The sequence below is a fragment of the Moschus berezovskii genome, chromosome Y (genome assembly GCF_049115385.1).
Source record: "Moschus berezovskii isolate FMDL1 chromosome Y, NW_MosBer_1.0, whole genome shotgun sequence".
Lineage (NCBI taxonomy): Eukaryota > Metazoa > Chordata > Mammalia > Artiodactyla > Moschidae > Moschus > Moschus berezovskii.
In genome coordinates this window covers 10,216,835-10,505,192 of record NC_142489.1, presented here as the reverse complement: position 1 = coordinate 10,505,192, position 288,358 = coordinate 10,216,835, and the positions used below count along the sequence as shown (strand labels likewise).

The 288,358-nt window shown below is 46.4% G+C and overlaps 1 protein-coding gene across 1 annotated transcript; it reads left to right on the top strand.

Annotated features, from left to right (window-relative positions):
- The first annotated feature begins 48,743 nt into the window (after window positions 1-48,743).
- LOC129564342 (anosmin-1) lies at window positions 48,744-274,687 on the top strand. The gene is made up of 14 exons (XM_055438256.2): window positions 48,744-48,950; window positions 94,167-94,214; window positions 177,760-177,822; window positions 199,766-199,988; window positions 216,961-217,145; window positions 223,702-223,831; window positions 233,960-234,165; window positions 239,469-239,613; window positions 249,832-249,978; window positions 264,389-264,483; window positions 265,940-266,114; window positions 267,345-267,571; window positions 268,714-268,840; window positions 273,181-274,687. The coding sequence occupies exons 1-14, from the start codon at window positions 48,744-48,746 to the stop codon at window positions 273,237-273,239; spliced, it is 2,037 nt and encodes a 678-aa protein (XP_055294231.2). The 3' UTR covers window positions 273,240-274,687.
- The last annotated feature ends 13,671 nt before the right edge of the window (window positions 274,688-288,358 follow it).

The window sequence follows — 288,358 nt, the reverse complement described above, 5'->3', positions numbered from 1 at the left end:
GTGACCGAGGACCTGATGCTGTGTAGATGTCTCGAGGGGGATCGTGAGCCGACCACTGGTCATACTCCTCTTCCAACGCCTCCGTCTCCCAGCTACCTGCTCTTCTGGCTCGTGGGCTATAGTTATCTTTCCTAACTGAGTCTCATTTTTGTCCTGATCCTGTTGCTATTGCAAAGTATAAGTTCTGGCTTTATTAAATTATCCTTCAAGTCAAAAATGAATGCTTCTAGATGTTTATAATTAGCGGTTCCTCATGGAATCAGCTCAGTAATGGAGGACTGTGTGTGTTTCATTGATGCTCTGTTTTATTTATGTCAGGATGATTTTATACGCACAGAAATACATAGGATGCTCCAGAGGGTGATTTTAGGGAATTTTGGCCAAAAGTTCGCCCAGGGGTTTGCATACAGTTTTAATAATATTCAACCAAAAGCATAATCACATGTTTCTCATATATTTCCAAAAGCCCCATATGGCAAGAAGCGCCTGCCAGATTTTTCTGTTTCGATAAACAGAATGACTTTTCTTTAAACAGTTCTGAAAAAATATATATCTTCTTTCTCTGCTCTGTACTCATCAGAGTTAATTTGGCATTGCCTGGACCTCCCTCCTGATGACTCTTGTTTTTCCCTCATGTGTCATTCCAGAGAGACCCCCAAGGTCACTAGGCCTCAAAGATTTAAGGGTTTTCAACGAAGGACAGAGGATGGCAAATGTCTGACCTCAGTGAACTGCTTGGCATTGAGACTTTAAAACAAAAACAGAGAAGATTTGTTGTCTGTGGCCCATGAAAACTTGATCTTTTCTCTAAAAGAGGTTGTTCGTTTCACCCCATGGCATTCAATGTATTTATCATCAATTCCAGCAATAGAGATTCAAGCCGAATGGGCTGAAGTGAAGCAGATAGGAAAAGGAGTAAATTCTTCGGACGCTGTTCTGTTGACGTATTTTCTCCTCTGGCTCGATGGGTCACTGCAGCCCATTACTTAGATAGCGAGGAAATATAATTGAACTGAAAGTCCCCGTGTCCTTGAAAGAAAGTGGGGCTGTTCTGTGTGGCTTTTTGCCCTGTCAGTCTTCCCTGGTCTCCGAGGTCTGCTTTGACAGCCCTGAAGTCTGCGTTATACACAATAATATACACAAAGGAAGGGAATCATTAGATCCTATGGTACGTTTCCCTCCTGAGAAACCAACTGCTTTAACGTCTTCCCATTGTCTTTGCCTGTCCTTTGCCGCCCACTGATAGTTAAACACGGCCGCGTGGGAGGGGAAAGGATGCAAACTTGAGTTCATAGGCACAGCTCAGCTTCTCCTGCAGTCCCGAGAAGGGACTCCATGTGCGCTGGACCAAGTACAGTTCTGCGGAAGTTCTGTCCCCAGTGCCATCAGCGAACTAGAAAGAGAGGCTTGGATTCCAAACAGAGCCCTGAATGATTACGAGACTTGCCTGCTGTTGTTGATGGTTGAAGGAAGTCCCCACGTCACTTACTGTCTGAGAACTGTGGGCAAGACCTGGGATCAGCATACCCAGGATTTGCAGAAAGTGGATTCACCCTGCAGAAGCCAAGGGCACTCAGAGATTGCACTCTGGTTGGCATCCCACGGAATGTATTTCAATGTTGGGTTACTGTACTGGGAGTTTCCGAGGTGTTCAGAGGGTATTCTGCATTCTTTTCGGCTTCCTTTGGTGGGACTGGGTTCTCACAGCTTTGTTGCACGATTCGACTTCTTTAGTTTCTTTATTTTCATCGGTACCATTTCTGTGTCTTTGGATGATCACGTTGAAGCAGTGCTGCTAAGTCCTTATGAGAAGCTTTATAATAATGGTGACGCTGAAGCTCCAGTACTTTGGCCAACTGATGCAAAGAGCTGACTCTTTGGAAAAGACCCTGATGATGGGAAGGGTTGAGGGCAAAAGGAGAAGGGGGCGGCAGAGGATGAGATGGTCGGATAGCATCACTGACTCAGTGGACATGAATTTGAGCCAACTCCAGGAGTTAATGGAAGACAGAGGAGCCTGGTGTGCTGCAGTCCATGGGGTCTCAAAGAGTTGGACAGACTTATAGGCTGAACAACAGTGATAATACTTTATCTTACACCAATATTTATTCTGGGAAAGATTGAAGGTGGGAGGAGAAGGGGACAACAGAGGATGAGATGGTTGGATGGCATCACCGACTCAATGGACATGGGTTTGAGTAAACTCTGGGAGTTGGTGATGGACAGGGAGGCCTAGCGTGCTGCAGTCCGTGAGTTTGCAGAGTCGGACATGACTGAGCAACTCAACTGAACTGACTGATGCAGACTTACATTGATCCATTCTTTGCCACCTTTTTATAACTCCCAGAGATTATGGTGGAGCTTTATTCTTCATTACTCGAATATCTTTTTAAAAACATCACTGTGTGTTTTGATGAGGAGTCTGCATTCGATAGTTTTTGGTAAATACTAAAATTAACGCTTGTCCCACTGAGATGATTTCCACATTCATACAGTGAAGCAAGTTGGAAAATAGAGTGATAGATATTTTCATATAAATTCAGGCAAGTCCATCTGCTACTGGAGATTGAAAATTTCTATTTTAAAACTGCGGAATAAAGTGCTATTTTTGTTTGAGATGAGGGAGAGAGAAGACATGCTGATATTGCTTGCATTAGAGGAACTTTGGAGGCTAGACATTTTAAATGGAAAGCCTTGGTCTCTGACCCAACAGTGTTGCTGCTGAAGAATCAGAAAGAGACTTCTATCTGGAAGTAGGTTGGGTAAGTGTACTGCTTTTTTGATCCCTGGGTTGGCAAGATCCCCTGGAGAAGGGAATGGCTACCCACTCCAGCATTCTGGCCTGGAGAATTCCAAGGACTGTACAGTCCATGGAGTTACCAAGAGTTGGACAGGACTGAGCAAACTTCACTGCTTTTTCTGGAATGAATTGATAGGAGAGGCTTTGGGGTGATGTCTGTTAGTCAACCTTGTACCTCTCTGAGAGGTATATCACAGGGATTGCTTATTGCTTGCAATCCCACCATTTCTTTCGGCTTCCCAACTGCCGGAATGCTGTCGTGCTGTTGGGAAGAAATGAATAAGTCACCCTAAATTTTAAAAAAATGTTGACTGTCCACATTTTGGAGAATTAGAAATGTAGTGTGGAGTAATTTCACAAGAAGACCAAATCTGTAGAAAAGGGAGCCTTTATTATAAAAACGCAACTCTCAGAAGCCAGTGAAAAAAATAACAATGTGAAATAAGAAGTTAAAGGAAAAGGCAGGAAACAATTCAGGTAATCTCCGTGTAGGAACACCTATTTTTAAGTAATAGAACATCTGACCACTTTACTGAATTCAAAATATCTGAATAAGTTGCACAGTAACGTGTTTTGCAAGTCATGTGAAGAAGAGTAGCCAGACAGAACTTTCTGCTCACAGTCACGTCCGACATACTTTGAAATAAATTTTTGTTTTGTACCGTGAATAGCAAACCTGTTATTCATGTTGTCAAAGGCAGTCAACTTGTTAAAAGTCTTCCCAATACTGATGGGACACTGATGCGGTTTTACTACTGTCTACCAAACACTGGTTCTACTTTGTGTCTAAAGCACTGCCCACAGAGCTCCCACAGATACAAACGTGAAAGATGTACAATGAGGTAACACACCTTGTATATTCCAATACATTTCTGTGACAAAAGTGTTTACGAGCAGAGTTGCGTTTGAAAACAAGCCAAGCAAAATGAGAGAGAAATAAAAAATCATGCATTGTCGTTACCTCTTCAGAGAGTCTTGCATGGAATGACCATCAATCCATGGCATGTGGACCGTGTTGATCCTGAAAAAAAACTTTGACTTGGGTGCATCCCAAGTTGCAGGAAGGGGCACCCCATCTAGGCCCCAAAAGGGGACTTCCCAACACAGGGGGTGGGAAATGAGTTTCCGAGGAGACATACATGCTGACGAAGCAAGAGATTTCATTGTGGGTGTGTGTGTGGGGTGCCCAGGTGGAGGAAGCAAGGTACCTCGAACCCTGGAGGACTACTCTTCCACGTGACTTGCGGTCCTGCATTTTATGGTGATGGGGTCAGTTTCTGGGTTATCTTTGGCCAATCATTCTGACCCAGGGTCCTTCCTGGTGGCTCACGCATTTCTCTGCCAAGATGGAGGCCAGCGAGAAGGCTTCTGGGAGTGGTAGGACACGTGACAACTCCTTTTGTCCTTTCCTGAATTCTTCTTGTTGGTGGTAGTAGCTTGTTAGTTCCGTATTCCTCACCAGGACCTCCTGTCGTAAAACAACTCACACAAATGGTGTAACTAGGTTGCCTTGCAGAGCAGGCAGTTTCAATCTGTGTTTCCTTGACATCAGCACGTCAGCTGTAAGGCATGGAGAAGGAAGACCCAGGTCACTCTGGGTTCCTATGGCCAACTTTCAAAGGGAAGGATGAGCAGGGAACTTCTGTTGCTGCTAAGTCACTTCAGTCGTGTCCGACTCTGTGTGACCCCATAGACGGAAGCCCACCAGGCTCCCCCGTCCCTGGGATTCTCCAGGCAAGAACACCGGAGTGGATTGCCACCTCCTTCTCCAATGTGTGAAAGTGAAAACTGAAAGTGAAGTCGCTCAGTCGTGTCCGACCCTTAGCGACCCCACGGACTGCAGCCTACCAGGCTCCTCCATCCATGGGATTTTCTAGGCAATAATACTGGAGTGGCTTGCCATTGCCTTCTCCGGAGCAGGGAACTAGCTGAGGTTTATTGAAGAAGAAATGGCAGAGGCTCTTCCACGTGGTATCTTGTAGTTGTCATTGCTTGGAAATAACAATTGATCATGCACTTGTAGGTAGGAAAATAAATCCGATGTGTGCTTGGTAAGAGAGCCAGGCAATTGACAAGTGGCAGTGCTAGTCCCTAGAATATGTATAGTCTTTGTACTGGGCAACTTTTTGACAGAAGCCCAGGACGTAACCCACATCAGACAGAGGCAGGCAGTTGACCAGTTATCTCTCCTCTAGGCAAACCCATCACTTCTCAGTGGAGCTTCTTAAAACACCTCCTCACTGCCTGCTGGGTTATCAGAGTCTTTGCATCCTTTTAGTACATTGCCCTCCTGTTACTAGTGATGGATGTTGCTCATAGTAAGGTCTGAAGATGACTTTGACTTTCTTAATTAAAAATAGTAGGCATGTTATGTAAATTAATTGCCTCTTTTGCATGTGAACTTCTCCCGTAATAGTCCTTGAAGAGGAAGAACTTGAGAAGAATGATAATTTAGTCTCTTTGCAGCCAAAGGGATTTTCATCATATTCCTTGACAGTTTGTTGGCTTGTAAGTGGACTGCGTCCCAGGATGCAATGCATACAAAGACATTTATTTCTCATAGCGTCTCTGACAAGTGAAATTCCCCCATTAGACTATAAATAAAAACAGCTGTGCAGCCTCCGACACATTACATAAACTGAAGATGTGTCAAATTTTAAAAATAAAACAACTATTGTGGAATTAAACTCCTCTAGCTTTTAAATATCATTACCGACAACTTAATAATGCATTTCAGACTAACCATGGCTTTTCAAAAATAAAACCAGAGGCTTTCAACTTTAATCTAGGAGAACCGATTTTGTTGGAGATCCTTCCCTATTATAGTCATAAAACAAAAAAGCAAAACCAAAAATATACATTAAAAATTGTCTATGATAAGATTATTAAATTACATATTTCATTAAAGCTATTTTTAAAGTAAGATCACAAGTCAAGTGAGATTGAGAATATTTTACATCTATTGAGAAAGCCAAGTTGAAAATGTTAAATAGCCTATCATCATTTAAACAGAAGACATTTATTATTCACAGCGTTCTACGAGATGCTGTAAATATTTTATAAATGATGCCTGCCAGCCTAATCTCCTGAGAGTTTTAGCAATGCTCTCTTAAAAATCTGGGTGAGTGGAGTGTCATTCAAATACAAAATAGAAATAGAGGTAAGTCATGAGAACAGTTTAAACTATAGTATGTGGCGGAGGAAAGTGAAATCCTTTAACCTGGTAAAGGAATCCTGCAAATTAATATACAGTTTCCTAATAAAGACCAGAAGGCTATAGTCCATGACCTCATCATTTCACGGAACTTTCAAGGTAAAATTAGTCAGTCCAGGCCCCTGCACGTCACAGAAGCTTTTGAACTTTATTATCTTATCCAAAGTCGCACAGCTAGTTAGAAGCAGGCTCAAAACTAGTTGGTCTGCATTTAATCGATTTCACTGTAATATCAGAGCACTTACAGGTTTTTGGTTTTTTTTAATTTTTACCTTATACTGGAGTCGAGTTGATTAACAGTGTCTAGGCATAGAGCAAAATGATTCAGTTATACCTGTATCTGTCCTTTTTCAAATTATTTTCCCATGTAAGTTATTATAGCGTATTGAGCAGCAATCCTTGTGTTAAGTAGTAGGTCCTTGCTGGTTATGCATTTTAAATAGAGGAATGTGTACGTGTAAATTCAAAATTGTCAATCTACCCGTACCCTCCAGCCTTCCCCCGCTGGTAACCGTAGCTTTGTTCTCTACGTCTGTAAATCTGTTTCTGTTTTCTAAGCAAGTTCATTTATATCGTTGTTTTTTTTTTCGATCCTACATGTAAGTGATGTCCTGAGACTTGTCTTTGTCTGTCTGACTTACTTCGCTTAAGATGGTCATCTCCAGGTCCATCCATGGTGCTGCAAGTGTGGCAGGAAACGGGGGACCCCTTTCAGCCAGCGAGTGGGCTCTTTGTAACACTCGGAGATGACTTGTCCAAGGAGACACACGTGCTTACAAAGCAAGAGGCTTTACTGGGAAAGGGGCGCCCGGAAGGGGAAAGCAGGAGGGAACCCAGGAGAACTTCTCTGCCACATGGCTTGCAGTCTCAGTTGAGATTAGTTTCTGGGTTGTTTCTGGCCTGTCATTCTGATTCAGGGTCCTTCCTGGGGGCGCACCACTCATTCTGGGAGGTTAGTAGTGTGTCTGGACTGGCCTCTCTCCTTTTGACGATTCTTCTAGTTGGTGGTGGCTTGTCAGTGCTGCGTTCCACACCAGGACCTCTTGTTGTAAGCAAGCTCATGCCAATGGTTACTCTTGCACCTGGCCAGGGTAGGTGGTTTCAGCCAGTGGTTTCCCTAACACAAATGGCATCATTTCATTCTTCTTAATGGCCGAGTAATATTCCACTGTGGGCTTCCCTGATAGCTCTGTTGGTAAAGAATCTGCCTGCAATGCAGGAGACCTGGGTTCAATCCCTGGGTGGGAAAGATCCCCTGCAGAAGGGATAGGCTACCCACTCCAGTCTGCTTGGGCTTCCCTGGTGGCTCAGCTTGTAAAGAATCTGCCTGTAATGCGGGAGACCTGGGTTCTATTCCTGGGTGGGGAAGATCCCCTGAAGAAGGGAAAGGCTACCCACTCCAATATTCTGGCCTGGAGAATTCCATGGACTGTATAGTCCAGGGGTCACAAAGAGACGGATACGCCTGAGTGGCTTTCACGTTCACTATTCCATTGCATATACGCACTGCATCTTTCCACATATAAGCGATATCATATGCTATTTACCTTTCTCTGCCTGATTTGCTTCACTAAGTGTGATAATCTCACATTAATCTGAAAAGGAGCAAGGAAAAAAAACCTGTTAATTTTTTTTCAGCAGGCGATTCTGTCTTTGAGAAATTTTTTATAGAGGAAACATTGCTTCGTAGCATTATGTAAGGTTCACGTGTACAGTGTTATATTTCTTCCTTCTTTGTACCTTACAGTGTGCTTACCGCACACGTTTAGTTTCTGTCCGTCACCATACAGTTCAACGCCTTTACCCATTTTGCACTTGGCCCATTCCTCCCCATTTGATAACCACTAAAGCGCCGAAGAATGGATGCTTTTGAACTGTGGTGCTGGAGAAGACTCTTGAGAGTCCCTTGGACTGCAAGGAGATCCAACCAGTCCATCCTAAAGGAGATCAGTCCTGGGTGTTCATTGGAAGGACTGATGCTCAAGCTGAAACTCCAATCCTTTGGCCACCTCATGCAACGAGTTGACTCACTGGAAAAGACTCTGATGCTGGGAGGGATTGGGGGCGGGAGGAGACGGGGATGACAGAGAATGAGATGGCTGGATGGCATCACCGACTCGATGGACATGAGTTTGTGTGAACTCCGGGAGTCGGTGATGGACAGGGAGGCCTGGCGTGCTGTGATTCATGGGGTAGCAAAGAGTTGGACACGACTGAGCGACTGAACTGAACTGAACCGAACTGAACTGATGGTGTGTTTTTGCTTTTTTTTTGGTGGGGGTGGGGTATGTCACATCTTATTAGCCCACTCGTCCAGTGATGGGCCCTTTGCTTCCATATCTCAACAGTTGAAAATACTGTCATATGAACATGGGGATGGATTTGTCTTTTTAGTGTTTTCATATTCTTTAAATGAATACCCAGAAGTGGGATAGCTGGGTCATATGATAGTTCTCTTCTTAATTATTTGTCACTCAGCAGTTTTTAAAGTAATAGGCCCACTGAAAACTAATTTCGAATGTTTACTAATATCTAGATGCAGTGGCATTAAAGTAGCCAAAACCTCTTGGGCTGAAGGGGGAGACCTCCAGAATGTTTGCATGATGAGCTTAGCAAACCGTCTCCCCCAAAAGCCTTGACAAAACTGAAAAAGATCATTAAAAAGAGCACGTCAGTTCTGGAAACTCCGACCAAAGGCTATACAAGAACCAGCAAAGCATTTTGGATTCTCCTGCCATTTCTGGATTCTCCCGCCAGAAATTCAAGATCTCGCATCGCCTTTCCCGTTCTGACCATTTTGCCGAGCCCAACCCTAGACTGAGACAACCATCTGCTCTTTCGGATCCAGCATCAGACAACCGTGCCCTGCCGTGAAAATAAAAACAAGGAGGCAAGCAGAGCACCCCAGCGGGTGCCGATGGGCGCTGCTGTGAATTGCAGTTTCACCGGGGCTCTGGGTGCCACTCAGAGATGCTCCTACTTTTTTCTTCACAGCTTCCTCTGACGGTACCCAAGGTGGTTTCAAGCACCATTTTTACCGCTCACTTCGGCATGCTTTTCAATTCTTGCTTCCCTGAATCCTCAGATAACTAGTTTCCTTTTTATTCTAGACGGAGAAATGATCGAGTCAGAACCGCGTGACTGTGCCTGCTGATTTAGCCTTTTCTGTTTCTTGCGTGTCAAGGTGATCTCCCTGCCTGAGCCCAGAGCCCTGTTCTCAGCACCCACTCTGACTTCTTGCAGCTTTAGTGTCTCTACTGCTTCAAGCTATGAAAACCTATGACAGTGAAAGTGCTTAGTTGCTCGGTCACGTCCGTCTCTTTGCAACCCCACAAACCGTATGGAGCCCTCCAGGCTCCTCTGTCCATGGGATTCTCTGGGCAAGAATCCTGGAGTGGGTTGCCATTCCTTCCTCCAGGGGATCTTCCTGACCCAGGGATAGAACCTGGGTCTCCTGCATTGCAGACAAATTCTTTACCATCTGAGCCACCAGGGAAGCCCTATAAAATGAAAACCTATACAAATGGACAATTATCTCCTTCCTCGGGGGTGGGGGGGGGAATGTGTTCCCATCACCTCACACCTATCTCTCCTTTCATAATCGTATTTTTAGTGTGTGGTTAAACACATACAACATAAAATAACCATTTTAACCATTCGAAAATGGCATTCGACCTTTTTTTTTTTCAAGTGGAAGACTCTCTTTTTACTTATTCTTTTAGGCATGATTTATTACTGCTTTTTAAAAGTCATTTAAATGTTATCTTTTTCAGGTTATTTTAGACATTTCAGTATTAAAATCTAAAGCTCTTTTAAAGAAATTTTTTTCTTGGAGTATAATTGATGTTCTGTTGGTTTCTGCCATACAGTAAAGTGATTCAGTTTGACACACACACACATATCCAGTCTTTTTAAGATTCTTTTCCCATATCCGTCATTACAGAGTATTGAGCAGAGTTCCCAGTACTGGACAGCAGGTCCTTGCTGGTTCTCCATGTTACATACAGCAGTGTGTCCATGTCCATCCCAGACTCCCTGACCATCCCTTCCCCCATCCTTCCCCCTGGTGACCATAACGTTATTACAGAGTATTGAGCAGAGTTCCCTGTGCTGTCCAGCAGATCCTTATTCCTTACTTAACTTATATACAGCAGTGTGTGCCTGTCCAAATCTTCAACCATTTTGAAGTGCTCGGTTCTATGGCATTTATTTAGTCCAGGCACAGTGTTTAGCAGCCAGAATAGCCTGTCAAGTTCCAGAATATTTTCATCCCTCCAGAAGGAAGCCCTGTAACCATGAGTGGTCACTGAGTCCCCTGGCCACCCCCTGGCAAGCCCCAGTTTGCTTTCTCCCTCTGTTTCCTGATTCTGGGTGTGATGTGTAAATCCTTAGTCAGAGGTCTCACAAAGATGAGAAAAGCTGCTTGCGTCCACGAGTTCACGTCTCCGGTTCTTCTCACGCTGCTGTAACCTAACCTAGCTGCCATCCTGTGCCTTCCTCTCCAGACCTGTTCAGTCTCAGACCCGAGGTGACAGGCTCACCAGCCCTCGAGTGTACCGTCGGGTCTCTTTCCCTTTTCACGCCCCTGAAACACTGGAAACGGATCAGCAGCTTATTCGGGGCTTTCGTTGAAATCCATGTTTCTTCATTTCTCAAGCAGTAAAAGATATCCACAGCAAGGCGGGAGCTCCTCACGACGTCTTGTCCCGTGGTGGAAAATTAAAACCATCGCAGGGCTGATGAGTTATCCCCCTCGGATGTTAGAAAACACCATCTAGGCTTCGTTTGCATTTTAGACTTTTCATATACATTTTGGTTTCATGGGTTACACCAAAGTGGCCTTTTCACATTTTCCTATTGGCTCCGAAGCTTGTGGTTTCTGCATATGTGAAAGGCCTTTGAAGGTTTAGTGCATACACACCTGTTGACTTGACTTTGGTGGTGTTCAGTTGCTCAGTTGTGTCTGACCCTTTGTGACCCCGTGGACTGCAGCATGCCAGGCTTCCCTGTCCATCACCTTCTCCCAGAGTTTGCTCAGACTCACGTCCACTGAGTCCATGATGCCTAGACTTTCAGTATTTAGTAAGAATCGTGAGGTCTTGTGAAGCCTGAATAGAAAGACTAACTCTAAGAATCCAGATCCTGTTTTATCATATTTCTTTAAAAAAATAATACAATTTCAAATGTATCTGTCCTCATATGGAAAGCATTTTGGGGCCACTACATACAGAGAAGGGGAAAATGTTTAAAGCTAATTTTAAAAGAAAAAATGCAATATAATAGTAATATGGGAAATGGAGATGGGGGTGGGAAATGGATTTATTTTTGTACTTGAAAAAATTTTTGTTTCCTAAAATAAGAGGGATCGTCACTGCTTGTTTGAAGGCTAATGCCAGAAGTCATTAGGAGGCTTCTGGGCACTTTGCTCTTGCAAGAAGCTGACATTTACAAATTTGGTGAAGGTCATCTTTTCCCCTAGGCCTGAAGACAGCAGAACATTAATTTTCCTGTATCATAAAGTCAACCAAAGGGACTCGTGATCCAGGACGGTTGCCTAAAAATGGTTCCCCAGTTTGGAAGAGTAATGGAGCAAACAAGGGAACGCTGCTTTGTAATGTCAGTGAATAATAAGCCTGGGGTTCTCTCCTCACAAGTCATTATCTAACAACACACCAGGCTGTGATTTTTCTAGCATCGGAGTAATCAGCTTATGCCAAAGTCAATAGACCAGGTTAAAAACACTCCTTCATTTTAACATGCTGGCTGTTATCTTTATGATCAGGGTTTTTTTTTTTTAAATACTCCTTATATGTGGAATGAAATTCACATTTTTTTAAAACAAAGTCTCTGCTATATGACAAAAGTATTTTGATTGTTCAAGGGTTTTGGACCATACTGTAGCTTTCAAAGTTCTTTCCCATTATTAAGGAGACTAAGTGTCTTTTCCCCCCTCACCTATCTAAAACACATTTAAAAATTTTTATTAATTCATAATTAAGTGAATTATTAATTTATTAATTCATATTTATTCAAAATTTATTAATTTATTAATTCATATTTATTCAAATCAATTTATTAATTCATAATTAATTAAGTCTATCACTTCTAAACTTATAACTGCCTCTGTCCTTTATAAATGAAAGGGGTTGGGTTTTTGCTTGCTTCTTTCGTGTGTTTGCTTGTGTGAGCGAGAACTATTTATTTGAGACAGCATTTGTGCAATGTCATCCACCAGGGAAGTTCATTAAAGAATCATGGGCTGGTCACATAGGTACCCTCTGCCTTGTGGTCAGTTGTTCAGATGTGTCCGACTCTTTTTCGACCCCATGGACTGTAGCCTGCCAGTCTCCTGTGTCCATGAGATTCTCCAGGCAAGAATACTGGAGTGGGTTGTCATGCCCTACTCCAGGGGACCTTCCGGACCCAGGGATCTAACCTGGGTCTCCTGAGTCTCCTGCATTAGCAGGTGGGTTCTTTACCATTGCACCACCTGGGAAGCCCACACCCTCTGCGTATGCAGCTCCTACAAAAACTTCAGACTCTCAGGGGAACAGATATTCATCATAAACCACGTGTAGCTCCATGAGCCCTTCTTATCAGGGTTCACAACAAACTTTCTGAGCTCCGTGTTCCCAGCTGCCAGCCAAGGACTGACCTTGCAGGTGAGGTTTTCTCGCAGAGCTGTCTGAGGTCTCCTATGCAATATTCTTTTATTTACTTTCTTCAGTTCAGTTCAGTCACTCAGTCATGTTCAACTCTTTGCGACCCCATGGACTGCAGCACATCAGGCCTCCCTGTTCATCACCAACTCCTGGAATTTACTCAAACTCATGGCCATTGAGTCTGTGATGCCATCCAACCATCTCATCCTCTGTCATCCCCTTCTCCTCCCACCTTCAATCTTTCCCAGCATCAGGGTCTTTTCCAATGAGTCAGCTCTTTGGTTCAGGTGGCCAAAGGACTGGAGCTTCAGCTTCAACATCAGTCCTTCCAATGAACACTCAGGACTGATCTCCTTTAGGATGGACTGGTTAGATCTCCTTGCAGTCCAAGGGACTCTCATGAGTCTTCTCCAACATCACAGTTCAAAACCATCAATTCTTTGGCTCTTAGCTTTTTTTATAGTCCAACTCTCATATCCATACATGACCACTGGAAAAATCATAGCCTAGATGGACCTTTGTTGGCAAAGGAATGTAATATGCTATCTTACATATTCATTTATTTGGTTGTACTGGGTCTTAGTTGAAGCAGGTGGGATCTAGCTCCCTGACCAGGGATTGAACCCAGGCACCCTGCATTGGGAGCACATAGTCTTAGCCACTGGACCCCAGGGAAGCCCCTGGGACTCTCTTTTGCATGAACATCTTGTCCCCTGTTTATCCAGACCTCCAGGTCCACCCCCCACCTTGCCTCTCAGAGACTCTTAAACTCCATCTGCAGGAACTCTTCCCTTCTTCACAGACCTTCTGTGTTCCCTGCCTCTTCCTCTTCCTTTGTCTGTGATGTGGCAGTGATGGTGTCCACTTTGGTAAGCCAACCTGAAATACCATGCGATCACTCAAGGCACACGGACATGGGCCGATGTAAATAAACACCAATGTATTTGAACATTGGGTTTTTGAACATGAATGCTTTGCAGTGCATTTTGAAAGAAAAATGAAGTCGCTCAGTTGTGTCCAGCTCTTTGTGACCCCATGGACTGTAGCCCACCAGTCTCCTCCATCCATGGAATTTTCTAGGCAAGAGTACCAGAGCGGGTTGCCATTTCCTTCTCCAGGAGATCTTCCTGACCCAGGGATCGAACCTGGGTCTCCCACATTGCAAGTAGATGCTTTATCATCTGGGCCACCAGGAAATCTCCAGTATTTTGAAACATATATTTTCATACACATTTTACTATTTGTTTTATAGATGATGCCATTAAGATTTCATTCTGAAACTTGTCCTAAAATTTGCTTCATTTTCTTCTGATCATTCTCTTAAAAGGATGAATTGAAATGTAGTAATATACTAACCCATCATTGCTAACAAATATTAATCTTATATTTTTCTTCTGATTAATCAAGAACGTTTGCACATACTGAATTGCCACATTCTTTCAATTTTCCCCCTTAGAATGGGAAAATCAAATGTTAGGTTATTTTTGTCACAGTGACTCCTCTCTTTATGGAATGTTCATCTTGTCTCCTCAGTGCTAGATTTAAGTGTATGACAGAGTAACAGTGTTGGTGATGATGTGGAAATTTTAATTGTCCTCACACGCTGCTGGTCAGGATGTGAAATGGACCAGTTGCTTTGGAAAACACTGGCATTTTTCAGAAAGTTAGACATGAGTTTCCGTGTGACTCAGACATTTTACTCCTAGATTGATACCCAAGAGAACTGAAAGCGTATGTCCTCCAATAAGCTTCAATGTGAATGTTTATAGCAGTATATCCATAGCAGACAAATAGTAAAAACAACCCAAACGCCCATCAACCAATGAGTAGAAAAACGGTGTGGTCTGCTTCTACAATGGATTAGTATTCAGCCATAGAAAGGAATGGAATACTGACTCATGGTAATGAGAGAGTCAATTCTTAGGTAGCTGGATAAGGAGTCTGGGGCCCTCAAGGAGTAAGGGGTCCAGGATTCTTAAGGAGAAAAGGACAATTTTTTTTTCCCTACATTGCTTTATCTTAGTCACATAAGGCATTAAACCCAGAGCTAATGATAACACAACAAAATTCATCTTGCTCAGTTCAGTTCAGTTCAGTTGCTCAGTCATGTCTGACTCTTTGTGACCCCATGGACTGCAGCACATCAGGCTTCCCTATCCATCACCAACTCCCGGAGTTTAGTCAGCCTCATGTCCATCGAGTCGGTGATGCCATCCAACCATCTAATCCTCTGTCGTCCCCTTCTCCTCCTGCCCTCAATCGTTCCCAGCATCAGGGTCTTTTCAAATGAGTCAGTTCTTCATTTCAGGTGGTCAAAGTATTGGAGTTTCAGCATCAGTCCTTCTAATGAACACCTAGGAATGATTTCCTTTAGGATAGACTGGTTGGATTTCCTTGCAGTCCAAGGGACTCTCAAGCGTCTTCTTGTTCAAGGGTATGTTTTTCCTTAAACTGTGTACCAGTGATTAAATAACAACAATGTATTCTGCTTGAGGACATGTTCACTTTCCTAAGAACCTTCTGACTAACTGTAATATAAAATGTGGGAGTGGGTCTGGGAAGACCTTTACAACCTTGAGAGATTCTTTTGATTTAACTGTAATGACCGAGCAACTTTCACTTTTCACTTTCATGCATTGGAGAAGGAAATGGCAACCCACTCCAGTATTCTTGCCTGGAGAATCCCAGCAATTGCGGAGCCTGGTGGGCTGCCATCTATGGGGTCGCACAGAGTCAGACACGATTGAAGCGACTTAGCAGCAGCAGCAGCAACACATTGAGAAAATATCTAGCTTCCTTGCTAAGCCTAGGGAAGAGGGCACCCTGTGTCCCCCTTCCGATGTCTATGTCAGAAGCTTTCTCTGTCCCTTTGGACACTTTAATAAAACTCTGCTACACAAAAGCTCTTGAGGGATCCAGCCTGGTCCCTGGTCCTGAAGCTAAATCTTCTTCTTCAGAGATTACAAATCTGACATCATTCACCCATCATTGTAAGCTATCGCTGTGACATGAATGACCCTCAAAAACCTGCTGCTCAGTGAAAGAAGCAGGCACGAAACGCCACCTGTTGGATCACTCGATTAGCATTGCATTTCCAGAATTGGCAAATCCTTAGAGACAGAAAGTAGACTTGTGGTGGCTGGGGGTTGGGCAGAGAGGAAAGTAGAGTGACTGCTAACTGGTATGGGCTTCTTTTTTGAGTCATGCTGATGTTCCAGAGTTCAGTGAAAGTGCTGGCTGCACTGCCTTGTGAATAGAGTAATATCCCTGACCCGTACACTTCAGCCTCCAATTAAAACAAATACAAAATTAAAAAAAAAAATCCTTGACCTGTTACACTTTAGAATGGTGGATTTTGTGTATGTGAGTTATATCTCAAAGAAATGAAAAAAAAATCTTATTAATTTCCATTTGAAGATAAGGGAAAAAATATTTTAATTTTCTCTGTGAAGCACTTAAAAGAATTTTACGGCAGAGCACGTAATGGAAACTTTTAAGAGAAATGAGAACAGAGAACCAAAAGTGATCCTATTTAATTTCATAGCTATGTGACTTTTTTTTGGCTTCACTGGGTCTTGGATGCTAACTTAGCAATTATCAGCGTTTTATTAAAGTATAAAAAGGAACAGAGAAAGCTTCTGACATAGACATCAGAAGGGGGATGGAAAGTGGCCCCCTTGCTATGAAACCGTTTACCACAGTTTGGGGCTTGAACCCGTGTGGCTCGGACTCAAACCCAGCCAAAACCCATGGGACCTGGGTTCAGGACCTAATGAAGCTCAGGTTCTTGATGTCTCATCGCAGAATGAATTCAGTGAGAGACAAAGTGATAGGTAAGAAGTGGATTTATTCAGATTCAGAGAGAAACACACTCCGCACACAGAGTTTGGGCCATCGCAGGGGGCCAGTGCGGCCGCAGAATGTGGTGTGGTTAGTTTTTATAGGCTGGCTAGTTTCATATGCTAATGAGTGGGAGGGTTATTCCAACTATTTTTGTGAAGGGAAGGACATTTCCAGGATCTGGGCTACTGCTCACTCCTTGATCTTTTAACAGTGTCTTGGAAAGGTCTATCTAGTGAAAGCTTTGGTTTTGCCAGTAGTCATGTATGGATGTGAGAGTTGTACTATAAAGAAAGTGGAGTACCGAAGAATTGATGCTTTTGAACTGTGGTGTTGGAGAAGACTCTTGAGAGTCCCTTGGACAGCAAGGAGATCCAACCAGTCCATCCTAAAAGACAGTCCTGGGTGTTCATTGGAAGGACTGGTGTTGAAACTGAAACTCCAATCCTTTGGCCACCTGATGCGAAGAGCTGACTCATCTGAAAAGATCCTGATGCTGGGAAAGATTGAGGGCAGGAAGAGAAGTGGACGACAGAGGATGAGATGGTTGGATGGCATCACTGACTTCGGACACGATTTTGGGTTAACTCCTGGAGCTGGTGATGGACAGGGAGACCTGGCGTGCTGCAGTCCACGGGGTTGCAAAGAGTTGGACAGAAATGAGCGACTGAACTGAACTGGAACTGTCAGGGCACCTCTGCGTGTGTCATTTCCACTTGCTGAGTGAGGATCAATGTCTCGTCTCGGCTGCCCTCTTGGTCCCGTTGGATTTGAATTGCCTCATGTTGTGTCCTTGGGATATGTCATTCTTTCAGAAGTTGAACCCTGCCCCTTTCCCTTCTGTTACAGCTAGTCTTAGCAGGGAAGCTATATGCTTTTTCAGGGACTTCCCTGTTGGCTCACACAGTAAAGCATCTGCCTACAACGTGGGAGACCCGGGTTCGATCTCTGGGTCAAGATGATCCGCTGGAGAAGGGAATGGCAACCCACTCCAGTCTTCTTGCCTGGAAAATCCCATGGACAGAGGAACCTGGTAGGCTAGAGTTGGACACGACTGAGCAACTTCACTTCACGTATATACTTTTTCAACTGCGTTTTCTCTAGTTACAGTGTGGGGACTTCTCTCTAGCTGTAGTGTGCTGGCTTCTCTTATTACGGAGCACAAGTTTGACAACCCCACGGCATGCGGGAACTTAGTTCCCTGAGTGGGGATTGAACCCGAGTCCCCTGCATTGCAAGGCAGACTCTTGATCACTGGACCACCAGGGAAGTCCCAGTTGTGTGATTTTTTTTGGAAGAATCATCTAATCCAGCAGTTTTCGTTTCATTTGTCAGAGTCCCCAGTCAAACCTAATAATGCATAATGATGTACAGTTAGGGATCCCAGTTAAGTAAATAGCTTTCTTCATGTAAGTCTTCACTCTGGTTCCAATGTTTTGAGATATTGCAGATTTTTTTCATACATGCATGAATAGCATGAGACAAAGACATATTGAGGGCATTTGGAAAACCTCAATTTCTCCTATCACTCTGTCACCAGTATAAGTTAAAAAAAAAATGCGTTTGATGATATACGCACAAAGCTCATGTCTTTCCTTTCAACTCCCCTTGAAATGCTGCTACATTTTTCACTCTGGCTGCCCTTGGTAGCTTGTGTTTGGGCTAAAAACCCTTGGACAAGAAGAGGAATTCCTTTAAGCAATGCCACAGTTAATATTTCATTTCTGGCTTTTCAAGTCTAATGATGTTGTAAGACCATGAGATAGTTTCTCAGTGCGTTTGCCTACTTGAAGAAATATAATCATACTTTCATATTTTTTTTTCAGTGATTATGCTTTTTCTTTTTTTAAACTGGGAACTCATGCTTATGATAATTGTGTCTTTGTGTTTCGGTAAGTACTTCACTGATAACAGGGAGCAGCTGGAATACCTTCACTCTGTCAACAGAGGACTGTTGTTCAGTCCTGACTGACTCCCTGCGACCCCATGGACCGCAGCACCCCAGGCTTCCCTGTCCTTCACCATCTCCCAGAGCTTGCTCAGACTCATGCCCATCCAGTCCGTGATGCCGTCCAACCATCTCTTCCTCTGTCGTCCCCTTCTCCTCCTGCCCTCAAGCCTGCCAGAGGACTGGCGGAATACATTAAAGGTTCAAATACAATGAGAGTTGCCAAAAGATCCTTTTACTTTTGGTTTCTGCTTCTATTAAGATGTTACACGATTAAGGATTGCTCCTTGCAGGAAATTCAGAATAAATATTCACTTTCGTAAGGAATATTACTGCGTAGGTCAGAATCAGGGACTAGGAGGATTACTAAGCGTACAGAGCACTTCTTCCATCTACCAGTGAACCAGGAAGGGCATCCGGTGGGCAATGGGTACATCCCACTTCCCCAGAGCAGATGATCACAGGCTTGCCCTCACTTTTGTTTTATTTATGTGGTTGCTTCAGGTCAGAGTTTTGGTGTGTGGATTCTTCATTGTGTCATGCAAATCTTTTTTTTAACAGGGTACAGACTATCTGGTTGTGGCATGTAGGTTTGGTCACTCTATGGCATGTGAGAGTTTGGGCTTCCCTGGTGACTCAGCTGGTAAAGAATCAGCCTGCAATGCAAGACACCCAGGTTCGATTCCTGGGTCTGGAAGATCCCCTGGAGGAGGAAGTGGCAGCCCACTCCAGTATCCTTGCCTGGAGAGTCCCATGAACAGAGGAGCCTGGGGGGCTACAGTGCATGGGGCCTCAGAGAGATGGACATGACTGATTGACTAAACGCATGTGGGATCTCTGTTCCTCGACCAGGGATCAAACCCCAGTCCAGTGCACTACGAGGCAGATTCCTAACCCCTGTTATGGCCAGAGTCGTCCCTTTTTCATTTTCTTTCCACATCTCAAAGGGGCCAACAACATCCCTTGAACCAAGAAAGAACCCAGAGGGAAGCCGCACACGAGTGTCAGGAGTCTAAGTGTTAGTCACTCAGTCGTGCCCAACTCTGCGACCCCATGGATTGCAGCCCACCGAGCTCCTCTGTCCGTGGGATTCTCCAGGCAAGAATGCTGGAGTGAGTCGCCATTTCCTTCTCCAGGGGATCTTCCCAACCCAGGGATGGAACCCGGGTCTCCTGTACTGCAGGCAGATTCTTTACTGACAGAGCTTCAAGGGAAGCCCCTTGTGGGAGGGAGTAGAATCTGCAAAAAACTAATGATTGTATATGGTTCACCTTCGCTACTTTTAATCCCATAACATTATCATCGCAGCACTGTTTATAATAGCCAGGACATGAAAGCAACATAGATGTCCATCTGCAGACGAATGGATAAGAAAGCTCTGGTACATATACACAATGGAGTATTACTCAGCCATTAAAAAGACTTTATTTAATTCAGTTCTAATTAGGTGGTTGAAACTGGACTCTATTATACAGAGTGAAATCAGCCAGAAAGAAAAACACCAATACAGTATACTAACGCATATATATGGAATTTAGAAAGATGTAATGATAACCCTGTATCTGTTCTGTTCTGTTCAATCACTCAGTCACGTCTGACTCTTTGCAACCCTGTGGACTGTAGCCTACCAGGCTTCTCCATCCATGGGATTCTCCAGGCAAGAATACTGGAGTGGGTTACCATTTCCTTCTCCAGGGGATCTTCCCGACCCAGGGATCGAACCCGGGTCTCCCGCATTGGAGGCAGATGCGTTAACCTCTGAGCCACCAGGGAAGCCCTATACAAGACAGCAAAATAGACACAGATGTATAGAACAGTCTTTGGGACTCTGTGGGAGAGGGCGAGGGTGGGATGATTTGGGAGAATGGCATTGAAACACGTATATTATCATACGTGGAACGAGTCGCCAGTCCAGGTTCGATGCATGAGGCAGGGTGCTCAGGGCTGGTGCATGGGGATGACCCAGAGGGATGGGATGGGCAGGGAGGAGGGAGGGGGGTTCAGGATGGGGAAGCCATGTACACCCATGGCTGATTCATGTCAATGTATGGCAAAACCAATAGAATAATGTAAAGTAATTAGCCCCCAATTAAAATAAATAAATTAATGACAAGATTATAAATCAGTGACCAAGCTACTGGAAAATATGAAGTATTTGGGAATTGGAACTAGTTCAAGAGAAATGTGAGTCCAAGCATGCAAGAGGACAGCAGCAAAAATGTCGGTCCCTAAAGAGGGATGGGATTTGAACACAGTTTAGCCTCACCTGAAATCTTTTGCCCATAAAAGATGACGTAGAAAAATCAGTGCTAAAATGACAAGAATTTCTGGGACAGAAAAATTGGAGATATGAGGGACAGTAAAATCCAGGGAGCCCCTGAAGATAGCTTTGAATTGCTTCGCCTACAGGGAGGCGTGGCGTGCTGTGACTCATGGGGTCGCAAAGAGTCGGACACGACCGAGCGACTGAACGGAACTGAACTGAAAGAACAAGAACAGAACTTTAATTTCCTGCTCTGTGTTGTCTGCAAAGTTGCCTGTGTCCTTCTGGGGGAGAAGAGAGGAGAACCTTTAGGAAGCGGTGGTAACCTAACTAGTTGGAATGCACCATAAGATCAGCCTTTCGTGGCCAAGGGCTACGCTGTCCAAGGCTTATTATCTCAACTGACCCTTCAATAACCTGTAAATTAGGAACTCTTAGTATCTCTGTTTTATGGGTATAAAGACAGACAGTAGAACGCTACGTATTTTGACCCGGAATAAATGGTGAGTAGGCAAGCCACTCCAGTACTCTTGCCTAGAAAATCCCATGGATGGAGGAGCCTGGTGGGCTGCAGTCCGTGGGGTCGCTAGGGGTCGGACACGACTGAGCGACTTCACTTTCACTTTTCACTTTCACACATTGGAGAAGGAAATGGCAACCCACTCCAGTGTTCTTGCCTGGAGAATCCCAGGGACGGGGCAGCCTGGTGGGTTTCCGTCTACGGGGTCGCACAGAGTCGGACACGACTGAAGTGACTTAGCAGCAGCAGCAGCAGCAGCAGCAGCAGTTGGTAAAGATGGATGTAACGGATGCTTAACCATCATAACTGGCTATTCAGGCATCACAATCTCTGTCTATAGAGACTTTTTCTTTCACTTCCTGTTTCATTTGAAATCACTTTATTTTTCACCTTTCTAGCACCATTGTCTGTTGGTTCTCAAACAAAATGGTATTTGTTCTTCTGTCTGTAGTGGGTCCGTAGTTCTCAGACCACGTATTACGGCTGCTATTTACTTAACAGGAGAAACTTTCATTGGATTCATAGTTTTATTCTCGGAACCCAGGCGCAGAAAGGAGCTCAATAAACATTTGCTAAATGAATGATTGATCATCCAAGGACTAAATTGGATAATGTTGAACAAATATCGATTCTCCGTTCTCTCTGTGTTCAGCTTATGCTAGAATTAACTGCCCCCGCTAGTGAAAACGTTGTCTTGAAATGTGTTCAAACTTCCCGTTTTCTGTGAATTAACCAGAAATGCTCTGTTTCGAGATTTTCACTAGTTAACAAGTTACGCCTCTTTTGACTTGCATCGTTTTAAAATATCAAGGGGGACACAAGTTCACGTCTCCTCAAGGAGCAGGGGTCACCCAGCCGTCTGCCTCCCTGTCTGAGTGTTCAGACAACACCTGCCTTGATGAGTGTTAATGCACGTTAAATCACATCTCCTTACCTGAACTCCGAGGGTGCCTTGTTCAACAGGTTACTCGGTTATTATTATCTTCCACCCAGCATCAAGATAAAACATGTGCCAGAGAGAGATGTCTTATAGGGTGTCTCGAAATGGGCTATTTATATACACAAACAAATAAATTACCAGGCCCAGTGATCCTACCTTTTCAGAGGACGAGATTTGTTCCAGGGGTTGAGAGTGGAAGAAAATCGATCCTTGTTGAACTGACAAATGTCCCGTCTGGATACTTCACGTTGCCTTTAAAGCATAAAGTTGCCATTTTCCTTTATCTGTCAGCTACTTATTTCCTGCAAGAGCTATTCAGGCTTTCTAAATCATACCTGTTGGTCTCTTGCCAAATGCTTGCCGCTGGGTGCATATGGAATAAATTATCCAGTGAAAAACATCTCAATCTTTTAGCTGCTTGATCAAACGCCTCTGTTAGTGTTGAAAATGCTGTTCATGTCTAAGGAGCACTTTGGCCACAAGGTACAAAAATCTCACAGAGGACAGCCAACCAAGGTCCGTGTAGTCAAGGCAATGGTTTTTCCCGTGGTCATGTATGGATGTGAGAGTTGGACTGTGAAGAAGGCTGATCGCCGAAGAGTCGATGCTTTTGAACTGTGGTGTTGGAGAAGACTCTTGAGAGTCCCTTATACTGCAAGGAGATCCAACCAGTCCATTCTAAAGGAGATCAATCCTGGGTGTTCATTGGAGGGAATGATGCTAAAGCTGAAACTGCAATACTTTGGCCACCTCATGCGACGGGTTGACTCACTGGAGAAGACTCTGATGCTGGGAAAGGTTGGGGGTGGGAGGAGAAGGGGACGACCGAGAATGAGATGGCTGGATGGCATCACCGACTCGATGGACATGAGTTTGAGTGAACTCCGGGAGTTGGTGATGGACAGGGAGGCCTGGCATGCTGTGATTCATGGGGTCGCGGAGAGTCGGACACGACTGAGCGACTGAACTGAACTGAACTGAACTGAACTTGACTTAGGAAATTTTAATAGTTAGAAGAAAAAGAAAAACCCACATCAAGTCACTACTTTGCACACACTGTGCTTGCTCTTGGTATTCAGGAAAGTTATGGTGAAATGGATGGTGGTATTTCCTTTTCAAGGTAGGAGGGGGACTTCCCCAATAATGGACATGGATAAACACCCAGGAGAAATGGAACACACTCTCAATGCACCGCTTTCCCCAACCGGGGATTAGGGTCTCAGCTCTGAGCTTTGCTACCCTGTGTTCCTTGTTCTCCTGTAGAACCTGTCAAGGCCACCTGCCTGGTGAGAGCTGGGGCCTCGTGCCCAGCGTTCCAGAAGGGTATTCATTCTCATTGCATAAATGTAGATCATTGCTTCAGCTTCAGTATCAGTCCTTCAATAAATACTCAGGGTTGATTTCCTTCAAGACCGACTCTTAAAGGTTTGATGTCCTTGAAGTCCAAGGGACTCTCAAGAGTCTTCTCCAGCACCACAGTCTGGAAGCATCAATTCTTGAGTGTTCAGTCTTCTTTATGGTCCAAGTCTCAAATCCATACCTGACGACTGGAAAAACCAGAGCACTTTTTGCAAAGTGATGCCTCTGCTTTTTAATACACTGTCCAGGTAGGTCAGAGCTTTCCTTCCAAGGAGCAAGGGTGTTAATTTAATGGCTTCAGTCGCTGTCTGCAGTGATTTCAGAGCCCAGGGAAATACAATCTGTTCCTGCTTCCGTTTTTTCGCCATATATTTGCCGTGAAGTGATGGGATCAGATGCTATGATCTTGGTTTTTTGAATGTTGAGTTTTAAGCCAGCTTTTTCAGTCTCCTCTTTCACCCTTATCAAGAGCCCTCTTAGTGGCTGTTCACTCTCTGCCATTAGAGTGGTATCATTCGCATATCTGAGGTTGTTGATACGTCTCCTGGCAATCTTGATTCCAGCTTATGAGTCATTTATCCCAGCATTTCAAATGATGTACTCTACATATAAGTAAGCAGGGCGACAATATACAACCCTAATGCACTCCTTTCCTAGTTTTGAATCAGTCCATTGTTCCATGTCCAGTTCTGACTGTTGCTTCCTGACCTGCATACAGGTTTCTCACGAGGCAGGTCAGGTGGTCTGGTATTCCCATCTCTTTAAGAATTTTCCACAGTTTGCTGTGATCCACATAGTCAAAGACTTTAGCTTAGTCAAGGAAGCAGAAGTAGATGTTTTTCTTGAATCCTCTTGCTTTTTCTGTGATCCAACAGATGTTGGCAATTTGGTCTCTGTTTCCTCTGCCTTTTCTAAATCCAGCTTGAACATCTGGAAGTTCTCAGTTCACATACTGTTGAAGCCTAGCTTGAAGGGATTGAGCTTTAACTTGCTAACATGTAAAATGAGTGCGATTGTGTGGTGGTTTGAACATTCTTTGGCATTGCCTTTCTTTGGAATTGAAATAAACACTGACATTTTCCAGTCCTGTGTCCACTGCTGAGTTTTCCAAATTTGCTTGCATATTGTGTGGAGCACTTTAACAGCATCATCTTTTAAGATTGAAATAGCTCATCACCTCCACTAGCTTTGTTTGTAGTGATGCTTCCTAAGGCACGCTTGACTCGGCACTCCAAGATGTCTGGCTCTAGGTGAGTGATCACACCATTGTGGTTATCCAGGTTATTAGTCAAGTCACAAGTGTTAGTCACTCAGTCGTGCCCAAGTCTTTGAGACCCCATGAACTGCAGCCCACCAGGCTCCTCTGTCCATGGGATTTTCCAGGTAAGGATACTGGAGTGGGTTGCCATTTCCTCCTCCAGGGGAATTTCCCTACCCAGGGATCAAACCCACATCTCCTGCATTGCAAGCAGATTCTTTACTGGCTGAGCCATCAGGGAAGCCATCCAGGTCATTAAGACATTTTCAATATAGTTCTTCTGTGTATTCTTGCCACCTCTTCTTAATACCTTCTGCTTCTGTTAGGTCCATACCATTTCTGTCCTTTATTGAGCCCATCTTTGCATGAAATGTTCCCTTTGTATCTCTAATTTTCTTGAAGAGATCTCTAGTACCTCTCATTCTATTGTTTTCCTCTATTTCTTTGCACTGATCAGTTAGGAATGCTTTCTTATCTCTCCTTGCTGTTCTTTGAAACTCTGCATTCAGATGGGTAGATCTTTCCTTTTCTCCTTTGCTTTTTGCTTCTCTTCATTTCACAGCTATTTTTAAGGCCTCCTCAGACAGGAATTTTGGTTTTTTGCATTTCTTTCTCTTGGGGATGATTTTGATAATCACTTCCTGTACAATGTCACAAACCTCCATCCATAGTTCATCAGGCACTTGGTCTATCAGATCTAGTCCCTTGAATCTATGTGTCGCGTACACTGTATAATCATAAGGGATTTGAGTTAGGTTATACTGGAGTGGTCTAGCAGTTTTCTCTACTGCCTTCAATTTCAGTCTGAATTTGGCAATAAGGAGTTCATGATCTGAGCCACAGTCAGCTCCTGGTCTTGTTTTTGCTGACTGTATAGAGCTTCTCCATCTTTGGCTGCAAAGAATATAATCAATCTGATTTCAGTGCTGACCATCTGGTTATGTCCATCTGTACAGTCGTCTCTTGTGTTGTTGGAAGAGGCTGTTTGCTATGACCGATGCATTCTCTTGGCAAAACTCTGTTAGCCTTTGCCCTGCTTCATTTTGTACTCCAAGGCCAAACTTGCCTGTTACTCCAGGTATCTCTTGACTTCCTACTTTTGCACTCCAGTTTCCTATAATGAAAGCGAAAGTGAATGTTTCTCGGTTGTGTCTGACTCTTTGCGACCCGATGAACTATTCAGCCCATGGAATTCTCCAGACAAGAATACTGGAGTGGGTAGTCGTTCCCTTCTCCAGGGGGTCTTCCCAACCCAGGGATCGAACCCAGGTCTCCCGCATTGCAGGCAGATTCTTCACCAACTGAGCTGTGATGAAAAGGACGTCTTTTTTTGTTTGTTTTGGTGTTCGTTCTAGAAGGTCTTGTGGGTCTTCATAGAACCGTTCAACTTCTCTGGGGGAGAATGGATGTGTGTGTGTGTGTGGCTGAGTGTCGTGGCTGTGCTCCTGAAACTGTCACAATATTGTTGTACTCCAATGGAAAACAAAAAGTTTAAGGAGTTGGTTAACAGAGGGCGCAGAGGAGATGAAACCGTGCCTCGTGCTTCTCCATTGCTAGGCATTGGCCTGCAGTGTCTGTTGAAGGCAGTGACCAGCGGTGTGGTTATTGGAGATCTTCCCAGGCATCTGTAAGTCGTTCAGTCATGTCCGACTCTTTGCGACCTCATGGACTGTAGCCCGCCAGGCTCTTCTGTCCGTGCAGTTCTCCAGACAAGAATACTGGAGTGGGTTGTCATTTCCTTCTCCAGGGGATCTTCCCTACTCGGGGACTGAACCCACGTCTCCTGCCTTGCAGGCAGATTCTTTACTGTCTGAGCCACCAGGGAAGCCCCTTTGCCAGCAAGGTGCCCCCAAGATCCTTCCTCTCACGATTCCCAGGCGTCAGCACAAGCATTCACCCTCAGCAGTTTCCTGCTTCAAACTCTAGAAAGATTTTTCCTCATTCACACACTCGTGGCTTATTAGAATTCTTGTGCCGTCTTGTACTGTAATGTGAAAAGTGCAGCGTGCGTAATTTGGAATATTTTCAGTTCATCCATTTCACCATTAAATGAGCATTTATCAGATATCTGTTAACATTTCAGGCATTGAAGTGGATGATGGGGACGCAGAGATGAATCCAGTGCGTCTCTTCATATAATTAAAATCACATGATGAATGACTTTGCCGTATACGACTGCGATTCTACGGTACATGGGGTTATAGCTCTTGTCTACAGCAGTGATTTATAGAGCATCTCTCGTGATAATGGAGGAAAACTATTAAACCAGAGCTTATCTGCTAAACCCAATGAGCGGCTAAGTCGCTTGGTTTTGGTCTGCAGTGAGTCATGAGCGTGTCGGCAACCACTGCCTTGTTTCCCTTTCTCTGACCTGACTTCTGGGAAGGTGTTAAAAGCCAGAAGAAATGTGAGTGTGTATTTTAAGAGTCTTCCAGGAGAACAAAAACTACTCTGACTATTTAAAACATAAGAAACACAATTCAGGAACGTGATGGGCAACGTGGCATGGAAAGACAAAGCAGAGAACAGTCTCCAGGAAGACTTGTTGAAGCTTGCCTTTTAGGGAGACCAATGGCAATCCACTCCAGTACTCTTGCCTAGAAAATCCCATGGATGCAGGAGCCTGATGGGCTGCAGTCCGTGGGGTCGCTAAGGGTCGGACACGACTGAGCGACTTCACTTTCACTTTTCACTTTCACACATTGGAGAAGGAGATGGCAACCCACTCCAGTGTTCTTGCCTGGAGAATCCCAGGGACGGGGGAGCCTGGTGGGCTGCCGTCTATGGGGTCACACAGAGTCGGACACGACTGAAGTGACTTAGCAGTAGCAGCAGCTAAACCATCAGCATCTTGTATTACTCGTAACTATATTGTACAGAATTATTATAGTCTACATAATGATAACTGTTTTGTTGTTCTTTAGTTGCTGAGTCATGTCCGACTCTTTGCGACCCCATGGACTGCAGCACACCAGGCTTCCCTGTCCTTCACCAATTCCCTGAGTTTGCTCAAACCCATGTCCACTGAGTCGGTGATACTATCTAACCATCTCATCCTCTGCCACCCTCTTCTCCTTTTGCCTTCAGTCTTCCCCAGCAGCAGGGTCTTTTCCAATGAGTCTTCTTTTCCCACCAGGTGGCCAAAGTATTGGAGCTTCAGCGTCAGCATCAGTCCTTCCAATGAACACCCAGGACTGATCTCCTTTAGGATGGACTAGTTGAATCTCCTTGCAGTCCAAGGGACTCTCAAGAGTCTTCTCCAGCACCACAGTTTGAAAGCATCAGTTCTTCGGCGCTCAGCCTTCTTTATGGTCCGGCTGTCACATGACTAACTGGAAAAACCATAGCTTTGACTATATGGACCTCCTTTGTAGGCAAAGAGATATCTCTGCTAAATATTTCTTTTTATTTATTTATTTGGCTGTGCTGGGTCTTCGTGGAGGCACAGGGGATTGTCATTCTTTGTCATGGCATGAGGGATTTTCAGTTGCAAGTCCCATGAGCTCTCACTTGTGGCCCTTGAGAGCCCTGAGTGGGGCTCAGGGAAGGAAGGTAGGAAGGAAATAGTGATTTCCAGACCCAGATGCCGTATCACCTGCTGGGAACCAGAGCCACGGAGATGCTGGGATCTCATGAAAGACACAGCCTCCTGGGGGTCACCTGCTGTGGGCTCCTTGGAGAGCCTGGGGGTACTCCCTGGTGTCAGGAAGGGAGGACAGCATGACACAGGGACTGTTTGTGCCCCCTCCCCCAGCCAGAGTCATCTGCTGAAATGCTTTCCCCCCAGTGTGATGCTCTTAGGACATGGAGCCCTTGGGGGTGATTCGGTCATGAGGGTGCAGCCTTCATGAGTGGATTAGTGCCCTAATCTGAATCTGCCCACACTTGGCCTTGACTTCCAGTCTCCCAGCTGCGTATTATAAAGTACTATTTTATCCGACATCACGGACAGGTCACCTAATATTTTATTTAAAAAAAAATATATTTATTTTTGAGTATACTGGGTCATCATTGCTATAAGTTGCTGGCCCTTCTCTCGTTGCGGCAACTAGTAGTGGAGGCTACTGTTTAGTTGTGGTACAGGGTTTCCTGTCTCAATGGCTTCTCTTGCTGTGGAGCAAAATCTCTGGAGTGCACAGGCTTTAGCAGCTGTGGCATGTGGCCTCAGTAGTTGTGGGGCAGAAGCTTAGAAGACCCCGAGGCATGTGGGGTCTTCCCAGACCAGGGATCGAAACAGTGTCCCCTGCATTGGTGGATGGATTTGTAGCCACTGGACCACCAGGGAAGTCCCACCCAATATTTTATAAATATTGAGTTCTTATTATGTGTCAAGGATGGTAAGTTTGATACACATCTAACCCCGCTTCCATGAAAGTTACATTCTGGTTAGAGACAAAGATCAAGCAAGAAAATTAAATAAAAATAGTTGTACTATTAAAAAGAAAAACGGGCTTCCCTAGTGTCTCAGATGGTAAAGATCCACCTGCAATGCAGGAGAGCCTGGTTCCATCCCTGGATCAGGAAGATCCCCTGGAGAAGGGAATGACAACCCGCTCTAGTATTCTTGCCTGGGAAATCCCATGGACAGAGGAGCCCGGCGGGCTGCAGTCCATGGGGGTCACAAAGACTTGGACATGACTGAGAGATTAACACTTTCACTTTCACAAATAAATAGAATTTCAGGCAGAGATAAATGTCAGGAAGAAAAGTAAAACAGGGTCTAGTGAGTGATGGGATTAAGAGTATATACATGACTAGAGATGGACAAATGAGTACTCAACAAAAGCATATTTTTCTTGGATTATTACAAACCAGTTTACAACTTTTTTTTTTTTTTTGTATAGTGATGATAGAGAAACAAAAATCAACTGAAATGCCATGCTCTTTTTTCCTTTTCCTTTTTGTATGCCACGGTTTATGTATCGAGAATTTTGAGGATATTTGCCATTTCTTGTTCGATGACATTCAAAATGCAATACTCGTAAAGACTAGAGTTATTTCTGCTGGAATTTTTTCAGAACTATCTTCCTTGCAGCCAAAAAAGTGATGGTGAGACATGAGTGGGTACTGGAGGATGAAGGGCTGGCTGACTGGGTGTAAAAATGTCTTTGGCTCTGGAAGTATTTGCTTGTCTTTGGAGGAAGGGACAAGCTGGAAGTCCAGCAGGATAAGTGCTGGGGCTGGAATGGACAGATCCAGAGAGGATACTAGACCAGAGGGAGGTTGAGCAAATCAGGACCAACTGGAGAGCAGGGAAGAGAGACTGAATATAATCTACAAGTCATGGGGGTCTATGGGGTTCGAAGGAGAAGAGATCCATCATCTGCTTTGCGCCAGGAGGGCTCAGAAGGGGGCTCAGTGGTAAAGAATCTGCCCGCCAATGCAGGAGATATTTAATCCCTGGGTCAGGAAGATCCCCTGGAGGAGGAAATGACCACCCACTCCAGCATTCTTGCCTGGGAGAATCCCACGGACAGAGGAGCCTGGCGGGCTATTGTCCATGAGGTCGCCAAGAGTCAGACACGACTCAGTGACTCAGAAGCTGCCGACGTTGCTGTGAAGGGCAGGGGTGAAGAAGAAGACCCACCCCCACCCCTCTTAACAGCTCTGGAAGTAGCGAACAGAAAAGAGCAGCCTGAGGGGAGGTCAGATGTGACTGAGGTGTATCCGGAGCTGTGCAACACGATATTATTGCAAAAGCCTCGGAAAAGAGCACACAGGTGGGAGGGAAGCCAGGAGCTGCCATTACATTGAGAACGCATTTGCCCTGCACACTCGGCCCCTGCTTTGTACTCAGGGTGGGCAGACTTGTTCCATAAAGGCTTAGCTAGTCCATCTTCGAAGCTGGGCAGACCAAACGTTTTCTATTACAGCTACTCACATCGGTCCCTGTAATGTGAAAGCAGCGGTAGGCATTATGCTAGTGAGTGGAAGTGTCTGTGTTCCAATAAAACTTTATTTGCACCAACAGAGGGCAGGCAGGATTCAGTTAGCTGCTTTAGAGTGTTGGGGAGAAGGAAATGGCAACCCACTCCAGTATTCTTGCCTGGAGAATCTTGTGGACTGAGCCTCGTGGGCTACAGTCAGTCCATGGGGTTGCAAGAGTCAGACACGACTGAGCAAATAACTTGCCTCCCTCCCTTAGAGTGTTGAACCACCAGTAACATTTCCTGATGTCTGGTTCACGCAAGAAACTGTGGCCAAGTAATGTGCTCACGTTTCCAAGGATCCATTCTACAGGACATTGACCTGGGCAGTACCCACCCACATCCAGACTCCTGACTTGTGCGTGTGTGTTTACTAAGTCACCCAGTCGTGTCCAACTCTTTGTGACCCCCCTGGACTGTAACCCACCAGGCTCCTCTGTCCATGGGATTCTCCAGGCAAGAATACTGAAGCGGGCTGTCATTTTCCTCCTCCAGGAGATGTTCCAGACCCGGGAACTGAACCCATGTCTCTTATATCTCCTGCAATGGCAGGCGGGTTCTTTACCACTAGCACAACCTGGCCTTGTAGGTTCACTTAATCTCCTGACTAAGATGATCCTTTTCATAGTTCACTGGAATAACATCCTTGTTCTTAGTGTTTACTTTCTGCTTACTAATCTTTTACTTCTGCTTAAGATTTTAATGCTAGCCTTTAACTTCAGGTTATTACAGGTGAAGCCGTGGGCATATTTATTCTGCCTCCAATGACTTTATTCTTTCCATTGAAATCTTTTATTTCGGGTCCCTGGGAAGATGGTCTGATGCAGAGCACATGGACTTTGGAGTAGCTGGAGCTGGGTTTGGATAAGAGTTCCATACTTAAACCATTGTGCAAATTGGCAATTGATTGATTCTTTCCATTGAAATCTTTTATTTCGGGTCCCTGGGAAGATGGTCTGATGCAGAACACATGGACTTTGGAGTAGCTGGAGCTGGGTTTGGTTAAGAGTTCCATACTTAAACCATTGTGCAAATTGGCAATTGATTGATTCTTTCCATTGAAATCTTTTCTTTCGGGTCCCTGGGAAGATGGTCTGATGCAGAACACATGGACTTTGGAGTAGCTGGACCTGGGTTTGGGTAAGAGTTCCATACTTAAACCATTGTGCAAATTGGCAATTGATTGATTTCTGTGCACATTCATTTCCTTATCTGTAAGGCAGATAATGATATTTCCTTCACATCCTAGTTAACATTAAATGATAATCCTAAAGTACCAAAGTACCAGGCATTGCAGCAATTTAGGATTTCTTCCTTAAGATATAATAAGTCAGACCAGAAAACTGAACAAATCACTGAACTCAGTAGAAAAATGTTAAGATTTATGAAACCTCCAATTATTAGTTTACTGTTTTGTAATATTTCCATCAAGTTCCAGTGACCCCTTAATTTGACTGTTCTATTTGCAAATGAAGTATATAAACTATAAATATGTATTAATAAGAGAAATTCAACTAGTGGGTTCTTCTCAGGGAATACAAGATGTAGTGCAGGGAAACCACATCGTCTAAAGATTTAAGGGAAATGTTAGTTGCTCAGGCATGTCCAATTCTTTGGGATCCCATGGACTGCAGCCTACCAGGCTCTTCCATCCATGAGATTTTTCCAGGCAAGTATACCGGGGTGGGTTGCTAGGCTTGGAAACCCAGCTAATAACCACCCACCAACATCTTTGTGTCCCGAGTTTCATTACATTATTTTGAACCGACTGTTTCTTTTTCACTTACATTTCACAGTTGCTAGACTAGTCATCTAGCATGAAAAATTAAAACCAATATAGTCAGTGAGTGTCATTGTAAAGACTGGGGTGGCGGTTCTAGAATGGCTTTTAAACTATCTTCTAGAAAACTTGTGAGGTTGGAAACAAATAATGGCCACATTACAATAATAATCATAGCCTCAGTTTAAGGGGTTTTCTTCCCCTCTAATATTTATTTTATTTATTTGGCTACATTGGATCTCACTTGTGATATGTGGGATGTTCGATCTTCATTGCAGCATGCAAGATGCATATATATACATATATATATATATCTTATTATTTTTTTTCAGTTGTAGCATGCCAGATCTAGCTTCCTGACTAGGTATCGAACCTGGGTCCCCTGCATTGGGAGCCTGGAGTCTCAGTCACTGGACCACCAGGGAAATCCCCAGAAATAACATTTTTTTCACCCATCTGAGCTTCCTTCAGCCCAGTCAAGTCGACATATGGAATTAGCCATCACAGTTCCTGTATAATATTAATAAACGGTCTCCCAGTAGGATGAGAAAGGTCATGTTTGAAGAGAGTCTTTTCCTAAAACTCACTCAAGTAATCAGAAAGAAAGATGAGTCTAACAAACAAGGAGAAAACAGCTTAGTAATATCACAATATCAGAAAACCCTCACAAATCTGATAGGATTTAGATTAGGTTAGTTTATATCTGGGGCTTCCCTGGTGGCTCACACAGTAAAGAATCTGCCTGCAATGGGGGAGACCTGAGTTCGATCCCTGGGTCGGGAAGAGTCCCTGGAGGAGGACATTGGCAGCCCACTCCAGTATATTGCCTGGAGCATCCCCCTGGACAGAGGAGCCTGGCGGTCTATAGTCCATGGGGTCACCAAGAGTCTGACACATCTGACCGCCTAAGCATGGGTTCTTTCTTATTGAGATATAATCAGGCACATATATTTTCCTAATGTTAGGTAACTGGAGACTTGCTCTGGATTTCTGGTCTGGGGTTTCCAGACATCACCAATCAAGGAGTCTTGGGAAGGCTTTGTTATTGTGGGAACTGTTTCTGGATGGCGGTGGTCTTTAATACTTGTGCTTACGTGCAGGTACTCAGTTGCTCACGTGTGTCTGACTCTTTGTGACCCCGATAGACTGTAGCCCGCCAGGCTCCTCCGTCCGTGGGATTTCCCAGGCAGGAATACTGGAGTGGGTTGCCGTTTCCTCCTCCAGGGGATCTTCCCAATCCGGAGATTGAACCGTATCTCTTGCGTCTCCTGCATTGGCAGGCAGATTCTTGATCTCTGAGCCACCCGGGAAGTGCATAATTAATTCCTGCAGCTCTTCCTTTCACATATGTCCTTCCTTGCTCCCTGTGTGACCTCATTCAGCCCATGGCTTTAACTATCCTTTGTTTCATGAGTAGCCTTAACATTTCCTCTATTACGAGAACGAAGAGCTTAGAAGCAGGGTGTCCCCTGTCGGTAGGCAGGCAGGAGGTGCCGAGGAGACCATGTCATGGGCGTTGGCTAGTGCTTGCTGCTTATTGAAACCTCAGTAGTCGTTGAGTCTTTTCCAGTCAGCCAGTTCACAGTCTTGTACTATTTACCTTTAGGTTTTTCTCACACTGAGATATCGCCTTCCTCGGGACTGCACACAGTTCTCCAAAGTCTGGAGGGAGCCATTGCATTCTCAGGGTCAGCCTTCTTGAGTCATTTGAATGCTACCTTTTTGTTCCTTACTTTTCCCAAGAATAACATTTTGACGACGAAGCCTTATTCTCCTCTGGCTTGGCACTCGGAAGAAAAGAACTGCTTCTTTGACTCTTTCTTTCAACAAAGAATATATTTAATATTGCTCTAGAAGGCCTGGGGCTCTGAATTGCTGCTTAAATAAACATCTAGGATCTGGTGCTGATAATTTTACGTCATTGTATTTTTAAAATTAAACTTCAGGGACGTGGAGTTGGATGAATTGTACTTTCTGGCCTGTGACGTTTTCACCATTTTCCAGAGATAGCCCCTTTTTTGTCTTCAGTTAGCTATTTAATTAGTTATCCTGAAGACTCGATGGACATGAGTTTGAGTGAACTCCGGGAGTTGGTGATGGACAGCGAGGTCTGGCGTGCTGTGATTCATGGGGTCGCAAAGAGTTGGACACGATTCAGAGACTGAACTGAACTGAAGAGTGTATTAGACACAAGAAAAGCCAATTACCAACAACAAAAGCTAGGTCTTTCTCAAATAACCAGCCCTCTTGTTTTCTTCACCATAACTCTGCAATCAATGTCAACTAGTCCTTTTTTTTCTTTCTAATATAGTTTTATGGCATATGCATGCTTACTAATTAACTAATGAGCATTTTATCAAAACGATAGCCTGCCATACTAATCTCCTGGTGGACTATCTCCAGGTGCTACATGTTTAAGGTTAATCTTTAGCGTATACATCTCAGTAATTTATTTACTGTGACAGCTATATGCTACTTCTTCACGTGAATACGTGAGTGTTTGTTCCACGGAGGGACATTCTATTGGGTTTCAAGGTCTTGCTCCTTTCAAGCTGCGCTGTGAAAAACTGGCTCATCTGTAGTTTTTACAATACACGTGCACTGGCTTCCGTTGGGCTGCCCAGGGCTGTGACTGATTGTTGCAGAGAAGAAGCCGATTCTGACTCCACGTTGGAACTGTTTCTTTGACTTGCTTTGCCGTTGCTTTTGTTATCCTACTTAATGGCTTGCTTGAAAGACCCTGCCCCTCTGCCTGACTGTTAAACTAAAGTGCCTTTGTTCAGAACCCCGTCCACCTGTAGATAGCAGGAAGGAAGAAATTAACACATCCCCTGCCTGAGGCTTGCCATTCTAAGAGATGTTTGCAAGATGAATGGCCTTTTCACTTTGCTTCGTCACCTCCCCACCCCCATCTCTGATCTATAAAAGAACCTGGCATCCAGACTACAGAAGGAGGCGCTAGCCTGCCATCTTCTTGGGGTCAGCCAGCTCCCCGATTAAAATCACTTTCTTGCCTCAACACCACTCTCTCGGATTCATTGGCCTCCCGTGTGGCAAGCAGAGCGAGCTTGGACTCGGTAACAATACCATCAGCTATGTGAGTGGTTGGTTGTCTAAGGGGATGCCTGACACTTCTCCCTGGTCACTGCCATCAGTTTATAGCCCCACCAGCCGTGGATAAAATCTTCTCTGGAGGCACCTACTCTTTAAGAGGTAGTCTGGGCAGGCTTTCAGTTGTAGGCGAGAGAAAAGGTCACATCCCCTCTAAGCTTTTTTTTTTTTAATAATTATTTTTATTTATTTATTCGACAGTCCCAGGTCTTTTCTTAGTTGTGGCAATTTTGTGGGATCGAGTTCCCTACCTAGGAATCAAACTCAGTTCTCCTGCATTGGCAGGGGGGTGGAGTCTTAGCCACTGGACCACCAAGGAAGTCCCTTCACTTTCCTCTTATTTTCGATATATTTTTCTTTTTCCTGGCCATCAGTGATGCTGGACATTGCTTCATTTAACTTTTAAAAATAACGTGTTTCTTCATCCGTGTGTGCTCGTTCATAACTTTTGCTTAGTTTCCTTTTGGTCTGTTTATGCTCTTTTCATTGATTTGTAGGAAGCCATTCCCTAGTTTTCATTCTAGTATTTTGTCATTTGTATTGGGAAAGTATTTCCTTCTACTTTGTATTGAATCTCTTTCTTTAGGACGTTTTTGATGAACACTGTGTCGTAATTTTTAATGCAACTGCATATATCTTTCATTTAGGGGAATGTGTTAGGGGAAGCACACTGATTGAAACCGTCCACCCTGGCCAGGCACCATAGTAATCTTTTGCATAAGCTGTTTTATGACAGGAGGTCCCGGTAAGGAACTAATAAGCCTCCACCAACCGGAAGAGTTCAAGAAAGGTCAAAAGGAGACACCACATGTCCGACCACCTCCCAGAATCCTTCTCTCTGGCATCCATTTGGCTGAATAAGGCATGCACCACCAGGAAGAACTCTGAGTCAAAATGACTGGCTAAAGACAACCCAGAAACTCATCCCATCACCATAAAACTGCAGACTGCGAGCCGTGTGGCAGAGCTGTTCTTCTGGGTTCCCTTACCCTCCTGCTCTCCGCCCGGGCACCCTTTCCCAATAAAGTCTCTTGCTTTGTCAGCACATGTGTCTCCTCGGACAATTCATTTCTGAGTGTTAGACAAGAGCCCAGTTTCGGGCCCTGGAAGGGGTTCCCTTTCCTATAACAAATGCATTGTGTGTTTTATTGAAGGAGTATTTTATCTGATGTCTAGTTCAGGATTTATCTCTGATCTCAGCCCGGGTTTGTTCTCTCCTGTCAGATACTGATTTGAGTGCTTCCTCACTTCCCTGAGCCTAATTCAGGTTTTGCTGGAGGGTGAATCCGGGTTGCCTTCTGAAGCTTGGAGCTTGAGGCAGTTTCCCCAGGGAAAGAGCTTCCCTCCGGGGGTTCCAGCCCTCTGACTCTGGGTGCAAAGGTTGGTGTTGCCTCCCAGCCCTTTGCTGCCCCCTGCAGGCAGCTGTGACCAGGGGCTGCTGCTTCTACATCAGCCCAGTTGCATGCTGGGAAGCAGAAAGAACCACGTGGTCTAGTGCATTTCCATTAGTTTGGGGGTCTCAAGAATTTCACCTAATTCCTATGCTGTTAGTAAACAGAGCCCTGCCCCAACCCCCATCATATTTTCAAACACTTTGCATAGGGGCTTCACTAGTGGCTCCGTGGTGTAGAATCTGCCTGCCAATGCAGGAGACATGGGTTCGATTCCTGGTCTGGGAAGATCCCACGTGCTGCAAGGCAGCTAAACCCCGGCCCTCCCCCAACAACTACTGAGCCTGTGCTCTAGAGCACCCCCCACCCCGGACCCACAACAGCTGAGCCCACCCACTCTAGAGCCCCTGCTCTGCAACATGAGAAGCCACCCCAATGAGTAACCCACACCCCAACACTCTGTAGCTACAGAAAAACCTGCACAGCAAAGAAGGCCCAGCACCACTCTAAAGAAAGAAATAAAAATTTAAAAAATAAACCTTGCATGAATAAAGAAAGAAACTGTTCCTGCTCTGGATATGTTGAATTCAGAAGCACTGTGCTCAGTTGAAAAAAATTTAAAAAAGAGCCAGACACAACACTGCCTACCATCATTTATATGACGTTCTGGCAAATGGAAGGACAGAAATCAGATCCCTGGTTGCCAGAGGCAGGGAGTGAGGGCAGGAAATTGATACAGGAGAGAGAGAAGAGAAATGTGTATGGTGCTGGAAACATTCTAGATGACTGTCGAATTGGTAGTCACACGGTTGCATACTTTAAGGCAAATTATGTCTTCACAGTCAAATTGCTCATTTGAAATTTACAAATTGTTATTTTCTGTAAGCTAATTCCATTTTAGTAAATATACCTCAATAAAACTGAGAAGTAAAGAGTTAAATAAAGGGGGGGGAATGTATGATCTAATTCCACAACGATGAAATTTTATACTGCAAGCCCTTAAAGAGGTGGTGTTTAAAGTCAAGTAGAGTGTTTGACCAGGTGTCGAAAAGTGACTCTGGTGTTCACGTCTGCTATGCAAGTTCTTTTTGGATAATATCTGGGGCTGAACTGCTTATCTTGAATACTCTGGACAGGCACCTGTGAACTGTACCTAGGTATTTGCTTTTCTTTTTAGTCTGTCATCATTTAGGAAGCCTGGCATGGTGCAGTCTGTGGGATCGCAAACAGTCAGACATGACTTAGTAACTGAACCACAACACATTGTCAAATGAGCCATTCGGTTTTTTTAATTTAAAAAATTTTTTTGATTGCAAGATATTTACTTGACAATATTGTGCAGATTTCTGCCGTACATCAACATGAATCTCAAATGAGTCGTTCTGAGAAATCATTTTGGAAAGTGAACTTTATTTTTATGTTCAGAAGCTAATTTTCATTTCAGTGCTCATTTAAAAATCATCTTTACCTTTCCATTACTGGGAATTGACTCTTCCAAACTAAAGAGGCATTGCTGTAACTCAGCGGTTCTCAGCTGGAAGTCATTTTGCCGCCTGGGGGACACGTGGTACTATCTGGAGACAGTTTCGTTAGCTGTCCCTGTTGGGGGATGGGGGTGGATGCTACTGACATCTAGCGGATAGAAGCCAGATTAGTTCCCTGTGGGAAATTATCCCTGAGTGTCAATAGTGCTGAGGTTGGAAAACTGAGGATAATCAATCCTGGATATTCATCGGAAGGACTGACGCTGAAGCTGAAACCCCAATACTTTGGCCACCTGATGCAAAGAATGGACTTATTGGAAAAGACCCTGATGCTGGGAGGGATTGGGGGCAGGAGGAGAAGGGGACGACAGAAGATGAGATGGTTGGATGGCATCACCAGTGCGATGGATGTGTGTTTGAGTAAACTCTGGGAGTTGGTGATGGACAGGGGGGCCTGGCGTGCTGCAGTCCATGGGGTCGCCAAGAGTCAGACACGGCTGAGCCATTGAAGTGAACTGACGCTCAGTTGTGTCTGACTCTTTGTGACCCCATGGCCTGCAGTATGGGGGAAACCTAGGTATGAAATTTATACAAAAATAACACAGAAGAAGTGAAGGTCGATTGGCCGTGTATGACTCTGCTGCTTCACGGACTGTAGCCTGCCAGGCTCCTCTCTCCTTGGGATTCTCTAGGCACTGAATAGTTAAAATCAAAACATATGTTATAAATCCATTGGTTAATACTGTGAATGCTATATTTACCTTGCCTGGTTTGGGCATGTATTATTAATTGAAGGTCTGTACCTAATCTTTTTGAAGTATTTAAGTAGAAGTGTGAAGGTGTTAGTCGACTCTTGGCGACCCCACGGACTGCAGCCCACCAGGCTCCTGTGTCCATGGGGATTCTGCAGGCAGGAATACTGGAGTGGGTTGCCACTTCCTTCTCCAGGGGGATCTTCCCAACCCAGGGGTCAAACCCTGGTCTCCTTCACTGCAGGCGGATTCTTGACCATTACCTGAGAATAACCCTGAGAGGTAGTTTCCTTTACGATCTCTGCTTTACAAGGCGAAGACACAGAAATGAAGGGAGGTGAAGGAATTTGTGCGGGCAGCACATCCCCCATTGCTCCTGCTGAGACTTCAACCCCAGGTAGATTTCGAACTGATCCTTTTCACTCCTTTCAGTCCTCACACCACGTCATTTCTCATAATCCCTTGGTATCGGAAAAGGCGATTATGAAGTCACGACTTTAAAATTTTTGTAGATACAGGTATGATTTTAGTTAATTACTTTCGCAGAGAGGGAAAAACCTCTATGTAGATTTGGCATTAAACGGACATTGAACATATACACCTAATTCTCTAAAAAACAGAAAACGGCTTAGATCACTTTCATTTCTTTTATTGTCCGTGGTAATGCCAGGAAACTGTAATTCGCTTAGTAAGATCCCACTAATAGGACAGAGTCAGCCGGCTCTTAACATCCCAGTCTCAACTGGCTAATTCCGTATCTGTGAAGGAACACGTCCACCCGCAACATTGCTCCGAACCGAACATTTTCTAGCCTCACCTATAAAGAGCAGGACGAATACCAAGATGCTGACAATAAATGTCTCTAGGATGACTGGTGTCTGTAGAATCATCCGGAATGGTAGCTACTCAATATTTGCAGGAGAAGAGAAAGGGATGGATCGAGTTTCCCGTCTGTGCCCTCCCTTAAGTTCCTCTTGAGCTGAGAAGTTGCTGCCGTGTCAACAAGGACTCGCTCTACGTGATTCAATAGTCAGAAGGACCGCAGGGAACCCAGCCCCACTAGGAATGCCACTTACACATGAGGGGAACCCCGTTTACCAGCTTTGAGAGCCCACTCTTGACAGCCTGTGTCCTGGAGAAGCTCAGATTGCTGAGAAAACAGCACAGCCGTCCAAACAGGGCTTAGCATTCCTCGTCTGGAATTCAAAGTCAGCCTTTTGTGTGAGAAGGCCGTGCTCGTGGTCCAGAGGCTGCGGGATGGACAGAAGAGAGAGGGAATGACCTTTGGATTCTGAGTCCTGGAAGCACCCAGAGAGGATCAGAGTATTCTCCAGCTGGTTCCAGTTAGCCACGATAGAAAATTCTGGATGTACACCAAAACATTTTAGTTTCGTTTTAGTCCCAGGTCCCTTTTTTTTTTTTTCCCCAAAGCCCCTGTGGATTTCCTGGTAGCTCAGATGATAAAGAATATGCCTGCAATGCAGCTGACTCAGGTTCCATGCCTGGGTTGACACGATCCCCTGGAGGAGGAAATAACAATCCCCCTCCTTTGGTATTCTTGCCTGGAGAATCCCATGGACACAGGGGCCTGGTGGGCTACAGGCCATCAGTTCAATTCAGTTCAGTCGCTCAGTCATGTTCGACTCTTTGCGACCCCATGGACTTGCAGCACGCCAGGCTTCCCTGTCCATCACCAACTCCCGGAGTTCACTCAGATCCATGTCCATTGAGTCAGTGATGCCATCCAACCATCTCATCCTCTGTTGTCCCCTTCTCCTCCTGCCCTCAAATTTTCCCCGGCATCAGGGTCTTTTCAAATGAGTCAGCTCTTCCCATCAGGCGGCCAAAGTATTGGAGTCTCAGCTTCACCATCAGTGCTTCCAATGAACACCGAGGACTGATCTCCTTTTGGATGGACTGGTTGGATCTCCTTGCAGTCCACGGGGTTGCAAAAAGTCAGATACAACTGAGTGACTAGCACTTGTGGATTCAGAAGAGAAAAATATTAATTCGGGCCTTAGTCACGTTTATCTGTCTTTTCCCTTGGCTCCAGGGTATCATGGTGTTTCCCTGAGTTCCTCAAATTTCTGACCTCCTGACTGTTGGGACTCTTGCTTACAGTAGCCAGGGAGTGATGAAAGGCAGTGTGTGGGTCTTCTTTCTGCTTGCTAACACCGACGATAAAGCCTGTCCACTCTCTTTAGTTTTCCCTGGCTTTGAATTTCATCCACAATCTGAACAAGCACGTGATGTCTGAGCTGCAGAGGTATTCCGAACCAGGAGCTACTTCGGATATAATTCACACAGAGTCTGCCTTTGTCGTTTAGTTTTGCAGTGAACAGAGGAGTGCTTAAAATCACTCTGAAGACAGCTTTGCACATTTCCCCGGTTTAGTTCAGTGTGACCGTTGTTACGCGGGAAAACTTTCCCTTGCTAAAGTCCGCAGTGGTGTTAGCTGAGAAGGGTACACAATTACGCCAGTTGGATTTATGCTTTATAGTTGACAGTGCAGTCTTCAAACTAGGTTATCAGACTGGATTGTTGACTGCTGTTGCCTGGCGTGCAGTCCATGGGGGTCTGCAAAAGAGTCAGACACGACTGAGGGACTGAACTAAACTGCCGCGTTTTATTCAAATGGCCGCCATGTGGCGCTGTTTCCTGCTAAAAGTTGCCTTGTCCGTTGGCTTCTTTTTGAGATTGTCTATCCAAATCTCTGGTATTTACATGGCTCAATGTAAATTTCCATGGGCTTAACAGCATCAAAGAACAGCCCCACTTCAGTCTCTCAACAGAAAACAGCTTCAGTTATTTCTAAAGAGCACCTGTGTTGATTTCTTTCATGTCTCGGGATGAAAATCAGAATAAAAAGTATGATTATTTGAGCTTCGTTTCAAAAAGCTAAAGGAGTCTCATTTTACCAAGTGTTAAATAGGAATTTTACTGAGAAATGCATTATTCCTTTCCCATGAAAAGTAGGCCCTTCAGAAGTGAGAAATGGAAAAGTTATATCATTAAAAAAAAAAAAGTCACTCAGTTGTGTCTGACTCTTTGTGACCCCATGGACTACACAGTCCATAGAATTCTCCAGGCCAGAATACTGGAGTGGGTGGCCTTTCCCTTCTCCAGGGGATCTTCCCGACCCAGAGAGTGAACCCAGGTCTCCTGGATTGCAGGAGGATTCTTTACCAGCTGAGCCACAAGGAAAACCCAAATTATGTAATTTTGGTTAAAACTGCATAATTCCCAGTTCTACTAATTTGCTAGTATGTTTGGGAGCAAACCAGTAATCTTTTGGTCAAGAACCTGAAGTACAAAAGTTACCTTTGATATTTTAGTCTCCTGCATTTGGCTGTTACATAGTATTTGCTTTATGGCTACGTCCATGTTTTTCAGTATCTACGGTTCAGATGTAAAATCAGATATGAGGACCCTGGCTCATTCTGGTTGAACACTGTAGTTTTGCCAGCATTAAAATTTGGGGGAAAAAATCAGTTAATTTGCCTAGTCACTGAGACAAGTGTTCTACTTGACTGACATTGAACATTCTTTGAAACCACTGGGTTTTAAAAAACTCTGTGTTCCTTGTAAGGTCCAGAAGCTGTTCTGCTCAATGAGACACTTAAAATAAACAAACGTCCTCAAATAAACTAAAGTTAAAATCTCCCTGGGCAGAGGGGCTAGGAGGGAAAAAGTATTCACAGTTGAACATCTTCATCACCATACAACTGATCCTTGAAATGTAAAAATTCACACTCCAACACAGTTTATTTTTTAGTAGTTAAATTTTAGTAACTATGGCAAGGAGAGAATAAAAGTGTAGCAGTCATTTAATCTAGAACAGGCTCCTAGCGCGACTACAAAACAGGTATCAAATTTAACACCAATCGATGGATTGATGGTGACTTTGGGGGAAGGGAGGGAAGCAAGCAGACAAATTCTTGATATTTGACAATTCTTTGTATAGTTTGCAAAAATCTTCCTTAAAGTATGCCTTTGCCCACAAAAGTAATACCAAACACATTTCTGATGCTTTTCAGTAACATCTCAGTAAACATCGAGGTGATTAAACATAATACCTTCAGACCTGTGTCTGGTGCAGCTGTATTTTTATAATCCCGCAGAAGAGGAAAAAGGAAGCTAAAATTATTTCCAAGTAGGCTGTTTCCCCTGCAAGATGATAAAAGAAAGCAGGTCATTGCAGATGGACACGGTTGTCCTGCTCCAAAAAGCAGAGTGTATATTCAGTGACCTGGGGCAGAAAGTTATAATTTTCATTTGTCAGTGGTTAAATCTGTCATAAGGGAGCGATTGGCACAGCACCGGGCGGTGTGGGGGGGGGTCACCCCATCCTTGCCTGAAATCATGTTACAAAGGATGCAGATCTGATTCGCTATCCACTCAGTTCTTAACCGCATCTCAGCTCCCCACTTCACTCTTGTTTTGAAAGCTGGGCACAAAAGAGTGAAATCTGGATGGGAGGAGGAAGGCATACCTGAGGAAGAGTGATCTTCAGAAGGGATCTGGCCGCCGAATCCTGACGACTCTGCACGCAGACGTCGAGGTTCAGTGTGGGCCTAGCTCACTTCCTGGTTCTTCCCGTGATGCTACTTTCTCATCTTTAAAACACAAGCTTAATTTCTCTGGATGTGGACTGCCGTTTCTGAGAGAAGAGGCCTGTTATTGCATCATCCAATGAAAGGCACTGGAAGGAAAAAGGAAAGTGGTCTCAGTCTCTGAGACCCCCGTGGACGGTAGCCCCGCCAGGCTCCTCTGTCCATGGGATTCTCCAGACAAGAAGACTGGAGTGGGTGGCCATTTCCTCCTCCAGGGAATCATCCTGACCCAGGGATTGAACCCAGGTCTCCTGCACCGCAGGCAGATTCTTTACCATCTGTGCCACCAGGAAAGTCCCCATTAAGAAGGAAACTCGGCACCGTGGGTGAGTTTCTTGCCTGCACTTGACTGTCCCCTATAGCCCATAACCAGTGACCGTGGACCACACTCACATTACAGGTCATGAACGCCAGCAAATCAAAGCATTGATCTTCTCCAGTTTTAGAGCGCATCCTCAGTTTGCCTTTCCAACAGGGGAGCATCAGAAAAAGAGAGTGACTGTTTCCTACCCGGTTTATCCTTCTCGAATGCCACTGAAAACCCTTTAAAGAGACAAGCTGCTGCCTCCCAGAAATGAGTCTAAGAGAGTCTTAGCTAAACGTTTCTGGGGGAAAATATATCAGTGTGATTACTAAGAAGTCGAGAGGCATGTCAGCACACATCCCTCAAGAAGGTCCTTAAAATGAAGAAACAAATGCGTGCTCTTGCAATCAAAGCTTCTGCTCCATTTTCAGTAGGGTGTGTGTTTTCTGACCCAGTTTCCTCCCAAACTGGCCCTTGGCTCACTGGCTGTAGCTTCAGGAGGTGGTGTTTCACAGTTGAGAGTCCACGGCGGCTTTATCTCACACAGGCTGACCCAGAATCTCTGGATGGGAGTCCTGGAGTACACCTTTAGCAAGCCTCTCTGATTAAGGATTTTAAAAAAAACAAGGTAAAAATGAGGGGAAGAGCCTGATAACCTGAATCAGTTGCAAGGAAAAGCATTGCTAACTTTTTGGAAACTGGGAATGGGGGCCTTGTTTTCTGTTTCATTGGTAACCTGAGACAGGCCATGTATTCTGCTCTTTTTTCAAGGAGTTAATCCAGGGTATTTTTCTAGATTCTCTTTAATAGATTGCGTGTTTTGTCCAAGTCCCACTAAGTGATTACAAGGTTCATTTCTTCTCCAGACAAATTCGGACAATCAGGTCCATCTTGACTTTGAGGAAAGACATACTAAGCGCTTTCTTACTAATGCATCTGGACCATTCCCACTCAGCCATTTATCCGTCAGCATTCCTTCCGGACATACTTCAGGGTCCCCTCTCAGGTACTTGGTCTTGACTGACATAGGGTGTGGCTTAACCAGTCACGTCAACAGTTAGAGAATTTCTGGCTTCATAGGTGATGCTGGTGGTAAAGAACCTCCCTGCTAATGCAGGAGACGTAAGAGACACGGGTTCGACCCCTGGGTTGGAAAGATCCCCTGGAGGAGGGCAATGGCAACCCACTCCAGTATTCTTGCCTGGAGAATCCCATGGACAGGGGGGCCTGGTGGACTATAGTCCTTGGAGTTGCAAAGAGTTTGACAGTGATTGAAATGACTTGGCATGCACGCAGATGCCAACTCAAAAGGTTAGCTGCAAAATAAATTGAACATATGTGAAGAGAGTAAAACACTAGATTTTGAGCATTACTCTGACTTTACCAAAATGCATTCTTTTCAAAGTGACTTTCAACTGCAATTAAAATAAAGAACATGAAAAAGACGAGCACACTCATAGAGGATGTCTGTGATACTTCTAAAAGAGGAAAGCTATGTAACCACAAGTCCTATTGTAACATATGCCTAAGAAAGCAGACCCTATACGTTTAAACCTAAGCTTCCTGTGCAGCTCACTAGATGTTCTTTTGTAGTTTATCACAAAATGCATTTACACATGGAAATGAATATGCTATGTCACACATATAACCGGCAAACATACTGCTTTGTTAAAAAAAAAATACAGTGATCCCTTTGAACACTTAAAAGCTCAGCATGCCTGTCCTTGTGAGTTCACTTTCTAGAATATAAATTTAATGATGTAACATGCAGAGTTATAAATCAAACATACTGTAAGAAAACACAGGCATGCATGATATCGTTGCCTTCACAGAGACAAGTTTTTGCTTAACTTTAAAATGCAAACTCCAGAATCCGCTACAGCTTTTGGAAATGTTTGTAGTAATTCCCAGATGAAAGTGATAACATTCAGAAGACACTTCCTGGGTTCGGATGTTTGTCCTCCGTTCATTGATTTATGGCTCAACACACCTTCCTGCTTGGGGTCTCCAAGAAGATGCTCTTCTTTGCTCTTAGTCAATATTTAAGTGTGTCGGTTGTTCTTTTGTCGCTGAGTCACATCCCAGCCTTTGCGACCCCGTGGACCGCAGCACGCCAGGCTTCCCTGTCCTTCACCATCTCCAGGAGTTTACTCAAACTCACGTCCATCAAGTCGGTGATGCCATCCAACCATCTCAACCTCTGTCATCCCCTTCTCCTCCTGCCCTCCATCTTTCCCAGCATCGGGCTCTTTTCCAAGTCAGCTCTTCGCATCAGGTGGCCAAAGTATTGGAGCTTCAGCTTCAGGATCAGTCCTTTCAATGAATATTCAGGGTTGATGACCTTTAGGAAGTGTGCTTAACATACTTTAAAAAGATCTCCATCCACAGTTCTTAACATCTTTTCAACAAACTTATGAGTTCACGTGAGCTCAGGTATAAACTTTTTATGGTTCTGGCTCATGTTTAGAACTGTCATGCTAAAAGCTACCGATGAGGTTGGCTGTGTCATTTGCAGGGCCTCGGGCAAAATGAAAATTCAGAGAACCATGCTGAAAATTAAAATCAAGATTGTGACAGATGAACATTAAACGAAGTGTGGATCCTTCTAAGGTCACACAAGCCATGAGACCAGCTCTGCCTACAGAGCCTTTGGCACAAAGCAACTCTGATTTTTAAAAGCCACTGGGAGAAACACGCCAAACAGTTAATTTTCTTGGCCTTGCTGATTTGAACGATATGAAAAAATATATACACAAGATGATGTGAAAAAAAAAATGGGTATGAAAGGATCACAGCAGATGGTTGTTATTGTCATCATTTCACAGGAAGATCTCAGAGTGTCAGGGTGGAAACTGTGGGGAATTTTAGGAGGAGAGAACTGGAGATTGGAGCATGCCATGGGCTCTGTGGGAAGGGGACTCTGGCTTCTCGCTGTGTGTTTTTGGCAGGTTGCGTGCGTCTAGACCGAACTGCTGCTTCGTGTGGTGGTGCGCTAACCAAGGCCCCTCCTTTAGAACGTGTGTGTGCAGTCCTGCATGAGGGCCAGCTCATGTCTGTGCTCAGGAGTGTCAGTCCCGTTGCCCCGCGAGTGCCCTTGAGTCTTCCAACTCCTGTGACACCTAAGTGTCCTCAGACCCCGGCTGTCTGTGGGGTCTCCTACCTGCAGAGGGCTGGAGCAATGTCTCTTCCCCGTGGAGCTCTGGGAAATACAGAGCTTTGTCAGGGAGGGGGTGTAGTCCAGACAATGCAGCACGTCCACCTCTGGACAGAGAGCGTGGCTGGTAAGTGGGAAAAGATGACAAGAGGTGTGGTGTGCTGTGCCTGGTTGCTCAGTCGTGTGCGACTCTTTGTGACCCCACGGACTGTAGCCCGCCAGGCTCCTCCGTCCCTGGGGATTCTCCAGGCCAGATTACAGGATGTGACGGGGTGGCTGTCTTGCTACTCAAAGGGCCAAATCAAAAGACTTGGGGGCAAAGAGGAGCAGGGTGCAGAAAAGACTGCTGTCTTGAATAGGTCCCCCGTGCTGGCCAGGCAAGGCCTTGCTGGAACAGACACCTGCGGAGATGAGGTGTGAGTCGTGTCCGAATCTTTGCGGGCAGCCCCACGGAGGGCAGCCCACCCGGCCTCCCTGTCCATCACCAGCTCCCGGAGCTGGCTGAAACTCACCTTCGTTGAGTCGGTGATGCCATCCAACCATCTCCTCTGTCGTCCCCTTCTCCTCCATAAATGTTCCTAGTGACCTGCCTGGATGGATTTTCAGGTGATGGATTCTCGTTAAGAGGGAAGGAAAGGACTAGTGAAAGGTCTCAATGGACGCAGTTGAAGAAGAGGGGGAAGGAGACAGGAAAGGAAGCAAGCAGCAAAGGATGCGGAAAGAAGGAACGGGGGAGGCGGGGGAGGATGGGGAGATCTGGGGGAAGGAGGGGGTCAAACGTCCCTGCCTGTCTCCTCTTATTGCGCCCAGCGCAGTTCTGTCTATCCCCGCCTTTCCGCTCCTCGAAAAAGGGAACATCCCAATACTCCAAAGCATATGAGTAGGACCTGGGACCACTGGAGTCGGAAGCAGGGATGGAAGCCCACAAGTTCGGGGGGCAGGGGCGGGGCGCTTTCGTCTATCCTTAAGCTGTTGTCACGTCCAGGTGGGGTCCCAGGCCCTGATGCCCAGCCCAGCACTTGACACCCAGGCCCGGGGCCTGCTGTTGACGCCCGATTGGCGAGGGGGTGCTGGGTGGGGAGCAGCAGGGAGCGCAGGCGGCGTGCGGGGGAGCGGAGCCCCAGGAGAGGGGCGCACGGCGGGCGCTCCGCAGGCGGGCGCGCGGCTGGCTCGCTTGGACCTGCCCACGGGCCTCGGCGCGCCCCGCCCACCGCCGTCACTCACTTTGCTCGCAGCCAATGGCGCGGCCGCCTGTCACCCTCGCTCCGCCCCCCGGAGGCGGGGCCGGGGGAGGGCGCGCGGCGGGAGTGGCCGGGTTGAACTTTGCCAGCCGAGTCGCGGCGGCCGCGCGGTCTCCGGCGGCGGCGCGGAGCGGGGAGCCTCGGCCAGCGCCCGGCGCCCACGCGCCCTCCGACCCGCAGCCATGGCGGCCGCGGCGCCCGGCGCGGCCCTGACCCTCTGCCTCTGGCTGGCGGCCTCCGGGGGCTGCCTGGCGGCCGGCTCCGGCGCGGCCGCTGCCCGGCGCTTGGATGAGTCGCTGGCGGCCGGGAGCGTCCAGCGCGCCCGCTGCGCCTCCAGGTGCCTCAGCCTGCAGATCACGCGCATCTCCGCCTTCTTCCAGCACTTCCAGGTACGCACCGCCGCGCGCCCGGGTGCGCCCCTGCAGCTGCGGGGCGCGCGCCTTCCAGCCTCGCCGCTCAAACTTCTCGCTCAGCGGCAGCCAGCCGGGGTCCGTCCAGCTTTACGCGCGGGGTGGGTTGTATCTTCGGGGAGTAGGGGGCGGTGGGCGATCCCCACTTTGCAGCCCCTCGACGGCTCCCGACCTAACTCCCTTTTCCCCCGGGGAAACCCAAAAGGCGCTTTCCTTAGGGAACGGAGAGCGGTTTTGTGGCTTCCGAGGATGGAGTCGGGTAGGCTGTGGGCTTGTGAGTTGCCCCGGGACCTCCGCCGCGGGACTGCGGGCCGGTGGCAGGTCTCCCCTTAAAGTCCCCGGGCGCTCCGGGCCCTCCGCGCCGCTTGCAGAGCGAGCGAGGCTCGCGCTCCGCTGCGCCCGGGGACCCCGCGCGACCAGCCCCGGCGCCGCAGGTGCCCGCCGGCCGAGACTTTTTTTTGTCTCTGTTGAGCTTTGCTTTCGCACTCGGCGGGCCGAGAGCTCGCGGTGCACCCTTGGAGCCTCAGGCAGGGGTCGTGCCTTCCAGCGAGTTTGCGTGGGGGGCGGGTGGTGGTGCTGGTTACTGCCGGTGACTCTGCCGCCCCAATTCGGAGCCCCAGAGCTTCCAGGTGTCGCCAGAGAATGGCGTGGAGACTAAGGGAAGAGATGGCAACGGATAAGGGACTCGGAGGCGCCGAGTTCGCATGTTCCGAGAGGACTCCGGGGGCCAGTATCTCTTCCAACCCTCGTAGGTTCTGCCGACTTGGGGGTAGAGGGGCGCGTGTGGGTGCGTAGAAGGGTCAGGGGACAGGACGCTTGATGCCAGTAGATGGCTGGGATACTGGGGGGAGCCACAGCGGGGAGTGACTCAGGGCCCCTGGGTGGCGATGGGCTCCCGGGAACCGCTCCCGAGCCGGCCCCAGGCGCGTCTCGCAGCCGCGGTCTCCAGCTGATCCGAGCGCGCGCACTCTGCAATTCACGCGTATAACCCAATTCCTCTTGTGTGCTCGCTTCTCGCCCTAGCCGTCTCCTCTTGTAGTCGTTCACCTGTTACAAGATCCCAACTTCTGGCCGCAGGGAAAACCGCTGCTCCCAGAAAGGGGCCGCGCGGCTCCTTGATGGGTTTCTAAGCCGAGCCCCTCTGAAATAAACGAGGCGCCCCTCGCGCTTGCGCGGGGTCAAAGGGGGCCTTCCAAGGGTCCCAGGGCCCTAAGCTGCGATGAGGGCCATCGTAGTGACCGTGGAGTTTGGGACGAATCTCCGAAGCCTTTAAGCCCCGTTCATTCTGGCGTGAGAGAGCTAATGAAACCTTGCCCGGAATGGCCCACGGAGAGCTAAAAGTTGGGATGTGCAGACAGTGAACCCACTGGCCAAGTCTCCACGCGCTCGAGTGCGCGCGGTTCTGCGTGTTCACAGAGAAGCGGCGTCCGTAGGTTTCAGAGAACTCCGCGATCCCCCTTGGTCTTCAGGGAAGGGACCGAGGGGGTGTGGTCTCCTGCGCTGAAATTCCGCGGACACCCTGGAGAGGGTCCCTCCCAGCCACCTGGTTTCTTGCCTCCCTGCCCTGCCCTGCGGTCGCTCTTCTGAGTTAGTGCCACCCTGTTGTTCAAACAACGACGTAAAACAGCATCCTGTTCCCAAGGAGAAAGACTATCTTTTCTTTTTCTTCTTCCCTTCCTTCCTTCTTTAAATTGAACTGTCAGTCGCTGTAATTTATTTGTTTTACAGTTTCAGCCGCCTAAAGAAACAGTGCAGATCAAGCCAATTCCCGTGAAAGGCTTTTCTTGTGGTCTCTTGGCATGATTTCTCTTCGGAAGAAAAAAACTGCTGACAGAATACACATTGCCAGACAATCCTGATTACATTTTAATTAGCTGGGGTGGGGGGTGAACTAAGCTGCAAATTACTCAGTTAGGACTTAATAACTGCTGTTTCTGCAATCAACTGCAAAGCCATTCTTGGAGGGTTAACCCTAACCTGATAATGCCTATCTGATTTATCTAAATTGCAGGGATTAAGCTTTCTTAAGATTAGAAAAGACAGAGGCGCACGCTCCTTATAAAACCTCAAGCTTCCCCGTCCCTCCCCTCTTTAAATGATTGGAAGGATGCTGAGGTATCAGGCAGGGGCAAGGGCAGGTGGGAATTGTGAACTGGTGGGAAAGGCTGGGCTGGAGAAAGGTTTTGGAACAGTGCCTTCTATCAGGGATACCCTAGCCACCCACGCACTTGTGCAAATAAACCGGAGAGGAAGGCTGTGTCTGCTGCAGTTAGTGTTTCACAGTTTCTCCCGTGTGGGTCCATCCTGGCCTGCTTCTGAGGGTAGAGGAAGGTTCGCCTGCAGCCTTGAGGCCAGACAAGCCTGTGGACTCTCAGTTCAGTTCGGTTCAGTTGCTCAGTCACGTCCGACTCTTTGCGACCTCATGGACTGCAGCACGCCAGGCTTCCCTGTCCATCACCAACTCCCGGAGCTTGCTCAGACTCATGTCCATTGAGTCGGAGATGCCCTCCAACCATCTCATCCTCTGTCGTCCCCTTCTCCTCCTGCCCTCAATCTTTCCCAGCATCAGGGTCTTTTCCAATGAGTCAGTTCTTCGCATCAGGTGGCCAAAGGATTGAAGCTTCAGCTTTAGCATCCGTCCTTCCAATGAATATTCAGGACTGATTTCCTTTAGGATGGACTGGTTGGATCTCCTTGCAGCCCAAGGGACTCTCAAGAGTCTTTTCCGACACCAGCGTTCTAAAGCATCAATTCTTCGATGCTCAGCTTTCTTTATAGACCAACTCTCACATCCATACATGGCTACTGGAAAAACCATAGCTTTCGCTAGACAGACCTTTGTCGGCAAAGCAATGTCTGCTTTTTAATATGCTGTCTAGTTTGGTCATAGCTTTTCTTCCAAGGTTAGTGGGTTGATTACTTCAGAACCGGCTGCCTTTTTTTTCTGGCCCCGGGGCCACATAGAAACGTGCTGTCTGTTACTAAAGAGTAGGAAGTGTTGTGGAAGGAACTAAACTATCAAACTTGTTCTTTCTCCTGTGACCCTTCTCTCTTGGCTTCTCCGTGGTGTTTCAAATTTGCTCTCCAGCGCTGTTCTCGGTAAGGAATAATTTAAAGATGAAGTCATTCGCGTGGATTTCACTGTTCATCTTTCTCTTGGGCAATGCCTGTGTTACACCCAAACATCAGAGTTTTCACTTGGAATTACCAGCAGTACAGAGCTTGGATTTCCTGGCTCGTCCCTCGAGGGCCAAGCTGGGGCCACACTCAGAAAGGTGGGAAGGAGGCAGAGGTAGTGTTAGTCACTCAACAGTATCTGACTCTTTGTGACCCCATGGACTGTAGCCCTGCCAGGCTCCTCTGTCCATGGGATTCTCCAGGCACGAATACTGGAGTGGGTTGCCATTGCCCTCCTCCAGGGGATCTTCCCGACCCAGGGATCAAATCCGGGTCTCCCACGTTGCCGGCAGATTCTTTACTGTCTGAGTCACCAGGGTAGCCCACCTACCAAAGTGCCCTGTGTGGGGGTGTGCCCAATGGGCGCCCCACAAGGGAATCTCGCAGGATGTTTGTAGACCATCATGGATACCCAGGATCTGACGAGCACGCACACTTGCTCAGGCATGGCGCTCGCCTGGTGTCCTTTCTTACCAGCTGCTGGGCCAACACGTTGGACCTTATTTTAGCTAGATCATAGCTCAGTTGGTAAAGAATCCACCTGCAAAGCAGGAGACCTGGATTCGATCCCTGGGTTGGGAAGAGCCCCTGGAGAAGGAAAAGGGTACCTGCTCCACTATTCAGGCCTGGAGAATTTCATGGACTGTATATTCTGTGGGGTTGCAAAGAGCTGGACACAACTGAGCCACTTCCCCTTTCACTTTCTGGAAGTTAGGCTTTCCTGGTGGCTAAACCAGTGGGTAAACCGTCTGCCTGCCTGCCATATGGGAGACCCAGGTTCGATCCTCAGACTGGGAAGTTCCTCTGGAGAAGGAAATGGCAACCCACTCCAGTACTCTTGCCTGGAAAACTCCATGGGCGGAGGAGCCTACTACAGTAACCAAAGAGTCGTACGTGACTGCGCGACTTCAGGAAGTCGAGCCAGGGATCTCCCCACTTCTTCCTGCTCCACCCACAGCGGATGGGCAGCCCCCTCCAAGGGTGCTCAGACCCCCTTACCAGAGGCAGTTAGGTGCCTGCCCCAGGAATGGGCGACAGGCTCATTCCTGTGGCGTTGTGGCCTCTGGCTGGTCATCCACAAACACAGCGTGCAGCTCCCAGAGTGGGATGGGCACAGCTGCCACTAAACTGTGGGCACTTCAAAGCGTGCTTGCGTCCGCTCTCAGGTTGTTGCAGGGGGCAGAGTGTGACAGTACTTTGGCGGGGGGCAGGCAGGGAGAGGTTGGGGAGGACCGGGGCTCCAGGGGGCCCCACAGCATTAGGCAGCTCAGAACCTTCGCTGGAGAGGAGAGGGATGTGAGAGGCATCACGCCTGCGGAGATCTCCAGAACGCGCTTCAGCATCCCAGCAGATTCCACATTGCAAAATGCAGACTCAGAGACGAGCTCACTGAGAATTCCAGTAGGGTGGTCTTGGCGCGGTCACCCCCCAAGCTGCAGGGCTGTTTCTGAGCTTGACCCACGTGCCCGGATCTGTGTCCCTGGGGCTGGCCCTGGTTTGGGTTGTTCAAGCCCTGGAAGTGGCTTGAACAACTTGAAGTTACGCCCACTTGTCCTGGGGATTACTCATAGGCTGTCCTTAGTGTTCAGAGATGTGATAAGTGACATGTTCACTTGGGAGTACCCTGGCCCTGCACTCATTTTCTCTGTTCTGTTCAGCCGCTCAGTCGTGTCCGATTCTTTGAGACCCCGTGGACTGCAGCACGCCAGGCCTCCGTATCCATCACCAACTCCTGGAGTTTACCCAAACTCATGTCCATCGAGTCAGTGATGCCATCCAGCCATCTCATCCTCTGTCGTCCCCTTCTCCTCCTGCCTTCAATCTTTCCCAGCATCAGGGTCTTTTCCAGTGAGTCGGCTCTTCCCAGTAGGTAGCCTAAGTATTGGAGCTTCCTTCACTGGAAGATTAAAGAAGAGGGACCCTTAGCCTGAGAGAAGCTCTGTGTCTTTTTAGGGAATCTCATGTACCCTGCGGAGTGACTTCCTCCCTTGTGCTGGGACATTCCTGGTGGCCACCCCGCCTGTCTCTGCAGGTTCTGTGCGTTACGGCCGTGATAGAGCTGAACCTCAGAGGCTCCCTGAATATTAGCAGACCTGCAACCTGCTGTTCCTATGCCTGGGTATTCTCAAAGGAGGCACAGTAGACTAGGGCTTGAGGAAAAATAGCCCGATTGGAAGAAAAAGAGTCTGAGCGAGTCTGTTTCTTTTGGGATTGGCTTTCGGGACCTGATGGGGGGAAGTGGGTGGAGTCTTGGAAGATAAATAGCAGGATGCTGGCGACCTTGGTCCTAGGGCTCTAGGATTTTATTAGCGCAAAGAGATTCTTGCTTAATGGGACATTATTCACTGTTCCAAGTACCACTGAGAGCCTGGTTTAGGTAACTGATTAGAGATCAGAGGCTTTCTTCTAGCAGTAATTGGAAGCTGTTTGTTTTGGCAGAAGAGAGAATGGAGCTGGTGATTAGCTCATTCCGTGTAGAGGACTAGCCTCTGCTCTCAGAAAAAGTAAGCAAACAATTAGCGCATCGGAAGCCTTCGGCAGCCACCAATCAGCCCCAGGCTGACGGAGTTTTGAAGCAACAATCTTGCGGTGAATATGCTCAATTCTTAGTGTGTCTGCTGGGCCTTCGCTGAGATCGAAGTGACATGCTAGAAAGTCTCTGGGAAGAAAGGCCATCCTCACGTTTCACCTTCATATTTCCTGGTCTGGGTCGCTGGAGCTGTGTCTCCAAGAATTTCTAACTTTGACCCAAACTAAACATTAGGTTGTCAGCCTGCATGCTCGGCCTCTCAGTTTTGCAACTCCATGGACTGTAGCTCCCTGGACTTGTCTGTCCATGGGATTTTCCAGGCAAGAATACTGGAGTGGGTTGCAGTTTCCTCCCCCACCGCAGACCCAGGGATCGAACCTTGCGTCTCTTGGGTCTCCTGCATTAGCAGGCAGATTGTTTACCACTGGGGAAGCCCAAACATTAGGTTATGTGTGGCAAATTTTCTTGCTTCTAATAAAGTGTTTCTCATTGAACGTGATTTATTTATTTTTAATTTATTTTAATTGGAGGCTTATTACTTTACAGTATTGTAGTGGGTTTTGCCATATATTGACATGACTCAGCATTGGGTGTACATGTGTCCCCCATCCTGAACCCCCCTTGGTGTGTTTCAGTGAATGGGCATACAACTTTCAGGCTAGGTAAAGAAACTTATAACACTGTCAGTGGGCACCGCTTGTATTAACTCAGAAGTGGAGAAGTCCCTACATGTGACTTGGCCATTGCTTTCCAGAAATCTGACTCTTAAACAGTTTTGAGGGTTGGGCTTGGGAAGATGATCAGTGAAGCCTATCTGCATTATTGACAGATGTTTGGTATCTGAACGGTAGTACTGGGGGAAATAACGTATGCTGGTCCATCTAGTCAAGGCTATGGTTTTTCCCGTGGTCATGTATGGATGTGAGAGTTGGACTATAAAGAAAGCTGAGTGCCGAAGAATCGATGCTTTGAACTGTGGTGTTGGACTCTTGAGCGTCCCTTGAACTGCAAGGAGATCCAACCAGTCCATCCTAAAGGAGATCAGTCCTGGGTGTTCATTGGAAAAGACTGATGGTGATGCTGAAACTCCAATCCTTTGGCCACCTGGTGCAAAGAGCTGACTCATTGGGAAAGACCCTGATGCTGGGAAAGATTGAGGGAGGGAGGAGACGGGGACAACAGAGGATGAGACGGGTGGATGGCATCACCGACTTGGTGGACATGAGTTTGAGTGAACTCCGGGAGTTGCTGATGGACAGGGAGGCCTGGCGTGCTGCAGTTCATGGGCTGGCAAAGAGTTGGACACGACTGAGCGACAGAACTGAACTGAGCTGTTGGGATGCTTTGTCAAATAATTCCATAACTCTGAGCACTGTTGGTGCCATGTCTGAGCGCCAAGCCCCGACTGAGAGTTCTGAAGTAAGCCTCCTTTCCACATTTCTTTTGCACGCACCCTGGACTCCATATTCTGAAAGTCTGGTTGTCTGTCAACATATGGCATTTATTAAGTGTGACCTAGTTTTTGCTCTTCCCATTAATCAAAGATATCCATAAGTCCTTCCAAGTTCAGATCAGCGTGAGGTCACCGACTTTACCGAAGCAGACCGATAAAACGGATATTGTCGACCTTGCAGTTATTTTTTGCAACATCCGTCTAAGGAGAATGTGCAGTTTCCTTTGGCTTCCCTGAAGCCATGGACGTGGGGCGTAGCTGCCTATCCCATCTCAGGAGATGCTGTTGGTGACCTTCTGGCCCCCAGTTCGCCGCCCTGGATCAGCTGCTAATAGCTTACAGCTGCTCCCCCTTGGAGACTGACCTTTAGCCCCCGGGCACCGTCTTGCCAGCAGGGTAGCGCATCGTCCTTCCTTGATGAAGCCAAATCATGGTCATTGGCTCACCATTGGGGGAGGGGGGATCCGGGAGGCCTGCCCTCTTGCTGGGATGAGCTCTGGTTCAGTTTATGCTCTGCAGCCTTGCATGGGGCCAGGCTTCTTTGGGCTCTCCCCGAGATGGCATGTCTGCTTCACCTCTGTCCTTCCCTCCCCTTCCACTGAGAGCTTCCCCCATCCATCACGTTCACTCAGAGCCCCCCTTTCAGCCTCCGCCTCCAGGAAACCCAGCCTCAGACACCTCCCTTCAGGTACCTCTTCTAATTCAGCCCCTTCCTCCTGCAGGTTACACAGCTTGATTCTTATCGGAATGATTCATTCAATCACGTACAGATAATAGACCGTAGAAGGAAAAATATGAACCAGCTTTTACAACTCTCAGTTCAGACTTTTCCCCACTATCCCCTTTATTTATTTAATGTTTATTTTAGATTGAAGTATACCTGACTCAGCTCAGTGTACTTGAAGTCTGCTTGGCTCAGCTCGTAAAGAATCCGCCTGCAATGCAGGAGACCTGGGTTCGATCCCTGGGTCAGGAAGATCCCCTGGAGAAGGGAACAGCTACCCACTCCAGGATTCTGGCCTGGAGAATTCCATGGACTGTATAGTCCATGGGGTCGCAAAGGGTTGGACACAACTGAGCAACTTTTGCATACTTGACTTACAATGGTGTGTTACCTTTCCGATTCTTTACCCATGTAGGTCATTACGGAGTATTGAGAAGAATCCCTTGTGCTGTACAGTACCTCCTTGTTAGTTACCTATTTTATATATAGTGTGAACATGTTAGTTCCAAACTCCTATTTATCTCCCCCCACCCTTTTCCTCTTTGGTAACTGTAAGTTTGGTTTCTAAGTCTGTGAGTCTATTTCTGTTTTGTAACCCACTCTCCCCTTTCAAAAAAAAATAATAATAATAGCAGTTGCTGCTGCTGCTGCTAAGTCACTTCAGTCGTGTCCGACTCTGTGTGACCCCATAGACGGAAGCCCACCAGGCTCCCCCGTTCCTGGGATTCTCCAGGCAAGAACACTGGAGTGGGTTGCCATTTCCTTCTCCAATGTGTGAAAGTGAAAAGTGAAAGTGAAGTCGCTCAGTCGTGTCCGACTCTTAGCAACCCCACGGACTGCAGCCTACCAGGCTCCTCCATCCTTGGGATTTTCCAGGCAAGAGTACTGGAATGGCTTGCCATTGCCTTCTCCGTAATAACAGTTAATGCAAGTTAAAAATAATAATCTTTCTAGATCAGGAAGCACTCTGGACATTTTCTGGTCTTTGTTCTTGTTTTTCTTTCCTGATGATTTCAGTGGAAACATTAAAATCTTGATCCTAATACATAAGCATATCATGCTTCTTCACTGCCTGTGTGAAATACACACACACACACACACACACACACACACACACATAAATGTAGAGTCGGCACTGTGTGTGCTGGTTCTGCCATCTGCAGACAGAGAGCCAGCTGTACTCTGCCACTGTGTATGAGACTTGAGTGTCCGCAGATTTGGATACCCACGGGGGTCCCGGAAACCCACAGTCCTCAAGGGACGACTGTACTATGAAGCCAGCTTGAAGCAGTGTATGAGAGGTGGACAGTAGTTAGCATCAGGGGACATCATTAACCTCGGTGCCCCTGGCAGCTCTGGGAAGATGGCAAGGAAGACCAGTTAGTTCAGATATTAGGCAGCTCTGGATTTACTCCGCGAGCGACCAAGGGGGCCACGTCCCCCCACGACCTCATTGTTGTTGTTTAGTCACTCCGTCACGTCCCACTGTTTGCGACTCCATGGACTGTAGTCTGCCAGGCTGCTCTGCCCATGGGATTCTCCAGGCAAGAATACTGCAGTGGGCTGCCATGCCCCTCTCCAAGATCTTCCCGACCCAGGGATCAAACGTGCATGTCTTGCATTGGCAGGCCGATTCTTTACCGCTGAGCCACCAGAGACCCAGAGTCCCCTCCATATCTTTAAAAGACTTTACATGCACATGGTTTCAAAGTGGTAAGCTGAGGCATCTCCCCAACGCTGGGACAGATGGTTGGATAAAAGTGGTCATCCCTGAGAGCCAACAAGTGAAGAGTTATTGATGTGTCTATGGCTCATTTTCATGTAAATTTCAGACCATAGGTGCTGGATCGCTTTCTCCCTTTTACAAAAAAAGAAAATAAAAAAGCACGTCACTTTAATCACTTCCATTTATTTCAGCTGTTATCAATGGATTGTTGCAATTTCAGAGATGAGGCTGTAAAATCCTCAGGGATTTAGAATCTGGTATGAGAACTAAGCGGAGAAGGCAATGGCAAGCCACTCCAGCACTCTTGCCTGGAAAATCGCATGGACAGAGGAGCCTGGTGGGCTGCAGTCCGTGGGGTCGCTAAGGGTCGGACACGACTGAGCGACTTCACTTTCACTTTTCACTTTCACACATTGGAGAAGGAAATGGCAACCCACTCCAGTGTTCCTGCCTGGAGAATCCCAGGGATGGCGGAGCCTGGTCGGCTGCCGTCTATGGGGTCGCACAGAGTCGGACACGACTGAAGTGACTTAGCAGCAGCAGCATAAGAACTAAACCTGTAAACAGACCACGGCAGTCCACCAGGGAGGTGCTAGGGAGAGTTATTCGTGTGAGATCTCAGAGGAGAGGTCCTGTTGCTTGAGTGGACGTTCCCCAAGGGAGATGATACACGCCGAGCACAGCCGCTGCGGACTCTTCCAATGTAGAAGAGCCAACGTGAGTCAATGCAGAATCCTGCGGGAGTGCAGTCTGCCTGCTGGGGGCCTCTTGGCGGCTTGTCATCGACAGGATACAGCGTCAGCCTGCCCAGCCAGCAGACAGGCGTTGGGGACTTTTGATGAGAGCTGTTACAAAGCGCAAGTCCTTTGTTCTGCAGGACAGGTTGAGAGCAAGTCATCACACTTGGCAATGTCTTCCTGGTTCTTGCTGATCTGGTTGAACCTCGGGCTCCACCACCAATTGCCCTTAGGCTATTGAGCTGGTCTCTCTGGAGATCCTTGCCAGCACCCCCTGAGAAAAAGCCCCAGCTGAGCATCAAAAAGAAAGGACTGCCTTTCCCCTCTCCCTGGGGTCACGCTTTGGCTTACAGTAGAATTCCAGTTCTGAACTGGTGGGGCTGGACCCAAAGCAGAATCTCTGCTGAACGACCGAGCCACAGGTTAGAAAGTTATTTGGCGTTCATTGTTTTCTGTGCAGTCTTGGTGTTGACAGAGTTCAGTTCAGTCGCTCAGTCGTGTCCGACTCTCCGCGACCCCATGAATCACAGCACGCCAGGCCTCCCTGTCCATCATCAACTCCCGGAGTTCACTCAAACTCATGTCCATCGAGTCGGTGATGCCATCCAGCCATCGCATTCTCTGTCGTCCCCGTCTCCTCCTACCCCCAATCCCTCCCAGCATCAGAGTCTTTTCCAGTGAGTCAACTCGTCGCATGAAGTGGCCAAAATATTGGAGTTTCAGCTTTAGCATCAGTCCTTCCAATGAACACCCAGGATGGATCTCCTTTAGAATGGACTGGCTGGATCTCCTTGCAGTCCAAGGGACTCTCAAGAGTCTTCTAAAACACCACAGTTCAAAAGCATCAATTCTTCGGCACTCAGCCTTCTTCACAGTCCAACTCTCACATCCATACATGACCACGGGAAAAACCATAGCCTTGACTAGATGGACCTTGGTTGGCAAAGTAATGTCTCTGCTTTTTATTATATTATCAAGGTTGGTCATAACTTTCCTTCCAAGGAGTAAGCGTCTTTTAACTTCATGGCTGCAATCAGCATCTGCAGTGATTTTGGAGCCCCCCAAAAAAAAAAGTCTGACACTGTTTCCCCATCTATTTCCCATGAAGTGATGGGACCAGATGCCATGATCTTTGTTTTCTGAATGTTGAGCTTCAAGCCAACTTTTTCACTCTCCTCTTTCACTTTCATCAAGAGGCTTTTGAATTCCTCTTCACTTTCTGCCATAAGGGTGGTGTCATCTGCATATCTGAGGTTATTGATATTTCTGCCAGCAATCTTGATTCCAGCTTGTGCTTCTTCCAGCCCAGCGTTCCTCATGATGTACTCTGCATAGAAGTTAAATAAGCAGGGTGACAATATACAGCCTTGACGTACTCCTTTTCCTATTTGGAACCATTCTGTTGTTTCATGTCCAGTTCTAACTGTTGCTTCCTGACCTGCATACAGGTTTCTCAAGAGGCAGGTCAGGTGGTCTGGGATTCCCATCTCTTTCAGAATGTTCCACAGTTTATTGTGATCCACACTGTCAAAGGCTTTGGCATAGTCAATGAAGCAGAAATAGATGTTTTTCTGGAACTCTTTTGCTTTTTTGATGATCCAGCGGATGTTGGCAATTTGATCTCTGGTGCCTCTGCCTTTTCTAAAACCTGCTTAAACATCTGAAAGTTCAGTGTTCACATATTGCTGAAGCCTGGCTTGGAGAATTTTGAGCATGACTTTACTAGCGTGTGAGATGAGTGCAATTGTGCGGTAGTTTGAGCATTCTTTGGCATTGCCTTTCTTTGGGATTGGAATGAAGACTGACCTTTTCCAGTCCCGTGGCCACTGCTGAGTTTTCCAAATTTGCTGGCCTATTGAGTGCAGCACTTTTTTTCAGGATTTGAAATAGCTCAACTGGAATTCCATCACCTCCATTAGCTTTGTTCGTAGTGATGCTCTCTAAGTCCCACTCGACTTCACATTTCAAGATAGTTTCACATAAAATCTCTCTTTGACCTTCACAGCAACTCTTTTGAGGTTGGGAGCATTCTTTTGATAGATGAGACAACCGAAGCCATCGGAAGGTGAGATAACCAAGGCTTCATGGCAGAAACTCACGCCCTAATTGTCACATTGCCAGACGTTCATACTAAACGACCCACTCCTCAACATGTTAACAGTGAGAGAAGACAAAGTTATCATGTCAGCTGTAATATCATCAGGGGTCACTGAGTTTGGGGGACATGGGATCATTGCCTCCTGGAACCACGATCGCATCATGAAGTATTGAAGTGAAAGATTGTTGGTGTGAGAGAAGAAAAAGATACGTTTAAAATATCACTCCAGCAACAAGATCCCCTGTGCCCTAGTCTACCCCAGTTCTTCCAGCCAACACAAATCTGTCACACACAGTTATCATTCAAGTAGCTTAGATTCTGGTGACCCAGCCTAAGTGTCTCTTGATTCCCGCCCACAGAAGAATTCTTTTCTACTAGGGAGAAAGCCTGATAGACATTTATGCGGACAGTTGTGGAAAGTGAAGAAAGTATTATAATCATTAATCATCTTTTAAATCTTTATACAGCCATTTGGCAGACAGTCGTAATTTCTTAGATGAAGACTTTTCCCTTATAAATTGAGTTTGTGTGCATGTATGTTAAGTCGCTTCAGTCATATCTGACTCTTTGTAACCCCATGGACTGTAGCTTTCCAGGTTCCTCTGTCTGTGGGATTCTCCAGGCAAGGATACTGGAGTGGGTTGCCATTTTCTTCTCCAGGGGATCTTCCCAACCCAGGGATCGAACCCGTGGCTCTTATGTCTCCTGCATTGGCAGGTGGGTTCTTTACCACTGACACCACCCGGGAAGTCCTGAGTTTGTGTAGATCCACCCAGAATTTCCCTTGTCTAGCCAAATAGTAGAGAAGTAGTATGATCCTCGCAGAAATGTTTCATGAACAGCTGGACCTCTTGATGTCATAGAGGATGAGTTTGTTGCCAGGGAATCCCAGAGGTCTCAGGACTTCAGCCTTGACCTTCATTCTTGGCTGCTGTTGCTGTTCTGTAACAGGACATATTCGGAGTATTTGCCAGTGATGATGGTAGCTTGTAGGTATGTGAACAGCTACTTCCAAGACCTGGCATATGCCCCCTTGCTTGCTTTTCATTTTTGTTTTGAATGGTGCATGTGTGTGGTTACACTTGATCATTCTTTTCAGCTTCCCTGTAATACATAAATGTTAGACAATAAGGAATTCTGAGAAACAATGTAGAAAATTCTCAAGGCTGCTCGTGAAAAGAAAATGGTGATGACATGGGATTCTGTAACCACCCCCAAAGTCCAACAATCTATCCTCAGGGGAACCTGAGGAACAATGGCTCATCAAGAGCGGGGAAAAACACTAATATAAAACTCTTCATTCACATGCTATTTATCCTTTCATTTTAAATTGTAGCTTCCATCATTTAGTAAGCATTTTGGTCTCCAAGTGATTAATACCCTGCCAACTGGAGAAAATGACACTCTATTAGAGTGACCTCAAAATATGTAATTTCGTATTCCCTGGTACCTTCTTTCTTTGAAAGATAAAGGAGATAGGCTTTCTCCGCAGGAAAGAGTCATATCATGGCTGGTGATCAGCATCTTCACTTTCGGGAAGTGGAAGGTCCTATTGGCACATGCAGGATCTGAAAGAACCTTCAGAGAACAAAAATGCACCTTCCCCCCCTCTCAGTCCATATTCTAACCATCACTGATGACCTTTAAAATTTCATAGCTCATTTCTGATGATAGCCAAAGAAGTGACAGTTTTATAAGTCCATAAGTGCAAATGTAAAACAGAGTCCTTTTAATGAAGCTAGAAACATTAATTTTGCAAAGCAATCCATCACCTTCCAAAAATGTCATTAATCATGCCACTGCTGGGGACCACAGAAGTGTTGGGAATTCATGTATGTAAGCAATTTACAGCTCTTTTTTCCATCTTGTGTTCCGAGCCTGCACATTTTTTTCATCCCACTGAACTGTTCCAATGCGTTAATAATTCATATCTCTGAAACACAGCACAGGATTTTGTTCTTCCCCTCTCCCTCCAATGCAAGTGACGTTCTTCTTATCCAACAACAAGACAGAGGGGGCACATTCTTGGGAGGTGACCGAGAGCTTCTCTCAAAGAAAGACCAAAACAGTCAAGAAATTGTAAATGTAGACGAAAAGTAAAGGTTCCAGGTTAAATGTGATTTTTGCCAATTACTTACGGTGTCCTTCTTGGCTTCAGAGAAACGGTCCCTCCGATGTCAGTTTATCAAGTCTTGTTTCATTGTCTGGGAAGACATAATCGAGAGAGAGATGGCAGTTGGTAGTCTTATAGATGTGTGAGCCCTTGTTTTTAAATGCTGGCACTAGAGGAATGAATGAATAGTGTTTCTTGTACTTTGTGGACTGGAAGCAAAATTGACAAACCTAGAACAGTGAGAGAGAGAGATTTTGAAGAGGACTCACATCGTACAAATGATTTGCCACCGTAGCCCCTGGATAAGGTTTTTCAGTGCTCTTATAAAAAAGCAAGCATGCCAAGGAAACTGGCCTCCCTGGATCATTAGCTTGCTTTCCACCAGTTGATGCCAAGGAATCTGGCATCCCTGGATGATTAGCTTGCTTTCCACCAGTTAATGGAAGGAAACTGGCATCTCTGGATCATTAGGTTGGTTTCCAACAGTTGAACAGAGCCCTGCAGGATGCGAATACCAGGACCATTTCCAATTGTGAGGGAATCAGCACCACCTTCATCATAATCATTTGCATCATCATCATAACCACAACTGCCACCATCATGGCCATCACACTACCAGCACCATCATTATCATCCCCCCCACCAGCACTATCATCATCATCATCATAGCAATCATCACCGTCATCACTGCCACCACCATCATTATCAAGAATCACCACCATCATTATCACCACAGCCCATCATCATCATCATCATCATCAGAACCACTGCCATCATTATCACCACAGTCCATCATCATCATCATCATCATCAGAACCACCGCCACCATTATCACCACAGTCCATCATCATCATCATCATCATCAGAACCACCACCATCATTATCACCACAGTCCATCATCATCATCATCAGAACCACCACCATCATTATCACCACAGCCCATCATCATCATCATCATCATCATCATCAGAACCACTGCCATCATTATCACCACACCCCATCATCATTCCCACAATCATCATCAAGAACCACCACCATCATTATCACCACAGCCCATCATCATCATCATCATCATCAGAACCACCACCACCATTATCACCACAGCCCATCATCATCATCATCAGAACCACCACCGTCATTATCAATACAACCCCATCATCATCATCATCATCATCAGAACCACCACCATCATTATCACCACATTCCATCATCATCATCATCATCAGAACCACCACCATCATTATCAATACAACCCCATCATCATCATCATCATCATCAGAACCACCACCATCATTATCACCACATTCCATCATCATCATCATCATCAGAACCACCACCATCATTATCAATACAACCCCATCATCATCATCATCATCATCAGAACCACCACCATCATTATCAATACAACCCCATCATCATCATCATCATCATCAGAACCCCCACCATCATTATCACCACAGCCCATCATCATCATCATCATCAGAACCCCCACCATCATTATCACCACAGCCCATCATCATCTCCATGATCATGATCATCAGAACCACCACCATCATTATCACCACAGCCCATCATCATGATCATCATCAGAACCCCAACCATCATTAACACCACACCCCATCATCATCCCCATCATCATCCTCATCATCAGAACCCCAACCATCATTAACACCACACCCCATCATCATCCCCATCATCATCCTCATCATCAGAACCCCAACCATCATTAACACCACACCCCATCATCATCCCCATCATCATCATCATCATCAGAACCCCCACCATCATTATCACCACAGCCCATCATCATCATGATCATCAGGAACCCCACCATCATTAACACCACACCCCATAATCATCCCCATCATCATCATCATCATCATCATCAGAACCACTGCCATCATTATCACCACAGCCCATCATCATCATCATCATCATCATCATCATCATCATCATCAGAACCACTGCCATCATTATCACCACACCCCATCATCATTCCCACAATCATTATCAAGAACCACCACCATCATTATCACCACAGCCCATCATCATCTCCATGATCATGATCATCAGAACCCCCACCATCATTATCACCACAGCCCATCATCATCATGATCATCAGGAACCCCACCATCATTAACACCACACCCCATAATCATCCCCATCATCATCATCATCATCATCATCAGAACCACCACCATCATTATCACCACAGCCCATCATCATCCCCATCATCATCATCAGAACCACCACCATCATTATCACCACATTCCATCATCATCATCATCATCAGAACCACCACCATCATTATCACCACAGCCCATCATCATCATCATCAGAACCACCACCATCATTATCACCACACCCCATCATCATCATCCCCATCATCTGAACCCCCACCATCATTATCACCACAGCCCATCATCATCATCATCAGAACCACCACCATCATTATCACCACACCCCATCATCATCATCAGAACCCCCACCATCATTATCACCACACCCCATCATCATCATGATCATCATCTGAACCACCACCATCATTATCACCACCCCATCATCATCATGATCATCATCTGAACGACCACCATCATTATCACCACACCCCATCATCATCATCATCATCATCTGAACCACCACCATCATTATCACCACACCCCATCATCATCATCATCATCATCAGAACCACCACCATCATTATCACCACACCCCCATCATCATCATCAGAACCACCACCATCATTATGACCACAGCCCATCATCATCATCATCATCATCATCAGAACCACCACCATCATTATCCCCACCACCACAACCTTGCTTATTTAACTTCTATGCAGAGTACATCATGAGGAACGCTGGGCTGGAAGAAGCACAAGCTGGAATCAAGATTGCCGGGTGGAATATCAGTAACCTCAGACATGCAGATGACACTACCCTTATGGCAGAAAGTGAAGAGGAACTCAAAAGCCTCTTGATGAAAGTGAAAGAGGAGAGTGAAAAGGTTGGCTTGAAGCTCAACATTCAGAAAACAAAGATCATGGCATCTGGTCCCATCACTTCATGGGAAATAGATGGGGAAACAGTGGAAACAGTGTCAGACTTTATTTTTTTGGGCTCCAAAATAACTGCAGATGCTGATTGCTGTCATGAAATTAAAAGACGCTTACTCCTTTAAGGAAAGTTATGACCAACCTTGACAGTATATTAAAAAGCAGAGACATTACTTTGCCAACCAAGGTCCGTCTAGTCAAGGCTATGGTTTTTCCCGTGGTCATGTATGGATGTGAGAGTTGGACTGTGAAGAAAGCTGATCGCCGAAGAATGGATGCTTTTGAACTGTGGTGCTGGAGAAGACTCTTGCGAGTCCCTTGGACTGCAAGGAGATCCAACCAGTCCATCCTAAAGGAGATCAATCCTGGGTGTTCACTGGAAGGACTGATGCTAAAGCTGAAACCCCAATACTTTGGCCACCTCATGCGAAGAGTGGACTCACTGGAAAAGACTCTGATGCTGGGAAAGGTTGGGGGCGGGAGGAGAAGGGGACGAATGAGAGTGAGATGGCTGGATGGCATCACCGACTCTGTGGACATGAGTTTGGGTAAACTCCGGGAGTTGGTGATGGACAGGAAGGCCTGGTGTGCTGTGATTCATGGGGTCGCGGAGAGTCGGACACGACTGAGCCACTGAACTGAGCTGAGCTGACAACCCCTATCATCAGTACCATCATCATCACCACCGACATGACCGTCATCACTACCATCATTGTCATCATAACCACCATCAGCTCCATCACCAGCATTGCCATCATGACCGTAATACCACCACCAGCATCGCTCTCATCATGATCATAACCACCATCTCCAGCATCATTACCAGCATCATCTCATCATCCCCATCTTCCCATCTTCATCAGCCACATCCCCACATTTGGAATTGTGACCCTATTCCCTGAGAAATCTCTGTACAAACAATTCTATTGAGACACTCAGATTTCCACACTTTACACATCATGATGGGACTCCTTACTTTGCCCCTGCTTACTGAAGTCGGTCCTTCCCTTGAGGGCCATTCCCCCAATGAAGAGGGTTTTGCTCACCACAGAGGACAAAGCTGGTGTGAAACCAGGATCAGAAACCCCCCTTTCCCCACACCCAGGCGTCTGTGGTCATCTGTTCTTGCTCAGCAGCCTTCCCATATGGATGAGTCAAATAGGGGTAAAGTTACAGGCTATCAGTTCAGTTCAGTCGCTCAGTCATGTCCGACTCTTTGCGACCCCATGAATCACAGCACACCAGGCCTCCCTGTCCATCACCAACTCCCAGAGTTCACTCAAACTCATCTCCATCGAGTCGGTGATGCCATGCACGCATCTCATTCTCTGTCGTCCCCTTCTCCTCCCACCCCCAATCCCTCCCAGCATCAGAGTCTTTTCCAGTGAGTCAACTCGTCGCATGTATTGGCCAAAGTATTGGAGTTTCAGCTTTAGCATCAGTCCTTCCAATGGACACCCAGGACTGATCTCCTCTAGAATATCCCAGCTTGGAGCTCACTTTCTGGAGTGGAAGTTTATTAATGATAACAGTGCCGAGTATGTGTAGAAGTTACTGATGGCTTTCAGAAACGGTGAGCTGCCGGTTGCCATTGAGATGTATCAGTAACTGCAATTCTTTAAATTTCTTCTGTTGGAAGAAACTGCAGAGCATCACTCAAGGTGCTCGCCACAATTAAAGATAGTCTTTGGTTGAAGGTGGGCACTTACTTGGCTTCTAATGATTTTCTCCCATGTTTTGGGCTATCATAGCCATTTAGAACTGAAACTTTGCCTTTAAAACCTAAAATAGGTACCCCAGTTCCTTTCTTCCTCTTTTAGACATAGATAGGCCTGCGGTAGGGGTTTGGCGAATATCCCCGAGGCATCGTTGACTAGAAATGCATCTTCTCTCCCTCCCTGTCACCCCGCTTCTCTCTTCGTCTCCTTCCTTTATTTTGACACTTGGCTGTCCCGTTTTGAAAGCCGCACAGCCAAACCCATTCGCTGATCATTCCAGAAATGGCCAACATCTGGGAAGTGATTTTTCCCATTGGGCCAGAATCTGAAAGAAAGTAGGGAACATTTTCTGTTGTTGTTTCCACGTTTTCGTATCCGGAGCTATGAGATAATGTCTTCACAGCTGCAAAGAAATTAAAAAAAAAAAAAAATTAACTTCTGTGCAGGATATATTTATTTGTTAACTATCACCAGAAAAAAAAAAAACAAAACATGTAGAGGTGAGGTTCCATGAGAACAGATCTCCATTTGTATTTTGATCTTTCTGTTTTTCAGAGGCCATGGACTTGTATAATATTTTAAACCTGTTTTTCTTGGGCAAGACTTGTGTACTCTGATCTCATTTGTTACTCCACAATTTTGCAAAAAAATGAGGAGGTTTTTTTTCTTCCTTTTTGAACAACTGTATGAAATTAGGGCCCCAATTTTTTTTTTCATATCTATGTCTGTATGTGTATTACCCAACAGTGTCTAGTTCATGATTTCTCAGCCTTGACACTGTTGATCTTTGGGGCCAGATTATTCTGTGTTATGAGGTCTGTCCTGTGCATTCTTGGCTGTTCAGCATCACCCAGCATGCGTGCTTAGTCGTGTCTGACTGTTTGGGACCCCATGGACTGTAGCCCACGAGGCTCCTCTGTCCATGGGATTTCCCAGGCAAACATTCCAGGGTGGGTTGTCATTTCCTCCTTCGGGGGATCTTTCCGACCCAGGAATCAAACTTGTGTCTAGTGCATCTCCTGTATTGGCAGATGGATTCTTTAGCACTGAGCAACCCGCTGGTCTTTACCCAATAGATCCCAGTAGCTTTCCTCCCACCCCCAATCATAACACTCACATATACACACACATGAATATCTCCGGACATTACAGTCTGTGCCCGAGGGTAAAGTCACCCCTGTTGGAAACCACTGGTATAGTTCAATCAACGTGTGTCTAGTTCAGTATCTGTATTCAGACATGTACATCCATATCGAAATGTATACATATGAGTCTCTGATGACATATACAGTCATCTTCTTTGAAAGGGTAAACTTAGATACATGAGCCAGTAGATCAATTGCCGTAACAACGTTCTTTTTCATTTAGGCTTCCCTGATAGCTCAGTTAGTAAAGAATCCAACCGCAATGCAAGAGACCCCGGTTCTATTCCTGGATCAGGAAGATCCACTGGAGAAGGGAGAGGCTACCCACTCCAGTATTCTTGGACTTCCCTAGTGACTCAGCTGGTAAAGAATCCTCCTGCAATGCGTGAGACCTGGGTTCAATCCCTGGGTTGGGAAGATTCCCCTGGAGAAAGATACTACCCACTCCAGTATCCTGGCCTGGAGAATTCCACAGATGGTATAGTCCATGAGGTCACAAAGAGGCGGACACGACTGAGTGACTTTTTCACTTTTCCCTTATAACTTGGGAGTTTGGAAAGGTGCTCATTTCTGTCTCCATTTGAGATTCTAGGAAAGCATGAGGTACTTGTTTCTACAAAGCACAATTAGAAAAAATGCTTGGCTCCCATTCTATAGCAGTTCATTCTCCTGAATGCAAACAGCTGTAGGTCTCTCCTCAGCGGTGATGATTCTGGAGATGGGTCATGGCATATGTGGATGTGATAGCCTGTAAGAAAATTGAGCTTTTTTCCAGCCTTGAGCAGGCTAATGTGAAGTTGATCACAGAGAATCTTTTCCTTTCAATATCCACTATGTTTTTAAAATTTGGTGAGTGGGTCCTAAAGTCTGATTCCCTTATGACTTCTTTGCAAGTAAACTCTTTGCCTTTTTCAAAAAACCTTTTGTCTCTGAGCCTTCTTACATGCTTTTTTTAAAAAATTTAATTTTGGCTGTTCTGGTTCTTAATTGTTGCTGCTGCTGCTTAATTGTTACATGGCCTTTTCTCTAATTGAGGTGATCAGGGGCTCCTCTCTAGTTGCCGTGTGCAGCCATTTCTGTGGCTTCTCTTGTTGCAGAACACGGGCTCTAGGATGTGTGGACTCAATGGTTGTGGCTCCCAGGCTCTAGAGCACAGACGCAGTAGTTTTGGTGCTTGGGCTTAGTTGCTCTACAGCATGTGGGATCTTCCTGGAGCATGGATCAAACCTGTGTCTCCTGCACTGGTGGGCGGATTGTCATCCACTGAGCCACCAGGGAAGCCCTCCATGTACTCTTTATTTCAAGTATGTCACCTGTAAAGTGGTGGCCGTGGTAACGCTGCCTCTTTGGAGCCTGCTATGATGCCACACGATTCACTTGGGTCAGAACCTCACACGTAGCAATCCTCAGATCTGCAGAAGTCTTGGCTGCTGTTGTTAAGATGAGCAAGGCCCTGGTGCTGAAGGGCTTGGGATGCAAAAATGAATACTGGGAAGCCCTCAAGTCCTTCACAGGCTGGTCTGTGAAGTGAGGGCAGTGCAAGGGAATTTAAACAACTCGATCTAACCAAGGAATCACAGACAGTAACAGACACTTTACCAAAGAAAACAGACAGATGGCAAAGAAGCATATGAAAAAGATGCCCCACGTCGCATGTCATCAGGAAAATGACAGATTCCAACAGCGAGATACCGGCACACGTCCGTTAGAGTGGCCGTAATCTGGGAGACTGATGACATCAGATGATGCTGAAGAGATGGAGCACCAGGAACGCTCCCTTTTTGCTGCCGGGAACGCAAAATGGGGCAGGCAGTTTCTTATAAAACAAAACATACCCTTACTCCTCGGCATTTGTTCGAATAGGATGAAAACGTCTGTACACAATGAAACAGACATCCATGCCCATGAATGTGTAGATCCAGCTTTCTTGATTATTGTCCAAATTTGGAAACAACCAAGGTGTCTTCCAGTAGCTGAAAGGATGCTTCCCTTGTAGCTCAGCTGGTAAAGAATCCTCCTGCAATAAATGGAATAAATAAACTGAGATCCATCCAGATTATGGACTATTCCTGAGCACTACGCAGAAATGAGCTGTCAAGCCACAAAGAGACACGGAGGAAACTAAAATGCATATTATTGGAAGAAAGAGGCCCATCTGAAAAGGGTGCACATTGCAGGATTCCAACTCTATGTCCTTCTGGAAAAAGCACGACTATGCAGAAAGTGAAAAAGATCAGTGGTTGCAGGGGCTGGGGTGGGTAGCAATGAATAAGTGGAGCACAGAGGATTTATTTTTTTTCAGGCAGTGAAACTACTCTGTATACTGTCATTATGGATTTGTATAGTCATACATTTGTACAAACCCTTAGAATGCGCAATGAGTAGTGATCCGTGGAGTAAACTGTAGACTCTGGGAGACAATGATGTTTCACTGTAGGTTCGTCACTTGTAACAAATGAGCCACTGGTGGCGGTGCTGATGATGGAGAAGGCTGTGCATGTCAGGGAGCAGGGGGCTATATGAGTGCCTCTCTCTGTGCCTTTCTTTTAATTTTTCTATGAACCTAAAATTGCTCTAAAAATGAAAAATAATTTTTAATTTATTATCTGATTTGAAAACCTTAGCCTTTGACGTTTCTTGGAAAGCGCCTAGTTCTCCATGGAGAATGAAATTCAGATCTCTTATCTGCTCTCGCCACTTAAAGATTTTCTTTTCCTATGTGATGCATGGGACTAGCTTAAGGAGATTTTTAAATGGTAGCTTGAAGTCCTGCCTAGCTATTGTATAAGGAGAAAAGACCACTGAATTCTAGGTCATCTATTCTGTTAGGAAAACATAACCTGCCTTCCCAGGTGCTGGGTGCTTATAAATCTGCAGATACGACATTTTTTTTCTTGCAATTAATTTTTTTTTTCTGCAGATTGCGGTGTTGTCTTGGGGTTATTGCTCCTTCTCTTTCAGCCGATTTAATTCATCATGTTTTCTCAAGTGATCTCTCATTAAAACAGGCTATCTTTTGAACTTTGTATTAAAATAACTCAGAATCATGATGAATGGGCTAGAATACCATATGAGCCAGGGTCCTGGACTATGAGATGCTCTGTTTTAATTTGATTAATTATCCTGTACTCTCTAATGAATAACACATAAATTAGCACAGTGAAGAAGCATCTATCACAAGAAAACCACACGACAGAAATCTGACTTAGTAAAGTCAAGTAGAATGGGAAAACCCTGTACTATAGCTAGTCATTGTTTTTTCCTGCTTAGATTTTCCCCGCTACAAATGAAATTCAGCTAAACCAGTCCTGAATCTTCCATCCCATGTATATATCAAGGTGGTAGATTTTGCTTTAGTAGTAAAATAAGTCCTTCTAGGATTTATTGTATCCCCAAAGGGATACTAAACTATTTTGAAGGAATGCAAATAGTTTTCATTTACGGGGTACTGTATATTTTTTTCAAAAGCAAAATGGCTGTCTGAGGAGGCCTTACGAATAACTGTGAAAAGAGGAGAAGCGAAAAGCGGAGAAAAGGAAAGATATAAGCATCTGAATGCAGAGTTCCAAAGAATAGCAAGGAGAGATAAGAAAGCCTTCCTCAGTGATCAATGCAAAGAAATAGAGGAAAGCAACAGAAAAGGAAAAACAAGAGATCTCTTCAAGAAAATTAGAGATTCCAAGGGAACATTTCATGCAAAGATGGGCTCGATAAAGGACAGAAATGGTATGGACCTAACAGAAGCAGAAGATATTAAGAAGAGGTGGCAAGAATACACAGAAGAACTGTACAGAAAAGATCTTCACGACCAAGATAGTCACGATAACATGATCACTGACCTAGAACCAGAAATCTTGGAATGTGAAGTCAAGTGAGCCTTAGAAAGCATCACTACGAACAAAGCTAATGAAGGTGATGGAATTCCAGTTGAGCTATTTCAAATCTTGAAAGATGATGCTGTGAAAGTGCTGCACTCAATAGGCCAGCAAATTTGGAAAACTCAGCGCTGGCCACAGGACTGGAAAAGGTCAGTCTTCATTCCAATCCCAAAGAAAGGCAATGCCAAAGAATGCTCAAACTACCGCACAATTGCACTCATCTCACACGCTAGTAAAGTCATGCTCAAAACTCTCCAAGCTAGGCTTCAGCAATATGTGAATCATGAACTCCCAGATGTTCAAGCAGGGTTTAGAAAAGGCAGAGGCACCAGAGATCAAATTGCCAACATCCGCTGGATCATGGAGAAAGCAAGAGAGTTCCAGAAAAACATCTATTTCTGCTTCATTGACTATGGCAAAGCCTTTGACTGTGTGGATCACAATAAACTGTGGAAAATTCTGAAAGAGATGGGAATCCCAGACCACCTGACCTGCCTCTTGAGAAACCTGTATGCAGGTCAGGAAGCAACAGTCAGAACTGGACATGGAACAACAGACTGGTTCCAAATAGAAAAAGGAGTGCGTCAAGGCTGTATATTGTCACCTTGCTTATTTAACTTATATGCAGAGTACATCATGAGGAACGCTGGGCTGGAAGAAGCACAAGCTGGAATCAAGATTGCTGGGAGAAATATCTATAATCTCAGATATGCTGATGACACCACCCTTATGGCAGAAAGTGAAGAGGAACTAAAAAGCCTCTTGATGAAAGTGAAAGAGGAGAGTGAAAAGGTTGGCTTGAAGCTCAACATTCAGAAAACAAAGATCATGGCATCTGGTCCCATCACTTCATGGGAAATAGATGGAAAAACAGTGGAAACAGTGTCAGACTTTATTTTTTGGGGCTCCAAAATCACTACAGATGCTGATTGCAGTCATGAAATTAAAAGACGCTTACTCCTTGGAAGGAAAGTTATGACCAACCTTGATAATATAATAAAAAGCAGAGACATTATTTGCCAACCAAGGTCCGTCTAGTCAAGGCTATGGTTTTTCCTGTGGTCATGTATGGATGTGAGAGTTGGACTGTGAAGAAAGCTGATCGCCGAAGAATTGATGCTTTTGAACTGTGGTGTTGGAGAAGACTATTGAGAGTCCCTTGGACTGCAGGGAGATCCAACCAGTCCATTCTAAGGGAGATCAATCCTGGGTATTCATTGGAAGGACTGATGCTAAAGCTGATACTGCAATACTTTGGCCACCTCATGCGACGAGTTGACTCACTGGAAAAGACTCTGATACTGGGAAAGGTTGGGGGCGGGAGGAGAAGGGGACGACCGAGAATGAGATGGCTGGATGGCATCACCGACTCTGTGGACATGAGTTTGAGTGAACTCCGGGAGTTGGTGATGGACAGGGAGGCCTGGCGTGCTGGGATTCATGGGGTCGCGGCGAGTCGGACACGACTGAGCGACTGAACTGAACTGAACATTTTTTAAATGGTTGTGGTGATAATGGATAGCATCATCAACTCAATGGACATGAGTCTGAGCAAACTCCAGGAGGAGCCTGAAGTGCTGTATAGTCCATGGGGTCAAAAAGAATCAGACACGACTGAGCAACTGAATCCTGACACCCGAGTTATAACAGCAATAGAAGAGAATCCAGTTCATATTGCCTGATGATGTGTTGTCTCTGGTTGCTGTTTATGCTCATGAGCAACCAGCTTGACAATTTTAAATTAATCCTTATCCTCTGCTGGTCAGCATGCTAGAATCCAGGCCATCATGTGCCTCACAGGAACGTTTTATTATGAACCACGGATCGCCCTGTCGAGCTTTACAGCTGCTAAGCATCTATTCTGAAGAATAAGAGGGAACTTGAGAATGCCTTTAGAGCCGGCTGTGTTTCCACCCTCACTGTCATCCCCATCAACACGTAGCATCTTCCTAGAGTTGTTGACTCTATGGAGACCGAGGTGAGGCTTAGAGAGTGGAGGGCAGAGGGGCCTGGACCACGCTGGGGGTCATTGCCCTGGACAATCCATGCTTCCCCGAGGGAGATCAGCCCGAAGGCTGAGAGGCAGAAATGGACTTGAACTGGTGGAAAATTATGCACGCACACACGTGCATCCAGTGATCAATTTATTAGTTGATAAAGAGGGCTGCCTTTCTCAGTACCTGGATCGCTAGGAGGTCACCTGAAGAGCTACACGAAGTGCTTAGAGGAGAGGGAGACGGAGCCAACATTGGGAGTGCTGGTTCCACGTGGTTCCTTGAGGTCCCATGTAGCCCAATACGATGGACTGTTCTTCCCCCTTTACAGCAAGGTCATCAAGCTTCAGTGAGGGTCGCAACCATCGGGAGCCTTGTTAAAACACATTTCGCGGCACCCACCCTCTGAGCACCCGATTCTGTGGATCTGAGGTGAGACTCGAGACTGATGTGTTCTAACAGGCTTCCAAGTGAGGCCGATGCGGCAGGTCTCAAGATCGCACGTTGAGAACGACTGCTGCGGTGTCATGTATGCCCTAGGGTGTCTCTCTGGTGTCTTTCTTTCCCTAGTAACTTGTGCCAATTTCAGAGTATTGACACATTACATTCTCTGCCTCCCTGCCCCTACGTTCCTGTTCTGACCAATCTTCATTCTAGATTGTTGGTGTGGTTGAATCATTGGTTCATGTCCGACTCTTTCCAACCATGGACTGTAGCCTGCCGGGATCTTCTGTCTGTGGGATTTCCGAAACAAGAATACTAGACTGAGTTACCATTTCTTTCTCCAGGGGATCTTCCTGACCCAGGGAATGAACCTGCATCTCCTGCATTGGGAGGTGGGTTCTTCACTGCTGAACCACTTGGAAAGCTCTGGTCCTGAGTTCTAGCCCAGGAATCTAGGAAGCAAAATGTTTCTCTGAATTATGGGGGCTGCTCCAGCAAGTAAATCAAAAGTTGATCCAATCCAATCCAATCCAACCCAACAGAGGTCATGGGAATATCTATTGTAGACAGTTGGCCAGGAGTACAGCTAACAATTTGAACTTGCAGCTGGTGTTCAAAGCCAAGGAAGGATTGTTGGGGGCCTCCCAGGTAGAGCTAGTAAAGAACCTTCCTGCCAATGCAGGAGACCTAAGAGACAAAGGTTTGATCCCTGGGTCGGGAAGATTCCCCTGGAGGAGGGCATGGCAACCCACTCCAGTATTGTTGCCTGGAGACTCCCACGGACAGAGGAGCCTGGTGGGCTGTGGTCCATAGGGTTAGAAAGAGTGGGACATTACTGAAGTGACTTGGCACACCACAGGGATCGTTTTAATGTCTGATCTGTAGTTGGTTGGTCAGAAGCTCTGATGGTAGCCCGGGCTTGCTGTTGGCAGCTGAAGGTGGGGTCGGGGCAGTCCAAAGGGATTGAGCCCTTAGCCCGTGGGTTCTGAGCTGTCTCGGGGTAGACAGTGTCGGAGTCAAGTCACCCTGTTGATGCGAGCGAATTGCTTGATGGTGTGGAAAAACCACCATCCCTCCCACCCCCTGGCAGCATGCATGTTGGACTTGGGTTCAGGAACCCCAAAGAAATAGTGTTTGCTGATATGAGACTTTTATGTTCCCCCAAATGGGGCTATGAGTTATGGATTTCATTTTAATACAGCTCTGCACTGAAGCAGTGTTCTTCTGATTCTGAGCTTTTCGCAGACCACATGCCTTTAGAAGGACTCCAAAGAACCAAGTGACGTAGCAGTTCATAACACTGATGTTATTCCCAAGCAGTGGAAAATCGTTTTCTTTATCAGTACATCAGAACTTACTGAGGGCCCTCAGAATTTTGCCTTCTTCACAGTCCATCAATCACGTGAGCCAGGCAGGACTCCAGAACTTTCTGTGAATGTCTTCTACGTTATTAAGAGTCATTCCTTGTGCTGAGAGCTCTCTCATATGTGGATTTGCATCAGTTTTTATTTTTATTTTGGCTGCACTGGTAACCAAGATTTACTGGAACAATGTTTGTTCCTTGATGCACATGGGCTTTCTCTACTTGCGGCCAGCAGAGCTTCTCATGGCAGTGGCTTCACGTGTTACTGACCACAAGCTTCAGGGCACACGTGGGCTTCAGTAGTTGTGGTTCCAGACTCTGTAGAGTACAGACTCAATAGTTGCGGCACCCGGGCTTAGGTGCCCCGTGACGTGTGGAATCTTCTCAGATCAGGGATGCAACCCCTGTCTCCTGCAATGGGGGTAGCTTCTTTACCACCAAGTCACCAGGGAAGCCTGAGAGATTTGCATGTTGACACCTAGACATGACCATTCGCACATTTCCCCTGAAGTAGGAAATGGCAACCTGCTTTGGTATTCTTGCCTGCAAAATCCCATACTCGGCACTGAGGTTCACACTCACTGGAGAAGGAAATGGCAAACCCACTCCAGTATCCTGGCCTGGAGAATCCCATGGCAAGAGGAGCCTGGCGGACTGCAGTCCACAGGGTTGCAAAGACTCGGATGTGAATGACTACGCAGAGCCTAGACAGCAGCCTTGACTTTAGATGATCCCAGGGTGTCTTCGTAAACTTCTCTGTGATGATGTTTGTTTTTTTTTATTTTTTAATGTTTCGATGCTGTTGTTTATTTGTTATATGGAGCTGAGTTCCTCCAAACCTGATTCTCTACTGTATATCTTTATTTTTTTTTTTAGATTCAGGTGATACCATTATTATTATTATTTTTTTTTTTTTACAAAAACACTCCTCCTCGCATCTTTAGGAAGAGAAGAAGCTCATTTTCTTGAGAGCTCACAATTTATAATGGAGAGGTAACCTGGGATATGAAGTAGGGTCTTTTGAATCCATGTGGGTTGTGCTTTCTATGAAACATATTTTGATTGGAATCCACCAGGTGTTCTGTAATTTTTTTTACTTCCTGGGCTCTACTCTCTGCATCTCTAAAGAGAGGACATTGGTCCTCAGTCTCTCTTACCTGTCAGAATTCTCCTGGGTCTAGAATGTTCTTCAGCACCTGCTGTTGCCAGTATTGCTCATGGCTTGCATGGGTTCCTCAGATCCATGATAATGAGTGACCCACGTGGCCAGACAGGCCCCGGCATGATCCTTCTGGGCTTTGTGCCATCGCTGGACTTAACAACCTCCCTCCCCAGCCTTTCTGCAAACGCCTTTCTCCTCAGACATTGCTGGGCATTTCTCAGAAAGTTTCCCTTTCATGGTGGCGCCAAAGATGCGGCTTATCTGCATCATCATCTTGGTCCAGCCCTTGAGTTATCGATTGTGAGGTTGAGGACCATCTGTCTCTGTGGTCTTCCCAGCCTTGAGTCCTGTGGGGTCTGTGGTCTTGCCTCCTGGGGCTCACACTGGATGGACCCTGTGTTATGTCGTTCTCATCTGCTTTTGACCTTTCTTCGTGGACACTGTAAATGCTCTGGAGAGAGTTATTAGAGGTGCTGGGATTCCCCGGTGGCTCTTTAGTGGTAAAGCATCTGCCTGCAAAGCAGGAGATGAGGGTTCTATCCCTGGGTCGAGACGATCCCGTGGGGAAGGCAGTGGTCATCCACTCCAGTATTCTTGCCTAGAGAATCCCATGGACAGAGGAGCCTGGAGGGCTACAGTCCAGGGGGTCACAAAGAGTCAGACATGAGTTAGCAACGAAACAGCAACAGTTAGAGGCGTTAGTTTATTAGAGGATAAAGTGTCAGCAGCCAGAAGGTCTGAAAGTTAATAACCTCTCACCCCTCTGCTCTTGAACGGATTTGAGAGTTTTGAGCTGGATTCCAGGGTTGGAAAAGTCCCTGAGACAGGCTTCCATGTTAACTGGGACCCTGTAACCTCTTTCCTTTGCAAAGTTCCCTGTATTATAAGACAATGACATGTCAGTCACAGCTCACACGTGTCTTGGCGTTCAGCAAGAAGAGGGATTGCATGACCCTCAAAGGTCTTCTCGCACTTGTAATTCCACTGGGAGCATCTGACTCAGAATCCTGCAGTTTCTAAACATTTCGAGCGGGTGTTTGGCGTCACGGTTGGGGTTCCTTTCCTTGTCCTGTCTGTTCTTAGAGCACAGGCTTGGTGCTAGTATCGGATAGATCGTAACACTTTGAAGAGAGAGATGGACAGAGATGCTCACCGACACAGTGGCATGGTGACCGTTAGTGATTTTTTTTAAATAATTCTATTTTTTAAAATTTACTGGTCATGCCAGGTCTGCATTGCTGCATGGGCTTTCCTCTAGTTGTGGAGAGCTGGGGCTCCTCTCTAGTCATCGTGTGTGAGCTTCCCTTGGTGGGGGCTTCTCATTGAGGTGCTGCCCAGGGCTCGAGATGGCTTCTCATTGAGGTGCTGCCCAGGGCTCGAAAGCATCTGGACCTGAGCAGTTGCAGCAGAAAGGCTCAGTAGTTTCCGACCCCGGTCTCTAGAGCATACCGTCAGTAGTTGGGGTGCATCGACTTAGCTATTCAGGGGCCTGTGAGGTCTTCCCCACCCAGGGAATGAACCCAAGTCTCCTGCACTGACAAGCAGATTCGTAACCACTGGACCACCAGGGAAGCCATCAGACACAAAACTTCAGATCCACAAGCTTATTGAACAAGTGGCAGAAAGGCCCCAAACCTACACCTCTGTGTATGACTTTCAAGAGACAGAAAATGAAAGATTAAAAAAAAAAAAAGAAAGCCTGAAGAAAAGTCAAAAGTGAAAAAAAATGTTAGTCGCTCAGTCATGTCTGACTCTTGCGACCCCATGAACTGTAGCCCGCCAGGCTCCTCTGTCCATGGGATTCTCCAGGCAAGAATACTGGTGTGTGTAGCCATGCCCTTCTCCAGGGGATCTTCGCGGCCCAGGGATTGAACCCGGGTCTCCTGCATTGCAGGCCGATTCTTTACCATCTGAGCTACCAGGGGAGCCCGCCTGGTAGTAATTTTGAAGAGAGCCCTGGAATCCCACTTGACTCACCTGACCAACTGTGCAGAGTCAGCATTCTAAGAGCCCTCAGTTAGCTTTGATATAGTTTAAAAAAGAAAAAAAAAGGTTTTCAATTGCTTACAGATAAGAGCAGCTTTTGTACACTACCCTTCCCAGGCAGGACAAGATTAAATCCCGCTGTAGCTCAGAAATCTAGTGAAGTCATTGCTTTAGTTTGTGCTAAGAGGTCTCCTAATTTTCTGCTTTGTTCACCTATAAAACAGCCTGCAATTAAAACATAAGAGCAACACTAAGGAAAGAAAAGACTTAAGAGGACTTCTAGACATCACTACTCCTCTAATGCTGCCCAAAGTGTCTTTTTGCTATTGTTCAGTTGCTCAGTGGTGTCGGACTCTTGTGACCCCACGGACTGCAGCACGCCAGGCTTCCCTATCCTTCACCATCTCCCGGAGCTTGTTCAAACTCATGTCCATCGAGTCGATGATGTCATCCAACCATCTCATCCTCTGTCGCCCCCTTCACCTCCTGACCTCAATTTTTAGCGAGTTGCGAATATCCACATCACTGTCTTTCCAGAGAAAGGTAGTAAAAGATGTAATTAACAGTTGGCGGAAAGTTATGTTTCTAAATTGCTGTTCCACATTGCTCTTGCATTTTTTTTCTCCTTTGATCATGGTTTGAATTCTTCACAGGGACTTTGACGTGTTTTCTTTAACAATATTTCCACTGGTCCTTTCAGTTGCTTGGTACGCAGGCTCACACGAAAGTACAGATGAACACAGCTGCCAATAACGAGGCAAAACACATTGCAACAACTATACGTTCTTTGGTGAATACGCTCAAGACACCATGATTCTCTTAGTTTCAGGAAAAGTATCTTAACCTCCAGTGAAATTGCTGCTGCTGCTGCTGCTAAGTCACTTCAGTCGTGTCCTACTCTGTGTGACCCCATAGACGGAAGCCCACCAGGCTCCCCCGTCCCTGGGATTCTCCAGGCAAGAACACTGGAGTGGCTTGCCATTTCCTTCTCCAATGTGTGAAAGTGAAAAGTGAAGTCGCTCAGTCGTGTCCGACCCTTAGCGACCCCACAGACTGCAGCCTACCAGGCTCCTCCATCCATGGGATTTTCTAGGCAAGAGTACTGGAGTGGCTTGCCATTGCCTTCTCCAGTGAAATTGCAGTGCCCCCTAAACTAGCTTGGTTCATTGAGGAAGAGCTTCGTTGGGACTTGAAGTGGAGAGACGTGTCTTTGGGCAGAAGTGGTGACCTGCTCACCTCCTATTTCGTGTGTACGCGTGTTCCTCTTCCACGCCAAAGGGGCTACCCCTCCATACTGCTCTTAGGTCTTCCCAGAACAGGGTTAATTCCTTTACCACTCTCATCTCCTATGAGAAATACACCTCATAGCGACTTACTTTTGTTGAAACTGTGGCGTTGGAGAAGACTCTTGAGAGTCCCTTGGACTGCAAGGAGATCCAACCAGTCCATCCTAAAGGAGACCAGTCCTGAATATTCATTGGAAGGACTGATGGTGAAGCTGAAACTCCAATGCTTTGGCCACCTGATGTGAAGAACTGACTCACTGGGAAAGGCCCTGATGCTGGGCAAGATTGAAGGCAGAAGAAGGGGACGACAGAGGATGAAATGGTTGGATGGCATCACTGACTTGATGGACATGAGTCCGGGAGTTGGTAATGGACAGGGAAGCCTGGCATGCTGCGGTCCCCGGGGTCACAAAAAGTCAGACAGGACTGAGCTACTGAACTGAACTGAACTATAGTCCCCTTCTCCTCCTGCCTTCAGTCTTTCCAATGAGTCAGTACTTCGGATCAGGATTGGAGCTTCAGTTTCAGCATCAGTCCTTCCAGTGAATAATTTAAGACTGATTTCCTTTGGGATTGACTTGTTTGATCTCCTTGTGTCCAAGGGAATCACAGGAGTCTTCTCCAACACCACAGTTCAAAAATACCACTTCTTCAGTGCTCATCTTTCTTTAGGGTCCAACTCTAACATCCACATGTGACCACTGGAAAAACCATAGCTTTGACTACATGGGCCTTTGTCAACAGAGTAATGTCTCTGCTTTTTAATATGCTGTCTAGGTTGGTCATAGCTTTTCTTCCAAAGAGCAAAGCGTCTTTTAATCTCATGCCTGCCGTCACCATCTGCAGTGATCCTGGAGCCCAAGAAAATAAAGTCTGTCTTTAATATTAAGTTTCAAAGGAGTTTTAACATCTCACGTTTATGCCCTAGGACCTAATATGCCATTTACATCAGACTTTTGGGGTCTTTTCTATCTTTCTTCCCCGTTTCTTCTGCTTCCTCTCCCATGGCTCATTCTTGTCTCTTCTTCCCAGTCTCGTCTTTCCCACCAACACTGAGACCCACACAGGTGATTCAGACTGAAGTTAGGGCCACTTTGAAGGAAGGGTTAGAAACTCAAGAATGTGTGGCTGACCCACCTCGGAAAGAACCCTTCCAGATCTTTGAAGTCGATGGTCGCTCCTACCTGAGGAATGCCGCCTCTCTGCCCCTTTCAGCCTGGACACTTTATTCCAGAGATATTTGTTTACTTTCTCAACAAGCAGGGTATGGTGATGGGGGAGAAATTCCTGGAACTGGGAGGATCCACACAATTTCCAGGCGAAGCAAGAACTTGAGAGCCATGTCTGAGCACGCCTGCCTTTATAGGCTGTGTTCATCACTGTTCTTGTCTCCGCTGTGAAGGAGGAGGTGGTAAGAGAATGAGGTTTATACAGACGTTTCTTTATTTTTTTTTAGGTTTCCCAGGAACAATACTGTCGTTGTTTAATTTATGTAGGTGCTCTGTTGCTCATGCTTCCCTTACTTTGTAATAACGAGTCATTAACTCAATTTTAGTTATTACCTTTAACGCTCCCTCTCAACCTACCAAGGTTGGATTTCTTTCTGCACAAGTCACTTATTCTGTCTTGAAATTTCTTCCAGGGCTTAATGTGATTTTCGTGGAGAGGGCACGATTTACCAGAATTTTCTTCTGAGAATGTACATTTGAATACCAAATGTAGTTTACATATCCGCAGTCACAGCTGTGGTAGGGATGAATTCAGAATTAACACATCTTCTTGGAGGAGATTAAAGTCGGAAGACTGTTCCTTGGGATGTGCTAACAGAAGCCGGTACCTCCAATTCCATAATTCCATGGTGTCTCCCCTCATTCCATCGGGGGTAGCGAGTAATAAAAGTTGCATGCAGCCCTTTCCCCAGGATGGAATTTGTAAGCGTATTCCTTGTCAAAATTCATAGCAAAGTGGTAATAAAAGGAATGCTTTCCCACATGGCATTGTATAACGCTTGCTGTTCTATAAATTTTCTTTAGATGACTCTATTTCAGTTCAGTTCAGTTCAGTTCAGTCGCTGAGTCATGTCCGACTCTCCGCGACCCCATGAATCACAGCACGCCAGGCCTCCCTGTCCATCACCAACTCCCGGAGTTCACTCAAACTCATGTCCACAGAGTCGGTGATGCCATCCAGCCATCTCATTCTCCGTCATCCCCTTCTCCTCCCGCCCCCAACCTTTCCCAGCATCATAGTCTTTTCCAGTGAGTCAACTCGTTGCATGAGGTGGCCAGAGTATTGCAGTTTCAGCTTCAGCATCAGTCCTTCCAATGAACACCCAGGATTGATCTCCTTTAGAATGGACTGGTTGGATCTCCTTGAAGTCCAAGGGACTCTCAAGAGTCTTCTCCAACACCACAGTTCAAAAGCATCAATTCTTTGGCGATCAGCTTTGTCACAGTCCAACTCTCACATCCATACTTGACCACGGGAAAAACCATAGCCTTGACTAGACGGACCTTTGTTGGCAAAGTAATGTCTCTGCTTTTTAATATACTATCAAGGTTGGTCATAACTTTCCTTCCAAGGAGTAAGCGTCTTTTAATTTCATGGCTGCAATCAGCATCTGCAGTGATTTTGGAGCCCCCCAAAAATAAAGTCTGACACTGTTTCCACTGTTTTTCCATCTATTTCCCATGAAGTGATGGGGCCAGATGCCATGATCTTTGTTTTCTGAATGTTGAGCTTCAAGCCAACCTTTTCACTCTCCTCTTTCACTTTCATCAAGAGGCTTTTGAGTTCCTCTTCACTTTCTGCCATAAAAGATGGTTAGCACCATTATTTCTTAAATAATTTACACTTGATTTTGTATACAAGCCTTTGTTCAGTTTTTTATATTCTCATGGTGAATCTCTTGGACGCTGAATCTCTTCTCTATGCGAGGCAAACTAGTGAAGCCATTTCCTGAAATGTCTACCTAGTGAAGATGAACAATTTGTTCATCTCTGTCTGTTTATTTCCTTCTTTTCACTTCCTCATGACCTAATGATTAAAGTGTAATTTCATTTATGACTCCCTATTCCATTCATTTATCTATTCAGCCAGCAGTTTTTAAGATTACAAGGGACCCAGTGGTGACGGGGGAATACAGATACGTTCTGTATTTGAGGAAGTCATAGGTAGGGGGTGGGGGGGGTGACGATCATTAAAGAAAAAACAATACAAATACATTTATACCTGACCACCATCTAGAGTGCTTTGGAACAGAAGTACAGGGAAGCCCAGGGCATGTGCCACTGGGGAGCTGTCGTAGTCAGGGAGTTGGGCATCAGGGAGGGCTTCCTGGAAGAAGTGGCGTGGAAGTCGCCTTGGGGAGCGGACAAGTCCCGGATAGGAAAATAGCACTTACAGAGGTTCTCATTCCTGGACAGGCTGCCAGGTGTCAGGAAATGAGGCAGAGAATGTGGCCAGACCCTGGGTTCCAGTGGTGGGAGCCACAGGGGAGGTCTGGGCGTTTCAGGGGGTAGGTTTGTGTGGTCAGATACTGTTTTCCTGTAGAATTCAGTTCACTGTGAGATAGTTGTCGAATGTGGAGGGAAATTTACGGGGAGGGGTTAATGAAAAGATTGCTTGTTTCCTGAGGGTAATCCATAACAAAAGAACTTGTACTGTAAACAACAAACATAAACATTGAGCTTTTTTTTTCTCTCTCTCTTTAAGTAGATTTTGTTTTAGAGCTTCTTAGCTTCACAAAGGGAGAAGGAAATGGCAACGCACTCCAGTATTCTTGCCTGGAGAATCCTGTGGACAGAGAAGCCTGGAGGGCTGCTGTCCACAGGGTCGCACGGAGTCGGACATGACTGAAGCAACTTAGCATGCATGCATTGGAGAAGGAAGTGGCAACCCACTCCAGTATTCTTGCCTGGAGACTCCCAGGGATGGGGGAGTCTGGTGGGCTGCCGTCTATGGGGTTGCACAGAGTCGGACACGGCTGAAGCGACTTAGCAGCAGCAACAGCAGCTTCACAAAAAGATTGAGCAGAAAATACCAAGAGTTCCCATACACCCCATGGCCCCCATATATGCACAGCCTCCCTCGTCACCAGCATCCCACCCGAGTGGTACATCTGCTGTGCTAAGGAACCATCACTGACACACGGTCAGCACCCCGGGTCCACAGGTTACATCTGGGTTCATCTTGCTGTCCATTCTGTGAGTTTTGGGTAAATGTACAGTGACATGTTCCGCAGTGACAGTGTCACACACAGTTGGTTCATTGCCCTAAAAATCCTCTGTATTCTCCCTGTTCATCCCTCCCTCCCTGCAACTGCTGGCCACCACTGATGCGTTTACTGTCTCCATAGCTTTGCCTTTCCTAGAACGTCGCAAAGCTGGACTCGTACAATGTGTAGCCTTTTCAGATTGGCTTCTTTCACTTAGCAATATGCATTTAAGCTTCCTGAGACATATTTAGAGTGGATGTATAGTTGTGACTTCCCTGGTGGCTCAGGTGGTAAAGCGTCTGTCCGCAATGCGGGAGACCTGGGTTCGATCCCTGGGTCGGGAAGATTCCCCGGAGAAGGAAATGGCAACCTACTCCAGTACTCTTGCCTAGAAAAGCCCATGGACGGAGGAGCATGGTGTCCATGGGGTCGCAAAGAGTCGGACACGACTGAGCGACTGACACGACACTCAACTTTCACTCGTAGTTGTTGGTCACTAGCAAAGACTCATTAAAAAAAAAAAAATACTTCGAGGGACTTCCCTGGTGGTCTAATAGGCAAGACTGTGCGCTCCCAATGCAAGTGGCCTGAGATCGATCCGCGATCAGGGAAATAGTTTGCACACGGGCCAAGTTAAGAGTTTGCATGCTGCAATTAAAGATCTGCTTGCTGTAACTAAGAACGGCTGCAGCCAAATAAATAAATATTAAAAAAAATTTTTTTTAAATACTTTGAGCCATGAAAATGTCTAGTCTCAATTGAAGTCTCCTGAACACCCCTCTTAGCTGCTGTTGAATATACGAGAAACTTGTGAGTGTATCAGCAATACAACGGAATATCCTTACAACGATGAATAAAATCAAGTATTTTGTTTCTTAATTCCAAGGTCATAGAAAACTATTCTGCATTAAAGCGAAATTCCTAAATTTCAATTCATGCCTTCTTTTTAAAAACCCTCCATTTACCACGAAAAGAAAATGGATTGAGTCACAGCTAGTGATGCTGTGGTTTCAAAGGGCTGATTTGTTAAGTTTCGGTCTGTCATGGGTTCTCTGGAGTGGTTTCAGGTCAGATGTTCCATGTTGCTGTTGGGCACTCATTCAGGGGCACGTTCGTGAAACTGCACCCTGGTTAGCCCTTATGGGAAATACCACACCATCACCTCCAAAACAAGAGGGATCTGTTCTAATTCTCTTTTTTTCTCGGCAAATGACTGTATTGAGATAGCTAGTTTTCATCTGTCTTTATCCTTCCCTTGTGGGTCGTCTTTGAGTGAAGTGTTTGCTTTACTTGAAGCTTTTGAAGAATTATTTTTTTTTCTTGAAGGGAAAAATCAAAAGGCTGGAAATGAAGAGACTTTGGAAATATCATTGAAATAGTGTCTGGGTGCAGCTGACTGAACTCACATAAACTCTTTGAAAGTTGGACTGACTGGCATTCGTGTTTGATCTCGTTAAACCAATAAAATACAGGATGTAATCTTTCTATAATTACCAAAGTCTCACTGTCTGATGCTACCTGGAGGTTAAAGTGATGATTCTAGAGGCAAATATCTTTCATGCCTAATGTACTTTGGCTCTTTATTTTTGCTGGCTTTCAGCCAGAGCGAGACTTTATTGCAGATACTGTATTTTATTTTTTGTTGTCAAGTGGCTTAACTGGTGAAGGCTATTGTAATCCGGCTAAAAATTTCCCCCCGGGCGGGATGTTGAAACGCTCTGGGTTTTTATATTTTCCCATTGCTTTTCTGCTCAGAGAGCATTCCAGGTAAGCTGCAGAGGTGGATGGTGGGGTGTTCGTGCACACCTGGCCCAAACACAGTGGCCGGAGCTCATCGGGGGTTTACAGACATCCGCCATGCCATTAGGCAGGGTTCTTAGACGTTCTTTGTAGAGATAAATTGTGTGGAAGACGCTGATTGATAAAACCAAAAGCATAGGGCAGCTGCAAAACCTTGTCATGGGCGATTGTTTTAAAGAAAACAGGAAACTTAAAAGCCCAAAAGGAAATAGAGACTTTGGGTGGGGAAGTGTGTGTGTGTGTGTGTGTGTGTGTGTGTATGTGTAGAAATTTCTACCTGGAGAAAATTCCATGAGTAAATTCAAAAGACAGATAATGTACTGGAAACCTTTTACTTAAAACAGTAAATAACAGGCAAATTATTACTAAATCTAATTGGTTCCAATAGCTGCAGTGTCTAAGAAGAGGGTGGACACTCCAAAATAGAATTGGCAAAATGCAAAGACAGTTCACTTTAGAGCAAATACAAGTGGCCAGTCAAAGGCAGTTAAAGCAATTACCCCCTCATCACATTGGCCAGTGTTGGAAATTGCTACCCCTCATGGAAGAGCTGGCTCATTTGAAAAGACCCTGATGCTGGGAAAGATTGAGGGCAGGAGGAGAAGGGGATGATGGAGGATGAGATGGTTGGATGGCATCACCGACTTGATGGACATGAGTTTGAGTAGACTCTGGGAGTTGGTGATGGACAGGGAGGCCTGGCGTGCTGCAGTCCGTGGGGTCGCAGAGAGTCGGACACGGCTGAGCGACTGAACTGAACTGAACTGAAGGGAAGAAAACATGCTACTTCCCACCCCAACCCGACCCATCTCACCACCCCAAACCCCCTCACTCTCTGAGCCTCACTAAAAAGATGAAACCAGTTAGCACAGGATGCGTGTTATACACAAAAGCTGGGAGTTTCAAAGTCCAGGATTACTCTTCCACTCCTCAGAACAAAAATAATGGCAAACATAGTAAAATTTATAATCACGATCGTCTTTTTTTTTTTTTTAACATCTAACTCTGTGCCAACCATTTTGCTAAGCACTTTACCTGGATTATCGTTTTAATCTTCCCCAGCAAGCTATAACATCCTATCTTCTGTAATAAAAAAGTTAATGATTATAATCATAATAAACCTTTCATGCCTGCTTGCTGTTGCCCCCAATATTTCTTTCTAAGGATAGCTTTTCATTTTTAATGATTCATGGGAAATTTGGCCTCAAATGAAAGTGCTTTGGTGGAGGAAATGCGTTGGTCTTAAATCCCAGGAAAATGTCAATGACAGATGGGCTCAGTGACTGTCGGTGTGCAGGCCCATGGGACCGGCGGCAATGTGTGTTTCAGCCTGGGGCTGGCAGTCATGTTTGCGTTTGCCAAGCGGCTGAAGGCACCCTTCCCTGGATTTGTCAGTTGTTGAGGTTTAACCATTTTACCTCCAAAGTGAACAGAAGGATTCTGACCAAGGTGTGCCATGAATGGAGCTTCTCACAGCCCTTATCGTCTATTTTTTTTTTTAACCCTCTGACATATACTAAGCGAAAAGTGTTCTTTCCAGTCGTTTGTAACCTGTTCCGCTTTCTGCGTGTTTACCCCATCTCCTGTCCTATTCCCTGCTCCAGCCGCTCCACCTGATCTGATATTCTCTGAGCTTACAATGGTGGGAACTGTCTAGTTCGATTCCCACTCTCCTTGTGGTTTGTACCTCTGGAGATTTCATTCACAGCCCGCTCTAGTCTCGCTGTGTCCCTCACTTTTCTTCACCATGGCACTCGTAGCTGAGTTTCACCACTGGCTGCAGGATGTGTGTATATATATATATTATTTGCCCTCTTTGACTCCCAGTGCCTTCAGTGTGAGGATGCTTGTGTGGTCCGTGGAACGATCATGTAGGTGATTATGACAGATAACCAGAGCAAATGCTTATACTGTCTCGATCACGATATTTATTGATAATACTCAGGTCAGTGGCATATGACCCCGCTGGTAATATTTTTGTCAGCCCATCACTGGGGGCAGGGAGCAGTTGCCATGCCTGCTTCTGCAGCCCTGGGCACCCTCACGATTGGCCTACGAAGCTGGTGCAGTTGCCAGTGTGAAGGTTTCAAGTGGAGAGGAAAGAGGAAGCCCTGTCTCCAGGACCACACTCCCGTTGAGGAGCTTAAGACTCAGATGAGGGAAAAGAGATCCCAGAGCAGGAGGGTGTGTGCTGCATCTCTCAAGAGCAGAGGCAGAGTTGCAGAGGGCCTGCCTGTGTGTCCAGCAGAAGGAAGATCTGGAGGGGAAGCCGGTGGAAGACGTTCCCAGGTCAGGGATCCCAGGGCAAGGGGCAGGATGCAATGACCTGACTCAGGGAGGCAGAAGGTCTTCAGACCACATTGTTGTCATTGAGTCCCTCAATCGTGTCCGACTCTTTGCAACCCCATGGACTGTAGCCCTGCCAGGCTCTTCCATCCATGGGATTTTCCAGGCAAGAATACTGGACTGGGTTGCCGTTCCCTTCTCCAGGGGATCTTCCTCACCCAGGGATCGAACCCAGATCTCCTGCATTGGCAGGAAGATTCTTGTCCATCTGAGCCATCAGGGAAGCCCCCCTCAGACCATGACCCTGCTGAAGGAGGTGATCAAGATCTGGCCTTGACCTAGTCGCCAAGGTTGGGAGTCCATTTGCTTTAGCCCTGTGTCTCTTTGGAAGGAACCTCACTGGTTCCCATCTCTAGGGCGTGAGCACAGGGCACTCAAGTTGGGGTCAGGCTGTGGTCTGCCAGACCTGGTCCCTGGAAGTCCCAGCAGGATCCAACCCCACATGGGACAGGCTGCAAACACCCTTCCCAGACAGGACGAGGAGGGGAGAAGTTCTCCTGATGCCCCAGACCCCGCCCCCAGCGTTGCCATAACAACATACTTCTCAGCGTTTGGCCCCTGCTTCTTGTTGCTATTGTTAACCCTATTTATGGGCCTCCCAGGCGGCTCAGTGGTAAGGAACCCATCTGCCAATGCTAGAGATGCAGGTTCCATCCCTGTGTCTCCAGCAAGATGTCCTGGAGACGGGAATGGCTACCCCTACTCCAGTATTCTTGTCTGGGAAATCTCAGGGACAGAGGAGCCTGGCGGGCTAACTCCCTGGGCTTGCAAAGACTCAGACATGTCTGAACACAGCACACTCTGCTTGTGACCAATACGTTGGTCTGCCTCACGCCCTTGTAAACTTTGTCACCAGTTTTTTATGAAACATTGGGTTTTCCCATAATGGCCTCTTTCTTGAACACATTATTGCCAGTGATTAAACCACGTCCACCGTTTGTCCAGCTTTGGCCCCCAGGCAGTCTATTAAATTCTTGTGTCTCTGATGTCAAGCCTACACAAGACCATGCGTGACCTCAGTCCAGGCTGTTCGTACACAACGCCAGCCCTTATTGATGGACTGGTGGGCATTGATAACGTAGGGAGATATCAGTACCCACTGAGGATGGGTGTGGCTCAGCGAGGGGGTAAGGAGGTTAATATCAGATGATCTAAATTGTTAGGGGCATTCAGCGATCTGGGGGAGTTAAGCTTGTAAAGGAGGCTTGAGTTAGTATGATGGAGACACTTAATGGGGAAAGCTTTCCTGCAGGACTGAGATCTTTTAGCCGAATGATTATTAGATGGAAGAGGGAAATTTCGAATCCTAAACAGTTGAGATCGACCCAGTGATTCTGAGAATCCTGCATTAGGAAGATATGTTATTGTGAGTGGAAGAGCAAATATCCATACAATAGTATCTGACAGTGACAAAAGAATGAATGGGATATTGATGTGTGTGACAGTATGGATGAAGCAAAAAGACGGCTGTTCGGTTGCTGAGTTGTGTCCAACTGTTTGCGACCTCATGGACTGCAGCGCACCAGGCCTCTCTGTCCTCTAGTATTTCTCCTGGAGCTTTCTCAGACTCATGCTCATTGGGTCGGTGAGGCCATCTCATCCTCTGTCACCCCCTTCTCCTTCTGCCCTCAATCTTTCCCAGCTTCAGGGTCTTTTCTAATGAGTCAGCTGTTTGCATCAAGTATTGGAGCTTCAGCTTCACCATCAGTCCTTCCAGTGAATATTCAAGATGGATTTCCATTAGGATGGACTGGTTTGATCTCCTTGCTGTCCAAGGGACTCTCAAGAGCATAATCTAAAACATGATGAACCTAAATAATCCAGACACAGAAGACTACGTATGTTCTGATTCCATTTACATGAAGTGTCCAGAGTAGGGAAATTTCTAGAGAAAGAATGTATGTGAGTGGTTGTCAGAGTCTGAGAAGAGGGACTGCAAAATGGACAGCTTTGTGTCAGCAGAGATGAAAAAGTTCAACAACTAGTGGTGATGGTCGCCCAGCCTTTCTACTAAAAACCACTGAATTATACAGTTTAAATGAGTGCCTTTTCTGTATGCGAATTATGTATCAGTAAATTTGTAATAAGGATATTTTGGGAGTGGGATGGTTTGGGAGAATGGCATTGAAACATGTATGTTGTCATATGTGAAACGAATCACCAGTTCAGGGTCGATGCATGATACAGGATGCCCGGGGCTGGTGCACAGGGATGACCCAGAGGGAGGATAAAGGGAGGAGGGACGAGGGAGGGGGGCTCAGGAAGGGGAACTCATGTACACCCAGGGCGGATTCATGTCAATGTATGGCAAAACCAACCAATATAATATTGTAAAATAATTAGCCTCCAATAAAAAACAAATAAATAAATAAAAATAAAAGGTACATTATTGGTTTAGTGTTCTTTTGAGTGCAAACAAAGGTGATACTATTCTATTCACTATGATATTCTTAAAATTAAAAGTTTAGGCATTCAGACATAGGTAATGGACAGGGAGGCCTGGCGTGCTGTGATTCAGAGGGTCGCAAAGAGTCAGACACGACTGAGCGACTGAACTGAACTGAATGGGCTACTTTAATCTCGTATCCAACCTTGAACTTCAGAGAACAGGAGGTCACAGCGTCTTAATTACCAGGTGACCGTTTCCATTAGCGCTCCCAACCTATCCCAGCCTAGCAGAGTCTGATGTAAAGTGTCATAATCCAACCAAAAGTTTAGTCATGTCCGATGACAAGTGTCAAATGCAAGTTCAGAATCTAGGGATGATAAATCATAGTTCTGCAGAACTGTAATTCGAAAAGATATATGCTCCTCTGTGTTCATGGTGTCACTATATACAATAGCCAAGATATGGAAGCCATGTAAATATCCATCAGCAGATGAGTGGGTAAAGAAACTTATGTATACAATAAAATACTAGTCAGTCACAGAAAAAAAATGAGATAATGCCATTGGGAGTGACATGGATGGATGCAGAGATTATCACAGCAAGTGAAGTAAGTCAGAGAAAGGTCAATAGCATATGCCGTCGCTTACATGTAGAATCTAAAACACGACACGAATGAACTTATCTATGAAGCGGAAAGAGACTCGCAGGCATGCAGGGCAGACTGGTGGTTGTCAAGGGGGCGGGGCGGAGGAGAGGGACGAATCGGGAGTTTGGGGTTAGCAGGTGGGAACACACACATATGGATGGATCAACAAGGTTCTACTGTAGAGCTCAGGAAACTATACTCAATCAGCTCAGTGCAGTCGCTCAGTGGTGTCCGACTCTTTGCGACCCCGTGGACTGCAGCACACCAGGCCTCCCTGTCCATCACCAACTCCCCGAGTTTACTCAAACTCATGTCCATCGAGTGGGTGATGCCATCCAACCATCTCACTCTCTGTCGTCCCCTTCTCCTCCTGCCCTCAATCTTTCCCAGCATCAGGGTCTTTTCCAATGAGTCAGCTCTCGGCATCAGGTGGCCAAAGGATTGGAGCGTCAGCATCAGTCCTCATTTACTCAATATCCTCTGATAAAGCATAATGGAAAAGAATATGAAAAAATGTGTATATATATATACATACATGTATAACAGAGTCACTCAGTACAGCAGAAATTCACACAACATGATAAATCAGCTATATCGCAATAAAATAAATTTGAATGTGAATAAATCCGAATCCTGGCATTTGGTGTGCTTGAGTGGTTTGTGCGTATCCCCTCACTTACTTATACCACTGACCACATGCAAGAGCTAATGTCCTTATGCTTTACAGACGGATAAACTGAGGGACAGACATACTAAGTCCCTTGTCCAGAGTCACACATCCAGAGAAGGGGGAAAGAGAGAGAGAGAGAGAATGATCTTCCCACTGGATCTGACTTCCAGGCTCAAACTCTTTTTACTGATTAGCTGAAATTGAAAAGCCTCCAGGATGACACCTCTGCGGGTCATTTCCCTGCTGGTCTGTATTTCATCACTCAGCACACCCCTGAGAGATGGCTCACACACTTTTCCTTCCCAAAACAGCTTGAAATTCTTCATTATTTTATATGTATTTGTATCACGACGTCAAGGGCCAAACAGGATTTCCATTAGAAACCCACTTTTCTGTCTTAGGAAGAAAGACACAGCAGGGTGGCAAGTTGGTCTTTCATTAGGGCTGATATTTTAAAATTATCTTAATGCACACAGGTGTATGCCGTTTTCCAATAGAAAAGTATTTAATGAGTCAATGTTGCTTTTTTCATTTTGCAGAACAATGGTTCCCTGGTTTGGTGCCAGAATCACAAGCAATGTTCAAAGGTATGTTCCCTACAACTGTATCAGTATTTTTTTTTTTAATTAATTTTGGAATAAGTGTAGAGTCAGAGGAAGCCTCAAAGCTAGTGGAGAGAAATCACATGTACTGTTCACCCTCTTTCCAGCCATGATTATACCTTATTTATTTGTAGCACAGTATCACAAGCAGAAAATCATCACTGGTACAAGGGATGTATTAATGTAGTTTGGTAAGGTTTTTATCACATGCATAGATTCTGTTAATGAAGTTGCTGCTGCAATCGAGATATATGTATCAGTATTTCTATATATTACCTTATTTGTCTCTCCATTCTATAGTTATGTTAGTCAAAAATGTTTTTAAGGAGAAAACATCTTCTGATTCCACCAGAAAACTTAACGCGTTCTACTTACAGCTAAGTTATTTTGTATGTGTTCACTTTGTGTGGAGGAACTGCTCATTAAGTAATTTGATTCTTTAAGGAAGCAGTCTCTTTTCTGAGTATTTCTCGTTGCACACCCCTGGTCTCAATTTCACATTAGTCTGATAGCATAAATTGCTCAGTCCCCAAGCATCATAAGCTATAAGAATCTGTATGTGTGTATACATGTAATATACATGTAGGTATATGCTTCAGCTCTAGTCTGAAGGTTGGCTTTATATTCAGATAGTATAAGTGAATACAGTTGAAACCTGCTATACATACCGGAGCGCTTTGCGATCGTAGTAGAGTTTGTTGAAATTTCTTTCGTGGTTGCGACTGTTAGACTGGAAATTGAAGCATTCTTTTATTTTACAGTCAAAATTGTATAATCATGTGAAGGTGACATAATTTGGTGACAGTTGCTTACCTCTGACTCTCTAGATTCTGGGCAGACATGGAATGTCTGGTTTATGATCCTTTTCCTTTTTATAGAGTATCGTAAACATTGGCCCTGATAAGACGTTTTCTGGTATCTGTTATATTAATTGTTCTCCAACTAGTGTTTTGGGTAATTTGTTTATTTCATCACGACAGAAAAAGGTTGTGTGTGTGTGCATGAATATATGGCTCTGTGACTAGATTTCATAAAAGTAGTTTTTTTTCCGGTTTTGTTGGTTGGGTATTCAGTTCAGTTCTGTTCAGTCGCTCAGTCATGTCTGACTCTTTGCGACCCCATGAATCACAGCACGCCAGGCCTCCCTGTCCATCACCAGCTCCCGGAGTTCAGTCACACTCACGTCCATCAAGTTGGTGATTGCTACTGCTGCTGCTGCTAAGTTGCTTCAGTCGTGTCCAACTCTGTGCGACCCCATAGACGGCAGCATGAGGGTAATTTTTTGTGTCTGTATTATTTATACTTAGCGCCCCTTTTATCCTTACCCCATCAAGAAGTTAATTCCTTTTTATACATTTGAAATTTGAATGGGAGAGATTCATTTGAATTGCTTTTAAAATACCCTAATTAAAGAACATTGTCACTCTGGGGAATACAGATCGTTGAACCATATTTCGTAATTGAATGATCAAGGCTGACATGAGAGACCGAATTTCACAAGAACAGAAATCAATTCCTTTTGCCTGAAAGCAAAAATGAATCAGTAAGTCACGGCTAACTCCAACAGAACCTTTGGAATATATTACAAAGCTGACATAAATTTCAGGGTTGTTTTTAGTCTGAATCCGTGGGGATGAACCTTACATGTTAATCAAAGTTTATCTCCTTTGGATATTATCGTCACTGGGTACATTCGCAGATAATTAGTTTGCATTTCTTTTGAGACTTTGAAGCACCGTGTAAGCTTTTCCTCTTGATCTTCTGGTTAATGAAGTGAAGGGTAAGTGATGATAACTCCATTTTACATGTGGGAAAAATCAAACACATACATATTGGATAATGGTCCTGAAATAACTCAACAAATTGGGTGTGGTGGTTGTTTAGTCACTAAGTCGTGCCTGACTCTTTGTCATCCGATGGACGGTGGCCAGCTAGGATCCTCTGTCCATTGGACTTCCCAGGCAAGCAAACTGATAGAGGCAACTCAAGTTGGGAATGCTGTCTGCATTGTGGTCTTGAATAAAGATCTATAACTTTAAAAACCGTTTTGAACAAATATTGGGACAGAAGAGTAAAAAAAAAAAAAAAAAATCCACCAAGTCAAAAAGTTATACTGATGAGATAACTGAGTGCATGTTAAAGTTTACATAATATTTTATAGAAAGTTGTTGTTCAGTGGCTGTCGTGTCTGACTCTTTGCGACCCCATGGACTGCAGCACACCAGGCTTTGCTGTCCTTCACTATGTCCCCAAGTTTGCTCAAACTCATGTCCATTGAGTCATGATGCCATCCAACCACCTCATCCTCTGTCACCCGCTTCTTCTCCTGCCTTCAATCTTTCCCAGCATCAGGGTCATTTCAAATGAGTCGACTCCTCGCATCAGGTGGCTAACGCATTGGAGCTTCAGCTTCAGTATCCGTAGGGTCATTTCAAATGAGTCGACTCCTCGCATCAAGTGGCTAAAGCATTGGAGCTTCAGCTTCAGCATCCGTCCTTCCAGTGAATCTTCAGGACTGATCTCCTTTAGAATGGACTGGTTGGATCTCCTTGCAGTCCAAGGGATCCTCAAGAATCTTCTCCAACACCACAGTTCAAAAGCATCAATTCTTTGGTGCTCAGACTTCTTTATGTCCCAACTCTCGCATCCACAGATGACTACTGGAAAAGCCATAGCTTTGTCTATACAGACCTTTGTGGGCAAAGGAATGTCTCTGCTTTTTACACAAAGTACGCAGTTTCTAATTAGTTCTGGTTGCGTCTGCAAAGCTGGTCACCATCAGGATCTCTCCAGAACACGGGTTCTTCCTTCCATCCAGTTGCCTGCCTTGTCCAGTCTGCCAGCATCTCTTGTCTGGGCCAGTCCACGAGCATGCTCTTGGGTCTCCCAGATTCTACGGCATGCACGTGTGTGTTGGAAAGACACCTTTACACGCGTAATCTGAATCATGCTGCCGTTTGCCTCACGCCCTTTAATATCAAAGCATCACCTTCGGTGTAAACACTATCTCATCTGTCCTGAGAGAAGTGGTCTCTCTCCACTTCCTCCTGTGTTCAACCCCCATCAGTCTGTCTTTTCCCTCCTCCCAGAAAACTTCTCCCAAAGACACCCAGCTCACTACGCACCACCGCGACCCCCGCCCCGCCCCGTTCACGTCTCAGCACAAATGCTACCTCCTCAGCCTTGCCCTCCCGTATCACCACCCACACATTTACAGTGTCCTTGGCCATATTACACCCTCGTCATTTTATATACCTCTTTGTCTCTACGATCCTGTCCCCTTCACCAGAAAATAAGCTTCAGGCAGCCATTGATTGATTGTCTCCGCTTTGTTCATTGTGGTGTCTTGAAGCTTAGAACCGTGTTTGGGTACAGAGTCGTTGCTTACTGAGTATTTGTCTTTTCGTTTGTTTGTTTGTTTGTTTTTTCAACATTTTATTTTGTATTGAGGTGGTGATGGACAGGGAGGCCTGGCGTGTTATGATTCATGGGGTGGCAAAGAGTCGGACACGTCTGAGCAACTGAACTGAACTGAGCTGATAGCTGATTGACAAACAGTGTTGTGACAGTTTCAGGTGAACAGTGAAGTGATTCAACCATACATGCATCCACTTTCCCACAAACTCCCCTCCCATCCGGGCTGCAACATGACATTGAGCAGAGTTCCCTGTGCTGTCCAGCAGGTCCTTGCTGGTTCTCCATCTTCAATACAGGAGTGTGTCCATGTCCATCCCAGACTCCCTGACTCTTCCTTCCCCCATCCTTCATGCTGGTGACCATAAGGTCATTACAGAGCATTGAGCAGAGTTCCCTGTGCTGTGCAGCAGGTCCTTGCTGGTTCTTCATGTTAAATCCAGCAGTGTGTATCCATCCCTGACTATCCCTTCCTCCATCCTCCCCCCTGCGAACCATAAGGTTATTACAGAGCATTGAGCAGAGTTCCCTGTGCTGTCCAGCAAGTCCTTGCTGGTTCTCCATGTTCAATACAGCAGTGTGTCCATGTCCATCCCAGACTCCCTGACTATCCCTTCCCCCATCCTTCATGCTGGTGACCATAAGGTCATTACAGAGCATTGAGCAGAGTTCCCTGTGCTGTCCAGCAGGTCCTTGCTGGTTCTCCATGTTCAATACAGCAGAGTACACGTCTATCCCAAACTCACTGACTTATCGTCTCCCTGGCAACCATAAGTTTGTTTTCTAGGTCTGTTGGTCTCTCTCTGTTTTGTGAGTAGGTCATGTGTATCGTTTCTTTGTAGATTCCCCTTATGAGGGATGTCACTGTATTTCTCCCTCTCCATCTGACTTAGTTGCACTTAGCGTGACAGTCTCTACGTCCATAGATGTTGGTGCAGGAGGCATAATTTCATTTTTGTGATGGCGAGTAATGCTCCATTTTATACATGTACCACATCTTCCATATCCTTTCTTCTCTTGGTGTATGTTTGAGTTGTTTCCGTGTGTTTGCTGTTGCGAATAGTGCTGCAGTGGACACCGGGATGCATGTTTCCTCTTGGGTCTGGATAAATGCCCAGGAGTGGGATTTCAGCGTCATGGGCGTATGCTAAGTTGCTTCAGTCTTGCCTGACTCTGTGTGACCCCAGGGACTGTAGCCCACCAGGCTACTCTGTTCACGGAATTTTCCAGGCAAGAATAATGGAGTGGGTTGCCATTTCATTCTCCACGGGGCAGGGCCATAGCTCTATTTTTAGATTTTTTAAGGAACCTCCATACTGTTCTCCGTAGTGGCTGGACCCATTTACATCCCCACCAACAGTGCAGGAGAGTTCCCTTTTCCCCCCACACCTTCTCCATCGTTTATTATTTGTGGATCTTTTTTATGATAGCCATTTTGGCTGGTGCTCATTAAGTGTTTGTGAATGACCCATGAATGAAATGTATACATTTTCTTCCTCCTCCAAAGTACATCCTTTGGAGGAGGATAAAAAAGGTTATATAATCCATTTTGTACCCGAGTAACATACCACGATCATTTATTCAGTTTCGTCCAGTCGCTCAGTCGTGTCTGACTCTTCTCAACCTTATGGACTGCAGCACACCAGGCTTCCCTGTCCACCACCAACTCCTGGAGCTTGCTTAGACTCACGTCCATCGAGTCAGTGATGCCATCACACCATCTCATCCTCTGCCGTCCCCTTCTCCTCCTGCCCCCAATCGCTCCCAGCATCAGAGTCTTCTCCAGTAAGTCAACTCATCCCATGAGGTGGCCAAAGTATTGGAGTTTCGGCTTCAGCATCAGCCCTTCCAGTGAACACCCAGGACTGATCTCCTTTAGAGTGGACTGGTTGGATCTCCTTGCAGTCCAAGGGACTCTCAAGAGTCTTCTCCAACACCACAGTTGAAACGCATCAATTCTTCAGTGCTCAGCTTTCTTTATAGTCCAGCTCTCACATCCACACATGACTACTAGAAAAACGTTAGCTTTGACTGTATGGACTTTGTCACTAATGTCTCTGCTTTTTTTAATACGCTGTCTAGGTTGGTTATAGCTTTTCTTCCTAAGAGCAAGTGTCTTCTAACTTCATGGCTGCAGTCATCATCTGAAGTGACTTTGGAGCCCAGGAAAATAAAGTCTGTCATGGTTTCTATTCTTTCCCCATCTATTTGCCATGAAGTGATGGGACTGGATTCCATGATCTTCATTTTTTGAATGTTGAGTTTTAAGCCAGCTTTTTCACTCTCTTTCACTTGGGTTCGATCCCTGGGTTGGGAAGATCCCCTGGAGAAGGAAATAGCAATCCACTCCAGTACTATTGCCTGGAAAATCCCATGGACAGAGGAGCCTGGTAGGCTACAGTCCACGGGGTCGCAAAGAGTCGGACACGACTGAGTGACTTCACCTTCAGCTTTACTTTCATCAAGAGGCTCTTTAGTTCCTCTTCAGTTTTTGCCATAAGGGTGGTGTCATCTGCATATCTGAGGTTATTGATATTTCTCTCTGCAGTCATGATTCTAGCTTGTGCTTCATCCACCCAAGCATTTTGCTTGATGTACTCTACCTATCAGTTAAACAAGGTGACATTATACAGCTTTGGTTGATGTACTCCTTTCCCAATTTGGAACCAGTCCATTGTTCCATGTCTGCTTCTAACTGTTGCTTCTTGACCTGCATACAGATTTCTCAGGAGGCAGGTAATTAATTATTTCCTAATTAATAATAAATAAAGATCATTTATTATTAATTAGGAAAATCTTCCTCCTGTAGTGAAGTCAGGGTTCATTAGCATCTTTCAGCTTCTTCGTGATTTAGAACAGTGACTTACTTTCCAGCATAGCGTGAGGCCAGTGGTTACCCAGCTGGAGCGATTTTGCTCCCTAGGGATATTTGGCAATGGCGGGAGACATTTTTGGTGGCCACTACTGGTTGGTGGGAAGCTACTGGCATCTAGCGGGTGGAGGTCAGGGGTGCGGACAAACCACAACACACAGGACTCCCTCATGGAGAGAAGTTTCCTGACTTCAATCTCAATAGTGCCAAGAGAGGTTCAGAAACCTTTGTCTGTGCATTTTGCGAGTTATAAAAAGAATTAAGGGAGAAGGCAGGAGGAGAAGGGAATGACAGAGGACGAGATGGCTGGATGGCATCAGTGATTCAATGGACGTGAGTTTGAGCAAACTCCGGGAGATGATGACGGACAGGGAAGCCTGGCGTGCTGCAGCCCATGGGGTCCCAAAGAGTCGGACATGACTGAGCGACTGAACAACAAGGAAAAGCATTGAAGAACACAGTTCTGTTCTCAGGAGTTTTATTTTATAACTCAAAGGGAAATAAACGCATGATTTATTGAACACGTGGTATGCACCAAGCACCTTTTCAGGGGCTCATTATAATGTTAGGAATTCTGAGTCTCATCATTACAGTTTCTGTAAGAAGGTCTGATAGTAAATATTTTCATCTCTGTGGTCCTTCGGGTGTTGGTGACAGCTACTGTTTTGGCCCTTGTAGCCTGAAAAATAAAGTGATGGATAGGGGCTTCCCTGGTGGCTCAGAGGTTAAAGCATCTGCCCCCAATGCGGGAGACCCGGGTTCGATCCCTGGGTCAGGAAGGTCCCCTGGAGAAGGAAACGGTAACCCACTCCAGTATTCTTGCCTGGAGAATCCCATGGACGGAGAAGCCTGGTAGGCTACAGTCCACGGGGTCGCAAAGAGTCGGACACGACTGAGCGATGGAACAGAACAGAACAGTAGACAAGCAAAGGTAAGTGGCTGTTTTCCAATGAAACGTTGTGTGCAGACACTGAAATTGGAATCTCATGTAACTTCCGTGTCATGAAATTTTGTTTTCCCCAGCCACATTTTAAAAAGTAAGAACAATTCTGTGCTCGCCAGCAGTACAAAAACAGGCGCTGAGCTGGGTTTGCCCGCTTGCCGTAGTTTGCCAGCCTCTCTCGTCTGCCAAGGCATTCCCCTGAGCAAAAGCAAGCAAAAAGTAAACAGTAAAGTCGTGTTTTTCTCTCAGTACAAAGACATATCTTGATGTGTGGAAACTAATAAATGGGCCATTTTTAACAGCATGTGTGGAACATTGTTGATCAGGTTTCGTTGACTGAATGATAAATGATAGGAAATTGAAAGCGAAAATGAAGTCTCTCAGTCGTGTCCAACTCTTTGCGATTCCATGGACTGTAGCCCACCAAGCTCCTCCGTCCATGGCATTTTCCAGGCAAGAATACTGGAATGGGTTGCCATTTTCTTCTCCAGGGGATCTTCCCAACCGAGGGATCAAACCCAGGACTCCCGCACTGTAGGCAGATGCTTTACCGTCTGAGCCACAAGGAAGCCCAAACAATAGGAAGAGGATATTAAACCACAATTAATTTTTGAACGTTCAGCGATTATTAGAGCCAGTAAAAGTTGTGCATGTGTGCTAAGTCACTAAGTTGTGTCCGACTGTTGAAACCCCACGGACTGTAGCCCTCCAGGCTCCTTTATCCATGGGATTCTCTAGGAAGGCATATGGGAGAGGGTGGCCATGTCCTTCTCCAAGGGATCTTCCTGACCCGGGGATCAAACACATGTCACTTACATCTCCTGCATTGGCAAGTGGGTTCTTTACCACTAGCGCCACCTGGGAATCCCAGTAAGACTTGTTCACTCATTTAGTGTCCAACTCTTTGCGACCCCATGGACAGCAGCCCGCCAGGCTTCCCTGTCCTTCACTGTCTCCCGGAGTTTGCTCAAACTCTTGTCCATTGAGTCGGTGATACCATCCAACCATCTCATCCTCTGCCGCGAGTAAGACTTGTGGAGGACTTCAAAATGGGCAAAATAAAAGGTGGCTGGATGCTGTCCATCTCGCATCTTGTGGGTTACCTACAATGTTCATATCTCTGAGCTGTTTTCTTCCTCTGCAAATGGTAGGAGGCACATAATAACGCAGATGACTCTAGTCCATGGAAATGCAAATGGTTGTGTGCAGGGGACTGCCACTGAAGCTTCCCCGTCAACAAATCATTTTGCGTGTATTTGTAAATCCACTCGAGCGATCCTTTTTGGGTGTCAGTGTGTTTATATTTCTTGGATTTCTCCTTTGAACCAAATGTAAGGTATTCCTGGTCCTTGCAGTATTTCATGAGTTAAATATTTGACACTTGTTCATTTTATATTTGCACGAGAGTCATGCATTTATAAGATAAGTATGCTTTGACCTTATCATGCTGTGTTGCCTTTCTAAACCTTGCACCCAAGAATGGCACTCTTGGTGACAGCCACCCATTTGGGGTGCATGTGTGCTCATCCTTCTCCTTCTGGATGGTGTAACTCTCTTGGTTAACTTTTGTTTCCATTTGGTTGTGAGGATTTGAGTTGAAAAGCAGCAATTCAGGGCTCAATCTTGCTGTGGTAGCCTGTTGCTTTGATCTCAGTGGGAGTTCTGTTCTTATAAGGGCCATAACTCCAGATTCTTAGTGATTTTCCAGGCTTATTCTGAGCCAGATTTGGAGGTGAGGAAGATTGGTTTTGCCTGTATGAACATCTGGACGGCTTCATTTGGCATCTGTGAAATTTATTGGATAAAGGTCAAACCCCAGAAACATAACTGAATGTGACTTTTGGAGGTTTTTGTTTTGTGTTAAATGTTTTCCATGATTTATGTGGTAATGACTGTAAGTCCACAGATCCCCAGGAAAATATATCTTTAGGAGGAAAATGAAAACTCAGGCACCCATGGAAATGCGCCATGTCCGAATACCCAAAGAACCAAAGTTGAACAGTTTATCTTTTGCAGCGTTGTAATATGCAACAGTTTGAAATTTCAGTTGTTCCTTAGACTTTAAAATACTTAAAACCTATGGTAATACTTACTGATATTCATGCAGTTTTCCCTGACTTTGTATAAACATCCACTTTAAGGACAAAGTTGTTGTATATTGAACATCTCTTGTCCAAAGTATTGATATCTTTTGGGAGTTTACCAAGTATTTCGTAAGGACAGTCCCCACTGAGATGTCAAGGGAAGCTGTAGGTTTCTGCTGCTAGAAGAGTCGAAAACTTCTCCAATGTTGTAATTAATTCCTTTTATTTTAATATTAGTGTTATTTTTGTAAGTAGTGATCATGACGTTGTTCTTCAGTCGTCAAGTTGTGTCTGACCCTTTGCAGCCCCACGGACACACTAGGTTTCCCTGTCCTTTCCCATCTCCCTGAGTTTGCTTAAACTCATGTTCACCGCGTCAATGATGCCATCCAACCGTCTTGTCCTTTGCCACCCCCTTGATTATGACTTCATTTTAAAGTCAATGGGATGTGATAATTTAGGAAGAGAAATATTGTACTTCTTTAAACCAGTGGTGGAATTAAAATGTGTATGGAACGCATAGGAAAAGAAATCGTGCGGTGTGTTAAAGTTTGGCTACTGTTCTTTTGAAAAATCGGTCTGTAACACAATATATTGCCAGCATGATGAATGAAAACTGCTGAGTGCACGTTGGTCAGACTGTCCTATAACATCGTGCCTGTAAATGGCATAATCTCAAGTACCCCCAAAGACCGCTGAGTGCTCGCCAGGCGATGAAGTCTCTCCTCTGGAAGACCTGAGCTCTTGTGCAGTTGCACATCAGACAGTCAGCAAGTCTGAGTTAGGGTTCCACGTGCCACTTTATTCTCCAATCCTCCATCCAGTATTGCTGTCGGGAAACATGCTAGTCGGTATGATCTCCGTGGTAAAGGCAGAAGCAGAGAAAAAAGAAAGAACAAAGTGAGAGAATGCGGAGCCCATGAAAACAAAAACAAATTACAGATGGTTGTTTGTTGTTGTTGAGTTGCAAAGTCACGTCCGGCTCTTTGTGACTGCATGGACTGCACCTTACCAAGCAGGCTTCCCTGCCCCTCAGTATGTCATGGAATTTGCTCAAACTCACGTCCATTGAGTCGGTGATGCCATCCGACCACCTCATCCTCTGTCGCCCCCTTCTCCTACTGCCCTCAATCTTCCCCGGCGTCAAGGGTCTTTTTCCCTGAGTGGTCAGGTTGAGGCAGATGGTTGCAGCTAAATAAATACCTAGTTTCAGAGCTTCGTGTCTGAAGTGGTAAGTGCTGAAGGCTCTTGGCAGGGTCGCTCCCGGCCTGGCAGGTGGCTTGGTGAGTTAATGGTTTTAACAACGAGAGATCTGAGGCACCCCTCCATCTGATGCAGCCTCCTGGAACGCAGGTTCACAGCTCTAATTGGAGCCTCTAGCGTGGAAGGCAGGCTATAGCCTCACACCGTCATTCTTATGGTAAGTGTTTTCCGCCCTCATGCTGGGAACTTTTATCAAACATATTAGTGTGCTTTGGGGCATCATTAGCCAGCAATAGCTGGAACATTCTGAGGTTTTTTTGTAGCCTAGAAACTAGCCTGTGTGCGGCAGTAACTTGCAACACTTGGCCAGTAGCGCAATCAATATTTAAGGAAAAGAACAGGTTCTTATTTGGATTCAAGTCCAGCACATGGCAATCGAATAGCCCAGTGTCCCAATGTGTTTCTGATTTTTCCGTATCAGTTTTTACGGCGGTGAAAGAATTTCCACCTGCCGTAAACTTCAAAGCCAAGACACGGGGAAGGGGAAAAGCACCTCCAGGTAACCTGTAATCCCCACCCCTTCCGCGTCTCTTTCTCGATTTCCCCTCCCATCTCGTGGTAGGAGACACAAACGAAATCTCTTATTTGGCCCATGACTGAGGAAGACTTCCTGAAAGCTGACTTGGGAAAGGGATTGCACATGAAAAGTATGAAAAACATCTCCGTCAACATGCATTACGTGGCGATGATGGTCTGCCAGATGTTTTGACGTTGTAATGTATTCATCAGAGGTTAGATCGCATCACCAACTCAATGGACATGAATTTGAGCCAACTGTGCGAGGTAGTGGCGGGGACAGAGGAGCCTGGTATGCTGCATTCCATGGGGTCGCAAAGAGTCGGACAGGACTTAGGGACTGAACAACAACGTTTGAGTTAGTCAGAAAGTGGAACTTACCCAACCAGAGGACCGGAGATTGAACCTGTTCCCCTTGTAGTGAAAGCACAGCGTCTTAACCTGGGACCACGAGGGAAGTTCATGGAAATTTTTTTTTACCTTTTTATTTTGTTTTGGTGTGTAGCCGATTAATAATCTTGTGATAGTTTTGGGTGAACAGCGAAGGGATTCAGCCATTCATATATATGTATCCATTCTTCCCCCAAATTCCCCTCCCATCCAGGCTGCCACACTGAGCAGAGTTCACTGTGCTGTCCAGTAGTTCCTTGGTGTTATCAGTTTTAAATATAGCGAGTCCATCCCACACGTCTGTACATGTCCATCCCAAACTCCCTAACTCTCTTCCCCCTCACAACCATACGTTCGTTCTCTAAGACTGTGAGTCTCTTTCTGTTTTGGAAGTAGGTTCATTTGTATAATTTCTTTATAGATCCTACATATCAGGGATGTCATAGCGTACAGGGAAATGTTTTTAATGAATGGGTGCGGGAGAGGAGTTGCAGGTGTGTGATCAGCTTATGGACATTATTCTGCTTTGTTGGTGGTGAGGTAACTGAGTGGTATTTTGGGAGCCAACCTCATCAGCCTTCTGGTTCTATCTGGTCTGGAATGCTTGTGGTCAACATGAAGTTAACTTCTTCCTCATGGTGGGGTTTTGGTATCCGCAAAACGGCTCGAGGACACAGCTCAGAATATTATCTGTAGCCCCTAAGGAGAGAGCAACCATCCTTGATTTTGTTTAAGGGATAACCTGTTATTATTTTGTCTTCCTTGACGGTTTTCCTGTCTTTCTGCATCCTCTCACTTCTCAGATTAAATTTGCTTTTTGGATCTCAGGGAAAGCCTAGGAGGCTAAAGTTTTCGTGGAAACAGGAGAAAGGCAGAGGTCATGGGGTTGGGGTCTATCTTGGGAAAGTCCCACAGGGCTCTGCTTGATTCCAGTATGATGTGTGTATGTGCGTTTGATGGCTAAGCTGGGCACTTGTTCTAAACTCTCTTTCAGCCTAAAATTACTGCAGCCATGGATAGGGTGTCCCACTGAGCTTGTACCTTTTTGGTTTCTTCTGTGTTGGAAGAGAAAAATACTATTTCCTAAGGAGGATCTGGACCAAGTACTTCCTTCACCTTCTTTGATGTGTGTGTAGCCAGAGTTAGGGTGACATTCTTATCCAAGCAATAATCCTTGTTAGGATATGTCATTTTTGCTGTGGGTATCGGAGCCAACGGCACCTCTGCTGCCGGTGAAATGACAGTGATAATCCACACACCACTGCTTTGCTGGTACTTGCCCAGGGCTAGAAACTCAAACCTTTTGTATCCTTGCAGTACAGAAAGTCACCCAGAGCACCAACATTTCTCTGTGCCTCATGGATAGCTCAGTTGGTAAAGAATCTGCCTGCAGTGCAAGAGATCCTGGTTCGATCCCTGGGTTGGGAAGATCCCCTGGAGAAGGGAAAGGCCACCCCATCCAGTCTTCTGGCCTGGAGAATGCTATGGACGGTATAGTCTGTGGGGTTGCAAAGAGTCGAACACAACTGAACGACTTTCACTTTCATGCGTATAGAGTTTCCAGATGCTGTGCCATCCATGCCTTGATTACAAGACTGAACCATGTCCCTTCACTGTCTCAAAACTGTCCTTTAATGAATGACGCTTAGTGAACCCCATGTTGCTGCAATGCAAGGCATGCAATATTCTCAGACACTGGCTCAGAGACTCAGTCGTTGGGGAACATTCTGAGGAACTTGCCGAGGACATCAGTCCTGTTATTCCGTGCTGTTTTTAGGAGAAAACTTGGGGGGGCAGTCATCGTATTCACCTCGTTGTGTGCTTAGTCGGTCAGTTGTGTCCGAATCTTTGCGACCCCGTGGACTGTAGCCCGCCAGGCTCCTCTGTCCATGGGGTTCTCCAGGCAAGAATACTGGAGTGGATTGCCATGCCTCCTTCAGTCATGTTCATCTAATCAACAGTAATTCTAGAAACTGGTATATATTTTAGCCCTTGGACACTGTATTTTCCCCTTAGAGTTGGCTGTTGGAAGGCTCAACAATAAATTCAATCGCTTACTTTATCAAGGTTACTGAAATTTATCCCATGTATTTTGGGAACTAGCTTTATCACTGACTCGAGTTTTTATTGTCCAGTTTTTTATCTGTTTTTCTGGCTATATCCAGTGGAACTTTGAAAACCGTCTTGGATGCTATTAAGAGTGAGAAAGGCAACAGATAAAACCGTAAATTGTAAAATAATAACTCGAGAAATCCCTCATTGCGGCTGAAACTTGCCCCGCCCGTTGCTTAGTTTCCTGAACCATTCTGTCTCCAATTTCATGGTTAACTGACATGGGATGACAAGACATCTATATTCCTACCAGGTCCCCTCTCAGCCGGGTGGTGATGACTAGGGCTTCCTTCCCTGCAAAGGAGCGAAGGTGGCCAGCTCGGCAATGGCTGTAACTGGGCCAGAGAAAGGGGAGAATTCAGCTTGTGAAACCAGGGGGCTGCGGTATGGATGTGTTCTGAGTTGGGGGGGGTGGGGTGGAATGAGGTAAGTGGAACAAAGGTGAAAAGCTTTTGTTTGTCAGCGCCTTTTGGAGCCAAAGGGGTCTGGCCCTGTCTTCACAGCTTTCAAGTCATAAATAGCAGAGGTCAAAGAATAGTCTTTAAAACCACACAATAAAGAAAGGACTTCTCTCAACTGCGTCCTTTCAGAGCGGAGCGACCAGTGTGGGTGAGTTCATTTTCCATTGGTGTGAGAGACGCGGTGGCTTCCAGTGTGCAGTTTGTAAGGATGGCCTGTCTTCTCTCTCCCCTCCTTCCTTGTCTCTTTTTTTTTTCCTCTCTCTCTGCCTCTCTCTTTCTCTTCCTTTCTTTTTCGTTTCCTTCCTTCTTTCTATTATAGTCCCAAATGTCTGTGGACTTCAAAGACAAACCTTCCCAATCTGCCTTAGGTTATGGGAAGTCCCTCTTGAAAATGTTCAGCAGAGAGACACAGGTGTGGATGAACTGGGTTAATCACCTTCTTTAGCTAAATGGAAAACCCTGCTCAAGGGACAAGTGCCACAACCCCGATGCGGTTTTCGTTACACCAGTGGCACCGCTCCTGTTAATGTCTCTTCGTGTTGGAAGACAGGTTGTGGGTAAGGCCGAGCTGAGAAGGAGAAGTGGGATCCTGAGCCACTGCCCTATTAAACCAGGTGCATTTGAAGTCACTCCAGGGGACTGATTCTTTGTCAGATTCCATGTCGGGAATGCTGCTTTCGATGAGACCCGTGGAGGCTCCCGGGCCTTGCACTGTGCAGGCAAAGGTCACTTTGAGGGTGCGGCTGCCTGCAGAGGGGGGCTGGCACAGCCTTTCGCAGACTCTTCTCACGTGTCTCGATGGCAGCATTGTGGCGAGGGGCCGGGGGAGCCGAGCCGTTCTTCCTCAGGACCCGGCACCTCTTCTGGCCTCCTCCTGCTAAAGATGATGGGACTCTGGAGGGCCCTGGGCCCCCTCACCCCCACCCCACCCCAGTTCTCACAGCTGAAAGGTTGAACTTGGGCAGTTGCAGATGAATGAGCCGCCTTTCCCAGGACAAAGTGCACAATGGCCCTGGGACTATTAAGCTGTGAAGATTCATGCTCTGGCGTTTGGGGACTGTGTGTTCAGCATCTCTTCCTTGGGGCAGGGAGGAAGGGGGGAGCCGTGCGCATTTTGGCTTTTTATGCATTTCACTGTATGCACATTTTCCCTTTTTGTATGAGGAAATAATGCCTGCACTAAGGCTCGCCCTCCCCTCCTCCTAAATCCTTCCACACAAAAAAAAGATACTTATTAAGGCTGCCATTCTGAAGAACTAAATGCTTCTTTAACTTTGCTTTATCTGCTTCAATGAACACAGTGTACAGAGCCTGGGGAATGCACATTACGGCCGTGAACCGCCCTCCCTATTCTCTCGGGCTCTTTGGACACAGAAGTAATCCCTTCCTAGAAGCCTTTGAGAAAGCAACTCAGCTATGCAGGCTAATCAACTGTAAATCTTGGCCATCCCCAACCTACTGCATGAAGCTGCATTAAAAAGTGTCCCGTTCCCCAGGAAAACCTGTTTCTTTAAAGACAGACACTAATTTCAAGACCCCAGGGCAGGTTTGCTGCCAACATACCGATTTGCTGCATTTTAAAGGTCCGGGATGCAGTTCCGTCCTGCATCCATCCTCCGCTTTTGTGCTTGGCATCCCATGTATGTTTATTTCATCTCTTTGTCACTTGGAGACAAAAAGACAATGAAACTCCTTACAACTTTTGTTTTCCAACTGGTAATGGAGAATATTATTAAGAGACGTGAACTCTGGTGGAATGTTGAGTTATGCACACTCGGAGGCTCTTCTCTTTGACTTCTAAATCATTTTCTGCTCACGCCTGGGACAGAGTTTGGGAGGAAAAAAAAAAAATAACCTAGGTTGGGTGAGTCCCACCTCTAGGCCTCTGTGAGCCACTGTGCAGAAATCTTGCACGTTATCACATTAGCTGCCATATTGCTGAGAGGTTGTGTTTTGGTCAGGAGGAAGTCAAGGCTAGGCGGCCTGCATTCTCCTTGCCCTTGTAAGAGTGCATCAACAGTGCCTTTATAGTAGTATAAATCAAGCCTTAAGATCCTCAATGTATAGAGTGGAAGGCTCTTTCTGAATCACTAGCATCTAATGGCGGAGAAGGCAATGGCAGGCCACTCCAGTACTCTTGCCTAGAAAATCGCATGGACGGAGGAGCCTGGTAGGCTGCAGTCCATGGGGTCGCTACGAGTCAGACATGACCGAGTGACTTCACTTTCACTTTTCACTTTCACACGTTGGAGAAGGAAATGGCAACCCACTCCAGTGTTCTTGCCTGGAGAATCCCAGGGACGGGGGAGCCTGGTGGGCTTCTGTCTATGGGGTCACACAGAGTCGGACACGACTGAAGTGACTTTGCAGCAGCAGCAGCAGCATCTAATGGAAATGGGACAGCGGTACCTGCCCGCTGATATTTGGAAGGAAGAAAGAGAACGTCATTTTTGGTCAATGAAATGTCCTTTCTTGACCTGCCTTATTCTTTCTGATATTGCTCTGTCCATATGTGCACAAACCACTGCCATATTGTGACCGAGTCCAAGTTTGCTCTGCTCAGCACGTGGCAGGCCAGTAAGTTGGGAGACGAGGTGTTGCAGCAAGGAGTAATGACTTTATTGGGAGAGCCAGCAGACTGAGAAGATGGCAGACTAGTGTTTCAAAATAACTGTCTTATCGGAGTCTGGATGCCAGGTTCTTTTATAGCACACACACGAGACAGGAGATTAGGAAGTAAGGTTTAAAAAGCCATGGATCTTGCAAATATCTCCTGAAACGGCCAGCCTTGGGGAGAGTTGGGAAGGGGGATGTGTTTAACATTCAGGCAGAGGGAAGGGTTCCCCGAGGCAGGCCTTTATGTACAGACGTACCCTTTTAGTAAAAGCACCGGAAAGCAAAGGTTAACATAAACAGGTTCTTCCCTGAAACAGTATTTCTGTCCTGAGGTGTGGATTCAACTCCATATCGATCAGTTCTTGACTCTTTTTCCTATTTGGAACCAGTCTGTTGTTCCATGTCCAGTTCTGACTGTTGCTTCCTGACCTGCGTATAGGTTTCTCAAGAGGCAATTCAGGTGGTCTGGTATTCCCATCTCTTTCAGAATTTTCCACAGTTTATTGTGATCCACACAGTCAAAGGTTTTGGCCTAGTCCATAAAGCAGAAATAGATGTTTTTCTGGAACTCTCTTGCTTTTTCCATGATCCAGCAGATGTTGGCAATTTGATCTCTGGTGCCTCTGCCTTTTCTAAAACCAGCTTGAACATCTGGAAGTTCATGGTTCACGTATTGCAGAAGCCTGGCTTGGAGAATTTTTATTGCTGAAGCCTGGCTTGGGGAATTTTGAGCATGACTTTACTAGCGTGTGACATGAGTGCAATTGTGCGGTAGTTTGAGCATTCTTTAGCATTGCCTTTCTTTGGGATTGGAATGAAAACTGACCTTTTCCAGTCCCGTGGCCACTGCTGAGTTTTCCAAATTTGCTGGCCTATTGAGTGCAGCACTTTCACAGCATCATCTTTCAGGATTTGAAATAGCTCAACTGGAATTCCATCACCTCCACTAGCTTTGTTCATAGTGATGCTTTCTAAGGTCCACTTGACTTCACATTCCAGGATGTCTGGCTCTAGATGAGTGATCACACCATCGTGATTATCTGGGTTGTGAAGATCTTTTTTTGTACAGTTCTTCTGTGTATTCTTGCCACCTCTTCTTAATATCTTCTGCTTCTGTTAGGTCCATACCATTTCTGTCCTTTATCGAGCCCATCTTTGCATGAAATGTTCCCTTGTTATCTCTAATTTTCTTGAAGAGATCTCTAGTCTTTCCTATTCTGTTGTTTTCCTCTATTTCTTTGCATTGATTGCTGAGGAAGGCTTTCTTATCTCTCCTTCCTATTCTTTGGAACTCTGCATTCAGATGCTTATATGTTTCCTTTTCTCCTTTGCTTTTCGCTTCTCTTCTTTTCACAGCTGGTTCCAAATAGGAAAAGGAGGACGTCAAGGCTGTATATTGTCACCCTGCTGATTTAACTTATATACAGAGTACATCATGAGGAATGCTAGGCTGGAAGAAGCACAAGCTGGAATCAAGATTGCCGGGAGAAATATCAATAACCTCAGATATGCAGATGACACCACCCTTATGGCAGAAAGTGAAGAGGAACTAAAGACCCTCTTGATGAAAGTGAAAGAGGAGAGTGAAAAAGTTGGCTTAAAGCTCAACGTTCAGAAAACGAAGATCATGGCATCTGGTCCCATCACTTCATGGGAAATAGATGGGGAAACAGTGTCAGAATTTATTTTTTTGGGCTCCAAAATCACTGCAGATGGTGATTGCAGCCATGAAATTAAAAGATGCTTACTCCTTGGAAGGAAAGTTATGACCAACCTAGATAGCATATTAAAAAACAGACACATTACTTTGCCAACAAAGGTCCATCTAGTCAAGGCAATGGTTTTTCCAGTGGTCATGTATGGATGTGAGAGTTGGACTGTGAAGAAAGCTGAGCACCAAAGAATGGATGCTTTTGAACTGTGGTGCTGGAGAAGACTCTTGAGAGTCCCTTGGACTGTAAGGAGATCCAACCAGTCCATCCTAAAAGAGATCAATCCTGGGTGTTCATTGGAAGGACTGATGCTAAAGCTGAAACTCCAATCCTTTGGCCACCTCATGCGACGAGTTGACTCACTGGAAAAGAGTCTGATGCTGGGAGGGATTGGGGGTGGGAGGAGACGGGGACGACAGAGAATGAGATGGCTGGATGGCATCACCGACTCGATGGACATGAGTTGGTGTGAACTCCGGGAGTTGGTGATGGCGTGGTGTGATTCATGGGGTCGCAAAGAGTCAGACACGACTGAGCGACTGAACTGAACTGAACTGAAAAGCCCTTTAAGTTGCTGTGCCCTGAGTGAGGCACGTTTCTTCTGCCCTGTGCATGAGAGGCTGTGAATGGCATGTGGAAAAGTCTGGTCTTTGGGCCGAGGGCCTGAGGGTGTGATTTGTAAACTCTGTGACCTGGCCCAAGTTGCTTATTTGCCTTCCCCAAACCAATTCCTCTCCCTGGAATCTCCATTATAATGAAAAACATGAGTATTCAGTCATTCAGCCTAAAAACTCAAAATCCTCTTTAGTGCCACCCTGTCCTTTATCTTTTTACTCATCTTTCTGCGAAGCTCTTGAGATTCATGTCTTGAGCTAATTTGCCGTTCTCTCTATTATTTGCATATGAGTTCTCTCTGAAATACACTAGTCTAATGACTTCCATTTTCTCCCTAGTTCTACTTTTTGTGGATCCCGGCTTCTTAGAGCATTGCTTCTCAAATATCAGCTTGCTTAATTGTCTCCTGAGGAGCTTGCTCAGATACAGTTTCCTGGGCCCCACCTCCAAAGATGCTGATTCAGTAGGTCTGGGTAGGGTTTGCGATGCTGTATTTCTAAGAGACTTCCACTGGATTCTGGTGTTGCCAGTCCAGGGTAGCTTCAAGTTTTTCACCATTAAGTTTGATGATACCTGTGGGTATTTTTGTAGATGCCTGTGTGTGTTTGTGTGTGTGTGTGTATGTGTGTGCTTAGTCATATCTGACTCTTTGCAACCCCATGGACTGTAGCCCGCAAGGTTCCTCTGTCCTTGGAATTTTCCAGGCAAAAATACTGGAGTGGGTTGCCGTTTCTTACTCTAGCAGTTTCTTCCTTACCCTGGGATCAAATCCATATCTCCTGCATTGGCAGGCAGGTTCTTTACCCCTGAACCACCCAAGAAACCATTTTTGTAGATAGTCTTCATCAAGTTGTGAAAGTTCACCTGTATTCCTAATTTACTGAAAGTCTTTATGGTGAATGAGTGTCAGATTTTGTTAAATGATTTTTCTGCATTTATTAATATAATTGTGTTTTTCATTGTTAGGCTGTTGATATTGTGAATTAACATATTTCCAACTCTTTGCGACCCCATGGACTATACAGTCCATGGAATTCTCCAGGCCAGAATACTGGAGTGGGTCGTCTTTCCCTTCTGAGGGAATCTTCCCAACCCAGGGATGGAACCCAGGTCTCCCACATTGCAGGAGGATTCTTTACCAGCTGAACCACCAGGGAAGCCCAAGAATACTGGAGTGGGTAGCCTATCCCTTCTCCAGGGGATCTTCCCAACCCAGGAATCCAACCAGGGTCTTCTGCATTGCAGGTGGATTCTTTACCAACTGAGCAATCAGGGAAGCCCGATGAATTATATTAACTGATTTTTTTTGAGTGTTGAACCATCATGACATTCAATGCTGGGATAAATCCCAGTTGGTCAAATGTGAATTCTTTTCATACATTTTTTGATTTGGTTTGCTAATATTTTCTTGAGGATTTTTGTATGTCTGTTCATGAGAGATATTTTCTATAGCTTTCTGGCATTGTCTTTACCTGCTTTCGGTATTAGGGTAATGCTGGCCTCATAGAAAAAAGGAGGAAGTATCCCCCTCTGCTGTCATCCTCTGAAAGACTCTGTAGAGAATTAGTATGTTTAGCCACTCAGTCTTGTCCCACTCTTTGCGACCCCATGGACTGTAACCCGCCAGGCTCCTCCGTCCGTGGGATTCTCCAGGCAAGGATACTGGCGTGGGTTGCCATTTCTTACTCCAGGAGAATCAGTATAATTCCTTCCTTAAATGTTTGGTAGAATTTACCAGTGAACCCATTTGTGCTTGCTGCTTTTTATTAACTATTGACTCAATGTCTTAACGTAGATACAATGAGTTGTAGTCAGGTCATCTCTTCTTGGGAGTTTTGGCAGATGGTACCTTTTAAGGAGTTGGTGGGTTTCATCTAGGTCATTGAATCTGGGGGCATAGAGTTGTTCATAATATTCCTTTATTATACTCTAAATGTCCATGTGATCCATAGTGATGTTCCCACATTCATGGCTAATAGTAGGAATTTGTGTCCCTTGTTAGCCTGACTAGAGTCCTAATGATATTATAGCTCTTTTCTGAAGACATAGCTTTTGGTTTTGTTGATTTTCTTTATTGACTTCCTATTTTAATGTCTTTTATTTCTGTTCTAATTCTTATTACTTCTTTTCCTCTCCTCACTTTGGATTTAGTTTATTCTTTCTGGTTTTCTGCATTGGAAACTTAGATTATTGATTTTAGATCTTTCTTCTTTTCTAATATAGGAATCAACGCTATATGTTTTCCTTTAAGCACTGTTTCCACTGTATGACACAGATTGTGAAAAGTTGTGTTTTTATTTTCATTTAGTTTGAAATAATTTTGAATTCCTTTTGAGACTTCTTTGACGCATGTGTTATTTAGAAGTGTGTTTTTCACTCTCTGTGTGTTTGTGGGTTTTCCAGTGATCTTTCTGTTACTAATTTCTAGTTTTCATTCCATTGTAATCTGGGAGCAGACATTATAGGATATATCTTCTTTTAAATTTGTTATGTGTGTTTTTGGGCTCCAAAATCACTGCAGATGCTGATTGCAGCCATGAAATTAAAGGATGCTTACTCCTTGGAAGGAAGGTTATGACCAACCTAGATAGCATATTAAAAAGCAGAGACATTACTTTGCCAACCAAGGTCCGTCTAGTCAAGGCTATGGCTTTTCCAGTGGTCATGTATGGATGTGAGAGTTGGACTGTGAAGAAAGCTGATCACCGAAGAATTGATGCTTTTGAACTGTGGTACTGGAGAAGACTCTTGAGAGTCCGTTGGACTGCAAGAAGATCCAACCAATCCATTCTAAAGGAGATCCGTCCTGGGTGCTCATTGGATGGACTGATGCTAAAGCTGAAACTCCAATACTTTGGCCACTTCATGTGACGAGTTGACTCACTGGAAAAGACTCTGATGCTGGGAGGGATTGGGGGCAGGAAGAGAAGGCGACGACAGAGAATGAGATGGCTGGATGACATCACTGACTCGATGGACGTGAGTTTGAGTGAACTCCGGGAGTTGGTGATGGACAGGGAGGCCTGGTGTGCTGTGATTCATGGGGTCACAAAGAGTTGGACATGACTGAGCAACTGAACTGAACTGAACTGATGGTGTGTTTTGTGGCCCAGAATGTGGCCTCTCTTGATGAAGATTCCATGTGAGCTTGAGAAAAATGTGTATTTTGCTTTTGTTGAATATAATATCAATTATGTATATCTGACACCAATTATATGCAGTTGTGGCTTCCCTGGTGGCTCAGACAGTAAAAGGATCTGCCTGCTTGTGGGAGACCTGGGTTCGATCCCTGGGTTGGGAAGATCCCCTGGAGGAGGGCATGGTAACCTACTCCAATATTCTTGCCTGGAGAATCCCTATGGACAGAAGAGCCTGGTGGGCTTCAGTCCACGGGGTTGCAAAGAGTTGGACATGACTGAGCAACTTGGCATATATGTAGTTGAGTTCAGTTTTGTCTTCATTGATTTTCTGCCTGCTGGATCTGTCTGTTGCTGAGAGGAGCGTGTTGAAGTCTCCAGCTATGATAGTGAAGGCATCTATTAATATTTCTTCTTGTGGTTCTACTTGGTTTTGTCTCATGGAGTTTGTTAAGAACTCTTCTTGGAAAATTGACCACTTTATCATTATGTAATTCTCTTTTTAAAAATTTTAATCTTTGATAACTTTCTTTACTTTGAAATCTGCTCTGAAATTAATATAACTACTCATGGTTTGTTATAATTAGTGTCAGCGTCCTTTTAACGTATATATGTATTTATGTTTAAGGCAGACTTCTTATAGATAACATATCTATAACATATAATATATCTATCTGGCTCTGTTTTTTTTTATTCACTCTGTCTTTTAATTGGTGCATTTAGACTTTATAGTGATTATTGATATAGTTGGGCTAATATCTATCATATTTGATACTGGTTTGCCTGTTGCTTTTGTTTTTTGTTCCTATTTCTGATTTGTTTTTTTAAAATTGAAGTCTAGTTGATTTGTCATGATTCATGTGTGTAGCAAAGTCATTCAGTTTACATATACACATAGATAGATATATAGATACTCTTTTTCATATTTTTCTGTTGTGCATTATAAGATATTGAATATTGTTCTTTGGGCTCTACAGTAGGTCCCTTGTTCTTTGCCTATTTTACATATACGAGTGTGTAGTTAATCCCAAGCTCCTAGCTTACCCCTCCCACTTCTTTCCCCTTTGGTTTGTGTTCTATGTTTGTGAGTTTATTTCTCTTTAGCAAATAAGTTCATTTGAATCATTTTTTTTTAATTTCCCCATCTAAGTGGTATCTTGATTATTTGTGTATTCTGTCTTTACTTAGTATGACAACCTCTGTGTCCATCCGTGTTGTTCCAAATGGCACGATTTCATTGTTTGTCCTGTCTGAGTAATATCTCGTTGTGTCTATATGTGACACCTTCTTCGTGACGTTCATCTGTCAGTGGACATTTAGGTTGCTTCCACAGCTCGGCTGTTGTAAGTAATGCTGCAGTGAATGTTGGAGTGCACGTATCTGTTTGGATTATGGTTTTCTCCAGATGCGTGCCCAGGAGTGGGATCGTTTGATCATGTTTCCTCTATTCTTAGCTTTTCAAGGAGCCTCCATAGTGTTGTCCACAGTTGCTGCGACATTTACATTCCCACCAACAGTGGAGGAGAATTCTCTTTCCTCCAACATCCTCGCTACCATTTTTTTTTTATAGACCTTTTCATGATGGCCGTTCTGACTGGTGTGAGGTGATACCTCACTGTAGTTTTGATTTGTGCTTCACGAATGATTAGCCACGTTGTACGTGGTGTTGGCCCCCTGTGTGCAGCACACCAGGCTCTCTGGTCTTCCACTATCTCCCAGAGTTTGCTCAGATGCACGTCATTGAGTCAGTGATGCTGTGTAACCATCTGATGCTCAGGTAAGCTGTGATAGTACCCTGTGATAGCACCCTGGCCAGTTAGGGTCTTGTGAGCTAGTTCCCCTGACACTGGCCCTCCCAGAAAGAAGGGAACAACTCAGCATATTTCAGAAGGGTTCCTTTTGGAGTCCTTCTGGCTTGTAACCCTCAGACTTGTCCCCCAGAGCCTCCAGCAGTTGGTCAGTTAAATGTCAGGTTCCGTACCCCAGCCCTGGTCACCACGGTGGTTTCCACCCACAGATCTGTGTTCTGGGAAGCCGTGACTGCGTGCATTTGCCCATTTCTCCAGTCCTGGGAGCCCTGGTCTGTTCTGTGTCCTTGTCTTATGGGTTCAAGGGCAGTGGTTGACTTTTTAGTCTGTTCAGCTTTTCGTTTGCTGTTAAAATCGACTGGCAAATTCCAGGTCCCTAACCTGTGGACCTGAAAACAGGACGTCCCCCTGTACGTTTTTTGCCGTGCAATTCTCCTTTTCTTCCAACGGCCATATTAATTCGTTTCTTCTGGGCAGCCTTTCCTGACCTCTGCATTTCTTCAGCCCCAGCACTGAGGACTCAGCCCGTCCTGGGCACTGACAAGATGGTATGTTTTCACGTTCATTTTCTTGGAGTTTTTTTTTTTTTAATTATTCTGTGTGTTTGCATATGGAGCCCAAGATTCTCAAGGCATGGAACCTCATTACTCTAACCCCTTTTATTATAGTTTGTTTATCCCTCTTCACTCCCTTTCCATTATTTCAACTTGAATTGTGTTATATCTGTGTGCCTGGCCCAGTGCTTATGGAGGGTCAAGCAAGATGAGAAGGGTTGGGTATAAATTTCATCATCTCATCAGATTTCTTCAGTTCTGTGTTCTCAGAAGTACCTTCTGATCAGTAGAATTCTTTCACGTCCTTAACATGTGTTGCATTTACATTACTTCTAGATTGCTCCTGAAATGTGTTGATCGCGACTTTGGCTTGATCTTCAGTCCTGACGTTCAGGTCTTTTGTTTGGTTAAGATTTACAGCCTGCAGACGTCTTCACAGAAATTAATACCATTTGCTTTTCAAAGCATCTTTCTGAACAGAGAAGGGAAAGGGCTGACTTTCTTTGACTGTTGTGTAGGGTACGGTGTGGGGAGTAGCGCCCTCTGTGTGTTGAGGCTAATGTGTAAGATTGTGGGCACAGTGGACTCACATCTGTGTCCTTGGTAACTTGAGGGAAAAAGGACAGGTGAGCCTGGACGACGAGAACCTGACTGCAAATGCGTTGAAAGTGTGCAAAGTAGGAGATTTGATTCTGTTTATGGGACCCCCTCGTTTTGTAGTTTTGCCGTAAGTAAAACAATAAAGGCGGGAATCGGGGTTTTGAGAAACAGGACAATCTCTTAAAAACGATAGATTTAGCTATATTCTCTTGAATGTATATGAGTCAATATTCCTCCTCGCATTCTATTTAGTTTGTTTGGATATTGATCTTTGCCTGCTATATAGCTGCTAGGGGCCTAGACTAGCATGGAAGGAAAACATTTCCGCTACCCTCTTAGTTTCCCCAGCTTGATGCGTTGGCTAAACCTGGCATGTATGCTAGTTTTGAGGTGCAGGGTAAAGAAAAATGGCAGAATCTTGGGACGGTTCTTAAAACTCCCTTGCACTGTTTAATGTCCACTGATCATGGGGCTTCCCAGGTGGCTCAGCAGTTGAGAATGTGTCTGCCAGTGCAGGCAACGCAGATTTGGTCCTTGGGTAGGAAAGATCCCCTGGAGGAGGAAATGGCAACCCACTCCAGTTTTCTTGGAAATACCATGGACGGAGGAGCCTGGCGGGCTACAGTCTATGAGATCACAGAGAGCTGGACATGACTGAGAAACTGAACATGAATGCATATGCGTAATATATTCTGCTGGAAATAAGTTTTCTATCAGCTAAAATTTTGAATTATTTCACGTGATTCTCCGTAACGTCTTGATGTCTTAGTAACACTTAATTATCCCAGGGGTGCAGCCAGGGAAATGTCTGGCTTTGCCTGTGTGTTCTCCCTTCCCCTCACTTTGATTCCCAGCCAGGGAACCTTACAGAGAAATGCAAACGTGTGAGGTTTTCATTTTAGATGAAACATGACATGGATTTGCCCACATGTGTTCTGGCTTCCCTCGTGGCTCCGATGGTAGAGAATCTGCCTGAAATGCAGGAGGCCTGGGTTCGATCCCTGGGTTGGGGAGATCCCTCGGAGAAGGCAAAGGCAACCCACTCCAGGATTCTGGCCTGGAGAAGCCAATGGACAGAGGAGCCTGGCGGGCTACAGTCCACGGGGTCGCAAAGAGTTGGACACGACTGTGCCACTGAGAAGCCAAGCGAGCCACATGTATTTATTTGACCTTGACAACTGTTGTTGCTATTGTTATAGACCACAAATTACTGGAGTCACGCCACCCATGTAATGCAGTGTGCCCATGTATCAAGACCCTGTTTGGGGGCCTGCTTACCTAGATGGGATTGGTCAAGCTCCAGTTTGCATCACCTGAAGGACTTGTTCAAATGTAGACTTGAGCTGGGGCTCAAGTCTCTGTATTTCCAGAAGATTCTCCGGTGATGCTGAGTCTGTTGGTCTGTGGACCATAGCTCGAGTAGCAAGGCTCTAACCTATTAACTGTAAACATCGCAGCCCTTGGTGGGAGTAGCAGCGTATCTAGAATATCAGTGCCCATTAGTGGCAAAGGTTGTGACACATAGTTAAGTGAACTTTCCTTTTTACTATGTATACCTGGTTTATCTTTTTTATGTTTATTTTTTGCTCCTTATGGAAACAATTCCATTTCCTATGCCATGAATGGACTGTATTTCTCCACAAACTAAAAGTAACCCAGACACACTGAGTTCCAGGAACTTCTACTGTAATTAAAGAAGGAGATACTTGCCTAAAATAGGAATTTTTAAAAAATGTTTTTTCTTATGGTCAGCAGCTTGCTCATCAAGCAAAAATACTTGTTTGATGTGGTCACAAGACAAATGGGTCATGTTCCATCCTCAGGACACGGGCACTGGGCAGAAGTGCTCACACTTAGTCATGTCCAACTCTCTGTGTCCCCCATGGACTGTAGCCCGCCAGGCTCCTCTGTCCATGGGATTCCCCAGGCAAGAAAAGTGGAGTGGGTTGCCATTGCCTTCTCCAGGGGGTCTTCCTGAGCCAGGGCTCAAACCCTAGGTCTCCTGCATTGCAGGCGTGTTCTTTGCCCCTGAGCCCCCAGGAAGCCCCTAGCGGCAGGAGACAGGGGGGACACTTTCAGCAGCATGTCTGCCGGGAGGAGCATCATCTAGCGTTCTCCCCTCAGCACTGGTTCTGTGCTTCAGCCCCTGAGAGATGGGTGTCCCAGGACATGCTTTCAGGGCTGTTTGTTTCCTGTGAGTGCAGTGTGCTGTGAGAGGCAGTGAGAGGTTTCTCTGCTGTCATCTCCCATCTCGATGCCAAGGAGACCATAGGTGCCAAGTGTGTGTGTGTGTGAGCCTGTGTCTGTGTGTGTGTGTGTAAGTGTGAGCCTGTGTCTGTGTGTGTGTGTGAGCCTGTGTCTGTGTGTGTGTGAGCTTGTGTCTGTGTGTGTGTGAGTGTGAGCCTGTGTGAGCTTGTGTCTGTGTGTGTGTGTGAGCCTGTGTGTGTGTGTGTGAGTCTGTGTGTGTGTGAGTCTGTGTCTGTGTGTGTGTGTGTGTGAGCCTGTATCTGTGTGTGTGTGAGTCTGTGTCTGTGTGTGTGTGTGTATGAGCCTGTGTCTGTGTGTCTGTGTATGTGAGCTTGTGTCTATGTGTGTGTGTGTGTGTGTGAGCCTGTGTCTGTGTGTGTGTGAGCCTGTGTCTGTGTGTGTGTGTGTAAGTGTGAGCCTGTGTATGTGAGCTTGTGTCTGTGTGTGTGAGTGTGAGCCTGTGTGTGTGTGAGCCTGTGTGTGTGTGATCCTGTATGTGTGTGTGTGTGATCCTGTGTCTGTGTGTAAGTGTGAACCTGCATGTGTGTGTGTGATCCTGTGCCTGTGTGTGTGTGTGAACCTGTGCGTGATCCTGTGTCTGTGTGTAAGTGTGAACCTGTGTGTGTATGTGTGTGTGTGTGAGAGCTTGTGTCTGTGTGTGTAAGTGTGAACCTGTGTGTGTGTGTGAGCCTGTGTCTGTGTGTGTGTGTAAGTGTGAGCCTGTGTCTGTGTGTGTGTGTGTGTGTGAGCCTGTGTCTGTGTGTCTGTGTATGTGAGCTTGTTTCTGTGTCTGTGTGTGTGTCTGAGCCTGTGTCTGTGTGTGTGTGTGTGAGCCTGTGTCTGTGTGTGTGTGTGTAAGTGTGAGCCTGTGTGTGTGTGTGTAAGTGTGAGCCTGTGTCTGTGTGTGTGTGTGTAAGTGTGAGCCTGTGTCTGTGTGTGCGTGTGTAAGTGTGAGCCTGTGTCTGTGTGTCTGTGTATGTGAGCTTGTTTCTGTGTCTGTGTGTGTGTGTGAGCCTGTGTCTGTGTGTGTGTGTGAGCCTGTGTATGTGAGCTTGTGTCTGTGTGTGTGTGAGTATGAGCCTGTGTGTATGTGTGTGAGCCTGTGTCTGTGTGTGTGTAAATGTGAACCTGTGTGTGTGTGATCCTGTATATGTGTGTGTGTGTGATCCTGTGTCTGTGTGTAAGTGTGAACCTCTGTGTGTGTGTGATCCTGTGTCTGTGTGTAAGTGTGAACCTGTGTGTGTGTGATCCTGTGTCTATGTGTGTGTGTGTAAGAGCCTGTGTCTGTGTGTGTGTGTATGCACACCTGCCTCATAGCTGGGAGCGCTGCATAACCGGCTGTTCATCTTCTGTTTTTCTTTTTTTTTTTAAATATTCACATATTTATCCACTTGGCTTCCTGAGGTCTCGGCGGCAGCACGCGAGATCTTGTAGCAGGTGGGCTCTTTCGTTGCAACGCCCTGGCTTAGCTGCCCTGCAGCACGTGGGATATTAGTTCCCCGACCAGGAATCCACGTCCCCTACATTGGAAGGCGGGTTCTTAACCACTGGACCACCAGGGAAGTCCCCGTCTTTTTTTTTTGATTGTGATAGAAGGCACATAAGGTTAAAAAGTTACCGTTGTAAATCACCTTGAGATGCCCCACCCGGTGGCATTAAGCACACGCTCACGGTTGTACAGCCATCACCACCATTCATCTCCAGAACCTTCCCATCCTCCCAAACCCAAATTCTTCACTCACCAAGCGCCTGACTTCCCGTTTCTCTCCCCCGCAGCCCCTGACACCCAGCCTTCCACCCTCTGCCCCTGTGAATGAGACTCCTCTCCGAGCCTCATATCAGTGAGATCATGCGGTCGTTTCGTGTCCAACCCTCTCCGTAATGCTCATCTTTTTTTTTTTTCAATTAAAATTTTTTTTTATCCAAGTATAGGTGATTTACAATGTTGTGTTAATTACTGCTGCACAGCAAGGTGATCAGTTATACATACATATATATGCATGTTTTTTTTAAAGTATTCTTTACCATGATGGTTTATTTAAGATATTGAAAACCGTTCTCTGTGCTGTACAGTGGGAACTTGTTTATCCATCCTGTATATTTATCAAAGCTCGCATCTGCTAACCCCGACATCCCCCTCCAGCCCTCTCCCAACCCCTGCCCCTTCAGCAGTCGTGACGAGTCTGTTCTATATGTCCGAATGCACACCTTTTGAAATCAAGTTGTTGCTGAGTTGATCCTCATTGTTTGTTTTTTTCTTTAATCTGAATTGTCTAAACAAAAGTTGTTGGGAGCAGTGTCATCATTTAATCTCTAGGACTCTTGAGTTGGATAAGGACTCGTGTGAATGCATGGGTTTTGAACTCTTTCTCCCCTTGGAAGAGCTCTTGAAACTCACAGATGCCCGAGGCACCCCCCACTTGTTTTTTTTTTTGTTTGTTTCACAATTAAAGAGAGTTGTTTCTGTTGCTCTCTTTTGGTAGCTGTTCACTTGGGGGGCATTTCCTCTCCAAAGTATATGAGCCGTGGCGTCCGGCTTGCTCCGACGGTAAGTGGTGTGTTCCCACCGTGTGTCTCTTTCATCTACGGCGGTGTTTATGTGCCTGTCTCCTGGAGTGAGGAGACTGTGTGCTTACAGTGTCTGGGGGCTCCGTGAGCGCCTTGCTGGGCAGGGGACTGTTATTTTTTGTGTGTGTCTTCCAGCACCAAGAACACCAAAAAACACTGCGTAAAAGGAGACTGGAAGTTAGGGTGTATGAAATGGGCAAAATGTATGGGTTGGCACATTCTGCAAAATGCTCTTTTCAGTTTTTGCAGGAACCCCAGGAAGTGGCTATTATTTTTCTCTTTTTGCAGTTCAGAAAGCTGGACCTCGGCTGAAATCATGACTTGTCTGAGGTCCCCGAAACTGGCCAACTGTGGGCTAAACGTCAGGACTGTTTGTCTCTGTTCCTTCTTTGGACTTTAACCGGGTGTTGCTGGCTTCAGAAATGTTGAGATGATGCCCCCTCCGAGCGTTTGGGAGGAAATCATCAAATGTTAGTGTGCTTCGCCACACTGCATACTGTTTTCTTTCCAGCAGTACCCGTGTGCTTCCTGGGATGTAGCCTTGGGAAGTGGACATTTCAGCCTCCAGGGCTGTTGCCGGTCAGTTGCCTTTGACATTCCAGCGAGGCGGATTGCTCTCTGAGCTTCTGCCTTTGAACTTGGATTCACTCGGGGAGGTGGGGCTCTCACTCTTGTTCCTGGGGTTCTCCGACCTGACACAGTCATCTCCTATCCCCGGAGATTGTCCTCTCTGCTCAAATGAAAGCATGCATGTCTCTAAACTTCCCGTGTGTCAGATGAACCTTTGTAACTCCACTTGAAAGGCCCTGGCGTCAGCTCAGTGTCCAGCAGTGGAAGTGGGGTGACCACGGCGGGCTTGGGGGGGTGTTGCAACTTGCTGGATCAGGTCAGTCGGGCTGCCGAAAGCAGTTGCACCTGGTCCCGTGTGTGTGTGTGTGTGTGTGTGTGTGTGTGTGTGTGTGGTGGGGGCGGATTATTCACAAAGAAGGGAGTGAGAGCCAGCAGGAACAGCTTGGGGTGGTCACGGCTCTTAACTCCCTCTTTGGTTCAGGCCGCTGCTACTGTGGGATCGCTGTTCATCTCATTCTTCCCTCCCTGGGTGGCAGGTAAGGATAAAAAAAAAAACCAAAAAGCCCTGTGGTGGTTTTTTAAAGATCGTCTTTTATTATGAATCTTGTACCTTTTTCACACATTGCTGGGTTACCATTGGTCTCAATGCCCTGAGCTGAAGACCGCAGAAAAAAACCAATTATTATGCAAATAAAGTGGAAGTTTCTTATTGTTTTTAATCTTTAGCCCTTTCAGGGGGGGAAATAAAATCCTAAACTTCCCATCATATTTGTTGACTGTCAGTCTAGCTTTTTATAATAAGCTCATGGGTTTTAAGATAATGCTGTCCAAAGCAGCAGCTGCTCAACATACTTGTTGCAATTGTTTGGTCCGACTCTTTGTGACCCCACGGACGGCAGCACGCCAGGCTTCCCTGTCCTTCACCATCTCCCTGAGTTTGCTCAAACTCATGTCCATCGAGCCGGTGATGCCATCCAGCCATCTCATCCTCTGTCACCCCCTTCTCCTCCCACCTTCAATCTTTCCCAGCATCAGGGTCTTTTCCAGTGAGTCGGCTCTTCTCATCAGGTGCCCAGGGTATTGGAGTTTCAGCTACCGCGTCAGTCCTTCCAATGAATAGTCAAGGTTTGCTATTTAATTTGAGTTAAATATGGTTAGAAATTCAGTTCCAGGAACCCCAGGGTTCTCAACAGGGAGATAGCTTTGCTCCCCCACAGGACGTTGGGCGGTGTCTAGGGACAGCTTTGGTTGTCACCACTGGGAGAAGGAGGTGGTACTGGAATCCAGTTGTGGCCGGGAAGGGGTGCTGCACTCAACGCCCTGCAGTGCCCAGGGCGGCCCCCCCAACAAAGAAGTCTTTGACCCACAATGTCAATAGCACTCAAGTAGAAAAGAGTCCCCACTCGCCGCGTTGCAGGGGCTCAGTGACCACTCACAGGGTGGAGGCTGCCGTGTGCGTTTGGGGGAACAACAGAGTTGGAGAACATCCCTCCCCCCAAACCCACCCCACCTCCCCCGGTTCTGCCAGACCGCCCTGTCTAAGGTGAGAGAGGAGACGGGACTCACAGTGACTCTCTCCGGGCGAGAGCAGGGAAGTGGTATTCTTCTAAAGGCGATTTCCCTGAACGAGGTACTGCAGAGTCTATATTCCTTTTCTTTTCTGAAAACAAAACAAAACTTTATATTTGGCTATGCTGGGTCTTTGTTGCTGAGCAGACTTTTCTCTAGTTGCAGCAAGCACAGGGCTACCCTCTCGCTGAGGTCCACGCGCTTCTCACTGTTTCGGAGTTCAGGCTTAGTTGCCCCCCAGCATATGGGACCTTCCTGGACCAGGGATCAAACCCGTGTCCCCTGCGTTGGACCACCAGGGAAGTCCCTGGATTCCACTTCCATAGACGATCTCTTCTTAACTGTCAGGAGCCTACGATCTTCCTCAAAGTCACACTGTTAGTAATGTGAGTGCTCAACTTCACCATCAACTGTCTCATTGAAGTTTTGCAGATGCCTAATGGCAACCCACTCCACTGTTCTTGCCTGGAGGATCCCAGGGACGGGGGAGCTTGGTGGGCTTCCGTCTGTGGGGTCGCACAGAGTCGGACACGACTGAAGCGACTTAGCAGCAGCAGCAGCAACACAGATCAGGAGAAGGAAATGGCAACCCACTCCAGTATTCTTGCCTGGAAATTCCCAGGGACAGAGGAGCCTGGTGGGCTGCCATCTGTGGGGTCGCAGGGAGTCGGACACGACTGATGTGACTTAGCAGCAGCAGCACAGATCAGTGTTGCATTTTACAGATGTGTCAAAATGAGAGTGTGAAGCGAAACCTCTGGCCGTCTTCATATGTGAATGAACTCATGTATTTTCAACAGAAGACCTGTTGGGTCACCCCCGTACCACAGGGGTGGAGCCCAGGTCCCCTGGTTTCAGAGCTGACACCCTCTCTGCTTTATCACCACCATCGCCTCCTCTGAGAAAACAGTTTGAAGCAGTCAGTGTATCACGTTCACAAATAGTCCAGCTCTTCAAATCCCAAGTCATTTTTGCATCTCACTTTTCCATGGTCAGTCTTGGAAGGGAAAGAAAGCGATCAAGACAATGCGGTTCTTTTTCTCCTCATCGAACAATCATGAGACAGTTATGGATCTTCTTCAATTGACAAATCAAGTTCTCATAAATATATATTTTACTGTACGATCTCAATATAAGAAGAGAAGACATCCCTCCCATCCAGCCCAGCTTCACTGGAACTTACCGATGAATGATGCACCGTGTTCCCAAAAGTATCGTTTTATTTTTCATCTTTGGGAAGATCATTTCCAAAGATGTTGAAGCTGAAACTCCAGTACTTTGGCCACCTGATGTGAAGAGCTGACTCATTGGAAAAGACCCTGATGCTGGGAAAGATTGAGGGCAGGAGAAGAAGGGGACGACAGAGGATGAGATGGTTGGATGGCATCACCGACTCGATGGACATGAGTTTAGCAAGCTCCGGGAGTTGGTGATGGACAGGGAGGCCTGGCGTGCTCCAGTTCGTGGGGTCGCAAAGAGTCAGACACGACTGAGCGACTGAACTGAACTGAATCTTCTTATGATTTCTTTGATTCCTTCAAAGGGAAACCTGTGAATGTCTTCACACAGTTACACTTACGCGATTTCAACCCAGTGAGTGACTCTGGAGAGGAAATCAAAGTACATGATATTGAGCCAGTTATAAAGGAACCCCATAGTCAACCCTGGTTAGTTTATCACTTGAGTTCAATGAAAATCAGTCAAAACAGCAAGTAACAGAAGCTGGCACTCCCAAGGGGAAACTCCTCCTAGCCTTTTCTAAACAAACAGGACTGTTGAGGTTGAAATGTGTAATTTTAGAGACCACAGACAAAGGCTTCTTTTATTTACATATGTTGATGCTTGCGTTCTCCCAGAGGTTGAGACCCAGAGCTGGTTTAGGAGCAGGTTCAGATATAGAGACAGCCACTGTCTTTGATTTCTTAATACTTCACCAGGCATCTGGACAGACTCTCTCTCAACGTACCAGGGAGGAGGAGATTTCTGGGGAAATGGTTCCCATGCCTTTCCTTTGAGGCGATCTTGCTCTCCTATGCTTTGAAAGTTGCGGGCAGCATATGATCAGTTTAGGTATTTATGTATTAGCACATGTTTTGGCCTCAGAACGATGCCCGGGAAAAAATGTTCAATACATTATGTTTACAGAATACTCGGGGCGATTCTCTCTGCTAACTTTTGTGCCCATTGAGGGGTGCCAGCTTTTGAAAGGAAATTTCTGTTCTTATCGAGCAGTGCCAAATTCATAGCTTGTGGGTTTCAAGAAGTTCCTTTCTGGGATGAGGAATATGGCAGTCCACGCATGCAAGCCTCAGTTTCTCGACTGCCTTCTGTAGCCCATATACATCTTTCAGATTGTCTTTGGAAAGAACGACCCTGCTGTCGAAACAGGGCCGAGGAAGTGAGAGCCTGCTTTTAGAATACGTGGAGCTGACTGTGCAGAGACGGGGCAGAGATGGCCACATCGGGAGGTCTCATGTACGGATGCCACGGTTTCCTGTTGGAATTCCTCTACTGCTCCTGGGATATCCCCCACGTTTTAGAGGCAACTCAGGGATTTCTGTGTGTGAGTGGTGAGTTTCACACCAATGAGGGATACGCACTTTATTAGGAACTCTTCATGCGTAGAGCTTTATGCTCATCATTTGAGGGATCTATGTCTTTAAGACCTTGGAAAGGAGATAAAGCGATTGTTGCTGTTCAGTCGCTGAGTCATGTCCAACTCTTTGTGACCCCGTGGACTGCAGCACACCAGGCTCCTTTGTCGTTCGCTGTCTCCCGGCGTTTGCTCAAACTCATGTCCACTGGGTTGGTGATGGTATCTAATCATCTAATCCTCTAACACCCTCTTCTCCTCCCGCCTTGAGTCTTTCCCAGCATCAGGGTCTTTTGCAATGAGTCAGCTCTTCCCATCAGGTGGCCAAAGGATTGGAGCTTCAGCATCAGTCCTTCCAATGAATATTCAGATACAGCGATCCCATCCCTCAGGAACATTTGTGGTTTTATTTGTGATGCTTGTTGATTTTATAAGTCTGACTTCTATGGGATCACAGAAATGTTAACATAAACTACAAAACAAAGCAAGAATTCTTAACATGTCTAAAAGAAATTAAAAGAGTAATATATTTGAAACATACCATTGGTTGAGACCCTGAGGAAATCCATTCTTGGTTTTGCAAACTGTTTGGAGATTCTGCGTCTCCCTTTTTGATCACATAAAAGTGAAGGGGCTTTGCAGAATCACCCCACGTTAAAAAAAAGAAAAGAAATCCAGACCGTATGTTTTTCGGTGTAAAGAAATAAGCCAAAAGGTGCTTGCATTTTGTTTATGGGTCCTTTCTCAGGAGCCTGTGAACTTTCCTTTACTGCTGGCATTTGGAGCCTGGCGATGGGCTGGTTGACACCTTGGGCAGAGAGGGACCACAGGCAGCCTTGCAGGGCAGATCTTAATTCTGGTGGGGGGTTGGGGGGGGTTGGGAGGGGTTGGGGGGAGGTGGGTGGCTCCTTGTGAAGGCGGCCTGCCTGCCTGGGGGTGTCAGGCTCAACCCAGCGTCCTCCACGCCCCGTTTGCCCTGCTGGTCACATTTCCTGGGCATTTGCACTTCTGGCCTGTCCATCTCACTGAAACATCAACAACAGTGAGCCTGGAAAATGGATTAAGTGTCATCATCTCTGTGGCGATCCGGGATAAGGATCCCACAACGATCATTTCAAAACGTGAGCTAACTTTGTCTGCCGTTTCAAGGCAGAACAGAACTCACTGTCTGTTTCCCTATGATTATTACTTTTTACGTTTGTATTTATTTGTGGCCGCTTAGAATCTTCATTGCTGCACGCGAGCTTTCTCTACTTGCAGTGTGTAGGCTTTCCGTTGCAGTTGCGGTCCCTGGTCAGGGTGGACCACAATTCTCCAGCTTCTCTTGTTGTGAAACTTGGGCTCAGTAGGTTTGTCTCATGGGCCCAGCGGGTCCCCGGGCACGTGGAATCCTCCCGGACCAGGGATCGAATCCACGTCCCCTGCACTGGCAGGCAGAATCTTAAGCACTGCGCCGCTAGTGAAGTCCCGCTGTCCATTCCTTATCCCTCCTGGAATGCAGACATAGAGGAGGGCGGTCTGGAGACAGGAGTTAAGGGTGCCACAGTGGAGCCCCTGAGACCCACCTGTAAGGTGACATCACTGCCCATGGGTCTGGAGCGTCTGCCGTGTCTACGGGCTGCTCTGACTCTTTGTACGAACCGGCCTTTCTGGTTTGGACAGCGTTTGGAAAACCTCCCCAGCCCTGTCCACCAGAGACTTCCCTTTTCCGTGAAGGCTGTAGTCATGGTGAACAGAAATGCACGCAACTGCCAAATTCCATCGTCCCCAGCATCGTTTCTGAAGTGCCGTCAAGTTGCGTGACAGCTCTTGTCAGAACCAGGCTCCTCTGTCCATGGAATCCTCCGGGCAAGAATACTGGAGTGGGTTGTCATGCCCTCCTCCAGGGGTTCTTTCCAACCCAGGGATTGAACCTGCGTCTCCAACATGGGCAGGTGGATGCTTTGCCGCTAAGGCATCTGGGTGGTTGTGCAGGAAGCATTAAGGAAGCATTTACCTAATTAATGCCCCAGGCTGAATGGATGATGGTGGTGCAGTAAAAAAAAAGAAAAAAAAAATAATATGAGTTTTGTCTTAAAATCATGTTCCATCACCTTCATATTTTAATTTTTTAAATTTATTTGGGGCTGTGTTGGGCTTTCCTTGCTGCACAGGGGCTTTCTTTAGTTGTGGAAAGCAGGGGCTATTGTTGGTTGCATTGCAAGGCATTCTCAGTTGCAGTGAATTCTTTCCTTGTGGCAGACAGGCTCTGGAAAGACGGGGCTTCAGTAGCTGTGGTACACGGGCTTAATTGCTCTGCAGGATGTGGGATCCAGATCCACCCAGACCAGGGATCGAACCCGTGTCCCCTGTGTTGCCAAGCAGATTCTTAACTACCGGACCACACGGGAAGCCCCATTATTTTTTATGTTGAAGGACATCTAAGGTAACAAGTGATTTCAATGTTAAAAAAATAGCCGCACATTTCTGTTTTATTCTGTAATGTATGTAATAGCGTTGAATACAGCAATTCTCCATAGTAAGTAATATTTATTTAGTTCTGTGCTTACCTAGGTGGGCCTCCTTGGTGGCTCAGATGGTAAAGAATCCGCCTGCAATACAGGAGACCCTGATTTGATCCCGGGGTCAGAAAGATTCCCCTGGAGAAGGGCATGGCAGCCCACTCCAGTATTCTTGCCTGGGGAGTCCCATGGACAGAGGAGCCTAAAGTCAACGGGGTCACAAGAGAATCAGACATGACTGAGCGACTAATGCTTTCACTTTTCACTTTCCCTCGGTGACCTCTAACCTCTCTGGTTCTATTATTTTAGTAGCTCTTCCTTATTTTTGTGTCCCCTGGAGCAATTCGGAAAACCCCCTATTCACACTCTTGGGGTTTTTTGCCTCCTGGAAGAAGACTGCGAAGGTCCACGGATCTCTCCTGTTCTGAGCGACCAGCCAACTTCTGGGTGAGGAGTTTTTTCTTGTTACGATCAGGATATGACCTGTGTTCAGGTTGAAGAGCCCAGTTGATGAATTAACAGGCCGTCATGGGCCAGTTGAGGGCAAAGCTGTCTAGCTCTTTCGGTTCTCGTCCAGGTGCCAGGAGATAAGCCCCGGTGCCCAGCTGTAGCCGGGCTTGTTAGCAGTGACTGACTCCCACACCCCGGACCCCAACACGGATGAGCAGCTGGCCCACAGTCACTTGTTGGGGAGTGCTGTGGTGTCGTGGGACACTTCCCACTGCTTCTGGCCAAGCCTCAACACACTATTCACTGGAGCTGGGCTGATGGATTTGAAATTTTTTTACATACAGGTTAGGGCAGTAGGCGGATTCCATGTACATCCCTCAGTTTACCAGCAGCCACCAGGGAAAGCCTGGCATTTTCCTCTTATAAAGCAGGGTTTCAAACTTTCCTCAGGATTGTCAATGGGGTGAGTCCAAGTTTAAATTCTCCCTGAGGTCTGGGGAGCCATGTGATGCAAACAGGAGTCTGTGTGTGTGTGTGTGTGCAATTTCTCTGCAGAAGTGATTATTTTAATCCACTCAAGGAAATTAATGTGTCATTGGATTTTTTTTTTTGAATGGTCTTTCATACAAACAGTTGGTGATTGGAAAGTCGCTCAGTCATGTTCGACTCTTGGCGACCCCATGGGCTGCAGCCCGCCAGGCTCCTCCGTCCATGGGGATTCTCCAGGCCAAGAATACTGGAGTGGGTTGCCACGTCCTCCTCCGGGGGATCTTTCCGGCCCAGGGATGGAACCTGGGTCTCCTGCATTGCAGGCGGATTCTTCACCACACATAGTAGATAAACGCATAATATGTGCCGTTATAATATCAAGTAGGGGTACATGTTGCTTTACTTGAGGCAGGGTTGGTTTTCCTAAGCGTGCAGAAGTCTTTCCTAAATCAGAGGAAGGCATGTAACATCCCAGCCCTGAACTAAGGTTCACAAGCACGTTCTCTTTTTTCTCTCTTTACAAATTAGCAGGAAATTACTGTTCAGAAGATTAATTCAGCACTGTGTCCCTCAGTAAGAACCAGAAAGGAAATGCAATTTGCACCTTTCTACAAATAGCCTTTTATCTGATCTCTGCATGCCTTGACCCACTTTTCTGGGAAAAAAAAAATACATATATATATGTATTTTTTTTTGAATGTTAAATATTTGAATTAAGCTATTTCCCATCATGGAGATGAAAACATCTTTCCTTGAAGTAGATTATCTGACCTTGTATACATGCCTCAAATTGGAAATATTACTGAGAGTCTGGTATTTAACCTCTCTCTTCTGAAATTGAGAGTGTCTCCCACATAACAGGTACCTTAATCGCTGTTATTGTTCAGTGGCTCAGTCGTGTCCGACTCTTTGCGACTCCACGGACTGCACCACGCCAGGCTTCCCTGTCCTTCATGGTCTCCTGGGAGTTGCTCAAACTCATGTCCATCGAGTCGGTGATGCCCTCCAACCATCTCATCCTCTGTCGTCCCCTTCTCCTCCTGCCTTCAATCTTTCCCAGCATCAGGGTCTTTTCCAATGAATCAGTTCTTCCAATCAGTGGCCAAAGGATTGGAGTTTCAGCTTCAACATCAGTCCTTCTGATGAACACCCAGGACTGATCTCCTTTAGGATGGACTGGTTGGATCTCCTTGCAGTCCAAGGGACTGTCAGGAGTCTTCTCCAACACCACTGTTGGAAAGCATCAGTTCTTTGGCGCTCAGCCTCCTTTATGGTCCAACCCTCACATCCGAACATGCTCTTCCTTGTTGGGCGAGGAGGGCTGGACCACGTGGAAACTCCCTTTTGGACGTGACAGACTGAGCTGGTAGGCAGAGATGTCTGAGGTCTCCAGCTCGGGAGAAGGTGGAACGAGAGACGTGAAGTTGTGTTTTCCATGACTGCACGCTGTTTCCAGCTCCCTAGGGGACTCACTGGAAAAGACTCTGATGCTGGGAGGGATTGGGGGCAGGAGGAGATGGGGACGACAGAGAAGGAGATGGCTGGATGGCATCACCGACTCGATGGACATGAGTTTGAGTGAACTGCGGGAGTTGGTGATGGACAGGGAGGCCTGGCGTGCTGTGATTCATGGGGTCGCAAAGAGTCGGACACGACTGAGCAACTGAGCTGAACTGAACTGAGCTGAGGGGGGCCCCTGGGTTGTTGCACTCTGAGTGCTTGGACAGAGTGTCCATCTCTGCTTCCTCAACTTGCTGACTTAACAAGCACGGTTGTGTTCATGAAAGCAGCCTGGGACTCGGCATCACGGACAGTTAGGGCAGTGTCCCCTAAGGGCAGGGCCAGAGGCTGAGTCCGCCTGGGGTCCGATTCCTCCTCTCCACGCTCATGACCTTCCTCTCCCTGCTCCTGGCACTTGCGAGCACCCAGGGCAGGTCGAAACTCTTGGCCAGATCCCACTGCAGTCTTGTGAAGTAGAAGTTATGCTTTTCCCCCTGAGTGTAGAATGTGGGGGAGATGGGATTTGAACCCGGGACACCTGGCCCAACAAGTCCATGCTCCGAGGTTCCATCCGCTCTTGCAAAGCTGCAGTCTTGCCCCCCTGGCCCAGGCAGACCTAAGGGACAACCTTCTAGAAAGCGCTCAGTCCTTTCTGGTCTTTGGCAATGAAAATTCTTTAAATTCCACCTACTCTGCCCCCCAGGAGTTCGCTTCATCTCTGCTGGTGTGTGGGATCAAACCGCCTCCACTGTCTGTGCTTAGTCGTTCAGTCGTGTCCAACTCTTGCGAGCCCATAGACTGTAACCTGCCAGGCTCCTCTGTCCGTGGGATTCTCCAGGCACGGATAGTGGAGTGGGGTGCCACTTCCTTCTCCAGGGGATCTTCCCGACCCAGGGATCGAACCCGGGTCTCCTGCCTCGCAGGCAGTTTCCTTACTGATTGAGCTATGAAGGAAGCCCCCAGGAAGGCTTGAATCTCTTCCAAGCAACGTGTAAACCCAACTTTCCTCTGCATTTTAGACTTGAATTTTCCTAGATGCATCCTGGGATTTGCAGGGAAAGGGTCAGCAACCGATGAGACCGTCCGATGGGGTAGGACTTGGTGGAAGAATACAGACGGAGTCTATGTTAAGAGTCTCCGTACAGTTCTGCACCCGTGGGTGACGGCTGGAGTTTCAGTTCTCGTCACGTGTCTGGTCGTCCTGGAGCAAGATGTCTTTTCTCCCAGTCTGCTCCTCCGGTGCGTGCTTGTCCGGGGTGGGTAGCGGAAAGTGGATTGCCGGCATGCGTTGATGGTGTCAGCTCTTGGGTATGATCCCTGGCCACCATCCCAGGGCTCCTAAGGCTGAACGGAGCCCCTGAAGGTCGAATTTTCTAGTTATCAAGATGTCTGGAGGCTGGGAGGAAATACCAGCTTGAAGGGCCCTTCTCACAAGCGATGCCAATCTCCACGTCTTGGAGAGACGCCACGGTTTCATTCAGTACAAAACCAGCTTGTCAGGTGTTCCCTCCTGGCCACTGCAGAATGTACAGCATTCCCTCTCAACATGCTCAGCGTGTCACAGACACTGGTGCTAGCACTCACGAATTCCTAAACTCATACACTCCTCCTCTCTAACGGATGTGGGAGCCGGACCCCAAAGAAAGCTGAGCGCCGCAGAATTGATGCTTTCCAACTGTGGACCAGGGACTGGTCCAGGGGATGCAGAGCTCACAGGGCTGAGCTGGGTGAACAGCGTGCTGCCAGGGCATTTGCTGGGGTGACTGAGAAAGGTGGGCGCCTTGCGTAGCAGTGGGCAGGACCAGGAGGTGTCTTTTTGTCCCCGTGGTATTGATCAGAAAACCGTGGTTGCTGGGTTCACACGGCGTCCCACAGCGGGGCTCGAGCCTGTGTTCTTCACCAGAACTGCTGGGTCCAGAGTGTACTGGTGGCCGGAGCCTCCTTGCTATATACTATTCTTGTTTAGTCCCTCAGTCGTGTCTGACTCCTTTGCTTGCGCGTGGACTGTAGCCCGCCAGGCTCCTCTGTCCTTGGGATTCTGCAGGCAAGAATTCTAGGTTGGGTTGCCATTTCCTCCTCCAGGAGATTTTCCTCAATCGGGGATCAAACCCGTGTCTCCTGCATTGGCGGGCGAGTTCTCTACCGCTGAGTCACCAGGGAAAACCTGCTATTGTGGAAGGGGTGGGGGGTGGTTCTGCCCCTTGGGGGCGCTTGCAGAAATGCGATAGGTCTTATGGAGGTGCTGGAATATGGAGGGCGTGGATTGGGTGTTGCAGACCTACATACTGCAGGCCTCTTTCAGGACCTGGATTCCATACTTCCGTTCCCTTCATCACATGTACTGTGTCTGGGGAAGGATGTATGGGTGTCCGTGATCACGGGCTTCGGTATCAATTCTCAGGTTCTGTGAAACCGAGAGAACCGACCTCCCAGTTATGCCGATTCCACCGATGTTGCTGGACTGGGCTGAATGACGTCCGCAGATTCAAACCACGCCGTCTCCTTCCTCCTGGCCAGGGAAGTTCGTACAGGTGATCAGCGTGCTTTGTACCCGCCAGGGAACTGCTGTGTTGATATTACTGAAAGGTGGGCTTCCCTGGTGGCTCAGACGGTAAAGAATCTGCCTGCAGTGCAGGAGACCTGAGTTTGATCCCTGGGTTGGGAAGATTCCCTAGAGGAGGGAATGGCAGCCCATTCTAGTATTCTGGCCTGGAGAATCCCAGGGACAGAGGAGCCTGGTGGGTCTCAAAAGAGTCAGACATGACTGAGCGACTAACGCTCTGAGATAAAACGATTCTGAGGTCTCGGATTCTTTCCAGAGGTGAGAGTTCTGCCCATGTGAATTTGATACAGATTTGAAGAGGATCAGCCATGTCCCAGGCTCCTGCTGTCATGTGGGGAGAAGTGATGAACTAGAGCAGGGCTTGACATGTTTTTCTCTAGACGGCCAGAGAACAGGGGTTTGGGGCTTTGCAGGGCCGAATGCCCTGTTGCACCTACTCAGTCCTGCCCACCTGGAAGCAGCTGTGGGCAGTGGGCATTGCGTGGCTTGTGTGGCAGTCCCACCTGGGTTCTGGACTTTGACGTTGGATTTTCACGTAATTGTCAGATACTGTGAGACTCTCATTCTTGATGTGATCTCTTTCAGCCATTTCATTTATTTATTTTTAAAATTAGTTTGTTGAATTAATTTCTTTTAGATTAAAAATTTATGTATTAAACCTAATTGTTAATGAAATTCCTTAAATTTAACTAATTTGTTTCAAGTTAATTTGTTTTGTAAATTAACTTTGTTTTTAAAATTAATTTTGAATGATTTGTATTATTATAAATCATTGAAGGGAAAGCTTGGGAGTGGGAGGAGAAGGGGACGACCGAGGATGAGATGGCTGGATGGCATCACCGACTCTGTGGACATGAGTTTGAGTGAACTCCGGGCGTTGGTGATGGACAGGGAGGCCTGGCGTGCTGTGATTCATGGGGTCGCGGAGAGTCGGACACGACTGAGCGACTGCACTGAACTGAACGGAACTGAATGAAATGATTTAATGAAATATATTATTGTATTTATAAGATATATTATGTATTTTATTATACTATTTTATGTATTGTGTTATATTATGTATTGCATTATATTATATTATGAATTGTACTATATTATAATATATTATGTATTATGTTATATATTAATGTATTATGTATATTATAATATTGACTTCCCAGGTGGCTCAGACAGTAAAGCGTCTGCCTACAATACGGGAGACCCGGGTTCCATCCCTGGGTTCGGAAGATCCCCTGGAGAAGGAAATGGCAACCCAGTCTAAAATTCTTGCCTGGAGAATCCCCATGGGTGGAGGAGCCTGGTGGGCTACAGTCCATGAGCTCACAAAGAGTCAGACATGACTTCACTCACTCACATATAAACATATATTTATATAAATATAAATTATATTAAATATAAATAAAATGTATTAATTTTAAGATTAAATTTATTTTTAAAATGAATTTGTGTAGTTGCATCGGGTTTTAGTTTCAGCGTGCACACTTCTCTCCTTGTAGGCACCTGGGCTTAGAAGTTGCCAAGTGCGGACTTACTCATGGCATGTGGGATCTTGCTTCCCCATCCAGGGATTGAGTCCACGTACCCTCCATCTTCATTGTTGTCCTTTTTTTTTTAATTTATTGATTTTTGATTGGATGATAACTGCTTTGAAGTACTGTGTTGGTCTCTGCCGTACGTCAGCATGAATCGACCACAGGTAGACGTGCGTCTCCGCTCTCTTGAGCCTCCTCACCACCTCCCACCCCAACCCACCTTTCTAGGTTGTCATAGAGCCCCCTGAGTCATACAGCAAATTCCCACCACCTTGCTTATTTAACTTATATGCAGAGTACATCATGAGGAACGCTGGGCTGGAAGAAGCACAGGCTGGAATCAAGATTGCTGGGAGAAATATCAATAACCTCAGATATGCAGATGACACTACCCTTATGGCAGAAAGTGAAGAGGAACTCAAAAGCCTCTTGATGAAAGTGAAAGAGCTCAACATTCCGAAAACAAAGATCATGGCATCTGGTCCCATCACTTCATGGGAAATAGATGGAAAAACAGTGGAAAGAGTGTCAGACTTTACTTTTTTGGGCTCCAAAATCACTGCAGATGTTGATTGCAGCCATGAAATTAAAAGACGCTTGCTCCTTGGAAGGAAAGTTATGACCAACCGTGATAGTATATTAAAAAGCAGAGACATTACTTTGCCAACCAAGGTCCGTCTAGTCAAGGCTATGGTTTTTCCCGTGGTCATGTATGGATGTGAGAGTTGGACTGTGAAGAAAGCTGATCGCCGAAGAATCGATGCTTTTGAACTGTGGTGTTGGAGAAGACTCTTGAGAGTCCCTTATACTGCAAGGAGATCCAACCAGTCCATCCTAAAGGAGATCAATCCTGGATGTTCATTGGAGGGACTGATGCTAAAGCTGAAACTGCAATACTTTGGCCACCTCATGCGATGAGTTGACTCACTGGAAAAGACTCTGATGCTAGGAAAGGTTGGGGGCGGGAGGAGAAGGGGACGACGGAGAATGAGATGGCTGGATGGCATCACCGATTCTGTGGACATGAGTTTGAGTGTACTCCGGGAGTTGGTGATGGACAGGGAGGCCTGGCGTGCTGTGATTCATGGGGTCGCGGAGAGTCGGACACGACTGAGCAACTGAACTGAACTGAACTGAATAAGGAGATCCAACCAGTCCCTCCTAAAGGAAATCAGTCCTGGGTGTTCATTGGAAGGACTGATGCCATAGCTGAAACTCCAATACTTTGGCCACCTGATGCAAGGAGCCAACTCATTGGAAGAGACTCTGATGCTGGGAAAGATTGAGGGCAGGAGGAGACGGGGATGACAGAGGATGAGCTGGTTGGATGGTATCACCGACTTGATGGACATGAGTTTGGGTGGACTCCGGGAGTTGGTGATGGATAGGGAGGCCTGGCGTGCTGCAGTCCATGGGGTCGCAAAGAGTCGGACATGACTGAGCGGCTGAACTGAACTGAACTGCTGTATTTCACATATGGTAGTGTACATATTTCAGTGCTACTTTGTCAACCCTTCCCATCCCCTCCTGTGTCCATTCTCTGCGTCTGCCTCTCTACTGCTGCCCTGAAAATAGGTTCATCAATACCATCTTTCTCGACTCCATGCATGTATGTTAATATATGATGCTTTTTCTCTTTCTGACTTACATGGAAGGTGGATTCATAACCACTGGACCACTGGGGACATCCCTGCAACCACATACACCCATGGCTGATTCATGTCAATGTATGGCCAAAACCACTGCAATACTGTAAAGTCATTAGCCTCCAATAAAAGTAAATAAATTAATTTTTAAAAAAGTAAAAAGAAATCAGGGTTAGGGCTTCCCAGGTGGCCCTAGTGGTAAAGAATCTGCTTGCCAGTGCGGGAGGCACAGGTGGGATCCCTGATCCGGGAGGCTCCCACGTGCCGAGCAGCAGCGAAAAGCCCTTCCATCACAACTGCTGAGGCCCTGTGCCCTGAAACCCAGGCTCCACCACAAGAGAAAGCCACCACAATGAGACGCCCATGTGCCACAGCTAGACAAAGGCCCACACAGCCGTGAAGACCCAGCTCAGCCAAAAATAAAAATAAATTGAAAAAATTATTTTAAAAAACCTGCAGTTAGATCGTGGACTGTAGAGAAACAGGTGTCAGGCTAGTTTGGCCAGACGTTGCCAGGCCCTGAATGACCACACCAACCCCTGCTTTAAGGAGCTCATTGAGGATTCTAGGGGAGAAATCAGCAAGGAGATGAGTCAGGCCAGCCCTGTGTAGCGAGCTCTGTGTTCACGGGACACAGATGGGCTCAGGCCGGATGGCCTGCTGGCTCAGGCCCTGGGCTAAGTTCTGCTACTGGACAGACGTTAAAGGCTTTCTGTATTCAGGTCTTTAAAAATCTGCTGACAATTCTTGTACTTGGTGGATTCGTGAAGTTGCTTGGTCATGTCTGACTCTTTGCGAACCCATAGACTGGAGCCCCACCAGGCTCCTCCGTCCATGGGATTTTTCCAGGCAAAAATACTGGAATTGGTTATCTTCCTGGCCCAGGGATGGAACCCGGGTCTCCTGCACTGCAGGCAGGCTTTTCACCATCTGAGCCACTTGGTGGATTAAATGGAGATAAAAAGCAAGAATCAGAAATATCAACTCTTGTCTGTTTGCTCAGCATGGACTTTTTGTCCTCATAGTAAATCTGTGGCAAAAGATCAGACATATATTTTGTTGTTGTTCTTTAGTCGCTCAGTCACGTTTGACTCTTTGCGACTCCATGGACTTCAGCACGCCAAGCCTCCCTGTCCATCACTATCTCCTGGAGTTTACTCAAACCCATGTCCATCGAGTTGGTGATGCCATCCAACCATCTCATCCTCTGTCGTCCCCTTCTCCTCCTGCCTTCAATCCCTCCCAGCATCAGGGTCTTTTCTAATGAGTCAGCTCTTCATATCAGGTGGCCAGAGTTATTGGAGCTTCAACTTCAGCATCAGTCCTTCCAATGAATATTCAGGACTGATCTCCTTTAGGATGGACTGGTTGGATCTCCTTGCAGTCCAAGGGACTCTCAAGAGTCTTCTCCAGCACTAGAGTTCAAAAGCATCAAACATGGACTTCTTTTGGGGGGGGGTGGTCCTCATGAATTCGGAGAAGGCAATGGCAAGCCACTCCAGCACTCTTGCCTAGAAAATCCCATGGATGGAGGAGCCTGGTAGGCTGCAGTCCGTGGGGTCGCTAAGGGTCGGACACGACTGACCGACTTCTCTTTCACTTTTCACTTTCACACATTGAAGAAGGAAATGGCAACCCACTCCAGTGTTCTTGCCTGGAGAATCCCAGGGATGGGGGAGCCTGGTGGGCTGGCGTCTATGGGGTCACACAGAGTCGGACACGACTGAAGTGACTTAGCAGCAGCAGCAGCAGCAGCATGGTGAATTTGTAGCCAAAGGTCAGAAATATATGTTGTTGCTGTTGGGCAAACGGAGTAGAGCCTGACCTTCACCAGGACCACAGCTGTTCTTCTTTTATGGGATTACATTGATATTTCCGGCTAGCAGAGGACAGATTTCTTTGGTGGGGGGAGTTGTATTCAGTTTTATTGAATGTTATTTGTAAATATCTAAATGCCAATACTGGCATCCTGTACCAGGAACCTCTGCCTCCCTTGGTGCAGACCAATGAGGGGAAACACGCAAGGTCAGTTTCAAGGACACACGGCTTGCATAAGAGGTGTCAGCTCTGGCCCTGGGCCTGGATGGTTTGGCCTTGAAAGTGAGACCAGAGACGGTCTGAGGCCAAAGCTGAAATGCGAAGCCTTGAATTTCATCCCACTGAGGCCGGTGCCCAGGGAGCCAGCTGAGAAGTCCCCTTGGAAGCTGAGCCGTGTCTATTTTGGTGCCCATTGAATCGCCTAGCACCTGGCACCCTGCTTGGCACTCACCAGTTCAGCTGGAGAACAAAGACACGTGTCTGTTCATTCCCCACTCCTGCACTGAACGTGTATTGCGTGCCTACTCTGTGCCCGAGACTGTGCGGGACTCTGGTGATTCCAGAATGAAAGTGTGCACACACTCCACGTCCTCGCGGAAGACCATCTAGCGTGGAGGAGAAACAAGACACGCAAGAAGCAAATCTAAATTATGCTGGTTGGCGAGGAGATCAAGGGAGAACACCGAAGGCAAATTTGGGGGAGACGGAGTTTGGGGAAGGGAGTGTTTTTATTTAGCAAAAGGTCCCTGCTAAACACATTTCTCTTAGTCGTGTCTGACTCTTTGCAACCCCATGGACTGTAGCCCGCCAGGCTCCTCTGTCCATGGGATTCTCCAGGCAAGAATACTGGAGTGGGTTGCCATGCCCTTCTCCAGCGGATCTTTCTGACCATGGGCAGCGGTCCCATGCCTCCTGCATTGGCAGGCACATTCTTTACCACTGAGCCACCAGGGAAGCCCTCTCAGGATACTGTGGTAGGTTCTGTCACCAGAAGGGGCTCCTCATGGATGGTATCAGGACGGTGTTTTTAGTATCTGTGTTGAGAGTAATTGTTCCTGCAGCCTACTTCTTGCTTGTGACCTCTGAGTACTTGAATCGTATGGACTGATCAAGGGTCTCCTTTTCCTGTTGGCTGGTCAAAAGCTAAGACCAGTATTTGTGTTAAGACCTCCACAGGGTGTAATTTGGTATCAGTTCAGTTCAGTCGCTCCGTCGTGTCCGACTCTTTGCCACTTTGTGGATGGCAGCACGCCAGGCCTCCCTGTCCATCACCAACTCCCGGAGTTTGCTCAGACTCATGTCCATTGAGTCAGTGATGCCATCCAAGCATCTCATCCTCTGTCATCCCCTTCTGTCTTTCCCAGCATCAGGGTCTTTTCCAGTGAGTCGGCTCTTTGCATCAGGTGGCCAAAGTACTGGAGTTTCAGCTTCAGCGTCAGTCCTTCCAATGAGTATTCAGGACTTATCTCCTTTAGGATGGACTGGTTTGATCTCCTTGCAGTCCAAGGGACTCTCAAGAGTCTTCTCCAACACCACAGTTCAAAAGCATCAGTTTTTCGGTGCTTAGCCTTCTTTATGATTCATTTCCTATCATCTCTTCTCATTGGCATCCAATTCAGGTCATTTCTCCATCTTTTATGAATAAGTGTATCATTGAAAATCATTCCTAAAAAGAAAGCCCGAGGCTCTGATGTACCCCTAGGCCGCTGCTGGTGGCCCATCCCCAGTGTCTATGGATACCATCCACAGTATCTGTCTGTGTTTCAGCCTGGCCCCGACCCCCAATCCCTGGCCTCACTAATTACGATGGAAACTTTAGGACAGGAAATGCAATTCCGCCTAAACTACTGGTTTGACAGGAGTTTATTTCACCTAGATAAGAGCACTGCCATCTGAGTCCTTTCCCTCTGTGCCATTCTCCACTCTGAAATGTTTTATTGGGTGACCTTGTGGGAAGCCAGTACAGAAATCTCAGCTGGGGAAATTGTTTCTTGATTTAATATCGTCTTAAATGGTTTTTAGAGCACCCACTTGGCGTAGTCCACAAATCAGCGGCCCCTCCGTCAGACACACTCTTGTTGTAAAAAAAATCTGATTAAAAAAAATGATGAATTTCAGGCCACTTGGCCACCTATTAGCTGAGAATGCAGTCCTGGAAAAGGATTTCTCTCTAATTCCTGCCGAGTAATCTTCTCTTCGCCCTAGAGTTTTACCACTTTGCCACTCTCTGTCGAATTTTATTTCACGTTTTCTTCCCCCCAGTTCCAGGCCTTAATGTATTCTGGGGTCCTTTTCATGACCAGAGTACTTATTGGAGGGTCCTGGGAAGTGATTTGCATTGGTTCGAAGACAGAGGGCGTGAGAAGGCCGTCTGCTTTTGAGCAGGCTACGTGTTTTGCGGTTTGAGAGGTGGTTGGGCCACCTCTGAGCATCTCCGAGTCCCTCGGGTGGGCTGGGAAGGACCCCTGTGCCCAGCCACCCCGCGCCAGCCGCCCCGGCGTTCCCAGGGTAGGCGGCACGGGGCTCTGTGTCCTGGCCGAGCCATTTCTTCCCAGTCATCCGTCCAGTGCGCAGAGGCTGCGGGCTTTCTTTCAGGTGTCAATGCGGATCAAAGCCACCCCGGGGACATTTGCATGAGAATCTGTGGAATGATTCATTAGCAATGGTCATTAGCGATTTTCCTTTTCGGGCTTTGAAATGTCTTCCATTGATAAACTAGTGCTGTTAAGCCTTGACTCCTTTTCACAGAGTTTTCACCCAGTCCTCCCTCTGGGATTACAAATTGCATCCCCCATCACCCCCCGCCTGTCTGTACCTCTCCTTGGACTTGGCCCTGTGGTTAAAAGGACACACTCCTGAAGGTACCAGTTACCATCATTAGACTGTGTCCCACAGGAGATGTCTTCCATCCGCTCTTATTGGCTATCTCTTTTCTTTTCTTTTTGTAATCCTGCAGTTGGCTTCCCTGGTGGCTCAGATGGTGAAGAATCCGTCCGCAATGCCGGATACTGCAGTTTGATCCCTGGGTCGGGTAGATCCCCTGGAGGAGGGCATGGCAACCCACTCCAGTGTTCTTGCCTGGAGAATCCCATGGACAGAGGAGGCTGGTGGGCTACAGTCTGTGGGGTTGCAAAGAGTCAGACAAGACTGAGCGCCTCACACACACACACACACACACACACACACACACACGCACACAAAATTGTCCTATTTACCCCATCTTCTGGTTGCCTCCCTGTTCTCACACACTGTTGTCTCTTTACGACGTAGAACGTGAGCTGACACCCTCTGATTCTAACGTGTCTCTTCCTGATCGTTCAGGAGACCTTGAGGGTGTTTTTATAAAGGGCACACGGACAGGGCCGAAGCGGACAGAGGGAACAGTTTCACACCCAGGACAGACCCTGGAGACCTCCGTCCTCTGGAAGACGCAGTTGCATGTCTCCACGTTGGGGACCGTGGCAGAATGCCCTGGCAGCTGTCGTGGGCAGCAGATCAAACTTGATACCGACCGACCCTTTGCCAGAAATAAAGCCTGTTCCCATCATGTGATGGAGCTGTGTGAAACAGAAGCCATCATGCGATTTCTTGTTGCTGTTCAGTCGCTCAGTCGTGTCCGGCTCTTTGCGACCCCATGAATCACAGCACGCCAGGCCTCCCTGTCCATCACCAACTCCCGGAGTTCACTCAAACTCATGTCCATCGAGTCGGTGATGCCATCCAGCCATCGCATTCTCTGTCGTCCCCGTCTCCTCCTGCCCTCAATCTTTCCCAGCATCAGGGTCTTTTTCCAAAGAGTCAGCTCTTTGCATCAGGTGGCCAAAGTATTGGGAGTTTCAGCTTCAACATCAGTCCTTCCAATGAGCACCCAGGACTGATCTCCTTTAGGATGGACTGGCTGGATCTCCTTATATAGTTATGAGAAATAAACGAAGATTTGTTACTTTTGTAAATTTTGTAGGTGGACTTCTTCCAGGACTTTGAAAGGGCTCCTGATGGGTGAGGAGCCCTGAGCTTTGAACTTCAGGCACACCCTGAGGACTCCTGGTGGGTGAGGAGCCCTGAGCTTTGAACTTCAGGCACACCCTGAGGACTCCTGGTGGGTGAGGAGCCCTGAGCTTTGAACTTCAGGCACACCCTGGGGAATTTGCTTAAGCGCCTGGAGAATGAGGGCTGTCCTGAGGAGGTGTAGCTCAGAAATGGCTGGTTCTTGTGGGAGCCCCACTTTGTGCTGCAGAAAGCTAAGATGCGCCACCGACTCAATGGACATGAGTTGGAGTAAGCTCTGGGAGCTGGTGATGGACAGGGAGGCCTGGCATGCTGCAGTCCATGGGGTTGCAAAGAGTTGGACACCACTGAGTGACCTGACCATCCCTGTGAGTGACAAATTTTACATTGTGGGACTTGACCCTGCGCCGGTCCAGGGCGCCAGAATGTGATGGCTGCCTTCATTCCTGGGATGCCTGCTGCTTATGAAGAGAAGAAGTCGTCTCTTTGTGAGTACAAAAGAAGAGGTTGGTGGCGCCATGGCGGAAGGTCAAGTGAAGGAGGAGACAGAGTTGGGCTCAGGTGGAAGCTGTGCCTGGTGGCTGCGTGAGCACTGGGGAACCTGATGAGCATTTGCAGGTGCAGGCGGCGGTCCAGTCCTGCGTTTGTCATGAGACCATCTTTTGAGTTCCTCACACGTGTCGGCTCCCCGGGGCTTCAAGTCCTCAGCAGGAACGTGGGGTCCCGTGGACTCTTTTGGATCGTTCCTGTGACTTGAGGACTCTTCCTCTTTATTTTCCCCATCTCACGTGTGGTTCCGATGATCCCAGCCATGGCTGTTCCCATCAGACACGTTGGGATCGTTTGGATTTGGCGCTTTATGAACTGTGTCTTGGAGTTAAGGATGAGCCCCTTTGTAAATTCATCAGGGTGCTCAAGTAATTCAGGTGTCCTTCCTGGGAGAGATGTACGCTGCGGCGGTATAGCATTTTTATCTTCTAGTGGATTTTCACGGCTTTAAACGTTTCTCTGTTGGAACCCTTTTAAGGAACTGTCTGGTGATAAGGGAGGGTCTGAAGGAAACGGAGAAGGCAATGGCAAGCCACTCCAGTACTCTTGCCTAGAAAATCCCATGGATGGAGGAGCCTGGTAGGCTGCAGTCCATGGGGTCGCTACGAGTCAGACATGACTGAGCGACTTCACTTTCCCTTTTCACTTTCACACATTGGAGAAGGAAATGGCAAGCCACTCCAGTGTTCTTGCCTGGAGAATCCCAGGGACGGGGGAGCCTGATGGGCTGCCGTCTATGGGGTCACACAGAGTCTGACACGACTGAAGTGACTTAGCAGCAGCAGAAGGAGATGGGGACGACAGAGAATGACATGGTTGGATAGCATCACTGACTCGATGGACATGACTTTGAGCAAGCTCCCGGAGTTGGTGATGGACAGGGAGGCCTGGCGTGCTGCGGTCCGTGGAGCTGCAGAGTCGGACACAACTGAGTTGAACTGGTGATAAAGGCAATGCTGACTTCAGACCTTGCCACTCCTTGCTTGGTTCTTTATATTAAAGGAAGGTGTTCCGTCATGGGTTCAGTTTGTACTTATTAAACATGCAGAGGGCACCTGGTCTTGTGTGATATCCTTTAAAAGACCATACCCCCATAGGTCTATAAGAATGTGTTAAAAACAGGCTATCATGTTTTAAAATTTAAATTAAAAAGTAAATGATCTTGTGTTAAAACAGGCTATTCAGTAACATATCTGGAAACGAAATTAAAAAGTAAAATAATAAGGAAAGGAGCGTGTATGTTAAAACTGGCTGTTGAGTAACTCTGGTCCTTTAAGAGATTCCTAAGGAGTCCTTCCCTGATGGCTCAGACGGTAAAAGAGACTACCTGCAATGCGGGAGGCCTGGGTTCAATCCCTGGGTCAGGAAGATCCCCTGGAGAAGGAAATGGTGACCCATTTCAGTATTCTTGCTTAGAAAATCCTGTGGTCGGAGGAGCCTGGTGGGCTACAGTCCATGGGGGTCGCAAAGAGTTGGACACGACTGAGCCACATCCCTACTAAGAGTACTTTCCATGATCTGGAGGGGTGGAATGGGGGTGGTGGGAGGGGACCCAAGACAGAGGGAATATATGTGTACCTATAGCTGGTTCCCTTTGTCATACATCAGAAACTAACACAATATGGTAAAGCCATTACACTCCAATGAAAAGTAATTAATAAGCATCAGATTGTTAAGAAAAGTAGAGTAACAAGTTTCTATGGTTCTTTAATTTTGCAAAGTGACAATATATTGTGACCCCTTGGACTGTAGCGCACCAGGTTCCTCTGTAAGTGGGATTCTCCAGGCAAGAATACTGGAGTGGGTCGCCATGCCCTCCTCCAGGAGATCTTCCCAACCCAGGGATCAAATCTGGGTCTCCTGCATTGCAGGCAGACCTTTACTGTCTGAGCCAGCAAGGAAGCCCAAAGAATATAAAGTTAGTATAAGTTTAAGAAGTTTTATTCTTCAACTTGCCTTAGGTATAGCCAAATGATAAAAAAAAAAAAAGCAACTTTCCCACTTTTGAATTATTTTGCTTATTTTAGATTCCAAACTTGCAGTCAATAGTAGCTTAGTTTGAACGTTTGTTGAATGCTTTCTTTTAGCATTTACTTGACCTGATTAAATTTGTTTCCTTTGTAACGGAATTCTCTTTATATAATTATCTTAGTATACTGTATTGGTCCACTTTCAAAAAAACATTTAAAGTATTTCCCACGCTGAAGATTAACCCAAGAAGCATTATTTTATTCGGCTCATCTAACAGTTTATGACACCATTATGATTTAATGAACTTCACCCGGTTTCCGATGCTTAGTACTATAGAAATGGAAAGTTTTGATGGTATTTGTTGCCCTCAGTTAGACGGCTGAGTGGAACAGAATAGAGTGCCCAAATGAGATGCCATCAAAATGTGTGCCTTTAAAGCACTCCTTTGGCTCATCTGAGCAAAGTGCGGGAATCTCAGTAATGTAACGATTCACTTTTCCCCAGGTCGTTCATCTTTCTGGAGTTCTTAGGCCTTTTCTCAACAATATGGAACATAGTAACTCTGCTTGCTTGCTGCTTACAGCTAAGAGGGAATGCATTGGTTCACTTCAAGACTAACAGATGTGGCCTCTTTACATAAATGCTTCAAAAGTGCCCCCAGGAACGTTAATCGAGACAATCTTGATTTGTTGCTGTTCAGTCGATCAGTCGTGTCCGACTCCTTGAGACTCCATGGACCCCAGCGCTCCAGGCTTCCCTTTCTATCACCAACTCCCGGAGCTTGCTCAAAGTCATGTCCATCGAGTCGGTGATGCCATCCAACCATCTTATCTTCTGTTGTCCCCTTCTTCTTCTGCTTTCTGTCTTCAGGGTGTTTTCCAAAGAGTTGGCTGTTTGCATCAAGGGGCCACGGGACTGGAGCTTTTGCTTCAGCCTCAGCCCTTCCAATAAATATTCACGGTTGATTTCCTTTAGGATGGACTGGTTGTATCTCCTTGCTGCCCAAGGCACTCCCAGGACTCTTCTCCAACTCTTCAACAGTAGAGTTCGGTCTCTGTACGAGAGACTGTGTCACATGGGGGTCAAGCCCTCAATCTTGGTGTCTTCCAAATGCCACATGAGATGTTCCCCTAGAATTCTATTTTAGAGGCTTTCCCCTTCAGGGGGTTCAGCGGGAGGGGTAGCCTTTACTAATAATTGCAGTCTAGAAAAGATTTAGAGCTTTTGTTATAGCCAAGTAAAGATGGAAGACGGGTGTGATGTGTTCCACTAATATTCATGCTGAGAAGGATAGTGTCCTGTCCTGTCCATGTGGCCATTCTTAAAGCGTATCCTCGGTATTCTGGCACCAGTTGCCAAAATCATTAGGCCCACAGAATTCAAATTTCACCTGCCTGAAGATGTCTTCCCCGAGGGTCCCACGCTTATTACCCTTCTTTTTGAACCCAGTGGCTCGTCCTTTGCTCTTAATTACTGCCTTGAAAGGTAGAGTCCATGCTAGACATATTTCATTGTATTTTTCACCTTCCCTGGGTAAAGATTCCCATAAGGCTGAATGCCTAGGTCCAGCTAAGGATTTTCTTGCCTCTTCTGAAAAAGTAAGTTAGGAGAGGTTTTTTAAAATATGTATTGCTTTATTTTTGGCCGTGCGGGGTCTTCGATGCTGTGTGTAGGCTTTTCTAGCTACAGCGAACGGGGGCTTCTCTCACACAGCGGTGTGTGGGCTGTCGTTTCTCTTATTTTGGAGCACGGGCCTCTGTAGTTGCAACTCCCAGACTCTGGAGCAGTCTCCATCACTGTGGCACATGGGTTTAGTTACCCCTCAGCATGTAGGATCTTCCCGGACCAGGGATCAAACCCATGTCCTTTACATGGGCAGACAGATTCTTAACCACTGAACCACTCGGAAAGCCCTCTTTACGGGGAGTTTTAAAACAATCTGCAGAGTCAGAGACAGTCCATGTGTCTGTATAGAATCACCTCCCTGCACCCCAGTTTTTTCTGTAAAGGATGCAAACGCCTACAGAACTGTATCAGGTAGACTCAACTTTCAGGCAATGTTTGAGTTCATGTTTCTTCACTGAGGGGAGAAGGAGAAGATGAATTTTGAAAGAAATGAAAAAAAAAAAAAACAGAAGAGGGTAATCATTGAGCATTTGAAGGTGAGCGGAGAGGTCTAATAAGAGGAACCATACTAGAGTAATCATCTTAAGTCTATCATGCATGAGGTCAGCATGGCTGTCAGTTGAACATTAAGCTCCCTGGAAAGTCCAAGTGTCTTGAATGTAGAATCTGAGGGTCCACTCAAGTCTTCCTTCTGGGAAACCAGCAGCTGGAAACGTCAGTCAGCTGATGCTTCGTCAACCTCTGCAGAAGGCCCTTTGGGTCAGTCTTCTGGGTCCAGCGGGCATGGACATTTAACCTCCCTCCATGAATGGGAGGCTGCACACAGCGCTGAGTTACTCCTATGCTTCATTGTATTTCTTCTCCAAGGAGCCTTGAATTCCATGTCAAGGAATATGCATTCAAAAGTGGGTCCATTTATAGTAAAAGCTTTCCACTTCAAAATTGTACACGGAAAGGCCATCTGATACAGTGTTGAGGCTGAAAGGTATATCACATCCATCTGTTCCTTCAAACCTATATCTTCAACAGAAGCAGAACAGGACAGTAATGTGACTTAGAATGAGAGGGCCTGATTCATCCGTGCGGTGGGGGATTTGAGCTCCCAATTTGTAGTCACCAGAATCTCAAACTATGGTTTTTCCCAGTAGTCATGTATAGATGTGAGAGTTGGACTATAAAGAAGGCTGAGCGCCGAAGAACGGATGCTTTTGAACTGTGGTGTTGGAGAAGACTCTTGAGAGTCCCTTGGACTGCAAGGAGATCCAACCAGTCCATTGTAAAGGAGATCAGTCCTGGGTGTTCATTGGAAGGACTGATGTTGAAGCTGAAACTCCAATCTTTTGACCACCTCATGCGAAGAGCTGACTCATTGGAAAAGACCCTGATGCTGGGAAAGATTGAGGGCAGGAGGAGAAGGGGACGACAGAGGATGAGATGGTTGGATGGTGTCACCGACTCGATGGACATGGGTTTGGGTGAACTCTGGGAGTTGGTGATGGACAGGGAGGCCTGGCGTGCTGCGGTTCATGGGATCGCAAAGAGTCAGACATGACTGAGCGACTGAACTGAACTGAGCATTTCAGGATAGTACATCGCTTTGCTCCACTGATGAGCAAAGAGTCCAACAATTGCAGGTTGCAAACACACCTATTTTGTCTCATTGCAATGACCTTTTCCAGATACCACATTGCAATGTCGGGAATCCATGAATGAGTGCCGAGTCTTGGCATTGGTATGTCTAGAATTTCTTTCTTCCACAGGTCATTTCGTTTTCAAGAGGTCATTTTTTTCTAGGTGACAAACAAATAGAAAAAAATGTTTCGACTGCCCTGTAAAACTTGAGATAATGCTGTTGTTTTCTAGCATTTTCTAGATTTATTGGTTGAGGGTGGTTAAATATGTTGCGTGGGGGCAAAAAACGTTATTTCAAAGTTAACGTGGAAGTGGAAACATTTAAATATTTTAATCCCACTTAAAGATTTTAATCTCACTTAAATTTTTTTATTTATGTATTTTAGGCCGTGCTGGGTCTCCTTGGGTGTGCGGGCTTTCTCTAGTTTTGACAAGCAGGAGATCCCCTCCAGTTTCACTGTGTGGGCTTCTCATTTTAGTGGCTTCTCTTGTTTTGTAGCACAGGCTCCAGGGTGATTCTGGCACACAAGCTAAGTTGCTCTGCAGCATGTGGGCTCTTTCCAGACCAGGGATTGAACCCACTTCCCCTGCATTGGCAGGCAAATTCTTTACCACGGGACCACTAGAGAAGTCCCCCAAAGAGCCCCAGTTTTGTGTGACCAGGGTTTTCTTCTGAACTGGGTATGACTTGAAATCATGGTTATCATTTGGGCTGTGGTCCTCAAGTGCGGCCCGTGTAAGCATCACCCCGGAGTCCCTGTTGAGACCTCCTCCGGGGCGCTCCTTCAGACTGAACGCCAGTCTTGGTGAGGTGTGGGAATGGGGGGGGCCATGCCCACACGCTGAGAAAGACTGATGTACGTGCTCAGTCCACTGAAGGGAATGGAGGTCGCTGACAATGTGAACCTGTTCAAAATGGGACAAGCAGCACTGTTTTTTATTTTTAATTTGTTTTTTTTATAGAAGGATAATTGCTTTACAGAATCGTGTTGTTTTCTGGCAAACCTCAACCTACGTGACTTTTCATTTTCAATTATTACTCAATAAAAATTATATATTGATGAATTTATGAGCATACTTTTCAAGACATAGCAACATTATTGAGATATCATTCACATACCATGCGGTTGACCTATTTACATAATTCCTGGGTTTTTTCATGTACCCACAGACTTGTGCAACCAATTGGACAATAACAGCGTATTTTCAACACCACCCCCAGAAAAGCACCATAGATGTTAGCAGTCACTGCTTTTTCCGTCTCTCTCACACACCCCCCCTCCCCCGGTCCTAGAGAACCTCTCATCTAATTTCTGTCCACGTGCAGACTGGCTCCTTCTGGACTTTTCTTAAAGATGGCATCACAGGGTCCGTAGTCTTCTGAACCTGGCTTCTCTCACCGAGTACAGTGTTGTTAAGGTTCATCTTTGCTGTTTCTCATAGATCACCTCAGCGTTTCGCTCCTTTTCATTGCCAAGTAATATTCCATTGTGCATTTTCATTGTATTTATTCCTTCAGCAGTTAATACACGTTAGGATAGTATCCACTTTTTGACTGTGAACGATTCATGCTGTCATGAACATTTGTGTACAGATTTTGGGTGGTGTGGATGGAATTACAAACCTATTGGACATATTTTATCCTGAAATTTCTGCATTAAATTTATTCTTTGAGTTGCCTGTTATAATAGTAAGATGACCTTTTTCATCCTTTATCCCCATGGAAAATTCCTGAGATAATAACACTCATGCCCAATATCAAAACAATAATGGCAATGTTTGGGAAGGAGGGGATGGATGTCTACCTATGGCTGGTTCATGTTGATGTATGGTGGAAACCATCCCAGTATTGTAGAGTGATTATCCTCCAATTAAAAATAAAATTTTAAGCGGTGGGATGGGAGGGAGTTTCAAAAGGGAGGGGATATGTGTATACCTATGCCTGATTCATGCTGAGGTTTGACAGAAAACAGCAAAATTCTGTAAAGCAATTATCCTTCAATAAAAAATAGATGAATTACTATAAAATAAAATATTAAAAAAACCAATTACATAACGAAGAGAGTGGATGTCTTTCTGGAGCACTAAGCACTAACCTTAAATCAGCTTTCGAGGAAATTCACTTAATTCTTTTGAGAAAAGATGAATAGACTTCCTGTACACACCCACGTTCCATCAGAGTGACATTCCCTTGAACACACGGGCGTAACTGGGGTCTGCATTGAGTATCTGAGCTGTATCTCATGGGCTTTGACATATCTACAGTGATTTCCTATAAACTAGTGTGTGCATTTTTGTGTGTATGCTGATGTGTTTTAGTTGCTTTTCGGTCTTTGGATTTTCGGGTCTTGTACTTTATAGTATTCTAATGAACCAAGAAAGGAGCACAGTTTAAATGAGATTGATTTTGCACTGGTACTGTCTTGCTTTTGAAAAGACTGGTGGAATAATTGCATCCACCTCAGTGAATGGGGGGAAAGGACCCCTGGGGACTAATAGTGTACTGGAATGGTGACTTGTAAGGATCGTCCTTTTCTTTCACTGACCACTTCCCTGAAAACTCTTTTTTCTCTTCTCACACACCTCATTACTGATTACTGCCTTGTTCACCAAGGGCAAATTAGATTAGATTCTTCTGTTGTGTGTGTGTGCATGGTTTTAATATGTAAAATTATATATATTTATATTTTATATTATTATATGATATATATTGTTATAATATGTATTATACTATGCATGGTATATTATTATACCATATTATATTGTATTATGTATGATATGTTAATTGTATTATATATGATATATAATATCATATATGATATATATGTTATATTATTATAATACTATATTTTACATAACATATTATAAATAATTTCTTATACATATTTTATATTATATATGATTATAATATATAGTGTTTGTTATATTATTATGTTATACTATAATATATATGATTTTATATGTATTATATGATATATGATATATAAAATGATCTATTTTATATTATATATTATACATGATAGTTTATATATTATATTATATCACGTATTATATTATATATTATACTATATTATATATGATTATATATGATATGATATGATATGATGATGATATATGATGTATAGAACGATCTATTTTATATTGTATTATATATTATACATGAATATTATATTGTTAATTATACATGATAGTTTATATATTATATCATGTATTATATTATATATTATATTATACTATATTATATATGATCGTATATGATATATGATATATAAAATGATCTATTATTATATTATATCATGTATAATATAATATATAGTATTGTTATATTATACATGATAATTTATATATTATATTGTATCATGTGTTATATTATATATTATATTATACTATATTATACATGATTATATATTATATGATATATAAAATGATCTATTATATCATGTATAATATAATATATAATATTGTTATATTATACATGATAGGTTATATAAATTGTATATATATATGACTCTTCAGATTCATAAAATATAGTATGTTTTATTGCTTTCTTCCCTGTAAAATTCTTTGCTTTTTGGTCATTCTGTATGTCTGACTAACCTCCTTATTTCTGGTAGTTTTCTCAAAATTTAAAAATGTTTCTTTTTCTTCACATCAGCTGGGCTATTGAAGTACAGCCTTAACATCAAAGAAAGAAGTACAGTCCTGTTGAAATGGAAAAACACTGCTCTGTTGATTATAATGACTTCAGAAAACTCTATTTCTCAACTACTGGTTTGGGTCATATTCAGCGATCTAACTTTTTAGGGGGCCATCTCTACACATTAGCTTCTTTCTGCGGTGGAAATTGTAGCTCTAACTTACGCGTGCATGCCTGCTTAGTCGCTTCAGTCGTGTCTGATTCTTTCTGACCCCGTGGACTGTAGCCCGCCAGGCTCCTCTGTCCATGGGATTCTCCAGGCAAGACTCCTGGAGTGGGTTGCCCTGCCCTCCTCTCCAGGGGATCTTCTCGACCTGGTGATCGAACCCGCGTCTCTTACGTCTCCTTCACTGACAGGCAGATTCTTTACTGCTGAGCCACTGGGGAAGCCCCAGCTAAAACTTACGGAAATAATTCAATATTAACCACGTTCTGTAAAGCTCTTCGCATAGAGACTGTCTCCAGATAGAATGGCCTCTTTGTTAACCTTGCATAGCAAATATCTCTTCCTCGGCCGACAGGGTTCCTGAATTGAGAAGAATTCATTTCCAAGTTCTATGTACAATTTTATTGCAAACGGCGGGGAAAAAAAACCCCTAAAAAATGGATCTTCAATATTTCCAATGCTATTTTTCTGCAGTTCTTCTGGCTGATTAAGAAGTCTGAGCAAAGGTCCTCACTTATGGCTTTCGAGCAAGAAGAGAGGGCTGAGATTGCAGGACGAAGGTTGGGCATCTCACACCTATTGGAGCTGATTTGTGGGGGGCCCTCCTCGTAGCGGGCAGCCCTTTCATGTGTGCCTGATTCCTGCTGAGTGGCAGGAGGGAATTTGCACCCCCCACCCCGAAGATGGCTTTCAGAGAGGACTTCCCTTCCTCTCCCCTACCCCACCTCCCCTCTCTCCCTCCCCTTAGGAGACCTTGCTGAAGACAAACAGATGCCTGCTGCCAAAACGCAGGACTTAACCTGACCCTCCGGCAGCCAGCTCACAAAGGAGGGCGCTTTCAGGTCCCCGGGGGAAACAGCCCCCAGCATCTTATCAGGCCGTGAAATTCGGAGAGAAAAGCCCTTTGCCTCCGGCTGCCTAACCATGCCGGGCAGTGATAACGATGCTGCTGCCCCCGGAGGGAGGAAGGGAGAATGGACGCACAGAATACCGGCCAGCGCACAAAGGCGGCCGGGCCCCTCACGCCACTTCCTGGATTGCTAGGTGGTCTGCAAAGCTCCTGAGGACCCATCACGGGGCAGGGTGGGGGGCACAAGAGCATTCTGTTGTCCCTGGGTCGCTCCGGGTGGGGGTGGACTGCAGCGGGAATCTGGTTCTCTGCTCCGGAGGGTCCCTGGCTTCCTCTCATTGACAAACAGCAGTGGCAGCTTCGTTTCCAAAAATAATAATAAAAAAATAACAGAAGGGAGAGGAGCTCATCCCTTCATGGAAAAGACAAGTCTTGCGTCTAAAAGTACTTAGCACGCTGGGCTTCCTGCAGCTGCCGGAGCGCTCTTTGCAATCAAGTGCATGTTTGAGTCAGGTTTCCTGTGTCAAGTTAACAACTCGGGTGCAAGGTGCTAATGTTTCGTATCAACACGTGGCGACGTTGAGATCTATGAAAATCATAGAAGAAGAGCGTTCCTCAGGGTTTGGAAGTACCTTCCTTTGGTGCCCTCAAGAATAAAGCAGTGGACGTGGTTCCATTGACCATGGGTCAGCAGTGTCCTGGCTGAGGTCGCTGCAATGTTGCTGTGCTGGTGCAAGGTGTTCTAGGTCACTCTCAGAAAATAACAGTTAGACAATAAGTGGAAGGAGTTGCACGGAAAATAATAGAACCTGTGGAAGAAATAGCCTTTACTTTTCCTCTTGTATGTCTGCAGCCACTCACTTATCCTACCAGATTGAGTGGTCTCAGCTATCCCGAGCTGCCAACTCAGATTTGTGGGGTTTGTACACCTTATCTGTATGCTCAAAGGTATGGCTTTTCCAGTAGTCACGTACGGATGTGAGAGTTGGACCATAAAGAAGGCTGAGCACCGAAGAACTGATGCTTTTGAACTGTGGTGTTGGAGAAGACTCTTGAGAGTCCCTTGGATTGCAAGGAGATCCAACCAGTCCATCCGAAAGGAAATCAGTCCTGAATATTCATTGGAAGGACTGATGCCGAAGCTCCAATATTTTGGTCACCTGATGGGAAGAGCCGACTCATTGGAAAAGACCCTGATGCTGGGAGAGATTGAAGGCAGGACAAGGAGATGACAGAGGATGAGAGGGTTGGATGGCATCGCCGACTCTATGGACATGAGTTAGAGCAAATTCCGGGCAATAGTGAAGGACCGGGAAGCCTGGTGTGCTGGTAGGACATAGGATCTCGAAGAGTTGGACATGACATACTGAGCAGCAACACCTTATCTAAAATTTGGAAATACTCTGTGGTGTGAATGAGACCATTTTTAAGCTCCCCTAAAACGGAGGAAGCAGTCTTAATACAGCTATGTCACAAACACCACACATGCCTTTTATCATATAGGAGTGTCCTAACACATGTTATTTTCAAGCGTGCGGACTCTTACTTAATAACGTTACCGTTTCATAGAGCAGCAGTCTCCATGGTGTATTTATTAGATGATTAAACAATTGGCTCTATAAACGGCACCGGGTGTTTGGAGAAACGGAAGCTAGATCATTTGTCTCTGATAAAGGGAGCATAAATTTCTTTAATAGCAGAGTCATTTTCCTGCCTCCGTTTTACACTTTGACATCATGTCTGCTGTACTTCTGGAAACACATTCAGCAATTACTCCAAGGACAGCTAAGATCCCAGCTCTCACGTCCCAGCAGCTGAAGTTTACTCTGAGAAGCCTGTGTGTTGTAAATCATCTATGTCTCTCTTCTCGCGAACCAGCAGAAACTGTTGGGGGTGGAGCCATACTGCTGGAATTTACAACCTTATTTTCATGCTTCTGAAGGTCAGATCCGACAAGAACATCCTTCTTGCTACAAGAACTTCCTTCTGCTGCTCATTTTTCTCCCACTCGGCATTCTGTCTGCTGCCTGAATATCCGTTCATCCAGAGAGCTCTGTCCAGCTTTATGCTAGGGTGACGTAGCCCTAACTAACTCGTCATGTCTCTGGGTGTTGGACACACAGATGTGTCCCAACAAATAGTATGCAGGGAAGGTCGGGAGGTACCAGAGTGGTTATCCACTTACAGGTATGACCTGTAAAGCCGTGGCTCTGTTCTTTGCGTTGTCGATGGCGTCAAGGTTAGATCTGAATGCACATCCATCATCTTGGCGGCTTGGGTCAGCCAGTGTCAGTCAAGAGAAGAAACCACGCCAGGTACACACACTGGAAGGAGTTTAATCCAGGGAATCAAGTGCTTCTAAAATGTAAGTGCAGAGGGAATTGGGCTCTCCACTAAACCCCCAGAGGTGAGTCGAGAATAGGACAGAACTGATCCTCTTGGTCGCTCTAGAGATCTCTCTGGAACAATGATCTCAGGGCTAGGGGTCTTCCCCTGTGGAGACTCTGTGGATACCCAGAAGCTGAGCAATGAAGGCTTGAGGATGATAGCAGAAAACCTGAACAGGTCCACACATTCTGTACAGCAGAAATGGTGATGAGGGGTGTAGGGAGTGGGCAGGCAAGGAAACAGCATCTTCCTCCTTCAGAGGTGGCCTCGATGGGTTCACTAGCACGGCCAAGTGACGTTCCAAGTCTTCGTGACAAGGTCATCCTGGGAATGTAGTTTTCATCTCCTTTCCCACCAGGACAAGTGTGTAATGGGCATTGAATGTGCAGTCTTGTACTGTTAACACTCTCCAAGGTTTTTAAAAGCTGGGGCGAAAGTTAAAAGGTGGGGAAAAGTTGGAAACAGTGACAGATTTCATTTTCTTGGGCTCCTAAATCACTGTGGATGGTGACTGCGAAAAGACGCTTGCTCCTTGGAAGAAAAGCTATGACAAACCGAGATGGCGTATTAAAAAGCAGAGACATCACTTTGCCAACAGAGCTGTGCATGGTCAAAGCCATGGTTTTTCCAGTCATCATGGATGGATGGAAGTAGCTTTCATTGTTATTTCATCAGAGTGGAATTCCACTGGACACAAGAACCTGGGTGTCACTCTTTTCCTGGTAAAAGGGCAATGAAATGAAACACCCAAGTGAAACTCGGCGTGTTCTGAGTTTGGGTTAAAGGCAGAATGGGTTCTATAGAAACAGGATCTCCCACACATCACTAAAGTGTATCCCCCTCTCCGGGGCTTTCAGCTTCTGGAAAGCTACAGATACTATGACTCACTCAACTTGGAACAGACCTTCTGCATCAGGCCCCCTTGAATGTGTTTCCTCGGGGATGGCGTGATGTGCTCGAGGCCCATCTCGGTCCACAAAGCCGGGCTGACTTGGCCTGCTGGCATGGGAGACAGGAAACATGGAAGTCCTCACGAACCTTGCTTGCCTCCCTGGTCTTTTCAGGAGCACGCCATGCCTTCCTGGAGCTGGACGTGGTCAGACACCCCGACCACAAAGATACAGATGAAACCGTCAGTGGCTACAGGCTGCTTCTCTCTGCAAACGATTAATGCCGACACTCCCGACGATTTGTGCAACTGAAAGGGCTCGCTCTGCTCCCCCTTCCTTGCTGGAGACCTGCTATGACAGTCACTTACCTCCCAGACAGATATATCCAACTGCTTGGAATTAAGTAGCCACAGTGGCCATCCACCTAGGCATTGATCATATAAATAATCTTAACTCAGATCATATATATATATATATATATATATATATATAAGTTCCAAAGTTACTCCATGAGATAGAACATAGGACCCCATGACAGAGTCACTCATTGCTGTTGACTTAGGCACAGTTTTATAAGAGCAGATGGACAACAGACCACCCGGCGAGGGAATACCATTGACACAGTTTTCCAAAACCACTGATGACATGATTCGCTAGGAACTGTGCACTGTTAAGAAAATGTGCAGGGGAAAAAAATATATATATATAGATATAGATATATGTTCGGGGGTAAGGATCAGCGCTGGACCAGCTTCAGCATCTCAGCATCGCTCAAAGACGGGAGGGGCCCCTAATCTCCACTCGGCGTGTGGCCTGTCAGGAGGGTTTTCAGACCTGGCCTCCGAGCTGTCAGGAGCGTGCTGGGCGGATTACACACTCTGGCTTTTCACCATGGAGCGGGGGGACCGGCTGGTTAAGCTCTTGGGATGCTGTGACTGGGCATCCCCGTCGAGTTGTGCAGAGAATCTGACTGAATGAAAGCACAAGACGGTTCTCAGCCTGTGAAATCTCGACTGATGGCAGTGATGGGTTTTCCCGAGTTACTTTGATTACCTGGGGGGTCCTTCGTGGAGAATGAGAACTGGTTGATTTGGTAGCCTGCAAAAGGCAGAGATGCCTATTACCAAACTATTAAAAAATATTTTTTGCATGTGAGAGTGTGTGTGTGTCTTTCTGGCTTTGAAATGACATAGAGGTCATATTTCTTAGCTGTTGTTGGTTTTCTGCCCACGCATATGAAATATACATGTTTTATTTTCCCGGAGGAAAGGCTGTCTTCTCGTGCACATCGTTGGCTGGGGCCACCCGCATCTACAGTCCATTGCCCTCAGGGAATTGATGGCATCTGGATGAGGAATGGGGTAGATTCAAAAATCAATGAAATCACCCTTGTCTTATGCCCCTGTCTTGGCCAGACAGCAGTATCACTTCTTCGTATTCAGTTCAGTTCAGTTCAGTTGCTCAGTCGTGTCCGACTCTCCGCGACCCCATGAATCACAGCACGCCAGGCCTCCCTGTCCATCACCAACTCCCGGAGTTCACTCAAACTCATGTCCACAGAGTCGGTGATGCCATCCAGCCATCTCATTCTCTGTTGTCCCCTTCTCCTCCCGCCCCCAACCTTTCCCAGCATCAGAGTCTTTTCCAGTGAGTCAACTTGTCGCATGAGGTGGCCAAAGTATTGGAGTTTCAGCTTTAGCATCAGTCCTTCCAGTGAACACCCAGGATTGATCTCCTTTAGAATGGACTGGTTGGATCTCCTTGCAGTCCAAGGGACTCTCAAGAGTCTTCTCCAACACCACAGTTCAAAAGCATCAATTCTTCGGTGATCAGCTTTCTTCACAGTCCAACTGGACTTGTAATAGGGAAGGGCTGATTTCTGAGGCTTTCAGAATTTAGGTATGAGTTTTAGGCAGCTTGGGCAAATACTGCTGAAAGCTGATAATTTCACAGGATGTATCATCACGTGGTTTGCAACAGTGCAACAAGTGGCATATACTTCTTTCCTGTTTTCACTGTGAGATACATTTTGCTTCCATGTTGTTACAGGGTTTCTTTAGGACAAAGGAGGGAGGCACATTTTCAGAGGCAAACTGGCCCATAGGGCTGAGTGAACTTGCTTCCTGTGTTTATAATTAGGAGCCAAGGCAAGGGAAGGGGTGATTGGGGTTGTCACACACGCACCATGGAGTTACCTCAGGACTCCAGGTTGGCAGGGCTACTCTGGCACCATCAGGGTTCCTGAGACTGTTGTGAAAACACCTGTTTGTCTGACAGGCAAGGATGGGGGAAAGGGACAGGGAGTTTGGGATGGACATGGACACACTGCTGTGTTTAACATGGATGACCAGCAAGGACCTGCTGTCCAGCACAGGGAACTCTGCTCAATACCCGGTAATAACCTTATGGTTCTCAGGGAGAAGGATGGGGGAAGGGATAGTCAGGGAGTTGGGGATGGTCATGGACACACTGCTGTATTTAACATGGAGAACCAGCAAGGACCTGCTGGACAGCACAGGGAACTCTGCTCAATGTCATGTAGCAGCCTGGATGGGAAGGCACTTTGGGGGAGAATGGATCCATGCATATGTATGGCTGAGTCCCTTTGCTGTCCACCTAAAACCATCACAACATTGTTAATTGGCTATCAGTTCAGTTCAGTCGCTCAGTCATGTCCAACTCTGCGACCCCATGGACTGCAGCATGCCTGGCCTCCCTGTCCATTGCCAACTCCCAGAGTTTACTCAAACTCATGTCCATCAAGTCAGTGATGCCATCCAACCACCTCATCCTCTATCATCCCCTTCTCCTCCTACTTTCCCAGCATCAGGGTCTTTTCAAATGAGTCAGTTCTTTGCATCAGATGGCCAAAGTATTGGAGTTTCAGCTTTAGCATCAGTCTTTCCAGTGAATATTCAGGACTGATTTCCTTTAAGGTGGACTGGTTGGATCTCCTTGCAGTTCAAGGGACTCTCAAGAGTCTTCTCCAACACCACAGTTCAAAAGCATCAATACTTAAGTGTTCAGCCTTCATTATAGTCCAACTCTCACATCCATACATGACCACTAGAAAAACCATAGCTTTGGCTAGACAGACCTTTGTTGGCAAAGTAATGTCTCTGCTTTTTAATATGCTGTCTAGATTGGTCATAGCTTTTCTTCCAAAGAGCAAGCATCTTTTAATTTCATGGCTGCAATCAGCATCTGCAGTGATTTTGGAGCCCCCCAAAATAAAGTCTGACACTGTTTTCACTGTTTCCCCATCTATTTCCTATGAAGTGATGGGACCAGATGCCATGATCTTAGTTTTCTGAATGTTGAGCTTTAAGCCAACTTTTTCACTTTTCCTCTTTCACTTTCATCAAGAGAGTCTTTAGTTCCTCTTCACTTTCTGCCATAAGGGTGGTGTCATCTGCATATCTGAGGTTATTGCTATTTCTCTGGGCAATCTTGATTCCAGCTTGTGCTTCATCCAGCCCAGCGTTTCTCATGATGTACTTTGCATATAAGTTAAATAAGCAGGCTGACAATATACAGCCTTAATGAATTCCTTTCCCTATTTGGAACCAGTCTGTTGTTCCATGTCCAGTTCTAACTGTTGCTTCTTGACCTGCATACAGATTTCTCAAGAGGCAGGTCAGCTGGTCTGGTATTCCCATCTCCTTCAGAATTTTCCAGTTTGTTGTGATCCACACAGTCAAAGGCTTTGGCATAGTCAATAAACCAGAAATAGATGCTTTTCTGGAACTCTCTTGCTTTTTCCATGATCCAGCGGATGTTGGCAGTTTGATCTCTGGTTCCTCTGCCTTTTCTAAAACCAGCTTGAACATCTGGAAGTTCACGTTTCACTTATTGCTGAAGCCTGGCTTGGAGAATTTTGAGCATGACTTTACTAGCGTGTGAGATGAGTGCAGTTGTGCGGTAGTTTGAGCATTCTTTGGCATTGCTATAATTGGCTGTATAATTGGCTATACCCCAATACAAATAAAAAGATTTTAAAAACACAGCTGTTTACAGAACCTTTATACACACCTTTGCAGAACCTGGAAGGTTCTTGTGAACCATTGTGTGGGAAGACCAGCCCTCCAGTCAGTATGAAGGTTCGGGTCCCGAGCCTCCATCTTGGAATCTCCATGTCTTCCCACAACTTGTTCATAGCCACTTTGCTATCTTGATTTTTAAAATTACATTTATTTATTTATAATTGAAGGATAATTGCTTTACAGTGTTGTGTTTTGGGGTTTCTGCCAAACATCAGCAGGAATCACCCATACTTATACCTCTTGAACCCCCTCCCACCTCCCTCCGCATCCCACCCCTCTCAGCAGTTACAGAGCCCCACTTTGAGTTTCCTGAGTCATACAGCAAACTCCCATCGCCACTTTACTAGTTTTAAATCACCTTTTGCCCACAGATCTATGTCCATACCAGATTTCAGTGGTGCCAGCTATTGAAAATTGGTTGTTGTTTAGTCGCTTGGTCCTGTCCGACTTTTTGTGAGCCCGTGGACTGCAGCATGCCAGGCAAAGTCTGTGATTATGAGTAGTTTTAAGAATACTTGATGTATTCATTTTAAAAAAAATTAGAGTATAGTTAGTTTACAATGTTGCCTTTATTTTTACTGTAGAGAAAAATGACTCAGTTATCCACATATATACATTTTTTAATATTCTTTCCCATGATCCTCTAGCACAGGATATTGAATATACTTCCCTGTGGCTTTAATAAGAAGACCTTGTTTTGATGTATTCATTGTTAACTTGTTTTAGAACACTTCCAGAAACCTTTTGAGAATAGTACTTTCATATACCTTTATTCTGAATCAGAGTACAGCAACCATGTTGGTAAAGACTAGTAAACATTTTTGTCTTTCTTGGCCATAAAAGGGCTTTCCTGGTGGCTCAGCTGGTAAAGAATCCGCCTGCAATGCGGGAGACCTGGATTCGATCCCTGGGTTCAGAAGATCCCCTGGAGAAGGGAAAGGCTTCCCACTCCAGTATTGTGGCCTGAAGAATTCCACGGACTGTATAGTCCATGGGGTGACAAAGAGTAGGACATGACTGAGCAAGTTTCACTTTCTTTAGCCGTACAAACTGTTGCAACTATTCAGCTCAGCTATTGTGTGGCCCAGAAGCAACCACAGAGAATACATTAGTGAATGGATGTGGCTGTGTTGCAGTAACTTTTACTTGCGAAAACAGTTTGTGATTCAGATTTGGTCCCTGGTTTTAGCTTCTGACCCTAATCTACATGTGCCACTTATTAACTTTTATTTGCTTTATCACGTTCTCTCTAGATAGTTAGATATAGATATAGGTGTATGTGTATGCTTAGAGTTGTTCATTTTTCCATCCATTTAAAACTAAGTTGCAGACATCAGGACTTGTTAGCCTTCAAAGTTTTACCATGTATCTCTTCCATAAGTTGCAGATGTCATGACTTTTTATCCTTCAACGTTTTAGCATGTATCTCTTACATAACTGCCGTGGAATGATCACATCCAGAGACTTTCACGTGGGTGTAGCCCTATAATCTCATATTTGATCTGCTGGTACATTTCACTGCTTGTGCCAATAATATCCCGTCCAGCTTTGTTTTCTCTGGTTCAGGGTCTGGCCCCTCCAGCACTCCTTGTGTTCAGCTGTTACATGGCTTCAGTCTGCTTTCATCAGGAAGCAGTTCTCAGCCCTCCTTTGCATCTGACAACATTGGTATGTTTTACGACTAGAGGCTTTTGGCTTTGTAGAAGGGCGCCTCATTCTGGATTTGCCGGATTTTTCCTGGTGGTTCCGTTAAGATTCAGGATGCCACCTGGGTGGTTTTGAGGCTGTGTTTTTACCAGTGCGTCACGTCGGGGCATGCCATGTGGGGTTCCCCTGGAGATGTTTCCTTTATCACTTAGTTAAGGCGTTACGTCCAGATTTCTCCACTGTAAAGCTGTCACTTTATCTTCATTATTAATATCTTTTTAGCATATTAAATATTTTTAATTAGACTATAGTTGATGTACAATCTTATGTCAGTTACAAGTATAAAAAGTGAAAGCTGCTCAGTCGTGTCCAACGCTTTGCGACCCCATGGACTATACAGTCCATGAAATTGTCCAGTTCAGAATACTTGAGTGGGTAGCCTTTCCCTGCTCCAGGGGATCTTCCCAACCCAGGGATCGAACCCAAGTCTCCTGCGTTGCAGCAGATTCTTTACCAGCTGAGCCCCCACAAGGGGAGCCACAAGGAAAGCCCAAGCAGACTGGAGTGGGTAGCCTATCCCTTCTCCAGGGGATCTTCCGGACCCAGGAATCGAACCAGGGTCTCCTGCATTGCATTCTTTACTAGCTGAGCTATCATGGAGGCCCAAGTTCCAAGTATACATACTATCTTTTTAACTTGAGAAGTAACCATGGGCTGTTATTGGGACTTTCAGTACTGTGCCAAAAAAAATGCCATAGAAGAGGAGCAGGTGGAGAATCTGGATGCTAAGAAAGTATGCTTGGTCTTCAATAAACAGAATTCCCCTGATGGATCTATTTGAAGACACTTGATGATATGCCTAATGGCACAGCTGACCTGATAAATAAAAGACAGTGAGAGGGTGGTTTTCTGATAATAGCTACCTCGATTCACCTTTTTTTTTTTCCATTTTAAGTTTTTGTTTGTTTCGAATTTCATTGCAACTAGGAGAACTCTTGATGGTTAGAATCCCCTTTATTGGCATCAGTAGTTGTGATAACATGAGACCCAGTTTTCTCGACAGTCATCATGGTGGGAGAGAAACTCTCCCCTGAGCATTTCAGAGAAAGCTGACTTTCTCGGAGGTGGGACGCGGGAGGTGGCGTGACACAGCAGAGCCGGGCTGGTTCACTGATCTTCTCGGGTTTAGGCTCTGCTGGTCGTGCAGCTGTGCGTCCGCGGGCCGACCGCCAAAAGATTTCATTATTTTGGCAAGACACAGTATGCTTTTCGACACACAGGATTGCAACAATTTCTCTACCAATTTAGAGCTGGAGAGAGTCCATGAAGACTTCTAAAGCCAGCACAGTACACATATTTTAGGAAATATATTGGGGAAAAATGCTTTCCATTGGGGGAAAAAAAAAAAAACAGAGTCATCGTTTTCCAAAGAAGCTTGCTGCCCTTAATTGAGAAAACAGAAAAAGTCTATGGAAACTTGTGTTGAGAGCATTATTATCTGCTTTTTGAGTATATACCTGTGTGAAATGAAAAGTGAATTTTTGTGTGTGTGTGAAACTCCAAATTTATATTTTACATGAGGCAAAAATGAAATATATATCACTATTCAACTTTTTCTTATACAACAGAAATGTTTGTGTATGAGAGCATTCCATATATCCTATAAATGGTGTAGTGCTCTGGTGTCAGAATTTTCCTTCTGATTCCAGCTTCTAGCCACACCCAAGAACCTGACACCTCACCCAACCAGAGCTGTTGGACTTTGGGCTGAGAAGTTGGCAGTTTTGAAACAATTATTGAAATAGGCTTGAGAGACTCGAATTAAAAGAAATTTTCGTTTCTTTACTTAAAAAAAAAAAAAAGCAGTTATCAGGGAAATCCAAGAGAACGAAAATAAATTCTCCTTACTGGTCTTTTAGAAATGGAAGAGAATCAGATTTGCTGAATACCCACCACCGTGTGGGTGTTTAAAAAGGTTGTCTGTGCAAGTTTTTTTTAGAAAGAATCTTCTGAGGCAAGTATTACTCTTTTGTGGGGGTAGCGGGGGGTCCCCAGTGGCTCAGGTGGTAAAGAATACACCTGCAATGCAGGAGACACGGGTTCGATCCCTGGGTTGGGATCCCTGGAGGAGGAAAATGCAACCCACTCCAGTATGCTCGCATGGAGAATTCTATGGACAAGATGAACCTGGCGGGCCACGGTGCGTATTACTCTTTCATGTATCAGAAACCTCAGACCTTCTGGCTGGAATTGTCCATTTCTGGGTCCTTCGGTTTGTATTACGTTTCCACTCATGACCTCTTGAGCTTAGTCACAAGAGTTGCACCTGGAAGGGCAGACACGTCTGGTCATCAGCGCTTTCCCGCCGTATCGGAAAGCTGTGGACACAGTGTGCTGCTCGTGACCATCGTTGTGTGTCTGTGCATCTGGATTCTCACATCCTCTAAGCTCAGCAGTGGATTGAATGGCTTGTGTCCAATCACAGATGGAGCTGTGGACGTAAATCCCGCTACCCAGCCATTGCTCCTGTAAACAGGTTTTAGTTCCCAAATCTGTGGGATGCAGGGTTGGGTTTGATGCCACCGGAGAGACTTGCTTTTCTAAAGTTCTGTGTTTCCATGTTGTAACCCCTGGAGCATTGTCTGCTTAAGTATTTCCTGTTTCGCCTAGCGCTTCAGTCAGACCGCCTCCACTGGGTCCTTTTTGCCTACGAATATGTTCTAGTCTGTTCTTTTTCATGTCTCCTCCCGTCTCAGTCTCCCCAGGCACTAATAACAAGAAGAGGGGACAAACAGATGAAAAGATGCTCGGGGAACTCATTATTCAGTTCAGTTCAGTCGCTCAGTCGTGTCCGACTCTTTGCGACCCCATGAATTGCAGCACGCCAGGCCTCCTTGTCCATCACCAACTCCCGGAGTACACTCAAACTCATGTCCACAGAGTCAGTGATGCCATCCAGCCATCTCATTCTCTGTCGTCCCCTTCTCCTCCTGCCCCCAATCCTTCCCAGCATCAGTCTTTTCCAGTGAGTCAACTCGTCACATGAGGTGGCCAAAGTATTGCAGTTTCAGCTTTAGTATCAGTCCTTCCAATGAACACCCAGGACTGATCTCCTTTAGAATGAACTGGTTGGATCTCCTTGCAGTCCAAGGGACTCTCAAGAGTCTCCTCCAACACCACAGTTCAAAAGCATCAATTCTTTGGCGATCAGCCTTCTTCACAGTCCAACTCTCACATCCATACATGACCACGGGAAAAACCATAGCCTTGACTAGACGGACCCTTGTTGGCAAAGTAATGTCTCTGCTTTTTAATATGCTTTCTAGGTTGGTCATAACTTTCCTTCCAAGGAGTAAGCGTCTTTTAATTTCCTGGCTGCAATCAGCATCTGTAGTGATTTTGGAGCCCCCAAAAATAAAGTCTGACACTGTCTCCACTGTTTCCCCATCTATTTCCCATGAAGTGATGGGACCAGATGCCATGATCTTTGTTTTCTGAATGTTGAGCTTCAAGCCAACCTTTTCACTCTCCTCTTTCACTTTCATCAAGAGGCTTTTGAGTTCCTCTTCACTTTCTGCCATAAGGGTGGTGTCATCTGCATGTCTGAGGTTATTGATATTTCTCGCGGCAATCTTGATTCCAGCTTGTGCTTCTTCCAGCCCAGCGTTCCTCATGATGGACTCTGCATATAAGTTAAATAAGCAAGGTGACAATATACAACCTTGGCGCACTCCTTTTCCTATTTGGAACCAGTCTGTTGTTCCATGTCCAGTTCTAACTGTTGGTTCCTGACCTGCATACAGGTTTCTCAAGAGGCAGGTCAGGTGGTCTGGTATTCCCATCTCTTTCAGAATGTTCCACAGTTTATTGTGATCCACATAGTCAAAGGCTTTGGCATAGTCAATGAAGCAGAAATAGATGTTTTTCTGGAACTCTCTTGCTTTCTCCATGATCCAGCGGATGTTGGCAATTTGATCTCTGTGCCTCTGCCTTTTCTAAAACCTGCTTGAACGTGTGGAAGTTCATGGTTCACATACTGCTGAAGCCTTGCTTGGAGAATTTCTCATTATTAGAGAAATGCAAATCAAAGCTACAAGGAAGTATCACCTCACACCAATCAGAATAGCCATCATCAAGAAAAATCTGTAAACAGTAAATGCTGGGGAGGGTGTGGAGAAAAGGGAACCCTCTTAAACCGTTGGTGGGAATGAAAATCGGTGCAACCACTATAGAAAACCATATGGAGATTCCTTAAACAACAAAACATAGAACTACCATATGACCTGACTCTTGGGCATCTATCTAGGGAAAACCATAATTCAAAAAGATACAGGTAGCCCCAGTGTTCATGGCAGCACTGTTGACAATAACCAGGACATGGAAGCAACCTAAATGGCCATCGACAGGGAAATGGATAAAGAAGAAGTGGTCCACATTCATGGTGGAATACTACTCAGCCATGAAAAGGAATGAAATCGTGCCATTTGCAGAGATGTGGCTGGACCTAGAGACTGAAGGAAGTCAGAGAAAAATAAATATTGAATAATGTCACTTATACGTGTAATATAGAAAAAGGGTACAGAGGAACTTATTTGCAGAGCAGAAATAGAGACACAGATGTTTTGGATACCAGAATAGGGAAAAGGGAATGGGGTGGATTGGGAGATGGAGCCTGGCATATACATACTACTGTGTATACAACAGATAAATGACGAGAATCTACTGTACAGGTCAGGGAACTCTGCTCAGTGTTCTGCAGTGACTTCAATGAGAAGGAAATCCAAAACAGAGAGGATATATGTACACGAATAGCTGACCCACTCTGCCGTACGTGCGTGTGTGCTCAGCCGCTCCAGTCGTGTCTGACTCTTTGCGACCCCAATGGACTGTGGCTCACCAGGCTCCTCTGTCCATGGGATTCTCCAGGCAAGAATACTGGAGTGGGTTGCCGTTTCCTTCTCCAGCTCTGCTGTACGGCAGACACTAACATAACATTGTAAAGCATTCTGTACTCCAGTAAAGATTAAGAGAAAGAGGGGACAAGATAGATCGCACAAGAACGTTCTGCGGAACCATGAGACCTCCAGCGTCGCCATTCTAGCACTCACAAATCACAGCTCCCCAAATCCTTTAGACGCCATCTTCACGTTTCCCCTACTTCCTTTTGATGCGAATCTTAGACTTTTGCTTCTAAGTGGCTTGTTTACCTTCCTAGACTGTGAAGAACTTGAAGATGGGGCGTGTGTGTGTGTGTATAGTTTATGAAGTAAGCAGAGCCATCGCTTCGCATGACATGGTGGTAATGGAATGCAGTGTATGTTTATGAAAAAAATGAATGGTGTAGCAAGAAAGAGAAAAGACAGGTTGTAAATGTGCGTCACTCACTTTACCGTTTCTGCAGAAGTGCGGATGCTCGCTTGTGCAGTTGAGCGGGCACCCCTCCCTGTATCTCCACTCAACACCTCAGACGCAGCGCGTTGACTGTTGACTCCCAGCCCTCTCCCTCTGTACCTTCCTCCTGCAGCCGTCGTCTTACTAACACGCTCAGCACCTTTCTCGTGGAGATTAGCAAGGTGGGTGCCCCTCCCCTCTCACTTCTGCTCCTTTGCCCTTCACGGGTTGATTTTTCTCTGCCTTTCGCTCACTGTCGTCCGCTATCCAAACGGCGTGTTGACCCTACAAGGGGTAGGGAGACTGTCTGGGAGACACTATACTCATTTTCGCTCTGATTCGGCTTCCTGTGGATCTCGCCTCCCTACTCCACCTCCCATTCGAACACTCGAGTCACTTTAAGCTCGAACTGGGGCGAGCCACTCTGCTCTGTTGGGTTGGCCAAAACGTTCTTTCAGGTGTTTCTGTAACATCTGACGGCAAACCCTGAGCAAGATTCTTGGCCGACCCAGTAAGATTGTCAACGGCTCTCGTTGAATTCCAAGGGCCGTCTTCCTAGCCGTGTGTTTTATGGCAGCTTCTCTTTTTAAGCTTTCCTACTCCACACATTTACAGCCCTGTTCAGGCCCCAAACCTGTTCACCAGGGATCAGATCGTCCTCATCCTTCTAAGCTGATACATGTTCCCTTCGTTGTTGAAACCTTCTCCATTTATCACATGTGAAACAACATACCACTTCTTCGGCTTCTCATGGGACGTTCTTCCGTCATTTATCGTACACACTGTTGCTATTCTTATTATCGTTCAGTCACTCAGTCGTGTCTGACTCTTTGCAACCCCGTGAACTGCAGCCCGCCAGGCCTCCCTGTCCGTCACCAACTCCCAGAGCTTGCTCAAACTCACGTCCATCGAGTCAGTGATGCCATCCAGCCATCTCATCCTCTGCCGTCCCCTTCTCCTGCCTTCAGTCTTTCCCAGCATCAGAGTCTTTTCCAGTGAGTCAGCTCTTTCTATCAGGTGGCAAAGGATTGGAGTTTCAGCTTCAGCATCTGTCCTTCCAATGAATATTGAGGACTGATCTCTTTTAGGATGGACTGGTTGGATCTTGCAGTCCAACAGACTCTCGAGAGTCTTCTCCAGCACCACAGTTCAAAAGCATCATCATTTGTTGCTATAGGCTGATATATTTGTGTGCTCTTCTCCCATGGAGGTTACAGACTGCCTCAGGGCTGGACACATTTCAACCATATTTATACCCACCAGAGTATAGTTGAGCAGTTAGAACACAGGAAACACGAATCCCTATTTGTTGATTTAGCAGATATTAATTTGAACAGGTGGAAATGTATAGAATGCTCACTGCTTTATTTTTCCGTTCCGTTCTGTCGCTCAGTCGTGTCCGACTCTTTGCGACCCCGTGGACTGTAGCCTACCAGGCTTCTCCGTCCATGGGATTCTCCAGGCAAGAATACTGGAGTGGGTTACCGTTTCCTTCTCCAGGGGATCTTCCCGACCCAGGGATCGAACCCGGGTCTCCCGCATTGGAGGCAGACGCTTTAACCTCTGAGCCACCAGGGAAGCCCACAAGGGTTATATCTATTTGTGCTCAGTCACTTAGTCATGTCCAACTCTTTGCGACCCCATGGACTGCAGTCTGCCAGGCTCCTCTGTCCGTGGGATTCTCCAGGCGAGAATACTGGAGTGGGTTGCCATTCCCTCCTCCAAGAGATCTTCCCGACCCAGGGATCGAACCTGTGTCTCTTGCGTCTCCTACATTGGCAGGCGGATTCTTTACCACTTAAGTGCCACCTGGGAAGCCATCTATCTATTTAACATAATGTAATTATGGGTTCTATTTCCTTGAGAATGGGGTGCGTATGAAAATTTGAATTTCATCGGAAGTCTTTTGCCTCAGAATTCTTTTGTGACTGCTGTTTAGGTAATATAATTTCGTTTGAGAAAGTTTTGGGTTAAATGTAAGGTATGGAATTTTGTGCTAAATACTGTGAATTTGGAGGTTCACCAAAGCAATGTCAATAATTTTCCTCTTTGTCAGCACTTTGGCTCCTAAGAGGTAGATCTCTTTATCTGTGGTGTACATAAAAACTTTGGAATTGGTAGCACCTAGGGCATTCTGGAAGTGAATCCTCCTTGGGATCATAATAAGTTAGTAATCTCATAGATTTGCAGAGTACTTTTCAGTTTCAAAATCCCTTTCACATATATCATCTCCTTAAGCCCTCCTAGCTCGTGGCAGAAATAGGGCAGTGCTTTATAATGGAAATAGCATTCTTTTGAGTGGGCCAGAGCGTGCCGCCAAACACCAGTTCCCACAGTCTCAACTATGTTCACTTGCTCTCTTTCCTCTGCCTCTATAAGCAGAAGTTTCCTCTCTGTAAAATAGAATAGTACTGCTTTATGTTATACACCTCCATAGATTTGATGTCATAAGGCTCCACTGAACAGATCATTTTAAACATGCTCTGTGAATCTATAAAGATTTGGGCACACTCTCTCATTCAAGACTGTAGCAACGTAACATGGATGATTGTGTTCTCATATTTGAATTAGCATTGTTGTTCATCTGCTAAGTGATATCTGAGTCCGTGGAACCCCGTGGACTGCAGCATGCCCGGCTTCCCATGTCCTCCACCATCTCCCAGAGGTTGTGCAGGTTTTTGGTCATTGAGTCTCTGATGCCATCCAACCATGTCATCCTTTGTTACTCCCGCCCCAACCCTGCTTCTCCTGCCCTAAGTCTTTCCCAGCATCAAGGTCTTTTCCACTGCATCAGCTCTTTGCATCAGGTGGCCAAAGGATTGGGGCTCCAGCAACAGTCCATCCAGTGAATATTCAGGGTTGATTTCCTTTAAGGTGGACTGTTTGATCTCCTTGCAGTCCACAGCCTCTCAAGAGTCTTCTCTAACACCACAGTTCAAAAGCGTCAAGTCTTTGGCACTCAACCTTCTTTATGGTCCAACTCTCACATCTGTACATGACTGTTGGAAAAACCATAGCTTTAACTCTATGGACCTTTGTCAGCAAAATGATGTTTCTGCTTTTTAATACAGCTTTTCCCACCTGGCGGGGGGAGGGGTTGGGGCTCATCGTCCGGTGTTGTCATGTCTTTTCGCCTTTTTATTCTGTCCATTGGGTTTTTCCAGGCAAGAATACTGGAGTTGGGTGCCCCTTCCTTCTCTAGTGGACCACATTTTGTCAGAACTCTTCACTATGGCCTGTTCGTCTTTGGCGAACTGCATGACATGGATCATAGCTTCAGTGAGCTACACAAGCCCCTTTGCCACAACAAGGCTGTGATCCATGAAGCAGTTGAATTAGCTGAAACTGAATAGTTGATGTGATTTTCTCAGTTGTAGAGTAGACACATGGTCAAATTAGCCTCAGACCAAGACTTTGCTTTCCATGATGCCCATGGCTTCTTCCGTAGACGGTATTCTCTGAGGGCGTGCTCTGTCCCACATGCCTTGTGAAGGGTTATAAAAGGGTTAGCAGACATGTTCCCCTCTCACCAGGACTTGGAGACACTAAAACTTCAGGACAAGTCATAGACTCCACCAGTCTGTCAGCAATGTGAGCATTCTTGGGGGAGACTCCAAGTCCTACCTGGTTGCACAGAGGGGAAATCAGTTTGTGCTTTGGGCACAGCAGTGGCCAAAAATAGATGGTTTGGTCTGAGTGGAGAAGGACCGCATAGCTTGTCTGCAAGGAAGACAGGTTAGTTTAGTCGCTCAGTCATGTCTGACCCTTGTGACCCCATGAACTGTAGCCTGCCAGGCTTCTCTGTCCATGGGATTCTCCAGGCCAGAATTCTCCAGGAGTGGGCTGCCACTTCCTTCTCCACAGGATCCTCCCAATCCAGGGATTGAACTGGCGTCTTCTGCACTGCAGGTGGTGTCTTGCATTGCAGGAAGAGTTTTTACCCACTGAGCCACCAGGGAAGCACTTCAGTTCAGTTCAGTCATTCAGTCGTGTCCGACTCTCTGCGACCCCATGAATCACAGCACGCCAGGCCTCCCTGTCCATCACCAACTCCCGGAGTTCACTCAAACTCATGTCCATCGAGCTGGTGATGCCATCCAGCCATCTCATTCTCTGTCGTCCCCTTCTCCTTCCGCCCCCAATCCTTCCCAGCATCAGAGTCTTTTCCGGTAAGTCAACTCGTCGCATGAGGTGACCAAAGTATTGGAGTTTCAGCTTTAGCATCAGTCCTTCCAATGAACACCCAGGATTTATCTGCTTTAGAATGGATGATCATGGCATCTGGTCCCATCACTTCATGGGAAATAGATGGGGAAACAGTGGAAACAGTGTCAGACTTTATATTTTTGGGCTTCAAAATCACTGTGGATGCTGATTGCAGCCATGAAATTAAAAGATGCTTACTCCTTGGAAGGAAAGTTATGACCAACCTAGATAGTATATTAAAAAGTAGAGACATTACTTTGCCAACCAAGGTCCGTCTAGTCAAGGCTATGGTTTTTCCAGTGGTCATGTAGGGATGTGAGTGTTGGAGTATAAAGAAAGCTGGTCGCTGAAGAATGGATGCTTTTGAACTGTGGTGCTGGAGAAGACTCTTGAGAGTCCCTTGGACTGCAAGGAGATCCAACCAGTCCATCCTAAAGGGAAGCACTTAAGGAAGACATATCATGACAAAAGTGGATTTAGAAAGGATTTGGGGTTTAGGGAACAGAAGAGCAACTAGCTTCACTGGAAGCAATTCATAGGATATTGAAAGCGTTAATTGGGCAGGATTTGCTGGTTGACCAGATGTTTGGAATGTTAAGGGCTTCCCTGGTGGCTCAGATGGTAAAGAATCTGCCTGCAATACAGGAGACCCAAGTTCAATCCCTGGGTCAGGAAGATCCCCTGGAGAAGGGAATGGCAACCCACTCCAGTATTCTTGCCTGGAGAATCCCGTGGATGGAGGAGCCTGGCCAGCTACAGATAATAGGGTTCCACAGAGTCAGACACGACTGAGTGGCTAACACTTTTTCGTCACTTTGAATGTAAACCCATGTACTCCGGGTTAGATTGAATAATTATTGACTAATTGTATCAGAATTGACTCGTTTTGAAAACACCCTTATGCTGGGAAAGATTGAAGGCATGAGGAGAAGGGGATGACAGAGGATGAGTTGGTTGGATGGCATCCCTGACTCAGCGGACATGGTTTGAGTAAACTCTGCGAGTTGGTGATGGACAGGGAGGCCTGGCGGGCTGCAGTCTATGGTGTCGCAAAGAGTCGGACAGGACTGAGCGACTAACACATAACACATATATATCTCTGCCATTACTGTTTCAGATAAATGCCTCATTTTGTAAATGATGTCTGTGTTCTATAAGGTGTTTTTTCCACACGTTGTCAGGATTATGGTTATTTGGTAATATGGACATCACAGAGGACTGACTTTTTAATACACTGGTGTCTATAGTTGTGAAAATGCAAGTGTGTACATACAATACCTTGTTTTCCTAATTTACACTTTCAACAATGACAGAAAGATTCACACAATTATTTTGTGATATTTTTAGCCACATTGCATTGAACGGTTTTTATATGAAGTGAATGCTTGTTGGATGTTTCCCGAATGAAATGATGGAGACTTAACTTGTCAGCAGCTGAGCTTCTGTCTGGGAGAAATCCCCAGGTCTTGTGGAGTGGTCCTTCTCTGTCATATGACACATTTTCAGATGAAAAAAAATTGCAGGTTATTTTTAAAGAGTGCCATTGATTCATTTTGAGTAGTCTTGAGAAGGAGTTGGGCTAAATATATTTATTAAATGGCTAAGCACCAACTTTTTTGGCTAGGAGCCACAGTCCTGAGAAGATTGAAGACAGCTTAGAGGGTAAGGCATTGGACTGAACGTTTAGCAAACAAATTAACTCTTTAGGGAGTTTATAAAATATGTAAGGTGGACAAGTGTTTAAACTGTTTCATTTAAATTTTTAAATTATTTCATTACTGTTAGAAAATGGTATTCTTTTAGAATTGCTGTATTGATGAAAATTTATACATTTGTTTTGGACCATACTTGAGAGAGGTGAGCACTAATAAACTTGGGACAAGCTTGTACAATGCTTGGAAAAGCATTGATGAGCTCAACATTTTTTTTTTCATGAAGTAACCAAGAATGAATCTTATATTCAGTATTAAAGAATGTAAAATCTAGAATATTCTCGGAAGAAATAGCTTACCCATTGAGGTCTACATGGAACAAGAAAAAGACTGTTGTCATCAAATTCTATAGCAGTTTTTTTTCCCCCCAACTTTATTGAGATATAATTGACATATATAACATGGTGTAAGTTTAGGGTATGCAGTGTGAGATTGGATACATGTGTGTATTGGAGTATGTTTAGTGTCAACACTGAGATTTCCAGACAAAATTGCTGAAAGAGGATCTTGCATTTTGATCCCAGAGATCTGACTCTGTTGGCGTAGGGGACGGTCATGGGCTGGCATTTCTGATGACCTGCAGGGTGACGCTTCTGTTACTGTTTGATCACACATTGAGAGCAGTCCTACGACAGACTGACAGTTGATACAGTCAGTGGTTTGTTTTCATACAGGCAGTTTTGAATATATGAAGCCTCTGAAATAATCATGAGCTTATGGGAGCCAGGAGCATACCAATATTTAGATAACTGGCATTTAACCGGACATAATGAATATTTAATAATTGATAAGTTAATAATTAACTGTGGTATTAAAATATATTTTGAGAATCATATATCCATTCATATGAAAGTATCATTTTGATTTAAATCATGAGGCCTGACTCTCTTTTTCATTTTGATATATAGATAATGTATATTTTATGTGTTATATAAGTTCAGTTCAGTTCAGTCGCTCAGTCGTGTCCGAGTCTTTGTGACCCCATGAATCACAGCACACCAGGCCTCCCTGTCCATTACCAACTCCCAGAGTTTACTCAAACTCATGTCCATTGAGTCAGTGATGCCATCCAACCACCTCATCCTCTACATATATATAACAAAGAGCGTGTACGTGTATATATACCTTGTTAATTCCATAATATTATTAGTTCTTATTAAAATTGTTGCTGAACAATGGATCCTGGCTATTATCTTTGATTTATTAAATCATGCGTATAAATCATATTTAACAGTTCAATCGCTCAGTCGTGTCCAACTCTTTGCAACCCCATGGACTGCAGCATGCCAGGCCTCCCTATCGATCACCAGCTCCAGGAGCTGGCTCAAACTCATGTCCATTGAGTCGGTGATGCCATCCAACCACCTCATCATCTGTCATCCCCTTCTCCTCCTGCCCTCAATCTTTCCCAGCATCAGGGTCTTTTCCAGGGAATCCCATCAGCTTCCCAGGATGCACATTTGAGATGGGGTGAGGTTTAGCTACATCTCCCAGAGTCACTCGGAAATGTTGACGCTGAAGAGTCAGGGGCGTGCACAGTAGGGACCTTTCCTCTGGGGCCTTGTTTGTCACCTGTGTCCACTGATCGGTTTTCACCGTTCTCTCTCCCAGTGCCTGGAGCCCTGCAAGGTGTCCTGGGACCTGCGAAAGCAGCAATGCCAGAGCTTCTGCGAGGTAAGGGGCGTGCATGCAGCCACAGGCTGAGCTGTGGACCAAGGAGCCCTGGGCATTCAGGGAGGGCATCGTGTCCTTCTGGGGCTGGGAGGCTTGGTTTACTTCTGGGGTGTGTGTGTGTGTGTGTGTGTGTGTGTGTGTGCGCGCACGTGCAAATTCACAGTCAACAAAATTGTTGAGACTTCTAAAAACCCAGGTGGCATTACTGGTCAGGAACCTCATCTGCCAGTGCAAGAGACTTAAGATACTCGGGTTCGATCCCTGGGTTGGGAAGATCCCCTGGAGAAGGGAATGGCAACCCACTCCAGTATTCTTAAGCTGGAGAATCCCATGGACAGAGGAACCTGGTGGGCTACAGTCCACGGGGTCACAGAGTGTTGGACACGACTGAAGTGACTTTGCATGCACTTAAAGCCTGGCCACTCACTGCTTCAATTGTTAATTAGGCAGGAAAATTATTTTTGTTTTTTACTATAAATTAAAAAAAATGACAAGCCATTAGCAGCCTCTCCACCTCACATGGGGACTCTTCTCTGGGTGGCTCTTGGCATGAGGTTGAAATGCTCGTGCCTTTTGGAAGGAGCCTAGCGTTTTATGGGCTTCCCTTGTGGCTTAGCTGGTAAAGAATCTGCCTGCAGTGCAGGAGACCTGGGTTCGATCCCTGGGTGGACAAGATCCCCTGGAGAAGGGAAAGGCTACCCTCTCTGGTATTCTGACCTAGAGAATTCCATGGACTGTCCACGGGGGTCACAAAGAGTTGGACACGACTGAGCGACTTGCTTCACCACTTCACTCACGTTTTATGAGTTGCGGGGTTCTCAGACCCTTTGATCTTCCTCTGGGTCGGCCACACCCCTGGGCTGAGACTGGCCCACATTTTCCTGTGCAGAAGGCACCTTCCTTTCCCCATGCTGTCAGTTAGATAACAGAGCACTCCTGTCCTGGGCAACTGCTGTCTAAAGTCACTGCTTGTGCCAAAGAAAGAGGGTGCTGCTTTGCGGTACTGTATCCTCCAGGGTGGGGAGAAGACTTGAGAGTCCCTTGGACTGCAAGGAGATCCAACCAGTCCATCCCAAAAGAAATCAGTCCTGAAGATTCATTGGAAGGGCTGATGCTGAAGCTCTAGTACTTTGGCCACCTGATGCGATGAGCTGACTCATTTGAAAAGACCCAGATGCTGGGAAACATTGAAGGCGGGAGGAGAAGGGGACAACAGAGGATGAGACGTTTGGATGGCATCACTGACTCCATAGACATGAGTTTGAGTAAACTCCAGGAGATGGTGAAGGACAGGGAAGCCTGGCGTGCTGCAGTCCATGGGGTTCCAAAGAGTCAGACATGACTCAGCAACTGAGCGACAGCAATTCTCCAGGGCAGACCAGGGGCCCTGCTGTGAAGCAGACAGGCTGACCACACGGTGGCCACTCAGTGTAAGGGGACCAGAAAGCCCACAGGGCCCTCGAGGACATGAGTTGGGCCCACATGGGAACCAGAGCACCGCTGTGGAAGGGGTGGGGAGGGAAGCAGAGACGTGCCTGAGTGGTCTTAGAGGGAGACCCTGCTGCAGGTCTACTCCAGATGGAACCGGGGCCGATCAGAACTTCCGAGCTGTTCCAGACAAACACAGGGGTCTGGTCCTCCCCCTAAGCCCTCCCCACAGCATGTGAGTATGGTCCTGTTACCTGAGTTTCACCTCCGAGGGCACGCAGACTCTGTCCTGAAGACAAGCCTGTGGACCTGGCATTGTAACAGCCCCTGCAGTTTTAAGGTCCATGAGATACATCCACGTTCCCGATACCACCTGACCTTCTGATAGACGTGAAGGTCTTCGGAGTTGTGTGTGAAGCATGCAGGAGTGGAGGCTGGAAATTTTCAAACCCTTGGGCTCACCCACTGCAGATGCCCAGAAAGTGAAAGTCGCTGTCATGTCCAATTCTTTGTGACCCCATAGGCTATACAGTCCATGGAATTCCCCAGGCCAGAAGACTCGAGTGGGTAGCCTTTCCCTTCTCCAGGGGATCTTCGTGACCCGGGGATGGAACCTGGTTGTCCTGCATTGGCAGGTGGATTCTTTACCACCTGAGAAGCCCTCAGTATAATATATGTTTATATTACATGTCCCTTGTCTCATAACAGATCACCCTCAAATTTAAGTGGCTGAAGGCAACACCTGAATCTTGTTTTGTTCGCTTGCTGTTTTTGTTTCCTTCTTTAATATATATATTTTACTGAAGTATACCTGACTTACAGTGTTTCAGGTTCCCAAGTGATTCAGTTATACACATACATTATTTTTCATATTATTTTCCATCATAGGTTATTACAAGATATTGACTGCCGTTCCCTGTGCTGTAAACTTTTGTTGCCTATTGCGTATTTTTTTTAAATTTTTTAATTAGAAATCTAGCATTCTGTTCATGAGCACTGGTATCTCATCCCACCACCGTTTCTTTGGGTCAGGAGCTTGGGTGGAGCTTCACTGCACTGTCTGCACAGCATCTGTCGTGGTTGAAGTCAAGGTGTTGGCTGGGGTCCCTTCTCATCTGGGGGCTTGACTGTGGGAGAAGTCTGCTCTCAACTCATCGCAGTCGGCAGGATCCGTTTCCTTGCAGTGGTGACACTGTGGACCTGTCGCGCTGATGACATGTGGCTGGGGTCCACTCTGAGCTCCTGGAAGGTGCCTGTGGCACCTCCCTGTGTGGCCCCCTTCAGCGGCAGACCACAAAATAGCTTTTTTTCCTTAAGACTGGCAGGAGAATCCTGATCTCAAGCCTGCTGACACAGAATTTTCTGTAACACAACATAATCTCAGCAGTGAGAGTGCTTTGCGTCAGCCGTGTTCTGTTGATTAGAAGTGTATACGCACACACGCACACACACACACACACACGGTCAGCTGATGACATCATGCAGGTTGTGAGTCTGTGAGGCTCACTCTGCGCCATGTCTAATTGAGAGCTGGTGATTTGGTTCCTAAGTCATGTCCAACTCTTGTGATTCCATGGGCAGAAGAGCCTGGCGGGCTACGGTCCAGGAATACCAGAGTGGGTTGCCAAGTCCTCCTCCAGGGGATTTTCCCGACCCAGGGATCAAACCCAGGTCTCCTGCATTGCAGGCGGATTCTTTACGGACTGAGCCACCAGAGAAGCCCGTGTCTAATACAGAAGCAGAAAAAAAAAAAAAAGAGGGGATTCAGGTCTCTTGAGACCTCAAGTCTAGAGAAACAAGATGTGCTATTCACTTGAGAAACGCATTAGCCGTTAACATCCCTGAGTCTGGGTTAGTAGGTTTATGTCAGATCCGTGAAACAGGAAATACAACTGAAGGTCATTTGAAACCTTTCTCCGTGCAATTTCAGAGGTGATAGTGGGCTTCTATGAATCTCGTTCCGTCTGAAATAACCGTGGGGACTTCTGAACCACGTCTGGTTTGTTGAAATGAGATCGGAAGCCTGCAGACCACAACTAGCGTTGGGCCCTGCTAGGCGCAACTAAGCAAGCCCATGAGGCAGCAAAGACCCAGCACAGCCAAAAATAAATATATATTTTTTTAATGGGATGTGTGTCCAAATTGTGATATGCTGTGGCAGAAAGGTTCATTGAAACTTGAAAGGTGGGGAAAAGAGAGGCTACTTAACATGAGGAACTTTATAGAGCGCTCCCAGCCCAATGATCCAAAAGCTCAAGCCTTAATATTCAACTTTAGTTGCTTTGATGGTTCTTATTCCTGTGGGTTGTTTTTTTTTGGGGCTCCTGTTTTATTGTGCTAATAAATGTCTGACTGTTTTGCTTAAAGAGACTGAGTCCTGGAAGGACTCATTTCTGTTTTCAAGGCTAAGCATTCATTGAGAAGACCTGTCCATCCTCCTAGTTATTACATTTTGTGTTAAGAAGGTATCCAGGTTCCGTATTGTCAAGAACCTAAGCTTTCCCTTTGTAAGAGTATGAACCCAGGACGACTCCAGAGTTTAGTCTTCTATGGCAGAAACAACTAGACAGTTAGAGATATTCGGTCCAGTGTATTCAGTTGTAAAATGGTCCAAGCTTTATCTTCAAAGGTGTGAGCGTGCAAACCACACCCCGAAGAGCAAAACCAGTCTGTCCCTTGCTTTTTTGTAAATCAGATTTTATTGGAACTTAGTCAGAACAGTTGTTTTTGTTTTTGTTTTTAATGTTTTATCTGCAACTGTTTTTGTGCTACAAGAGCAGAGTTGGGTAGTTGTGACGTGTCGTGTGGTCCGTAAAGCTGAAACTTTGGCAAAAATCTGGCCGTTCCCAGAAAGTATGTTCCACTTTCTGAGTGAAGTTGCTCAGTCGTGTCAGACTCTTTGTGACCCCATGGACTGCAGCCTGCCAGGCTCTTCCATCCGTGGGATTTTATAGGCAAGAATACTGGAATGGGGTTGTCATTCCCTTCTCCGGGGGATCTTCCCGACTCAGGGATCGAACCCAGGTCTCCCACATTGTAGGCAGATGCTTTTACCATCTTCTGAGCCAGCAGGGAAGAAGAACCACAAAGCATCATGATACCCACATAACCCCCCTTATGATAGATGGAATCTTAAATTATAAGAGCAAGCATCTTTTTTCCTTGCCGGCAGTAGGTAAGAGAATCATCTGTGTTACAGTTGCTATTGCCTTATTTCTGATGACGCATGATACATCGTAGTTTACACATGGCCTTCTTGGTGACGATACGCCTCCCACCTTTAACTGTGATGTTTTTGACTTCCTAACATGCCCACTCTAGCAGGATGTCAGCTGACAGTCAACACTGGCCATCTGAACTGTGCGCTAAGGGTCTTGGAAAGCTGAGAGCTCACCTACATCAGGTGTGAGTCAGTGAGGGAAGCGTCCGTGGTTGGTACTGAACTTGACATTCACTCTGCCTGGTGATCAGGTCCTGGTCAGGGTAAAAATAGGAACACAAAGGAGGCCGGCACTCTGCCACAGCCAGCAACGTTGATTGATTTCTTTGTGCTTTCTGATTTTCGATTTTTTTTTTTCCCGTCTTCCTCCATTTGATTTTCACGGCAATTCCCAGGAGAAGTTATGTCTGAGTTTTGCTCGGGGAACTTTGTGGACGATGAAGCTGACACACAAGAAGAAAATGAGATGACATTGTTGAGCGGCAGAGAAACGAGACGTGAAATCGAGGCCGTGTGGTTTCTCGTTATGTTTCGTTCCCACGGTCCTCTGTCCCAGGCTCCTCTGTCTAACCTGCTCCATGTCACAACGCCCATAGTGGAAGACAAGACTTTTACGTCCCTCAGCAGAAAGTCCAGAATGAGCCTGTCTCTTAGGGAGAGCCGTCGTCCCAGCCATTAGTATGTTCAGAGACTTGCTCTCAAATGACAAGGAAGCTGTGCGAAATCAGAGTTCATTCAAGGTCCTTCGAGGAGTTAAAGGAAGAGCAAGATTCCTCACTAACTTCAGGGTCTCCTTGGCCTTGGGGTATTCCAGCATGACTGCAAAGAGACCCCCAAAAGTGTGGTGTTCATCACAGCCCACTTCTTGCCATCAAACGTCGTCCTCCTTCTGTTCCTCCACAACTCAGTTGTGTTGTCTTCTGATCAGGGGTGTTAAGTAAATGCATCACTTGAGGAATGCAGGCAGAGCCCTCACCTCTCTGGGTGCGTTTCCGTAAGAGTTAAAGGTACTGAAAGACATGGGTGACAGCTAAACAGATAAAGTTATATAATTTGGCCCATGTGTATGCCTGAGACAGCCCATAGAATTTGCTACACGTTAGCAGCCTTTGACTTCAGTGTATCAGAACAGTGGCTGACCTGAATAGACCATCCCTGTGAAGGGACATGTGCAGATGGATTTTGGCGCTGATGCTTTGGAACTGTGGTGCTGGAGAAGACTCTTGAGAGTCTGTTGGACTGCAAGGAGATCCAACCACTCCATCCTAAAGGAGATCAGTCCTGGGTGTTCATTGGAAGGACTGATGTTGAAGCTGCAACTCCAGTCCTTTGGCCACCTGATGCGAAGAGCTGACTCATTTGAAAAGAGCCTGATGCTGGGAAAGATTGAAGGTAGGAGGAGAAGGGGACGACAGAGGATGAGATGGTTGGATGGCATCACCCACTCAATGGAGATGAGTTTGAGCAAGCTCCGGGAGTTGGTGATGGACAGGGAGGCCTTGTGTGCTGCAGTCCACAGGGTCGCAAAGAGTCGGACACGACTGAGGGACTGAACTGAACAGAACTGAACTTGGAACACTGTTGTATCTTCTCTTTTTTGTGGTTGGGGATATACCAGAGCTGTACTGAAACAAACCTAACTATGGGTGCTAACCTTGGGAGACATGACACCGTCAATTCTGTTCTTTTGAAAAGTCAGTTCGTGACATTCTGAGTCCATTAAGTTAGTGTCCAGTATCAGAAGATGGACTCTACTTGTATTGAAATGGTTTGCTCTTTGGGATTGTCTTCTTAAGAAAAGTTATAGTATGGTTCCTGGGTACTCCCTTTAGGGGAGTTGTTCGTATTTGAGGGGCAAATTGGATGGCTCTCGAGGTGTAAGCTTGCTGGTCAGAAGCACAGCTTCTTTTTTCCTGTAAAGTGTGAGCACTTCTGCAGATGAAAGACGCTGGTGTGCTAGACCAGGGTGGTGGTCCAGAAGGTGGGCAGAGTGCTCCCCACATATTCTGGATGGAGAGCTGACCAAATCAGATGACAAGCTACAGAGGAAAAGTGGGGATGGGGACTGAAGAATTGATGATGGGGCTGGAGTCTTTGTCTTGAACAGCGCAGGGAAGGGAATTGAGATGGCCCTGAGCTGAGCCCAAGATGTGGAGTACACAGCAGGCGCAGATGTAGGGGCGGGGTGGGGCGGCAGGAGAAAAGGATGATCGGAGGCTTGGTGTTGATCATCCTGTGTCTGAGATGCAAACCATACTTCACTTGAGACGTGTTATGGGCACACTGCTGATCCATGAGTCTGCAGTTGAGGGGAGAGATCAGGCTGGAAAAGCAGACCTCATGGTTGATAGACGGTATTTAAAGTCATGAAGCTGGATGAAGTGGTAGAAAGACAGGAGTTTCCTGGGTTATGCCCTGAATTGCAATAGTATAAAGATGGGAGTCTAGGAAGACCCAGCAAGTGGACTAACTTCAGTTCAGTCGCTCAGTCGTGTCTGACTCTTTGTGACCCCATGGACTGCAGCCTGCCAGGCCTCCCTGTCCATCACCAGCTCCCAGAGTTTGCTCAAACTCATGGGTGATGCCATCCAACCATCTCATCCTCTGTCACCCCCTTCTCCCACCTTCAATCTTCCCCAGCATCAGGGTCTTTTCAAATGAGTCAGCTCTTCACATCAGGTGGCCAAAGTATTGGAGCTTGTTCATCAGTCCTTACAATGAATATTCAGCACTGATTTCCTTTAGACGTCAGTTGGTTGGATCTCCTTGCAGTCCAAGAACCTCTCAAGAGTCTTCTCTAACACCACAGTGGACTAAGGGAAGCTGTTAAGATGGGAGAAAGTTGAGCTTCCCTGGTGGCCCAGTGGCTGAGACTCTGTGCTCCCAGAGGAGAAAGTCCAGGGTGGAAGTCTAAAGGACACACAGCAACAGTTTTTCAAGAAAAGTATTAGTCATTCAGTCATGTCCAGAATCCCAGGGACAGAGGAGCCTGGTGGGCTGCCCTCTATGGGGGTTGCACAGAGTTGGACACGACTGACGTGACTTAGCAGCAGCAGCATGGCCAACTCATTGCAACCCCATGGTCTGTGCATGGAATTCTTGAGGCAAGAATACTGGCGTGGCTAGCCTTTCCCTTCTTCAGGGAATCTTTGCGACCAAGGGATAAAACTGGTGTCTCCTGCATTGCAGATTGTTTTACCAACTGAGCTACCAGGGAAATCCCCAGAAGGAAGCAGTAATGGACTGTGTCTGCCAGATGGGGGAGGTCTGAAAATTGATCACTGGGAGCCGTGATGCACAGAATATGGGCAGCGTTAGAAGGTGGCTGCAGAGAAGGCTTGGTGGACGTGCTCCAGAGGGGTGGGCGGGCGGCTTGCAGAGAGGAGGGGGTCTATGAGAACATTTCACGGACATACGTTGAGAGGGAGGGGGAGAGGGACGAATTGGTGGAGCACAGAGGCGTTTTGGGGCACTGAGTTGATTCCTTGTGATCATGGTGGGAGGAGACGGGGGCAACAGAGGATGAGATGGCTGGATGGCATCACTGACTCGATGGACATGAGTTTGAGCAAGCTCCGGGAGTTGGTGATGGACAGGGAGGCGTGGCGTGCTGCAGTCCCTGGGGTCGCAGAGAGTCGGACACGACTGTAGCGACTGAACTGAACTGGACTGAGGCCACGTGGGCCCAGCTTCCGGGCATGGGCGGGTGTGAAGGGGGACGCGTGGAAGTTGGTATAATGGAGTAGTTTGCTGAGAACACTGCTAGCTAGGAGAACCTGCACACTTTCTGAAAGCGTTAGCTCCCATTACTACAAGGAATAAGGTTTCATTTTTACAAATGCTGGACGTTTACCTTTTATATTTTTATGGTAAAGAGACATGTCGACCTGGTTGTGGAGGGCGTCGTGATGGGCAGGGCGGGGCGTCCGTGGTCACCCTGGAACCGTGGATTCCAGGCAGTTTTGCAGAACTCTGATATCTGTGGACGCTAATATGGACTTCGTTTAAAGAAATCCACGGACCAAGTTATTCCCAAAAAAGAAAAGAAACATGTTGGCGATAGATTCTGGGTTGTGATCCTTGGGTAAGGTGCAGATTTGGTCCAAGTTTTCAACTTGGGGTGGAAGTCATGGAACTGAAACGGTTCGCGAAATGGTGAAGAATTTTATCATCACTATGAGATTTCCTTTACCACTGTGTTATAAAAGAAGCTGTCCTCATTAGAACCAGTTATCACAGTCCTGGAAAATGAGGATATCAAGAATATGGAATGATGTTTTGTTGTCATTGGGTGGATTATTCTCTGGGTGGAACACATTCTCCATGGAATGTCGCCTTCCCCCTCCCCCTCCCCGAGGAGCGAGGCTCAATTTTCAGTGAATTTTTATGTGGCGCTGGGGAGTATAGAATTATATGAGACTCTGCTGAGAAGAACTGATGAGGTTTGAAAATTTGTAGCAGACTAAGACTGGAGGCTATTTGGAATGATTTAAAGACTTATCCTGGTCTGAGAAGAGGGATTAGGCAGGTAGCCACACTCCTTGTTAGGGGGCTGTCTTGGAAATTGCTAAAGCTAATTTAAGTCAATGATAAAAGATCCATTAAAGCACTTAAACAGTGACAGAACATAACAGAGATGGGGTAAACAGTAGGTATTTCTATGATGAAGGCGAAGTGCAAGGGCATTGCTTTGAAGATTCCACGATAAGGTCCCACTGAACAGTAGAAAAGTGAAATTGTCCACTGTGCAGTTTCGTTTGACTCTTTTGAAACCGCATGGACTGTAGCCTGCCAGGCTCCTCTGCCCATGGGATTCTCCAGGCAAGAATACTGGAGTGGGTTGCCATGCCCTTCTCCAGGGGATCTTCCCAACCCAGGGATTGAACCCCCTGTCTCCAAGACTGCAAACAGATTCTTTCCCATCTGTCCCCTCAGCAGTTTGCAGTCCTCAGTATGCAAACACACAGGAGGAAATGCACAGCAAATGCGCACAAGTCTGTTCCTAAGTTTTAACTTCCTTCCTAAGACTGGGTGGGAAAGACGAGAAGCAAGGGGCCATGGTCAGGGGCTTTCATTTTGGGGAAATGATTCTTGTGTGTTCTCACCTTGGAAAGGCTTGAATACACGCCAAGGGGGGATGAACAGGAGTGTGCAGTGGGAGATGCATTGGGGAAAAGCCCAGATTTCTGGAGTCACAGGTGAGGTTTTTGAGTCACGTTTCTGTCGCAGAGATGGGAGAGAAATGGCTTCTCCCTCCAGCTTCCAGGATCCTGCTGTGCACACGTCACCTGGAGTTTTTTTGCTAAAGTGCGGATTCTGACCCAGCAGGTGTGGACCACGGACATCAGGGTCTGTGTCCCTTGATGCTGGTCATGGACTAGCAAGTGTACACATGGATGCTGCTCACTGATCCTGGGGCTCCGTGTAAGCGCCCACTTTGTGTCGCCTGCCGACTTGATGAAGGCTTGGCATTATCCTCTCTGGTATTCCATAGAAAGAAAGTATGCAGTGACTCACAAAGGTGTTTTAAGGTGGCAGGGGGAACCCTCTCGTTTTATCTCGTTTCATCATTTAAAATTTAGCAGAGTTACAACTGTTGCCTTGTCTCTGCCCCCACATGAAACGTATTTGAATGGGGTATAGAATTCCAGTGAAATATTAATGATTTTTTTTTTCAAAATTTAGTGATTTAAAAATAGCTCTTCATTTACTTTTGTCTTGAATATTTTCTGAAATTTTTCTGACTTGCTTTTTTTGTAAAGCTGTATATAAAGTATCTTTTTATTTCTCTGCCTCCTTTTTTTTTTTTTTAAACTTGAGGTGATGTATTTGTTTTTCCTGTTTTCCTTCTTTCTTTCTTTGTCTCTCTCTCTCTTTTTTTTTTTTTTTTCTTTCTTTTGCCTGTGCTGGGTCCTCATTTCGGAGCACTGGCTAAGTAGTTGAGCAGGCTTCACTGTCTCAAGGCACGTGGAATCTTAGTTCCCCGACCAGGGATTGAACCTGCGTCCCCTGCATTGCAAGACAGATTCTTAACCACTGGACCACCGAGGAAGCCCTCTCGTGGTCTGCTTTTCAGTTCTTTTTTTTCTGTATCTGATTGTAATATGGTTACGGTATACCTTGATGGGGTAGCCTTTATATGCCTTCTGTTTGGGGTGAGTAAGATTCTTCTAATTGTAGGCTTATAATTTTCACCAAGTTTTTTTTTTTTTTTTAACATCCTCCATGTCCTGTCTTCTGGGGACCTGATTATATATATGATAGACTTATATGGTCTTCTCATCAGAGACTCTCTGATCTTGTTTTTTTGTTGTTGTTGCTGGTGTTCATTTCCCTACCCACCCCCACTCTCTGCTTCATTTAGATACTTTTCATCGTTGTGACTTCAAGTTCCCGTCAAGTAATCTTTTCCTCTACAACGTCTGACACTTTTAAAATCCTATCTGGGATATTTTTGTGTGTTTTCATCTTTGCTTCTGCAAGTTTCATGCAGGTCCTTCTCGCATCTTCCGTTTCTCTTTCCTCTGTGTGTTTTCTTGTATGTTCCTAAGGTATACAGAGCATATTTATAACATCCTATCACTTGTCTTTTTCTGTCAACTGCATCACCTTTGGATTCTCGGTTTCCCTTTTGGTTGCATGTCATGGTTGCCTGCTTCTTTGCATGCCAGCTGATTTTTGACTAGATGTCACTTTTTCGTGTTCTCAATTCTGCTGTATTTCTGTAAAAAGCACTGGACTCTTGTGACGTGGAGAGAGTTACTTGACATCAGTTTTTTCTGCAGAGACTTGCTTTTAAACTTTCTTAGGGACAGAGTCAGAGCAGCCTTTAGTCCGCGGCTCATGTGTCCCCATTACTAAGGTGATTAGAGAAGAAAATGGCACTAAACTCCAGGATTCGTGACTGGAGAATTCCATGGACAGAGGAGCCTGGCGGGCTACAGGCCACGAGGTTGCAGAGAGTCAGACATGAATGAGCCACTGACCACTCAGGTGATGCTTTTCTTAGGTGCTAGGCTCCTTGGAAGTCTAGGCGTGCTTTGCCCTGGTGCTTTTTCTTCTGGCACTTTCTGCCATTCTTGTGAGCTTTCGCCATGTGCACCTTCAAAAAGCAGTATTCAGCCCAACCTCAGGGGGTCCCTTACACCTCTCTGGGTTTCTCTGTCCAGTTCCATCCTTCCTGATTTTTTTTTTTTGCTCACAAGACCTATGCATTTCAACCTCCTTAAACTTTCATTTTGGCTAGGCTGAGCTTTTGTTGATTTGCACAGACTTGGCTCTACTTGCAACAAAGGTCCGTCTAGTCAACGCTATGCTTTTTCCAGGAGTCATGTATGAATGTGAGAGCTGGACCATAAAGAAAGCTGAGCGCTGAAGAATTGATGCTTTTGAACTGCAGTGTTGGAGAAGACTCTTGAGAGTCCCTTGGACTGCAAGGAGATCCAACCAGTCCATCCTAAAGGAGATCAGTCCTTGGGTGTTCATTGGAAGGACTGATGCTGAAGCTGAAACTCCAATCCTTTGGCCACCTGATGCGAAGAACTGACTCATTGGAAAAGACCCTGATGCTGGGAAAGAGTGACTGAACTGAACTGAACTGCTCTACTTGCAGCCAGTAGGAGCTACTGTCTAGCTGTGGGGCACAACATTTCTCATTGCGGTGGCTTCCCTTGTTGCCGAGCACGGGCTCTTGGCACAAGTTTCTTCAATAATTGCAGCACTCAGGCTTGAGAGTTGCAGCTCAGGAGCTCTGGAGTGTGGGCTCAATTAGTTGTGGCGCTTGGGGCTTAGTTGCTCTGCAGCATGAGGGAATCTTCCCAGACCGGGAATCGAACCTGTGTCCCCACCGTTGGCAGGCAGTGATTTTTATCCTCCGCACCACCTCAAACTCTGATCTCTGTCTCCTCAACTTAGAAGCACCTGTCAACATCTGGCCCGGCCCCGTGGACTCGAACCCGCCTCCAGGCGTGCATTTTTTGGTCATCTCTGGGGTCCCCTCCATGTGTGTGTGCTCTCAGGGAACGCAGCCCTGTGCAACCTGGGGGCCATTATCTGAACGGCTCCGGTAAAGTGTAAGAGTCGTACACTTTTATCAGAGTAGTAGTAGGAAACCGGCATTCTTAAATACGTGTTTCTGATTTTCTCCTAACTTGATAACATTCACAGCCACGGTCTACAGTTTGCCTGGGAAGCAAGGTAATGGTCATTCCATGTAATCCGTTAGGATATGTGACTGAGTTTCCAAGCAACTCATAATTGCATTCCCGAGCCCAGGTTACAAATGTTTGAATTGAGGATGCTTCTTCCGATTTCACGAATACTCAGTCATTAGATGCCTTCTTTGAAAGATGCAGCTGGCGCTTTGAGTGGTTTCCTCTAAACAGGTTCATGTATTTATTTTTTATATAAATTGTATATGATCATTGAAACACTGATATGTCAAACTGCACGAGAGAGTGAAACTTAACCTTCATTCCAAATTCTCAAACCTAGACCATGTATTACAAATCAAAAACATCACTTTGCTGCCAAGGTCCATTCTAGTCAAAGCTGTGGGTTTTCCAGTAGTCATGGACGGATGTGAGAGTTGGACTATAAAGAAAACTGAGTGCCCTAAGAGCTGATTCTTTTGAACTGTGGTTTTGGAGAAGACTCTTGAGAGTCCCTTGGACTGCAAGGAGATCCAACCACATCCTAAAGGAAATCAACCCTGAATACTCATTGGAAGGACTGATGCTGAAGCTAAAACTTCAATACTTTGGCCACCTGATGGAAAGATCCAACTCATTTGAAAAGACCCTGATGCTGGGAAAGCTTGAGGGCAGGAGAAGAAGGGGATGACAGAGGATGAGATGGTTGGATGGCATCACTGACTCAATGGGCATGAGTTTGAGCAAGCTCCGGGAGTTGGTGATGGACAGGGAAGCCTGGCATCCTGCAGCCAATGGGGTTGCAAAGAGTCAGACATGACTGGGCGACTCAACAACATCAACTACCATCAGGAAATAGCCATGATTACCTGCACAGCATAGCAAAACTGTCTTTAGAAATTCCTGCTTAAAAGGTTGACCTTTGGCAGGCTTCTGGAAACTTAAGAATTGGAGGGAGGGCTTCCCACCCACCCCTCACTGATAAGAGGGGCTCGCCCTTCCTAAGCTCTTGGCCCCTGTTCCCTGCTGGGAGTCTGGATGCTGGTCCATGCTGGGCAGAAGGAACCTCAGAGCCTCCCAGAAGAACTCTGGGCCTCAGGCCCGCCCCCAGAACTTCTCTGGATGACAGCATTCCACACGTGCTGTTAGAACTCGTGGCTGGACAGACTGAGTGCTTCCTGTGTGGCTCTAATGCAAGACCCTCCACCTGGTTTCTTCTTTACTTCTCCCCACGGGCCCTTCCCTTCTGCCTCTTTTGCTCTGGATCCTTCTACTGTAGTCCATCACAGCCCTGAGTGCAGGGGTCCTAAAATTAAGTTCAACGTTTCTTGCCCCATTCCTTCTAAGCCACCAAAGTTTTAAAGACATACTCTTTTATTTTTAGCTTTATTATATCATGTTCTCTTTTTTTAAAAAAAAAACTGTCATTCATACTTTTTTCCATTTTCAGTTCAGTTCAGCCACTCAGTCGTGTCCGACTCTTTGCGAGCCCATGGACCGCAGCACACCAGGCCTCCCTGTCCATCACCAACTCCCGGAGTTTGCTCAAACTCATGTCCGTCGAGTCGGTGATGCCATCCAACCGTCTCGTCCTCTGTCGTCCCCTTCTCCTTCTGCCTTCAATTTTTCCATTTTGGTTTCCCATATATGTGGATGAGAAAACGATTAGTAATTCTTTTATGCTAATTTCTGTATTTCTGGCTTTCTAAATTTGATCCTCAGTGTCTTTTAAAAGACACCGTTTTCTTTGAGATATTCATGACAGATTCTGCCTTCTGTTATACCTGAAGTCCAAATTGATTTGCACAAACTTTTCCTCACATAATGTATATGTGCATACTAAGTCACTTCAGTCGTGTCCAACTCTTTGCGACCCCACAAACTGTAGCCCACCAGGCTCCTCTGTCCGTGGGATTCTCCAGGCAAGAAGCCTGGAGTGGGTTGCCATGCCCTCCTCCAGGGCATCTTCCCGACCCGGGGATCGAACCCGTGTCTCTTCAATCTCCTACATTGCAGGCGGGTTTTTGTCACTAGCACCATCTGGGAAGCCCTACATATACATATGTATGTATGTGCTTTACTTTCTGTTAATTGTGGAACAGCTGAATTTTACCATTACAGACTGAAGTGACTTAGCAGCAGCAGCAGTTTGGCAAGAAAGGCTCATGAGTGTTATATTCTCCGAGTCTTTATGTCTTTGAGAATATTTCTGTCACATGTATATTTAAACAACAGTTGAGCTCATTTTGGGGTCTGCCCTGGTGGCTCAGAGGTTAACGCGTCTGCCTGCAATGCGAGTAGACCTGGGTTCGATCCCTGCGTCCAGAAGATCCCCTGAACAAGGAAATGGCAACCCACTCCAGTATTCTTGCCTAGAGAATCATCCCCATGGACAGAGGAGTCTGGTGGGCTACAGTCCATGGGGAAGGAAATGACAACCCACTGCAGTGTTCTTGCCTGGAGAATCCTATGGACAGAGGAGCCTGGTGGGCTACAGTCCAGGGGTTGCAAAGAGTCGGACACGACTGAGCGACTTTTCTCACTTCACTCACTGAGCTCATTTTATTTTTTTTAATATTCTTTAGTATTTATATATATTTTATATTATATAGTATATATAATATTATTTTATATTCTTTAGTATCATATACTATTATACATCCTTTAGTATTATATATTATATATATATTTAGTATTGTATATTTGTCTACTGGATTCACACATTAAATTTGATAGAGAGAAACTAACCCAAGAGAAAGCTTATTTTCCCTATCATAATCAACTTGCCTTTTCTACCTACATGCCTGAAAACTTGTATTTTTATTCTTGAAGTTCAGTAGTACAAGCTGTATCTGTGTTGCTCATGCTTGTCAGTATTCCTGGACTATAACTGCTGTTTTGATTTACGCATGTATGATTTATGTGTGTGTGCCTGCGTTCAATCATGTCCAACTCTTTTGCGACCCCACGAACTGTAGCCCACCAGGCTCCTCCATCCATGGGATTTCCCAGGCAAGAATACTGGAGTGGGTAGCCATTTCCGTCTCTAGGAGATCTTCCCAACCCAGGGATGGAACCCAGGTCTCCTGCATTGGAAGATGGATTCTTTACCACTAGTGCCGCCTGGAAAGCCCGATGTATGATCTACATGCATCTGTGTATGTGTATATAGACACACGCATATTTACGTGTGCGTATATATGTGCATTTTCCCTCTCTGCCCTTGTCCTTGGTATTTCCGGAGTGTTGGAAACCCCCAGATGACCGTAGCAGGGAAGCACGTTTAGAGCCGCTGCCTCTGTCATCTTCTAATTCCACCCTGACATACGGAGTACCCCTGAGATAAAGCTTGGTGTGTGATTTGGGGTAAACTGCATCCTACCTGAGCGTCTCATCTGCCAAGTGAAAATAATCCTGCTTGTGGGCCCTGGGGAGGCATATAAGTGGGGGGTGAGGGCCTGGGAGACCCTCAGCAGTTGTCAGAGGTTGACCCGCCGTGGCAGGTCCGTCAGCTCATCATTGGTGAGGATGTGGGGAGATGGCGGTGGTGACGGTGGAGAATTCATTTCAGGGGGCCCACGCTGAAGCCGCCTGTGTGTGTGTGTGTGTGTGTGTGTGTGTGTGTGTGTGTTGGCTGGAGCAAGGAGAGAACCCTTTGGCCCCTTGCTCTCTGCAAAGGCTGTGTACTTAAGATCTGGCTCATGTGCAATTCTGGTGAACTTGGCTAAATACCAAATGCAGAGTTTTCTACGGAGAAACTGTGTGCAGGTGTGTGTCAGTTACTCTGTCATGTCTAACTCTTTGCAACCCCACTTTCTGTAGCCTGCCTGGCTCCTCCATCCGTGGGATTCTCCAGGCAAGAATACTGGAGTGGGGTGCCATTTGCTTCTCCAGAGGAACTTCCCGACCCAGGGATCGAGCCCTGGTCTCCTGCACCCCAACAGTCCTTACCATTTGAGCTACAAGGGAGTCAGGGAGAAACTGAGACCTCCTATTTAGGTGATTGCTTGCCCATTTCCTTATTTTACTGAATTTGATGTGTTTGTGTTCATCATCCCATGATTTCCACACTAATTATTTTAATGTATGGTAATGGCAACCCACTCCAGTATTCTTGCCTGGAGAATCCCACAGGCAGAGGAACCTGGCGGGCTACAGCCCATGGGGTCGCAAAGAGTCAGACAAAACTTAGTTACTACACCACCACCTTGCGTTTTACACCAAAATGAAGGTAACGGTGTCTTTTTGAAAAGCATCCAAGAATGATCAGCTGCTGTTGTTAGTGTTTCTTTACCATTGGCCACAAGAAAGTTGATCTTAGCTTGTTGTGCAGGTGGGGTCCTGAAAACACAACTTTAGTTTTGAGTTAACAGATGGAGATGTAGCAGAGATTTATAAGAAGTGATTAATATTCTAAAGAGTATTGATTAAAATAGAAGTATTTCCCCCTTCATCCAGTGCATCCAACGGCATTTTCCCTGAGTACACTGCTTTTCTGAGCCCTTCTTTGTATCTGTTGGGCTTCCCTGGTGGCTCAGCTGATAAAGAATCCGGCTGCCATGCAGGAGACCTGGGTTTGCTCCCTGGGTGGGGAAGATCCCCTGGAGAAGGGAACGGCAACCCACTGCAGTATTCTTGCCTGGAGAATCCCACGGACAGAGGAGCCTGGCTACAGTCTGCTGGGTCGCAAAGAGTTGGACATGACTGAGCGACTAACATTGACAGGTTTTCTTACTCTGGCATCATTTTCTGTCACCTGTAAGCATTTTTGTCCTTATACCACTGAACTCGTAAGTTCTTACTAAGCGATGATGAAAGACATGGGGAGTGACGTCTTGTACAGATGCCAAATGTTCTCTCATTTGCATTCAAACCAATAATATTTTTCAACTGGGTCCCAGAGGATTATCCAAGATAATTGACAGAGAACGTCAAAATTTGCCTTCAGTGCGTGTAAACAGGGGAACTGTTAAGTAGAACGCCTCTGAAAGATGACTAAATCCACGGATTTGTGAGACGGTCTTCATGTAAGTTCAGAGACTACAGATGGTTTCTTAGAAGTTCCAAGGGGGCCCAGTTCCCTCCTTAGAGGTCTCAGGGGGGCACGTTGGAGACTTGTGGGTGGTCATATCATTGGGGGAAGCAACTCTTGCTCTGGCCTCTGTAGCATTTTGGTCAGAATAACAGAAGAATCTGGACATGTTAAACAGGACATCTGTAGCAGTGGGGAAACAAAAGAGACGTCCGTGGGTCCAGTCCTGTTGAGTAGCTGGTGTGACCTGCTCTGCACAGCCTTGCCTGGTTGTCTGTGGGCACAGTCTCTGTTAATCCTCATCATCTTGTCTGCAACATGACAAGCTCAGGGACCAGTCTAGAAAACTGCAGCGCAGACAGGAACTTTCCCAACTCCTTTCCGTGGACCTCAAAAATAATCACCCTCCCGCAAAATCACGTTTGTGAAACCCTCACGAAAAGGAGATGTATTTAATTGTATGAAACAACCCTCACATCCACTGGAAGCTCCAAATTAGGGTACAAATTATGGTCATTTGGAGAAGGGAACGACAACCCACTCCTGTATTCCTGCCTGGAGAATCCCACGGACAGAGGAGCCTTGGCTGGCTACAGTCCACGGGGTTTTAAAGAGTCAGACATGACTGAGCGACTACAAACAGAGATTAATCAAAGAGAATTAAATAAAAAGACTGGGAAGACCATAAACTTGAATTTAGATGACACGCTCAAAACGCTGTTTTCATTTTATTTTATTTTTTTAAAAAGAATGCTGTTAAGGGTTTCACACAGTGACTGCACTGTGAAGCAATTGATGGAGCAATAGTTCATATTATAACTGTGGCGACTTAACTCACTAATTAGCAAATAGTTCTGCTGTCCCCCCTGTATTAGGGCTTCCGTAGTGCCTCAGATGGCAAAGAACCCGCCTGCCGATGCAGAAGATTTTAGAGATGCAGGTTCAATCCCTGGGTCGGGAAGATCCCCTGGAGCAGGGCATGGCAACCCACTCCAGGATTCTTGCCTGGAGAATCGCCATGGACAGAGGAGCCTGGTGGGCTCCAGTCCATGGGGAAGGAAATGACAACCCACTCCAGGATTCTTGCCTGGAGAATCGCCATGGACAGAGGAGCCTGGTGGGCTCCAGTCCTTGGGGAAGGAAATGACAACCCACTCCAGGATTCTTGCCTGGAGAATCGCCATGGACAGAGGAGCCTGGTGGGCTCCAGTCCATGGGGAAGGAAATGACAACCCACTCCAGGATTCTTGCCTGGAGAATCGCCATGGACAGAGGAGCCTGGTGGGCTCCAGTCCATGGGGAAGGAAATGACAACCCACTCCAGGATTCTTGCCTGGAGAATCGCCATGGACAGAGGAGCCTGGTGGGCTCCAGTCCATGGAGTCGCGAAGAGTCGGTCGGGATTGAGCGACTAACGCTTCCCCTTCATGATCCTTCTGCTTTCCTTCTCAATGGGAACAAATGTTCCAGATCTGTTTCCACCACTGTTTGTTCTTAACTTTGACCTGTTAGCTTGGCGAGTAAACAGGAGCTGACAACATCTCTGTGTTTCTGCGCCAGTTCGAGGGCGTGACGGTTGGCAGGTGGGTGATTAGAGTCACGTGCACAGAGAGCCCTTCCTTTGTTTTCTGATTCCAAGTGACACCTCGTTTTCATACGTGAACAAGTTTGCACCCTGTTGATTTGATTTCACCATAATACACACTTCACTCCTTGTGATTGCTGACTTAGCCAGCAGTAAACACTTGCCAGCTTGAATAAAACCATTTCCACTCGCAAAGCTCAGCCTGTGTTGCAGGGGCCAGCGATCTGGGTAACTTCAGCGCTTTCTTTCAGCCCATATACGTTTTGCTGAAAGAGGAAAGTTGGCCAACATGCCACAATTGTTCCCAATCCTTTTGCACGCTTCCTGGATTCTTCAGATTTGGACTGGAATTTAGAACTTTTTCAAAAGCCAATGAAGTAAAACAGGTCTCGAAAGTAAGAGAAGAGTGAGCTGTGAAATTAAGAGAGAAGAGCCTTAAGAACTGATAATGCTTTAAATGTTTTACAAAGTTTCTTTTTTTTAAAAATTAGCTACAGAGTTATGCTACTTAAATATTGAAAACGTGGCCTTTTTTCTGTCTTACCTGGATAGTTCTTGAGTTGAGACGCGGTTTTAATCCAGTCAGTTCATATCATTTTAAAATTTTATATATGATTGCTGTTGCTGTTTAGTCGCTAAGTCTTTATATGTGATCATTAACAATCAATATTATTGACGTCTACAGTTGAATTGAACTGAACTGAACAGTTGAATTCAAACCTTGGGACTGTACCTATTGCTCCCAGTTTTCCACTTTTTGTATTAAAGAGTGTGAAATTTTCCCCTGGTATTTGTCAGAGTACTGATGACGTGTACATTAAAATTGCACTTTAAATTTGCAGTGTCGGAACTCAGAATGTATTAACAATCATCTGTGGATGTGTGTGTCATTGCTGTGTATCTGTTGCGCGTAATATAAAGTTGCAATTCATGGCTCATGCTGCTGCTGCTGCTAAGTCACTTCAATCGTGTCCGACTCTGTGTGACCCCATAGACGGCAGCCCACCAGGTTCCCCCGTCCCTGGGATTCTCCAGGCAAGAACACTGGAGTGGGTTGCCATTTCCTTCTCCAATGTGCGAAAGTGAAACGTGAAAGTGAAGTCACTCAGTCATGTCTGACTCATAGCGATCCCACGGACTGCAGCCTACCAGGCTCCTCCGTCCATGGGATTTTCCAGGCAATAGTACTGGAGTGGCTTGCCATTGCCTTCTCCGTTCATGGCTCATACTTCTTTAGAAAATCAGCATGTCATTTCTTTGAGGTTTCCCTGGCGGCTCAGACAGTAAAGAATCTGCCTGCAGTGCAGCAGACCTGGGTTCAATCCCTGGGTCGGGAAGATGCCCTGGAGAAGGGAATGGCAACCCACTCCAGTATTCTGACCTGGAGAATTCCATGGACAGAGGAGCCTGGTGGGCTGCAGTTCATGGGGTCTGCAAAGAGTCAGACGTGACTGAGAGGGAAAGAAAGCAAGTACATTTATTTTGTAAACAATTCAAGGAAAAATCTGATGGAGCAAGATTTTTTTTTTTCCTTCCCTACCCACATGCAGACACAAATACACACATCCCTCCACTTTTTCCATTTTGACAGTATTCATGATGAAATTTGTGTACATTCCACTCTTTCCGGAAAGGACTTGAGATCGCTTTTTAAATTCTAAAATATACTTTGTATATGAAAATAGGAGTTTACACAAAAGATACTTTATGAGATGATTATCACTTTTGTAAAAGGAGTAACCATAGTTTCTTTTAAGATTTTATTAATCTTTTTGTTTCTATTGTGGTATAGTCCATTAACAATGTTGTGATAATTTCAAGTTGGACAGCAAAGGGACTCAGTCAAACATACGCATGTATCCATTCTACTTCAAACGCCCCTCCCATCCAGGCTGCCACATGACATTGAGCAGAGTTCCCTGTGCTGTCCAGCAGGTCCTTGCTGGTTCTCCATGTTAAATACAGCAGTGTGTCCATGTCCATCCCAGACTCCCTGACTATCCCTTCCCCCATCCTTCATGCTGGTGACCATAAGGTCATTACAGAGGATTGAGCAGAGTCCCCTGTGCTGTCCAGCAGGTCCTTGCTGGTTCTCCATGTTAAATACAGCAGTGTGTCCATGTCCATCCCAGACTCCCTGACTATCCCTTCCCCCCATCCTTCCCCCCACCCAGCAACCATAAGTTCATGTCTAAGTCTCTGCATCTATTTTCTATTTTGTACATAAGTTCATTTGTATCATTTCTTTTTAGATTCTTCACATAAGGGGCGTCATACAATGATTCTGCATCTCTGCATGACTCACTCCACCCAGTAGGACAATGTCCAGGTCCATCCATGTTGGTGCCGATGACATGACTTCATTCTTTTTAGTGGCAGCATAATATTCCATTGTGCATATATACCACATCCGCTTTATCTATCCATCTGTTGAAGGACATTGAAGTTGCTTCAGAATTTTGACCTGCCTCTCTGATGTCGTGGACATCAGACCCCAGGAGTCTTTAAGAATTTCTGTTCTCTTGCAGTCTCTGTTCCCCAAGAAGAATTACGAGTGCGTGACCAGCTGTGAGTTCCTCAAGTACATCCTGTCGGTGAAGCAGGGAGACTGCCCCTCCCCAGAGAAGGCCAGCGGGTTTGCCGCCGCCTGCGTGGAGAGCTGCGACGTGGACGACGAGTGCTCCGGGGTTAAGAAGTGCTGTTCCAACGGCTGCGGGCACACCTGCCAGGTGCCCAAGACTCTGTACAAAGGTGAGGAGCAGGGCGGAGTCGGGGCGAAGGGGCCTCCAGCCTTACAACGGCTTGTGTATGCACGTGGGAGAGGGTGTCCTCAAAGACGCGACAATGGCCAGGAAACACAGAGCTGCAGGAAGAAATACCCTGTGGCACACAAACGTCTGAAAACGTGCGGATTCAGGTGTGCAGGGCATCGTCCGTGTGAATGCTCATCCGAGAGTTTACTGAAGGACGGGTGATTTGCAACACTGGCTTCCGTGTGCAACCTCGGGACTCAAGATGAAACTACTCAGTATGATGATAATATAATAAAATAATATAAAATGCAATATATTTGATTATATTAAAATATAATATATTTTATTAACTATAATACATTTTAAATATATTTGATATATTAAAACATAAAATATTCTATTAAATTTAATAGAATAAATATATTGTATTTTAATATAGTAAAATATATTATATTTTAATATATCAAATATATTATATTTAAAATGTATATTTAATATAATAAAATATATTATATCTAATTTAATAAAGTATATTTTAACATAATAAATATATATTAAAATAGAATATAAACATATAAAAACATAAAATAGAATATAAACATATAAGTATATTTAATATAATAAATATAATAAAATATATTTTAATTGAATGAATATACATTAAAATATAATAATAAATATATTATACATATAGTAAATATTTATATATTTATAAATATAAAATAATGAAATATATAATAAAATAAATATAATAAAACATATTTTATATAAATTATTATAATGATTTTTATTATATTTATATATTATATTTACAGAAATATATAATAAAATATGTAAATATAATATATATAAAAATATAATAAAAATAATTATAATAAAAGTCATTAAACTCCATTTAAAGTTATGTCAGGACTTCCCTGGCTGTCCAGTGGTCAAAACTTTGCCTTCCAATGGAGGGTGTGCCGGTTTGATCCCTGGTCTAGGAGCTAACGTTCCACTCGTGGAGAAAAAAGCCAAAACAGAAAGCAGAAGCAATGGTGTAACAAATTCAATGATTACTTTCAAAATGGTCCACATAAAAAAAAAGTCTTTAAAAAATAATGGCTATGTTCTATGAATCCTGCCGAAATTGAACATGTAGGAAGGCCATCATCAATTCAGGGACTTTATGGTGTGTTTTTCTCCAACGTGAGTAAACCACTGAGGCTATACTGCCTTCCTAGGAGTAAATGTGTTTAAATCTTTGGAAAATAGGCTAGGGGTGGCACCCTTAGAAAAGCCGTAATGCTTGCATGGGTATTGCGGTTTTTCGGTTTGCGTTATCCAAGAACAGAGGTGTGTTTGCTAGAGAGTGTCATGCTGACGGAAGTAAGTCAGACTTAGAAGGAGAAATGTCCTAGGACATTCCTTATATGTGGAATCTAAAAATGATACAGATGAATTTACTAAACAGAAACAGACTCACAGACTTAGAGAACGAACTTACGGTTGCTAGTGGGGAAGGATGGGGGAAGGGATAGTCAGGGAGTCTGGGATGGACATGGACACACTGCTGTGTTTAACATGGAGAACCAGCAGGGACCTGCTGTCCAGCACAGGGAACTCTGCTCAATGTCATGTGGCTGCCTGGATGAGAGGGGAGTTTGAGGGAGAAAGGATGCATGCATATGTCTGTGTCCCTTTGCTGTCCACATGAATCTATGACAGCAGTGTTAATTGACCTATACCCCAATACAAGATAAAAAGTTTAAAGTTAGAAAAAATTAAAAAAAAGAAGGATGTTTGCAGGGACTTTCAGTATTTTGAATAATATCTTGAGATCCTGGGCTTCCCTGATGGCTCAGCTGGTAAAGAATCCACCTGCAATGCGGGAGACCTGGGTTCGATCCCTGGGTCGGGAAGGTCCCAGGGAGAAAGGAAAGGCAATCCACTCCAGTATTCTGGCCTGGAGAATTCCAAGGACTGCATAGTCCATGGGGTCACAAAGAGTCAGACATGACTGAGCGACTTTCACTTGAGATCCTAGATGCTAAGCTCTTCCAGACAGCCAGGATGAGGCTTGTCAAACAATTTAGCTGACGTAACAGTTTGCCTTCTATAGGCAGTTTCTAGGGCACTTGACTCCTGTATGCTAAGTGTTACTGACTGAGTGTGCAAATGTGCCCAACTTGTTTCATGCCAAACCGATGCTATTGTGTTATGTACCAGTTTTGGATGCCGTCAAAGGATGCTGTGAGAGACGGAGCATTTGGTTACTTTTTGGAGTGTGATTTGAAGAGAAAAATAGAATCACTCAGCATTATTCATTACAAGCAGAAAGAGAAATCTCTCTGGCTTTCTCGCTTTGACTCTTACACATCAAGTAGATACTGTTGCACTGCTGGTTTTGAAGTCAGTGCTTGCTGAGCGTTTTCCCAAGTCCCTCCTTACATTTTCAGAAGTCCATTGTTACACTTACAACAACTCACGTGTCCCAGAAGTCACACAGCTGCACCAGATTCCTCCAGCTTCCTGTTGGAAACATTTTTATCTGAAGTCTGTGCAATCCACCCCATTTGCCATTTTTCTCGCCCTAAGATCCTTGGAAACCTGGCACAGTTACTGTCTCAAATTCAAAATAATTGCTGTGTTCCCTTTCTTAACAGACTGACATTTCTTTAATGGATCTGGGTTTTCTTATTTCCACGCTTTTTATTATAAACCACAAAGAATGACTTCCACCAAATCTCACGCCACTTAAGTTTTTAACCGTCGACTCTTAGGAAACCTTTTCTTTTATTATAGATCACTTGCTATTTCACTATTTGCATTTGCCATAAAAATAGGATGCTATTAGAATGATTGTTGAAAACCCATTTGCAAAACCTTTTTGTTTTAAAATAAGGTGGTTAAGAGAGGCGCTGAAAATTATGCTTTTTGTGTAAAAGCAGTGAAGAGTCACTGTGAATTTCAAGTACGCCTGGTTCACCGAGAATAAGGGGAATAATCCAGAGAGGGCCAGCATAAATGGTTAATGATTAAAAGATACCTGCGATTATTTATTTATTTATGGGTGTGTCCCGCTTTAGTCACAAGATCGTTAGTTGCAGTGCCCAGGCTCTTTATTGTAGTGTGTGGGTTCTCCCTTGCTGTGGCATGTGGTCTTCAGAGCTTGGGGGGGCTCTGTATCGTTTGTGGGACCTGGGCCTCTCTCGTTGAGGCACCTGGGCTCAGTACTTGTCAAACACATGCGGTTATTAGTTCATCCACTGGATGCAGGTGATCCTGGTTTCCCGACCAGAGATTGAACCTGCAACCCCCTGCGCTGATTGCAAGGCGGATTCTCCACCAATGGAACCACCAGGGAAGTCCCAGGACGCTTGCACTTTGACCTTCACATGATGCATTTTTTCCAGGGCCCAAGTCACCTCTCTGCTACCAGTAACTCTGGACTTGGACGTTTGTGGAGAGAGGGCATTCACAGGGAGCTAACCACCAAGACAATAAACAGGCTCTGTTGACTTGGCAGTGATTTTTGGCATAATGAGCATAAGGATTATTTTGGGGAAAAAAAAAATCTAAGTACACGTAGAGATATTTTCCCTTCTCTCTGAAGCGTATATCTGTACACATACAACCTCCTTCTTAAACTTCCCACCCTTCCAGGTCATCACAGAGCACCGAGCTGAGTTCCCTGCACTGTACAGCAACTTCCCACTCTCTGTGTTACACATGGGCGAGTGTACATGTCAGTGTATATGTCAGTGTATATGCCGTGTGTATATGTTAGTGTATATGTTGTGTGCATATATCAGTGTATATGTCAGTGTATATGCTGTTTGTGTATATGTCAGTGTATATGCCGTGTGTGTATATGTCATGTGTATATGCCGTGCGTATATATGTCATGTGTATATGCCGTGTGTATATATGCCGTGTGTATGTGCCATGCATATATATGTCGTGTGTATATGTCAGTGTATATGCCGTGTGTATATATGTAGTGTATATGCCGTGTGTATATATGTCATGTGTATATGCTGTGCGTATATATGTCGTGTGTATATGCTGTGCATATATATGTTGTATGTACATGTCAGTGTATATGCCATGCGTATATATGTCATGTGTATATGCCGTGTGTATATATGTCATGTGTATATGCCATGCGTATATATCTCGTGTGTATATGCCATGCATGTATATGTCAGTGTATATGCCGTGTGTATATATGTCGTGTGTATATGCCGTGCGTATATATGTCGTGTGTACATGTCAGTGTATATGCCGTGTGCATATGTCAGTTTATATGCCGTGCGTATATATGTCATGTGTATATATCAGTGTATATGCCGTCTGTACATGTCAGTGTATATGCCGTGCGTATATATGTCATGTGTATATGCCATGCATATATATCTCGTGTGTATATGCCGTGTGTACATATGTCGTGTGTATATGCCGTGCGTATATATGTCGTGTGTATATGTCAGTGTATATACCATGTGTATATATGTCATGTGTATATGCTGTGCGTATATATGTCGTGTGTACATGTCAGTGTATATGCCGTGTGCATATGTCAGTGTATATGCCATGTGTATATATGCCGTGTGTATATGTCAGTGTATATGTCGTGTGCATATGTCAGTGTATATGCCGTGTGTATATATGTCATGTGTATATGCAGTGCGTATATATGTCATGTGCATATGTCAGTGTATATGCCATGTGTATATATGTCATGTGTATATGTCAGTGTATATGCCATGTGCATATGTCAGTGTATATGCCGTGTGCATATGTCAGTGTATATGCCGTGTGTATATATGTCATGTGTATATGTCAGTGTATATGCCATGTGTATATGTCAATGTATATGCCGTGTGTATATGTCAGTGTATATGCCGTGTGTATATATGTCATATGTATATGTCAGTGTATATGTCGTGTGTATATGTCAGTCCCATGGACGGAGGAGCCTGGTAGCCTGCAGTCCATGGGGTCGCTAAGGGTCGGACACAACTGAGCAACTTCACTTTCACTTTTCACTTTCACACATTGGAGAAGGAAATGGCAACCCACTCCAGTGTTCTTGCCTGGAGAATCCCAGGGACGGGGGAGCCTGGTGGTATTCCATCTATGGGGTCACACAGAGTCGGACACGACTGAAGTGACTTAGCAGCAGCAGCAGCAGCATGCCATGTGCATATGTCAGTGTATATGCCGTGTGTATATATGTCATGTGTATATGTCAGTGTGTATGCCATGTGTATATGTCAGTGTATATGTCATGTGTATATGTCAGTGTATATGTCTGTCAATGTATATGTCATGTGTATATGTCAGTGTATATGTCGTGTGTCTCTGTCATGTGTATATGTCATGTGTATTCAGTGGTACTCTCTCTGGTCATGCCATGCTCCCCTTCCCACACAATGTCCATGAGTTCTTTCTCTATGTCCGAGTGGCTTTTCCCGCCCTGCAAATAGGTTCCTCTGTACCATTTTTTTCTAGACTCTGCATACATGCATTGATATGATCCAGCAGTCCCACTGCTGGGCATATACCTTGAGAAAACCATAATTGAAAATGACACATGCTCCTCAGTATTCACGGCAGCGCTGTTTACAATAAGCGGGACACGGAAGCGACCTGACTGTCCATCAGTAGATGAAGGGATAAAGGCGTGGCCCATATATGTTGTTGTTTTAGTCACTACATCGTGTCCAGCTCTTTTGTGACCCCACAGACTGCTGCCCACCAGGCTCCTCCGTCCATGGGATTCTCCGGGCAAGAATACTGCAGTGGGTTGCCATTTCCTTCTCCAGGGGATGTTCCCAACCCAGGGATCAAATCCACGTATCCTGCATTGGTGGGCAGATTCTTCACCAGTGAGCCACCTGGGAAGCCCGTGGCACCTATATGCAATGAAATATTGCTCAGAGATAAAGAGGAACAAAATTATTTCATTTGTAGTGATGTAGTGATGTATAACGCTTGTTATACAGAGTGGGAAGTGAGTCAGAAAAACACAAGTATTGTGTGAAGTGAAAGTCGCTCAGTCACGTCTGACTCTTTGTGACCCCCATGGACTATACAGTCCATGGAATTCTCCAGGCCAGAATACTGCAGTGGGTAGTCTTTCCCTTCTCCAGGGGATCTTCCCAACCCAGGGATCAAAACCAGGTCTCCCGCATTACAGACAGATTCTTTACCAGCTGAGCCACCAGGGAAGCCCACGAATACTAGAGTGAGTAGCCTATCCCTTCTCCAGGGGATCTTCCCAACCCAGGGATTAAACCAGGGTCTCTTGCATTGCAAGCAGATTCTTTACCAACTGAGCTATCCAGGAAGCCCAAGTATTGTATATTAGCACAATAAACTGTGGAACATTCTGAAAGAGATGGGAATCCCAGACCACCTGACCTGCCTCTTGAGAAACCTGTATGCAGGTCAGGAAGCAACAGTTAGAACTGGACATGGAACAACAGACTGGTTCCAAATAGGAAAAGGAGTCCGTCAAGGTTGTATATTGCCACCCTGCTTATTTAACTTATATGCAGAGTACATCATGAGGAACGCTGGGCTGGAAGAAGCACAGGCTGGAATCAAGAATGCCGGGAGAAATATCAATAACCTCAGATATGCAGATGACACCACCCTTATGGCAGAAAGTGAAGAGGAACTCAAAGGCCTCTTGATGAAAGTGAAAGAGGAGAGTGAAAAGGTTGGCTTAAAGTTCAACATTCAGAAAACGAAGATCATGGCATCTGGTCCCATCACTTCATGGGAAATAGATGGGGAAACAGTGTCAGACTTTATTTTGGGGGGCTCCAAAATCACTGCAGATGCTGATTGCAGCCATGAAATTAAAAGACGTTTACTCCTTGGACGGAAAGTTATGACCAACCTGCTGCTGCTGCTAAGTCACTTCAGTCGTGTCCGACTCTGTGTGACTCCATAGATGGAAGCCCACCAGGCTCCCCCTGTCCCTGGGATTCTCCAGGCAAGAACACTGGAGTGGGTTGCCATTTCCTTCTCCAATGTGTGAAAGTGAAAAGTGAAAGTGAAGTCGCTCAGTCGTGTCCGACTCTTAGCAACCACACGGACTACAGCCTACCAGGCTCCTCCATCCATGGGATTTTCTAGGCAAGAGTACTGTAGTGGCTTGCCATTGCCTTCTCCGTATGACCAACCTACACAGCATATTAAAAAGCAGAGACATTACTTTGCCAACCAAGGTCCGTCTAGTCAAGGCTATGGTTTTTCCCGTGGTCATGTATGGATGTGAGAGTTGGACTGTGAAGAAAGCTGATCGCCGAAGAATTGATGCTTTTGAACTGTGGTGCTGGAGAAGACTCTTGGGAGTCCCTTGGACTGCAAGGAGATCAATCCTGGGTGTTCATTGGAAGGACTGATGCTAAAGCTGAAACTCCAATACTTTAGCCACCTCATGCGACGAGTTGACTCACTGGAAAAGAGTCTGATGCTGGGAGGGATTGGGGGCGGGAGGAGAAGGGGACGACCGAGAATGAGATGGCTGGATGGCATCACCGACTCGATGGACATGAGTTTGAGTGAACTCCGGGAGTTGGTGATGGACAGGGAGGCCTGGCGTGCTGTGATTCATGGGGTCGCAAAGAGTCGGACACAACTGAGCAACTGAACTGAACTGAACAAATACATGGGATACAGAACAGTGGTCTTGAAGTGCAGATTTTTCCTCAGGAGGGACACGCTCCATCACGGGTTGAGCTGGACCAGTCCCACTGTCAGTTTAGCAGCACCGAGGCTGAGGTTGCGGGCGTCTCTGGAGCGATCTGGTGGTTGACATCAGACACGCCTCCAGGGCCTCATCCCATCTGCCCAGCTGTCCTGTCATCTTTATTGTGATTCTATCCAGCTACTGTTAGAGGGCCCTCAACCTCAAACTATCTTTGGGCACCCCTGTATTATTATATTATAGGCCAGTTAAAAGATATATCCAGATCAGTTAGGTTAGATCTAATACCATCACTAATTAAGCAGTCGTTTTAGGCTAATAAAGAACCTGAAGCTTTTTTTCTCTGAAGGTAACTTTTAGCTAATTTCTGGAGTTGTAGGAATGGCTACCCACTCCAGTATTCTTGCCAGGACAATCCCATGGACAGAGGAGCCTGGAGGGCTGCAGTCCATGGGGTCATAGAGTCGGACACGACTGAACGACTGACACTTTCTACTTTCAGTATTTAAGTGAGACATACCTCGTGAAGAGCTTCCCTGATGGCATAGACAGTAAAGAATCTGCCTGCAATGCAGGAGACCCAGGTTCGATCCCTGAGTTGGGAAGATCCCCTGGAGAAGGGCATGGCAACCCACTCCAGTATCCTCGCCTGGAGAAGCCCATGGACAGAGGAGCCTGGCGGGCTGCAGTCCATGGGGTCGCAAAGCGTCGGACACAACTGAGCAACTAACACACACACACACACACACACACACACACATGTGAAGAACCAGACACTCCTGGACAGACCTGTAAGTTCCTCAATTTTCGTTTGTTCATTGTTAACTTACTGAAGTGTCAATCTCATAGGAAATCCCAAAGAGCATTTTTCTTTATTTTTTGACTGTACTGGGTCTTAGTTGCCTTGCCAGGCTTTCTCTGGTCGCTGCACTGAGGGCTGCTCTCTTAATAGCAATGGTTTCCCTTGCTATGGTGCATGGGCTTAGTTGCTCCCTGGCACATGGGAATCTTCCGGGACCAGGGATCGAATCCGTGCCTCCTAGACTGCCAGGCAGATTCTTCACCACTGCGCCACCAGGCAAAGCCCACAAAGCATTTTCTTAACGTCTTCCCCAGTTTGAGTTCTAAAGGGCCAGCTCAGTCTACAAGTATGGATCCCTGTTCCCTTGGTGAATATTGACCATTGGTGAAAGTTATGACCAACCTAGACAGCATATTAAAGAGCAGAGACATTACTTTGCCAACCAAGGTCCGTCTAGTCAAGGCTATGGTTTTTCCCGTGGTCATGTATGGATGTGAGAGTTGGACTGTGAAGAAAGCTGATCGCCGAAGAATTGATGCTTTTGAACTGTGGTGCTGGAGAAGACTCTTGAGAGTCCCTTGGACTGCAAGGAGATCCAACCAGTCCATTCTAAGGGAGACCGATCCTGGGTGTTAATTGGAAGGACTGATGCTAAAGCTGAAACTGCAATACTTTGGCCACCTCATGGGACGAGTTGACTCACTGGAAAAGAGTCTGATGCTGGGAGGGATTGGGGGCAGGAGGAAACGGGGACGACAGAGAATGAGATGGCTGGGTGGCATCACCGACTCGATGGACGTGAGTTTGAGTGAACTCCGGGAGTTGGTGATGGACAGGGAGGCCTGGCGTGCTGTGATTCATGGGGTCACAAAGAGTCGGACACGACTGAGCAACTGAACTGAACTGAACTGACTGAGAAGTTATGAGAATTGCCTGACATTGGTGATGACGACCCTTATTCGGCACTGACGTCCAGAACCGAAGCACACAGCCTCTGCCCGGCCCAGCAGTGGACTCATTGAGGTGGTCACGCGTGCACACTGGTGTTTAAGTGGGCCACTCACTTTCCTAACTGATATGGGCCAACCACTGCACTAATTTTTCTCCTCTTTCTCTCTTATGGGGCTAAGGAAAAATTATAAAAATTCATGGAAACACGTATATCCTTTCTGTGTGGTCCATGTGTGTAGGAGATGTGGGCTGACCTCATAACTTCAGAGGCTTCATATGCCGGAAACTTGACTTTTTAGAAGCACAGTATGTTTTGAAAAGATGGTCCACGCAGTGACCCGTTACCCTGGAGCATGTAACTTGGGGAAGTGCTGTGAGAACTGTCCTTGGCTGATGCCTCAACCACTGCAGACTGGTATTGGGGTTTGACATGAAGGAAAATAGCAGTGAGGCTTTCCTTTACCCTTCAAGTGAAGGCTATTACAAGCCTCGAAGACTTGACAGTGTTACTGTGGGTGAACCAGGCCCTTGAGTGCTGCCTCTGAAACATGCGCCTTCGCGAGGCTGTGGGATGTTCACAAGCTGACCTCCTGCGGGTGACACACAAACTCTGGTTTGTTGGGCTGCTGGCTCTCCTTTGATTCTCCCCTAGTTTAGTTCTGGTTTACTTAGCAGCTTTGTCGAACTGTCCTCTGCCTAGAGGCCTTGCTTTCTTATCTTACTGCCTCTCTTGATGCCCATGACTCTCCTGATAGCTCAGATGGTAAAGAATCCGCCTGCAATGAAGAAGACCCCGGTTCGACTCCTGGACCGGGAAGATCCCCTTGGAGACGAGACAGGCTACCCACTCCAGTATTCTTGGACTTCCCTGGTGGCTCACCTGCTAAAGAATCTGCCTGCAATGCAAAGACCTGGGTTCCATCCCTGGGTCGGGAAGATCCCCTGGAGAAGGGAAAGGCTACCCACTCCAGTATCTAGCCTGGAGAATTCCATGGACAACATAGACCTCGGAGTCGCAAAGAGTCGGACACAACTGAGCGACCTTATCTTTCACTTTTCACTTTCCTGACGCCCAGCTGCGGCGGTTAGTTTGGGCAGGGAAAGAGAAACACTGAACTTGTTTTCCACACAGAAAAATGCCAGGTAGCCGTGGCCTTCAGTTTTACAGGTGGCCATGACCCAGGGCTGATCTTTTAGCGGGTTCTAACCCACTCCAGTGTTCTTGCCTGGAGAATCCCAGGGATGGGGGAGCCTGGTGGGCTGCCGTCCATGGGGTCACACAGAGTCGGACACGACTGAAGCGACTTAGCAGAGGAACGCTGAGCTGGAAGAAGCACAAGCTGGAATCAAGATTGCTGGCAGAAATATCAGTAACCTCAGACATGCAGATGACACTACCCTTATGGCAGAAAGTGAAGAGGAACTCAAAAGCCTCTTGATGAAAGTGAAAGAGGAGAGTGAAAAGGTTGGCTTGAAGCTCAACATTCAGAAAACAAAGATCATGGCATCTGGTCCCATCACTTCATGGGAAATAGATGGAAAAACAGGGGAAACAGTGTCAGAGTTTATTTTTTGTGGCTCCAAAATCACTGCAGATGCTGATTGCAGCCAGGAAATTAAAAGACACTTGCTCCTTGGAAGGAAAGTTATGACCAGCCTTGATAGTATATTAAAAAGCAGAGACATTACTTTGCCAGCCAAGGTCCGTCTAGTCAAGGCAATGGTTTTTCCCGTGGTCATGTATGGATGTGAGAGTTGGACTGTGAAGAAAGCTGATCGCCGAAGAATCGATGCTTTTGAACTGTGGTGTTGGAGAAGACTCTTGAGAGTCCCTTATACTGCAAGGAGATCCAAGCAGTCCATTCTAAAGGAGATCGATCCTGGGTGTTCATTGGAGGGACTGATGCTAAAGCTGAAACTGCAATACTTTGGCCACCTCATGCGACGAGTTGACTCACTGGAAAAGACTCTGATGCTGGGAAAGGTTGGGGGCGGGAGGAGAAGGGGACGACGGAGAATGAGATGGCTGGATGGCATCACCGACTCTGTGGACATGAGTTTGAGTGTACTCCGGGAGTTGGTGATGGACAGGGAGGCCTGGCGTGCTGTGATTCATGGGGTCGCGGAGAGTCGAACATGACTGAGCAACTGAACTGAACTGAACTGAACCTGGAATCAATCGGGTTATCAGTTTGTTTCTTTTCAAAAAGAGCTGATGACGCCACTGCTTTAATATTTCCATGACCCTGTCAGTATTGGAAATCTGTAAACCTCAGGGTTTTCGAGGTGGACCACTTTTCACAAAGTAATCACTCCCATTTTGAATACAGTAACCACATCTTCTCATGTGATAGGAACCCAGATGTCTTGAGTACAGCTGTCTCTATGAGAGACGTTATGCAGTGACTAATCAGTGAATCACTGGAACTCCATACGTTGGTGTGTTTTCACACGTGGACTTGTGACAAGTCCTTTTATGAACACTCACTTTGGGTAATTTGCAATTGCCAATTGGCAGCCTTCGGACGATTTTTCTATCAGTCTGTTGTGAACATTTTTTTTTTTTTGAAGTGTTGGGTTTCCGTGCCTTTGATTTCAGCAAAAGACTTGCTACGCTTTCAAGAAACACCCCCATATATTGCAGGATGCTACACCGTAGCATTTTGACATTTTTAACAGAATCGTTTACATTTCAGATGACGAAGTTGTTTGAAACCAATAAAGAAAGATGGTAGTCATTTACATAATGAAAACCACACTGAGGCCAGATCTCTGTCCTCTGCTCCCGGGATGCCGTCAGGAGGCTGGGGGAGCTCACAAGAACGAGACCCCTGGAAGGGGCGTCGGTGGGGGTGGGGCCCCATCTGCACACAATTAACAGCCCAGAGGGTGCAGTTCCTCCCAATCAGGGCAGCCAGCCGACCCTAATGCAGACCAGATGGACCATTTCTTCACATGCAAATAGCCAGATCATTGCCCATCAGAATGAAGGAGATGCTTAAGGGAAGGAATTTGAGGTGACAGCGCCCCGATGCTCAGTCATGTGGTGTGGAGACCCGTGGCAGTCAGATGATATTCATGACTGAGGCCTCAGAGCGTGGGGGTGGGGGGGGCGGGGGTCCCCCGCTGAGTTCAGGGTCCTTCGGCGCTGGACCAGTTACTGGAGCTGCATTTACGCTAGAGGATTCCCTGTGGAGGGCCAAGGAGAAGGGTGGGTTTGCAATCTCAGACAGTGCTCTGTGAGGTTAAGAAACTTAACGAGCCATCTTCTGTACCTTTAAAAAAAAAATGTCTTTTTAATTGGGGGATCATCGCTTCGCAGTGTCGTGTTGGTTTCTGCCATACAACAACAAGAATCAGCCCTAAGTGTGTGTGTGTGTTACAACACACACGTATATATATAAAACATATGGATCTTCCCAACCCAGGGATTGAACCCCGGCCTCCCACATTGTAGGCAGACGCTTCTCCTTCTGAGCCACCAGGGAAGTCAATATATACAAAACAACATATATGTATATATATATAAAGCACAGTGCTTCCTAAAGGAAATCAGTCCTGAATATTTGTTGGAAGGACTGATCCTGAAGCTGAAACTCCAATTCTTTGGACACCTGATGCGAAGAACTGACTCACTGGAAAAGACTCTGATGCTGGGAAAGACTGAAGGTGGGAGGAGAAGGGGACGACAGAGGATGAGATGGTTGGATGGCATCAGCGACTCAATGGACCTGAGTTTGAGGAAGCTCTGGGAGTTGGTGATGGACAGGGAGGCCTGACGGGCTGCAGTCCATGGGGTCACGAAGAGTCAGACAGGACTGACCAACTAACACTTAAACTTTCATTGTTTTCCTTGATTCCATATACATGTGTTAATATACAATATTTACTATTCTCTTTCTGATTTACTTGTATAACAAGCTCTAGTTCCGTCCATCTCACTAGAACTAGAGTCAAATTCATTTTTTATGGCTGAGTAGTGTTCCACTTGAAGAAGGAAATGGCAACCCACTCCAGTGTTCTTGCCTGGAAAATCCCAGGGACGGGGGAGCCTGGTGGGCTTCCGTCTATGGGGTCGCACAGAGTCGGACACGACTGAAGTGACTTAGCAGCAGCAGCAGTGTTCCACTGTGTATATGTAACACAACCTCTTTATCTATCCTTCTGTCGATGGACATCACGGTTGCTTCCATGGCTTAGCTATTATCATGAACAATTGGGGTACCTGTGTCTTTTTCAGTTTTAGTTTTCTGAGGGTGTATGCCCGGTAGTGGGATTGCTGGTTCGTATGGAAGGACTGATGTTGAAGCTGAAACGCCAATCCTTTGGCCACCTGATGGGAAGAACCGAGTCACTGGAAAAGACCCTGATGCTGGGAAAGATTGAGGGCAGGAGGAGAAGGGGATGACAGAGGATGAGATGGGTGGATGGCATCACCGACTCGATGGACATGAGTGTGAGTGAGCTCCATTCCCACCAGCAGGGCAGTAGGGTTTCCTTCTTCTCCACACCCTCTCCACCATTCATTGTTTGTAGATTTTTTTTTTTTTTTTTTTTTTGGTGTTTAGCCTTGCTCTGTTTAAACAGGAAATAAAGGAATGTTTGAGTCCCAGGACCTTGATGGCGGAGGGAGATGTGAGCTCCTTGAATAGATACGATCCCAGAGGAGGTGGCAGCGAACGCCTGCGATGAGCCTTCTCGTCCCTCTCTGAGACTCTCAAGCGGAGATTTTTTTTACCCTTGTTGCCATGTCTTCCTCCTACTTCTCCCTGAGAAAAGACTAAAGTGGGCTACTCCTACTTTTCTAGGCATATTCCTAAGAGAAGGATAATGCTGTAGGCTAGGCTGTTTCTTCAGTGAACAGTTCCACACCATTTGCTTCTGCAGAGTGCTCCTTATGGGGACATTGGTTGGGGGGCTGGGGAGGGTGGAGGAGAACCCAGTTCTTGACACACACACACACCCCCACCCCTGGGGCTTGAGCTTTGTAGGGAAGATAAGACATTCAGAGAGCTGGTTGTGGTCAGAGGCAATTGAATGCCTGTGTCGATGGTCACAGGTTCAACGCGGAAGAGCAGACCAAGGAATGGAGCCTTGTACTTCCAGCTGGAGGTTGAGGGAAGGTGGCTGAGAAGGCAGTGGCATCTGGCATCTGCCAGAGCCTATGTCAGAAAAACCAAAGGCAAGAGATTTCAGAGGAGACTGCGTGGCCGGACCACAGCAGTAGGGAGAACCTGGCAGTGTGGTCTGGGGAAGCCGGGTGTGGAAGGCAGGCTGTGTATTGTTTCTATTTAGTGGTTTTGTCTTGTCCAGCTCTCTGCAACCCCATGGACTGTAGCCCACCAGGCTCCTCTGTCCATGGGCTTCTCCAGGCAAGAATGCTGGCGTTGACTGGCCGCCCATACTCTGTGACTCCTGCAAGCTGCAGCGAAGACCCAACACAGCCAGAAATGAATGAACACATAAGTCAATAGTTTTCTTCACGTACCCCCGTGGCTGATTTCATGTCGATGTGTGGCAGAAACCCCTACAATCCTGTAATTAGCCTCCAATGAAAATCAATCAATTCATTTTAAAAAAATCATCAGTGAGCTTTTGAGCAGATACACACGCGCTGCGTTTAAATCACCCAGTTCCATCCAGATCAACGATGAATGACTTTAGAATTTCCCACCATAAGAAGACCTCAGGGTGAATTCAGATCAAAATGAGATGAGTTGAAATTTCAGCCTCGCTGCTAACCTGCGTCAGATCTTCCCTGTGTTTTGTAGCTTTCCCTCCGCTGAGACTGAAGAAGTGGAAACTGGCTTACAACCTTCCGAACTAGCCGTTTCAAATGAGTTGTCAGCACTCTAGAGGAACGCTCATGCTCGGTGCAGGACGGCTTTACGGGCAGCTGGTGTTCTTGGTTCGAATGGCACTTAGCATCACAGTGCTGTGCTGCTGCTGCTAAGTCACTTCAGTCGTGTCCGACTCTGTGCGACCCCACAGACGGCTGTGCACTCTACCTGAATTCAGTTGGTTCTATCTGTCCCTTTGGTATTATGAATTTGTTCTAAGTTTCCCTTTCCATCATGGCTGCTGTTTTGAACCGTGGTTCTTACATCTTTGGGTTACCAGGCAACTTGCTCGCTCTGTAGGGGGAAAGAGAAATCAAAATGATGAAGTATGTTCCAACGAGCCACCTGTGAGGGACTTTTTTGGAAGCCAGGCACTCACCCGTGCCAAAACCCAAACATTATAAATTCATCTTTTTTTTTTTTTTTCTTCCAATTTTAAACAGCAAGTCAGTGGGGAGAGCCCCAGCAATCAGTTGGGGAAATCCATGAGACCCGTGCTTCAGAAACCGTTCCTGTGTGCTTTGACCACATGACAGCATTGGGCTGTATAATGTTTTCCTTAAAAGGAAAACTCACTCAGATGGAGAGGGGAGGAAACTCGGGAACTGTGTCATAAGTACCCTGAGATTTAGCTGCAGAGGCAGAGCATGTTATGTGGAGAAGGACTCGAGACTCCTAATGACTGTCGTCTCTGGTGGATTCCGTGTGCATCTTGCTGTGTACATGCGTGTCTGACTCTCTGTGACCCCATGGACTGTAGCCCGCCAGGCTCCTCTGTCCATGGGATTCTCCAGGCAAAAATACTAGAGTGGGTTGCCATGCCGTCCTCCAGTGGAACCGCGTGACCCAGAGATCAAACCAGGGTATCCTGTGTCTCCTGCACTGCAGGCAGATTCTTTACCACTTGAGTCACCAGGGACACCTGTTTATGTAACGTGTCAAGACCTAATTCCACCTGTTCACTTATGCGTTAGAAAATGGGAATTCTATCAGCTTTTCATTACAAACCAAATTGGGTTAAACAGAAGGACACCTGGCACATAGTAAATGTTAGGTATTTCTCTTCCCCTTACAAAAGGTTTAGTCTGCCCATTTGTCAAGTTTTAACTTTAGCGGGAGTGCCTTCTAACTCTGCCATCTATAAAGTTCTTGCATTTTTTCTTTTATTTGAACGAATGCACATTAAAGAACTGCTGTGAGATTATAGGCTTCCCTAGTGTCTCAGAGGGTAAAGACTCTGCCTGCAGTGCAGGAAACCTGGGTTCGATCCCTGGTTCAGGAAGATCCCTTGGAGAAGGGAATGACAACCCGCTCCAGTATTCTTGCCTGGAGAATCTCATGGACAGAGAAGCTTGGCAGGCTCCCATTCTTGGGGGTCACAAAGAGCCAGACACAGCTAAGTGACTAACACTCGAGGTTACTGGGGAGACAAAACCTTGCTCAGGCTCAAGAATCAATGTAGACCCTATGAAACGGTGGGAACGTGAAACTGAACTTGGCATCGTACGATTTCAGACTGAACCCCTGATGGGGAGATGCTGCTATTAAGAAGGGAAGCAGAGGGTCCTTTGTCGTGAGATGAGTTTCATCTCCTATTCACTTCTTCTTCCTCAGTGCTCACCGTGGCCCGCCTCACACGTGGGCTGTTGTGACCGGCGTCGTTCTGTTCCAGGTGTCCCCCTGAAGCCCAGGAAGGAGTTGCGGTTCACGGAACTGCAGTCTGGGCAGCTGGAGGTAAAGTGGTCCTCGAAGTTCAACGTTTCCATTGAGCCCGTGATCTATGTGGTGCAGAGAAGGTGGAATTATGGGATCCATCCCAGCGAAGACGACGCCACGCACTGGCAGACCGTGGCGCAGGTGAGTGCTGCGTGGGCTCTGTTTGCTGACTCTTTGCGGCCCCGCGGGCTGCAGCCCACCAGGCTCCTCTCTCCATGGGATTCTCCAGGCAAGAATCCGGGAGTGGGTTGTCATTTCCTCCTCCAGGGGATCTTCCCGACCCAGGGATCCAACCTAGGTCTCCTGATGTCACCCTGGAGGTGACATCTCCTGCACACCTACACAGAGATGGTTAACGTGCTGTAGCTTGCTCAAAATAGCCTGAGCGTGCAAGTGACTTAAACCGCTGTGCACACACCTCACCTCGACCCCCCATTCTTTCACCCCACCTGGATCTTCCCGACCCAGGGATTGAACCCGGGTCTCCCATAGTGTATGCAGACGCTTTACTGTCTAAGCCGCCAGAGAAGTCCCGGTGCATAATTCTCCTTTTCAGAAGCTCCATTTACTTATTCGTGTCTGTGCTGGGTCCCTGTTAGGACATTCGGGCTTCCTCTTGTTGCAGCAAACAGGGAGTTTCTCTTCATTGCCGTGTGAGGGCTTCTCATTGCGGTGGCTTCTAGAACACGGGCTCTAGAACTCAGGCTCAGAAGTTGTGGCCCACAAACTCCCTTGCTCCGAGGACTGTGGGCTCTCCCCAGAACAGGGATCCAAGTGGTGTCCCCTGCATTGCAAGGCGGGTTCTTAAAGCACTGGACCACCAGGGAAGCCTCCAAGAACTGTGTGTAAGCCTTGAGATACATGTAGAACCCGCTAGACTGAGGGAAACCCATAGGACTTGCTGACCTGCCCTGGGATCCTCTTGATGTCTTGTCCCGTGTTGCTCCTGAAAGGTTGTTGCTGAACCATGAAAGATGCCAGGATTCTCGGCCTCTGGAGGAGAAGAATTCAATCCGGGGCCAGAGACTAGGCTTGATTGCTCAGAGCTTTTGTGTCATAAAGTTTTGTTAACGTATAAAAGAGACAGACAAAGCTTATGACACAGACATCAGAAGGGGGAGGCGGAAAGAGTGCCCCCTCACTAGTGTTAGCAATGGAATTACATACTTTTTAATTACTGATTACCGTGAATCAAAAGAATGTCTGGAGGTTGTAAAGACCTTCCTAGACCCACTCCCATAATTGACATTTTAAGATAACAGGATTAGTCAGAAGGTTTTTTTCCAGAAGCTGTTCTCAAGCGCGATGCATTATTGTTACATAATTCTAAGGAATGTAGAGGAAAAAAAAGTTTGTCCTTTCCTCCTCCTTGAGAATTGCAGACTCCTCTCTCCTTGGGGACCCCCGGACTTCTTATCCACCTGCCTAGGAATTGACTCTCTCACTCCCACATTTAAGCGTTCATTCCGCACAGGACTTGAGTGGCTGAAGGAAGAATCCTGTCACCAGACTGCTTGGTGGGAAGCAGCGGGCAGGTCTAGAATCTTCCATGAGTGCTTCCTTCTCCTTCCTCTTGCTCAACTCCCTAATCAATGGGCCACCGGACGGCACCCCTCCTGGGGGTCATCTCCCCAGTCCTGAAGAAAGAATAAAGGATCAGTGTGAAACCGCTTCATGCTTTTCAACAAGTATACATGCCTTCTCCACCTGTAGGTCTATAGGGAAATCTTCTCTGCTGATGTGTGTAAGACTGTTTCTTCAAAGACAAGACTCCCTTGATTTTTAATTTTTCTTTGTCAGTACATGTAAGCTACAGTGCTATACTCAGGTGTTTGAAAGAAAAATGTAATTGCTTTTTCATCACTCGTGTCTCAGAGAGGATAAACACAAGAGTATTTAAAGACCTCAAAAGCAATGAGAAATGTGATGTTAAAATGATTTAAAAAAAATGGGAGGATAATGTGCAACGTTGTATTAGTTTCTGCCGTACGACAAATGTGCACACATGTGTACAGTTTCCCTTCCTTCTTGACCCTCCCACCCGGCTCGTGTGCCCTCTAGATCATCACAGAGAACCAGGCTAGGCTCCCCGTGTTACACGGCAGGCTCCTGCCGACTTTCTATTGCACACAGAAAGCAGTGCATAGGGTCAGCGCTGTTAGTGTCCATGGTCAGTGCTGCTTGCTGAATTTGTCCCACTTGCTCCTTCCCCTTCTGTGTCCACACCTCCATTCTCTACGCCTCTGTCTCTCTTTCTTCCCTGCAAAGAGGTTCCTCGGGACCCTTTGTTGAGGTTCCGTATATACGTGCTGATATTCGACATTTATTTTTTCTTCTCCTTCTGCCTTATTCGACTCTGTAGAACAGGCTCTCGGTGCATCCAGCTCATTTACAACTGACTCAGATTCATTCCTTTTCTCATGGCTGAGTAATATTCCATTGTGAATATTAGTACCACATGAAAAAGGTCTTCAATTAGGGGGGGGAAAAAAGAATTCGTCAGAAATATTTAGTAATTTTATTCCATATATATCTTGTTAAACCGTTTTGCTTTAACAAAACATAAGGATGTTCAGAATTCAGCCTAAAAATATGTTTACATGTCATTCTCCCCTTAATGGTGCTACGGTACCACTTGTAGAATTTCCAGATTACCAATTTGAAGAGTTATGAAAGTAACTGATGATAAGACTTTCTCTCTCATGTTCTCTTTCTTGGAGAGAGGAAAGACCTTGCTCTATCGTTTTTATTATTGTTGCTGTCTTCGCTGGTTAATGCCACACTAAATGCTTCTTTTCTGTGTCTGCTAAGCATGCTGACTTTAGCTCCTTCAGCTGAAGGCTGAAAGTAGACAAAGAAGTCAATGGAAATGTTGTCTCAAATTCTGCCAGATAAGGTAGAAAGCCACGCTTGTCAGTGGCTTCCTTTTTTTAAAAAAAAAAAGAAAATCGTTTATTTATTTTTACTTTATTTAATTGGAGTCTAATTACTTTACACTATTGTGATTTCTGCCATACATTAACATGAATCAGCCACAGGTGTACATGTGTCCCCCATCCTGAACCGCCCTCCTACCTCCCTCCCCACCCCATCCCTCTGGGTCATCCCAGAGCACTGGCTTTTGAGTGTCCTGCTTCATGCATCGAACTTGCACAGGTCACCTGTTTCACATATGGTGATATACATGTTTCAGTGCTATTCTCTCAAATCATCCCACCCTAGCCTACTGGGAATACACACTGAGGAAACCAGAATTGAAAGAGACTCATGTACCCCAGTGTTCACTGCAGCACTGTTTGCAATAGCTAGGACATGGCACCCCACTCCAGTACTCTCGCCTGGAAAATCCCATGGACGGAGGAGCCTGGTAGGCTGCAGTCCATGGGGTCGCTAAGAGTCGGACACGACTGAGCGACTTCACTTTCACTTTTCACTTTCAAGCATTGGAGAAGGAAATGGCAACCCACTCCAGTGTTCTTGCCTGGAGAATCCCAGGGACGGGGGAGCCTGGTGGGCTGCCGTCTATGGGGTCACACAGAGTCAGACACGACTGAAGCGACTTAGCAGCAGGACATGGAAGCAACCCAGATGTCCATCAACAGATTAATGAATGATGAAGTTGTGGTACACAGACACAATGGAATATTACTCAGCAATAAAAAAGAACACATTTGAGTCCGTTCTAATAAGGTGGATGAAATGGAGCCTATTATACAGAGTGAAGTTAAGTGAGAACAAGAAACACCAATACGGTATATTAACGCATATATATGGAATTTAGAAAGACAGTAACGACGACCCTGTTTATTTTAATCATGGAAGTACTTAGTTTCTTTTGAATGTTGAAGTACACATGGCAGTCCTTTTAGTAAGTTATCACAAGCTGAGGTTTAGAAGGATTTCAGTTCCGTTCTGTTGCCCAGTTTCATGCACTAAGCGTCTCATTGAGCTGGCACTAGGCCCAGATGACCCACAGAACTCAGACATTTATCCCTTGGAGTTGATAGCTTATGGTGAACGGTGTCAGATTCGTGATCTCCGAAAAAGGAGATTTAGCTTCGGGACCAGGCTTCATCGCTCAAGAGCTTCTGTGTAGCGGAGTTTTATTAAAGTGACAAAAGGGACGGGGAAAGCTTCTGACATAGACATCAGAAGGGGGATGGAGAGTGACCCCCTCACTAGTGTTAGCAAGGGAGCTATATAGTTTTCAGTTATTACAATAAATCAAAAGAATGTCTCAAGGTTGTAAAAATGTGACCAGACCCACTCCCACAATTTACATCTTAGGATAACAGGATTAGAACTTGACAATAGAAAGATCCTACCACACCCATTCCCATAATATACATTCTAAGATATCAGCATTAGTCAGAAGGTTTTCAGGAAAGAGAAACTGTCTTCAAGCAGGGTACATTGTTGTTAAATAATCCTTCAGTTCAGTTCAGTTCAGTCGCTCAGTTGTGTCCCGCTCTTTGCAACCCCATGGACTGCAGCACGCCAGGCCTCCCTGTCCATTACCAACCCCCAGCGTTTACTCAAACTCATGTCCATTGAGTCAGTGATGCCATCCAGCCAGCTCATTCTCTGTCGTCCCCTTCTCCTGCCTTCAATCTTTCCCAGCGTCAGGGTCTTTTTAAATGAGTCAGCTCTTTGCATCAGGCGGCCAAGGTATTGGAGTTTCAGCTTCAGCATCAGTCCTTCCAATGAATATTCAAGACTGATTTCCTTGAGGATGGACTGGTTGGATCTCCTTGCAGTCCAAGGGACTCTCAAGAGTCTTCTCCAACACCACAGTTCAAAAGCATCCATTCTTTGGTGCTCAGCTTTCTTTAAAGTCCAACTCTCACATCCATACATGACTACTGGAAAAAATATATGTTCTAAGATATCAGAATTTGGACAAAATGTGGTCCAAAGATATCAGGATTCAGTTCAGTTCAGTCGCTCAGTTGTGTCTGACTCTTTGCAACCCCATGAATCACAGCACGCCAGGCCTCCCTGTCCATCACTAACTCCCGGAGTTCACTCAAACTCATGTCCATCGAGTCGGTGATGCCATCCAGCCATCTCATTCTCTGTCGTCCCCGTCTCCTCCCGCCCCTAATCCTTCCCAGCATCAGAGTCTTTTCCAGTGAGTCAACTCGCATGAGGTGGCCAAAGTATTGCAGTTTCAGCTTTAGCATCAATCCTTCCCAGGATTGATCTCCTTTAGAATGGACTGGTTGGATCTCCTTGCAGTCCAAAGGACTCTCGAGAGTCTTCTCCAGCACCACAGTTCAAAAGCGTCAATTAGTACAGAGTTTAAACTGAGTTGTTTGATCATCAGTTCCAGGCTTAAAGGAAAAAAAAAAAATCAACGTATTTTATGTGACTAAGACTAAGGAATGTAGAGAAAAAAGATGTTTGCCCTTTCCTCCTCCTCGAGAACCCCAGATCCCTCTCTTTGGGGTCCCCCGGACTTCTTATCCACCTTCCTAGGAAGTGACGCTCTCAGAGTCAGGGCCAAGTTCTCAGGTCTGCCCTAGGACATTGTTGAAAGTGGGCATATTGCCCTGAACTTGACAAAGGGGGACAGTGACAATTGGGTCAGGTTGTCTGAGATCTCAGGACATAGCCAGAGGGACAGCAAGCCCTGTCGACGTGTCCCTGTGTCCAGTTTTCTTCTTTGCAATGTTTTATTGGACTAAGGTACAGCCACTCCTGATGGCTCAGCAGTAAAGAACCCACCTGCCAATGCAGCAGACCCAGGTTCGATCCCTGGTTTGGGAAGATCCCCTGGAGAAGGACATGGCAACCCACTCCACTGTTGTTGCCTGGAGAATCCCATGGACAGAGAAGCCTGGTGGGCTACAATTTGTGGGGTCGCAAAGAGTCAGACATGACTTAGTGATTAAACCACCTCCACGTAGTAACACACCTCATCCTTCAGGAACATGAATCTATGCACATCTTACATGATTTACTCAAACTAAAAAGGAAAGAAAGAAAAAGCCTTGAGTTGCAAGGTACTTCCAGAATTTAAGTGCGTGGGTTCGCATACCTACTTCCAGAATTGTATTTGGTGTCCAAGTCGGAGGCATTTTCCTTCTGTCATCTACAGATGATTTCATGTTGATCGCTTCCTGTATTTATTCATTCATGAAGTGAAGCAACAGTCGCTCAGTCCTGTCCGACTCTCTGCAACCCCACGGACTGTAGCCCACCAGGCTCCTCTGTCCATGGGATTCTCCAGGCAAGAATACTGGAGTGGGTTGCCATTCCCTTCTCCCTTCCTGACCCAGGGATCGAACCTGGGTCTCCCGCATTGCAGGCAGATTCTTGACCATCTGACCCACAGGGGAAGTCCATTATTCATCCATGTGTATACTTCACTAATGAAAACCCTCCAATGCTGTATGTAGTCATCAGAGGTAAAAACCAGCCTGTGCATTCAATCATGAGACTTTGACTTCCACAGAGCCGTCAGAATCTTTGGGAGTAAATAGCCGTGAGTGGCATGCAGCCGCTGGAGCCTCCCCTGGGAATTCCCTGATCCCGATAGCCCTCCCCGGAACCCAGCAGGGTTGCTCGTCCTCACCCAGGAGGGCAGGGGGAGGGCGGGACTGTGTCAAGCCTGCTGGTGAGTCGAGCATGTGTTTATAAAGCATACGCAGTGAGCACATCAGGATAACAGGCTTCTGTGTGCCTTTCCCCTCAGACCACGGACGAGCGGGTGCAGCTGACGGACGTCCGGCCCAGCAGGTGGTACCAGTTCCGTGTGGCGGCCGTGAACGTGCACGGGACCCGAGGCTTCACCGCCCCTAGCAAGCACTTCCGCTCCTCCAAAGGTCAGTGGTGCTTGCTGCCCACCCACCCACCCACCTCGTTATGGGCGGAGGGGGCACATCCGTGGTGTCGCCAGGCTGGTATGGGTGTGTTTGGCCAGCGCGTGGCTTTGCTGTGCTGAGCGAATGGGGGTGCCTCTGAAGGAGCCGCATGTCTTCATGGCTGGGAGGATCCCTGGGTTTTGACCTCTGCGAGGCTCTGGAAACTGTCATCGTGATGAGGTTTTCTCAGCTTGGAACGGGCAGTTGTCTACGGTCAGCTTCCACTCCCTGGGTTTCTGCATCTCTTATGCATCAAGCACCATTCAGTTTAAATTTTTTTGGAAAGAAAGCTCTCGATGCAGGTCTCTTGAAACTAGTGGCTCTGTTGAGGGTCATTTCCCCTCCTGTTTCACACCAGGCAGAGTTTAAATCCGTCCTGAGTCACTTTATTGTTTCTATCACTTTCTTCCCTTCTCATTTCTCTGCTGTTCTGAAACCTCTGTGGGTGTGATGAATACTCAGTTTTCCGTTTGTGGTTGGTTTAGGCTGTAACAGTGCAAGGTCATGATTGGACCGGATATTAAGAACAGCTCTGTGCTTATTTCTCCAGTTGCGTTGGGCATTCTGAATTAAGGATATGTCAGCCTGGCTAATCAGCAAGGTCCAGTTTTCATGGAAGATTAGCAAGGTTATTCACTGACTAATCAGCAGTTATCGCCCTCGACAGGAGGTCACTCAAACTCGGTTTAGGCAGGCATTGTGATGTTAATGAACAATGTGAGGCCGTGTAACATCAGTCATGTCTTTCAAGATGGGAAGGTTTGCACTGGCTGCTATAAATTGCAATTCCTTTCCATTTTGGATGTCTAGGTGACTCAGTGGTAAAGGACCCGCCAGCCAATGCAGAAGATGCAGGTTCAATCCTTGGGCAGGAAGATTCCCCCGGAGGAGGAAATGGCAACCCACTCCAGTATTCTTGCCTGGAGAATCCCATGGACAGAGGAGCCTGGTGGGCTACAGTCCATGGGGTCACAAAAGTGCCAGACGTGATTGAGCCCACACACCCTCTTATGTTTAAGCTAGTCTATTTGTATCTTGCTAGAATAATATTGCCACTCTTTTATTGAGATAATCACAGGTCTCAAGTGGAAATTTGCAGCCAAAATAATTTAAATATTTGGATGCCATTCCAGTGTTTATTGCAGACCTTTTTTTTTTTTTTTAAATTGATTGCATTAGCTCTTAGTTGCGACAGGCAGACCCTTCAGTCTTCATTGTAGTATGTGGAGTCCAGTTCCCTGACCAGAGATTGAACCCGGGTCCCCTGCACCAGGTGTGTGGAGTCTTAGCCACTGGACCACTGGGGACGTCCCCTATGTTGTAGATTTTTTTTTATAACTCTTTCTTTAAAAAAAAACCCTTTTAAGAAAGGTATACCCCGCACACCCCACTCCCAGGTGAATACACTGAGCAAGCTGGAAAGAGAAATAGCAAACAGAGACATGAGCCCTTTCTCAAATGAGGACTGTCTCCCTGTGGTCTGATGATTGAGAGAGGCCATGCCAATAAACAGTCAGTGATGGGCTCAGAGGCGAGGATCCGCATGAGGCTCGGGAAGTCTCCACCTTGCCTTTCCCAGTTCACGCGTGGTCCAGGGATGCTGTGGTCACACCGTGCTCCCGCTGGCCCCGTTGCCTGCTTGCGGTCTGGCGCTCTCAGATCAACACTGCTTGCACACACACGAGGCACAGTGGTGCCCAGCCTCTGCACACACAGGACAAATCCCCTTTGGAGCTGGGCAGGACCTGGGCAGAGGTCCCGTCACTGTGGCTGCCAACCTCCAAAGAGGCACGTGTCCCGGGCCAGCAGGGCCACGTCGCCCCAGCCCTTCCTGTGTATCTGAGCACCGCTCGGGTCTCGGATTAGCCCTGTGTCCATCAGTTGAAATGGGCTTTCGTTGAATGAAGGTGCACCGTTTGGGCAATCCCTGCCCTCACCATTAAATCATTCTATTTCTTGGTTTGACAAATGTGCCCAGCATTCAGCATTGCAGAGTGCACGTCTGAAGCAAAAAAAAAAAAAAACACATGCCTGGAATTCGTGGTAGATTCTAGTGTCTTCGCTGAAGATACAGACCCACTAAGCAGCTGAAGCTGATTCATCCAGGATGCAGCTAAGCGTTGTGATTGTTGCTAAGTCATGTCTAACTCTTTGCGACTCCAAGGACTGCAGCACGCCAGGCCTCCCTGTCCATCACCAACTCCCGGAGTTTACTCAAACCCATGTCCATCGCATCGGTGATGCCACCCAACCATTTCATCCTCCGTCGTCCCCTTCTCCTCCCGCCTTCGGTCTTTCCCAGCATCAGGGTCTTTTCTAATGAGTCGGCTCCTCACATCAAGTGGCCAAAGAACTGAAGCTTCAGCTTCAGCATCAGTCCTTCCAATGAGTATTCAGGACTGATTTCCTTTAGGATGGACTGGTTTGATCTCCTTGGTGTCCAAGGGACTCTTAGGAGTTCTCCAGCACCACAGTTTGAAAGCATCAATTCTTTAGGTGCCACATGTAAGTGATATTACACGAAGCTTGTCTTCTGCAGTATGACCATCTAAAGGTCTCTGTCTCTGTTGCCATTTGCACACTGGTTTTTGGTGCAAATGTGGAGGTGGGTTTCTGTGTGTCACCATTAGTGTTGTGGGGACACCTTGAGGTGCCTGCCTCACAGGAATTGATGGCCTTTCTCCCCGGGCAGGACAGAGCAAGGGCTCCTTTCTCACGGGGTTTCATGTCGGTGTGATCACAGACATTTCTCCAGGGGTGGCAAGGGACTTCATTTGGCATTTTCTGCATTGTAGGCGCTAGGCTGTCCCATCATTGTGCCCGTTACTTTTTGCTCATGGGATTAATCACGAAAGGTTCGGAGAGGAAACCATAAATCTTTCTTCTGAAATCCAAGTGTTCCATCTTCTTTTGCCAAAAGTACTACATAGAGTTGTTAATAAAAGGAACTATTTTCAAGGCTGAATTTGGATAGTCCTGCTAAATACTGAATGTATCTTGCCCTGGAAATCACGCAAATTGTAAAAGGAGCTGACATGGCCCTCCTCTTCCATTTATCTGTGAGGGTGTGTTTGCTTCCTGCCCCGTGAGACGGGTTTCTGTAGATGACTGGGAAGGTTGTAAAGAGGGAGTGGATGAGGCAGAAAGAGACGTGGTATGAGGGGAAATGCTCTCATTTAAGCCTCAAGGAAGCTCTCACCTTGTGATGCGACTCTGGCCCTCTCATGCTACACTCCCCAACTAGTGAATGACACTGTGACCCTCCGTTTCCTCATCTGTAAAATGGGAACATGATGCCAACATTTCAAACACAAGCTTCAGCCATATATGCTCATTAGAAATAAGCACTGCTTATGAGACCCGAGTTTGATCCATGGGTTGGGAAGATCCCTTGGAGAAGGAAATGGCAGCCCACTCCAGTATTCTTGCCTGGAGAATCCCATGGACAGAGGAGCCTGGAGGGCCACAGTCCATGGGGTTGCAAAGAATTGGACACAACTGGACGACTAACACTTTTATGTCCAGTTGCAAGAGACTGAATGGTGTCATTGCCTTAGAAAGACTGACTTGGGGTTGGCACTCTGTGGCCCATGGTCCGTGTTTGACCTGCTACTTGTTTGTGCAAACAGCGTTTCATTAGCACAGAGCCATGCTGATTTATTGCCATATTGTCAATTTTTGCTGTTCTTTAGTCATTCAGTCGTGTCCAACTGTTTGCGACCCGATGGACTGCAGCACGCCAGGCTTCCCTGTCCTTCACTATCTCTTGGACTTTGCTCAAACTCATGTCCATCGAGTCATGATGCCATCCAACCATCTCATTCTCTGTCACTCCCTTCTCTTCCTGCCTTCAATCTTTCCCAGCATTGGGGTCTTTTTTAATGAGTCTATGGCTGCTCTTTTAAAAAAGCACTTTTTAGTTTGTATTGGGGTAGAGCTTTTTAACAGTATTGTGATAGTTTCAGCTAGATATTGAAGAAACTCAGCCATACATGTACATATATATATATTCTCCCCCAATCTCCCCTCCCATCCAGGCTGCCACATGACATTGAGCAGAGTTCCCTGTGCTGTCCAGCAGGTTCTTGTTTGTTCTCCATGTTAAATACAGCAGTGTGTCCATGTCCATCTCAGACTCCCTAACTATCCCTTCCCCCATCCTTCCCCCTGGGAACCATAAGGTTATCACAGAGGATTGAGCAGAGTTCCCTGTGCTGTCCAGCAGGTCCTTGCTGGTTCTCCTTGTTAAATACAGCACTGTGTCCATGTTCATCCCAGACTCCCTAACTGTCCCTTCCGCCATCCTTCTCCCTGGGAACCATCAGGTTATTCAGTTCAGTTCAGTTCAGTTCAGTCGCTCAGTCGTGTCCGACTCTCCGCGACCCCATGAATCACAGCACGCCAGGCCTCCCTGTCCATCACCAACTCCCGGAGTACACTCAAACTCATGTCCACAGAGTCGGTGATGCCATCCAGCCATCTCATTCTCCGTCGTCCCCTTCTCCTCCCGCCCCCAACCTTTCCCAGCATCAGAGTCTTTTCCAGTGAGTCAACTCGTCTCATGAGGTACGATAATGTGATCACTGACCTAGAGCCAGACATCTTGGAATGTGAAGTCAAGTGGGCCTTAGAAAGCATCACTACGAACAAAGCTAGTGGAGGTGATGGAATTCCAGTTGAGCTATTTCAAGTCTTGAAAGATGATGCTGTGAAAGTGCTGCACTCAATATGCCAGCAGATTTGGAAAACTCAGCAGTGGCCACAGGACTGGAAGAGGTCAGTCTTCATTCCAATCCCAAAGAAAGGCAATGCCAAAGAATGCTCAAACTACCACACAATTGCACTCATCTCACACGCTAGTAAAGTCATGCTCAAAATTCTCCAAGCCAGGCTTCAGCAGTATGTAAACCATGAACTCCCAGATGTTCAAGCAGGTTTTAGAAAAGGCAGAGGCACCAGAGATCAAATTGCCAACATCCGCTGGATCATGGAGAAAGCAAGAGAGTTTCAGAAAAACATCTATTTCTGCTTCATTGACTATGCCAAAGCCTTTGACTGTGTGGATCACAATAAACTGTGGAACATTCTGAAAGAGATGGGAATCCCAGACCACCTGACCTGCCTCTTGAGAAACCTGTATACAGGTCAGGAAGCAACAGTTAGAACCGGTCATGGAACAACAGACTGGTTCCAAATAGGAAAAGGTGTACGTCAAGGTTGTATATTGTCACCTTGCTTATTTAACTTATATGCAGAGTACATCATGAGGAACGCTGGGCTGGAAGAAGCACAAGCTGGAATCAAGATTGCTGGGAGAAATATCAATAACCTCAGATATGCAGATGACACTACCCTTATGGCAGAAAGTGAAGAGGAACTCAAAAGCCTCTTGATGAAAGTGAAAGAGGAGAGTGAAAAGGTTGGCTTGAAGCTCAACATTCAGAAAACAAAGATCAGGTTATTACAGAGTAATAAATGCAGACGTGCAGGGGTGTGAGAGGCTCAGTCCCTCTGTCTCCCCTCCCTATCTTTCTCACTTCTGACTGCCACCAGTTACCTGAATGACCTCGGCCAGGTCACTTCACCTGTTCAACCCTATGGGTCAAAAGATTGAAAGATCCTTACCAGTTTAGGAAAAAAAAAAAAGACCAAAGAAGTAGCTTTGAGGCTTTATCATAATGTGGCATCAGCTCTATGCATATAATTGTTTTCCACAAACTTCCAACTACGTTTCAAAGTTTTCATATAATCGAAACATTATGTAAATTGAAAGAAAAGATCTTGTACCTCTCAACAAAGTGAATATACTTCATTTCACACTGTAGGGAACCACTTCACAAGGCCATGGATGGCTGCAGTGTGGGAATTTGTTGGGACTGATTGAAATCCTTCAGCATAGGCGGGTCGGACAGACTCTCATCTGAGATCTTCCTTGACTAAACAGATAAACAAAAAGCTGGTTTACAGAGACTAATTGGGGCTGATAAGCAGATCATCTCTGCTATTCCCTCTTGGCTCTGTAATTTTAAAGTGATTATTTGGGGGCGGGGGAAGGAAGAGATTGGCGTGTCTTATCTTCGTTATGGGAATATGCCATCTTCAGTATTCTGAACACCGAAATGGGCCTTATGTTTTAGAAGATGTGAAAGTGAAAGAGTTAGCCGCTCAGTTGTGTCCAGCTCTTTGCGACCCGACGGACTGTAGCCCACCAGGCTCCTCTGTCCATGGGACTCTCCAGGCAACAATACTGGAGTGGGTTAATTCCCTTCTCCAGGGGGATATTCCTTACCCAGGGATCGGACCCAGGTCTCCTGCATTGCAGGCAGATTGTTTACTCTTTGAGCCACCAGGGAAGAAAATCTGAGCCAAATACTATTAGTTTATTTAAAGGCCTTATTTCCTAGTGCTGTTTCAACAGTTCTGTTTCATGTTTCACAAACCAGGTGATGTTATCCTGGACTATTGCAATCACAGGTAAGGCATGAGATATTTTTCCAGGGCGGTGAGTAATGATACAATGAATGAAGCAGATTAAGGAAATGATGAAACACCACCAGTTGACTTTCCCAAACTGGGAATTTTCTTCAGAAAAGTAGATGATTTTGCTCTTTTCCTGTGAACGTCGGATTTCTGGAAGCATAACCGTGTATTTTCAGCTCGTAGACATCCAGGTGCATCGTTGAAAATGTGAATGGCTGTGATTATCTTTACACGTTTTGATTTTCTTTTTGCTTCGAAGTGGTAATGAGCTTGAAGACAAGCTTCCTCTGAGAAGGGTCTGCAGTGACCTGGTGTAGGTTCAGGATTGAATCAAGCCAAAGATTTGGTTCTAAGGGCCTCAGAGAACATAAAGGCAGGAGGAAATTGTGACAATATTTTGCTAGTGAGAGGAGGAAAGCACATAACAGTCTAGAATAGGGAGACATCTGGTCAACCTGCAGCAGTTGAACAGTCAGGTCAGGACTCCCTGGGGGAAGGCGTTGAGGCTCAACAACCATTGGAAGAGCCTCAGTAGTTCCTGGTTTCATCTCCAGGAAGTAACCTGGGAATCAGAGTGGCCAGAGCAGTGGGAGGAGCAGGGACAGGAAAGCAGACTCAGGAAGTTATGTGTGGCAGGAACGCACAGGGCTTTGGGGAGACTGCCAGCTCTTTGGGAGGGGGTGGGCAGTGAGAACTCCTGAACTCGTGTCATGAAGAATCACCAGCTGGGACTTCCCTGGTGGTCCAACAGCTAAGACTCTGTGTTCCCAATGCAGGGGACCCAGGTTCAATCCCCGCTATGGGAACTGGGTCCCACCTGCCACAGCTAAGAGTTCCTATGTCCCAGCTAAAAATACCACATGCTAGAACGAAGACCCAGCATGGCCAAAGAAATACAAATAAATTTAAAAGCAAAATAAATGAAACATAAACAAAAATAAAAGCATACTGGAGTGGGTAGCCATTCCCTTCTCTAGGGGATCTCCTTGACCCAAGGAACGAACCCAGGTCTCCCACATTGCAGGTGGATTCTTTAGTGTCTGAACCACCAGAGAAGCCCAAGAATACTGGAGTGGGTAAGCCTATCCCTTCTCCAGCGGATCTTCCCGGCCCAGGAATCAAACCGGGGTCTCCTGCATTGCAGGCGGATTTTTTTTTATCAGCTGAGCTACCGGGGAAGCCAAATAAATAAAAATAAATTGAAAAACTGATTCACCAGCTGCCATACTGAGAAAGGCTCAGACAGGCCTTCCCAATAATCAGGGAGAAAGGAGGTGAAATGGGCCCGGGGTGTTATTCTGGTAGAGACAGTGGGATTCCAGACACACTCTGTAGTACTGATATGCCTACAGGAGCTGTTCAATGAGAGCTCGGGAAGGACACAGCCTCGAAGTTTGGGAAAGGAGCCGTGGGAAGGAGAAATGTGCATTTTCTGAGACGGGGTGTCTGTGCTGGGGAGTAGGGGCTGGAGGGGCCAAGACTATGGTGTTGGCAAAGTTGTCTCCCAAGTGGCTCAGTGGTAAGCAATCTGTCTGCCCAGGCAGGAGACACAAGTTCTATTCCTCAGTAAGATTCCCCTGGAGAAGAAAATGGCAACCCACTCCAGTATTCTTGCCTGGAAAATCCCATGGATGGAGGAGCCTGGTGGGCTACAGTCCATGGTGTTGCAGAGAGTCAGACATGGCTGAGCGACTAAACAACAACAACAACAGTTATTTTATATAAAACATATTTCACATGAATATATTTCTGGGCCCTTCCGGGACTCACTGAAACAGCATTATCTCAGCGTAAGTCTTGGGCACTCCCAGAGGGTTCCTAATGTTCATTGTTTGAGAACCACTTGGTCAAAAAAAAAACCACATAATATGCTCTGGATTAGTGATTAGCATAGAAAAGCAATTGCAAAACTTAAAAAAAAAATTTTTTAATAACTCACCAAACCTCCAGAACTTAGCTATCTTACAGGAAAGCAAGATTTAAGAAAACAAGAATTCATGTTTCCATCATTCCAAAAATGCAAAGCATCCTGGGACTAAAAAGATGGGTATTTTCCCCCAGTCTTTCTTCTTCATTTATACTGAGTTAGCGTCTTTGCTCCTCTGGTGCAGATGGTGTTAGAACTGTTGGGCAGGCGTCTTGAAGCAAAACCATCTGTAAGTCCTTTGTGGTGACTGGCATCTATATTTGCTCAATTTCTGGGGCTTCCCAGGTGGGGCTAGTGGTAAAGAATCCACCTGTCAATGCAGGAGACATAAGCAACTCAGGTTTGATCCCTGGGACTGGAATATCCCCTGGAGAAGGAAAAGGCTACCCACTCCAGTATTCTTGCCTGGAGAATCCCATGGTCAGAGGAGCCTGGCGGGCTGCAGTCTATAGGGTCACAAAGAGTTGGACATGACTGAAGCGACTGAGCATGTACACACAGGTGGCAAAAAAATAAGGGAAAGACCCCCAATTTCACACACATTTTGTCATTCTTGTATACAGATCTCAAATGGAGATTTGTCGGGGTCAGGGGGAGTCGTTCCAGGACCTGGTCTCTCTCGACAGCTGAGAAGGTCCGGGTTTATGCAACAAACAGGAGACGGTGAAGTGACAGACATGTTAGCCGTCTGTCATCCCATTTGCAATGTGGATTTAAAAAAAAAAAATGGTTTGTTTTTGCTGATGTCTCCATGTGGCTCTTGACTTCGGACTAAACGATGTTAAGCTCCAGGTCTACTCAGATGAAAACTTATTTGTATGAACTGGCCCTGGATTTCTGTTTTCTCTTTTCAGAATTTTCAAAGGTATTTCACTATTGCTGACATGTTTAATGTCATCTAACCTAAACGGAATTTGACCGTGTTTTACAGAATTCTGTCAGTTTCAGTACAGTGAAAATTTGGCAGGGTTGTAGTGGTATGAAACTGTTTAGATTACAAACATGGTCCAAAAGCAGGTGTCTTACCATTCTGTGGGCTTCCCTGGTGGCTCAGTTGGTAAAGAATCCTCCTACAATGCAGGAGACCCCGGTTCAATCCCTGTGTTTGGAAGATCCCCTGGAGAAGGGAAAGGCTACCCACTCTGGCCTGGAGAATATGAGGTTGCAAAGAATCAGACACAACTGAGTGACTTTCACTTTCTACTGTTCTGTAGACTGTATTTCAATTTGAGGCTTAAAAAGTGGTTCTTAATGCTGGGAAAGATTGAGGGCAGGAGGAGAAGGGGACGACCGAGGATGAGATGCTTGGATGGCATCATTGACTCAACGGACATGCGTTTGGATAAACTCCAGTGGTTGGTGATGGACAGGGAAGCCTGCGTGCTGCGGTCCATGGGGTCACAAAGAGCTGGACATGACTGAGCGACTGAACTGAAGTGCTTGTTTTCAAGTACCCTACATATAAAGGGCAGTGTTCCTGCATTGACCCTGCAGTCGTTACATGTGCAAAAATGGCGCTTCTGTGGTTGACTTGTCTGACTCTCTGTGACCCCACGGACGGCAGCACGCCAGGCTCCCCTGTCCTTTGTCATCTCCCAGAGTTTGCTCAAACTCCTGTCCATGGAGTCAATAGTACGTTCATGGTCATCCTTGAAACTGAACTCTGTCTCCTGCAATTTCAGATCCGTCCGCACCCCCGGCCCCAGCCAACCTCCGGCTGGCAAACTCCACCGTCCACAGTGACGGAAGTGTGGCCGTGACCATCGCGTGGGACGTCCCCGAGGAACCGGACATCCCGGTGCACCACTACAAAGTCTTCTGGAGCTGGACGGTCAGCGGCAAGTCCCTTGTGCCGACCAAGAAGAAGAGGAGGAAGACCACGGATGGGGTAAGTGCCCAGTCTGGGGAGGGGGGCCCGGCGTCTCGTGGGGTGGGGGGGGACTGAACTCAAGAGCAGCCTCCGGTGAGCCCAGAAGAGGGGTGGATGAGGGATGAATTCCCATCGCTTTCTGCTGACCGAGGAGGGTCAGCGATCAGAGGACCACACCAGCCGATCAGCCTGGGGCATTTCAGGTTGAGAATGCTTGAATGTCATCTGTTGACTTACTCATATCCAAAGGGCCAGCACAAACTCTAGAAATCAAAGGGACTGGAATGATGTCCATCTTACCTGTCTAGTCACTGAAAATGGTACAATTCAAAATGTCCTTGACGTTAAGGTTTGATTTTTTTTTTTCAAGCGATCCTTCTGAATTGGGGAGTTAAAGTTCGTACCTTTCGTGCTGTGTGTTGCAAGGTGCTCCCATCTGTAATGTCATTGCTGGAACTGCAGACAGTTTACAAGATGTACATTTGACAATATATGTTTCTCATGGATTAAAAGGACGTGGGATGGCTTGTTGTCCACATACCAAGAAACAAAATCTTCACTAAAACATTTCATGCAATGAGATCTCCATAACCCTGAACATTCTGCATTGTGTGACATGCTTAAATGTATATAAAAAAAGTCCTTTTATTACACATTTCTTTATCTTGTTGTTATAAAACATAAATGAACAACTTCCTCTCTAATTTAGATGGTTGAATTCCATAAATTAATATTGAAAAGTGCTTTAAAAAGATAGCAACTTTTTTTTTTTAAATGAACCTTCCAGTATCTGGGCCACGGGGGATTGTAAAACTTGCCTCTACCAGTCCACATCACTGATATCCAGCTGCGATGCTGTTTTCGTTGATTTGTAAGAAACTTTCCAACAGTTCCAGGTTTTATTTCGTACAGCTCTGCAACAGGTGAAAACTGATGATGTGTGCTCATCTCATAGAAAGTGCCGAAAGAGATGAAGGCGGGAAATCACAGGAATGGAAGTCAGAATGTGACATGATAAAATATATGCATGTATAGTGTACGTATAGTGCGTGTGTATCAGGCGGCCCTTAGACTGAAACAAGACTGTGTGTGTGTGTGTGTGTCCTGCACCATTTGCAGAGTGTGTGTGTGTGTGTCCTGCACCATTTGCAGGGTGTGTGTGTGTGTGTGTGTATCCTGCACCATTTGCAGGGGGTGTGTGTGTGTGTGTGTGTCCTGTGCCATTTGCAGGGTGTGTGTGTGTGTGTGTCCTGCACCATTTGCAGGGTGTGTGTGTGTGTGTGTGTGTCCTGCACCATTTGCAGGGTGTGTGTGTGTGTGTGTGTGTCCTGCACCATTTGCAGGGTGTGTGTGTGTGTGTGTGTGTCCTGCACCATTTGCAGGGTGTGTGTGTGTGTGTGTGTATCCTGCACCATTTGCAGGGTGTGTGTGTGTGTGTGTGTGTCCTGCACCATTTGCAGGGTGTGTGTGTGTGTGTGTGTGTGTCCTGCACCATTTGCAGGGTGTGTGTGTGTGTGTGTGTGTGTCCTGCACCATTTGCAGGGTATGTGTGTGTGTGTGTGTGTGTCCTGCACCATTTGCAGGGTGTGTGTGTGTGTGTGTGTGTCCTGCACCATTTGCAGGGTGTGTGTGTGTGTGTCCTGCACCATTTGCAGGGTGTGTGTGTGTGTGTGTGTGTCCTGCACCATTTGCAGGGTGTGTGTGTGTGTGTGTGTCCTGCACCATTTGCAGGGTGTGTGTGTGTGTGTGTGTGTCCTGCACCATTTGCAGGGTGTGTGTGTGTGTGTGTGTGTCCTGCACCATTTGCAGGGTGTGTGTGTGTGTGTGTGTGTCCTGCACCATTTGCAGAGTGTGTGTGTGTGTGTGTGTGTCCTGCACCATTTGCAGGGTGTGTGTGTGTGTGTGTGTGTCCTGCACCATTTGCAGGGTGTGTGTGTGTGTGTGTGTGTGTCCTGCACCATTTGCAGGGTGTGTGTGTGTGTGTGTGTGTCCTGCACCATTTGCAGGGTGTGTGTGTGTGTGTGTGTGTCCTGCACCATTTGCAGGGTGTGTGTGTGTGTGTGTGTGTCCTGCACCATTTGCAGGGTGTGTGGGTGTGTGTGTGTGTCCTGCACCATTTGCAGGGTGTGTGTGTGTGTGTGTGTGTCCTGCACCATTTGCAGGGTGTGTGTGTGTGTGTGTGTGTGTCCTGCACCATTTGCAGGGTGTGTGTGTGTGTGTGTGTGTCCTGCACCATTTGCAGGGTGTGTGTGTGTGTGTGTGTGTCCTGCACCATTTGCAGGGTGTGTGTGTGTGTGTGTGTGTCCTGCACCATTTGCAGGGTGTGTGTGTGTGTGTGTGTGTCCTGCACCATTTGCAGGGGGTGTGTGTGTGTGTGTGTGTATCCTGCACCATTTGCAGGGGGTGTGTGTGTGTGTGTGTGTGTCCTGCACCATTTCCAGAGTGTGTGTGTGTGTGTGTGTGTCCTGCACCATTTGCAGGGTGTGTGTGTGTGTGTGTGTGTCCTGCACCATTTGCAGGGTGTGTGTGTGTGTGTGTGTGTCCTGCACCATTTGCAGGGTGTGTGTGTGTGTGTGTGTGTCCTGCACCATTTGCAGAGTGTGTGTGTTTCCTCACCATTGCAGGGTATGCCTATGTCTTCTCTACCATTGGCAGGATGTGTGTGTGTGTTTGTGTGTGTATGCTGTGCCATTTGCAAGATGTGTGTGTGTGTGTGTGTATCTTGTGCCTTTTGCAGGATGTTTGTATATGTGTGTGTGTTAGTGCCATTTGCAAGATGTGTGTCTGTGTGTATTTTGTGCTGTTTGCTGTGTGTGTGTCTGTGTGTGTGTCTTAAGCCATTTGCAGGATGTGTGTGTGTGTGTTTGTGTATTCCGTGCCATTTGTAGGATATATATGTCTGTGTCTGTGTATTTTATGCCAATTCTAGGATTGTGTGTTTGTTTCAATCCTGTGCCACTGGCAGGAAGTATTTGTGTGTGTGTATCCTGTGCCTTCTGTAGGATGGGTGTGTGTGTTTGTGTGTGTGTGTGTGTGTGTGTATCCTGTGCAGTTTGCAGGGTGTGTGTGTGTGTATTTTGTGCCAGTTCTAGGATTGTGTGTTTGTTTGAATCGTGTGCCATTGGCAGGATGTGTGTGTATGTGTAACCTGTGTCATTTGCATGGTGTGTGTGTGTCCTATTCCATTGTGGGGGGGGGGTGTGTGTCCTGTTCCATCTACAGGGTGTGTGTGTGTGTGTGTGTGTGTGTCTTGTTCCATTGTGTGTGTGTGTGTGTCCTGTTCCATTTGCAGGCTGTGTGTGTGTGTGTGTGTCCTGTTCCATCTGCAGGGTGTTTGTGTGTGTGTCCTGTTCCATTGGGGGTGTGTGTATGTGTGTGTCCTATTCCATTTGCAGGTTGTGTGTGTGTGTGTGTGTGTCCTGTTCCATCTGCAGGGTGTTTGTGTGTGTGTCCTGTTCCATTGGGGGTGTGTGTGTGTGTCTCCTGTTCCATTGGGTGTGTGTGTGTGTGTGTGTGTGTGTGTCCTGTTCCATTTGCAGGGTGTGTGTGTGTGTGTGTCCTGTTCCATTGGGTGTGTGTGTGTGTGTGTCCTGTTCCATTTGCAGGGTGTGTGTGTGTGTGTGTGTTTGTGTGTCCTGTTCCATCTGCAGGGTGTGTGTGTGTGTCCTGTTCCATTGGGTGTGTGTGTGTGTGTGTGTGTGTGTGTCCTGTTCCATTTGCAGGGTGTGTGTGTGTGTGTGTCCTGTTCCATTGGGTATGTGTGTGTGTGTGTGTGTGTGTCCTGTTCCATTTGCAGGGTGTGTGTGTGTGTGTATCCTGTTCCATTTGCAGGGTGTGTGTGTGTGTGTGTGTGTGTGTGTCCTGTTCCATCTGCAGGGTGTGTGTGTGTGTCCTGTTCCATTGGGTATGTGTGTGTGTGTATCCTGTTCCATTGGGGGTGTGTGTGTGTGTCCTGTTCCATTGGGGGTGTGTGTGTGTGTATGTGCTGTTCCATCTGCAGGGTGTGTGTGTGTGTGTGTGTGTGTCCTGTTCCATTTGCAGGGTATGTGTGTGGTGTGTGTCCTGTTCCATCTGCAGGGTGTGTGTGTGTGTGTGTGTCCTATTCCATCTGCAGGGTGTGTGTATGTGTGTCCTGTTCCATTGAGGGGGTGTGTGTGTGTGTCCTATTCCATTGGGTGTGTGTGTGTGTGTCCCATTGGGGGTGTGTGTATGTCCTGTTCCATTGTGTGTGAGTGTGTGTGTGTCCCCTGTTCCACTGGGGCTGTGTGTGTGTGTGCGTGTGTCCTGTTCTATTAGGGGGGTGTGTGTGTGTGTGTGTGTCCTGTTCTATTAGAGGGGTGTGTGTGTGTGTGTGTGTCCTGTTCCATTGGGGGTGTGTGTGTGTCCTGTTCTATTAGGGGTGTGTCTGTGTGTGTGTCCTGTTCCATTGGGGGGTGTGTGTGTGTGTGTCCTGTTCCATTTGCTGTGTGTGTTCCTCCACAGGGAACTGAACCCTGGCCCCAACACTGAAAGCACCAAATCCAAGCCAGTGTCCTACCACGGAACTGCCAATGCACTATCTTTAGACAAATGTTTGAATTCTAAGACCACAACCTTATTTGTCTTAATTCCCAGTTCTTGTAAGGGACCTTGTTATCATACCTGAAAGCCATAAAAACGTGCTTTAAAAAGCATTCTGTCAAATTGATTTTTCTTAACAACTTTCGGTGGAAATTTTCTCATAGAAGACGGAGGATCCATTCCGGGGAAATGCAGTGAATGTCAGTTCTCTGGGTCTTTCCAGGTGTATGCTGATGTGACCCTCTGCTAGTCTGTTATAAAGGGCTCTCGTTTTTCCTGTGAGCTGCAGTCCGGGAAGGAGTGAGGGACACACAGATACACACACACACACACACATCCTGCAAAAGGCACAGAATACACACACACGCACACACACACACACACACATCCTGCAAAAGGCACAGAATACACACACACGCACACACACACACACACACATCCTGCAAAAGGCACAGGATTCAAACACACATACAATCCTAGAACTGTGAGTTCTAGGAGTGAGTTATTCATCCCCATGTGACTTCAGAGCATCCAAAATGGGATGAGTGACACAGTTTCAAAAAGAAAAAGATGCTTTTGTGTGACATCTATTTGGATCCACGGCACGACTGTCTTTGCTAAAGATGGAGAAGGTTCTGTGACCTTAGTCCGGGCGGAGGTCAGGTGGGAGCTGGCGGGCTCCCTGAGGACTGGGAACCTCTGGCGGGAGGCTCAGGGTCCGGGCGGCTTGTGACACAGTCTCGTCTCCCCTCTGCATGCAGTCTCATAACTGGGTGACCCTGGAGCCGCTGCAGCTGGGCTGTGACTACACCGTGGAGCTGCAAGCCATCACCTACTGGGGCCAGACGCGCCTCAAGAGCGCCAAGGTGTCCCTGCGGTTCACGTCTGCACACGCCGCCCACAACAGTGAGTGCGCGGTTCCTTTCCCTCACTTCCCGTCTTCACCAGGCAGGTCTTCCTACCAGCACGTGTGAGACTGTTTCCTCTGAACCAGCACGCATGCAGTGTTTGGGCATCGTAATGGAAACTTCAGAAGAAAAGGTGGCTCATCCTAGGAGATGGTAATATTGACATGATTCAGGGTCCTTATTCTAATGGAAACTTCAGAAGATGAGGTGTCTCATTCTAGCAGATGCTGATATTGACATGATTCGGGGTCCTTCTTGCAATAGAAACTTCAGAAGAAAAGGTGTCTCATCCTAGCAGATGCTGATATTGACATGATTCAGGGTCCTTTTTCTAATGAAAACTCTAGAAGGAAAGGTGTCTCATCCTAGCAGATGCTGATATTGACATGATTCAGTGTCCTTATTCTAATGGAAACTTTGGAACAAAAGGTGTCTCATTCTAGCTGATGCTGATATTGACATGATTTGGGGTCCTTATTCTAATGGAAACTTCAGAAGAAAAGGTGTCTCATCCTCGCATCTGATATTGACATGATTCAGGATCCTTATTCTAATGGAAACTTCGGAAGGAAAGGTGTCTCATCTTAGCAGATGCTAATATTGACATGATTTGGGGTCCTTATTCTAATGAAAACTCTAGAAGGAAAGGTGTCTCATCCTAGCAGATGCTAATATTGACATGATTCGGGGTCCTTATTCTAATGGAAACTTCGGAAGGAAAGGTGTCTCATCCTAGCAGATGCTAATATTGACATGATTCGGGGTCCTTATTCTAATGGAAACTTCAGAAGAAAAGGTGTCTCATCCTCGCATCTGATATTGACATGATTCAGGATCCTTATTCTAATGGAAACTTCGGAAGGAAAGGTGTCTCATTCTAGCAGATGTCAATATTGACATGATTCGGGGTCCTTATTCTAATGTAAACTTCGTAAGGAAAGGTGTCTCATTCTAGCAGATGCTAATATTGACATGATTCAGGGTCCTTATTCTAATGGAAACTTCGTAAGGAAAGGTGTCTCATTCTAGCAGATGCTAATATTGACATGATTCAGGGTCCTTTTTCTAATGAAAACTCTAGAAGGAAAGGTGTCTCATCCTAGCAGATGCTAACATTGACATGATTCAGGGTCCTTATTCTAATGGAAACTTCAGAAGGAAAGGTGTCTAATTCTAGCAGATGTCAATATTGACATGATTCAGGGTCCTTCTTGTAATAGAAACCTCAGAAGAAAAGGTGTCTCATTCTAGCAGATGCTGATATTGACATGATTCAAGGTCCTTATTCTAATGGAAACTTCGGAAGGAAAGGTGTCTCATCCTAGCAGATGCCGTTATTGACATGATTCGGGGTCCTTATGCAATTGCGTCCTTATTTTTTATACATTTTTTTTTTTGTATGTGTCTGTGCTGGGTCTTCGTAGCTGTGTGAGGGCTTTTCACTAGTTGAGGCAAGCAGGGATTATTGTCTAGTATGGTGCCCAGGCTTCTCACTGAGATGGCTCCTCGTTGCAGTCCTTGGGCTCTAGGACACACGGGCTCACTAACTGTGATACATGGGCTTAGCTCCTCCATGACACTTGGGAATGTTCCCAGACCGGGGAGCGCACCCGTGTCTCCTGCTTTGGCAGGCAGATTCTTTACCACTGAGCCACCAGGGAAGCCCTGCCTTGTTGTTTTCTGTACGACTTTCATCTGTCTCATAGACAGTTGTGGTGTCATAGTGGAAACTTAAGAAGGTGTCTCATTCCAGCCTGTGTTCACACACACGGTTGGGTCCTCACGCATGTGTGAACTTGTCTTCAAGGACAATCCTTATAGCTTAACTCTCAGAAACTGTTGGTTCCTTCCTCGAATGCAACATGCATTTGAGGCTTTCAACGCCTTTGTTTTCGGTGGGTTTCGCACAGTGGTCACAATTCCTGCAGAAGGCTACCCAGTACTGCACTGAGAGCAGTGACCAGGTCACCCCATCACCCCACACCCATGTCCTAGGCGCCATTGTTACCAAGCTCAGCTGTGACCATGACCTTAGCACAGCAAGAGGAGGGGCGTATGAGACCCTCGTCTCTGAGCCAGATGTTGGGTGGCGTGGTGTTTCTGGCTTTTGCTCACAGCTGGGGAGTGGTGGGTGGGGCTATAGGGAGGCTCCTCGGGCCGGGCTGATGGAAGGCCAGCCCGGGAGAGGCCACAGGCATCTCCGCGAGTGTTTCTGCCCCAGGCTTACGGGGTCTGCCTTTCGTCATGGCTCCGTGCCTGGGTCCGACCAGGACAGTGTGACAAGCGTCTAGAATTTAGGAAAGAGTAGGTTGAAGCTGAAACTCCAATGCTTTGGCCACCTGATGCAAAGAGCTGACTCATTTGAAAAGACCCCGATGCTGGGAAAGATTGAAGGCAGGAGGAGAAGGGGACGACAGAGGATGAGATGGTTGGATGGCATCACCGACTCAACAGACATGAGTTTGGGTGGGCTCCGGGAGTTGGTGGTGGACAGGGAGGCCTGGCATGCTGCGGTTCATGGGGTCACAAAGAGTCAGACACGACTGAGCGACTGAACTGAACTGAACTGAGGCTGGCTCCTCTGAGTTAGACACAGGGATTGTCCATAACCATCTTCCTTGAGCTTGTGTGCATGCTGAGTCATGTCCAACTCTGTGATCCCCATGGACTCCTCTGTCCATGGGATTCTCCAGGCAAGAATACTGGAGCGGGTTGCCATTTCCTTCTCCAGGGGACTCTTCCCGACCCAGGGGTGGAACTTGTGTCTCCTGCATTGGCAGGCGGATGCTTTAACCACCGACCGAGCCACTTGGGAAGCCCTAATTATCTTGTACCACCTGGAAGATAACGGGGTCCAAAGGAGCAGATCCACTTGAAACTATGTTTTTCAAGAGTTCTCGAAACAGAGCTTCCTCCCTGTTTCAGAAATGGGTCCTTTGGGAGATGAGATGGATTTGAAAAGTCCACTATTTCTGTGTGTAAGTCTGGGTACAGTACAACTTTTATGTAAAAATTCTCATGGAAACATTTCTGAACATTTAGTAACTTCACTGACTTTTTTAAAGAAGTTTTTTTTTATTGAAGTGTAGTTGATTTACAACATTGTGGCACTTTTCTGCTGTTACAGCAAAGTGATTTCAGTTATGTATATATACATTTTATAAAGTATATTCTTTGCCATGATGGTTTATCACAGGATATTGAATATAGTTTCCTGCAATACACAGTAGGACCTTGTTGCTTATCCATTCTCTATATTAAAGGTCACATCTGCGAACCCCAACCTCCCACTCCATCTCTTCCCATCACCAGGCCCCTTGGTGATCACCAGTCTGTTCTCAATCTCTGTGAGTCTGTTTCTGCTTCATAGGTAAGTTCATTCGTGTCACATTTCAGATTCCACAAGCGATATCACACAGTATTCATCGTTCTCTGTCAGACTTAATCTGCTTAGTACGATAATCGCTAGGTCCATCCGCATCACTGCAAATGGCATCGTTTCATTCTTTTTCATGGCTAAGTAATATTCCACTGTCTATATGTACCACCCCCTTCTTTATCCATTCCTGTTGGTGGGCCTTTGGATTGTTTCACATGTGTTGGCTGTTGTGAATAGTACTGCCGTGAACGTAGAGGTGTGTGTACCTTTGTGGATTATAATTTTGTCTGGATACAGGCCCAGAAATGGGGTAGCTGGATCACACAGTAGTTCTAGTTTTAGTTTTCTTAGGAGCTTTCCTTCTGTTTTCCACAGTGGCCGTACCCACCGTTCATTAATTTCTTTAAATACAATCCTACATTCATTCAGCCAGTATTCTTGGGCTTCCCTGCTGGCCCAGCTGGTAAAGAGTCCGCCTGCAGTATGGGAGACCTGGGTTCGATCCCTGGGTTGGGAAGGTTCCCTCGGAGAAGGGAACGGCTACCCACTCCAGTATTCTGGCCTGGAGAATTCCACGGACTGTATAGCCCATGGGGTCACAAAGAGTCGGACACGACTGAGTGGCTTGCACACTTTAATTCATTCATCAAACCGTGTCTAACGATGGGAATAGTTACTATATTCTACTATCATAGACTGCACTAGATTATAAACAAATATGTCATATACATGGCAAAAAGTATATAGTATATATTCTATATAGACTACGAGTATGTGTACATTATACAGTCTCTATGTACTATGTATTTCTATGTATTCTATGTAATACTATATCTTCATGTATTAACACAAACTCACGCACACATTACTGCCAGCCCTAGACACATCTGACGTGGGCCTTCTGAGAGCCCAAGTGTGGAGTCTGTAAACGCATGACCAGGATAACCGAGAGACTAGCCCGTGGAGCACAGAGCTGCAGGGGGATGGTGGAGGCAGACAGACTGACGTGGAGGTAGGCACTCAGTCTGCCAGCCTGTCCTGGGCCCTGCAGCATGGGTGCTCCACGGAGCACCGGGCATCACACTGCACGTGTGCAGCACTTGAACAAAGCACTGTGTGTGCAGAGAACCAGTGTGTGTAGGGGGGAACAAAGCAGGGGGAGGCACTCTTCCCCCTTGGAGAGCGAATCAGTCCCATGGGTGTCCTGCCTTCCATGTGCTGAGGCCACCCTGGGCCCCCCCAACCTGACAGTCCACCCCCCCGAAACCAGAGCTGTATGTTTGGCTGCCTGCCTGGCACCGCCGCTGGGATGGCTGCCAGGTTCTTGAAATGGAACGTCCTTCAAACCACGATCATCTCATCCTTTCACCCGTTTCTCTCCACGGCCCTCCTGATCCCCCTTCCCCTCAGAGCACCTGTCGCTCAGCCCTTTTGTTTGAGCTTAAGGTCAGGAGAGGCCTTGGTTTATCTCTCTCCAGAAATCCAGTTAATGAGGAATCAAAGTCCTCTGGTCTCCTAATGTCACCTGCAACGTGGGTACCTGTCCAGATCTTGCCTTGTTCAGGCCATTGCCACCTTCCTGATACAATTAATCTAATTATTATTGGTTTCCAGCCCTTCTTCAATATCTGTCTTATAAATGAATGTCAGAAGAGTCCCTAGAAAACATTAACCTAGAAACAAGTATCACAGATTTCTTCTCCTCTCAAGACTGTCACATATTCCAGTCTTCTCCTCACTTATGCCCAGATCTCATGTTTTCCTTTTTCCTCAACTTATTACTCCCTGATTTCTCCTCAAACCAAAATCCTTTAAACGTCTGATTCTCCTAAGACAGTAGTTTTTCTTCTACCGGTGGTGGGGATTTCTGTCTTGTGCAAAGTAAGCTGGCCTTTTGATGTCTTTCCAGTTTTCCCAATAAACAACGTTCCTTCCCCCTTAGAGGCTGATATGGCTGTGATCCATGAAGGGGCCGTACGAGTCCCGTAATTAAATTTGCGTCTCTGCCCACAACTGCGAATCCCATGGACAGAGGAGCCTGGTGGGCTACTGTCAGCTCTGTTCAGTTCAGTCGCTCAGTCGTGTCCGACTCTTTGCGACCCCATGAACCACAGCACGCCAGGCCTCCCTGTCCATCACCAACTCTCGGAGTCCACCCAAACTCATGTCCATTGAGTTGATGATGCCATCCAACCATTTCATCCTCTGTTGTCCCCTTCTCCTCCTACCCTCAATCTTTCCCAGCATCAGGGTCTTTTCAAAAGAGTCAGCTCTTTGCATCAGGTGACCAAAGTATTGGAGTTTCAGCTTCAACATCAGTCCTTCCAATGAACACTCAGGACTGATTTCCTTTAGGATGGACTGGTTGGATCTCCTTGCAGCCCAAGGGACTCTCAAGAGTCTCCTCAAACAGCACAGTTCAAAAGCATCCATTCTTTAGCTCTCAGCTTTCTTTATAGTCCAACTCTGACATCCATACATGACTATTGGAAAAACCACAGCTTTGACTAGATGGACCTTTGTTGGCAAAGTAATGTCTCTACTTTTTTATTTGCTGTCTAGGGTTGGTCATAACTTTTGGCTACAGTCCATGGGGTTGCAAAGAGTTGGACACGACTGAGCATACACATACCGTTTTGCCTAACCAAGAAAGAGATATGATACATAACCTACTAAAGGCCACTTTATTCTAGGATTAGCTGATTCCTGTCAGAAAGATCAGAACAATAAAAAAAAAAAAAAGTGATACCTCAAAGTACCTGTCATAATACATGTTACTTGGGTTTCAGGGTGGCCTCCAGCAGAGACTGTCTTAACACAGGATTAGGCAGGGCACAGCTAAGTGTGTGTCAGGACACGCTTTGTAACCCAATGTGATGTATAATCCCATAAACACTAATGCATGCCTGTGACAGGAACACAATGAGTTTTCATCATGAACCAACCAGAAGTAAAGAATCATCACAACTTTCCAGTTTAAGCAAGGGAAATTATATTTTATAGGAAGCAGTGCTGTAAATGTCAGCATATAAATTACTTTTTGAATGCTGTTTTTCCAGGTCTGCAGGCTACTTAAGGTGTTTTAATGATAAATGTTTCTATGAAAGCAAAGGCTGCGTGTTCACACAGTTGTGTACAAGGATCCCTTGAAGGAAAGACATAATCCTGTCTTTAATAGAAACGTAACTTGCTCTCTTGGGAGGCAGGAGGAACATTTCCGGGGGTGACGGTTTCCGAGTGCTTGATGTAGTTGCCTCATGGAGCTGGAAGAATATTCCAGCTCTGCAAAATAATAATGGGGCAGAGAGAAAAGGCTCCCAGTCTGGATAAAGTTCATCTTAACTCTCAACATCTGGAGAAACGGCCTAGTCAGTCAATTTTCTTTAACTTTCAGGAGTTTAATAGAGCATAAACCAGACCTCATACAGTTGCAGAATGTGGAGAAGTGGCTTTTATTCCATTTTTGTTTCCTGCTGAGAGTGCAGGACACGCTCAGAGGGAGGGACCACCCCCAGGGCTGAGGTTGGACTGTGTGTCCTCTGTGTGTGGGCGTGCCCCGTGTGTGGGCGTGTCCCCTGTGTGTGTGGGCGTGTCCTCTGGGGGCATGTCCCCTGTGTGGGGAGTGTGTCCTCTATGTGGGGGTGTGTCCTCTGGGTGGGGGGGTGTGTCCTCTGGGGCAAGGCCTTTGTGTGGGGGCGTGTCCTCTGGAGGCATGTCTTCTGTGTGGGGGCGTGTCCTCTGGGGGCATGGCCTTTGCGTGGGGGCGTGTCCTCTGGAGGCATGTCCTCTGTGTGGGGGCGTGTCCCTGTGTGGGGGCGTGGCCAGGATGTGGGGCGTGTCCTCTGTGGTGGGGCGTGCCCATGCCTGTTCACGCTGGAGTCATTTGCTAAAACAGCAGAGATTCAATCCTGAGATATATGCACTTTTTAATGTCGGTAGTGAAAATTAAGCATTTCCATGGGCTATAACAGGCTTAAGTAGGACAATATTCACAGAGAGGTTAAACAACCGTCTAGACTGTCTTGGTTATCTGCCAGTGAATTCTTAACACGACAGGTTATTAAAGGAATTAGAGGCAGAAGTGAGCTTGTGAAAAATTTAAGATTTGTGAAAAACCTTAAACCTTCTAAGAAAGCTTTTTATTGGAGTACAGTTGATTTTACAGTGTTGGTGTTAGTTTCTGCTATACAGCACAGGCAGTTATATGTATACACGTATCCCCTCTCTTCGATGTCTTCTCATATAGACCATTACAGAGCCTTGAGTAGAGTTCCCTGTGGTATACAGTAGGTACTCATTCAGTTCAGTTCAGTCGCTCAGTCGTGTCCGATTATTTGTGACCCCATGGACTGCAGCACGCCAGGCCTCGCTGTCCATCACCAACTCCTGGAGCTTGCTCAAACGCATGCCCAATGAGTGGGTGATGCCCCCCAACCATCTCATCCTCTGTTGTCCTCTTCTCCTCCCGCCTTCCGTCTTTCCCAGCATCGGGGTCTTTTCCAATGAGTCAGGTTCTCATTAGTTTAGTGTATGTAAGTAAATTCCTATCTCCCAGCTCATCCCACCCCACTCTTAACACCCTTGGTATCCTTGCGTGTGTTCTGTACATCTGTGTCTCTATTTCTGCTTTGTAAATATGTTCATCTACACTATTTTGCTATATTCTACGTACATGCATTAATGTATTTGTCTTTCTGACTTCCTTCACACTCTATCACAGTCTCCAGGTCCCTCCATGTCTATGAAGAACACAGAGTTTAATTCCTGTTTCTGGCTGAGTAATCTTCCATCACACTTTCAATTCTTTTTTTAAAATGCCTTAGGTGTAAGTGGTGGGATTCTGTAAGCCCACGGTGGCATCCGGAAAGGGGCATGTTTGGGTCCCTGTCTTGTGGGTTGCCTGTGACCCTGCCACCACTCTCTGGGCCCCAGGCTTGCTGTGCTGGGGTCTGCAGACTGGGATGTAAGGCTTCTCACAGCCTGTGACGTTGTCACTTAAAGATGACATTGGTGTTGGCCCATTCCAGGCACACGGCTCCAGAAACTCTTGGAATTCCTTAAGCAGTGAGAGTCATGAAGGTGTGTTTTCTTACATGAATGAGGTGATTTTTTGGACAGCACCTAAGGACAGGGTGGGCGTGAGAGGAACCTACTACTGACTGGAAGGTTGGAACTTTCTGTCTCCACTTCCTACCACCACCTCTGAGGAAGAGACAGCGGCTGGAGGTGCAGTTCAGTCATGGGTGGCTAATAATTTAATCCATCACATCTGCGTAATGAAGCCTCGGTAAACCCGGGACACCAGGATTCAGAGGGCTCTGGGCTTGGTGAATGCGTGCTGGGAGGGGGACTTCCTGGAGCAGGAAGCCCCACTCCCTTCTCCCCACCCTATCCCACACCCCTCTGCCATCTGGCTGTTCCTGAGTTATATCCTTTCTTTCTGTCTCTTTTCATATATCTAAATCAGATTTCACGCTTAGGCATTACTACCTTTGAAGATCAGTCAGTTCAGTCGCTCGGTCATGTCTGACTCTTTGCGACCCCATGGACTGCAGCACGCCAGGCTTCCCTGTCCATCACCAATTCCCGGAGCTTACTCAAACTCACATCCATTGAGTCAGTGATGCCATCCAACCATCTTATCCTCTGTCGTCCCCTTCTCCCGCCTTCCATCTTTCCCAGCATCAGGGTCTTTTCAAAAGAGTCAGTTCTTTGCATCAGATGGCCAATGGACCTTCAGCTTCAGCATCAGTCCTTCCAATGAATATTCAGGATTGATTTCCTTTAGGATGGACCGGTTGGATCTCCCTGCAGTCCAAGGGACTCTCCAGAGTCTTCTCCAACACCACAGTTCAAAAGCATCCATTCTTCGGCGATCAGCTTTCCTCACAGTCCAACTCTCACATCCATACATGACTGCTGAAAAAAACGTAGCCTTGACTAGACCCACCTTTGTTGGCAAAGGAATGTCTCTGCTTTTTAATATGGTGTCTAGGTTGGTCATAGCTTTTCTTCCAAGGAGCAAGAGGCTTTTAATTTCATGGCTGCTGTCACCATCTGCAGTGATTTCGGAGCCCCCCAAAATAAAGTCAGCCACTGTTTTTATTATTTCCCCATCTATTTGCCGTGAAGTGATGGGACCAGATGCCATGATCTTAGTTTTCTAAACGCTGAGTTTTAAGTGAACTTTTTCACATTGCTTACTGGTTTATCATCAATACAGGTTGAGATATTATATCTCATAGGAGTACTTGGAATTCTGAAAGCAGAAAAGGACATTTCTACAAGTGCAACTTCTAAAAGTCAGTGAGCTGCAAAAGGAGAGATTGGAGGCCAGGAATTGTTGGTGTCTTTCCTACTAAGCCATGTGAACTCTCCTCTGTCTCTCTCAAGACGGAGGAATCTAACATGCTGGTCCTTCAGCGAAAACCCACCCAGTGTATTGTTTTCATGAAATGCTATTTTAATATTATTTCATTGACTTCCTTCACAAGTGCCAAAAAAAAATTCACGTATTGTGAGAAATACTATTTCCACTTATTACTGAAATCAGAGCATTTATCAAGGTTGGTGAATGTGTGTTTCTTACCAAGTTAAATTTGGGGATTCGGTGTAATCTACACGGCGTACTTTTAGGACTGCATTACAGCCTCTGATGAAGGGGGAAGTGTGGTCAACCTGGACAGGAAGGAATGTGTGGCTGAATTACGTTTTACTTTAAAAAATACAGGCATTAAATATGAAAAGATCTCAGAGGGAAATCAGAGGTACTGGGATTACCATCAGGTTCCATGTTGCTTTTTCACCAGTAAGTCAGAATGTTGTGCACTCTTACAGAGGAACAGCTCGGGAAGAGTAGAAAGAGTGTGATGCACACGCAGCCTCCCCTTCAAAGACGCCGGCCCGCTCGCCTCCTGGAAGTCGGGGCTCCGTTTTTCCAAGACAACCAGCTTCAAGTCAAGGTCTACTGGAAGAAGACGGAAGGTGAGCAGATGCTTGCTTAGCCGTTGTTGTCCTTGAGCTTTATTCTAATATTGGAGCACAGTTGATGTTCAGCGTTGTGTGAGTTTCAGGTGTCAGCTGTACGTATACACAGATTGATTCTTTTTCAGATTCTTTTTCCAGTTGTTGGTGGTAGTGGTTTAGTTGCTAAGTCGTATCCAACTCCTTGTGACCCCATGGACTGTAGCTCGCCAGGCTCCCTCTGTCCATGGGATTCTCCAGGCAAGCGTACTGGAGTGGGTTGCCATTGCCTTCTCCAGGGGATCTTGCCAACCACAGGAATCGAACCCGGGTCTCCTGTATTTCAGGCAGATTCTTGACCGACTGGGCTATGAGGGAAGCCTTAGGTTATTACATTGAGCAGAGCTCCCTGTGGTATACAGTAGTCCCTGCTGATTATTTTAAATATAGTAGTGTGTACCTGTCCATCCCAGTCTCCCAGTCTATTGCCCCCCACCCCTACCAGTCCCCTTTGGTAACTGTCAACTTGCTTTCTAAGTCTGTAAATCTATTTCTGTTTTGTAAATAAGTTCATCGGTATCATTTTTTTTGGATTCCACAGAGAAGTGATATCTTGTTTCTTTCCCCGATATCTCTACCGCCCTACCCATGTTACTGCACCTGGCATTTATTTCATTCTTGATGAAGCTGAGTAGTATTCTGTGTGTACATGGACCACATGGATTCCTCTGTCGATGGACATTTACCATGTCTTGACTATGGTACATAGTGCTGCAGTGGGGTGCACGTACGTTTTCAAATGATGGTTTTCTCCAGGCATGTGTCCAGGAGTGGGGTTGCTGGGTCATATGGTAGCTCTGTTTTTAGTTTTCTTAGGAACCTCCAGACTGTTCTCTGAAGGGGCTGCACTGCTTTACATTCCCACCAACAGTGCAAGCGAGTTTCCTTTTCCCCACACTCTGTCCAGCATTTACAGTTTGTAGACTTTTTGATCACAGTCGTTCTGACTGGTAGGAGGTGGTAACTCACTGTAATTTTGATTTGTGTTTCTGCAGTAACTAGCAACGTTGGCCATCTTTTCATGTTCCTTTGGAGAAATGTCTTTTTAGGTCTTCTGATTTTTGATTGGGTTTTTTGTTTTGATTTTTTTTAAATTTATTTATTTTAATTGGAGGCTAATTACATTATTGTATTGGTTTTGCCATACTTTGACATGAATCTGCCCCGGGTGTCCATATGTTCCCCATCTTGAACCCCTCTCGCACGGCGTATAAGCCGTCTTGTGTATTTTGTAGATTAAGCCTGCATCAGTCATAGGCAAATCTCTTCTCTCATTTCTGGGTTGTCTTTTTGTTTTATTATTTCGCTGTGCAGAAGCTCTCACATTTAATTAGGTCCCGTTTGTTTATTTTCTGATCTTACTTTCATAACTCTTAAGAGGTGGATCCAAAAAGATCTTGCTGTGATTTATTTCAGAGAATGTTCTGCCTGCACTTTCGTCTAAGACTTTTATGATTATTGTTTGCATTGAAGAGTTCTGAGCTGTCGGGGTGCTTGTGGAAACATCACCATCAAGCCACACCACCGCTATTAAGGAAACAGCCGAACAAAATGCGTGCACGCGGCCTTGTTTTATCGAATGCCTTGCGGTTCTGACGTTTGAATGGGTTGCCCCTGGTTCCCAGGAATGTGTCTCACGTTCTGAAATCTGCTGTTGACATTGCATCATTTCAGGGATCTTGACCTGTCTTCACCTCTTTCCTAGAAAGCCGGTCTTGTGTTCAAACACTCAAAACAGTCGTTACTTTGCACTATAAAGCTCTGTTCTAAAGTAATTATTTATTAAAAAGGTACGTAACGCAAATGATTTGGAAGACAGGAAAAAAGCCATTTCTCTTCCCAGTGTTTCACAGGAGTAGCATTTTGGTGGATTTGCTTTCATAAGTTTCCTATACCTCTCATGTCACACCCAGCTAGTATATATGTATGTGCAGGCTCTCAGTGGGGTCTGACTCTTTTCGACCCCATGGACTGGAGCCCACCAGGCTCCTCTGTCCATGGGGATTCTCCAGGCAAGAAGGCTGGAGTGAGTTGCCATTCCCTTCTCCAGGGGATCTTCCCCACCCAATGATCAAACCCAGGTCTCCTGGATTGCAGGCTGAGCCACCAGGGAAGCCATTTTTATCTGTATGTGTATATGTAAAATGAACACATTTTCAAATAATTTATTTGCATTTTATATGCTCTTAGTATTTTTCATAACATTTTGAAATGGTTACCTTGATGGATATTATGCGTTGTGGTAATTGCACTTGTAGCCAAATATTTAGTTGCCTTCAGAATTTCTGTTTTATCGTTAATACTGCAGTGAACGTTCATCCTTAGAAGAGATTCTGTTTTCTTTTTATCTTAGAGATAAATTCCTTTCATTCCTTTGCTTTGTTTTCTAAGAGTATTTGTTTTGCATTACTGAAATACTGCTTTTAGAGGTAACTGACATACATATTATCACTTCTATGCATTTTAAGACACAAAATCTATTTTAGGCAAAACTATTTCATGAATTAGTTTTCAAAATTCTTACTTTTCTGAGGTGCTGTTTTACTCAGTGGATCAACTCACGTGCCATTTGGGATATTGGTGCTGGGGCTCTTGTTCTGGAATTTTCTTCCAAGCTGCTCAAATTCATTCTGTAGCTAAAATAACATTACCAATAAGGTTTAGTATTTTATTACTATCATATGTTAATTTAAATTTATTCGATATTACTAAAGAAAAATTATGTATACATATTGCAACATTTAAATTAATATTGATTAATATTAAGTTAACATTAAATTATAGAATGTATTTAACCTCTTGCACAGTCAGCTGTCCACATCAGCGGGTTCTGCATCTGCAGGTTCACCCGCCTATGGGTCCCATACTCTTGTCGATGGTCAGCAGCTGGTTGAACCCAAGGATGCAGAACCCGCAGGTAGCAAGGGCTCACTGTGGGACTTCAGCATCCATCCTTGGAATCTGGTATTCAAGGTGGGGGTCTGATCCGCAACCTCCAGTGGGTATCGGAGGATGACTGTCCTTCAGTTCAGTTCAGTCGCTCAGTCGTGTCTGACTATTTGTGACCCCATGAATCCCAGCACGCCAGGCCTCCCTGTCCATCACCAACTCCCGGAGTTCACTCAAACTCATGTCCATCGAGTCGGTGATGCCATCCAGCCATCTCATTCTCTGTCATCCCTGTCTCCTCCCGCCCCCAATCCCTCCCAGCATCAGAGTCTTTTCAACTCTTCTCATGAGGTGGCCAAAGTATTGGAGTTTCAGTTTTAGCATCAGTCCTTCCAGTGAATACCCAGGACTGATGTCCTTTAGAATCCTTATCAATTTAAAATTAGCATTGTATGTCCATATGACATTACTATCAATAAAATAACACATTTTATTATTGAGCATGTAAGCATCTCTTCTAACGAAAAGGTAAACATACAGGAGATGCAAACATCTCAGGCACGGAAGAGTAAACCACCAGTATCCTGACTTCTTTGCATGAAATGTTCCCTTGGAATCTCTAATTTTCTTGAAGAGGTCTCTTGTTTTTCCTATTCTGTTGTTTTTCTCTATTTCTTTGCATTGATCACTGAGGAAGGCTTTCTTATCTCTCCTCGCTATTCTTTGGAACTCTGCATTCAGATGCTTATATCTTTCCTTTTCTCCTTTGCTTTTCGCCTCTCTTCTTTTCAGAGCTATTTGTAAGGCCTCCTCAGACAGCCATTTTGCTGTTTTGCATTTCTTTTCCATGCGGATGGTCTTGGTTCCTGTCTCCTGTACAATGTCACGAACCTCCATCCAGAGTTCATCAGGCACTCTATCAATCAGATCTAGTCCCTTAAATCTATTTCTCACTTCCACTGTATAATCATAAGGGATTTGATTGAGGTCATATCTGAATGGTCTAGTGGTTTTCCCTACTTTCTTCTATTTCAGTCTGAATTTGGCAATAAGGAGTTCATGATCTGAGCCACAGTCAGCTCCTGGTCTTGTTTTCGCTAACTGTATACAGCCTCTCCATCTTTGGTTGCAAAGAATATAATCAATCTGATTTCGGTGTTGACCATCTGGTGATGTCCATGTGTAGAGTCTTCTCTTGTGTTGTTGGAAGAGGGTGTTTGCTATGACCAGTGCGTTCTCTTGACAAAACTCTATTAGCCTTTGCCCTGCTTCATTCCGTACTCCAAGGCCAAATTTGCCAGTTACTCCAGGTGTTTCTTGACTTCCTACTTTTGCATTCCAGTCCCCTATAATGAAAAGGACATCTTTTTTGGGTGTTAGTTCTAAAAGGTCTTGTAGGTCTTCATAGAACCGTTCAACTTCGGCTTCTTCAGCGTTACTGGTTGGGGCAAAGATGGGCTCAATAAAGGACAGAAATGGTATGGACCTAACAGAAGCAGAAGATATTAAGAAGAGGTGGCAGGAATACACAGAAGAACTGGACAAAAAAGATCTTCACGACCAAGATAGTCACGATTACGTGATCATTGACCTAGAGCCAGACATCTTGGAATGTGAAGTCAAGTGGGCCTTAGAAAGCATCACTACGAACAAAGCTAGTGGTGGTGATGGAATGCCAGTTGAGCTATTTCAAGTCTTGAAAGATGATGCTGTGAAAGTGCTGCACTCAATATGCCAGCAGATTTGGAAAACTCAGCAGTGGCCACAGGACTGGAAGAGGTCAGTCTTCATTCCAATCCCAAAGAAAGGCAATGCCAAAGAATGCTCAAACTACCGCACAATTGCACTCATCTCACACGCTAGTAAAGTCATGCTCAAAATTCTCCAAGCCAGGCTTCAGCAGTATGTAAACCGTGAACTCCCAGATGTTCAAGCAGGTTTTAGAAAAGGCAGAGGCACCAGAGATCAAATTGCCAACATCCGCTGGATCATGGAGAAAGCAAGAGAGTTTCAGAAAAACATCTATTTCTGCTTCATTGACTATGCCAAAGCCTTTGACTGTGTGGATCACAATAAACTGTGGAACATTCTGAAAGAGATGGGAATCCCAGACCACCTGACCTGCCTCTTGAGAAACCTGTATGCAGGTCAGGAAGCAACTGTTAGAACTGGACATGGAACAACAGACTGGTTCCAAATAGGAAAAGGTGTACGTCAAGGTTGTATATTGTCACCTTGCTTATTTAACTTATATGCAGAGTACATCATGAGGAACTCTGGGCTGGAAGAAGCACAAGCTGGAATCAAGATTGCTGGGAGAAATATCAATCACCTCAGATATGCAGATGACACTACCCTTATGGCAGAAAGTGAAGAGGAACTCAAAAGCCTCTTGATGAAAGTGAAAGAGGAGAGTGAAAAGGTTGGCTTGAAGCTCAACATTCAGAAAACAAAGATCATGGCATCTGGTCCCATCACTTCATGGGAAATAGATGGAAAAACAGTGGAAAGAGTGTCAGACTTTATTTTTTTGGGCTCCAAAATCACTGCAGATGCTGATTGCAGCCATGAAATTAAAAGACGCTTGCTCCTTGGAAGGAAAGTTATGACCAACCTAGATAGTATATTAAAAAGCAGAGACATTACTTTGCCAACCAAGGTCCGTCTAGTCAAGGCAATGGTTTTTCCCGTGGTCATGTATGGATGTGAGAGTTGGACTGTGAAGAAGGCTGATTGCCGAAGAAGCGATGCTTTTGAACTGTGGTGCTGGAGAAGACTCTTGAGAGTCCCTTATACTGCAAGGAGATCCAACCAGTCCATTCTAAAGGAGATCAATCCTGGATGTTCATTGGAGGGACTGATGCTAAAGCTGAAACTGCAATACTTTGGCCACCTCATGCGACGAGTTGACTCACTGGAAAAGACTCTGATGCTGGGAATGGTTGGGGGCGGGAGGAGAAGGGGACAACGGAGAATGAGATGGCTGGATGGCATCACCGACTCTGTGGACATGAGTTTGAGTGTACTCCGGGAGTTGGTGATGGACAGGGAGGCCTGGCGTTGTGTGATTCATGGGGTCGCGGAGAGTCGGACACGACTGAGCGACTGATCTGATCTGATCTGATCCTGACTTCTGACCGTGAACATGTGTTGTACCTGGACTTGAGTTTATCCAGATAGGATCTTAACAATCTGTACCTGGTTTCTTGCAGTGAACAGTACATGGGGGCCACTCACCCAGTCTCCTGCAGGAAGCACTGATTCTTTCACGCATATTGCTGTACCGTTTGTCACACGTCCAGCTGTGAAGTTTCTTGTCAACAGTGGCTGGAGATTTGGTCTGCCCCAGTGATGGGCTGGTGAGAAGGACTTCCCTGGCGGTCCAGTGGTCAAGACATCACCTTCCAGCACGGGGGTTGTGGGTTCCATCCCTGGTCGGGAAGCTAGGATCACACATGCCTTGGGGCCAAGAGCAAAATGAAACATAGAACAGAAGTGATGTTGTAGCAAATTCAATACTTTTCAAAGGATCCGCAACAATGATCTTAAAGATGGAAAAGAACAGCGCCATTGTGAACATCCTGTGAACACACCTTCTGAGTCACACATGTGCATACAGATTCCATCCCCCCCGCCCAGAGGTGAGATTCTTAGGTCAGAGGATGTTGAGCCCTTAAAGAGTCTTGCACAGTGCTTGGACCATGCACCCGCCCACCAGGAAGCTTAGATGTTCTCCACAGTCTCCCCAAGTGGAGAATCCATCTTTTTCTCACCTCAGCCCTTCTGGTACGTGTGTGGTGATGGCTCGCTGCTCTTTGCATTTGCATGCTTCTGCTCTTCCAGGGGTTGAACAGCTCATTGTGAGTTTATTGGCGATGGGGCTCCTCTTTACCAAAGCACGATCCAGGTGGTTTAGCCAGTCTGTCCTGCAAGAGTCCTTTATGTATGGAGTATAAGAGTCAGGTACTGGTTTCATCTCCCTTTCTCGCTACTTTTATTTCTTTCACTTTCCTGAAGGTTCTTACTTTGGGGCTTCACTGGGCTTCCCTGGTGGCTCAGTTGGTAAAGAATCCGCCTGCAATGCAGGAGACCCCGGTTCGATTCCTGCGTAGGGAAAATCCACTGGAGAAGGGAGAGGCTACCCACTTCAGCATTCTTGGGCTTCCCCTGTGGCTCCGCTGGTAAAGAATCCTCCTGCAATGAGGGAGACATGGATTCGATCCCTGGGACAGGAAGATCCCCTGGAGAAGGGAAAGGCTACCCACTCCAGTATCCTGGCCTGGAGAATCCCATGGACTGTATAGTCCATGGGATCGCAAAGAGTCGGACACGACTGAGCGACTTTCACTTGGGGCTTCACTTTTTTCTTTGCTTTCTTCTGGGTTACTTGATCAGTTTACCAGTAATTAGAAAACAGGTCTAACTGTTCCACTAGTAATGTGGACACAGGTAGTAGTATTATGTATAAGTAAGAGAAATCACTGCAATTGAGTATCTCCAAGCAACCATTGTATGTAAAACATGGTTCATTTGTAGTACTCGGACCAGAGTAAGTCGGAGTTTAAGAATATGTTATTAAGTAAGGTAAGAACTTAAGATCCCCTAGAGCAGCGATCCCGAACCTTGGATCTAATGCTTGATGCTCAGAGGTGGAGCTGATGGAATAAATAAGAGAAAGCACACAATACATGGAACACCACTTGTGAAAGTGAAGTCGCTCAGTCGTGTCTGACTCTTTGCGACCCCATGGACTGTAGCCTACCAGGCTCCTCGGTCCCTGGGATTTTCCAGGCGAGAGGACTGGAGTGGGTGGCCATTTCCTTCTCTAGGAATGCACTTGAATCATCTCTAAAACCATCCACCCCCACCCCCACTCCTAGCCGTGGAAAATTCGTCTTCCACGAAACGGGTCCCTGGTACTACCAGGGAGGTCAGGGACCGCTGCTCTAGAGGGAAGAGGAATTGAGACCCATCTCGACCCACCTCCCAGAATATTGGAAATAAAAGCAAAAATAAACAAATGGGACCTAATTAAAATCAAAAGCTTCTGCACAGCAAAGGAAACTCTAAGCAAGGTGAAAAGACAGCCTTCAGAATGGGAGAAAATAATAGCAAATGAAGCAACTGATAAAGGATTAATCTCCAAATTATACAAGCAGCTCCTGCAGCTTAATTCCAGAAAACTAAGTGACCCAGTCAAAAAATGGGCCAAAGAACTAAACAGACATTTCTCCAGAGAAGACATAAAGATGGCTAACAAACACATGAAAAAATGCTCAACATCCCTTTCACACCAGTCAGAATGGCTGCTATCCAAAAGTCTACATGCAATAAGTGCTGGAGAGGGTGTGGAGAGAAGGGAACCCTCTTACACTGTTGGTGGGAATGCAAACTAGTACAGCCACTATGGAGAACAGTGTGGAGATTCCTCAGAAAACTGGAAATAGAACTGCCATATGATCCAGCAATCGCACTCCTGAGCATGCACACCGAGGAAAGCAGAATTGAAAGAGACACATGTACTCCAATGTTCATTGCAGCACTGTTTATAATAGCCAGGACGTGGAAGCAACCTAGATGTCCATCTGCAGACGAATGGATAAGAAAGCTTTGGTACATATACACAATGGAGTATTTCTCAGCCATCAGAAAGAATGCATTTGAATCAGTTTTAATGAGGTGGATGAAATTGGAGCCTATTATACAGAGTGAAGTAAGCCAGAAAGAAGAACATCAATACTGTATATTAACGCATATATATGGAATTTAGAAAAATGGTAACCTGAACCCTGTATAAGAGACTGCAAAAGAGACATAGGCATTTAGAACAGTCTTTGGGACTCTGTGGGAGAGGGTGAAGGTGGAATGATTGGGGAGAATGGAATTGTAGCATGTATATTATCATAAGTGACCAGTCCAGGTTCGACGCATAAATTTTCCTCTGTTCATTTCTTTGCATTTGTGCTTTTTTAATAAAAATACTTTTAACTGTAAAGAAAAAAAAATTATAAAAAAATAAATAAATAAATAAATTTTGAGAAAGTCACAAAAAAAATAAAATAAAATAAAATAATTAAAAAAAAAAAAAAAGAGACCCATCTCAATGGGCCACACAAAGCGGGGTGAGGCCGCCGGGGACCCCGACAGTGCCTGCCCAGAGGAAGTGGAGAGCCCTGGGGAGTGCTGAGACAGAGGCGGAGAGGAGCTGGGGTGGTTTCCAGAGTGAGTGAGGTCAGAATGCTGGAGTCGTGGTCCGGCACGTGCTCACTATGCACGCCGAGAGATGGCTCCGGAATCAGCTGAGTCCATATCTTTGCAGCAAGGGGGGAGGACGGGTTGAAAGGAGGGCTTCCCCGTGCTGCTAGTGGTAAAGAACCCGCCTGCCAAGATCCCCTGGAGGAGGGCATGGCAACCCACTCATTCTTGCCTGGAGACTCCCCTGGACAGAGGAGCCTGATGGGCTGCAGTCCTTGGGGTCACAGAGAGTCGGACACGACTGAGCAGGCATACAGGGCTTAAAGGTAACACGTGAACATGCTCTGGAATGTGTGTCTTTAAAAGCTCTACCTTACGCTACTGATTTGAAAAGGAAAGACTGGCTGTGGATCGTCCGTGCCCACGGGACCGTGTCCTTGCAGATTCGTGGAGTCACTGAGGTTTATGCACCCGCCCTGGGGTGCTTGTGGTCCTCGGTGGAGATGCTCGTGCAGGGCGTGGTGCTGGGCTGGAAGGGACCCCGCCTCCACGTTCCCACCCAACGCTGCCCTCTCGGTTGAACCAGGAACACACCCTCAGCGTGGTCTGCTTTCGTGCCGTGGACGCTGTGTCTGTCTCGTTGAGATCTGTTCTGTGTAAAAGTGGCCCAGAGTGCAGAGCTGCCCCCTAAGGCTCCCCAGGAGGAAGGTGACATGCCCCACCTGGCAGTGGAGGTGGGCGGTGGGCCCGACTCCCTGCAGGTGTGGCTTGTGGCACCGTGAGCTCAATATGACAGAGGTAGTAACGCGGAGCCGCCTCCAGAAACAGCGAGAGGAGAGCCCCTGATTCAGGCTTGAGGTTGCATGTCAGGGGCCGGGGTTACACTGAGAGCCCATGAGGATGCTCTGGAAAAGGGGAAGAAAGCAACAGTGCACGTCGCTCAGTCGTGTCCGACTCTCTGCGACCCCATGGACTATACGGCCCATGGGATTCTCCAGGCCAGGATACTGGAGTGGGTAGCCTTTCCCTTCTCCAGGGGATCTTCCCAACCCAGGAATTGAACCCAGGTCTCCTGCATTGCCGGAGAAGGCAATGGCAAGCCACTCCAGTACTATTGCCTAGAAAATCCCATGGATGGAGGAGCCTGGTAGGCTGCAGTCCGTGGGGTCGCTAAGGGTCGGACACGACTGAGCGACTTCACTTTCACTTTTCACTTTCCACTTTCACACATTGGAGAAGGAAATGGCAACCCACTCCAGTGTTCTTGCCTGGAAAATCCCAGGGACGGGGGAGCCTGGTGGGCTTCCGTCTATGGGGTCACAGAGAGTCGGACACGACTGAAGTGACTTAGCAGCTCCTGCATTGCAGGCGGATTCTTTTCCAGCTGAGCCACCAGGGAAGCCCAAAAAAAGGTTAAAAAAAAGGGGGGTTAAGTTTGTGGGTTCTGAGATGACGATGGATTAAAGTACAGTGGGGCTGAAGGCAAAAGACATTTGCTGTCCTTCTATCCAGGATTGTGAAAATGTTTTCAACTATAGTTCTTTGTGAGTTATAACCCCACGGACTGTAACCCGCCAGGCTTCTCTATCCATGGAATTCTCCAGGCAAGAACACTGGAGTGGACTGCCATTCCCTAGACTTCTTTCAGTTCATGAATAATTGTAATATCTCTTAGATTAGATTTGGGTTTCCCTGGTGGCTCAGACGGTAAAGAATCCCCCTGCAATGCAGGAGATGTGGGTTCCATCTCAGAGTGGAGAAGATTCCCTTGGAGAAGGAAATGGCAACCCACTCCAGTGCTCTTGGCCTGGAGAAGCTCAGACAACACAGAGGAACCTGACAGGCTACAGTGAGTCCATGGAGATCACAAAGACATAACTGGGGTGACTAAAGATTTTAAGAGATATATAGTAAGTTTTTTTAAAAAAAAAAAAAACAAACACATTAAAACAGGTTACTTACTGATTGGCAGACAACAATAGCTGTCACCGCAGGAATCCAGTAACCCTGCATTTCCGCCAAGGAGCAGCCACCCAGGGTTTGCTACAGTGTGTTCACGGTTGACTTTCTAAACCCTAACTTGTGCGAGTTACAAGGTGGCTGCAGACTTGACGTGAGATGCAGGCCACTGTTTGAGCCACCTCGGAAAAGCTTGGACAGTGAGTTGTGTCTGAAAACACGCCATCAAGGACTGTGGGAAAGACAGGCAGTTCGTGTAAACTGTTTTGCAGTGTGGGTTTGGTGGAAGGCAACTGATCAACAGATGCCTGCTGTTGAGAAGGTGGTTTGTGACTCTTGGTCTGCCAAAGGCGGGGGCCCTCCACGCCTCTCGGGGAGACCCCAGGGTTGGGGAGGAGGCAGTGCTCAGGAGCCTTGACCGTGCTTTCTGTAGCGGGGAACAGGAAACGCTGGTCAGTCTGAGGGTTGACGGGTCTGGATCATCACAGTGGGCTCTGGGAAGTGGTGGAAATTTATTTAGTCACTCAATCATGTCTGACTCTTTGCGAGTCTGTAGCCCGCCAGGCTCCTCTGTCCATGTGGATTCTCCAGGCAAGAATACTGGAGTGGGTTGCCACGCCCTCCTCCAGGGGATCGTCCCGACCCAGGGATAGAACCTGGGTCTCCTGCATTGCAGGCAGATTCTTTACCATCTGAGCCGCCAGGGAAGCTCAGATTCTGGACACAGGCTGCCCCAGTTCCCTGGCCCTGGGATGGGGGGGGTGATGAGGGTGGGCCTGGTGGCCCCAAGGGTGAGGGTCCCCCTTCTGAGGGGATGCTGGGGTGCAGGCTCTGGATCGGCCAGTCTACACAGAACACGGATGCCTGCAGGTGAGCCGTCTGCTCTCTGGACATAAGGCCATCCCGGGGAGGGCTGTCCCGCCAGGCCCCAGGAGGTCAGAGCTTCACAGATACAGGAAACCAAAGGCATTGTTAAATAAAGGCAGAGGCAACGCAGGGGGGCAGGAATCTAGGGTGGGGAGTCCACTGAGTCAGGCTTGGGAAGTGATTGGAAAGCCTTGGGTTTGCATGGAGATCCTCACCAAGGTAGGGATCCGTGTCCAGAGACCCAGGGCATGTACTCAGAGCTGGCAGCTTGCAGAGCTAAGAGGCGGGAGGGGCCATCAGATGTGTGGCTTGGTATGTGCTCCTGTGAACCGTGCTCTGGAAGGCGTGGGTTCTTGGGGGATCCGGAGCCGTGGTAACAATTGCACATCGCACAGCTGTAGTGCAGCGAAGTGAGGTCCACTTGGCTGCTCCACACCAGGGACTGTGAGGACTCCTCTGTGCCCGGCTCGGGACTTGGCAGGAACTGGCCTATTCTCTGTGGTGAGAATCACACTCTCTGATACAGGGGGCCACCCATCTGTCCAGTGGGATTTTTAATGAAGATGAAAAGTCTGATTCCTTCAGCGGCAGCAGCAAGTGCTTCGATTTGCTTTGTGGGCTCGAGGGACGCAGGGGTTCACCACGTACAGAAATGAGTTTGCATCGGGGCACACAGGGGTGTTGGGTGGCGCCCTGCCCACTGCTACCTGCCCTGCTCAGGGCTCTGTGCACCCCTTCTGTGAGCTGTGCCCATGCTGTGGTTACCGCCATCACCGCCTTGTCAGTACACCATGCTGCTGTCATGATCATTCTGTATTCACCTGTATCCCAGCTCCGTCCAACCTAACCTGGATGTCACCCAGGCACTGTGTTACTGACCCAGGCGCCTCTATGTTTAGGGTCCATGAGTCCAGCTGCCTCTGGGAGGTCATTTCAGCATGATGCGTCGAGCAGCACCACTTGTTAAAAGAAAGGGTATGAATTCGCTCATCAGTTGACTTCATACTTTGCGTATAATGTGCAGTTCTTCTCTAGTCAGCCCACAGTTCTTGATATCTGCCATGTAAGCAGTTACAGCCTCACCCCTTTTTAGCTAAACAGCGTTGATGCCTGCTTGGTATCTCTTTACTTTCTGGTGGAAAAGTCCTTTCTTCGTTTCCCAAAGTGCTCCAGAGAAAGTTGCCAGCAGACCCAGCACTCCATCAAAGAGGCCTGTGCTCTGAAAACCTCTCATCAAACGTTTGGTTTGAGTGCAGCCGGGTCGCGAGGCTGTGGGGGTGGGGTGGGTGGGAGCGATGCCTTTCACGCCCACCTGGGGACTAACTGGGTGATTGATAAACCCGGCCCAGCCTCTGTTCCCACACTCAGGCCTGGCTCCACAGCACGTTTGTCTTTTTTCTTTCCACGTGGTCGATCGCCCAAAGAAAAGACGCAGACAGAAAACGCGCCACTCAGGCTGGAGGTGGTGATGTTACTTAAGGGGCCGTGTTCTCTGGGTGCTGGGGGAGCAGGTCTGATATCTGCAGAGGTCACGCAGCCGGCGAGGCCGGGGCACGCTCACTGCACACTGTTCTCACCCTCGCCTCCTGAGGAGGAGGCCCTGTCCACACGGAGCACACACGTTGCACACATGGAGTCCACACGTTGCACACACGGAGTCCACACGTTGCACACACAGAGTCCACACCAAGCCCACGCAGAGCACACTGCGGCGGCCAGGCCTTCCGGGTGAGGAGGGACCAGGCGTTGACTCCTGCCCGGCTTCAGGATTCCTTCCACCAGCTTCCTCAGAAACACGCAGGATTCAGACTCCTGCGGAATCTCTCTCATCACCGAGGAAACAAGAGCATGGACTCTGAGCATCCCCCATTCTTGTCGGGTTTCGTTACTGTGGGCGCCACGGCTGGCTTAGGCTCAAGACCTTTGCAGACGCATCACACTGTCACTTTTCTCATGATTTTTTTTTTTTTCCTATCTGGTTCTGGTATCTCAATTTACTTTCCCTTTTATGCTCTATTACGTTCCCCCCGACTTCATTCTTTTCCCCGACTTCATTCTTTTCCCCGACTCCATTCTTGAAGATTTCTTTGAGACGAACCGTTTTTAAAGCCTTCACGGAATGTGTGAAGCGGTATCGCTTTTGTTTTATGCTTCGGTTCTTTGGCCATGAGGCATGTGGGATCTTAGATCCCCAAACAGGGATGGAACCGACACTGCATTGGAAGGTACAGTCCCAACCACTGGAACATCGGGGAAGTCCTGAGCTGATTTTTTATTGAGGAAACAGTAGGCAGAATCTGGGGGGACAGCCCTCCTCGGCCTGGCGGATACCTGTCTGCATTGCCTGCAGGGTCCTATGCCCCCTTCCTGTTCTCTCCAGCTTCAGGAACACCGGGCTGCGAGCCCTCTTGCTTGTAGACTGTTCTTTTTTTTCTTTTGCTTAACTGCGTTCACCTTACAGATCCCGGTGTCGGCCAGTATCACGTCGAGTGGTTTCCGGAAGTCTGCGCCCACAACGAATCCACCAGGCTGAAGGCGTCCTCGGCTGTGACCCAGGTGAGGAGGAGGAGGCTGGAAATGAGGGCTGCTCGGGGGCTCTTAGACGCACCCGGCCTGCGGGTACAGCTGGACGGGAAGAGGTGCAGGCTGAGCGTGCCGTGGGTGACTCGGTCACCGACCTGTGACCTTCGGGACAGGTGGGGAGGAGACACAGGGTCACGTGTGCACTCACCCCTCATCCCCACATGTTGTCAGGGTGGTGTGGGAGGACCCTGAGACGGAGATTCTAGACACAGCTCACAAGGAGCTCCCAGGGCAAACGCCGTCAGCCTGGGAGGGTTTCGTCGTAATCACACAGAAGCTCGGAATTCTCTTCTCCATCCTGAGCTGGATTCCCGCCCCCCAACCCCGTGACCTGAAGGCCTCATTTTCCCAGGGTAAATGGGAAAATTTCCCTCACCTTTAGCTACATCCCTACCTTGTGCCAGCTCGTGCTGGGGAGTGGAAGACCTGCCCATCCTGGGCCCCAGCACGTGCTCTTCTGACCTTAAGGGTCCCAGACACGCTCCAAGCTGCAGCTCTTGCATGGGAGCAGGAGGCCATGACAACTGCGTGCCGAGAACTGACCCACAAACACCCTAACACAACTCACCTACAATTGACTCACACCCACTAATTTCACACACATCCTAACACAAGTCACCTACAATTGACACACACTCCCTGACACAACTGCTGGCCTAGAATTGACACACACCCCCTAACACACCCAGGGTAAGAAACCTGACACTGGCTTGTTACAGCCATCACCATCAGCTTTCCTGTTCCTGTAAGGTTATATATGTGTGCAGGAGGCCGCGACAACGCCACCTTGCAGTGGACATGCACACGCTCACACGCAAAGGGCAACGAACAGGACAGTAGCTTGCTACAACCATAACCGTCCGCTTCCTCTTCCTGTAAGGCGACATCCCCAGCCCCGTCAGCCCCCCACTGTTGAGTCTGGCCTCGTAATTCTGTTTAATCATCATATGCTGGCCAGAAGCAACAAAGAGAGCCCTCCAGAAGCGGGAGAAGAGACACCGCTCTTCTCTGCCTTCAGGAAAGACTCAGGTCTAAACTGAGCCTGCGTCTGGGAGGAAGCCCGAGTTAGCTTTTTTTTAAAAAAAATGACAAATCGGGTTGATATTCACAGTTTTTCACCCTCCTTGTCCAGCCAGCTCCCCACGGTGGGTCGTGACCATCAGAACACGGTTCCCGTGGACTGAACGCTTCCACCCGGTTGTTCTAGAGCCTGGGTGAGCCCCCTCGCCCCAGGAGCGGGTCATGGTTGTAAATCATCTCAGCAGGGACACTGTGTGCTTTGTGTGAAGACCGTACCACACACACTTAAACTGCCCCGCCACATTACAAGAAGACAACCTCCTGGGATGTCATCGCATCTCCTGCCAAGTCCGTTCCCTCGTGAGACTTATACAGCTGGTGTGTTCTCTCTCTCTGCATCTTGCTCTAGGAAAACTACATGATTCTTCCAGACCTGTCGTTCTCCTGCAAATACAAGGTAATCGTGCAAGCTGCGCGGCCCCAGGGCCGCTGGAAGGCAGAAAGCGCGTCCTTCACGACCCCACCGTGCTCCGCGCTCAAGGGCAAGACCCACAAGCACTTCAGCTGCCCCGGCGCAGAGGAGGGTACGTGTCGCCTGGAATCCCCGGGGGCGTGGTGGTGGACACAGCTCCAAAGCGTGATTCACGAGGCCCCGAAACCCACAAGGATCACCCCTTTCTAGACGCCCTAGGACAGCCCATTCTGAAGGGAACGTGTGTATATGAACACTCGCATAGCCTCCAAAGTCCAGCCGCACTTGGCGACACAGGCTTTGCTGAAGGATCAGCCCTTAGAAGTGAAAGTGAAAGTCGCTCAGTCGTGTCCGACTCTTTGCGACCCCGTGGACTGTACAGTCCGTGGAATTCTCCAGCCAGGATACTGGAGTGGGTAGCCATTCCCTGCTCCAGGGGGATCTTCCCAACCTAGGGATGGATCCCAGGTCTCCCGCATTGCAGACAGATTCTTTACCAGCTGAGCCACCAGGGAAGCCAAGAATACTAGAGTGGGTAGCCTATTCCTTCTCCAGGGGATCTTCCCAACCCAGGAATCGAACCGGGGTCTCCTGCATTGCAGGCGGGATTCTTTACCAGCTGAGTCACCAGGGAAGCCCAAGAATACTGGAGTGGGTAGCCTTTCCTTCTCCAGCAGATCGTCCCAACCCCAGGAATTGATCTGGGGTCTCCTACATTGTAGGTGGATTCTTTACCAGCTGAGCCACCAGGGAAGCCCAACCTTGGAAGCCCAAGCCCTTAGAAGGGGGGGCCGGCATCTCTCCGCGGGTGCTCTGGGGCGCCTCGTGTAGCTCACTTTGACTCGTGTTCAGCCCGGCCCCAGGGGTGTTACCGTTCACAGCCTTTCCATCCCCTATCTCCACCTTCCACAGCCCGGCCCACATAGAGAGACACTCATCCTCAGAGGCCCTGCCCAGGAACTGGTTCTGGTCATTGCCGACGGCTCACGGCGACCCCAGCCTTCCCCACCCACCTCCTCCCCCAGCACCCATTCCTGCCCTCTCGGTGACTGGGTCCTCAGAGATCACAGCATTCTTTTCTGCATCGTTCACCCCATCTGCACGCTGGACTCGCAAATGACCCCGAGCCATCACCAGCCACTGGGCACAGAGCTGCAGAGATGAGGGTCCAGCTCAGATGCCATCTGCCCAGGCGGCCATGGGACTTACCTCCCGCCCCCGAGGGAGGCACAGCGCTGACCCCGGGGCCCAGAGAATGGCAGACTGAACGCCGTCTCCTCTGGGGGCTGCCCTGTCCCCACCCCTCTAACTGTTCCACGGTTCCCCTTCCCTGTGCTCACAGGTCACAGTCACGTGCGCCCAAAAGTGCAGGCCAAACCCGAGAACCTGTCCGCCTCCTTCATGGGACGCGATGCCAACATCACGGGGCACTTCTCCTGGAGGGTGAGCCAGGCGGGCTTGCCACGGCCGGCCACCGGCTTCCAGGTGACCTGGGCCGAGGTCACCACTGAGAGCCGGCCCAACAGCCTCCCGAACAGCATCATCTCGCAGTCCCAGATTCTGCCCGCGGTGAGCGCCCGCCCCATCTCGGGGTGGGTTTCCCCCCCACCATGCGGCTGGAGCATCCCTGGGGGGAGGCACTCGGGCACCCCAAACCCCCACTGCAGGGGTGACTTGCTGAGACTCACATGTAGGTTTTCTTCTCCATTGTGAATTCTTTTGCAAGAATCAGAACACACCACCAGGGTTCCTGTGGGGCCCCCAGTGAATTCTTTTGTAAGAATCGGAACACACCACCAGGGTTCCGGTAGATTAACTATCATCACCATAAACTTAGGAGAAACCGTCCTGTAGCTACCCGTGATGACAAGGGCCAGCTCTTAAGGAGACCTCTTCTGTCGGCACGGAACGCAAAGGTTTCACCATTTTCTGTCTTTTGAATCCCTGTCCTTCTGGCCAAGCAGACGTGCCCCATTTTGAAGTGTTAAATTTTGGGGGAAAAGAGCTAAAAAGAATCTTGTTCTTTCTCTTCATTTCCCCTTCAAATCTGGCCAGAGCACATAATGAGCTGGAGTGCCTTCCAGGCCAACTTAATTCCTTGGCTTGGGGGGGTGGAAAGCATGTGTGGGCTTTTACCAACTCTCAAAACGCCCTTAGAATATGCAACTCTTGCTCCAAAAAGAGGAAAAAAAAAAAAAACTTAAATCCCGGAAGGAAAAAAAAAAACCCATGGAATTGGACAGTAATTATTCTGTGTATGTGCCTTAGGTTCTATTGAGTTCTGAGACCAAAAAACAACAAAAAAAATGCGTTGGCATAAGAAGAAACATTTTTTGGCTGCGGGCACTGACAGATACTGTCTTTTAAGGAGCGCAAGTTGGCGTGTTTCCCCGAGACGTGGATTATCAAAAATTCACATCACAAGATGTGCAGATGAAAACTTTTAAAGCCTGGGAAAGTCTTAGGTTCAGGAATGGAAAATACAGTCCCTGGGAAGGGGTGGGAGTGAGTCGCAAGAACTGGCCTGACTCATGTGAGCTCTTGGCTGCCAAGAGCCGGGCTCTCCTTGCTGCCCAGACCACCCGAGGTTGGTAACACGGTGACGTCGCGAGGGAGGCGTGGTCTCTGGAGGAGAGGCCAGACGTGGGTCGTGGGCAGAGGCAGTGCCTGACGACCTCGTGTCCCCCAACGCCTCCCCTCCCCTTCCCCAGGATCACCCCGAGCTCTCGGTCCCGGGTCTGCGGCCCAACACCCTCTACCGCCTGGAGGTGCAGGTGCTGACCGCGGGCGGGGAGGGGCCCGCCACCATCAGGACCTTCCGGACCCCCGACGTGCACGGTGAGTCCTGGCCGGGGGTGGGGGTCCCGTCCTGCCCGGCTTGCAGACACACAGAAAGTCTTGGTGCAAAAACGAAACTCCATAGATCCAGCATTGCAGGCTCCTACCCACAGGGAGTTCTCTGAACCTGAAGTCCTCCCTCCCCTACGTCCGTGCTTCCTCCCAGCCGACCTGACACGCTCCCCTTTTCCCTCCCCAGCACCCTCCTCCGCCCCTTCTCTTACTTTTTTGCTCTACAGAATGCATACTTTTTTCTTATCTTCTAACCATAAATACACAAGAGGTAGGGCTTCCAATGCAGGTAGACCTTAGCGACATAAGGCTTGACCCCTGGGCCGGGAAGATCCCCTGGAGGAGGGCATGGCAACCCACTCCAAGTTTCTTGCCTGGAGAATCCCACGGATAGAGGAGCCTGGATGGGTTATATTCCATGGCGTCACACAGACTCAGACACAGCTAAAGTGACTTAGCATGCGCCCACACAAGTGGGAAAAAAAAAAATCCATCATATCATTCTGACATTTTTTTAAAAATTAAGATGTTCAAATATAACTATATAGGAAATACTACTTTGCTATGGAGCTTATTACATGTATTTCTACTATATATAATCTATTGGCTTCCCTGGTGGCTCAGCTGGTATAGGATCGGCCTGCAATGCAGGAGACCCTGGTTCAACTCAAGACCCCCCTGGAGAAGGGATAGCCTACCCACTGCAGTATCCTTGGGCTTCCCTGGTGGCTCAGCTGGTGAAGAATGAACCACGATGCGGGAGACCTGCGTTGGTTCCCTGGGTTGGGAGGATCCCCCTGGAGAAGGGAAAGGCTACCCGCTCCAGTATCCCAGCCTGGAGAATTCCATGGACCGTTTAGTCCTTGGAGTTGCAAGGGAGTCGGACGCCACTGAGCTGATTTTCATTTTCACTATCTGTATTGTATAACTTTTGTTCATAACATAATCCAAATCAATCTACTTGACTTCCGGCTAAATCATGTCGATTAAAAATAATCGTCACCTATTGTTTGAAAACAAACAGCTTCCCAGGCAGCACTAAGGAGATCCGTTGGGGAGTGGTTGCAGTTATTTACCATAAAGGAGTCCTCATCCAAGTATGTTTGCTGATATTGAAGACAACGAGAAAGAGAATGTAGTGACGTCTTCAGGGGCCGGAACTGTTAGCTTTGGCAGTGATTGAATATGTGCTGGGTCTGTTAACCCTAAAGTCCTGGTCCACCCCCAACCCCACCCCTCCTTCAACCCTCCGCAGCCATAAGTCTGTTCTGTATGTCTGTTAGTCTGTTCTTGTTTCATAGATGTCACTTGCAAGGAGTCTAAAATACAGCACAAAGGAACTTGACTATGAAACAGAGACAGACTCACAGAGAGAACAGACTTGTGGGAGGTTGGGATCAGCAGATAGAAACCAGTATACACAGGATGGATAAATACCGAGGTCCTACCATGGAGCAAGGGAACTGTATCCTATATTCTGTGGTAAGAAAGAAAGTGAAGTTGCTCAGTCATGTCCGATTCTTTGCGACCCCATGGACTGTAGCCCACCAGGTTCCTCCATCCGTGGAATTTTCTAAGCAAGAGTACTAGAGTGGGCTTGCCATTTCCTTCTCCAGGGGATCTTCCCAACCCAGGGATCCAACCCGGGTCTCTCGCATTGCGGGCTTTACCGTCTGAGCCACCAGGGAACCACGATGGAAAAGAATATATATAGTGTGTGTGCACATATAAAAACAGTATATATTAAACTGTACTGTCTCTCTCTTTATATATATAATTGAATCACTTTGGTCTACAGCAGAAATTATACGCAACATTGTAAATCTAATAAAATTTTTAAACGTATGTGTTTGGGAGCAAAAAGTACACATGGTGGAATAAGTGCAGGAGGAAGCCAAGAGTCCTTTAGTGCAAGAGGGTGTGGTTCACTGGAACCGTGGTCCAAGGTGCTGGAAGCCCAGGTCGGGGTGTGAGACGGAGGATGGCGAGATTAACCTAGAGACGACAGCATCTGAGTCACCCGTGGGATAGTGAGAGAGAGACTTCCTGAAGGCCTTTGGGACTGCAGGGTCCAGCGCTGAAAGCTTGGAAGGTCATCGGCATGTGGGTAGTAATTGAACGTGGGGGTGTGTACTGGAAGTCAGGACGGTGAGGAGAGTTAGGCTTGCACAAGACCAGGGGAAGTGCTGTGGAAACTAGGAACACCACGGCTCAAGGTGTTGGGCAAAGCGAAGAATCTACGTGGGGGATAGCCTATGTCTTCCCAAATTCTTGTGGCTAAATACCAATTTTTTTTTTAACAGTCATTTCAACAGCTACATCTTAGGAGCAGTGCTTTCATTTCTATTCCTGTTTTTAAATAGATCATTTAAAATATCAGATTCTTATGTTTTGCTTCAATTCTTCTGTCACTTTAAGTTCTTCTTCAGGTAGATGATGTGCTAGAATTAGTAAGTATCCACCCCTTCCACTGTTACACACTTAAGCCTCCGCTCTATTAGTAAAAACATACGGAAGCTAATTTTAGTTATTAGCAAAACTAAATGGCAACAATTCTGTATTTACAAAGATTACTTATTAGCAAAACTAAACAGCAACAACTGTGTATTTACAGAGATTAGTTATTAGCAAACCTAAGTGGTAACAACTGTGTATTTACAAAAATTCAGTTCAGTTCAGTTCAGTTCAGTTCAGTCGCTCAGTCGTGTCCGACTCTCCGCGACCCCATGAATCACAGCACGCCAGGCCTCCCTGTCCATCACCAACTCCCGAAGTACACTCAAACTCATGTCCACAGAGTCGGTGATGCCATCCAGCCATCTCATTCTCCGTCGTCCCCTTCTCCTCCCGCCCCCAACCTTTGCCAGCATCAGAGTCTTTTCCAGTGAGTCAACTCGCCGCATGAGGTGGCCAAAGTATTGCAGTTTCAGCTTTAGCATCAGTCCTTCCAATGAACACCCAGGACTGATCTCCTTTAGAATGGACTGGTTGGATCTCCTTGCAGTCCAAGGGACTCTCAAGAGTCTTCTCCAACACCATTAGTTATTAGCAAAACTAAATGGTAACAAACTCATGTCCATCGAGCTGGTGATGCCATCCAGCCATCTCATTCTCTGTCGTCCCCTTCTCCTCCCGCCCCCAATCCTTCCCAGCATCAGAGTCTTTTCCAGTGAGTCAGCTCATTGCATGAGGTGGCCAAAGTATTGGAGTTTCAGCTTTAGCATCAGTCCTTCCAATGAACACCCAGGATGGATCTCCTTTAGAATGAACTGGTTGGATCTCCTTGCAGTCCAAGGGACTCTCAAGAGTCTTCTCCAGCACCACTGTTCAAAAGCATCAATTCTTCGACAATCAGTTTTCTTCACGGTCCAACTCTCACATCCGTACATGACCACGGGAAAAACCACAGCCTTGACTAGACGGACCTTGATTGGCAAAGTAATGTCTCTGCTTTTTAATATACTATCTAGGTTGGTCATAACTTTCCTTCCAAGGAGTAAGCGTCTTTTAATTTCCTGGCTGCAATCAGCATCCGCAGTGATTTTGGAGCCCAAAAAAATAAAGTCTGACACTGTTTCCCCATCTATTTCCCATGAAGTGATGGGACCAGATGCCATGATCTTTGTTTTCTGAATGTTGAGCTTCAAGCCAACCTTTTCACGCTCCTCTTTCACTTTCATCAAGAGGCTTATTAGTTATTAGCAAAACTAAATGGTAACAATTGTGTATTTAAAGCAAAGAGAGCCTCCTGTTGGGTTTCAGATTATGTACATTGCTTTCTCAGCTTAAACTTTAAAAAGCCACATCCAAGGTTTATGTGTTGATAAGAATTAATGATCCTGGTTTTATTTTTATTTTCTTTAATGATGGATCAAATTTGCCCCAGCAGCTTTTTGCACTTAGGAGTTTGAAGACAAATAAAAACCACCCCACTGGGAGTGCCCTGTGTGAAGCCCTGTCCATTTGGGACCACGTCTACCCATCACTTACAATGTTCCTCCACCGAAAGTGCATGTATCATGAAAGGATGTGTTAATTTCTAAACTTTTCCGAGGAAATACAAAGGGTTCTGGCCAGCTTACGTTATTATAAAGAAAGGGGCTTGTCTTCTTTCTCTTGCAATCTTACAGGTTTTACAGAGGGAGCCAGAGAACCGGGGAAGGCAGAGAGAAAAGACAGGCAGGGTGGATGTGTGTCTGCAAGTTCAGAGTCAGGGCCGGGAGGACCGGGGTGGTACAGACCACGGGCAGGGCACAGACACACAGCTGTTCCTCTAGTCAGTCCAGCTGGGTATGGCGGCCGGTCTGACACGTCCATTCTGTCTCTAGGCCCCCATCTGAAACACCGCCATCCCCACCACTACAAGCCTCCTGCAGAAAGGTACTGAGCTGCTCTGAGAGCCCGTCTGAACCCTGAGCGAGTGTGGAAGCTGGCACAAACCCCCAAGGACTGGCCGTGCCCACTGGGAGGCATCAGGCCCTTTCTGGAGGACCGCCCGCCCCTGCCCAATAACCGTGGGGTGCTCATGTCTGCCCTGGAAAACATGACCCGAAAACCAGGGACCCGCAGTGAGCCTTGCGAAGGTGGGGGACAGGTTCCTGTTACATAGGACAACACGCAGCCCAGCCTTGTTCCGCTTCTAACTCTGTGTGGTGAAGAGCTTCCTGATGCAGGTCTGAGATGTCCCCGAATTTGCACCAACAGATTCTCCAAAGAAGCAATTTACACACGTAATAGACCTGCCCGTAGTAAGCATACAGTTACTGAACACTTGGAGATTGTTGATTGGATTTGCCACATCAACGGAAGAGTATCCAGATTTTTACGCCCTAATATTTATTCAGAGATTTCTGAAGATGAATTTTTTTTTAATCACCTGTGGTTTTTTTCCTTCAACTGAAAAATCTGTAAACCCGAAATATTGCCAATTAATTTAAACCTAAAATGCTCCAGCTTCAAGCACTCAAGCTTCATTTTATACAAAGACATGGATGAGTTTGGCCTCTAAATGACAGTTTCTGTGAAGGCATTCCCAGCCAGGAGTCAACACTGCTACCCAGATTCTGCCGTGGAGAAATTAAAACTGTTTTCTGGGGCTGCTTTTTAATATTTCATCCTACAAGAAGTTTTCCTCATGCTTTCATTTATATTTTCCTTTTTTCCTTAATGGGGAAAACACTTGCTGGTGTGCCATGTTTTTGCACTTACGTATGTCTTAACACGCTGCAAACCCTCTTGCTTGAAAGGAAAGAATCCCAACTATCGAATATTTTCAAATCTTTCCTGAGATATCCCCCTTTTCTTAATCAAAGCAAGCTCTTTGTTTGGTAGAGTATTCTCCATAATGTAGAAAAGGCAGAGGGGGACTTTGGAAGGTAGAGAAGGACAGCTGTTTGCCTTGGATTAACCTCCCTTTGCTTTCCAGGTGGCTCAATGGTAAAGAATCTGCCTGCCAATGCAGGAGATGCGGCTTTGAGTTCCATCCCTGGGTTGCAAAGATCCTCTGGAGGAGGAAATGGCAACCCACTCCAGTATTCTTGCCTGGAGAAAATCCCATGGACCAGAGGAGCCTGGCGGGCTACAGTCCGTGGGGTCGCAAAGAGTCAGATACTATTTAACAAAACGAAACAGGAAACCTTTCTCTACTCCTTCAAATCTATTACATCTTATTTGAAAAATTTATGAACAATTTAATTGAAAAATTATGAGGTGCCATGCTAACGCCTCATAGCATGAACTCAATTGCAGACACGGTGTTAGTGTATAGTGTTTAGGGGAATGTTGAGGCACCCTTAAACCAGAGATGCTTTAATATATTTTTTGCTTGAGGGAACAGCCATGTGTATACACATGTACGTATGTGTGTCTGTATACTTCCGGGTAGGTATACAATATATATGGAGAAGGAAATGGCAACCCACTCCAGTGTTCTTGCCTGGAGAATCCCAGGGACAGAGGAGCCTGGTGGCTGCCATCTATGGGGTCGCACAGAGTCGGACGCGACTGAAGTGACTTAGCAGCAGCAACAACATACAATGTATACATCCAGGTAAATACACACACACAGACGCACACACATATACACGTGGGTAGCTTGAGTACAAGTCGCTGCAAAAATTGTTTTCCCAACTCACCAGTGAGGGATGCAACTCTAAAAGATCATTCAAGTAATCTGTTTTCCCCATCGGTATCGATTCTACGAAAAAACAGCGATTTCTCCAAAGTAAACATTTTCACGGAAGGGCATCCTCATCTCATTATCTACACGAGGAGCACAGTAAAAGCTCTTGTGCGCCTGGGAGCCTGCCAGTTTTCTTCCTTCCCGAAAGCCTGCAGTGGGCGCCCTGGTTGCGGGGAGTTGAATGAGCGGCGCAGGGTGAGAACGTGAGGGTCTCGACTCCTCCCGGGAGGTCCAGGCTCTTAAGTGTGGACACCAGGCAGAGAGACGACCCCTGTTATCACACGCACACCTCTCTCCCCGGAGAACTCCGGGGCCGGTAGGCATGGATCTCCGACGGACCAGATGGGGAAAAAAACGACTTCCTGCGTCTTCCACGAGCTTGGAAGCTTGAGCAGGCGGGCGGTGCTTTGCAGCCTTCAGGAGGGGCTGCGGGGGGATCTCAAGGGTGCAGCCAGCTCACGGGGCTTCGGGCTGTTTCTCTGCAGCTCCTAACGTGGTCTGGGGTGGACTCTGCAACAGAGTGTCCCTGCAGAGTCAGCGGGTTCCCCTTTGGCACGGAGACGGGAGGGACTCATGCGCAAACGCAGAGATCATCTCTGAAACCATGAGTTTTCCTTAGACGCCGTTCCCAGCATCTGGATTTTCAAACCCTCAGAATCTCCAAGGGGAAGGCTTCAAATTATTATTGGCTGTGTGTTTATCGTCTACCTTCATTGGTCCTAAATATATCCATAAGTATTTGTGCCAGCCCATCTTTGTACTGTTGTATAGTTTAAAAGGCGGGAGTATATACATAGATGCAAAATATTATTAAATTATTAAATACACTTACTTTTGTAAAATTTAATGATGTTTCTTTTGCCTGGGTCATAGACGTTGAGCAAATACATTTTGAGTTCAGATCAAGGTTCTGAAGCTTCTATCTTCTTTGAAATACCTGAAGTAGGTCTTATGAGCATTTCATTCTGCTATAATATTCAATAAATTTTATTAGCATTATTGGAAGAGAAGGCTAGGCAATAAAAGAAAGCTGAGTTTCCTTTATAAATTTCAATAATGTTGAAATGAGCAAAATTATAATCACAGTTTTTTGAATTTTGGGACGGGGGAGCCTGGTGGGCTGCCGTCTGTGGGGTCGCAGAGAGTCGGACACAACTTTAGCGACTTAGCAGCAGCAGCCCTAGTAAAGGTCTAAAAAATTATGTTGTTTAATTTTAAAGCCAATTTAGTAGCTGACTCTGTTTCATTGAAATTAGATGCATTTCTCGCATATGAAAAAAAGTATATTCAGTGACAGTATAGTCACTCTTTAAAAAAATCAAGCTCATCAAACATATGAAGTCATCAAATGCACGTGTGTAACCCGATATACATCGAGGCTATGTGCATCTTTTTCCTGAGAATATTCACTCCACAGTGATGGGTTTATTTATCTGGGCTATCCTCTTGTTCTAAGGGGGCTCTGGGAGCAATCTTTATAAACAAATGTGTGCCCTTCACATCAGCCAGTGTTTTTTTAATATACATAAATGGGAAGGAAATCCAGAAATGAGGGGATAAATGTCCACTCAGAGCTGAGCAGAGACTAACACAAAATTATAAAGCAGTTACACTCCCAATAAAATTGTCTTCAAGAGACAGTAACATTTGTGACAGGTAAATTTTCCAAAATCCAAAGTTTACAAACACACATCTCTGTCCTAGAAAGACCTGGAAGAAACCAGAACCCGTCTAGAGAGCAGAACCCATCCTCCAGCTCAGCACTGCTGAGACTTGGGGCCGCACGGTTCTCTGTCGGCGGGCGGGCCCTGCCCTCGGCACTGTGGGGCGTGGAGAGGCACCCCTGGTCGCCACCCACCAGAGGCGAGGAGCCACCCCACCCCGGGTGTGATGACCGCACGCTCTGCAGTCACGGCCCACACCCTCTCGGGGTACAGAGTCACCCCCGGTGAGAATCACTACATCGTCATAATGTCCACTGCATAGCGGAGAACTGGCCTCTGCAAGGGGGAACTGGGTCAGCTGGAGTAGGCACACCTGGGAAGTGGTTGCACTGGACCTCAGAGCCCTTAGCAGTATCTTTTATCTCCACTGAAGAACCTGATTAAAAGGCTGAGTTTGTGCATCACACGAGTACAAATACTCATCTTGTTCTACAGACCAGTCAGCATCATCCAGGATGCTGGCAGTCTGACTTAACGTCTCTTCCTTACACTGCGTGTCGTGGGGTTCGTAGGTTCAGCCCTGTGACTGCGAATATCTCAATCTAAACGTATGCACACTTGCACATCGTCAGCAGAACACAGAGGCCAGATTCCCGTTGCACTTGTACGTTCATTTACGATAAAAAGCACAAAGCTGGCGACTCGTGTCTATGGCTTTGCACGGCCAAGCTCAGCTTCTTACCTCTCCTGGACACTTGGCAGGTTACACCATTCACAGAGCGACTCACACAGGTCTCTCTGCAGAGCTATTAGGACTTTTCCTTGACGTAACAGTGGTGCGCAGGTAACAGAATGGCTACCCTCTCATCCGAACAGCCTGTAGAAACCATGTCCCTTAGGCCATTTAAAAGTCAATATTTATTTATGTATGTAAAAAAAATGATTCTGTTTGTGTGTCATGTTATTTAGAGAGAAATAATCTTGTAAAGAAATGTTGTTAAAAACACAAAAGCATTGTAAATAGTCTGATCTTTGTCACTCATTATTTTCACGTTAGAGTTTGTACATACTGACTGATTCCGTTAATAAAGGAACTTTAGACCTGCTCGGTGGACTAAACTTGTTACTTTCCTGAAAACACACACACACATTTTCTTTTCACATAGAAAGAAAAATGAGCAGTTTCCTATGAAGCAGGGGAGACTGAAAAAGCCTCATTCTGCTGTCAGTATGAATGGAACTCAAGGTCTGGTCAAAGATTGAAGGCAGGAGGAGAAGGGGGCGACAGAGGATGGGATGGTTGGATGGCATCGCCGACTCAATGGACGTGAGTTTGGGTAAAGTCCAGGAGGTGGTGATGGACAGGGAAGCCTGGCGTGCTGCAGTCCATGGTATCACAGACAGTCGGACACGACTGAGTGACTGAACAAGCAAAATTACAACAAGGCAGCTCATCGTCCTGAACAGAGCGTGCTGGACTATTGACAGAGATCACTGCATCATGGCTTTCACTCTATTTGCAAGCATGACTCTCAACGGTTTTGGTGGCATTCTCTCCATCCATTGGTCCACAGGCTTAGACAACTATCCCCCACCACCACCCCCGGCCCCAGGAGCTGTCCATAAAATGCTACCAGATACGCGTTGTGCTCATAAGCTTTCAGCCACAGCCCTTGGTTCTCAACTGCACAGTCACTGCAGGCGGGGCTGGGGGGGGGGTGTCCCCTCCCCAGCAGAGGGTCTTGCAGAACCCCACACCGGGTGGGCGCTGTGCCCACGGGCATCTCCACCCATGACTTAGGAGGATGCTACTCCATAAACCACCCGAAGAAGGCGGTCCATCCGAAAGCCGAGATGAGTTCTGTCTGCATCAAATCACCTACTTATTTCTCTACGCATTCACCTGGCAGGAATGTCCTTAGTTTCCGCCGCTGCGTGGTCCTGCTATATGGGCGGGATATTGGCTATGATGGCAGGTCCCAGGTCTTCCAGGGCTCTTCCTCCTAGGAGAAGGCGACTAGAAAGAACTGGCGTGTGAGAAGCCCAAGGAGGAAAAGAAAGCAGAGCGTTGGGTGAGGGAGAGGTTGTGGGGTCCTGACTTTTGTGTTCTTAAGCAGGATCACTGTGGGCTTCTTCACCCCAGCAGTGAATAAGCTGGTGGCTACCCCAGGGATGGACATGGGGCACCCAAAGGGAGATACGGGACCTCTGAGGTGTCAGCCTGGGCTTCCTGAGTGACCTCCGGAGCCAGTTACCTTTCCTTCTCTTGTTTTCTAATCTCTCCTTGAAAAGATGATGGGATTTTCCTGACAAAAAATAGCAAACGTTTGTGTTGTGTTTCTTTATAATGAGAAGCGGCTGCATCTAGAGACACTGTGCTGGTCAATGAAATTCTCAAACAATGGTGATGGATTCTTTTTTTTAAAAAAGTATATGAGCCACACCTAAGAATCTGGACACACAAGGTCCGCTGTTGCATGACAGTGTTTTTGTGAACTTTCTCGAACAGCAAAGTCCATGGAGGCAGAAAACACCTGGGTTAGCTGCCAGGGACTGGAGGGAGACCAGGTGGGAAGTGCTTTATGGGGACAGTGTTCACATCTGGAAGTGATGACAAGGTCTTGCAACTTTATAGAGGGGATGGTTGTGTGTTTTGAACAGGAACGAAATGCCACTGAATTACACTCTTTAAAATGGTCCAGTAATTTCCAAATACAAACACAGGTTACATATCACAACCCCGTGTGAGTACAAATACAATTTATTTGCAGAATGAATTATCCATCTGACTTTCAAATGAAAAGCAAGCAGAAATCCCACTGAGGAAATAATGTCCCTGGCCATGATCTTAACCAGGAGGTATGCTGGCTCTCAGTCCCACTCCGGGTACCCCGAATCCAGGCCCCGGGCGGTGTCTCTCTTGACAATGGCCCTGCTGCTGAGCCCCTGCACCAGCTGCCTGAGTCACTCTCAACATTGAGACTTCACCCCTGAGGAACCCCACTTCAACCCCATAAGGTCCTCCAGTCCATGACGCCACCATTCCCCAGACCTGTCATCCACGCTGGCCCTGAGCTCCACCTGCCGGCAGCTGCATTGCCCCTCTGTATGGCCTCCACCTTACACGCTTCCACCCACTCGCGCCAAGATCAGAGGGACTGTGCACTCAGCTCAGAGGTGACTGTGGGCTCAGCACTCAGGCCCAAGACATTCAACTAATGTCTCTCAGAAACCCCACAGGCCACAAGGTCGGGGGTGGGGGCGGTGATGGTGGGCGGCAAGATCTATTCACAGTCCTGAGAAAGGGACAATGTCTGCAATCTAGGATAGTCTACCCAGCAAGATTATCATTCAGAATGGGAGAAAGAGAAAAGAATTTCTCAGTGGAGCAAAAAAATAAATAAAATTCAAAGAAGACAGCAATACTCAACCTATCCTAAAATTTAAAAAATTTAAAAAAAAATAGAAAGTTCTTCTCTACAAAGACAAAGGAAGCAAGAATCTATAGGGAAGAGAAAAATCAACAGCAGGGAAAGCAAACACACGAGAAAGGCCTGATGGTCACATAAATAAGCCACTGCATACACTATATGACGTAGGAAAGACAGCCTCTTCAGCCAGTGGTGCTGGGAAAGTCAGACAGATGCATGCAAATCAAAGAAGTTAGAACACTCGCTCACATTATGTGCTGTGTGCTGTCACATCAGTCATGCCCAACTCTTTGTGACCCCCTGGGCTATAGCCCGCCAGGCTCTTCTGTCCATGGGATTCTCCAGGCAGGAATACTGGAGTGGGTTGCCATTTCCTCCTCCGGGGGGTTTTCCCGACCCAGGGATCGAACCTGAGGCTCCTGCATTGCAGGTGGATTCTTTACCACTAGCACCGCCTGGGAAGCCATCGTCACGTCATACACAAAGATAAATTCAAAATGCTTTAAAGACCTAAATATAAGACATGATACCCTTCAACTCCTAGCAAAGACCATAGGCAAAACATTCTCATACATAAGTCATAGCAGTACATTCTTAAGTCGGTCTTGAAAGGTAAAAGAAATAAAAGCAATTATACACAAAAGGGACCTAATCAAACCAAATTTTGCACAGCTACCACAAACAAAATGAAAACACAACCCACGCAATGAGAGGAAATATTTGTAAACAATGAGACTGACAAGGGATTAATCTCCCAAATACACAAACAGGTCATACAATTCTACAACAACAACAAAAACCAAAAAAAAAAAAAAATTTTTTTAAATGGGCAGAAGACCTAAATAAAGAGATATTTCTCTAATGTCTGTTGGCCATACAGATGGCCATACAATAGGCACATAAAAAGATGCTCATCATTACTGTCAGTTCAGTTCAGTTCAGTCGCTCAATCGTGTCCGACTCTTTGAGCCCCATGAATCACAGCACGCCAGGCCTCCCTGTCCATCACCAACTCCTGGAGTTCATTCAAACTCATGTCCACAGAGTCGGTGATGCCATCCAGCCATCTCATTCTCGGTCGTCCCCTTCCCCTCCTGCCCCCAATCCCTCCCAGCATCAGTCTTTTCCAGTGAGTCAACTCGTCGCATGAGGTGGCCAAAGTATTGGAGCTTCAGCTTTAGCATCAGTCCTTCCAATGAACACTCAGGATTGATCTCCTTTAGAATAGACTGGTTGGATCTCCTTGCAGTCCAAGGGACTCTCAAGAGTCTTCTCCAGCACCACAGTTCAAAAGCATCAATTCTTCAGCGATCAGCTTTCTTCACAGCCCAACTCTCACATCCACACATGACCACGGGAAAAACCATAGCCTTGACTAGACGGACCTTGGTTGGCAAAGTAATGTCTCTGCTTTTTAATATGCTATCAAGGTTGGTCATAACTTTCCTTCCAAGGAGTAAGCGTCTTTTAATTTCATGGCTGCAGTCAGCATCTGCAGTGATTTTCGAGCCCAGAAAAATAAAGTCAGCTACTGTTTTCACTGTTTCCCCATCTATCTGCCATGAAGTGATGAGACCAGATGCCATGATCTTTCTTTTCTGAATGTTGAGCTTCAAGCCAACCTTTTCACTCTCCTCTTTCACCTTCATCAAGAGGCTCTTTAGTTCCTCTTCACTTTCTGCCACAAGGGTGGTGTCATCTGCATATCTGAGGTTATTGACATTTCTCCCAGCAATCTTGATTCCAGCTTGTGCTTCTTCCAGCCCTGCGCTCTGCATGTAAGTTAACTAAGCAAGGTGACAGTATACAGCCTTGACGTACTCCTTTTCCTATTTGGAGCCAGTCTGTTGTTCCATGTCCAGTTCTAACTGTTGCTTCCTGACCTGCATACAGGTTTCTCAAGAGGCAGTTCAGGTGGTCTGGTATTCCCATCTCTTTCAGCATTTTCCACAGTTTATTGTGATCCACACAGTCAAAGGCTTTAACAGATACCTTTTCCCTTTGGTAAGTACAGTATATAAAATAGACACACAGCACGGAGTCACTGTATAGCACACTTGAGCAAACTCCAGGAGGTAGTGAAGGATAGGGAGGCCTGACATGCTGCGTTCCGTGAGGTTGCAAAGAGTCGGACGCGAGTGACTGAAAGACAACAGGGAATGATAATTTCTTGGAATCGCCTCCAATGCTAATTAATCTGAAACAATATATATACATATAGCATGAAATTACCTTGATGTACACCTGAAATTAGCACCATATTGCGAATCGACTACAGTTCAACAGGAAGGACCAATAGTCAAGACAGGTCACTGCCCGATAACCTCATCCGGGTTTTCCCCCAGCGGTAACATTGTTCAAACCTACTACAGGACAGAGTCATAACCAGAAACCTGCCATCGACACCACTTAGATGCTTCAGATGTCCCTGGATTAACATGCACGTCTGTGTGCCTGTATTTAGTTCTGTGTGATTTTACTACATGCATATACTTGCCATTTTTATTTTTTGTCTCCTCATACTGTGCATGGGGTTGCTCCTTGGAAGAAAAACTATGACAAATCTAGCCAGCGTCATTAAAAAGCAGAGCGATCACTTTGCCCACAAAGGTCCATCTAGTCAAAACTATGGTTTTTTCCCAGTAGCCGGGTATGGGTGTGAGAGTTGGATCATAAAGAAGGCCGAGTGCTGAAGATTTGATGCTTTCGAACTGTGGTGCTGGAGAAGACTGGGGAGTCCCTTGGACAACAAGGAGATCAAAACCAGTCCATCCTGAAGGAAATCAGTCCTGAATATTCATTGGAAGGAGTGATGCGGAAGCTGAAACTCCAATCCTTTGGCCACCTGATGCAAAGAGCCGACTCACTGGAAAAGACCCTGATGCTGGGAAAGATTGAGGGTGGGAGGAGAAGGGGACGACAGAGGACGAGATGGTTGGATGGCATCACCGACTCAGTGGACATGAGTTTAAGCAAGCTCTGGCAGTTGTTGATGGACAGGGAGGCCTGGCGTGCTGCAGTCCATGGGGTCACAAAGAGTTGGACACGACTAAGCGACTGAAAAGCACTGTTTTCTAAGCAAAAGAACATCTAAACCACAATTAGTTAAATTCACCTGATGGAAGTATTGTGTATTTTTGCAATTTCCCTCAAGCTGGATGCTATTTATTTCAGGGCGATGTTAACTTCAATGCAATCAAAACGATGCGCTCATTACGCATTTGACAGCGTCTTGGATTTCAGGCTATGACATGTTTCCCTAAAGCTGCATGCCTACCACCAGTTCTGCCTATAAAGCTCTGTCTTGTCCAGTGAAACTAAACCTATGTGTAAATAAAATCCACAGATCTGAAAACTCATTTCATGGATTAAGAAGAATGGACATGCATATTGATGGTCGAGATGTTGGTTTTAGGGAGGGTTAAAAAAAAAAAAAAGGAAACAGTGAGATTTGTTCCTGTTTTAGAAAGCCAGACCTTGTCCAAAGTGGCAAACGCACTGTTGTTTCAGATTAACATAACCCTGAGAGACGAGTTTTGAACAACTGCCTCCAGTTGATATCAACCTCACTTCAGTCCAGATGCTTTCAAAACTCACTGCAGGTTAGATCCTGGGGGAGACCTACCAGAGTCCTCCGGCACCTTCGGGTCCAGAGTGAAGAGTGGACATCAGAGCCATGTTCAAGGGTCCCCGGGGGCCTTGCCTGGGGGTTCAGCGGTTAAGACTCCAGGCTTCCACGCCGCAGGGCACACGGGTTTGTTCCCTGGTCGGGGAACTAAGATCCCCGCCTTCCACACAGCAAGGCCAAATGTAAATAGATGAAGCCAATTAAGGGTCCCCGGATAATTCTAAGATGGACCCACGGTGAGAACCAGTCCTGCAGACCCAGTTCCCTGTTAACAAACATCCTGCTCGTGGAGCTGAAGAAGTTAAAAGTCTCAGGAAAAGGCACTACCCTGGGACGGCACCAGAGTTGCTTTCTTGCCACACTTTTACACCAGAGTCAATTATGCAAAAAGACACAGCGGCCTGCCTCAGCATGGGTGCAGCTGCATAGCTGTGCAGATGGATGTGGCATTCCTATACGCAGACGTCTCCCGCTCTGTGTTTGGGGCGTCCTTGCGAATTGACTGTGGGAAACGCTGGTAAAACGCAGGGTAGTCAGACACAGTCTGGGATATTCTAGGGTGTATGGGCTTCCCAAATGGCTCAGTGGTAATGAGCCATTGCAGGAGACCTGGGTTCCATCCCTGGGTTGGGAAGATCCCCTGGAGGAGGGAATGGCAACCCGCTCCAGTATTCTGGCCTGGAGAAATCCCATGGACAGAGGAGCCTGGCGGGCTACATAGAGCTCACGGGGTCGCAAGACTCCCACACAACTTAGCAGCTAAACAGCAACAGGGTGTGAGTTAAGAGAAACGGCATGTTTTTCCTAGCTGCTGTGAAAGAGCTTGCAGACTAGCAGCTTGCAGTGATTTAAAACGCAATCTCAGGAGCTAATTAGGATGGAGCGGGGGGCGGGGGGCCTACCTACAGCACCAGCTCGTATGTGACCCTGCCTCGATGCTGACTGACCTTTCCAACCGCGGTATCGCCCTCCCCATCTCAAACAACATCCCATCAAAGGCAATTAGGTTCATTATGAATAATGGAAACCATGCTTCATTCCTGTGTGGATTCAACCCGCCTGGAATTGCCCTGGCGTGATCCGAAGGCCCCCTCCCCCCGGCTTTGTATTTTAGCGTGCGGGCTAAGTCGCTTCAGTCCTGTCTGACTCTTCTGCGACCCCAGGGACTGCAGCCCTCCAGGCTCCTTCTCTGTCCATGGGGGTTGCCCAGGCAAGAATACCGGAGTGGGTTATCACGCCCTCCTCCAGGAGATCGTCCCGACCCCAGGGATCGAACCCGGGTCTCATTAAGTCTCCTGCATTGGCACACAGGTTCTTGACCACTCGCGCCACCTGGGAAGCCCTTGCATTTTAGAGAAACAGCTCATGGAATCAATCCCAGAGCTAAGACAGCACTAACGGTCATGCGCTTGGCTAAAGGCACTGGAGAAGGAAATGGCAACCCACTCCAGTGTTCTTGCCTGGAGAATCCCAGAGACGGGGGAGCCTGGTGGGCTGCTGTCTATGGGGTCGCACAGAGTCGGACACGACTGAAGTGACTTAGCAGCAGCAGCAGCAGCTGTTTGCATTAATTCATTCATTTCTGCCAGCATCCCTGGGGGTGGGGGCGGGGGGAGCAGGGAGCATCCTACAGCTCAGAAGTACAAGTGAGAAACCAAGTCAGTGGCTCAGATCAGGTGGCGGGGGAATGCCAGCGTCTGAAAATGAAGCCACGCCTCCAACATCAAGGCAGCCTCGTCGCCGGGAGGCACAGATGCTCAGAGTTAGCCGCTGCACGATGCCCCAGGACCCACCGACCAGTGGGACGAAGCATACCTGGGCCCTCTTAATCGTCAGATTCACCTCCACTGCCTCCCTTCCAAATGTCAGGGCGTGACCCTGGTTCTTGGTATGTCAGGAGGTGATCACACACTGTCCCCCCAACCGCGCCACAGCCCCATCTATCAGCCTGTACCTCAGCCTTTCCCAGGGATTCCGTGAACTGTTCTAGACCCAAGCCCTGGCCCCGTTCTGTTCCCACGGCAGGAAAGGCACATTTTGGCCCCTGCAGAGCCACAAGGGACCTTGGTTCCTGTGCATTCACGGGTGCTGGACTGTCCTCTGGAGCAAAACATGGGTGTTCACCCAGTTGCTGACAAGCCAGCACCTGTAAAAAGCAAAAGCAGACACTGCAGGCTGGAGGGCAGACAGGGCGTGTGGGAGTCACACAGGGTGCAGGGTCTCTGTTCTGCCCATGGACTGGGCACCATGAACTGGGCAACTGCAGCCCTTCTGTGACATGAGGTCAGCTGAAATCTGCACAGACGTCACAGCAGCCGGCACAAAATCCCAACTAGCCCTCAGGACATCTCTCATTGCTGGGACAGGGCACACCCCATCTCCCTGGCAGTAAGTGAGGACTCAATATAAGGCTGGATGTTATGAATTGATACAGCTTTTATACGTGTGTGTGTGTCTATATACAATACTGTGTTAGTCTCTGGTGTAGAGTTACTCACTTGTCTCTAGGTTCTTTTTCAGATTCTTTTCCCTTACAGGTTATTAAAAATGACTGAGCATAGCTGCATGTACTATGTGGTGAGTCCTTGTTGTTTATTTTACATAAGTGGCAACCCACTCCAGTATTCTTGCCTAGAGAATACCCACGGACAGAGGAGCCTGGCGGGCTACAGACCACTCAGTCGTGTCCGACTCTCTGAGACCCCATGGACTGTAGCCCACCAGGCTCCTCTGTCCATGGGATTCTCCAGGTGAGAATACTGGAGTGGGCAGGCAGTCCCTTCTCCAGAGGATCTTCCTGACCCAGGGATTGAACCCAGGTCTCCTGCGATTGCAGGCAGATTCTGTACTGTCTGAGCCACCAGGGAAACGTGTATACGTTAACCCCCACCTCCTATTTAATCCCTCTCCCCACCCCCAACCTTCTCCGTCTGGTAACCATAAGTTTGTTTTCTATGTGTGTGAGTCTCACTCTCTTTTGTTAACAAGTTCATTTGTATGTTGATTCTGCAATCCCACTCCTGGGCGTGTGTCTGGAGAAAGCCATAACTCAAAAAGATGCGTGCACCTCACAGGACACTGCAGCAGTATTTACAATAGCAGAACATGGAAGAAAACTTTGTCCGTTGACGGATGACTGGATAAAGAAGATATCACACACACACACACACACAGTGGAATACTATCAGCCATAAAAAAGAATGACATCATGCCACTCACAGCAATATGGATGGACTCAGAGATTATGATATTAAGTGAAGTAAGTCAAAAACAAATATCTGATGGTGCTTATACGTGGAATCTAAAAAAAAAAACACTCAATACATCTTAGTCACCCTCTTAACTTTCTTAGGTAGAAACAAAATACTAATAAAAGGAAATTCTAGTACTTTCTGCATCCAAATTGATTATCTTATGAACTTCACCCTATGTTAGATAACACGACTGAAGTTCAGCCAAACTGGGACTGCTGGTGGAATGACCCCAGGGGGAGCTTTTAAAAAAGCTCGTTAGCATTTTCCATTTCATTTCGTAAGTCAGTTCTGGCCTTAAGTGGAGGAAGGGCACTTCTTGGGGTACAGAGAAAGGAAGTGCCTGAGGGTGACACCACCGTTTCCACAGACTATACCGACTCTGCCATGAGGACACGAATGCTGTCTGGGGTTGCCCATGTTCTGCTTACCCAATCCTCAAGCCCTTTCGCCAAGGAAACTTAGCATTTTAAGAAACATTTGTGGGGACTTCCCTGCTGGTCCGGTGCTTAAGAATCTGCCTGCCAATGCAGGGGACGTGGATTTGACCCCTGGGCTGGGAAGATCCCATGTGCCGCGGAGCAACTAAGCCCGCATGTCATAGCTACTGAGCCCACGAGCTGCAAGTGCTGAAGGGCACGCACGGAAAGCCCGTTCTCCGCAACAAGAGAAGCCACCGCAATGAGAAGTCCATGCCTCGCAACCAAGAGGAGAGTGGCCCCCGCCCACTGCAACTGGAGAAAGCCCACACACGGCAACCAAGAGGCAGCCCAGCCCTTAACTAAAAAAGAAAGAAAGATACATTTGCATCATGAGTGAAGGAATGAAATGAACTAATCAATGACTCCCAAACAGATAAAACGTGCCACCTGAATTCTTCCAGAATCTGAACAGGGCGTTCCAGCTTCTAACATGGTGGCCACCTACATCTGCCCTTGTCTGGTGATCGTGGGCAAATTTGTGTGTCTCCCTGATCGCCCTAAGGGAGATCAGTCCTGGCTGTTCATTGGAAGGACTGATGTTGAAGCTGAAACTCCGATATTTAGGCCACCTGATGTGAAGAGCTGACTCATTTGAAAAGACCCTGATTCTGGGAAAGATTGAGGGCAGGAGGAGAAGGGGGCGACAGAGGATGAGATGGTTGGATGGCATCACTGCCTCGATGGACACAGGTTTGGGTGCACTCCGGGAGTCCGTTATTTATAAACAGAGTGGTTTAAAAACATTTTAAAAAAATCTATTGCTTCATTTTAGTTCACGTTAAAGTTATTAAAATACCCGTGCAGAACTTCAAATGTTCATATATTCTTTTTTTTTTAAGATTTTTTTTTTGATGTGGACCATTTTCTAA

Excerpts from the sequence above, each read along its gene's own strand:
- LOC129564342 (XM_055438256.2), top strand. The coding sequence starts at position 48,744 with ATGGCGGCCGCGGCGCCCGGCGCGGCCCTGACCCTCTGCCTCTGGCTG. Across the intron at positions 267,572-268,713 it reads AGTCCCAGATTCTGCCCGCG|GATCACCCCGAGCTCTCGGT; the intron begins GTGAGCGCCCGC and ends CCCCTTCCCCAG. Across the intron at positions 268,841-273,180 it reads CCGGACCCCCGACGTGCACG|GCCCCCATCTGAAACACCGC; the intron begins GTGAGTCCTGGC and ends TTCTGTCTCTAG.